Below are 288358 nucleotides of genomic sequence, written 5' to 3' on the forward strand. Positions count from 1 at the left end.
AGTTGTGGCAGTCCTCAGCAGAACTGGCTGCTTGCCACAGCTGCTGCAGCCACCAAGTCCCTCCCAGAGATGCCAGAAATTAAGATCTGCACTAGGGTCAGTCCCAGGGGTACCACATCACAGCCATCAGCAGGGGTAGTGAGAACCTGCTCTTCACCAGACAGAGAGAAGACGCCAGCTGGTAACAGAGATAACAGACATCCTGGCCTGATGCACAACCTGCAAACCAAAGACAGGCAGTCAAAAAAGCCCAGTCACCGGCTCTCTGATACAAATGAGGGAGGCCAGGGCTGCCAATACCATCCTGGCCAGCAGCGCTTGGCTGTGACAGCAACCAAACCGCACAGGGATAGGAAAGGGCTGCACACATGTATGCTGAAACAGGATTCATTGAGTAGGCCTGGCATCCACTGACTGCTCTCATGAAGCGCAAAGCCAGGTGCCAGAGACCAAAAGTTATGTTGCCTGAAATAATTGTTAGAAAAGTCAGCTGCATTAGTCCCTCTCAACAATTCCTTCAGTAATGGTGCTGAATTCTCCCTGGTTGTAAGCTTGCATACACCAAGTGCATCCTGTAACTGACACCAAACAAAAAGGTACCATGGCACAGACTACTTTTGTTATAAGGCCCTTAGCCTAGGTCCAAACTATTAGGTAAAGTCCATGAAAAATTCTTGTTTCCTATTCCCACATACTTCTCAAAAATAATTATAAACAGTTCATAGTGCTGTGACTTTGGACAATTGAATTTTAGAAGTAAACTAATCCAAGACTTTTTCTGATCATAGATCACTGCTTCCAGAACCATGCAATCTAATAAAGAAAAGGATATATACCACTGAATGTGGCTATACCATGTAATAACAGTAAAGACAATACCGCTTTCTCCACTATTCATAAAACCTTCCTTTAAGCAGTCCCAGCTCTCAAGATATCACCAAGCATCTTGTTTCATAACCCCTTAATCAGAATATTTTTTATTTCCACTTTTTCTGTAATTCTGATTTTTCTACAGAAAATAATAGATAGTTTAAGTAGAAATCAGGTTGGTTTCTTTTTAATTTGTTTTTGAGAATTCCTCCCTATTGTATAACGTGTATAGATTATTTACAGTCTATAACTTTCAAGTACTCTCAGATACAGCTCAGAGGCTAATAATACCTTGAAGGCACATTCACCAATACATGGAAAAACTAAATTTAAGACCTGCTGCCTGGTGGCTTTGCACAGACTGAGAGAACTGTTGTTTCAACAGGAAAACTGAAGTCACTCTCCTACTGAAGTGGTAGTATTCAAAATAGATGTCTTGTAGTGAACCCCACCAGTCCTGTCCAGATGTCCTTCAGTCACCTTTAAAAGACCATTTAGATAGGGAAGAGAATTGACCAAATTTAAGGACCCGCAAACAGCCTGAACACACAGAATTTAGAGTGTATGTCTGCCTGACAAGCTCTTCTTCCTTAAGGAAGAATGGTTGACTACTGTCTGACGTTCATCATTGCTAGAAGCATCTACACAGAATAATACAGAGTCTTTCTGTATCATCCCAGTCAATCAACAAATACTGCCTGGACATACTGCTCTGAGCCATGCTAATTCACAGGACTTGACATTTGGACATTTATTTAGATAGATGCAGATGACAGAACAGGAACTCTTTAAACCAGTTCTACCTTTGTTTGAGGTTGTACTCACTTGGTCAATAAGACAGAATAAGATTATTATTATTAATAAATCACTGTATTCTGTTGGCCAGCTCCTGACAAGCTGGTATTTTTCGGTGTTGCTGTTCTCCAAGTTCCCATCTTTTCATGATTATTTTGCTCCCCTGCAATCTTTCTTACTTTCTTCTGGATACCCTGGGAAATGTCTGGATTCTGCATGATTAAAGTTAATGGGAGCTTTGCCATCAGCTTCAGTGAACATGGAATTATTCTCTGTGCCAAATTCCATAAACATTCTAGTAAGCCACAACACCTGTTTTCCTTCTCCTCCCATGCCCCATTTCTCTTCATTGCACATTTTTTCTCTGCTCTGACACCTATTAATCCATGCACTCTATCCAATCCATCATATTCATCTTTCTTCACCAGTTATGTTGTCCTAGGTCTATGGCTGGAATTAGTAGGAGAGTGTGAACTCAGTTATAAAAGTGCTACTTTTCATACTGCCAAAATAATGTCAGTGCATCACAGAACACGAGTCCAAAATGGTATGCAATATCTTTTCATGCATCTTGATCTGATTTTAATTTTACTTCCAGTCCCACTTGGAAAATCACCACCCTTTACATTTATTTCTAAGATGTTCTTATACCCAAGTGTTAAACCTTTGCCATTGTTCAGTTTGTTGAATTCCAGCCTCCTTCTTCCTAGCAAATGTAATGAACGTACTTTATTATTTCTGCCAAAATGTTTCAATATTTAAACTTCAGCAGTTCTTCATTCCTTGTGCTAAAACCCTCCCTGGGAGTTTTAGTTAAAGTCCTCCCAAGTTTAATTAAAGACATGTCTTCTAAAAACACCTATTGAGACAAGCAGAACAAGTGAAACTATCTTAGGAAAGCATAGAGCTTCAGCTTTAAATTAATAGTGTCTAAACAGAGCAAAAGCAAAGATGATCATTTGGGAACAATCACTCGGGTCAACAGTCTCAAATATGGACTAATCATGGGGGGGAAGGAAAAAAAAAAGCACTTTGGGAACAGTTGGTTCCTTATTGAAGCAAGACCTACTGCTCTGTTTCTTTAGCATATCCTCCCATTTGTTAAGACCTTTCATTAGTTGTGTGAATGTAATCCACTACTTCATCTCCAAAATGCGTGACAGGCCAAGCAGCAGGTGAAGGAAATCCTTTTTTCAGCTCCTTCTGACTTTGACTTTATTAGAGTGATACATCATTCAGGATTCAAATTAATGTCTATCCCAAGAGACGTATTGTATGGCTCGATATTTACTCTAAAGTGTTCTTTGAATTTGCTGTCTATAGAAACAAAGTATACTGCCATTATCAGAAAATTTATCTTCCCCTACTGGAGACTGTTCTGTGAAACCCAGGCTTCTACTCCTGGTAGTTTATAAGATGTAATTTTTTTCCCCTCCCACATTTTTCTTGGGAAAAATAAAGCCTGAGCAGCTATAGTACTAAGCAAATAGCAAAATGTTGTATGTCCGTTCAAAATCTAGCTAGACACCCACACTTCAGAGTACAACTGCTAAATGCTCATTGTTCACTCACTGCTTTTATAAAAAGTTAAGACACTGCCTAAGAGAGGCAATGACGTCAAATATTTCATAATAGTACCACTGGAGCTGATTTTTATCTCTTTATAACTAATCCCAAATACAAAATATCAAGCAGCTTAATCCAATCCAGCATCAGCACCAGATTGCTGGGGTCTCTGATAAAGTAACCTGAACCTATGAGTCAAATCACATTGCAGTCTTGTTGCCTCCACTGTGCCATACTTAATTTTTAATCAGCTGACAAATGACGTCTTACCATTATTGTTTTTTCTTCTGAAGATCAGACTCAAGACTAAGAGAAGCAAAGTAGTTCTGAAACACTTGAACCAGAGCTGAGTTTAAACAGCAACATCCACGCAAACAGAAAACCACATAGGTAGATTCTTTTCAATTTCTACCAGGTAGATGTAAGAGCAAAGTACTGAAGCACCACCCTCAAATGCAGAAAAGAGTATTTGCTCCTGAGCAGCACAAGCAGACCAGAGACAAAAGGAACACTATAGCCTTCACAGCAAGCCCCATTACCATTCACTGGCTCCCAGAGCTACTATTCCCTCCCCATCATCCAGATCAGGGCAGCTTTCACTGCAGATGCCCTGATGGGGCTAGATGTGTTACTCTGTGTTGGTTTTACTTCCTTATCTTAATTTCTATTAGCAATTCCTCTTTTCAGCCCTCTGTTAGGCACCCGATTCTTTTCAGTAATCAATACGTCTAAAATTAAGTAGTGGTTTAAGCTCTTGGGAAATTCAAAAGAATGTTGGGTAATATTCAAGTTATTTTACGGGCACAGAGGTTGGGAAACATGTATTTACTGTGATATTTTATCCAAATAAATCCTTTATAGTTAAAGAATATATTTTTAGGAATTCCCCCCCCCCCCCCATTTACGAGTTGGGAAAAAAAGAAGCCAGTATGCCAAATGTTAACTTTTGTGGCATTTTTGTAAGTTTTTCTTTAATATTTTTTTTTTTTTTACACTTGATTACAAGATTCAGTTTTAGATGTTATTAAACCATGGAGAGAAAGATCTGCTTCAACGTAAGTTTTATTCTGTGTCACCATGCTGTAAAATAGTACTACTTAAAATATTTCTCATCCAAGTTTCCTTCTGTTTTGAGGGTTTGCTCTGTACAGTGATCAACATCAGTGTAATTGATATTCTGTCAATCCCTTAATCCACATTCGCGCGCACACACATACTATAAACCTGCGAGTTTATAGCACTGCAATTTACTTCAGCATCAACTGAACTGTACAAAACCTACTTGCACATCAATGGAATCACCCATTGTGGATTGGTTTTGTGTAGACGGGGAGTAAATCACCTGATAATCTAATGAGGACGGATTGTGTAAATAGTTCCACAAAGAGCAAATGTGCATAGATAGGGCAATAAATTGGAATGATCGATGGGACAAGCACCACGGTAAGATCAAAGACGTGAGGCTGCAGCAAGCTTTTTAATCACCAGACCTCGCACTGCCATTAACCACTTCCCGTAAATGCTTTCTCAGCACTCCGGATTGGAGATTTTTTACTTCTTGCTGCCTTACACCATTCAAGTTCAGTAGGATACAGCCTCCAGCAGCACCAGAAACCAGGTGAAGTGCGAACAAGACCGCTCTGAAGCCGTGTCTGCTTGAGCTGGGCAGCTCTGCATGTTGCTACTTGAGGGCTTTGCCACCCTGGCTTCCCCCCAGGCTTGTCTGCAGTGCTCACGGTCTTCTCTTTCCCGGGAAGAGTTATGAGCTAAAATTGTGACTGCACTATGAGGGGACCAGGACAACACGAGCTAACACCTCCCCATCCCCAAACTTTCAGTGCTGTACCATGCTTTGTTTCACAACGAACCACGGCTCAGCACATGGACTGAGCACAGGATGCTGCCCGTCTCCCCTCATGATCTTAACGTTACTGTGCTTAAAGTGCCTGCCACTATATCTTGGGTTTGTTGTTGGTTTAAGTTTCCAAGTTCTCCCTCTGAAAAGCTGCTCATTCTCCATTTCCTCTCCTCAGCTACTGTCTCCTCCACCCCCAAACCCATTACCTCCTTTATTCCCTTCCCAAATTTCTCCTAACCTTTATCCTTCCCTCATCAATACCCCATTGTCAATTTAACCCCATATTTTCTTCTCTGCATCTCCTTGAGTTTGCAATATCACTGCCTTACCACCTGCCAGAAACTTCTTCGTAAACCTGAGCTCCCTTCTCAGGTGCCCTCCATTATTTCATCTTCCCCAAATGTTTCTTTCATTCCTCAACAGTAGTCAGCTGCTACAGCAACTGCTTCTTTCTCATCCATCTAATTATTGCAGTGAATCTGTAGAAGATGCCAAAAGACAGTGCTGAAATGCAATGAGAAATAAGTTTGAAGTACTCACTGCTCTTCCGCCACCAGATAGAAAGGAGGACATTTTAATTACCTGGAGCTTTGCAAATACTCAGATTATCAAACGATCTCTAGTTCTAAAACTGTTCATGATCCTAAAGATATTTCAGCTAGCAGCAGTCACAAAATGCAGCTTCTTAGAGAGGAGAGAGAAAAAAAGGAAAGAAAAAAGATGTTCTTTTTACCTAATTCATACATACCACATCACAATTTTATCAACATTTAATATTTTATTGTTTATGTCTACCATCTCTAATCCTTTATCTTTGCGTTTTAATTTCCTTCCACTTAAAGACTTAACAAGCATGCTGGCTGTGCCTCTTTAGAAAAAGGCCATCTTAGCTTTATATGCAGCATAAACACAACCTTTGCTTAGGGGGAGGAAGAGTGAATTCAGCACACAACATAGGCATGATGTACTTTTCAATACTTTTTTTTTTTTAAGAATCAGTTTATTAAATATACCAAAATATTAAAGCAAGTTTATACTGAAGAAAAAGAGCCACATATTTGTATACTGAAGAAAAAGTAACATATTTCTTCATGTTCAGGGGTTGGAGGGGCAGTGCTTTTTTTTGTTTGATTGTTTTGTTTTGGCTTTTCCTCTCCTCTCCAGTGTTTAGGGCAGGAAGATTAGAGATTCTCAATGAAATTTTTAAGAGAAACCTGAATGCCTGTTTCACTCTGAGAACATAACCATTACCACCAGCTTAGCAAGATGGTGTGGGTTTTTGTTGGGTTTTTTGTTGTTTGTTTTTTTTTACATAATTTTGGAAGAAGTTTCAAAAAAACCCATACTTTTCACTGCCCACATGGTATTCTCAGGCACATTTAACAGAAGTCTGACTTCCAGATACCGTAGCTCTTAATGAGCTCATTCACAAGGCAGGCTCCCTCAGTAAGCTGAGACGTCAAGGCAAACGCAAATGCTTGAAGAAACAATTGCTCAACAAAGGGTTGCAGGATTTTCTCTGAAATATGCACATCAAATTACTGGAAGTGTGGAGGCGAAAATTATTACTACTTAGATTTTTTGGATTTTTCTTGTTTTCGAGGTAATAGCCATGTCACTTTTCTCTCTGGGAATTTCAGTCAGCTGCCATGTCTTCTAAACCTAAGAGCTTTGCAGATCACCATAAGTACTGTGGGCATTTCTTACTAAATTGGTCAAGATTTGCTTTTAACTCCACAGTTAATCCATTTTATCTTGGAAGACAGAAAGCCAGATATCAAAGCTGTCCAGTCTGAACATTGTAACTAGCCAGACGCAAAAGATTTGCAGTGGGATGTATTTGTACAACAGGTTTCCTTTTTGGAAATAGAATCACATAATTTTTAAAAAATCCTTATGGGGAAGGCTTTGAACTTAAGGGAACTACATCACCAACCAACCCAAAGACTTGATGGGCCAGTGTAAATCCAACCTAAACAGACAACAAATACATGCTACTGCAACCATCAGCACAGTCTGACTATATGTCTAACTTACAACAAAGCAAAAAAAGAGAAAATTCACATCAGATTTGTTACGTTTCACATAACTAACTGTAAATAGCAACAAAATGAAAACAAAATTTCAGCTGGAAATTGCAAAGCAGTAATCGGCTGAGATTCAGTAACTGCCACAGAGCCTGAGCTGACACTCCACTGCAAAACAGTTATTTTAGCATTTCAGTCATCTGTGACTTACTAAATGCTTCTTAATTTTGATTTATGTTGGGGAATTTGTGATCAAAGAGAGACACGTGCAAGTTTTCATTTTTTATCTCAACAAGTCAGTCATTCTGGAATCAAATCAGTTTACCACTAAACAAAATTTAATTTTTTATTTTCCTCTTGCTTGAGGAAGCCACTCTGCAGAATTTGCTAGTAAGAACTGTGAAAATTACTTATATGGAAGACTTATGTCTTGAGGCTAAACCAATTACACTGACCTTTCACTCCTTACCTAATATACATCCTTTATATGTTAAAATAAAATAACATATGGAATGGCTCCTGCTTTTTTCCAACACTTGGAACTGTGCAGTACCTTATAAAGCATGGAAATTATCTGATATATAATATTCTGATGACATAAGACTATAGCCCCAAAATTATAGAGTGAAACAATATGTCTGCACAAGTTGCCTTGCTTTTCTACACTCAAGTGAAGACTGCTCCTTGCTTGTGTAAAAAAGTTAATTGTATAAAATTAATCTCTTCAATATATTAATCGCTTGCTCTATATGCAGGTGTGAAGCCATCTTTCACCCAAGGCTATTAACCTTATACTTCAAAGGAATCTCTCACTCAGAAACCAAAAGGACAAATGTCTTTGTGTCAAAGTGTCAAATCAAAACATAAATCAAACAATAGATGTTAAAATACATTTTCTAACCAGCTGTGGTTAAAGTACAGGTATTTTTAATATATATTTAATAGGCTTTAAAAATTTGTATTTTTAACTTGCTGACAATATGACATAATAAAATGTCTCAAATGTAAGATGCCCCATGGTATGTCTGGCATTAGGAATGGAGGAATTTATGCTGTGACCCCTTCAGCAATTAAAAGCACCAAAAGGATTTCATGGAGAATTTTCAGCTGACTTTTATCTAAGGCCATACTACCCGGTTAGGGGAAGGCATTTTCCATAAATTAATGACTTAATTCTGGTTTCACTTTTGCTTTCTGTTTCACTTTAAAAGAAAACCCTGAGGCTAGCAATACTGCAGTACAATGCAAACCCATGCTGGTTTGTAATAGAGGGCTGTGTTCAAGGATAGCTCCACTGTTGACCTCAACTGCAAGAGCAGGTTCTTGCTAGAAAAGAGGCTAAGGAAGGAAGCATAGTGCAGGAGCTTTCATCACATTAGAAGACAAGAAGGAAGAGGTACAGCCAGGATAAATACATGACAACAATTAGTCACTGAAATGCAGTGTTAAGCATTCCTAATTATCTCATCTTTTGACAGGGTCAAAGCATGGGTGTAAAGAAATAGCAATACCAAACCAGCCAGGAGAAAACAAATCTAACTACTTCTGTTAATTCCCTGCAAGCCAATGTATATGCTCCTGTTCCCTGTGAGTGTGTTCTACACAGAAGCCAGGCGGGAGGAAGGAAAAGGTAGCTGAAAAAAAGCAGATGGGTGGACAGTACGGAAATAATAAACAGAGAGAGAGAGGGACTGCTCTAGTGGGGGAAATACTAGACGAATTAATTGGGAGATAGAAAATGAAGACCTGAGAAACAAAGTTGAGCAGCTATATGGGATGTAGAAAGATATTTGACAGGGCGGGTTCTTGAGGAACATGTAGCATTACTGGTTACCACAGCTTTTCATACCTAGACACCAGAAATACTGAAGAATACCATCTGAAGAGTCCCACTAATCCTTCATTGACTAAAAACAAAAATGAGAATTTCACTAACTAAGGAGCATTTCATTCTGATTACACAATAAAGAAAGCTGCAAGGGGGATGAATTGAATCAAAACTTAGATTAAAATTTCAACATGGTATAACTGCAATATTAACTTTTTGGTTTATAATTCAAAAGCTTCAAGGCAGTGATTTCCCCATTTGATTCTTGATGACAGCAGCACTAAGAAAGAATTAATTAGAACCTCTGCTATGAGCTCAGGACAGCAGATTTTCCTTAAATTTTATTTGAATAGTATACGAAACAAATAAATAGTAATAATTAAAAAAAAAAAAGACAGTAGAGGAAAAAGCTTCTCAGTATATTACGCAACCTTACTGAACATTCAGATGTATTAAACCTTTTTATACTGGCTATATTTGAATGAGACAATCACCTAAACCTATGAAAAAGTATAGTACAGTACAGTGTATGTTAAATCAAATATCATCACAGGCTTATCTATGCCTGGGCTAAATCCAGAAAGCCACAGCAAAGCCTGAGAAAGAGATGGACCAGAAATATACATGCAACAGAGCTTCCTTGTGTCCCAGAAACATTACTGAGCTATTACACAGGCTTTTGCTCATCGGAAAAAGAGGAAATGAAAAGGGAACATCTGCAATGTCTAAAGTATTCTAAAGGGAATATACAGGAAGGATGTTTCAAAGCTATTTGAGCTAGTGTCAAACAGGGATAAGAGATGCAAAACCTCGTGGAGGACATTAAATTACATACTAGCAGAGTCTACCTTATGAAATAATTATTAAGCTGTGTGATAAATATATACACGGTTCTGAAAATTATTAAACAAATGGGAACAAGCAAGAATCAAACTCAGTGAACCTCTACTGATCTAAACTGGTCCTGTGTTTTTCCCTTGTGTTAGAATATTTGATCACAATAAGAGTAAAACAGTTGAGATAAAGCTATTACTTTGCAAGAGCTTGTAGTACCTACCTGAAAGCACTTTTTGTTGCTCAGTGGTAACCTCTTTATGCAGGTATTACATTGCCATCTAGTGTATGCAGAATATATTGTAAAACCCAAGAAACAGACTCACGGAATTACATTGCATAAAGCAGCTGAATTTTCCCATTAGCTGGCTTTCCTCAATGCGTCTTATCTTGCAGAAAGACGGATTTCCTCCAGGCTACTCAATCCCAAGAAACATACGACTGGTGTTCCTGAGAAATTCAGCACCGTAAAGAAAGCACTACTCTAGAAGCAGCCACTCTGATGAACACCACCAGTCTGTTGCACTTAGCGGGTATGTCCGCTGACAGTTTTAGGCATCTCAACTGTTCTCATGCAGCAAAGGGTGCTTTGGATTGAACAGTCCTCCCCTGGAGGGGATGCGAGCCCTCAGCCCGGACAGCAACACAACCACCCCGCTCTGGAGTGACACGGGGTTGAGGAGAGGGGAACGATCCCCATCTTTCTCATGCTGCTTTCTATAACTAATCGAACTGTTATCAAGAAAAGGACAGTGGCTAAGCTGCACCGACAAGTCCCTGGATGGCAAGGGGGCACAGTCCTCCTTGTGCCCGCAAAAGACCGATTGCTCCATGCAGGAGCCGCGGAATGTTCCCACCCTGCTCCCCAAGCCCTGAGCCCCCACCCCAGGGACCCACGTGGGGCCTCCGAATCCTGTTCCGAGAGGGTAGGTTTGGGAGACTGGGGTTTCCCACAAGCATGCCACCCCGAGCGGACTGCTAGCAGTTATGTGTCCCACCCCTGAGCGCTATCCTTCCCCACCTCACTTGGTAAGGGTCCCTGAATTCACCAGCTGCGAACACTGCTAGAGGCACGGCAGGCCCAAGAACAGGAGATATTTGGGCACTTGCAAAAGTGGACCTCGGCCATTTTGATGTCTCGCAACACCGAGTGCCGAGCAATCCCCTACCACGCATTTAAACACACAGGCCTCACTCCAGTTTACGAATTTGAGCTTTTAAACCAAGACCTCTGAAGCACCTGTTTCTTTTTTTGGAAAAGTCCTTTCAAAACATAAATGGGCCCATACCCAGAATGCAAAGGTTCACTTACAACGTAGCTAAGGCTACAAAGGAACAAGTAAATGCACTAGCACTGAATTCCAGAGGCCCTGGCCACCAGATTCATGGAGAGGCCACTCTGGCACTGAGCACTCCCACCTTCCCACCCAGTCCTCTCTCGGGCTCCAGTGTGCTGTGGTGAATGCCGAGTGAAAGAGAAAAAAAATGGTTTCCTACTCACCCCATCTGCCAGTTCACCTGAGAGAGAAACAGGCTCGCCACTGGAAAGGGAGAACAGGGAAGAATTCTTACTATGATCAGAAAGGGAAATGGTACCTCAAAAACGTGCCTCTGCTTTCAAAATCCAACTTCCCAGTTATGGAACTGAAGAAGCTCCCTTAAGCCCCAACATCAGTTACAAATACCATGTCTTACGAGAACTGGTTACAGCTGTTCTTTTCAGTGCCTCACCATTTTAACAATATATCAAGGGCCTAATGTTATGCATATCCAGCAGATTTTACCTTCTTTTTGCTAGCTGTTGGGTCGTGAATTACTGGTTGTCCTTGTTAACACATTTGCTTACTTTACTGGTCTTATCATATGATAGATTGCATAGGGTGTAGTAACAATAAATGTATTTAATAGCCTGAACCCTTTTATTTAGCCACTACATTACACACATGTATCTGTTATTACTACAATTAATATTCAAAATACATCCTTTATCAAATTCAGTCTTGGTTAGTTATTGACCTGCATATATTACTTACATTGTGCTTCAGGACGCAAACACACATACAGCCCATAAACAGCTGAGCTAGGGGAGGAGGCTAGCTAGTGCCCTAATTAATTTCAGTCTAAAAGAGCCAAGTTAGCAAAAAAACAACTGTTTAAGTTAACCAATGTCATCTTAAATGAAACACTACACTGGCTCTGTCAGCAGATCAGAGAGGCCAGTCCCTTCCAGCAGGGAGAGAGGTGAAGGACAATTAGGGCTGGTAACTTCTCTCGTTAGTGCAGCTGTTGGGTGTTATGCCAACAGAAAAGGTAGCAAGTGTAAATAGAGTTCCAGGGTGATTATAATTCCTTTTTTTCAAAATATGTTGAACACTAATTCAGCAAGATACCAATACACGTACCTACCACCAATCATGTAAATATTCTCATTCCCTTTAATAGGACAGCAACTCAGATATAAAAGTGAAGCAAGTACTTAAGCAGCTTGCTGAATTAAGTCTTTAATGTAGTAATCTACAGATACAGAACTAGTGAGAGATTTTAGGATACCTCTTCCATCCCCTCCTGTGGATGTCTCCCTCATTCTATCACTATCCTTAAACTTCTTCCAGCCTTAAATTCACAACTTTTCAGAGGCAGACACAGCATCTTCTAACCTAGTTCAGGTATATCTGTAGCCTTTTGGCATGTAGTCAGAAAAAGCTGCCATTGCTGTAACTAGAGCTTGGTACTTTCCCATTTACTAATATAAAAGCACTTACAAATTATTAGCTGATCACCAGCTTACTACATGATTAATTAATAGAATAAATTAATGTTTTCTTCAGAGAGCAAGATATAAAAAGAAAGTAATTCTTTCTATAAGTGGAAGCATCTGCCTTATTTTTCTAAAATAAAAATGATTTTTTGTTAAATAAAGAAAAAACTGTTCCAAACAGAAGAGATTATATATGACTGGATCCTTTTCTAATGATTTTTAATGGGTTGGGGTTTTTTTTAATCCAAAGTGGAAATAGCAAGATGTTTACAGTAAAATTCAGAGGAGAAAGAACTCCTCTGGTTAGATGTCTAATAACACAGAGATTTCAACAGCATCCTATTAATGAGCCTCAGTTTGTTTGCTAGCTCTAGCAAGGCTATTCAGCATTTGAGTTAGCAGCCAGTCTTTCATTTGAACTCTACTAGCATGGGAAAGACGTTTTTCTAAGGAAGTAGAAGAGGGCCAAGAAACTTCTGAAGACACTGTCCTACTAATTCTTACGCTAGAGCAGAAGATGAAGCTTGTACTAAGCACACTTCTGTGTGCCAGTTTGATGTCAAGCATCAGTAGCTGCCTGAAATCAAACAAGAGATTTCTCAAGCTGCTTACACTACAACTTTACAAGAAAATGTTTGCTGATCATATGGCGACACACAATTTTTCAAAGCAAAAGTATATGGAAAAACATGATTGCTAGCCGTTCAGCTACAGAACTGTTTCCCAAAGGCCATAGCCTGTTACTGAGCATTCACCACAGTGGATGGCAAAAGTTACACTGAATTTAGCTGTGAAAGATGAATGTCCCCACCTGGAAGAAGAGGATTTTACATTCTTGTCCTAAGAAGTGACATCTTCCACTTAAGCTGCTGCAGTGTTTTGCATGGTTACTATAATATTTCTTTGTTAAAAAAGGAAGGAGTAAAATATTGGAGGCAAAATTATAATATTGAAGGGGAAATCTTAGTGGAATTTCCTATGGTAGTGTGAGGATTTTATTCACAAAAGGGGCAGCCATCTTGAATCTAATAACCAGATGTGTCCAGAACTCAGTGCTTCCAAATATTTCAGGTATGTGAGGTTTCAGAACATGACACGTTATGCCAAAAATGCACACAGGGGAGGAAACAGGTAATTAGGAGGGAAATGTGCAGTAGTAGCACATGCCAAACTGCCCTTGCTCAACGTGTGAAAGCTAGGAAAGAGGATCTTTGTGGTGGAAAGAAAAGGGACACGAGGTCATTTTCTAGTCCCAAGGATGGCATTTGTAATCCAGAGTAATTCCACTGAAGTCAATGGTTTTAAATATAGAGTGGAAAATAGACTCTGGCTGTTATCCCTTTTTAAACACAATGGGAGGTGGAGAGTCAGTTCAGCACATCTTTACACCTAGGGACACCTACGATAAGGTACATAAATATCTGGATTTGCTTACTCACAAAAAGTCTTGGATTAGGGGGTGATACAGAGGATGGTCACCTCATCAGCCAAAATTTGTTTGTCCCATCTCTGTAACAGAGGATGCTACCCAGCAGCAGGGATGGTTTGAGTCACAATGCATTTCCCACCTCACAGAATTTCAAGGTGGAAACATAATAATGTAGTCTTGGCAGTAATAGGTAGCATAGATGTCCAGATCCTGGTTTAAGTTTGGGTCATCAAGTAATAATTAAAGGGTATTTAGGGCATTTACATAGTTCTTAATTTTATGCTTAGATTTTCCAGATACTTAGAATCCAAGTTTTTTGTAGCTTTTTTTTTTTTAGCTTTTCAAAGCAAGTTTTCCAAATATTAAAGACTTTGGGGGGGAAAAAAGCTGCAACAGGAAATGTTTGCACAACTTGATTTTATCTTTTGGTTATTTTGATCTGCAATTTTCTAAAGGGAAAACATTCTTTGGAAAAGTATGACATGGGGATTTTTTTCCCCCATTTTAAGTTTCTGAGTGCATTCCAGATACACACACACACACACACACAAAAGAGACAGTTTATATTTAAGTATCTATTTATTCCTTAGATAAGTAACCATGTTGTAGCTTTCCTGTCATTTTTTTGTCCCAGATTGCTGTTTTGTTCTTTCCCATCCCCTAGGTAGAAAGACAAAATACTTGAATAGCTGAAGAAAACTACAGATTTTACTCTATGTGGTCATAGCTCAGTCCTCTCTTTATATCTTATTCTGATTCTGCAAGTGGGAAATAATTGAGATAAACTCCTTAAATTTACAACACAGATGAGAGTTGCAAGATTGTATGGGAAAGGCGTGTCATCTCCACACAGCTAGTTCCCATCATGTCTCTTCATGGCCCCTCTTTGTAACCTCATTGTAAACAAACCATTGTAGGCATATACATTATGAAGAGGTAGAAAAGACATTGTTGGGATAAGCAAAATGAATGTGAGCTATTGCCTCAAAATATTCCAGCATGTTACTGCTTGGTTGCACACAGCGCAGATTCACTGCTGGTAAATATTTGTACTCCTCCACTAGCTTCCCTGCAGCAATGCCAGTGACAGCCTCTGTGGACCTTCAGCCTAACCTCAGCATCCTAAACTTTCAAGGCATAGTCAAGTTTCAAGGTTTCTAACATAATATCTAGAAGAAATATCTGGGAAATATCAAAGGAAACTATATGCTGATATTGACAGAATCTCAGTAAAGGTAATTGTGACTCTGATGTTAGAGGAACAATTGCTAAGGAATATTAGTTATTTAGCTCATGACAGGGAAGTGTAGAGAAGAAGAGTAAATCAAACAGAATCCCCTTTTTAAGCTTCCCCTCCTCTCCCCCAATAATCTACTTAGGTATGAAAATCCATAATGCAATTGTGTGATGCCATGGAAAAGAACTGGTTTAAAATTAAAAGTGTGGTGCGACTTTGTTATTTTCTTTCATTGTACATTCAGCATCCCCATAAACAAGCAGCTTTCAAGTTCTCAGCTTCGGCTGTGGTCAAGAAAGAGTTTCACTGGGTGTGGTCCTGAATGTTTGTGCTCTTAGCTGCTTGCCTACAGTTAATGAAGCTCATCCTGATATTTCTTCTCATTATTAAATGTGGTTTTGATTCTAATGCCCAGGTCCTAATCCAAGACTATCAAACAATAAAGCAGCAGCTCAAACTATTTGGATGAAGAAGTGTTTCAAGTATTGAAATTGATGTGGTAGGGATTAGGATAGGTCAAAGCAAGCCATTCCATGGGCCATCCTCTCTTGGAGGAAAAATATGCCTTGCAAGGCAAAATGAGAAATAGAATATGAATAAAACCATCAGATAGTCCTGAAGTCTGAGTCACCTATGGCTGACCATAATATGCTAAGGAAAGTTCTGGGCCTTGTGCCCCCCACTAGTTTAGTGAGAGAAAAGGCTGTTAATTTATTATTGGCCAACAAATACAGAGGTCTGAGATAACCCCTACTGTTGATGTTTTATGAAAGACTAGGTGAAGAAAATGAAGTGAAGCATTGAAATTCAGAGAAGACTAAATATATGTGTATATTTAAATATATATAGATGTACATAGATGTGTATATATATGTATATGGATATATAAAGATGTATATGTATATAAATAAAACATTCATAATTTTTGTTTTTCTTTTGTGAGTGCTTTTTTATGATTTGCACAATATCCACCTAAGTATCCATTTGTCTAAAAGAAAGTGCTAGTTGTCATGGAGTAGTTTGCTCTAATGTAAGAGACTTAATGGTGCAAGGAACTGAGAGTAAAAGGAAGCAGAAAAAGAACTGAACTGCAGTTTATGATCACACCTTTCCAGCCCCATCTTCAAGGAGAAGAATTCCTGAGTGAAGATCTGGCAGGACATGAAGTATAAAGACTACTCATTGCCTTCAACAATTTCTATCCAAAGGCCCAGAGTAACAAAGTTGTGCATTAGAAACAATAAAGCAGTGTGTGTTCTGTGACTCTATGACCTTCTATTACCAGCAGCAGCTTAGTTTCACCTTTTAGATAATAAATTTCATCGTATCGCAATCTCTTTCACATTTACTGGCCTGGAAACCAGCAACTTCTGCAATGCACAGGCCATATCAGGATTTTAGCATGCATCTCAGGGATGTTGGAATGAAAAAGGGAGTTTGTGGAGAAAGAACAATTACAAACTGCTGAAGGCGGGGGGAGGGGGAGAAAAATTGCATGGCTTTGACATCCCATCCCTCCCCATGGAAGTAGATGGATTTGAGAGGAATGGAGGCTTGCAATACAAATAATTTTCTTGGATATTATGGGAGCTGAAGCTGCTGACATTATAAATATCATGCAAGCAAACCAGTCTTTAATTAGTTAATTCTAGGACTAGTGCAATTCCAAGAAAATTGAGAAACATATAAGACTGAAGGTGGAAAGCCCTTTTAAGCATTTTGATTGATCTTAAAATCAAATGCATTCCTACAACATTTCAGCAGGTTCTGTTGTATTTGAAAATTCAGTTCAGAATCAAAGCTAAAAAATCTCAGTTGGCTTCATTCAGAGCAGAGATAGTAAGGGAACCAGCCCAGAAGCAAACGTGGAAAATCTATACCCAGATATTTGTAATGGCATACAGATACTGCCCACGGAATCCAAGCCTGAATTCTCAGAATCCCGTAATTAATGCATCCAAAAATGCTCTTAGATTGATGAAGCAGAAGCTCAAAGGGATGTATGATTGTCTAAAGCCTCGGGAAACAATTAAACCAGATGGGACAATCAACTGAAAGGGCGTACCCTTGGTTCAGCCAAGGAACACAAACAGCATTTAAACAGTCTTTCAAAAGGACAACAGTCTTATTTAAAAAAATTCATGTGATGAAAAATCTATTGTACAGCTATGTGAACTATTGCAAAGGTAAATTAGCCTCACTAAGAAAATACTGAACATTAGTTCTGCTTCTGGATTTGCCTAGTTTCAGCTGCCAACTATTTGATCTTGTTCAGTCTTTCTTTGCTAGACTCTGGGTTCAATTATGTGGCTACATTAATAAAAACTACAAAACTAGTAAAAATGCTTTTAAGTATAAGCATTATACCATAAAATATAAAAATCTGCATTGACGTTTTTATAAATGAAAGATTCAAGTGGAAGCAGAATAGTGTGTTTTGCAAAATTTTACTGTTTATCTTTCAATAATCCCTTTTTTTAAATTCTTTTTCAACCTACAATTTTCAAAGGCACTTAAGACATCTCAGCAGTTTTATCATAAGTAAATTGTTTTCGTACACAAATATTCACTGCAATTTTTTATAATCTTTTAAATTTTTATTTATCTTATTTCCATTTTGGAATTCATAGTGTTTTCTATTTTTGTCTTGGCTTCAATTTCCTTAAATTTAAACTGAGGTTTTTGAGATCAATTAATTTTGAAACAGTCTGTGAACACATCTCCACGTTTAATTACTTTGCTGAAGCAAAATTCCACTGCGTAGAAATTTCATTCTTCTGTGACACTTGTTCAAGTGTATTATATGTAGTTATTATTTTTTCATTTGGACTTTTTTCCTGGCAACTATTTATCTGAGAATTCTTAACATAATGCGCCAGCAACTTATGTAAACCCACAACCAATAGTACCGAATATTTTTCATGTTAATTTGAATTTATCTTGGCATCTTGTAATACCATCCAGTGCATTGGCAAACAAATATTGAATGACTTAACATCGAATGTCCTCCAAATTTTGTTTCTTTTCAGTGGAAATCCCCTGCAAGCTATGTCTAACTTTTGAGACATTGCAAAAATGATCAGAAGATTTTGCAGATGTTTAACATCTTGTATATTACCACATACATTAACAGGCATCTGATGTCGAGGTCTGTCAGACATATGTGGAAATAGAGAGCTGAAGACAGAATCTATACTTCTTTGGAAGGGCACATATCATGTGCTGGTATAACAAAGTTCAGAACCAGTTTCTTTTCATTAGGCTTTCAGTTTCTTGAAGAAGGCACAAGAAAGCATTCCCTTCAGAAGTTTCTTTTGCAAAAGCCCTACTAAAACAGCTAATAATAGGATTTTTAGGTCAAAATGCCCTTTACTAAGATTCAGGTCTACAAACTTTAATACAGTGCATGAAGGGCACCTGGTGCATCAGACGTGATGCAGGGCAGCCTGCACGCTGAGCCTGCTGCAGCCGCCGTTGTCGTTTTGACAGCCACCGGCTACATTAGAGCTCTATGTTACATATTTTAAAATACTCCTGTAAGCAGTAACAGGACGCCAGGCTTCCCTAGCCTCTTTGGTGAGGTGCTGCCTGGCCCTCCCCGCTGAGGGGCACCTTCTTTGCCCTCTGGGGGCACCCAGTCCCGTAACAGAAGGATCTGCCTGGGATCCACTTGTCTCACATGGGCACCTGATTTAGATGTGATTCATAAAACCAGGAGTCTGCGGTCCCTTTATGGCAAACAGAATAGGTGCCTTCAAAGATTTCTGAGCAATTAAGTACCTAAAATAGCCTAGAGAAGATGAAGTACATCCTTTCACTGCTCCTTCTCTCCCACACACATTTATGTACGTATGCACACAGTGAATCCAAAAGATAAACTTCGCAGCAAGATCTTTCTGGGGCCTAAGTTTTTATACACTAAACATCTGCAAAAACTGCCTCCCAACAGTTTTTATTACATCTGTTAAAACCTAATAACACCGGGACTGGAGTGAATGCCCCTCATTTGCCACACAGTAATAAATGCTGTGCAGCACAAGCCAGTTAATTGTGTTTCAGTGTGCTTCTGCCCCCAAAGCTGCTTCTCTATTTTACCCAAAACTTCTTTAAACTAAAAAGCATTCCGGCCCCCATAGGAAACACAAAGTAGATATGCTGATATATGCATATACAGGGATAAATATCACTATCATGATAAACCTTCAAATAAATTACCTGACTCTGAAGGGGAAAGAAAGCGGTATTAGGTTAACCGCTATTCCTTTTCAGATTGAGTTTCTAAGGCCTTGTCTCAGAAACCATGTCTCAGACCATGTCTAACCTATGGGATCCAGGAGCACTTCCCAGCCTCCAAGTCTTAATATATGCCAGCCACCCTCTGATGTGGAGTCGGAGGCATAGGCCAGATCTTTCCTCCAATACCAGGGGGGAGGTGTAGCAGCTGTCTTCTACCTCCATTGGAAGAAACTTAAGCATGCAAGCCAAAAGCAAGCTTCTGGTGGGGTCCCCATTCTGGAAACTTGAAGATTCAGGATGCCAGGCCATGCCAGGGGACCTGCCTCACAGTGCAAATTTAGGATCTTTAAACACAAGAAAGCCCTGTGATCCACTCCTGATGGGTCTTGGCAAAAGTGATCTTTGAGCTGCTCAGGCTGGGTGGGTTTGTGACACACCCAGAAAGAGAACTGGAAGCAGCCAAGGAAAGCAACATGAGCAGATATTTAGTGAGCTGAAGGGAGGTAATTTCGTACTGCTCTTGGCAGCCAAGTCCTCTCTTGAATCTTGTCTATAGTTTCTGAAATGTGTTTAATTTACCTTTTGTGTGAATGGTGCTGGAATGCGGATGAGGGATGTTGGTTCTGCACCCTTGGACACCAGCACACGCACCATGGCAGAGCACAGGACAGATGCTCCTCCGAGTCCATGAACTGGAATCTCACATTACTGGATGGTATTACAATACTGTGAATCCTTCTATTGCTGCCATGATGCAGTCAGGTGAGTTCATCTTGCTCTATATTTTGTCTCTGAATTATGGCCCTGACCACATCCTCAGTGGGTGAATGTAACAGAAATGGCACCTTGATTTACCCTTTTATCTTCCACTGAGCAGCGGTTCAGAGGCTCAGTGAGCTGTAGGTTGCCACTGGTCCAGCTAATCTCCATTATTTCTACTTTAGGTCTTGCAATGGCTCTTAACAAGTTCCATGACCAATTCTGCACTTTGTGAAAGTGGACTTAATTTCTTTTTTATTATTTTGCATCTTTTTCCTGGAAAAGATGAAGAGCTATTACTGCTAATGCAAAATGAGCAGCCTTGGCACCAGATAGTCCTGACTACTCAGATTCCAGGCTTGAGGGTCTGATAAAAACCTTAGTGAAACTAACGGGAATCTTTCCAGAGTAGCTTTACCTAAAGTCTAAAGGCACGGACATACTGCACTCCTAGAATCCCATAGGCACATAATCCTATTTATCCCTTTACTAAAGAATGATTAGCAAAAAGGTCTACAAAATCTACTTATTTCACAATACTAAACTGCTTCCAGTGCATTCCCAGATGTCAAATTCCCTCTACATTCCCAGTGCAGGAGCCAAACTCTTCAGCTTCTCTCTTTGACAATTTCCACTGTGCATAGAGGGATGTGTGATTACAAAAATCTGTGGTGGTTTAACTGAATATGAAAGTAGGACAAAGATAAAAAAACATGAAGTATTAACCATTAATTCAGGGAAAATCTAGCACTGTGATAAATGGTGCCTAATCGTGGATGTGTTTAAGTAAGTCATTGCTGAAATATAATGCCTGGGGCATGGAGAGGCAAGATAAGGAAGGCTGAAGAAAGATCAACATTGCAAGGCCATTTAACTCAATTACTATACTCCTATTATCACAGTTAGTAAAAGTAAACAGCAGTTGTTTCTAAATATCTCATTTTTATACTGCCTATTCCAATACTTGCTATACTGCTCAAAACCTTAGCCCCTGGAGGCATAGGATTACATCAACTTCTCAGTTGTCATTTTCTTCTCCCCCTAAAGCAGGCTTTACAAATGGAAACTTGAAGGAAGCTCACGCAAAACCCTCAGAAGCCAGGAGACAAACCAACCCACTGGCTTTTTTTATGCCATGACTTTCAGAAAATCTCCTGAGTGTTTTTGGTTTCTGGGTTTAATTTTAGAAGTCAGAAATACTGGAACAGAGGCTGTGTCAATGCCTGAGCTTATGAGTCAAATTAACAAGCAGTAAATTATTCACAACAGATGTAGCTCTACATAAACAGAAATGTACAGGGGGAATAAAATACCTGCAAGGAGATGATCAGAATGAGCTCTTTGCAAGATTCAGGAAGGCAGAAAGCAAGCACTGCAGCGATGTTTCTGGGTCCTGTGTTTCCAGTGCTATCTACAAGTAGGAAGCAGGGCACTTCTCTGGTGGAGCAGCTTTACTGAGAAGCTCTAGACGGCTGCTCAAACTCTTAGAGAGGCAGTCATTAAACCGCTGCTATTCTACAGCCTCCGCAGGCCTGAGTGAATCTAAGCTCAGATGTGGGAGAGAATCAGGCTCATGGGAACTGTGCCTTCTAACTTTAAATTCCAGCTCCTTCAGACCTATCTGTCACCCTTCTCTGAATCCTATTCCTTTCATGGGCTAGTTATTAAGTGTTTCTAACACACCTGTTAGATCTGTTAAAAAAACCTCAGAGAAAGAAACTTGGTAGCAATTCTTTCTTACATACCATTTCAGGTTTAATTTACACTTTAATGTATGTTATTACCAGTTCAAGAATAGCCAGGACTATATGTGAATTCGCATATATCGACATGACACCACAACCTAGGAAAAGGGAAACATAATTCAGACGTAGTGATTTTATTTGACTGACTTTGTTATTATAAGCCTGACCATTGTAGTTATAAGGAATGCAGAGTATCACAGGTTTGCAAGCACACTGCGCTTTCTAGTCCTAAGGATTGATATGGAAAAAGAATAGATCTGTAAATACTGTGGAGTGGATAGATGCGCCAAAGTGTATGCCCAGTCCCCACCAACTGTGCATAGATGAAGAGCATCTCATTCTTACCCATGACCTTACTTGAAAACCTGCATGGGAAAAGCGCTCATAGATGTATATTCCAAAAGGAGGATGTACTGGCACGAAGGGGCTACGGATGGCTTTCAATGGCATAATGGCACTAATCCCAGCCTCATTTCTCTGTCCAAACAGCAAATTAACTGGCACATGCACCTCACGAAGAATGTTTATGGCATACTTTGCAGACATGCACAGCCAAAGAGGTCACGTTTTGAACCTGTAAATTACTCACACATTTTACATTTTAAATAAACCTGTAGATTTATTGTACAATAGTACAGCATGTACCTTTTTAACCAAAAGCTCAGCATCACACAACACTTTAATCTTCCATTTAAACAAACACAGTCCTACAACACAGCTCAGTTCAGCTAGGAAAGCTACATAATGAATTAATTTATTGAGAGTCCTGCCTACCCTGTTCTTAAGGATGTTTACCTACAGCAAGAACAGTGGCAGTGGTTCTGGTGGTGCAGCATTTAATCACTTTAACCTGTTCTCAGCACAGTAATAGCAAGCATCTAGAACAAAACGAAGAGATCATTTAAGGGACACCACATTTAATTGCAAATGCATGAAACAGTAGACCAGAGGATGTCACACATGTAATACAAGTATGGATTAGAAATCTGTTATGAGATCACTTTGATGTAACGTCTGCACTAACTATGCCACACAATCCACCACACAGGAAGACCGGATGCATGACAGGCATCGCATCATGTAGTAATATTGTTTGGACTGAAATTTTTAGGTTTGGAAGGGGCAGAGCAGGGTGTTCTGTACAAATATACACTTGCCTTATTACATTAGTTTACAGGTCAGAAACACTCCTGTAGCCATTTGCCCACATGCCAGCAGTCTCTTGTTATAACTAATTTTTAGACTGTTTGCTTTGATTTTACCTAGTTCAGCTGAAAACAGTATTGTTGCCTCCGGACACAGAGTGTGTTTCGTGCTACGTCTTAGCCTTTCAAATTGTCATAAACACCCGAGTTGGTATAACTGGGCATCTCTTATGCACATCCTTGTGCACAGCTAGCCACAAGTTGTTATAAAGACTTGTTCAGATAATATCCTTCGTTTGCCACAGGGGTTTGTCATCGCAATGGAGATTTGAAGTTCATCACTGCATAATGACTTACAGCAAGTGAAGTTCCCCTGAAGTTTGTAATTAAATATCTACTACCCAAATGAGCTACAGGTTACATAGCAAACTCTTGACCAGAGAGAGAAAGTTTATGCCTTTTTATTGCTGTTCAATTTATCAATGTGTGTCAAACCTTAAGCCTGTTACTTTAAAGGATCAAGTGCTATTTTTATTAAAGAATTTCAAACTCTCAGAAAACAGTATTTTCAGCAGATTTTTAAATACCCAAAGGAGGTAAATTTGGGTCCTACACCTGAACATGTGGTTTTTCACTTATGGCAGGAGCATGATAGTGCATTGTTGGTTGGTTCTGAACAGTACTGAACTCCTACAGCACCAACTAAAATAATATGTTAATCAAAACACAAACAGTAATACTAAAGAAACAGAGGAAGGAAGTCTATACCGAACATCTGATCTTGAATTAAAGTAGACCAGCAATAGTGTGTAAGCTTTCAAACAGATGAGATGCTTAGCTGCTATCGATTATACCAAATTGCACACACTATGGTTCATATGTATTGTCTGACTCTGCAAATTTCACTCATCTTAGACAAAATACTAAAGCAAGCTAATTCAAGTATGCTAGAAAAAAGAGGAGGAAGAAGGATCTTTTTAAATCAAAGTTGCTTTTTGTATCATCTTCAAGTATTTTGAGAAAACTTCACCACACTGAAAAAATTTTCACTTATCTTTCTTGCTTCTACTTTTAGATAAGCCTAACCAGCAGAAGAAACAAAGTTGGGAACAAAACCATTCTTGGCTTGTAAGACTAAATGCGTGTCCTTAGTAGACTTCCAGTTCATTGTCTAAACTGTAATGTTTTGGTAGCTTTCAGTGAACATATGAACTTTTGGCTGATTATCTAGACACACTGACACATGTAAAGATTGTTAAAAAGGTAGTTATCTAATTAAAATAGACATCACCTGAAACGGGGTTTTTTTTTTTGCTGTAAAACAAACACAAGCAGCGTATTAACAAGATGCACAAGCTCTTCTTCACCCATTCAGAATTTTTAATTTGCTTAATAAGTAATAAGAAATAATTAAAACCTGATCTTGAAATATCATTAACAGTTTAAGGAATAAAGCTCTATTTCCTGAATTCATTCCATGCCATCTTTAATAAAAGAGCTTATGCAGATTCCTTCTGCTTACTAAAATGAAGTCAGCTTATGTTTCTTACATTTTTAAATAGCCCCAACACCAAAGACATACAAAATGTTATACTGAATTTTAATCCTTGTAAAACATTACACCACACACTGTTATTATAAATCTTTTCAATAACATCCATTATAGAACTCAGTAAAGAGCACTGCCTACTACTATGCACTGTCAAATATTTCTGGCAGTATTGGGAATTGACTACAGCATTTTTATTTTTTTTAAATCAAGAGTTAACCTACATATTCTGAACTTGCAAATAATACACAACAGATTGTACTTTCATATAGGCTGCATTCATTTTTTTCTGATTTGTATATAAGAGTAAATTTTCTATAACAATATGAAAGAAAATTAATAACTTATTTATCTAGCTAGGAGGCTAGTAGTTATCTGTAATCATTTTAATCAAAAGATGACTGAAAAATTCAAAGTTAATTATTGTGAAGTGCACAAAATCTAGAATATAGGGACTCTCCACAGTACATTATACTAAGTCAACATATAATAGATTAAAAGCTGTAAAGCCAAAATCTTCATTTAAAAATTTAGTGTTTCTGACATCATCTTCCACCATTCCATCAACTCTTCTTTCTCTTCTTCTTTTCTTTCAGACAGTGACTCCAGTTCAAAATCAACCTAAGAGACACAATCAAAAACATCAGTAAGACTTGTAGAAAGAGAGAAGCATAGGCTTTTAACAGTAATTTATTGAAATAAGTTGTTTAACACAGACATGGGGCTTAGGGAGGTACCTTCCATTTTAGGCTAGGTTTATTCCAAACTGTCTCAAAGCTAATTTAAATATGTGCAATACTAGTATATCAGTACAATAAACTTATCTAAAAATGCACATAGGTGAGCAAAATTTCCAAAAGAAGCCAGACATATGTCCAGTCTTTGACTTGCCTAAAAATTTCAAAAAATATGGGTCAATGAAATTTAAATTGAATAATAACGAGCCACATAATTCATCTAGCATATAATAAAAGGTATAGCCAGCATATTGCTGTCTAACATCCAGCAATGCAGACCCCCAGCATATCAAAACACATGTTCAATTTTATGCCATGAATAAGATCCAGGGAGCTTTTCTGACACACAGCTTATTGATGTAGATATGATGTGCTAGTGTAGTATATCCTAGTATATGATACACAGTAGAGAAATAAGCATTTATTTAAATTGTTAAGAGTGGAATCCACACACCTGTATAGAAGATGAATTAAAAATGCTTCTGAACTCTTAGATGCAGCCTAGGTCTTATTCATCATACTTGCTGGGTATCTACACAAAGCAGTGCTCCATCACTATCTTTCTGCACAGAGCTGAACATTGGTTTTAACCTCTGCAGCTAGTCCCTTGACAATTTAAATTAAAAGTATCAGGTCTCAATGAAAACCTCAACATTTCTTACTTTTTATGTAGCACTATTTAAAGATGTTCTGTAATCTTCTGATTGGCTATTTACACATCAACCAATAAAAAAAAAGTTTAAGTATGACAATATCACCCTTCTCTGTGTCTTTTCATTTTAAATAATACCAGCAGGACATGAAATGAGTTTACCATGAGATTACTCTCTGTGGCTTGTGCAGCAAGTACTAGAAAAGAGATTTCCAGACTGTCTTCTAAATTAGCATATTCTGAAATATTCTGAAAAATCACCTCCTGCTTACATGTATACATGAAGGAAAAAAAGAAAGAGACTTTTTTATATATACATAATAGATGGTAAACTAACACACACGTGAGCACTTACCACAACCGCAGGGCTAAAGGGCACAGCCACTTTTTTAGTTATTGCTAGGTAGCCTGGTGCTGAGGCTGTAAGTTTGTAATTTCCAGGCACAAGCAATCTCCAGTAATCACCATCCTTGGCTGTAGAGAAGAAGAAAAAAATCCACATAAATATGTATAAAACTAATCACACAGCTAAGTAGAAGGGACCGTGTATCTTGTCAGTCTTCTGTATTCCTGTCAGCCCTTTCCTTTTGTCTGTCTGAAAGAATTCTTCTGTAAGGGCTGTACAAATATATTATTACAGATTTTCTTCCCTTCTGGTAACCAAAACACAGATTTAAAGTCCGAAGTTGTGCTGTAGCCTCCATGAAAGATTTTGCCTGCTGAGGCCAAAGGCTCTCCTGCACACTGAAGAAAAGGACAATATGGGACACTATTCTACTTTAGAAGCAACCCCTGGCCAATGTACAGCTCCTGTTAAGTGTCTGAGTTTCAGTTTGCAATGCAATGTGAATTTTTAATGTCCTTCAGTATTCTGAAAATCCAAATGTAAATACATTTGATTCTCATCAAATTTAAATAAATAGGACCACCTTTCTCAATTTTTCTTATCTTGCAGAGAAAGCTATAAATCATCATTTCCTAGAATATTCCATGTGTATCACCCCTGAAGCATCACTATCTAAATGTTTCAGTATCCAGGCAATGTCTGGGTCTTTTTTCTTCTGTTTAGCTAAACAGAGAAATGAAAGTTTGATCCACTCAGGCCAAAGAAAGGCTCCTACTGCACTGAGTGCTACTGCAGATCATCTTTTTCAGTCATAGAATAAAAACACATCATCCTCTTCTCTAGAAATGACCATCTCCCATTTTCACAAAGACTCAGATCCTCCATCCATCAGCAGTGGGCAATTATCTAATTTGTCACAGGCTAATACTCTGAATTTCTCTATCTCCAGAAAATATTGCAAGGCTGTTCTAAAGGCCAGTTAGCAGTGCCATTTAAAAGACTTGGCCACACTCTTACTGCCAATTCCTTAAATGCTTTTTCAGCACAACTTCCCCTACACAGCGCACAGAGGGAAACATTACTTAAATGTCTGCAATTCGCATGGTCAGAAAATGTCAGTAGTCAGTCCAGTTGTTCCCAAACTTTTCTCTTCATAAAACAGAAAGGAAAAAAATACTGCTGCAGAACTACGATAATGATCTATTCTAATTCCTGGCACCAGAACAAAGCTGAATTTTAACTCATGAACAAAGGAGCAGGGGAAAAAAAGCCAAAGAATATTTATCCTTCTTTTTGAATGTGCTGAAATTCAAGTGCTTGTTTTCCTCACTGTTTTGACAATAGATGACTTCCATGCTTATACACGCACAATGTGAGAGGAATCATGATTACATGCTTTTTTGTACCGTAGAAGCATGAGCTGTAGTACCATATGCATCACTCTCTCATACTTCAAAATACCTCTTTGCACGCCTTATTCCCTTTTTATTATCCCTGAAAAATTATTTCCAGCCTCTATACTTTTTCCCTTCTTATGTACAGTGAAAGAAGATGGCTAATGCTATCACAGAGTGTTCTGCTTGGCAGAAATACTGGCCTCTTTGCAGGTGATCTGAGAACAAACACAAATCGAAGCCAACTGAAGGGTCTACCGGTCCTGTTTCATAGTATTCTGCACCTCTGTAACAGTATAGTGAGACATATCATTGAAAAAATGACCATAATGTAAGGTCATGCATAAAGCAATGACATTTTACTATTGTTTTTCTAATTAGTATCTTGTGCAAACAAACAAAAAAATGTCATTCAGAATAAGAAAGCATAGGTCTACAGGGAAGACTGCAAGTTGGCACTGTGCGAGTTACCTTTGAACTCATTCATTTATTCAAAAAGCACAACACCATTGAAGAAGTGACATGCAATTTTCTGTGAACACCAACACAATAATTTCCTCTTTTAGAACCGCTCTCCTAAAAAAAGTCACAGAATTGTAAACAGCAGAGAGAATTTATCTTCACAGGAGGAAGTTATGTAAACTGAAAATCTGGCAAGAATCTACATACCAAAAGATATGGTCACATCATAAGCAATATAACACTTTTGGACCACAGTTTAGCCTTCATACTCAAAACAGCACTGCCGACAGGACTTTAAATCCTGGCAGAGCTGTGAAACACTGCTTGCACCGCAAATCAGAAGATAAACTAAGCATGAATAACCAAGATCCACCAGAACCAATTCATGCCAGAGATCCATGAAGTCCCAACAACCAGTCTCCAGCTACTTTGAGAGCAAAACACAAGAGAAAAATTCATGAAATCCTGCAGGCAGCAAGCTTCCTGAGGCGCAACATGCTTTCCTGGCTTCAAACTTTTGCTCCCTTAAACCTTCAGCTAATGAGATCTGAAATGGCTCCAGGCTGCCAAGCAGAGGGAGAAGCAGCGTATCCCAGCACTTCCCATTTTGCTGAAGTACAATACTCACCTGATGTAATATCATGGCTTATCCCCTCCACAGAAATTGTAGCATTTGCTATTGGATTGCCCTGAAGATCTTTGACAAACCCCTTCACTCCTCGATGAATCTAAAATAAATAAATAAAGTCAGCAACACATGGGAAATCACTGGAAAATTCTTAAGAAAAGATGGCATTTATGTCAGTGAAATATCTGTTGATGTATCTAACGATGCATGTCATGGATCCCACCATCTACATGCTGACAACTATCAAGGATAATTACTAAACAACATAATGGAACAAACAGTGAAGCAGAAAAATAATTCAGCTGGTAGTTATACTAATTTATCTGTGCAGTGCAAGCATTTCTCAGAAATATGCAGCAATTCATAACATGCGAACACTGACTTGAAAGTCTTTGTCACTGGGGATTAGTGAATGTGCTGAAAAGCTTTGAAAAACAGCCTAAAAAAAACCCCTTTTTTTAAAAAAAAGTTTCATCAACTGTAAGAATTTAGGGCTAATAATGGGCATAACTGCTTAAAAGTGAAACATTAACAAGGTTAATTGCAGGCACTTGGACTTTGATGGGCAATCCCTGTGTGAGGTGCTTAAGCTCTCTGTTGTGCACCCAAAACCTCCAGGTCTTTGAGCTGGGACCACACCGAGTCACAACAACCCCCACATGGCCTGTGAGAGAAAGGCGATGGAGGGTCATGTCCCAGTTCCTTCTTCCCTCTCAGGCAACATACTGCTGGCAACAGCACCAGCAGTACCTAATCTGTCTGTTCCCAGCATATATGACATTAAAGCACTGATTTGACTGCAGTGTGGTGAAGAGACCAGTCCTGCTGGTACTTCTTGAGCATGGTCTGAAAGCAGACTGAGCTCCTCAGAGGCAGGAGACTGAGGGTCAGCTACCTTTTCACAGCCTGAGATCGGGAGCTCTCAGCGCTGGGGAGAATGGGATGTTTTGAACCTGTGCAGAGATGCATCTCACTGGGAGCCTGGAAATTAAGCGGGGAAGTACTGTGGAGTTCATGCTTCATTCTAATTCTGTGACATTTGAAAAGACTTGTGGATCACAAATTCTGTTTTGAGATTTTGCTGTTCCCCTTTATGAACCTGTATAGTGTATTCAGGTGCTATAATTTAATTCCCCAGATTCCTCTAATCTACACTGTGGGAGAAGCCTGACACAGATCGGCTTAGAAAAGCAGAAAGCTCATATTTGCACCGTCCTCAGCAATCACGGGGGAGCTGGATCATAGAGCTGGACCTCTTGTGCTGTAGGAGGATAAAAACCAGTGCCAGATAGACCATCTGAACTTCAAGGGTAAAGCCAGAAGCTCTGCAGGAGCAAAGGAAGTTGGCAAAATAATCTCTTCCACATTAGTAACTTTGAAAATGCAGTGACACCATAGTTTTCCATGAGTCAGAGAAAATTAACCCATGTGCAAAGGAGTTGAACAATTTGAGATGGATCCCATAATAAATGGGTAAAAACCTGCAGGGTGGGTACAGCTTTTTCCTCAGCCCACATAGAACTGACTAATAGAATGGTATAACTCAAACATTTGAAATATTCAAATATTTCAGATTTCTGGCTAACTAAAGCATTTCTGCACAGATAAGATCTTAAAGAAATGAATGTATTAATTGACCACTCTGCTAACAAAGTATGTTTCTGACTTTGCAATCCCAGGTGTGCAGCCACTAAGGATATCAGATAAATTTCTGATTTTTAACTACAGTATCCAGGTTTCAGAAATTTGATACTCCCACACTGCTTGGAACCACCACTTCAGTGCAGCCTGTTACACTGGCATGAAATGATTAAAAAGCCCCAAAACCAAAAACAAACAGACAAACAAAACCAAAACAAAAACACACAAACAAACAAAACCCCACAAACACACACATAGATCTGTTTCAGGGATCTTAACTTCTAGCAACCCATTAGCACAAGATTATCTCAACCCATGACTATGCTTTACACTTTTAACCAGATTTTGTATATTTTTTAATGGAATCATCACACTGACAGCTCTACATTGACTACCAGCAGCTCATGCAATTAGAGAGCAGCGGAGTAACTACAAAACCAGGATTAGAGATGTCCCCCGATGTTACACTGGACTGCCAGGCAGCTACAGTCTAATCCAGCTGTCTAGGCTCCCTGTGCATCCAGAGTGATTCATTCCACATCTGTACACACACTTTCATATCTGTAGAGGGCAATCCATCTCTCTTAGTATACATATCAGTGCTGGGGACATGAATTATACACTCTGGTGATGTGTATTTCTTTTCATTGAGGAAGCTGGCACAATTTCAAATTAAATGTCTGTAAAAGCTTAAATTAGGCGAGATAAATTCCATACTATAACATCTTCTTTCTTTTCCCCTCCTCTTCCACATATTTAGAAAGATCACACAGGATTTACCACCTTAGAGACATAAGAATTATGGAGCACCAATTGGATTAATATGAAATTTTGAATTCAATGTTCACACAGCACAAAGTTTAGAAGTTTTACATACAACAACTAGAGTTTTGCCATCCTCGTTTTTGTTACCTGCTCAATGTAATTGATAAGCGAGTTCTTGTTGTCTTCCCAGTAGCCCTTCAGAGTTTCTTCAGGTGGGAATTTTTCACAGCTAAGCTCCACTGTGATTTCAAAGCAGTTGCTGCTGAGGTAATTAAAATCCTGCATTCCTGCAATGCCAGAAAAGAGAGATAGTGATGCATTTTGCATTGTTCTGAAGTAAATACAGTAAAGGGGGGGGGAATGTGAGATGCTGGGGCTGTTAAGGAAAGAATAGCTATTAATACAGTTGGTGCAGTTCCATTTCATCAGCTTAGTTCTGAAATCAGAGGCATTAAATCAGACAAACCAGCAAGACAACTAATTCCCAAAAATATTTTCTTCCCCAAAAAAGTTTAGAAAAGATTTAACACCTGGCCTATATACTTCTACCTGATATTGTACCTGGCCTATATACTGCTCCTACCTGACATGTGTTTTTCAATAGCTGACATATATTTTTTTTTCTCTTCAGGAACAGAAAATTATTTCCAATTATGGCTAAAATATTTTCAGATTAAAGTAAAAGTGATCACTTTGTAAACCAAGAAAAATGACAACTAATTATAAAGCAAATGAAACATGGCAAAGTGCCTTTGAAAAAGAGGTTTATAAAGACTGGTCAAAAACGTGGTGGTTTTTTCCTGAAATTATAGGGTTTCAACTTAGCAACATTTTACAAGAAAAGCATCTGTTTTCTAAGGAATATTCTTTGTCAAGCTTCTCAGCATAGATTCCAAGTATTTTTGCTTTTCCACCAAAAAAAAACCAACCGCAAAACAAACTTCCTATAAACTTCATTTACATGGAAATTTTTCCATAGATGAGGGTGTTTCCCACCCACTCAATGCCTCTGCAATATCAATAATCAATACATTAAGAGAAATATCACTATTAATACGACTTTAATGATAGGAATTTACAAATATATACAGTGACATCATCACTAGGAATACAAACTTTATGGGAAATATATACTCTCTTAGACTTCTGAGCGTCTCCTCTTACTACGTGGAAATATTGGCTATTTTCTCAAATCAGTCAACAAATAACCAAAGTGGTTTCCATTTTTGTAACTGGATCAACCAGCTGGAGAGGGACTGTGACTGTCCCCAGGAGGGTTATAAATATATTCTTTACAGAAGCTGATGTAGAATTAGCTCTTGCCTTCCCAGTCTACCTAGCTAGCAAAGTCAGTGGATTCTCAAATGGAGGACTGAAAAGAAAAAGGCTACCAAGCTTTTTGAGCATCCCCATGGAGGTCACCAAGGGATTTAAAAGTGCTTCAAACACAGCTAATTCATTCAGCCCTGTGATCCCTCACACAACCTATACATAGGAGACCTAATGCACTCTCCTTACCGAAGCACCACTGTTCTGCACCAATCCAGAAATGTCCAGAGAGCTGGTGTCCCATCCAAAAGGGAACACCAAGGGCAGCAAACAGATTGAGTCAGGTGGGATTTTGCCAACACATTAGAGTGAATCTATTTTCTGCCAACCAGGCAACGAGATGCCTAACTACTGATAGGAACAGGGAATTTTCAGATTCCTAAAGGAACACTTTTATTTCTAAGCCTTTTTTAGATGGCTGAAAGATGAGGACACAGAAGGCAAAGGTTCTCCTGGGAGGGACAGCTCTGATATCCCACCAGGCAGAATGCAAGATGGACCATTCAGCAGTACACAGCAAGAGAGCAGCGGAGTCATGAGTAAAATGCTGACAGCGGTGTGACTGCCAGGCATCTGTTCCAGACACTAGATAATGTTGTTTTTCTTAATTTTTGCCTTTCTTCTACAAGAAAGAAAGAATCCATGAAGAGGAGAACTGGGAGCCGAAGGGCATGATGTAATTTTACTGTGGTGCCAACAACTCTTGACTATTACTGCTCCAATTATCTGGAAGTTTCTCCCTCCCTGCCACCTCCCAAAGCAAGGATTGCCATAGTTTCTCAAGGACAGAATAAAGAAGCAATATATTTTCCAGTTTTGTGCACAATGTCCATATCCTAGAGTTTGCTTCCCAGCTCCTTGCCTAGGCCACAGTTTATATGTGTGGCTTCTGAAAAAATTCAACTTGAATCACTGAGCTGCAGGTGATGATCTGACTTTCTGGGACGGAGAATGGGGTGAAGACAGCCTAGATCTAAACTATGGCCTACTACATCTGTAATCTGGAGAGCATCAGGCTGGCTACACACAATTTGCACTATTTACCTGCCTGTTCAATGTGGCGATTAGGTGCAATATCCAAGAAACCAATACATTTCAAAAGATTTATTCAACATTGTGGCGACTTTGCTGCCACTGGTCAAGCTCCCTAACTGCCCTATTCTTTCTCATTATGCACATGCCATACATCACATGCATGCACACCACCGCACTGCCAAGCTTCTCGTTTTAACAAAGGATAGCACAAAACTAACTTTCCTATACTTTAACAGGGACCACTCTCTGAATATTGGAAAGTTTTAGCAGACTTCAGGTATAACTGGGATTTCATGCCTTTCACTGCTGACCATAACTAGGACTTTTCTTTGAAAATGAGCAACACAAACACTCCTCTGTTGCACTGCTCTACTGCCCTGAAGGACTACAGTGTCTCTACATTAGTACCCACATAAATAAGCTTAGAATATGGGACAAAATTAATTTCTTTAGCTTTTAAAAAAAGGAACTCCAAACTTCACAAAGCAAGTGGAGTGCAGGGTGTGCCCCTGGAGTCCAGGCATCAGAATTACTTAGACTTTGAGTTACAAGCTACAGCACTAAGCTAGTTCATCTTCTACACATATAAAGACAGTAACTTTTAGCAGGACTGGATGAACTTGAGCCTTGGGCATAACAGGGAGAACATGTGCCTCCTACACGTGTTCTATAAAAATCCTTAAAAAATTTACCTAACATTGCTTCCAAAACTGGTAACATGAAAGGTAATTCAAGTTAGGAATGAATTAATTGAGTGCCAAGAATTATTTGAGAGTATCTGAAAATAAAAAGACAGTTAAAAAATAGCCTAATGGTACAGCAATGTAAGCTGCTTTGAAATGCTATTTTTGTAATGACACAAATCTGATTAGACTCAGGTGACTTTGTAATGACAGAACAAGCAGAATGAACATGTGGCTAGCTAGTAATTCATTGCTATCTGCTCTTCTCATTTATATTTCCAAACAGATATTCCACACAAAAGGTACATTAAAAAAAACATTATTGATGTTGAAAAGTTATGCATTCAACAGCTAAAAAAATGCCAAAATTAAAGCTGTCTGTGCAAATTTAATTTGACTTTCTTGAGAATAAGTGAAATCATTAATTACATACTGATAGGGAGAAGTCCAGTGTTCAAAATAGCATGGATTTTGTGTTTTTTCCCCAGGGTCTGGTGGCTAAAAGGGCGTTTCCTGAGCACGGAAGAACAACCTCTTTGCCTTTGCTTACTGCTTTCTGAAAAACCTACAAGGATCAACTAATTACAGATGACAACTAATACAAAGCAAGGGTAACAGGCATCATGGTCTCAGATTTAGCACAAAGATGCTGTTGGGGGAGCTATTTTCTCTGTGCCCCTGCTCCATAGAAGAAAATAACTACTAAGCAGTTAACAGTGAGAAAAACCTCACAGCAAAGTATATTAAGAGATAGAGGCAAGTGTCAAATATTCCTGCACATCATCTGCTCCCTCCACCCCAAAACTTGAATGGAGAATTGCCACCTTGCCTGAGGTTAATAGGAAATCCTGAGGTTTGACAAGAGGGAAGGACAGAACATGAATGCAATGGAGGGTTCATCTTTACTTCCAGTTTGAGACAAGGGCTGCTACCAGACTTTTCAGCCACCAGATGTTCAGCCTTCCAACTGAAAGAACGCAGGTATTCAGAAAAACATATGCAAAAGCAACCCATACTCACAGGAGAGAGCCACCCATGTATTATCCCCGCATACTAAGGAACCAGCCAAGACCACTGCTGGCCCACCATGTAGTGCTGTCTTTTACAAAAGGTAGAAGTTCCTGTGGGCGAATGATACGGGCAAAGAAATTGATGCAGCACAACTGGGGCACCATAATGTGCTCTATAGGGCAACACCAACTTTAGTAACTTGTTAGAAAGAAAAATCAGCCCTTCCTAGGTCAGAGCTCTTGGTCTGATGAGGAACTGTCCAAGGCAGCATCTAGGAGAGCACAGCCTCTCTCACTTAGCACAGCTGTCCTCCACTCTCTCCTTTTTCCTTCCCTCACCACTGCTCTGCTAAAGCCATGCACTCCTTTCTACACCAAACACAGCTCCAGTACCCACCCTCACCTATTTTGTCTCTATTCCCAGTCACTTTGCTCCAGTTCTCCTCCTTTCTCTATAAACTTGTGGCAAGTCTTCTTTTATTTTGCCTCCATTCAGCCCACAGAGATCAGACAGGGATGCAAGCCTAACCTCTAGATGCCCACAGGACACTGAGCTACTCTCACACCCCCTCGGAGGACCCAGAACAGCCCGCAGCAACCCAAAGTTGCAAAGGCAGAGAAGCACCACGTTAGCTCCAAACTGGCATAGATGCCATGCAGACAAGGTCTTGGGAGAGTTTCTCTTGATAAATTCTGAACTCTGGTAAGGATATACAATGCAATACTTTTCCTAAAGCAATACAAATACAAATATATTTCAGTTTCCAGACACAGCTTTTCAGACTAAAGCTTCCAAGAAAATTTGCACTTGAACTAAGCAATGTTTAGTTATTTTCCTTAACACTAGACATGGAAACAACAGAACTGTTCTCACTGAATTATTTTTGTTTTTTTAACTCAGCCTGTGGCAAACATTACCGTGGAGGTTGCATTCAAAAGTCACAGCTTGCCAGCTGATTTCTACACTTGGAAAAAAACCCAGATTCATGTATGGGCCAAAGTATATTGTTGCCTTTCTATTTTTTATTAGCTGTACCATATTAGGATCATAGATCCTGGTTAGAACTAGGATTCCTGTCTACTAACTTCTGTACAAATACATGAGAAAAAGAAAGGGCTCGCTTAGGGAATTTGCCGTCTAACTTAAAATAAGATCCAAAAGGAGGAAATAATTCAAACCTTCCAACAAGTTTTTCCAATGGAAAAATGTGCCTTTGGCATGTGCAGTTTAGTCAGAATCAAAGCATTTTATCAAAACAATGGCAAGACGGTTTTTTATAGCATTTTCCTAAGGAAAAAGAAGCTGAAGTTAAATATGTCCATGTTTTTATAGTTAATATTTCATTAAGATAATTTTTTGACTGAATTGAAACAAAAATTAACTATTGAACCTCTCAATATTTTATTTATATTCAGGTTTTTTCAAATTACACAAACTCTGTTTTGTCAAGGGTGTTTTAATGGTCCCAATTCAAAGTCTGTGGAAAGCTTCATACAAAGGGAAATTTTTGCTTTTCAGTTACATTCCAAAATGTCAACATTTTACCTTACACCCAGTCTGTGGTACCTGTGGTACCACAGCAGAGGAAACATGCTGCTCCTGTGAAGATTGGGAATAACAACTCCAAGTTTAAGCAGGTAATCACGGGCTGTGTGAGCGCTACCAGTCCTTGTTCTGCCTCTAATTTCTTCACACAAGCTTAATTATTTTCCTTTTCTAGTATCCTGGTTTCAGCTGGGATAGAGTTAATTGTCTTCCTAGTAGCTGGTACGGTGCTATGTTTTGAGTTCAGCATGTGAAGAATGTTGATAACACTGATGTTTTCAGTTGTTGCTCAATAGTGTTTAGACTATAGTCAAGGATTTTTCAGCTTCTCATGCCCAGCCAGGGCACAAGAATTTGGCACAGGACACAGCCAGGGCAGCTGACCCAAACTGGCCAACAGTGTATTCCATACCATGGGACGTCCCATCTAGTTTAGGAACTGGGAAGTGGGGGCGGGGAATCGCCGCTCGGGGGCTGGCGGGGTGTCGGTCGGTGGGTGGTGAGCAATTGCCCTGCGCATCATCTGTACATTCCAATCCTTTCATTATTGCTGTTGTCATTTTATTAGTGTTATCATTATCATTATTAGTTTCTTCTTTTCTGTTCTATTAAACTGTTCTTGTCTCAACCCACGAGTTTCACTTCTCTTCCTGATTTTCTCCCCCATCCCACTGGGGGAGTTGGGGTGAGTGAGCAGCTGTGTGGTGCTTAATTGCTGGCTGGGGTTAAACCACGACATCTAGTACCCCCTTTATTGTAACAGGAGCAGAGTTAGGCTACGACCTAAGCTGTCCTAATGTTTTGAGAGATTCTTACTCATTCCAGGTAAAAATTTAAAATTCATTCAGAGACTGTAATTGAGTATTAAGAGGAAAGCAAACAATAAAACTGGTACGTGTGTTTGAGGTTGTCTGGAACAAATCAACAAAGCCAATGCACAGGCAAATCGCTCCAACACAAGCTGAGCTTCTAGCTCAGAAATCCCCAGATCAGTTTTCACTCCAAAGTTTTGTATGAGTATATCAGACGCAGAAGACTCGAAGATTTAGATATCCCAACACATTTTTGCCTCAGTTTACAAAGAAAATGACATAAAAATTCTTAGTAAAAACAAATTAAATGTCTCATTTCAGGCTACTCTTATAAGACTTCTCCTGGAAAACTAGCATTGAAGTGGCCTCAGTATCTCTGCTGCTCCTCTTTGCACAGCAGGCTTTACCAAAGTCTAGGGGAACACTACCTGGGCAGGAATCAGGCACTAATTAAGACACAAAGTATGGAGACAGAAGTACCTTCATGGCTGGATTTTGTTCCTGTGGAAATCAAAGGCCAAACTCCCATTGTCAATAACATTGTAAAATCAGGCTTCTCCACTTCTTTCAAGGTTGGATGCTTTCATTATTGAGGTTAAAATGAACAGTCAGTAGCCTGCTGTCTCTCATCAGGGTTTGCTAGGGGATTTTTTTTACTCTTTTTTTAATTAAAAAAAACCCTTAAGCTCTCATGGTAGCATAGCAATCACTCACCCACTGTAGAACTAGTAAATTTGCAAACCTTGAGTGGAGAAACACTGTATAAAAAGCAATAAAAGAGGAATATTTTAATAGGCATTATGGGATTGTGTAGATGTACTGCGGTGAGTGATCTTTCTCTGACTTAGCCTTAACCACACCAAAAGTTGTGAATAAGCTGGTGGTATTCCAGTCTGTAACTAAACCAGTGAAAACCCAAGCTTAACACAACCACCAGTGACACCGAATCCCCACGCAGTGGGGCTCACCTCCCGGGACGCTGTACCATGCGCCGCCATTAGTTGTTCCATCCACAAAGCTGCTGTCATCGTCATTTTTGCGACATGGTGGTCTGTTTGGATCAGACATAGCAGGATTAAAAGAAGAATAACTTCGAGCCAGGCTTTGAAAAATAGCATCATCGGGACAGGAGCTGTATTCGTGAGCACTGCCTAGGGAAGAAAAAGAGTTTAGGAACAAGGATTATTAAAAGGGCAGTCATATTGACTGGTTTAGAACCTAGATTACCAGCACTGCACAGCAGGACTGTGCCTGGAAATTCTCTGGACACGGGTAAGTGTCCTACCGCATCACAAACTAATACAGCATTGCCTTAATAACATTAACATTTCCCCAATACTTCATCAGTTGCCTGTACCAGGTTGCCCCATTATTAAGGTGACTATTTATATCAGTCCTAATATTTATGAAAATATTAATTTAAAAGTGCACCACAAAACACACAGTGCATGGGCAAAAGTGTCTCCCTAGAGAGTTTTATAGTCTGATATTAAAAGGATTTGCAATTAAAATGCGATCAAGTAGATTGAAGGAAGACAATCAATCACAAACAATACCATCATCTCATGACCATTTCAGTCATGTGCATATCCTGTACTGGCAGAAAAAACTAATATTGCTGTGTGTTAAATGGTAACATCTCTGCCATCATCTCTGTGATCCTTTTTATATGGGACCAATACTGAGAAAGTGGAAACAATGATAGTTGTTTCTATTAGCACAGTACAGCTTTCAGAAATTCATTTTTTAAAGGTGCAAGTAGAGAAACTTTAGATCATACAGGCAGTCTAGACACGTCTCTCTCGCTTCAGTTAACAGGGCACAAACAGCCCCAGTTAATTTAAGTGCTAAGTTGCCTCGATTAAAATATGTGAGGGACCTTAATTCCCTCAGGTATTACATCATTTTTATGACATAACTCTACTGAAACAAGCTTTCTATCTTCAAAGCTAGAAAACATGGCCATTCACTGACTAGCTTTAAATGTCATTAATATGCTAAAATAAGTCATTACAAAGCCATGACATGATGTTTACAGAGTGGATCTTAGGTAGCAGTAAAATAAGTATAGAATGTAATTTATATCTCCTACTATTTCATGTTAACTTCTATTACATACCACTCCGAGTCTCATCATAAGGATAGTTTGCAACAAGGTCTCCTCCATGAAGATTGGCAGAGAGCACAAAGGGAATATCCATAATCCAGTGAATGACACCTTTCGTTTCAGGAGCAAGCTACAACAAATATCATTACCAGCAGTTACAAATTGATAATTCAATGTAGAAACTTATTCAGTTAGATATAGTGGGCTTAATTATTCTCACATACATTGACAAGCCATTTAAATGAACAGCAATTTTATTTTGGCTTCAGAGAGAACTGAATCAGTCCTTTACATCAGAACCAGTCTAAATAGATTGATATAAGTCTAAAACTAGAGTAAATTAGTTCAGAATGAGCCCACAAATAAAGCAATCTTTTACTTCTTCCCATTACAGCTAAAAAAAGCCTACCAAATTTAAAACCACGGAAAATAAACAAACTCAGAATAAATGTTGGTAGGATGCAGTCTATTCTCTGCACAGAAAGTAAAATTAATTCATTTAATAATTTGAAGACAGAATATGGCTATTAAGGCCAGAACCCTATGGGACTGCAGTCACAACACTATACCTCCTGTGGGCGTAAACACAAGAAGATAGAAATCCCTCCAGATATACGTCTGTATATTTAAGACTTAAGCTTAACAAAAATGCATATGCGAGAATAGCTATCTAGCCAGCAATGTAATTAAGTACAATACACAACTGAATTTCTGGCAATGGTAAAAATGCAGAGTATCTGCATGAATAGCTTCAAACCCAGGCAGAAGGCTACGCAATCTCTGGCCTTAAAAATAAAACATGCTTTGAATGAGGAATTGTCTAAGGATTAAGCAGTATGGATCAAAAGGGTTTACTACAGCAAGCCATTTTGAGAAGAATTTCAGGAAGCATCAGACAGATAAATATAATAAAATGAACAAAATATTTAGAAGAATGTGAATTGTAAAGACCATACACACAGCTCTTAGAGGTTGCTACGGGTCTGCTTGTGTAAAAGAGAAGAGATGGGCAGGTAAGTGACCTGATCTTCAGTCCCTACTTACCTTAGGATTCTGGTCCACAGCTTTTTTCATGTTTTTCAGCAGATGGTTGTTTGGGCCACCTTCTTTCTCATTAACATAGACTATTCTATCAAGATCTGGGAAATTTCGGTTTAGATCTATCCCTTGGGCATTACTTCGACCAACAAACCAGTCTTTAAGTTCACCAGGCTAGATGAGGAAGGGGAACAGAAAGAGAAGGGAGATGGGTAGATTCAGGAGATTACATATCAAGCTTTATATGGATATATTTAGCCATGTAAATTCAAATCATGGGTTTACTTGTCATGTTCTCGAGAATAAGAAGGGATCATGTGGGAGTAAAGAATTCTGAAGCACTAAGAGCTGAGTCACCCCTATTTCTTCCTAGAGCTCTGTGGGAACAAAACCAACCTCTACTTCACTGAGGGTCTTGGAGGAGAGGATCATTCTCATAGTGGCACATCTGGACTAAGGATGGGCAAAATTAGCAGCAGCATCAGATTTTTCAGTGCCTGCTGAGTCTTCCCCCAAGACCTGGCTATTCCCCATTGCCTCATGCCCATGGTCGTGAATTACAGACCTCATTTTAGTGAGCCTGAGAGCAGCTGTAGATTTATCAGCCAGCCACGAGGAACGTTCGCACTTGTTTCAAAGTTCCTCTGAATAGCTTCAGGGTCAAGAAGGACCTTAATCCTTATTTACCTGAGACTTTTATTTTTATGGTGTCTGCCAGCTTTGTTCACTGAAAAGGTAGCACTGAATAAAGACGCAATGAGGATTTTTGCAAAATCTTTTCTTTAAGCTGAGTATCTAAAATATGTTTTGGGTTGCATTAAGGAAATGCCTTCAGAGCTCATAGTTTTCCCTAGCTTGACTCTGTAACACTTCAGTACTCTTTAAAGTAGGTTTAGTTTGATTACTGGCTTTAATCTTGGGGTATAGTGAATCTGTCACACAGACTGCGTACCGAATCAAGATACTTGTAAATTAGAATAACAGTGGCACTAAAGCAACTTGTATTATAAAGCATATGTAAGTTGTACGGCAATCATGTAAAAGCAAGTATACTTTGACTAAGGAGCAAAAGTTTCAAACAATGTTATTACAGAATCTCTACAGTGAGAGATTTCAGAGAAAAATACTGCACCAATTTGTGGACAGCTTCTGCTTTATTGCCACGAGAGGGAGACATACTACCGAATATGGTTTAAAAGAGGTCTGTGGTTTAGGGGGGCGCCGTTACAGCCTTCATGACAATCAGTTCAATTAAGATCTTAATGAGGTTTGACTCATTTAATCATAAATAAATAGTCACATAAAAAGTATCAACATTCCCATGTTCATTTAAAAATAAATACACCTTGTAGAACAAGAAAATTCTTATTTTTGTTTAGAACATAATACACACGAGAAGCTGTATATAACAGGGTCCTATTTGCCCTCTGCTAATTATGCATTAACACATTACATGTTTCTTGACTGACTCGACATCCTAAAACACATGCTAAATTTTCTTGACTAATAGCTTAATTAAAGTACCTCATGCCTGAAATTTAGAATCAAATATTCATATTAAAGAGATGGCTCACAAAGTTTACTTGTTTTGGGATAAAGCTCTGATGAATGTGAATAATTCGTGTAAGAGCACTTACATGAGAATATTCTTAAAGGAAACCTCAAGTTTCCCTTTCCTAACACTTTTGAAACATCATGTATTACTAGAAGTTACTTGTTTAGGAAACCGTTTGGTCAGTGAACTTAGATGAAAGAACATGCATAAACCATAAACATCATAATATTTTAAAATACAGTAAGCTCACTTACAAGAGAGACAGCTATTTGTTGAAAATCCAAGCATAAAATCTACTTTGTTAAACAGAACAAGCCTACTGTACTGTTAGGAAATACTTCAGTTACATTGTTCCATTCAACAATCACCACCAAGAGTTCATGTGCCTGTAAAACTGCTAGTCCAAGTGTCAGAAATTGATAACTATTCTTATACACATAGCCTTACAAACCTGGGACGCTGCCTTCTCAAAGCCATCTGGGTTCAAAGATGGCATGATATGGATACGCGTGCTATGGATCAAGTTGATAATAGTTTCGTTTCCTTTCTGGTATTCGTTACACAAGTACTGAGCCAAGAAGATGAGCAACTCCCTTCCAACAGCTTCATTTCCATGCATATTCCCAACATATTTAAATTCTGGTTCTCCTGCAAGAAAAAGGAAGAACATGTCTTAGACCAACATACAAAAATGACCCATGGACTGGCTCACACAGCCCACCTGAGATGTGGGTATCACTATTACTACAACTGGTCACAGTATCACCAGGAAGCTACGAGCCTCTTTCAGAAAAGTGGATTTAGGTTTTTTTCTGAACTCTGGCTAAACAATTAGTAATTCATATTCAGCTATTTGCCAAAGGCAGAGAAAGAAAACTGGAGGACAACACAGTATGCCAAAATAAATGCTAAGCACTGCCATTAACATTGCTACTGTTGAGATCTAATACAATTGATGCCTCAATACTACAAAAGAGCGTCTTGATTAAGTAGTTTTTAAATATAAATACTGACACTAACAGAGCTTCTTATCTTTAATGTTCTCTCCAGGATTAGTTTAAGCTTATCGCACTACACAGGCATTAAACTGCAATTCTTCTACCAAAGCATGGCCAGTGAACAGCTGTTGATCCTAGTGATCTGAAAAATCTTATGCAGCAGATGCTTTGGATATTCAGCTCAGACTTTATGAAGCAAGTGTAATAACCTAACTCATAAAATGAATCATTCCCATTTAACATTCCAATAAACAGTCCAGTATTACATATATGCTTAAACATTCCATATATATATTCATTAATGCACATATTTAATGATGATTTAATATATATTGTATAGTCATATATAATATTCAATGTGTAATATGTATTCAATATATATTCTCTATATATAGAATACATATAAATAAGACGCCCAATATTGCCAATTGCTCATTAGTCTCATTCTGTAGACATAAAAACCACGCAAGATATGTCTTACAGAGCTCTGAAGGATTTACCTTTTAAAAAATTACATGTTGGGCCCTGATTCCAGAGAGGTTTTAGTATACATGTAAATACCTGAATGAGATTAAAAGGATTGTCCTGGAACTAAAATGAAGAATATGCTGTTTTCTGGGTTGAAGCCCCTTTTTCCTTATCCTTTTCCTTTTTAAATGCAGTTCCTCTGTTGTAACAGTTTTAATTGAACATTCTGCTGATTATATGCTCTGAATTGTCTTTGAGCATACTTTGCGATAGCCTTTAGCACTATCCCAGGGGCAAATTCAAGTCAGGAAGAGTGTTACACAAAGGAGGTCTAAATAATTGCTAATCAAGCACACAGTCATATCTACTTATGACTCTTCAGTCTGTGCTTGTTAACCTTAATCCAGTGAGTGACAAGATGCTAGCAGACACAGTGCTATTAATACCGTGACTTCTTTCCTTCCAGCTAACATGGTTTTGTACATATGGATTTGTCCCTGAAATCTTTTGCCAGGTAGGTTACGAAGTTTTCTAGTTTCAGTGAAATAGCTTCATTTTATCTTATAGACACAATGCCATGACTGTGACTAAAAACCTCCATTTTCTCTTTTGGCACTGAGCTCCTATTTACTGTTTCTTCCTACCTGTTAATACCAGGGAATGCAAGAGGTCTAATCATCAAGAGTAATCAGACTGTGCAATCAACTGGATCCCATTAAAACAGATGGCTACTATTTAATAAAATGTACAGCACTGCACATCACATATACTCAGAATAGTCATGCATATGTATATTGGCATGTTACTTATGGGAAGAGTGCTTCACAAGCTAAGAGGCAAATTTGTTACTGCAGTAAATATGAAAACGGCTGCATTTTGCATTTGTGGTTTTCCTGAGGACGTCACTAAAGAAGCCTGAAAGGGAAACATTTTCTCCCGATTCCCAGCCCTGTGCATTAATCACCTACCTTTCTCTCCTACTTGAATTTTACAGGACTGGTTCAAATGAAGAAACAGAAACATATATTTCCCATAGGGTACTGCTTGGCCACCTCCCCAGAGAATTGTTAACAGTGTTTAGAAGGGTTCGTGAAAACAGTCATGGGGTCTATAGCGAACCAAGAGTACAGCCTCATCTACAGTGTATCTTCAGTGGTAACGACCTATCTCAAATGAGCATTAGAAGCTAAAATGAGTTCAGGAAGAGGTAAAGAGAGTCATTGGAAATATGGAAAGTCTTTCCTATGAAAAGTGGTTGCAGATATCAGCCCCATTTTCCTTAGGAAGAATAATAAGGGACAGTCAAATATACTGAACATTATGGCATGGAGGAATCGGTCTGGAAAGCAGCACTTCCCTACACCATGAAACAAGAGACAGTGATTCAGTGAAAGGGAACAATGACCATTTTTAGATGGATAAAGAAAACATTACTTCTAATACAAAGTGTGAAACCAGTATTCAAAGAATCCTGTCGGCAGCGAGATGTCAGCAGAACTCCCAAGTTTTGCTAACAAACCAAGACTTAAAAAAATGATCTAAATGCAAATGCAAAAGAATGAAAAGGGAAAGATAACAGTGAGATGAATAACAGCCCTGTTTCAAAACTTAACTTGTGTTCATATATTACCTCCCCTGGGCATTTTCTTACACCTTTCTCTGAAGCAAAGAAATCCATCTCCTATCGATCCTCTGGCTGCGGAGAACAAGGCTGCGCAGCCCACACGCGTGGGAACTGTTCTCTGCCAGCCTCCAGCCCTGCCCATTTCCTTACTTCTGGGCACAGCAACCAAAGAAATACTGGGTTTCTGCTCAATATCAGAATACATTGAATGTCAGACTGTATCTGACAATCTTAGGAAAATTTGTCATCATTTCAACAGTTTAATTTACATCTAAAAGAACAATGGAAAGAACGGGTCTTTCTCATACCTAAACTTTGCAGCTGCTCCAAGGGAAACAAACTCGATTTTTACTGTTTATTTCAGCAGAAACAAATTAATGCTACAAGCAGGCTGTGGGGGAATTAGCAGTTCATTCATTAGTTGTCCAAGCCCATCACGGGCAAAGTCAGGGAGTCCATCCTAGAAAAAGGGACAATGCTGCTAAAGTCATTAGTTATCAACACAGTGCCCAAAAAGCCGAGGGAGCTTCCACAGGCTACGATCTGCTGATACAACTTTGCAGTTAATGAAGCCCTTAATTTGCATTTGCATTTCTGCCTTTCTTGTTAGAGTAAAAACTGCAACTCAGGATGTACTTTCTGGAAACTTTTTTTTTTTTTTGTGAGTCACTTTTACCTAAATTCTTTCCTAATTGTCTTTTTCTCTAGGACAATGAACTCCAAGCTGGAGGGCAGACTGTTAGCTGAGGCCAACAAAAAAACACCCATCACTCTGTTGGCTGAGTTAAGCAAGCTCAGCTGCCCGAGTTTTAGCGAATGACTCCTCGATGCAGCCAGCATCCCAGGCCCACTATGGCTCCCGAAGGAACCAGCTCCTTCTCCTTCACTGCATGGGCTAACACAGATACCTCAAAGGCTGAGGATGCCAGCCATCTGGTCCTTAAGCCTTAATGCTTTATGGGTTCCCTGGTCTATTCATTGAATATGTCCTGCCACACCATTTCTACACACTTGAGGCTTCTCTGGAAAACGGCCCACCCCATGGGGAAACAAACTTCGGTCACTTGTTGCTAGCATGCTACTTAGCTAGAGGAAGAGCTGCCCTTCCCATTAATCCTTCATGAGCCATTTAATGCAGACCTTAATCACCCTTCATAGGATTCTGTAACCGTTATTGCTTCACAGAATTTTTTTTTTTTTTTATTAAAAGACTCTAAATGTCAATCTGATGAAGAACTTATAAACAGTTTCTTCAAGCCAGTAGAAACACTTCTGTTCCACTGCAGAATGGGAAGTAGCTTTAAGGGAGAAGAAACCTGAAGAAATATAACTGGCTTTTCTCATTATCTTCACCCCCGCAATAAAGTAAAATTGTTTTAATGGATTCCCATGGTCCAAGATATGATAAACACAAAGGAACATTTCTCTTGGTTGAATATTTGAAATACTTATTTAATGAATTTTATTAATTTTCTGATTATACATCCTGACAAATGATAATTTCTCATTCACAATAGCAAAGGTATATATCTTGTGTAACAATGTATGACATTTATAAATGCTTACATGTAATTTCAGCTCAGATACAGAGGTTTGTGATAATGAATGAATGAATGCATACTAAAATCTTTCAGGGCAAGTCATAAGAAATGAAATGCAGCAATCAAGTTTATAAATATCTTCGTATCTCTGGTGAAACCTAAGCCATCACGTCATTATGGCTTTTAGAAGGCTTTTACATCCCTCTTAGACTAACTGCATGGTACATTACAACCTGATAAACGATTGAGGAAAAAGTATTTTAAAATGTCGTGCCTTTCTGGTGCCTGACAAACATTGTGAAATGTCACCATTCGTTTCTGTAGTTACTGTCAGCTAAGGTCTTCTGCAGTTTCCTAGGAACAGCATGTACATCGTTAATATTAGACAGATCGTCCAATTAAAGATGACTAACCACTGCCATGTTCAGGTCAGGCTGTATTTGTACAGTAAAGACAGTAATTTTCTAAAATGTAGGGACAAAAAGTCTAGCACCTACTAATTATATATCCTATGAGTCAAGGTAATGTCATGCCACTAGTCATGGTCTAAAGTCAAGCAGTCAACTTTAAAATGTACAGTGTTTCACTCATGAAAGTGCAAGCCATATGGAAGAAAAAATTAACTACTGGAAAGTTTAAGTGCTTAATGAACTGTTTTGCAAATCAGCCTCAAATACCCTTAAAAACTAGAGTCCTTCTTCTGCTTTCCTGTATTTTCTCATGGAAAAGCCAGCAATGTTCCTGAAATAACAGACTTAGTGTTTTTGATTACTTACAGTTGCTTGTCATTTTTAATATGGCAACCAGTAGACTTTTCTTGTAGGTAAATGGCATGGAAAATCTCAGAACCCGTGCTGGCAAGAAATTCATTCATTAAATGTGATTGAAGACTTTCTTATGCTCCACATTTTTGTCAGTAGTTTAAAGAGAAAGAAATTCTCTGGAAATCAGATAAATGGAAAACTGAAGATTATAAAATGGGTGTCTCCTTTGAATATGAAAAAGTAAGAGAGGGAAAGAAGACAATAAATGAGGAGGTGAGATAGGAAAGTGAAAGAATTATAAAATTTAGTTTTTTTCTAACACCCCGTTAACTGTCTGCAACGTGCCTCAACAGCATTTCAATAGAAATGTTGATCTCCACAACTTATATGAAAACGACATTGAAAGATAGAACCGCACTGCAGTATTAGTTTCTAAATCATTGTATAGGCCTTTATAGTTGTAGGGCAACATTTACCAAGATGTAACATTGGTCTAACCTTGCTGAAAGAGAAACTACTAGAAGTTTCACAGGTGGCTTACATGAAAACAGAAACAGATCAACCCTGAAGGCCTTTGAAAAATCCAATTTTTCACCTTCTTGCCATTAGCTGCTAGAAAATACACTGAGAAGAAAACAAGGGGGGGAAAAATCAAGGATCTTTTGGTAATCTTCTGCTTTGAAAAAATGCGTGCATTTTTTTAACAGCTATGATTCAAGAGTGGTCCCAAGCCCTTTCTGGAAATTTTCATAATTGTTTGAACACTACTGCTTAAAATTAAAGTTAACAACAAAGTCTGTACAGCACATTAAACTCAGAGTGAAAGCTCACAAAGAACAGCCATATTTCTGCTGGCCTTGACACGTACAAATTAAGATGCGATCTCCATTCTATTGAGTACAAAGTCTGTCAGTCGGGCTTCAAACTAGGATCTTACATGTCTTTGCGTTGGAAATTAAATTCTCCAGACAGATTACCACATGCTCAAGACAGTTATTTCCACCAAAAAGGTTCTGCGTGACTCGATGCTTTCTCCAGGTTTCCAACAGCCCACTCTCACCCCTGCAGCTATGGGACTTGGCACAGCCTCCCACAAGAAGTGGGCAGAGCATCTGCTCGGCTCCTGCAGTCCCCACCTACAGCTCTTTGCTGGCACAACCCTATGGTGATCTTTCCATAACACCCTGCACTTACACTGAAGTTCAGTATTCAGTTCAAGCCCACTTGCTTTACCAGAGAGTAGAACAGGTTTTGCCTACTAGATTTGTGTTACTGCCCATGAACTGATGGTGCTATCCAATAGAAATGATTCTTTAAATCATAACAAATCATTTGTAAAGCAAAACAAGTTTACTTATTTAATCAAAACTTTAACTTCATAAGAAACACTGAAATGTGATATGCACAAAACCCTTGTTTTGTGTAAATGTGTTAAAAATCCCTCACTGAAGTTCAAAGCAGATCTAAAAAATCATCAGCATTTTAGAAGTAATGAATAACCATCTATATATACAACAGATTAACCAGATTAGTTTTACAAACAATTGAATTTTTCATGCTCTAGGAAAACTGAATAGGACTTTGCATTTACAGAATTAATTACAGTGTTACAGCAGCAAGTATCATTAGCTCAGCCTTGAAGATGAGGTTCCTAAGAAACCAAACATGAAATGAACTCTCCTGAACCACCCTTACCAGTCTGCGGCACAGTATGCGACAGGTACAGTTTTTTCACCCCCCAGTTTTTGCTCCCACTGCTAGGAAAAACCTGGACCAAAACATACACTGGGGTTTGTGAAGAACACTGGCAGTATGCAGATGTCATGAGTAACTCCCTCTCTGTCCGCTGTGTTGTTGGCTGTGGGATATAACAGATTCAATTCATTTTTTCCACTGTGCTCAGTAAGAGAGGGGGGCTTTTCCATTTATAACTATGTGCGACCAAGTGAATTTTCATTTCAAAGGCACTCGCTGTATCCCTCAAGTTTTGGTTGGCACATAGAGCAAAGATTTTTTTTTTTTAATCCATCAATTCATCATCAAAATAGACCTTCTGATGAAGAGAAAGCTGATACATAATTTAAACGTATATTTATGGTGGTTCCTCATCAAGTTCACTTAACAAGCTTTCTCTCTTCAGCAAACTCTAGAATTGGCTTTTTCACTTCAACTACAAAAGTACTTGCCAGCCATCAGAGCACTTCAAAAGGACTGAGCCAGTCTATCTCATTCCTTTTGCATGCAACAAATATATGGGAAATTTCAAAGCTAAACTAGTTCAAATGCCTGCTGCCAGCAGGAGATACATTTGGGCTCTGCTTTTCCTCATCCTCATTTCATGAAGAGAAGAAATAAAAGGCGGAAACAACCCATTTATATCCAGATCCCAGACTCTAAAGTCAAAGAGGTAGGCAGAAATGCTGGACAAATAAGCTGAAGAAACAAAAGCTCTCCCCTTTTACTGGAAACAAAAAGTCAATGAAAAGATGTAAATAATTCTTTTTGAATAAGTTATACAGGCCCAATTCAACATTGCCACATGGCTTCCCTCTCCCAAATGGGTGGCCAAAAACATGGAAGCGCAGACACGAGCTTGCTCGGATGCTATTTCTAGGCTGGAAATGACGGGCGCTGTGATTTCCCCAGCAGTGTCCAGAGCAGAAAGCAAATCTGAAGAGGGCTGAGAGAGTGAAGTCAGGCCAGGGTTCCTCCTCTGTAGCATCGTGTCCCAGTACTCACTGCAAGGCCATGTTTCAGGAGGAAAGCAAGCTAGGGCAGCTTTCGGGGCTGCGCTACCTTGGGGCCCAGGCTGCATCAGTGTGTGCAAGGAAAGTGCACTCACAGAGTTCATCTTCACCAAGCAAAACTCTTTGCACTTTTCTCTCCGTAGAGGAGAGCTATTTCTGACTGAAAAGGATTACAATTCCCACCAAGAGGACATTCTGGGACCTTGGGAAATACACTTTCTGTGCTTCAGGTAAGCCCCCAGTCTTCCTCCCTTGACTTCCAGGAGCATTTCTGAGGCATCGCAATGGCACTTGTTACTCCATCAAGGCTACACATACTGGATGCTCCTTCTTTATTGGTAACTGGAACATTATTTTATTCCACTGCTGTTTTGTCACAGTCTAACACGGTGTGAAAAAACCTGTGGGCTGCAGATCTGTGATTCAGACAGATGATGATGAAATGCATTGGTCATTGCTAACAGATGGAGAGGGATAAAATATCCCCATAAAGGCACATCTGTAACAACTCCTTCGGGTAGACAGCATGTTACAGAATAAGAGTTTATTTTGCGCTGGCTTATTTATTTAGCTTCCCTTGCTTAGATGAGCCCTAATATTTATTGACCATAGCTTCTGTGATTATTGGCCATGGAGTTTACAGAAAGACCTATAAAGCACCCTTTTAAAATAAATTACAGTAAGAAAGACGTAGGCAAACTGCAAAAGCTAATTATGCTGTTACCTTGCTCCTTTGTGGAAAAAAATATGGATGATTGACCCGTGATGACTAACAGATGACACTATTTACGTCAGAATGTAAACAACCTGACTTATGTTAATATCCTCAGAAACCAACAAATACCCAGGTAGCTTCTTTTAGTCTTAACACTGTTTTAGCATCACCCTTTTGGTATAAATAATTTTAAAAAACAGAATTCCACCATTTTAGAAGTTAGGGGTTTTTTTGCCCAAAAAACTACAGCTGCATTGTAGGCTTAAAAAACTGGTAAGCTGTCTGAAACCCTGATGAAAAAGTGGCTTATTGAGATCTGTTCTGCTGCTGCACTTCACCTCCAGCCTGATTTTAGCAGCTAACATTCTCTCAAGTTTCTGCATTTAAGGTATGAATGCTATGTGTTAACCAGCAGTAAATCTTGATTGTATTTGTTCCTGAGAGAGCAATGATTAAATCAAGTCAGTATGAAGCAGAAGAAAATAAAGGTTAAGTGGGTAGAGAGTGATCAAGATTGGTAGTGCAACACTACATCTCCAAACATTGCAACACTTGGCTTCAGAATTTTTCAATGGTATGTAAAATATTATTTAAAATTGGTATTGTACCTTAATGATTTATTTATAGCCAGTTTAGGTAGAAATGCAGACCTGGATGCTTGGAGGGGGTCTATCTCTTCACACTCACATATGTTTGAAATATAGATACCCTTTAGAAAATGCCCCCCATATCATCTTAAACATGAAAAAAAAATGAAAAAAAGTGATGATCCCTAGCAAGACAGTATAAGGAGAGGAAGCTAAACTGGTGCAGAGGCTAATAAAATCAAGCTTGGTGTGTAAGAGGAAGAAGTGAATCATATAACAGCTTGTTAACTCAAGAATAATGATGGAGATGATTGAACCAGACAAATCCTTTGTTTCAATAGCAGATGGGAGTGGATCCAGAAGGCTTTCAAGAGATTTTTGCCTTTAGATGAGGGAGCTTCAGACAAAAAATCCCCTATGGATACTGACCCTGACACTGCAAGCCAGAGCACAGCTGTATAGCTGCGAGACAGAGAACACCCTTCATAAGATAGAAACAAATGCTTAACAAAAAATCTGTAATGGCTTTTAGGTCTGTTCAGGGGCACACATGCTAGTGTCCTAAAAACAGACAGATTTTTTTCCTCATATAGGGAACAAACTTGAAAGCTTGGTGCCTTCTCATCTTTCCTCAGAGCTTCCACTGGGTTTTCACTCCAAAGAGTAATGAGACAGTTCTGTGTTAAGAGAAAGGAGAGAGGGGTACCTGTTGTCCATATGGTCTATAGTCAAGGACAACAGAAATCGCAATCCTGTCCTTGAATGGCACCTATAAGTGCAGAAAGTTAACTGGTGGCTGAGCAACTAGCTATTTCGTAATGAGCTCTATGTATGGCAATAGAGCTTTGTGCAATTTGATATAAAAACCTACCTAGGGTTTATTCTAAGTGCAAGCAGAAAGGTTAGTTCAAAGCAACAAGGCATGTTCCTTGCAAAAGGGCGAAAAATTGCCATTTCCTACAATTATACCCACTATGCCTCCAATATGCCAAGCACATTAAAGTGCAATGACCAGCAGGATCAGAAACCAAGTAGCTCTTCCTAGCACTGCCTAATTATTGTTTCCTCTGAGCAATACAAAAAGCTACAGCAAAACCATCTTTTGTGGTCCCTTTCATCTCACTTGAAACTTTCTGTCTCTTTTATGCTACTACCAGTACATCAGACAAGCTCCTTCCTGCCAATGCAGGAGAAAACATCATGCTAGTGAAAATGTACGTGATATCCAAGGGCAAATTCCTTTACTAATAAGAGTCCAAAGGGCTTTTGTTACTTTTATCAGTGGTATCTGGTATGGTCTGAGTGTATTCACCACAATTCCTGTATAGTCATTTATAATTTTTAATAAGTGTAATAAAACTGAATAGGAGCTGAAATATTTTGCCATACTTCTGTAATTCAGACTAATATTAAAGCAGTGAAAGTGAGAGGAAAACTGTGTCCTACCTTCCAGATTTATTGCATTTTATTTCAATTTTATGCAGGTGTAGAAGGCTGGTGAGGTATAATGAAAAGGTGTAATAAAGTCTGGCACTTTTTAAAAGCTGATTTCATGCATTTTGTACCTTTATTTATTAACAAATATTCTGAGACTGCTGAAATTACTTTTCTCATACATACTGTCATTCTTCATGGCTAAAGACCCCATGAAGTAGCTAACTAGCCAGCCCACAGAGGAGAGCGCAATACAGCCAAAAGGCACCTCCTGAGAAGCCCTACAGCAATAGTTCCACTTTGAGGTTTCAGGCATTTGAGGCTTTTTGAGAAGAAAAAGTTCTCTAATGAAGAGAAAAGGGAATCTAGGAAATAATTATTCCAATCGGATAGGAAGAAGATGTGGTACCTGATCCAATATGCGTTTGACAAGCTTTTAATTCAACAAACAACAGAGGAACAGTACCAAGTAGTGTGGATGCAAAAATCTTTTCTGACTGTATACAAGCACTTCTCTACTATTGTGTGTGTATGTGGACATGTACATCTTACAGACACGCACTAACATCGCTCATTGAGGGACTCAGGCATCAAGGAGGTCATCCCCAGGTCATGAACATATTTTTTATGTTTCTGTTTGCCAACATCTTCTTAGATCTAAAGCACACTTCTAATTTTAACTAAAGAAATTGCATTTGCAGATATTCAAAATCATATGAAAAGACAGATTTGGCACAGTTCACAAATAAAATTAAAAACACATGACTCCAAGGGAGAAAGAAACTGAACCCTTTAGGAAGCTACCCAGTATTCCCTGTCTTTATTAACCCTCTTACACCTTATGATTCAGTAGTTCATTCTTATTTAATCAAACAATATGAAAGAAAAGGCTTTTTTTATAAAATGATTATATTTTTGCATTAAAAGATAAACTTAAAGCTGCTTGGATTGTTTCATAAACTATTAGCTATCCAGTCTTTGCCATATTTTCTACTTCTCTTTTTTTATATGGATTTTACTTAACTTTCTCTTTCAGCCTGGGTTTAACTTTTATGATCACAGTGTGATGACTGCCAAAAGCATGTTTCAGTATGTTTTTTCCAGAGGTCTGCTAAGCTATAAAGAAAAAAAAAATACTTATAAAATGTAAAATAATCTAAAAAATTGTGTTCGGATTATAGGAACACAGAAATGGAAAGGCAAAGAGATTGAAGATTACCACATTGTCCATTAAAGACTGCACCTAATGAAAGACAACAGATTTGGGAAAGAGCAGCCAGCGCATAAAACTCACCAAGACACGCTACTAACCCAGCAGGTAGGAACAATACTTTTCTCTAAAAAACATCCCAGTGATATTTGACCTGATACGGCTCTTCTAACCATAAAGACTTCTATATTTATATAATAAAGAATTTTCCCTTTTAACTTCGCTAGCAGCAAAAACTACCATTGAAATATGCATTGAGAGCTCAGTTTTATCGTCTGTTCCCTTCATTTAAGACTTGAATCAGTGAAGCACATAAAACATATGCTTACCTTCAGCATATTAGCATCAGAGGGGTTAGTCTGGAACACCAGATCAAGCACATGCTCAGGATTTTGCCAGAATAAGGCATTACGGTCTCACGCAAAAGCAAAAACTTTGAGAAGAGATTTTCCACTGACTGCTGTAAATTCTGGATCAAGTCTGTATTTCTGAAAAACTTCTTTCTGGATGCAATTTTTCCATATTTGGTTTCTGTCCACACTTAACCCTTTCACCTATTTATAAATTATCTGGGGGTTAAAAAATATAGGCCCTATTAAGACAACATTTTTTGGCAAAGATATTTTCTTTGCACTTGTGTAATCCTGGAAACAAATTAATTTTTCATGTTAAAATTCTCCAGGTGGCTTGTTTTCACTCAGACCTTCCCTTCAAACCAGGCATGAACCAATAGATTTATAAAAGCTTGAAAACTCTGTCTTGCAGTAGGCCATATGAAATTTAGAATCATGACACTATCTGAACAGCTACCAGAAAAGGTACACGTAAAGTATCATTGCTAGGCACACAGTTGTAGTGGGGTGTTGATGATTAACTGCCTACTGTGCAGACTCCAACTGTAGAAAAGCACACCGAGATTAGTACAACATTAAGCCTTTTTTCTCTTAGTTTGCTTTAAAAGGGAGACAGAAAGTAAAATTACATCTATATTTTACTATTGCTATGCTAAGACAACTATTTCAAACCCTTCAGTGTTAGAGAATGACACTTTTTTACAGAAGGAAAACAAAGCAGCCCTTAGTGATAGAGCTATGCTGGGAAAAGCATGTGCTAGGCTCTCAGGGTCATCTTTATTTCCCTCATTGGACATGGTAGTCCACTACTGTAACCCCATGAAAGTGACAAACTCAAAACTGAGGTTTGCTCATAAAATATTTCACATTGGGAACACTGCCATTATCACATCTCACACTATTCAGAAGGCCCCATCAGATTCAAATAATCAACTCAACGTGTCAAAGGAAGCAGGATATGAGGGCAAACCTGTCTTTCATGGCAAGAAGAAAAAAAAACAGCGGAAAAAAAAAACAACCCAAAAAACCAAGAGAGAATTTTAGGAACTGTAAGAGTTTCCTGACTAGGAACAGCTCCAAGACTTCCATTGAGATGTTGTTCTGTCACGGCTACATAACTTACAAACTACCAAGGTAAAACCGGACACTGTGCAATGTAGGAAATCAGAATTTATCAGGCTTTCTGAGCTATGTGTTATACATGCCTGTTATCAGCAGTTCATGCTTTGGCTTACAGCTCTTTCCAACCAGGCAAAAATAGTCCGACCATGATGTTTTTTCCCAGAAAAAGAAAGACTCCTATTTTAGATTGCTTGTCAATGGTGAGTGGCTTGAGTCATGTATCGAAAAACAAAAAAAATCTACATAGTTTACTGTATTGATCACTAAAGAGCAGGCTTTTTTTTAAAAAAAAAAAAAACAAAACATCATTCAGAGCCAACAGCCCTCTTTCCCAACATGTATGCAAGCACGATTACAAGGGATAGTCACAATGCAGAAAGCCACGCGGGAACCTTAACCATGGGTTACTCAAAGCTGCCACTCCAACAGCGCGATACTTTCCATACAAGTATTAATACTATTGTCACAAAACTTTAACAGTCTCCACGGCAGGAGAGACATCACCATGCTGTCACTGGACAAACAAAGATTGTACCTGCTCTCAGAGCATTTGCTATCTACGCAAAAGAAGAAAAGAGAATAGAAGCATATGGCAAGCACAGGGCAGGCGATGATCTTACCGTAGATCTCATTAACCCCTTTTCCTCCCTTACCTTCAGGAACTGCTGTGACAAAAGTAAATAATATGGAGAGATCTGAAGAAGGACATCAGATCATGGCCTCTGATGCTGGTGTGGGGAAGTTGTTTGCTACCACAGATGTCACCACAGGAGTAAGTGCAAGGAAGGTGGTTTGAAAATTTGCTCAGTGGACAATGGAAGTGATCATTAATGGCTCAGAAGTGCAAATTAATATTTTAATGTTTACTAATATTTTGGCAGTTAATGTCTCAACAGCTACAAAATCAAGTACCAATCCTAAATGATGCTCCAAGCCTTTGGACTCAAAGAAACCTCCAAAATAGGCAGAATAAGCAACATTTATCTCAAATAGACAACTGAATATGAGTACATTTTTTCTTAAGGAACAGTTTACTTTCCTATGTAATGAAAAAAATGAAACAGACAAGTTTGTGCAAGAAAAGCAAGAGTGTACAAAATGAAAATCAGTTCACTGCTCAATTAGTATAAAAGCAAGTGAATACTGGCAGAGGAAAAAAATACATAGCACTCATTTCATTGCAATTGTTCCTGAGTATATTGTTAATATGTTTCCACTAAACAAAAATTCAAGGGTGGTGGTATAACATTTACATATAAAGACATATAAAATCTGGACAGCTGTACTGCAGAGCTCTTTCTTCATGGCTTTTCACTACAGAAATACCCTAACAGATGTCATTTCAGTATCACATCGATGCGCATGAGAGAAAACAGGATGACATGTGATGTTCAGCTGTTATTTGCTTATCATTGGGCTTTAGAGCTATATGTTTCTATTTAAATGAAGGAAGGAAATGTGCTATCTTATGGTTTTATCTTAGGATTGCTGAATTGGGATTACACCCACACAAATCCACCTACAAAGGAAAGCACAAGGTTTGTGAAAAGAAATATCTCACCTGGTGAATATAACATTTTTTCAGGTAAATTAGACAAAACTAGAGAAGAGACCATGGTTTTGTTATGCCCTTCATGTGTATTTTCATTTAAATCCCATGAATATTCTAAAACTCAACATACAAGAGTGAAAGACAACTATATTTTTTTTTTAACCAGTTAAGTGAAGAAGCCAGAGAAGCTGGCAAGGTCTACAGGGATATTGTGTATTCTCTGTCTGCCAGATTTTGCTCTAAAGCATCCTTCAAGGTTTACTTATTTATTTTTAAATAACTAGCTCCTGGCACCCTTTGTAGACTATTCCCCAGTCTGATGAACCTTCCAGGAAATTTTTCTTTATCACTATATATATCACTTTGACCACTATAACAATTTCTTGGACTGAGCTACTTGATAATCCTGTCAGTTGACGTAGGTTTCTCACTGCCATTTTCTTTCACTTCTCCTGTAAGTCATAATCTGCAAAACATCTTCCAGTTCTACAGAAGCACCCCGTCTTGGGAAAAAAAGGGGGACACAAGAGCATGAAAGCGACGTCCGCACTGCCTTTCAGCACTGACCTCCAGGCACGAACCAAGGTTTCATGATGAGGCTGTTTGAGCCAGGAATGGCCATGTCGCTCAAAGGGGCACCACTCAAGTGTGACACTACAGATGGCCTGAATTAGCTGTCCTGCCCCAGAGGGTTCTCAGAAAGGCGGCAGTCACAAACAGGTGAAATTCTGCAGCTGGGCAACACAGCACCATCAGCAGAAAAAAGCAGACTTGCTGTTCAGTCTCCCCCTGTGGCTTATATGGATTGAAACCCTCCTCCCACACAGAGTTTTTAGGCCTTTTCCGTCAACTCCATCTCTCTTACGAAGTGGAAATCCTAGCTAGAACTAGAGTAAGTCTCTTTTTCCTATGAGTGAACGATTTAAGAGACTGCAAGCATCCTAGAGAGCCAGTATCCAAGCACCTGTCAAAGGAAAATGTCCATGCCACAACAGTTTTATTTTTAAACCAAATCTGCCTGTTAAATTAATCAGTAAGAGAGTAAATGCTGATATTTAAATTTATTGGGAGACTTCAGTCACATCTTTCTTAATATGGAAATTAGAGTCTGTTATGGTTACTGTTTGAGCCTGCAAACTCAAAAAGCAGTTCTGGCTTTTTTGAAGGGCTGGAAACATTAATTCACAAAAAAAATTTAACATTCTACAGAATATGCAAGTGTTTTAGCACATCTGAGATTTGACAAAACAGTGTCAAACCAGGTTACTTCAAATCCTGTGCTAAATTGTCTATTAATTAAAGAAGGATCATTGCCTGAAGTAATTAGACTTCCATTCAATACCGCACTTAAATCTGTTTCTGATAGTGAGTAGAAAAAGTAGCCCCAACTACGTTTAGAGAAGAGTTGTCATAGAAATCACCATACTGGTTCACAATAGTGATTTATTTTGTTTGTTTGTTTGTTTTTTCAGTGCCCACTTTTTAATAAATGGAAGGCCCAAATATTTGAAAGTGCAAAACCTCTACTTTTCAAATGCATAAGCACATATATAAGAAGTATGGGGGTAAGACCTGGTTAAGTAACATTTCCCATTTTTTAATGTTTTTTTTTTTCATTACACGTGGTGCTAGCTGTATTATTTCATATAGAAAGAGGATTTTGTTCTTTGGGAGTTTGCCATGCTGGACTTTTTGTTATGGTTTAGTTTTATGGTTTTACTCTTTCAGTTTTGCGGTATGGGCTTGCTCTATTACTCCAAGATCTGACTGCAACTTGTTGTCAGTTATAAAGGAATAACAGACCTAAAGATGATGGACACGGCTGAATATGGGTGGCAGCAAACCACAGAAGTAGCGCGCTACTGGTCTAATGAGCCCCCATGTAACACAGATGTGCCTTCTGCAAATAATTCACTCTGAAGATACACTGTTTTCAGTGACACTGTACATTTCAGAGCACTAAAGAGGCAAGACAGATTCTGCTCAGAACACATTTTCTACTTTAGATGTATTTTTCTGTCAAATACAGGAAATTTAGATTTTACTTTGGCATCAATATTCTATGCCTGGGGATACTGGATACTGAACATGCCACATTTTGCCGGCACAAACTCCTAATGCTATTTTTTTCTTACACAATCCCTGATGTAGGTAATTTCACTGAATTATTCTGGAAGCAGAATACTTGGTAGCAGACCAAGCTAAACTCCACTTCTTCTTAAGAAGGCCTGTTCAATGCAAGTTGCTACACTGTCATACTAGCAACAGGCACTTAAGGATCCTGACAAGTTTGTCCCCCTGCTATGCAGGGGAGGCTAGCTATGGGATTTGGGATCTATTCTAATCTCCATTACGGGGTGCACTTCAATTGCCTTCGAGAGAAATTGCACTATACCTTCATTTTTTAGGGTAACGAACACTGACATACAGCAGAGAGAAGACAGAATTTATTCATATATACCCTATAGTATATATGGTTATCTCCCAGAAAAGCAAAGATCTAGAAACTAGGAAGAGAATCTATGACTTGTTATCACCATGCCTAATGTACTATGCCTAATTTGCTCTCAAATCTCTCCACTGGATCTATATGTTGCAGAAACTATCCACAAAGCAGTGAAGCAAGTATGAGACAGTTCAGCAAGCCCAAAGCATCCTATCAAGGTTTACATTGTAGCTATAAATCCTACTTTACATCGCAGTGCACACAAACGTCATTTCACATATAATAGGCTTGAAGCAGGTATAGAAAAATATGCTTTTTCTTTTTTAAAAATTTTAAGGCTATGATATTATAATTATTTTCATCAACCATTTCATATATATATATGGTGTTGCATTAGACAAAGTACGTTTCTTCCAAGAACTTCCAAGCACTCGTCTTCCTTCAGAAACACTTGTGGGTTTTTAATTTACCTTACCCTTTACAGAATGCTAGAAATGCAAGAGAAAGAGAGGCATATTTAAACTGCTAACCTGGAGGAGAAGCAAAGAATGCACTTATAAGAAATTCTTAAAACAAAGAAAATATTTAATACATGCTAAGATTTTTTTCTCTGGAAATCACTGTGGAAATACCAATGCTGCTGTGCTCCTGTAGCACTTACACGTCCTTCATTTTGGGGAACAGGAGGGCGGGATTTCCTGAGCTTAAAATACAATGCAGAAGATCATCACACTGGACTTTTTCCACCAAGTCAAAATATTTCAGAAGTTATTGTGGACTTCAGGGAGAGTTAAGCTAAGCTGCCATAAGAGGTCGATTAATAAAGGCAATTATAGTGAAGAATACAAGACCAGGATAAGCTAACCCCTGCAGACAATAAGATGAAATAAGAAATAACATACCATGTCAGCCTCTGAAAGGCGTGAGTTCAATTCTGCTGCAAGGCTTGCAAGCGAACAAAGGGAGTAGTCTCACAGCATCACAGCGGCTGGAAAACAGCACTTTGAAATTCGTCACTTACCCAGAAGGCTATTCCACGATTCAAGCTGATGTTTTTGAGAACAGCAAAGGAATCCTTTGAAGAAATTGGAGGTCCTCTGAAGTAAAGGGGGGAGGGAGAAGGAAGTTACACTGCATGGGACCCAAAAAGAGGGAGGACAACAGGCAGAAGGTGCAAACCCGGGGGCCTGCGCTCAAACAGGGGTCTCTTCTGAAGCCAGAGAAATAGAGGTGCCAGGTGCTGAGCGACCCGGAGGCAGGGCCCTCAGACGAGCGGTGCCTCGGCGTCCCACGCTGCCGGAGACAGCACACCGGCCGGCCCTGGCCAAGTGCCGCGCTCAGGCTCAGCGGCTGGCTGCACCGGGCCACAAAGTTGATGTTTCCATGACCTCGTTATAACCCGGTGACCACAGTACCGGCTTTCCATCGTCATTCGCCCTGTGAGATCACACCGCCCGGAGCACCCTGCTGCTTTCACATCATCTAAAATTGCAAAGAATTGTTATGCTGGTAATCAGAAGGAAAAAAAGGGGGGAGGCAAAAGGAAAGTCTTCATTGGCTTCTCATGCCACAGACCTAACAAGACCAACAGGCACTGCCCTAAGAACAAACGGGGAGGGAACACTTTGGGAATTTGCTCATATTTGTTTTCATAATTTAATTTCCTAACTTGATTATTACTAGATGTGTTTCCCATCTTTTTTTACACAACTATTTTCTTAATTCATGTTTTTACCTTTTTCTCACAAACTGTCTCCTCACTACTAAGTTTACACAGTTTATTACTTTCTCTCTGATGAGGTATTCCACACTGAAAAGTAGTTTCTGTATGTGACCTCACCACTGCTTAATCCTAATCCTTACCCTTTGGTTTCTGTCCATCCACCCTGAAAAATATTCCATTTGGCACAGTAATTAGCATCTATTCACTGGAGACCTGTTGGACACCCGGCACAGCAGCAGCTAAATCTCCCAAGCGTTACTGCCAAACTAATGCATTTGCATTTATTCTCTTGATGGCCTTGGCAAGCGGTAAAGTAAAACTAGGGCTTAGCCTTCCAGAGGACCATAGTGTTAGGTTTTTTTCAAGCGCTAGGAACTGATGGAACACCACGTGCATTGAGACAATGATGGGACATGCATTGTCCCAGTTTACGTGTCAAAAGGTGAAATTATTCTAGCTGCTACCTCTACAGGCTTAGTGCTTTAAAATTAAACGCTGTTCTTTCTGAACCATTTTAAACCTTCCTCTCCTACATTTTTACATTATATCCATCATCACAGTATTCCAACCCCCGAAAAAAATCTTGCAACCAATTTCTACTTCCACTTAAATAGCTGTGCAGCGTGTAACTGTTTGTACAAAAGCCAGCTCATTTTTCCACTGTTGTGTTGACTTTACTACCCAGGAACAATGCGCCCATCTTTGTTATGAGTAGAATAAATGCCAATTAAGGAAAAAGTATCCTTAATAGTGATGTTTTGGTCCACAATATGGACCAAAACTATATTTCAATTACAGATCACTCTCAAAAGTGAAATTAATCAAAAAAACATATATACTGTGATCTCTCTTTTACTACAGTTATGAAGAGTTTTGCACAGTTCTTTCTCTTCTGATCATTCTAAAAAAGACAATGATTAATAGTTAACTGAAAACACTTCTTAATTCATTGTTTGCATTCCACTTATCAGTGAAATGTAATTCCACAGAATGTATCTACAAACACTGCTTATGATTCCCGGTTCCTGAGGAAATCCTACAGAGACACAGGTTTGAAACCATAGTCATGACATTGTGACAACTTTATGAGTTGACATGTCAAATGCAGTTCAGCACTTACATGGGAAAAATCAAAAGGTCAGGAATTTCCTTCCAGAGTTCTGATTAAAAAAAAACACATAATAACAATGTAAAGAAGGAAGGAACAGAGAAAAACCTTTAAACTTACAGTTAAGTTTTACACTAATTGCCAAAGCTTTCTCTGAAGAAAGAAAATGTGAACTAAACTATAATAAGTATAATTATATTCAATTTGACTACTTTAAATTATATTTATTTCAATTATCAGGAAAATGTGAAAAAATCCATTTTAAGATGTTTAATAACGTAGCAGCATCAACAAGACAATGAGAACATTCAACATCATCTTTGTCATATCAGCTGGGGACATTACTTCACACAAAAATATCAAGGAAAAAACCTAATAACAACGATGTCATCAGCATTGACAAAGCAAGACATTTCAACAAAGACGACTTCTTTCCTTGCCTATTTTCACAGAATACCTGGATATTACAATATCTCCAATCCCATTGGAAATGAATGCCTCACATTGTTAAAGATCACCTCTTTCTGAGGGTATCAACCTCCAAGTTATTAGGAAATATAATAAATTCATCTCTGTCCTTGTTAAAAATTCTGTGACACTTCCTTAATGAATGGGTTGTTCATCCTGGTCCTCCCTCCAGATTTCAATTTCAACAACCATCCTGCATGAGGAAATCTTGTAAATGAAGGTGTGACAGCAGCATGGACAAGTTTAACCTACCTAAGTCGGTGACCACAGTGATGAAGATGCAGGTTTAAGCACAGGCTAGCAATAGAGTAAGCACCCCAAAATCTCAGTCAGCTCAAAACACCCTCAGGAGAAGCTCTATTAACATACAGGAAAACCTCTATCAGCATATTTTCATCAATACCATTGGATTCAGCCACTTGAAAAAGTATATTTTCTAGTACAACTGCACTTTTATTTATTTGGTAGATGCCCCACAAAGTGATGGGTTTGTGCATCTCTCTTCTGAATAAATTTGTCCTCCACACATAGATATTACCCATATACCAATAATTAAAAATAATGAAATTGTTCTTGAATGTCTTCTTAACTCTTCAGCAATTTTAGAGTCTGTTTGAGTCTTGGTAAATAGGCTTGCCATGATTCTTCAGAGTAAACATAACGGAACAAATCTCACAACATGGACAGATCTTTTTAACTGGCATCAAAACACTTCTTTCTCTTTTGATATAGCCCACACAAAATCCTTCCTAGAATAGTGGGCTCTCAGTAAACATTTTCTGCTACTGCATTATAATTGTTCACATAGCAACACACTAACACTCTTGGGAGAATTTTGTTTCTTTTTATCTAAAGAGCTTTCACAGACTTTAACATTAGGTAGATTCTTTCATTTCTTTTCTCTATTTGTAGAGAAATAAATAAAACAGTTATTCAAGATGCACCATATGCCTCTAACCTATCTGCTCTTACCCCCTCAATACATGAGAAAGTTTTAGAAAGTTACCTTTGATATTTTTGTTCCCATTCTCTAAGACCACTTCCTTTTTAAAGTTATTTATGTTTTTCCGCTTTGAAATTACTGAATTGCAAACAAAGCAAGCTCTTGACTTGAACACAGTTTAGGCTTAGGAGATCTTAAAGGCTTTTGAGCCCACTGTGAACATTTGAAATTCTGTTTTCTGGGGATATCTTTCATTCTGCCACCTACCAATGGTATTCTGGTTTGCCTTGATCCCCTGGTGAGACAGGACCACTGTGTCTGCAGTGTTACAGGCACTGGCCTCTCTTGCAAGTCGAGCAAGCACGCTGACCTGAGAAACCTCCCCTGAGTACACTGTAACTTTTACAGAGTTGCCACAAAGTTCAAAAGATCTTTTTCTACAACATATAATAATGCTTGAAGTTCTGAACGATGGGTCGACATATGCCAGGAAATCACCTACAAGAAGAATAAACAACTGGAGAATTTTGATGCACTATGCAAGCATGGCAAACTGAGACTTGAATTTCAACTGTACCTTCATGCTTCAAACTCTGATTCATAGTTGGGTAATTTTACATGTTTATTCATTTTTATTAAAACCTATTTAACCAAACTGTATTAGGAAAAAAAAATCCCTTTCCTCAAGGTGGAACCTTGCTACTGGAGAATAACAACCACTCCAGGAAAGACCACTCCACAGAGTCTCGACTGAACCAGGAAATCAAGGAGTACAAATAAAGACACAAGACTTGTGATTTTTGACATTTCAAAGTCCAAAATAATTTAAAAAACAAAACAAAACAAAACAAAACACAAGATTATCATGATTTTTATGTGGATAATATTATTCCTCTTTTCCTCTTCTGGTAAATTTTCACACAGCAAAATCCAAAGGAATAAAAAAAAATACATTTTTGTTTTTTGAGGCTTTAAAAATAAAAAGCAGCTTTGGAAAGAGTGTCTTGTTTGGTTGGTTTTGGTGTTTGGGATTTTGGGGTTTGTTTTTTTTTTAATTCCCCTAAGAGTCTAGTGAAAAAGACTGGGTTTTGAAGTAATCTAAAATAATAATTGCTACTAGGGATAGTCAAGCAAACAGGAAAGAAAAATCAATCAATGTTGCACACACTGAAGACACGAAAGCTTTGCTAATAACATCAGGAAAGGCAGAATGTCACAAATTAGCTATGTAACTGACTAGAAACAAGGGAAGAGCATGGGCTTCATGTATTGTATCTGTTGTTAAACCTTCGACTGTGCACACTGTTAGCAATATAAAACAACTTACAACACAAGATCAGGCATAATTGTGTGTTGTTTTGTACCTGCACATTATCTTTGGATGAGCTGGGATTCATTTGTTTATTGAACAGAAGAATTAACAAAATCTCAAAACCACTGGCTGCTTCTCAGCTTGCCCTGCCCATAATAATTCAGAAGTCTCCATGAGACTTCCCTGCTCTGGCCAATGAATGCCTTCTCAAAGTTGCAGAGGAGGTCAGAGGCATAGATGGGCACTAATGTTGAAATAGAACTTTTGCCATGCTTCTTTTCGCATTTTCGTATCATCACTTTATGAAAAGGTAACTGCAGCATGAGCGGCTGGAAAGTTTATCAAGTATCCAGATTTTAATGTGGAATCCTACTTAGGATAAGGACTAGTGTAAGTTTTTCCAGTCTTTTAAATTTACTTTCTCGTGAGTATTCAATGAGCTTTAAAGATCAGCTTAGCAATTGCCCCACTGATCAGTGCACCTTCACTTCCACGTTGATAAGCTTCCACTACAGCTCCCAGGAAACGGATCCTCTACACAGCCAATGGTTGAGAGATCTGACTTTTCCTTTCTACAAGGACCTTTGGGGAGATTTTTGATATAAAATGTATAGATACCCATGAATAGTCACATGCAATCATGTATGATTTTAAGCTATTATAAGTTATTTTGTATTATTAGTAATGGCTTATGAAGACACATACAGCCCACCCTCTCGTCTCGCTTCCATAGTACTTAATGGTATAGGTAATACGTTAAATTCTGGATCCCTTGATGTCACTGGCAAAGCTTCAGTGGACTTCATTGTGTGCAGAACTGAAACCCATACAGATTTTCATGCTATTTAATTTTGACTGCTTTCCTGGAAGATGCATTCGTCACTGTAAACCAGTTAATGGGAAAGCTGGAAGAAATAACGTTCGACTTACACTTCTTGAAACACACTTAGTGCACTTCTGATAAACTCTTTCAAAAATTAAATGTGTGCTACCAAATTTGCCAAGTAAACACAAAGAGAAATTATGCTGCATTAATCTCAATGTATTTTTAAACAACAGAGAATAACACAAGGGCAACCAAAGGGAAAGTAACAGAAAAGCAGGATGACTGCATTGAAATAAACCTCTCTCACACCTAAAGCAATCAGTGGGAAAAGTTTGATCCACACTCCTGTTGACTCTACACATGAAAATCTCAATAACCAATTCAGCATTTTGCTGTAAAAATATTAATGGGAAAATTATCACAATATTTTGCTTGCTTGCTTCCCCTCCTGTACACTAGGTAAGACCCTGTACACTTACTGCCTCTTGTACTCCCATGCTCTTATGCTCAGAGGTTTCTATTCAGACACTAGCTGCAATGACAGATCCCAGTTTATTACAGACTGCAGCAATCATCTCATCATCAGCTGAACCACTGATGTCATTATTTGCCTATTCCTCTAAATGTAAATGTGATTTCTATCTCTGTTCAAAGCTTTGAAAGGGACATTTAATGACAGAGCTATAAATGGCAGAGGAGGATCCCTGCCTGTGGTTTCTCCCTGGCATTTTTAATATACATTTCCTTTTACAGCCGCAGCTGCTTCAGTTTTACTGAGATTCTCCTGAAGATCCTCCTACAGAAAGGGCAAGTTCTGCTGTAAACCACAATGTTATAAACAGATTGCTGACTAAGATGCCATGTTCTTGTTGTAAATTACAGCTACAGCTTCCTTCTAGATAGTACAATCTTGATACACCCTATAATGTAGCCTTAAGGCTGGAGAAAACTGAAAGTCTACAAAATCTGTAGCAAACCCACATATTCTTTAGTCTTTTCTGCTTCTTCTCCTCTATTTCACCTTTGCTGTATTTTGAGAATCTGCTTTAAAAAAACAACTGCAGCTATTTAAAAAAAAAAAAAGAATTGAGGAAAAAAAGGATAGGAATAGTGAAAAGAAAGGAGGACGAAGAAAGGAAAGAGAAAAATGTTTTAAATGAATCCTTGTATCAAAAAAATATATGCTATTCACAGCTTTCCAGGGTGCAATAAGTTTAAATTACACCTGGGAGCTCATAAAGGTTTCAACCTACATTTTTTATACCAGCAGTAGTGTAAGGTCTATGTAACTCAATGTTCATACAATTAATTTTAACAGAAATAATCTGGGAAGTACTCCCAGATGACAGGCACCAGTAATAAGCAAACTGTAAGTTCTTCAGCTCTGGATGAGCACTGGTCCTTTGCTAAATACAGCTCTCTTCCTAACTCTGGTTAGTAGTGTGGTGCTCAAGGTTCTGCCTTACACCACTCTATTTTACGTTGGAAAAAAAACATGAGATCTATGATATATATTTAAAGCAATTTAACATATATTTTGCTACCGAGTGAATAAAGAACTTATAGAGACACCATGCTCTGGGCTAGCCAGTCCGTACATAGCGGATGAATAAGAGCAGAAGACAATGCAACTAGTCATTAGAGAGGACACTAAAGAACCCTTAAGCAGGGCCTGCAACAGGAGACTCCACCTCCTCTGGCCATGTCAAATCTTTTTTTGGTTTAGCTTATCCTAATCCTTTCAGTTCCTAGGAATGAGAAAATGAAAACTGGATTGGACTGCACTAACCAATATCTCCAGTTTCTGTGGTGTTTGGGCAACACAGACATCAGAGGATTCCCTCTCACAGATTCCCACAAGCTGTGCAAGCACTATTGCTCCAGGGTCCCAAAGGGTGAACTGAGGCCCAGGCAGAACAAATAACCTTCTCAAAGTTGCAGAGGAGGTCAGAGGTATAGATGGGCACTTAATCTATGTCAAGTCTTAAATACCAAAGCACTCCAGAGTGACTTTATATAGTGATTTCACTGGGATTACAGGAATAGCACTGGAATGCTATCCAAAGGTGCAATTTACCTGGGACAAAGCTTAGGAAGCATAAATCTAATAGCAGCTCTGTTTACATTTAAACAGAGCATTTCTGGAGCCCTTTATTGATTCTTTGCACAGGAGACATTTCCTATTCTCATGATTCAGCTGTTTCTAACTACAGGTTCCTGAAATTTCCCCCATAATACAAAATTATATTAATTAATCCACTGAATGTAGAAAATGTATTGTTATAATAGATCAATTGGGTCTATAGAGCTATTGTAACAGTATTGTGAGATGAACTTGTCATTACCCATTTATGGCTTGTTGTTTCAAAAGCACATGTCCATGTCATTAGTTTTTGGGGCTACCAGTAAAAGAGATCACAAAATATATGATAAATTCATCTATGTTCATTCCACTTCACATTAGCAATAAATTTAAAGAATTGTGTTGGACACTCCAGACAAGAAAGCCTAGTTGCAACTATTTCCATTTCAGACACTCCAGGTCACCAGACTTTGCAACTCAGTATAATGTTATGGAGCCCAACCACTATTCCAGATGTTATTGTTTCTCAATTCTGTCATCTTTCCTCACAATGAAATAATCCATGAATAGTTTAATCAGCTGCAGTAGGCTCCATTAAGTGCTATGGAAATGCAGCAAGAATGGAAATGGCATTCCATCCTTGGAAATGAATGGAATGAAGAACAGAAAAGCTCATTCCCAGACTATAAATATTGGTATGTCAAATTTCAGTATCTGGAGAACTGAAACAAACCAAATACTGCAAAGGAATGAAGTAGTATCTGGCCAAAATCAGTGGCTTCAGAAATTAAGCTTTTAAGTTAAGTACAAATAATTTTCAAGAAACTATAACTTCTGATCATAAAACTGGAAACCAACAATTATGGCTATGCCTACATTGCTAAGGACACCCAGGAGACCCCTCGTGCCAAGGGGTGTAGGTGGCTTACACCCTCGCTCCTCAGGGCCAGTCCCTCCTGATCATCCCCACGGTTGGACAGGGCTACGGTGGGCCCCACAGGGTGGCTTTAAGAAGTAATTACTTGTGGGTTTGTCTAGTTCAAAGTGCCTGCAATCATGCAAGGGCTGTGTCACAGCCTCTCAGGCTGATTTTAATAGCACAACACTGTGAAAGCACATGGCATACCCTGGGTGTGTTGTGAGAGTAGGTAGATGTGTGTGATGCTGTGAGACATGACGAGGTAACACTGCTAGACTGCTCAGGGATAACAGCAGCAAGCAGTCCTGTCCGTATCACTCCGAGGTAGGACTTGGGGTGAACGGATCCCCAAAACTGCTCCCAAGCTTTGTCTCAGGGAGAACTGGATGACCAGATTCAAAAAGAAAAAAAAAAAAAAAAAAAACAGGGAGCAAACTGACTTGCAAACAAGGAACTGGGGGTTGGGAGTGGGCTGGGGAGTTATTTGTCTTTCTTTATGTGCCCTATATTCATTCTGACAGAGTTAAAACAGAGCTAAGCTGTAAAAATATTAAGCTTCGAATATCATCATTCTAAAGCTATTTAAAGGAGCTAGGACATCCATGGCTATGTATTTCTTGGGTCTTGCATTTGACATGAAATTATATGAAGAATTTATTTTGGCATCAAAGTGAGAGCTCCAGAATAACAGCTTAAACCCTAAAGATTTGTGAAATAGATCCCCAGTCCTTGTTTCATTTTATTATTGTACTAGACAGTACACCATCAATATCCAATGAATATCATATCAATATCTGTGGACAAGTGTTACATAGCTGCAGAACACCATTATGAATGTTTTCCCTCAGTAACTTCAGAACATCGGTAACTTGAGAATGTAAAAATGCTTCCATTCCTATGCTTTCATAGTGTTCATTATCAAGATTTAACTTAAAATTCAGTTTGGTTTTAAGTCTGTCCAGGAGAACAAAGCCTCCAGCTAGTTTACCCTCCAGCCACTTTTCCTATCGTGCTCAGCCCACAGACAGACCTCTCCACTGGAACTCATAAGCTCAGACAGGAACATTTTCTGGCTAGTATTTGGTCACTCTTTAATCATCCATCTCTGGGGAAAAACTCTTGAGAATAACTAAGTATCATGATAATAATTAACAAAGAAAAAATAGTGAAAATTTACAAGCATCTGAGGAATGTCAGCACTGTGATATAAGCTCCTTTGGAAGATAACTCCCAGTCCAGAGTGGTATTAAGGAAAGCAGATGAAGACTCACAGCTATAAATAGATCAAAGATAAACCTTATCTTAGTCTCTACAACCTGTCTTTCTTATCAAATACTTTGCTACAAAGTATGTTTTCAATGGTATATAGTCAAACTAAAAGAAAATATTTCTTCTTGAAAGCATGGACTCTGAAGTAACCTAGACAGGCTCTGTTTGCTTAGACCTTATTTTGTTCATTTAACTCTACAACATACTTTTCCTTAATACACAATACGATAAGCAATATGATCTCGTGCTTGTTCAAGGTGGTGGAGTTGTAGCTCCCAAGCAGCTTCGCAGCGTACAGTGAAAAGGCTTATTTTTGAAAAGAGAAACATGGCTGCCTCCATATACACACCTGAAGAAACATGCAAAAGTGCATATTTGTGCAGTGAATACTTTAAATGTGCACTGACTGAGTATAAAACAAACTTCTGAAATTCCCCGTGCCGCTTCCCAAAGCCCCACTTCATCCCTGTACGTGCTGTGACTTTTTGGAATATTTTTAGTGCATGAGGCAGCTCTTCAAAGACCTCTTAACTCTTGTAACTCATCTTACAAGCATAAATCAAATGATGTTGGCCAACTCTTTCCATAACAGAACTGCACCTTTAAATACCACTAATGCCAGATGGTCTTAGCATATAAAGCAGCATGAGACAACATATTAATGCTACTCAAACAAGCAACTTGTGCTAGCAGCAGACCAATGAAATCAGTCTCAGGCTGCTAATCCTCTCTGTCTCCATGGCAACATCTATTTCAGACAATTCTTCAATTTTCAAGTCAGATGAGCTTGTTGGCCATTAAACTTCTCTATTCAGGGGGTCTTCCGTTGTCAGGTACTTTTTCATTTTGTATTGGCTACTGTTATAATACAGAATTTATTTTTATCAGCTGCTCCATGGAGTATCAAGGAACAGATGCTCCTCTGTTTCTGTTTATTTATAGACTTTTCCACTAAAGATTTGCACTATAAGATTTCCACTAAAGATTTGTACTATTTATTTCCACTATGGATTTGTTCCCCTAACTGTAACACATGGAAACCTTGCAAATATAGGTGTCTCTTTTGACTCTACCTACCAGCACTGGAAGAAAAGGAAGAATTGGTACCTTCTTCATACTCCTCTGCTATCAAGGCAGATTTTTAAACAAAAACAAAAAAGTGTATCTGCAGCAGGTGAACAGGGAGAGAAACTCTTGACTCTTTACCATGTCTGTTAGCATAGCTGAGTCAGCACAAATACTGGGGCTATTTGCTACTAGGAAAAATCTGACAGGAAGCAGGTAGCAACTGCATCTTAAAGGTAGATCAAATACTGAACCACATGCTATCTATCAAGTACCTATATATTGGGTACATGGCATAGCCACACACTAACCTGCAGCATGGAAGATGAGAACCTAAGCACGTAGATGAGAAGCTGAGGCACAGGAGAGGATGTTCTTATCCGAAAAGATGAAAAATACACAGCAGAGCCAGGAAAGAAGCCAGACATCCTTTATCACAAAACCACTTTCCTCTCTGTGAAACAACTTCCTACAATGACAATGTTTAAAGTTTAAACACGTGATAGCCCCGCTCCCAACCCCACAGCTTTGTTCTTCTCTCCATTCCCCTATGTACTGATGTCACCACATTTCATTCAGAAAGGCATAAACTTTGATCACTCTTTCATTAAGTGCAGGCTATTACAGAATCAAAGTCACATTTAGCCTTCTTTCTTAAGGGCACACACACAAGTTGGCCTGAACATTAGGATTTACAAACCTCCTGCTTATAATGAAGATTCAGATGTACAGCTCCCACTGACTTCAGTTTGATTTGTGGATGCTCAGCAGCTGGATGGGAGGAGAAATTAAAGTACTGTCTAGTCTATATAAGGTGAAGATCTGACATGGAGAGTCAGACCATAGTCATAAAGCTCCCTTTGAAGTAATGATTTTTTACATGTGTAAAAAGTGCATATTTAGGTCTTAGACTCACCATAATTTCCCTTACAGTTCTAGAACTGTGCTTTGGTGCAATAAGCCAAAATGCAGAGCCAGCCAAAACCACAAAACATTCAGTTTAGCATAGGAAAAAAGGTTAAATTTGAATGATAAATGTGCAAGGAATACATAGTTCATAACACTGAAGGACAGTAATGTGTAACAGAAGGACAGTCACACTGTGGGTTCCCTTTACTTTTGAGGGACACAAAAATAAAAGGACATTCAAACAACATGTCTTGCAGCTAGAAATCTCAGGGGACAAACATGCAGTAATTCACACACATTTTATCTAGTTATTCCTAATGTGATGGTACAGGAAACACAACTACGCAAAAAGTTCTGATCTTTGAAATGTCTCACTGTCCTTTCACTTTCTTTGTATCTTTCAACTATTAGTTGTATTTCTCATAGCAAAGTACTGCATAATTTGTCTTTTGTTTGGAGAACTAATATGGCAAAAGTCAGGGTCATACTTCCCAGATAACCAAAAAATTCTACCAGATCATTAGACTGGTATACTAGCAAGGATAACTTTGCCAAGAAAACAGCTCATTAAACCTTGGTCAACCAGATGTCCCACCGGATCAAACAATTCTTTTCACTTGGCTTTAAGGCAGACCCATACCTAAGGAAAAGTACTCAGAATGGCATACAATGGCTGTTCTTGCTGTAGGCAGGCTCTGCAGCCAGAGCAGTATCTTTCTTTGGTGGTAAATCAGGCAGCTCACGCTCCACAGTCATGAACAGCTCCAAACAAAGAATGACTAACTCAGCTTGCTCCATGGGACTTAATTTGTGAGTAAACAAGGATGTCTTGTTTTGCTCATAATTCAATATGAACAACTACCAGGAAGCAGCTACTCGCTTATACAGTTATAAATGTCTGGTTTCAGAAAAAAACCTAATTAAAATCAAATGTTTACCTCCTTTGAACTGCCAACCACGGGCTTATGATTCAAGATTCTCTCTTACCTGGCCATTGTAGCTACATAGACACATTTCTAACATATGCCTTTGTATTGACCCAAACCCCACAGCCCTCTTGACAATCACACTGTTACCTGCTGCTGTCACGGGAAAATGCAGCCAGTGCCGACTCAGCTAGCACAACGTTAGCACACTGCAAGAAACCTCCATTTCAAAGGGAAGGTGTTGCATTAAAGGTTAAAGGAATTTGGCAGAAATTAAACCCTCTTGCATTCCAGCTTATCCTCAGATGTCAGAGGGGCTGGGGCGGCTAGGCTTAGTTTCTGAGTAATGTCCAATTCGGCGCTATAAGTCCAGTCACGTCACCATGACAGATGCACTTATAGCTCACTGCACTCTCAGCTTAGCCGCATTCAACGCATGATAATTACCAGACTTAGGGAGTTTCGTTGTGTTAACGAACTATCATGACTAGATTAATGAGCAGCGCAGTTTATTAAAGCAACAGTACAGGTTCTTTTGGATTGCCGGTGATAAGTACACTGTCTGCAAAGCACGTGCAAATGATAATACAGTTGACTACAAGCGCATTAAAGTATGAGAGAAAAGAGCTCTAAAGAATTCTAAGTTTCCTGGGGAAGCACTCGGTACAGCCGAGTGTTTGAATTTCACCCAATAGGCATCCCTATGGGGGACGAAGAGAGTTTCACCCCTTTGACTTATCTCAACTTGTCTATGATGGTATCTTCCTCAACAGTCTTCCTCTTTTGGGGTCTTTTTATCCTATTTTTCCTTTCAGGTAGAGCTTGAGTGACTCTAGTCATACATACCTTTACTTTGATTGGTATAAAGTTCTCTTGCTTTGCCTTTAGAGGTATATACTAGAAAAAATTCATAGCGCATGCTCCATGGGGGTGTGGTTGCACCTTGAAGGTGGGTAACTTTTGGGATGGAGGTGTGTTTTGGTATTATAATGATATTATAATGAGCTAAATTTACCCAAAGGATGTGGTGTTGCATGTCAGTACCCCAGAACTGGGCATGTGTGATATAAATCAGTAGTGGGGCATTAGGTCGTCAGAACCCCCATTATTTTACCTCCTTGCTTCAGTGGATTCAATGCAGGGACCAACCGTTCTTGTTCCTATCATTCCAGTTCCCTATCCCTGCAATCACAGAGCCTGGCCACAGCGACTCCACTCCACTCCACCCTCTGTGTTACTTTTCAGGGTCAGCACACCAAGCTCCCCTGGTGCTGCTAACATCTAAAGTTGCAGGTTATGTTGCTTAGGGAACTACCATGGAACCAATTCTTTACATGTCCACTGCATTCCACCCTGGAGGTTCACCTTCCTTTGGGGGGTGGGGGGGGATGTCATATCAGTAAGTCACCTCCAGCAATCATTCCACAGAAGGGCACTATGAACCCAGACCGCACTTTTAGCCTGGTGTCCTCATCCCCAACAGTGCCCCGAAAGGAGTAAGCAAGGTGACAACTTCAGTGCCACAGGGCAGCTATCACATCATGGCACGTACAGTCATTTCTTCATTATATGGCAGAACTCTGATTCCAAAATCCCAAACCCCAGCAAGTCAAGCTGCTTTTTCCAGCACTGCTGTCCTGCAGAGCTCCTAACCCACTCCCAATACAGCACCAGCTTTCAACCTTAAACCCGAGATCATACATGCAGATCTATGGCAGCCATGGCATATCACACATGGCAAATCAAACCTGCCCACTCTGCTACCATTTTACTGACAAGGATATTTTTTTTCACCCTTTTAACGACAAAGACCCTTAGTGTCTTCATTTAGCCTCAGCATATCAGAAAGTAAGCTTCAAATATAACATCCCAATCATGCTGAATTCACTGAACCCTGGTTTTTGACGTGCAACTTACTCCAAAATGAAGTATATCAAGTATACGCCCTTTACTCCACTGCTCCTAACTCTACCCATCATTTTCATTAACTGACCCAGAAGCCTTAAATTACACACTGCAGTTTTCACTTTTCCTTGATTCCACAAAATTGTAAGAGAATTCAGCTACAAGCCTTCTTTCCAGTTTAATTCCCAACTCAATGGAAATGTGGTAATACATGCATGAGACTTTTGTTTAAAAAGACAATGTAGACCAAAAAAAGATGCGACACATCACTTTTTTTTTTTCAGGCGGAACATGAATTAAAATAGGTATGAAGACTTAACAATATAAATTAATCTGCTGAGAAAAGATCAGACAGGGTTCATAAATAGTGTGTTTCACAAAGCAAGCATATAAAGCACAACAAGGTACCTTTGATGATGACACACGAAGGCTGGGATTCATCAGGTCTTCACCATAAGCTCTTGCACACGTTCCTAAGTTAGAAGCCTGCCCAATGTCAGCTCCTTTTACAGTCAGTAGAGAAAACAGACATTTTTAGAGGGCACTGCAGCCCAACCAAGAGGTCTACCTGCTAACCAGCAAAGGGAGATTATAGCATGAATATGCATGCACAGCATGTAAGCTTCTAAATCATGTACCACCTTTGAAAATAAAAATTAGGTCGAATGAACACAGAACTAATTCTAAATTAGTTTTAGTACTAAATTATTGGCTGACCCTAGTAGCAACTTCATTGTTACAACCAAAAATTTGTGTTTATTCTGACATAGAACGACCTGTCTTGCACTTTTCACCCTCTGTGTAATTTAAAGGCTTGAGATATTGATCACTAAATTATAGAAAAATAAACGGTTTCTCCTGAATAAAGTAAATCAAGAATTAATATAGTAATGAGGTCACATTTTGATAAATCACACAATTACAATTTACTGCCTCTAACAAAATGTCTCACAAAAGCTTAGGAAATCCCTGTGCTTTATAGGCTGCTCATTAATTCTCTGGAGTTCGTGTTAATGTCACCGTAATAAAACATCCCTTTAATCCAAACCAACAGCAAAACAGGCTCACCTCCTGTTTTCATTGGGAACTGTTAAGGCATTCTGCAGGTGTGGGAGGTGATGACAACTCTTCTCTTTAAAAGAAATTAAAGTAATCGACTCTTTCAAAAGGAGGGGGGTTGTCAAAACCAGCCTGGGTCAGATCAACAAACTCTGAATGCTCTGCATACTCAGACTAATTTTAAGCCTGAAAAATAAAACAGTTGCCTTCTATGGAGTCATGTTTATTCCTAATGATTACAGTCTTTTTTACTACAGCTTGTTTGCCCTTTGTGTTATTCCAGCAAATAAAAGAGAAACTTCTGAGATGCAGTAGCTGGGATCTACAGTGTTTTTGCAGGTAGCACACAGCCTCTCTTAACCCTTTTTTAAATCATCTAAAAATAAAGGGAAGTCTTTCAATACCTCAGCCAGTGAAGCAATTTGGAGTAAAGGTATTGTATCTCCAGGAAACTGCAGAGACTGCCTAGCACAGCTGCCTAGCCACACTTACTGTGAATTTCCATTGACTTCAGTGGGAACATGAATGGCATTAACAACTAGCTGTGAATGTGATCTGTAAACATGCCTACCTCTCCTTGATTTTGACCAGAGTTTTGTGAGCACATTTTTCTCTTGGTATTCTACACCTTTATTTTTAGCTGAACATCAAAACTGAGATAGGATGAAATCAGAAATATTAAGGAAATATTATTTATTTAAGAAAGAAAATATTAAGGAAGAATAATCTATTTTCAAAAAAACACGTGTTATGAAGTACATTCTAAAAAAATATGAAGTTATTCAAGGCTCTTAACAATAAAACAGATGCTTCTAAAAAACTTGGTCAGCACGTACAGACAGCCATCTTATTGCCAGCAAATCCTACAGCCCTCCCGAGACCTGCGCAACCTACACAGTCTGCAAAGGACACTGGACACGCCACTCCGAATGCAGGCAGCATTAAAATCGTGCTGCCAGAGACTACTCCAGGCCAAATCCTGCCTGGGAGACTCCAGGGGGACTACCCTAAGTGACACTACAGCCCATAAGGGATTTGGCTGGAAAGTTAATTACAGCCCCTCTGTCTTCTGCGGAATGAGCGAGGTACGACCAGTCCCAGATTAGCACTCCCAGAAGACGAGTCGGTAGCACATCCCCTGCGATGTTTGATGGGAAAGCCGGAATGTCCTCACAAGCTCTGAAAGAAAATCTGTTCCCTGGTGCTCGAAGGAAAGAGAAGATCCAAATGTATAAGAGGTTCAACCACGTATTAGTCTGCATTTTCTTTTATATATCCCTACCCAGACACCAGCAGCTGCCCCGCTTTGCACTCTCGGTTTGGCGCCGAGGGTCCTCTTGTTACCCTGCTGCCCGAAGAGCAGCTCGCCTTAAAGAGGGTTGCAAACGTAAGCCATGCGAGAAGGACAGAAACTGAACCACGGCTGACCGAAAAATGCGACAGCATAATGCGGTCAGCACACACAGCATCTCCTGTACTCCTGATACAAAGTAGTTTGCTTATATCCACCTATTTACAGCCCCTACCTTTATGCGATGCAGCTGGATGAATATGAACTTGGCGCACTTGCATTTACCAATGACTAGCCCCATATCCTTCAACACCTCCCTTCAGAAAGGGAATGCTAAACGAGTGGCCATTGATAAAAACTGGACTCTGCTTAAACCTCGAGCATGCAAAAATTAGGTCTGCTCTCTAATATCTAGATTTAATAACAAGCTCTTGTCATATACAATTTGTATTAATGCTGTGCAAAATTGGGAAATAGTAACAGGGGCCAGCGAATTGCTCACAAGATTTTTACTTGCAAATCCCAAGCGTAAGGAAGAGAAGCTTTAGAAAAACAAGTGCAATTAATCGTAAGTGATAAAATTGGAACGGCTGCATCTGATGACATCACCGTAACCAAGAGACGAGCTGCATGCTTTCTGACATCACCACTGCTAAAACACCCTGCTGCCGACCTGAGCGCTGCATTCGCCCATCTGAAGCAGGGCTGCCCATGAGACCCACAGGTGATACCGAGTGGGGTCCCCCCTCCTGGGCTCCCACGCTAAGGCGGCACAGCAGATTCCTGCCCACGCTGGGCTGAAATCACGGCAGCCTCCCGCGAGTTTATTTCTTCTTGCTGCTGCTGTTTCTTTTTTTTCAAAGAGCAGCGCTTGCTCGCGGTTCTCTGGAATGGCTGCAGAGTCATTTAAATTACAATCATTTTAAAAATATTAAAAAATTGGGTTTGTGCAGCAGGGAAATACAAACATTACAGCCAACAATTTTTTCCCCTGTGAATTCGTCAGCTTTACTAATCACAATTTGTTATCACAGAAAGTATTAGCACACATGGCTGGTGCCACAGTTGGATGAGGGAGCACTTCAATGACAGAAAAAAACCTAGGTACGGTTTCTGTACTAGCAGACGGATCTTGGATTTCCCCATTCATTAATATACAGTAGAGGCATGTTTTTCACTTCTTTTTTAGTCACCCTTTAATTATGTTTTTGCAGGAGGAAACAGCTCCAGCACTGCAGGGCTGGACTCTGAGAAACCGGGAGCCTAATGTTGGGCGACTTTGGGGAGGCCAGTACAGGAGCTGCAATTTGGGAAGTCAAGCAGCTGATTTAGGCTCGGTGCCAGCACTGACCCACCCAACCCATTTCCTCACTGTGCCAAGCAGGGTCTTTGATAAAGTGACGGGTCCAAGGATTAATGTAGCTGAGCTGCACCTCATAAAATTGACTGAAGTCACACCCGCAGGGTCCTGCAAATGCTCCGAGTCACAACTGTGCTGCTCACCTCATGCGCAGTGTGCTCCTGCCTCACCAGCTCACAACGTTTTGGTGTTGTTTGAAACTTGAAAAGCCCAAAGTATGTCATTTTCTAGAAAATCAGATGTTTCACTCAACTACAAATAAACCTTTTCCTTTTGTTCTAAGTATTTTTAAAGTTGCTTGTGGGGAGAAGGATGAACAATAACATCATTAACATTGAAAAAAACCTTCTAAATTAAATGCTGCTTTGAAAAAACATGAAAGATTTTGTTTCCAAACCACCATTCTGATATTTTCAGGACTTCTGTTTCCTTTTCGCTAGTACGAACAATTTGATGAAAATGTCACAAATTTACAGATCATTTTGTTGCCACAAAATCTGTATTTTTATCCATCCTCTCTCCCCTCCATTTGATGCAAAAGTAATGTTCAGAGCCTGTACCTGTAATACATGTAACCAGTCAATTAATAAGCCTTATTTTGAGGATTTCTTCACAAAACTAAACACTGAAAAATAACCACTATAAAAATTTTAGTAACTTATTTTAAAAAGCAGGAGTTGAGAGAAATTTTTGTCTGCAATTGTTTCAAATAAACAGAAAAAAAACAACTCAGGAATCTTGAAATTATGAGAATGTTTTGGTTTTGCGTTCAAAATAAAGCAGTAATGGAGGGGACTGATCTCGCACCACCGAAATCAATGGTACGAATGAGTCAGAAGTGACAGCATCCCTAAATAAGTGGCTGAACATTAACCGTGGAGGAACTGTTTTTGGCATTAATCAATTCTAAATATATTTCATTGCTATTAAAGAATACAAATACATTATGCTCAAAATGAGGTTAGTTATGGTATTAAAAAAAGCCTCAAGAAATCAGCATCCATTGGGTGTTTGTTCAACAGAACATCAGACATCCAAAGCAAGAGCCTACTTCCTCTTCCAGGAGTAGTCAGTATTCTCCTGCACCTGAATCAAGGCAAAATATTGTTTAGTTTGTCCCAGAAATAATCTGCGCTTTACTATCAATTGTCCTCTGTTTTCCCTTGGTGCATCATCAACTTCCCACAATCTTTTTCTCCTCGCTTTATCTCACCTTGCCGTCTGCCATCTTCCATCAACTTTGCCAATTTTTGGCAAGCACAGGGACAAAATTGTATTTTCTCAGGTTATCAAAGCTACTGCAAAACGTTTTGATCACTAACAGTCTAGGTTCATACAACATCTTCTACACCTAACCACTGATATAGTTTCATTCAAGTATTCCTCTGCCTTAACCATCTAGTCCCCACCGACTCAAAGTGAGGTTATCTGCATGGAACAGCTGCCTCAGTATAAAACTGTTCAAGTTCAAATATCTTCATCTCCGGGTTTTGCTTCTCCTTATTCAAGGGTTTCTTTTCCATCAGCGATTGCAGGTTCTAATCTCCCATACGGGTGCAGTATCAGCCTAAAGAAATTGCTGCCACAAAAAAAAACAAAATTGTGAAATATTAGACCAAACTCTGTTTGCCATGAACCACAGGGGAAGCACAGGTAGCATGGTGTTCAAGTTTGCAGAGAAGATGGCACATTCTCTGAGTATTTAATGTAGGCTCAGAAACTTTAGGCAGTCTCACGCTTCTGGCATTTAGCATGTCCCTGGGAAGAGCTCAGTGAAGGCTCAGTTCACATCTTCCAAGTGACTAATCCGGGTGTCCAAGATCTGCCAAGACACTTTGTGTGCTTATGCAAGAAACCAGAGTGGCTCATATGGAGTCATTCTGGCTTCCAGCATAGTATCAGGACTTCAAAAAAAATCCTCATAAAGTATATTTACCCCAGCAAAAGATGACGCCTTAACAATTCCTTCCAATTGCTTTGTTCACTAAGGATTTGTTCCAGTTGCTTTGGAAATCTAAAGCACATTTCTAAAATTTTCCTATTTCTCTCATGCATTTTTTTCAAATATTGCACATATAATAGAGATTCATTTTCAAAAATAGCTGATATTCTAAAATTAAAGTTGATTTATATGCTTGCTTAAGATCAAATGCATTCACACAGCACTGCACAGCCATGCAATATGCATGATTATGCAATTTATGCATGTATGTGCAGTATTCAATTTACTCAGTACAAAGCCTCTTTACTCAGTACAGAGTCTTTACTGATGCTCTGCTGACACTCTCCTGATTTATTTTGTTACCAACTTGCTTACTAAGTGAACAGAAACATTCTTTTTGTTTTTGCAGCAGCTCACTAGATAATTCAGGTATCATCACTGCATGTTCACCAGGCTTCTAGAAGCATCAGCTCTCTCTCTGTGGGCCATAAACGTATGAGCCACAGCACATATTTCATTTATACTTATATATATTTAAAAATAAACTCCATGACACTCAGGGTATCTTGTAGGAACAGATTACGTTCAGGAATAACAACTTCTTAGCCTGCTGTGAAAAAAGAAAAAATAACTATATGTATGTGAGTGTCTGTGAATGTCTGTATCATTTTTTAATAATACATGATGATAATTCAGGTCCTGATCCTGCAAGCGTTAATCACACAAAATATCCTTATTCCCGTTGTTGGCCTGGGAACCAAGCGTGGATGCTCAGAGTGAGCGAGGATCCCCCCTCAGGTACCAGCTGCTGGATCAGCCTCGTATTTCCTGCCAAGGCTGGTACAAGGCTCCACTTCTTTTACTTCACAGCTTAAAAAAGCTCACATAGAAATATAAACAGTGCTACCTTTTACTACACAGTAGAAGAAAGGGCACGTTATTAAGAAGAAAACACCTCTAATGCAACCATTAGCATAATATGTAGGTGCTTAGCCTCTGTAACAAAGAAGCAGGGATGTTATCAGTGCCTTTACAATTATTTCAAAGGAGCACAACCATAACTAGGCACAGGGTCTGGCTCGTTGCCCTTCCTAAAAAGACCCTGAGTTTCTCTCATGTGCCACTGCAGACAGCAAAAGCTGCAGTAGCTCTCCACTTTTGGAGAAAAGCTCAGCAACTCACAGAATGAAACTGAGGATTGAAATAAAACAATGAATTTGCTCGGGTTCAAACCCTGGTTAATCCTCTGCAAAACCCCAGCATTTTCAGCATCCCCCACTAAAGATTGCTAGGACTCATCACATTCCCTGACATGTGATTTGGACATTACCACATGTGGCATTTTCATCTATAGGGCTCCCTTTGTGAGGGACAGAGCACATTCTAGGAAATGCTTGACATTCGCTGTAGCTTTTACGTGGATGCAATCCATAGGAAATTTTCTTTTCTGCAGTTTGTTACCGGTCATTGATATACAGTTGGATTCTCTTTTGCTTGGGCCCAATGATAAACCCTTTCTCACATCACTGACACCGACAGGAGAAGCAGCGTGTCTCTAGGAAGAGCCACAGCCCCATCTCAGACTGCACAGAGTGCTCTTTTTGTCCCCGTTTCAGCTGGCTTGACAGAGGTGCCAAATAAATAAGCTGTAGCGACTGTGCCCGACAGTAACAGAAAGTCACAATAGTAATTGCCTATCATTCTAGCGTGCAAATCACGTAGTGGCAATAGATTAATTCTTAGCTTCAGGATCAGCTCTCATATTGAGATGGCAACATACCGCAAAGAAATTTTTCAAATTTCTCTAAAATTCCTATATTTTTCATTTCAAGACAATGCTTTGCCACCCTGCCTTCCTCTTCTGTCTTCCTTATGTCCAGTATCCTATAATCTCTAAGTTTTATCAGTAGCCCTAACGCAGGCAGTAAAAACCTAAGTCCCTTGAGGATGCGAAGCAAGGTTACGTTCAGGTCGTAAAGCAGAACACTAAGCACTAACTGTACAGACCAAATCCCCAGAGACCCACGGAAGCCACATCTCCGCCTAAAAATCACGGACTTGCAGACCTGGTCTGTGACCTACCGAGGGAAATGTGAAGACATGACTGCAGGTGGCTTACGGTTGGGCCTCAGGTACTGAGCAGCTTTCAAGATGAAGCCTTTTCACATCTAGGCATAAGTGACACCGTCAATTCTGAAATGGGAAACGATGAAAAATGCACGCTCGTAGGCACGAGACAACTGCACGGCGTCAATAACATCCCCTTTTATAAAAAGAGGGTCTCAGACCCCAGCTACAGAAAACCACGTCTCCCGGGACATCAGTGCAAAGGCCGGTAGCGTGCGGCGGTCGCACGGTTTCCGCAGGCAGCCCGGCCACGTTACACAGCTGGCAGAGGCACCTTCATACCTGCTGCTTTTTTCCCCGGACAGTCTGGTTCGTGCCGGGGAAGCGGGGAGGCCAACGCCTTCCCTGTCAGCACATCTGCACCAGGTGCTTGCCTGCAGAGCCGAAGGGAGCGTGTTCGCTCCCGGCGGCGGCTGCTGCTGCATCTCCCGATGTTTCGCGGGGAACGCAGCGCGTCCCTCTCCTTAACAGGGCGCTAAACCCCGCGACGGAGCCAGGCAGACGCGTTGGCGCTGAGCGCGGCCGATCGCCGACAGCCGCTGCCGCAGCCAATATTTTCGGGCCGGCGTCTGCCCGCTGCCGCCGGACCCCGGGCCCAGAGCAGCGGCTCCGCACCGCTCCGCACCGCACCGCACCGCTCCGCGCCGCTCCGCCGCTACCTGCCGCCAGGTGCGGGCATCGCCGGGGGCCGCCGGCCGCCGCCCCCGCTTCTTACCGGGCTCATGCTCGCCGGGGCGGTCGGAGACCTCGATGACCAAGAGCTCCCGGCCCTCGGCGCTGCGCCCCACCGTGTAGATCCTGCTGATGGCGGGGCACTGCAGCCACACGGCCACCAGCGCCTCCCGCAGCTCGGCGTAGCGGTGGTACTCGAAGGAGATGCCCTCCTCGGCGCTCAGCCGCCGCCGCCGGCTGGCGACCCCGGCCGCCGCCCCCGGCCCCGGCTCCGCCGCCCGGCAGGCGGCCAGCACCCCGCAGAGCGCCAGCAGCACCCGCACCGCCATCCCGCCTGCCCGCCGCCGCACAGCTGCCGCCGGCCCCGGCGGGAGAGAGGGAGGGAGGGAGAGAGCGGGGGGCGGGCGGAGGCGAGGGGAGGGACCGGGAGGGACCGGGAGGGGCCGGGAGGGGCCGGCAGGGACCGGCCGCTCCGCCCGTCTCCGCGGCCCGCGGCGGGAGGAGCGAGAGCTCCCCGCGGAGGGCGGAGGCGTGTGCGCGGCCCCGCCGTACCGGAGCCGCAAGGTGCGGGAGAAAGGCACTGAAGCGGTTTTCATCAACCAGTATGCGGGCGAAAAAAAAGAAAAAAAAAAAAAGGCACGTTTTCTACATTGCGTCTTTATCTTGCTCCGTGAAATCCTTTCATCCTGCGCGGCATTCGCGCAGTGCCACCGAGTGCATCACCCGCTGCCAAAAACCTAAATGAGCAGACAGAGCGCTCCGTGAGAGATTCCGATAGTACTATCGCAGAACAACACAAACGTCTTTCATTGACCTCACAAGGAGACCTATAAAACATCATCCATAGGGTTGCTATGCTCATCAGCTATAAGGTAGTTTTGCTGCATCACGGAAAGCGAAGGATAAAGCAAGACTTACTTTCTGATACTGAGAATACTTAGAGAGCACATCCCATTACGTTCAATGGGAATGCTCTTGTGAGGAACCATTCGCAATATAATAATAAATCACAGTCTCTGCTACAGGACTTCCGAAGCCATCTGTGTTTTCAAGCTGGTTTTATGAGCATAGGTGTTTAGACTGCATCGAAACAGCCTGTCAAGGACAACTGATAAAAGCAAAAGGCTAAATGCTAAAGAGCAACTTCCACCTCAGGGTTTTTTTTTATTATTTTTAAAGGACACAAAGCCTCACTGGGAAATTTTGAGAGGTTCAAAATATTGAAAAGTTTTAAAATCACGCATCCAATTCATCCTTCTACAAATAGAATCTTGTCCTCAATAATTTAATACATGTTTTACCCTGCTCTTCTGATCTAAAAGGGTGAGCCCGTATAACATCCCCTTCAATCACCAATTTATACTGAATCAGTTTTCAGGAAGATTTGTTAATAATTCTTTGTGATCCTATGGATGTTTTCCTAAATTACTGATTGTCTAGTTCCGACCAAGAAGAAAAGGGAAATAATGTCTTCTAGGAGAACATCTGCATTGATGCTTGGTGATATACCAACTCAGAAACTCATCCAGCATCTGAAACTCAGACCTGAAAATGCAACTACTATATACAGATACTTATATATTCACCTATACTTGCTAACTTTTAGTGTCCTTTACTGACTGTCCTGGATTATTTGACATGTTTCTTCATAGCAAGAACCAAAGGCCAGCTCACCCAGTCCTTACCCCCCTTCAAAGCCAACTGGGTTCAGAAGCTTCTCTGCCCAGTTTAATTCCAGGGTTACAGGAAAGCAGCCATGTGCAAAGGCACCTTCAGAGCACTTCTTGGAGCCTTCAACTCTCTGTTCTTACTGCTAGAAAACTTGGGGAGAGACCTATCATATCATGTCACATTAGCTCTGGGGTTGTGACAACGCAAATGCAAATTTGCTCTAAGCATTTTGCAAGACTCGGATGTACAGAGGCTCCCTGATACATTGTTTTCTCTTACCAAGATCACTGTTCACATTTAGGATCACAGAAGTGCCATCCCTCTGACTTCTCTCCTCCCCAACAGCATGAATTGTATTACAAATTTGTTTATGACTTCACACCACTTAAGAATTATGTGCAATATGTGCAATGCTCTCAGAGCTCCAGAATGAACTGCAAATAAAGGTAGCTGATGTAGCATTCAAGATTCACATTCTTTATCAGTTTTGTTGGCTACATTCATCACAGGCTAAATATTCCTTGTTTTCTTCATCACTTTCCCTTGCACCTTATACACAAAGGAAACAAATCTGCTGATGCTGTGAACTGAGACTTACAGTATCATTTTCTGGGAGAACTTTCTGATCAGTCAAAAAAATCCTTGTGCAGTGTAGCAACTCTCATTGGCTTCCCTTCAAATTTACTTACCCAAAATACGTCACTAAAAGATACAAGTAGGCTCAGAAATAATCTGATAATTTTAATCTCTTCAAGCAGTGGATTATTATTCCACTACACAAAATTAGTCTCACAGCTAGGTCTGAATGGATTTACATTAATTTCCATACTTATTAACCCTCTACCCCTTAAAAAATTAAGTGAATGAGTACTTATAAAAACACATGCATATACACATCTTGTGTAAAACAGGACATTTGCTATATTGCCAAATATTTCATTTTGAGTTCATATGTACTAATTTCTTTTTAATAAGGGATTAAGAAACAGTGATTAGATTCTCAGAGAGCATAGAAGCATTCGCAGAACTGAGCAGGAGGAATAAATTGATGAGTTCCTTTGTATCCAATCCCTTCTCCTATTATCCATAGTTCAGAGATGACAATTATCATCACAGGCAAAGGCCAAACTTCCTTGTAATATGGAAAAAAGTTTGGCACTTGCCTTAGTCTCAGAGGAATTACTCTAACCCCAAGGGCATCCCCAGCCTATACACAAAACCAGGCTCCGGGGTATGGCCTTGTAAGCTAATAATACTAATTAGAGCAGGGAGTAGAGCTCAAGAGCCCCCTGTCCAGAAAAGCGTCCTGATCAGCAGATTTCAAGTCTGGTTTACCTCTCTCTTATGTCTGTATATGACACCGAATAGTAGATTATATTTTGCTAACAGACGCAGTCTAAATAATTTGGTAATGGTTAAGAAAACTTCATTGACGTTCCCAAAAATACTTATTTATAGACAAATATATATATACACACACACAAACATATATATAATATTCATATATATTTACATATCACTCTATTCTTTTAGCCAAAACAATCTGCTAAATGTGATTCAAATTTTCAAATACTTCTGACTTGCCTGAATCTGTCTTTTTCAGCAAATCATGATTCGCCAGCAAGTATATAAATAAATCTTCCAGAAAACCCTCACAGTCAGAGAGTTCTGCTTACAAGACTTGAGTAACTAACTTTTTTCATTTGTGTGGCAAGACAAGCAGGCTGAGGCAACTACTTTCTTCTATAACCCAAAATGAGAACCCTAATGCTATGTCCATTAGAAACGATAGAAGTACATTAGGAACAACAGAAATCCTAAAAACAATCTATGACGGAGATCAGATGTTTATGTTATTAATAACAAAGTACTGTTAATAATTGTGCCATGGAAATACTCAATAAACTTCTCTAGTTTGTATTTGAAAGAAATGAGAGGGTGCACTATCGCGCAGGAGGAAGAGAGTGTTTTCTAATAATAATAAGCAAGTAGGATGCTGAACATAATGCATAAGGGAGAAGCATGTTGAGATCAGCAAGGCTAAATCACTAGTTGGTCTTTAAGCCCCCCTCTGAGGAGGGCTGTCTTTGGCTTGCTAATATCCAGTTATATTGCATTTTCAAGCCTTGGAAAAATTCTGAAAGACTAGTCAGGGTATTAACACAGCACAACTAGAAAAACCAGAAAAAACACAGAAAAAACAGCTACAGACCATATATGTCCTAAAAGACCAGATAAAAGCTGGTAAGGGTTTCAATTAAGAAATTAATGATAGGAATAGAATAGCTCCAATCTAATTAGAACAGAGAACAGCTAATCTCAGTGTTGACAAATTACCAAGCAAGTAGGTAGAGATAACTTGTGAGCTCTTAGAAGCTTTTACAAAACTTCTCTCAGTGTTGATTATATACGCATACTAAACCTGAAGCTATGGCTTTCAAGACAGAAGCTTCTATTACCAGCCTCCAAAATGTCTTGCACAACTCAGTGGCTCTGTTTCTTGGATGCTTGCAAAACAGGGTTGATATAGAAAGTTGCAGCTTTTCCAGTAGCTTGAGGACAGGCTTAACATAAGACAGGTCAAAGAAAATATAAAAAAAGAAAGAATGAATTTTTAAAAATCCAAATACAGATGGGGCAGTTACGCAGGAGGTTACAGAAAGGGAATAGAAAAAAAACACTCCTTCCAGTTATGTACTGCAAGACTGAATCTTTTATTGCCTCCACCTGTTAGGTGACACCCATGTTACTGAAACTCAACCCTACCCAGTATTTAAGAGCTTACTGTGTTCTTGCTGGGGTGGTGAACATCTTATACATGTAACGATTTTGCGTAGAGCCTCTTTATAGACTGCAACTTAAATTTCATGGAATTATAGAATCATAGAATTGTTTAGGTTGGAAAAGACTTTTAAGATCATCGAGTCCAACCATTAACCTAGCACTGCTAATTCCACTACTAAACCATGTCCTTAAGCACCATGTCTTTTAAATACCTCCAGGGATGGTGACTCAACTACTTTGCTGGGGAGCCTGTTGCAATGCTTGACAACCCTTTTGGTGAAGAAATTTTTCCTAATATCCAAACTAAACCTCCTCTGGTGCAACTTGAGGCCATTTCATTCCATCCTATCACTTGTTACTTGGGAAAAGAGACCGACAACCACCTCGCTACAACCTCCCTTCAGGTAGTTGTAGAGAGCGATAAGGTCTCTCCTCAGCCTCCTTTTCTCCAGGCTAAACAGCCCCAGCTCCCTCAGCTGCTCCTCACAAGACTTGTGCTCCAGGCCCCTCACCAACTTGGTTGCCCTTCTCTGGACACCCTCCAGCACCTCAATGTCTTTCCTGTAGTGAGGGGCCCAAAACTGAACACAGGACTCGAGGTGCAGTCTCACCAGTGCCCAGTACAGGGGAACAACCACCTCCCTGCTCCTGCTGGCCACACTATTTCTGATACAGGCCAGGATGCCGTTGGCCTTCTTGGCCACCTGGGCACACTGCTGGCTCCTATTCAGCCAGCTGTCAACCAGCACCCCCAGGTCTCTTTCTGCCAGGCAGCTTTCCAGCCACTCTTCCCCAAGCCTGTAGCGCTGCGTGGGGTTGTTGTGACCCAAGTGCAGGACCCGGCACTTGGCCTTGTGGAACCTCATACAATTGGCCTCGGCCCATTGATCCAGCCTGTCCAGATCCCTCTGTAGAGCCTCCCTACCCTCAAGCAGATCAACGCTCCTACCCATAATTTCATAGAAAACGTACCCGACATTTGCTCTTACACACTGCAAGCCTACACAAATGGCCGTGGCTTATTGCGGCCCCTTGTTTCAGTTTGCAGGAGTAATCACTGCTCCTGGGGTGACACTAGGTCCTGGACACTGAACTGCAATGCTGTTTCTGAGAGGTGGCGTGGCTATAGCACCAAACACTCAGAAAGAAACACACAGAGAAACTACCATGCAGGACCATTGTAAGAGTTCGCAAAAGTGGCTGGCAGGGTGGTTTTTTTTAAGTGGTGAGTCATTATCTAACAGGAACATTCTTCTGGTCTTCCACAGGGACTGGTATTTCAAGTCCGGGGGCTAATTTATTCAGTGATGACATAAATATGAATCAAAACTGATTAAAATTTGTGGATGACAAAGAATGGTGAATAATAAGGAACACTGGAATGTGATTTAGATTACTTGGTAAGTCAAGCACATTTAACTATTTCAGAGCAGCAAATTGCAAGTTACACTTAAAAGCAAGAAATATAAAACACGCTTGTAATGGCCTGGCAAGCAGCGTGGCTAGAAGCATGGAGAGATCACAACAGATGGGTAACTTGGCCATATTTTCCAGTGCAATGCTGCAGAACAGCTAATTTTATCTTTGAATGTTTAGACAGAAGGACAATGATTAAGAGGATGGATGTGATTATACCACCAAGGTGGTATTAGAGACAATGATCTGGACATGCAGTTCTGGTATCTACAGCTGAAACAAGACATCAGAAGCGATTTGACCGCTGTGTTTATTACCTTCACAGATAGAAAGTTATAGCCAGAACCAATGGCAAAAAGTTGCCTTCTCCCTGGACCTGCCAGTTACAGGTTTCAATGGCTGAGATTTACCAGAAGGCTGCAGCTGACAGAGAGAGAGAGGGAGCAGTAATGGGATGGAGATTTGAAGGCAATGAACCAGACGGTGTTGCCAGCAGTAACTATCTGTAGTTTCAACAATATCATTTTTCAATAAAAATGAATGTTAAAAATCTAGAAACACAGCACACTTTTCTTTAAAATTATCTTAAAACACTCAGCAGTCATTTATTATAAACTCAGTGAGGAAAATAAATTAAGTCATATAATCTACAAATATAATCATAGTATCAATCACTATTAACATTTTCTGGCAAACTGTGCTGTAGTGTAATATAAACCTCCTTTTTTAGTATTCCACATCAGCAACCAAAAGCAGTTGATTATTTTACAATCCTAATCTTAACAATTTATTATACTTTTTGAGTTTTCATGGTTTTTTGACACAAAACCCAAGAAATTAATTCATGGCTTTCATGGGACTTAATTATTGTCATATCCTAAGGGACAGTGCAAGCTGCTGTTTCCCACAGATGAGCCTTACTTAAACTAAACTGGACTTTCAGGAAAAGATTAAGTTGTGGAAAATGTTGCTCCCCCACTTATTCCCCTCTACCCTACCACTTTTAAGAGTTAAATCTGTCTCCTTGCTAAAGAGGATAAAGGACAACAGATTGTGTAAGGTTGTGTTGTGCCTTGCGAAGAGCCAAAACCCATTACCCTTATTGCTCTCATTTTTTTTTCTATTGCACAAAACTCTTAGTTTTCAGAACTCCACATACTCATAGCCTCTCTCACTAAACATGGGAACCCCCCCCCCCAGTGAAATCTTATTTAATAAAAGTCTAAAACTTCAAAAATGTAACTGCCTCACAGTTTTTGATATGCATAAACGATACATAGTAACAAGGTAGGTCATTTACCAGGGAGCATGGTGTTCAGTAATAAATACAAGGTTCTGCTTTTGAAAAGGTGGTGGGGCCATGGCAGAATGCAGGTCCGAGTCCTGCAGCAAAACAAGCCTGTCATTTTCAAATGCAAGTTCCTGTGTTGAGAGGTCCCGTGGGCACATTTTTTCAGCAAAAAAAAAAAAAAATTATAAAGCACAGCTTGCATAATTCTCTAGGGATTTGTTAAAGAAAGAGAATCAAAAGCAATAATGTGATCACATTGTACACTAAAGATGTACATAAAATAGCCCCAAAAACCTGCAACAGCAACAGCTGTCAGAAAAATATGGATTCAAGTAATGAGCAAAGAACAAAAAAAACCCCATGCACACTACCTAAAAAGATGGCATAAGTAATGTGTTAAAATTACATTCCTTATTTCAAAACCTCTTGAAGAATGGAACATACATTGTAACTTTATAAGTCATCCTATCAAGCTTGTAGTGGTAGGATTGAGCTCTCCAATAGCTGAGGAGGAGCCAAGCTTTTACAGATACTTTACTGAAGTATTTAAGCAATTGGCTCACAGTTGTACACAATTTTGCAACAGTGTGTGTATAGGCATAAGCCAGAGGGCTGAGAACCAGTGAATAGAATCATGTACACAGGGAAAATCTGAAGCACTGAAAGCTCCTTGTATTTTTAGGCTGGGGGTTCAGTAAAATGAAGCTAAGTATAACTGCAGCTGCAGGATGAGAGTGGGAGTTGACAAAGCAAAGAGGATAACGGCCATCTTTGAAATCTGATTAAAGAGGTCACTTCCACCATGGAGAGTTCAGGCTGGCAGTGCATATGGATTCAGGAAGTCTTAAGTACAAGTCCCTGCTAAAAACTGAATACAGGGATTTCAGTTTCCATTCACCTGCTACAGTCAAGTATTTTACCTCCTTTTAGAGGGAAGGGGAAGAACATCAAATTTCAACAGGGATACAGATAGAGAAGTAAAAGCTTCTACAAAACACATGCAGAGGAGGAATCTGAACCACTCCCACATCTCAAGTAATATTTGAATCACTCTGAATGCCATTAACGCCTTGTTTTTTTGTTAGAAGCCTGATCTCATCTGCACTTTCACAGGAGTGCCTGTTTTGAGTATTACACCAGACTGCATGTGAAGAAGCATGAAAATTCAGGTGGTCTCAAGTAAGCAAAACACTGTAAGCATCTCTAAAGGACTTACAGGGTAGATGAAGTGGTATCTGAAGTCTGAAGAGCAGCTGACATTAAAATACAAAGTGCAAGATCTTTCTAAGAGTTTAAGCCCCTCTTAAATACTTCCACTATTTCCTGTGCGACAGACAAATATTTAGATTCAACAATATTAGACTACTGCTTTTTCTACTAGTACAACTCAAGTAGTAGATTTTGAGATTCTACTTTGTGAAAGCTGTAGCTTAACTTGAGAATGCACTTGGCCCAAAAGTTTTCGCTACACTGAGTAGCTACGTATCCAAGTTCTTCAAAACACAAACCAGCAGAATTTACAAGATGTTCTCCGTTTCCATTTCTTATTGCTGCCTCTGTAAGTAGTTGAATAGATGGAGCTGTTGTAGACCGTACTAACAGAAATAATGCTTCTTCATTAGAGAGATGAACAGAGTAAGATGCTATATCCTATGTGTTTTTTATCACAGGTTTGTATTAAAAATCATATGAAAGGTATAATACACGCATCAAACCAAGCCACATTTATTTCATCAGTCACAAGTGCAAATATAGCAACAAGTCAGTTCAGCAAATTACAACACATAGAGAGGAATGTAATGTAAATGCTAAGTACACTGACAGACCAACTTCAAAAGAGCAGCAAAACCCAGTTTCTTCAAATAAAAACTTCCATTCTTTTTACCTGTAATCTAAAATAACATAATAAATCTAGATCAGGAATGTCTCTGCTAACTCATGTTTAGCCGGGTATTCTGTTATTAACAGTTTGCATTATCCAATGTGCAAAAGGCCTCTCCAAGCTTCCTATTAACAGATGTTTTGGTTTTAAGCCACTTTTACCCAATATTTAAATAATACAGTGCCGATACTACTTAATATGTTCTGCTATTTGATATTACAAATTTATGAATATATATTTTAAAAAAACTAAGTCCAGTTTCAGTGTACATATACAATTCTACCTGGATCCAAAGTGGGCAACGTTAAGGATAAAACTGAATTTTATCTTTTTTCCACAAAAAAAAAAAAAAAAAAGGATAGACACAAGTCATCTCCATTTTTTTGCATCATCTTTAAATCTGTAGTTAAAATATATGCAGTACTTACGTATAAAATAGAAAGCATTCCCATTAGGAAGATACTGCAGTATAATTAGCTGTTTTTCCCTACCACTTAGTAGCCAAGGAACAAGATTTATGCTTAACACCCAATCACTATTTTGCTTTATAGAAAAGCAAAAGTTGACTACCAGTATTAGCATCAGAATTTTTACACCGGAAATTTAGTTAGCCTTCTTCTTCATTATGAGTTGCTGCTTCTTCTCTTTTTCTTTATAGGCAATGAATTGAGAGTCTGTACCAAAGATTCTATCCCACCATGTGAAGGTTGAAGCGTAATTGCCAATAAAGTTCATGTGATGGAAATCATGAAAACGGGCCCCAGCATAGAAAGGCACCAAATGAAGAGGGTTCAGCGGAACATCATAGCCACTACAGGGGAGAGAGAGAAAAAAAAAACCAAAACACAACTATAAGGATTTTTCCCAGCATAAACCACAAAATATGGACACTAACTTTCTTTTTATTTTGTAGAAATGACTTTTTTGGTATTATAAGGCCCTGAGGTAATCACTGTAATGCTGGCTTAATAGGAAAACAAGATTCCTCCTCTCCTAGCCAAATACTTCTGTAAACTATCCCTCAATGGCTTTGGCACTTGCTGACCTTTTCAGCTCAGTTTACGACGCAACACAAAAGAATTTAAGCAAGTCACCTAAAAAAATCACAGTGGCTGACTTCCTGCTGGCTTAGCACTTTTAACTGACTTGAGAGTGAAGTTAGGAAGGAGGAATAAGAAATAACACTATGTTTTAGTGAGAAGCTATGAACATCGGCTCAGCTGCTCATCAAACGGCATCTCAAATCAGCTACAGCTGTAGTATTTCTACTCTTATTTTCAGCTTACTGCAAGTTCTTCAAATGTTTAAAATTCAAAATATAAGATTAAAGTAATATTAAAACCAGAAGAGTTTGCTTTAGAGGGATTTCAAATCTTTTGATTAGTGGTACTGGAAAGCATCTTACCACCACCTAGTGGGGAGAGCACAAGGTAATTTGTTACGAATGCCTCATGTGGACAACAAACTAAAATGATAATTATTAAAGGAGATTCATACTTTGCATCAATTACTTTATGATATGTCACAACACATACTTCTCAGTCTACAGCAATATATAACTAAACCAGCAATGACTTGTATGATGTGTTCATTAGTAGCTCATGTTCCACTAAAGCACTTGACACTCAGCTTACAATAATACACTGTATGCTTCATAATATATTTACAGATACAAGGTCAAGTGTAATACTAGCATCTAAAAAATGAACTCCTACTGTCCCCTTCCTCTTGAACACAGGAAAGAAAAACTCATTCATTTGCAGATGAACCCAACTAAGACTACTGGAATTTGCACTAGCATTTTGGAGCCAAATTTGAAAGAAGTCAGTTTTACTACAGAGACCAGAAGTCTTGTCCTTTGTATCTACAATAAACAAACAAACAAACAAATAAAAGCTATTTATGTGTTTATTTTAAAGACAGGCAGTGGCTGTATAGCCTAAAGTTTCTCTTGTCCAGGAAAACTGTTTGACAAACTATTAAATGGAAAGACCTCTTGGCTGGCATATTGCTTTTTGTAATTGATTTTTGGTGTTCTAATATGCATAAGCTCACTTGTACAGCAAATATCAAGAGCCAGACATCCTAATGAGGCACCTAGCTGCTGAAACCCTCCTTGAGATGCTCTAGCTGATAGTCTACGCTCTTTTAATCAGCAAGATTTGCTATTAACAGTACCTCAAAACAGAAAACAATGATAACTGTTCAGGTTGTGTCATCCTTTGTAAGACACATAGAAGTATTTCAGTGAAAAATAAACAGTAAATCTCAGGGAAAGAGACAGGTAAGTTTGAGACAGACTTAGGGAGAAGAGAAAAAGCAATTATTAAAAAGCAATAAGGATTTCACCTGTGTACGTCAATGGTTTCCATCAAGCGACATATCACCCATGCCCACAGAAGAATCACATGGTTACAGAAAACAACAATTCCAATAAAAAAACCAGTTCCAAGGATAAGTGTTTCCAGAGGATGCGCATATTCTGCTTGCATTCCAAATGGAGACTAGAAAGAGATAACAGACAGGAAAACAGTCATCATTTTCAATTTTACATACCCCCAAATCAGAATCACCATTTTGTGGTACTCTCCCCTTCCCACTACCCCAAGACTACAACAGGACAAATGGAATGATGTTGTGGGTAAAGAAAACAGTGTGATTGAGCAATGGCCTTAACATAGGTGTTCAGCTCCTCGTTGGGAAAACAGAAAACTGTATTCCAAGGTCATAAGGATTATCATTCCATTAGTGATTCCAAACACTTCACTACTAGCTGAAAAGTTGAAAACTTTTATTTAGGCTTACCATTACCCCAGGCCAAAGCGTTATTTCAGGAATATTAAAGTATTTGGCAAGCTCCTATCACCTTTGCTATACATCCAGTCTTGGAAGCAGAAGAAAAAAGGAAGCCAAAATATTCTCAGAATCAGGATTCACTTAGAAATTTATTTTAAAAATAAAAATAAAAACCCCTCATCTTTGAAGATTTTTTAAAATAAATTCATACCATTCAAGTGTTATTTTGAAATTGAACTAAAACATTTTCTCTCCTTTATACACACACACACACCAGTCATTCCTACATTTGGTTTACCAGAAAAGACATTCCATAGAGTTTCCAAAAGTAGAACGCCATACAAAGATAAGTTTAAAAAAATTAACCTAATGCTGAAAGTTTTAAGTTTTATTGTCAGAAAAAAATAAAGTCCACTTTGGCTTAAGGGTAATTTGAAAATCATCACCTTTTACTATCAGGGAAAGTTTTTTAGTGAAACAACCATCAGTCTGCAGATCAATTCTGTGTGAACTGCTAACCACTCTCAAGAATAATGGCCAGAAGCTGCTCCTGCTAGAGACCTGAGGGGCTGCCAAGAGCAAGAGGAAAACAGCAGCTGCTGCTGCAGATGTACATACATATGCATGCATCAATCAATATCAAGCTTCTCTACTATTAGCAGCCTGTATAAACCACCCCCAACCCAGTAGCTTGCAGTTTACCTTAGGCACAGTATAGGTTATACACTGAAACACAGCAGTACACAAACACAGTAGCACTGACTTCTGTGATCCAGAGAAAGTGCTATCTAAACACAGCTATGCTAATTATAAGGTGTAAGCACTGCTGGACCCTACCTGGCTCAGAACAGTGCCACCTCCAGTCAAGTTTGGCTCATTACCTTGTGCTCAATGTCAGCTCCAACACCACTAAATGCGGAACCACCCAAAATATCACCAGCTGGTTATACTGCTTCCAGAGGCATATAAACAAAGCTATAATCCTTCTCTGAATCAAGTATGCTTCATATACCATTCAAAGACGCAGGCCGTGCAGGAGCTGCCTGTCTGGATCGCGTTCTGGGGATTAGTATGCTCTGGGTAACAACCTACATAGCTGCAGAACTGACAAACAATCAAAACCTGAAACCTACAGTTTCCCCTCCCCTAACAATGAGACCTATAAATACACTTTTAAAAGCCTACTTCACCTAGCTCAACAGATATGATCAAACTTTAGCAAGAGTCCGATCTTTTATTCCCATTAAATGAAATAAAATTACAGAAGGTGTTTTCAGAAACAAAATGGATGACTGTTCCTGACAACGAGCTCAAGAAAAGACATCTATCCCACTATCAGAGGGATACAAAACTCTTCAGTCTTTCAAATAAGACATTTAAGTAAGTTGTATGAAACTGCATATACTAAAAACTATTTAAAAAAATCAAGTAATACATACAACAAACTCATGGTGAACCTTATGGATATACTTGTATATTCTCTTGTGATGAAGCAATCTATGCAGGAAATAATGCCAGGCATCCTCAATCACTGCACATCCAAAACACTGGGCAACCAGAACATACCTTTAAAAAGCAGAAGAGCTATTAGTTATAGAATATAGTAGCAGGTACACAATCTTGAAAGAGGAAATAGTTTATATGCTAATAAGGGTGGGAAATGTTTATGCCTACTACTGAGTAACAGACAATATCTTTTTAACATACTAAAAGTATTCATTACCAGGTAGAAGGGCTATTGTGCTTGTCAGCTCATCTGTTGATATGCTGAAGTGAGTTAGCATGCAGTATAACAACCTGTCATTTCAATGTTACACAGTCTATAGAGGACACCCATAGACTGTGTAAGACCTAGATATAAAAACATAGAGCTACATCAGCTACCTAAACCAGATAGAAAATAGCTTTCCAGGAAAGACGACCTTCTGTTGTAAAGAACTGCTATAGGCATGGGGGTTCTGGAGAAGGTGGCATTTGTAACTAATTCAGCTTTGTTTAAAAGTGTATCAGTTTAGTGCAAAAAAAAAAGGAGAATGGGAAGCAGGTGGTTCATTCTCTCCCTTGAGGAACACACTGCTGCTATGATATAAAACAAGGTGGATGGAAGAAACACTTAGGAGGAATCAAAAAATTTTGGATTAAAAAAAAACCTAGGAAGTCCAATATTTAACCCATGCTATCATGAATCTTGCTTCGCTTCCATAAACTTCCCCTTAATCCCCCTTCTTCTGGCTATCGGAACAATTTGGGGCCATTAAAAAAAAAAATCTAGAAAGCTCTAATTAGCTCTTATAGCAGTTAAGTATCAACAGAAGCAAGATAAACAAACACAGTTTACATCGCCAAAAAATTATTGCTTATTAGAGTTGACGACACTATTTGTTAAATATTCTGCCTCCAACTGTACGTAACTCAGCATCCACATAATGAGAAAAATCTACCTACCATCTAGGCATCTCTTCCCACTCGTATGGGATGTTAAAATACTCTGTGAAGTAATAGGTACCACAAATCATAGGAAGCTGAATGAAAAAGTGATTGAAGAGGAGTGTTTTGAAACACTTCCACTGTTTTTCCCATGTTTCTGGTTTATCCTGAGAAGAAGCAAAAAGAGTCAGTTGTGTTACATATTTCTATTGCACATAACAGAAGTGCTGCAAAAATTACTTTGGAGGCAGTTTTGTTTCACCTTGGAAGACAGATAGCATGTCCTCCAACAATACAAATTAACTCAGGCAATACAAATTACATGGGATTGGGTTCAGTTTCATCAAAACCTCTTGATTTTCTAAGGTAGTTTTCTATAAAATTTAAAGCAAGCCTCTCTTAACAGAAGTCATCTTTGCCAGTTGCCCCAAACTATTCTTCTTATGTTTATGATTAGCAGGAACACTTTATATTCAACAGTTTAATACAACTCTAAGCTTGCTTTTCTTCTTCATACCACAGAATGTATTTCCACAGCTAAAATAATACAAAGAGAAGCTGAAGATACATGCTTGTGAAGAAATAAGTTGTCTTGAAAACATCTAGCTTTTGCAGGGAGACATTTTACCAATTACTGTAGCAATTTCAGAAGCTGGTATTATTGATTTCCAATTCATATTACAATGAACTGGGGGAAAACAATCATGTTCAGATACTGGCTGTGCCCCTACTATCAATTAGGAGCGTGCTTTCTCCACTGTTAAATAGTTCAAAATCCTTTCAAGAGGGTGTGCACACAGGTACTTTGAGAGAGACACTTGCTATTAAATAAGCACACCATGTAATTCTTTTATAATACTAAGACACACCTCTACTACCAGATGCTATGATTCTATTACACCTTTCTCTACTGATATATAAACTATAAATATAACTTTGATAACATGAAGAGTGACATACCCTTTTTTCCCTATACCACTATGGTGGAAATGATACCCTCCCTCAGAAAAAACTCCTTTCCTTCCCCCAAATCCCCTTCTCTTTCTCTCCTCACACTGTAATTTTGCTCTGTCACTTCCAGGATGTCCAAGTGATAGAGGAAATGGGGTCATATAAATTGGAAAGTAGGATACTACAGTTATATGTTCTACTTCACGTGTTCAAAGACAAATCACAAAGTGTGTAGTTCACAACTTTGTCTTACCTGCTGAATTTTATACTTTTGCATGTACGGTATAAACTGAAAGACAAATCCAGGTACACAGAGCAAGAAATACGAAACTTCATGAACTATAAGTGATCCCCAAGTTGCAATCTGGAACTTTGTGTAGTTATCCAGCATGTAATTCCAGGCATTTTTAAATGGTTGCTGCAGGGGATTGTCAGGCAAGAAAGAGTCTATATATTCCACCGCCAGATAAGCAGAGTTCAAGATATTAACGCTGTCGTTCATTGCCATTGTTCAAACATAAAACATCACAATTACAGTTCTTCTGCAGTTGTCGCTAAGTAACCTGCAAATTTTGAGAAAAATTGAATAAACAGCAGTTAATCTCAAGAAAAAAAAAAAAACATTACCCATGTTAGTTGTTACCTAGTTTTAAAGTACAAACAGGGAAAGGAAGGGAAAGACAGATTCTCTTTCTACAGAATAGTGTAAAAGAACAAAGCTTAAGACTGGTTTGACGATAATTGTAGGATAGTTGCAGGATAATTGTATTCTATACTAAAAGAGCACAGAAAGGTGCAAACCAGAAATTAAATTAACCATGATCTCTTGATTATCCAGCCTCATTCTTCTCATAGCGGTGAGCCAGGACGCACGCAAACTACATCAACACAGCAGACTGCCTTTAGACTGCAGCTGGCTTGAGGCAATCCACCTTTCTGTAAGTAATGGAGCTTTCATCACAACTCCCAAAAGCATAGAGGCAGCGTTCCCACAGGTGCCCCAAACTTCTGGTGTTTCCACAGAGTAGGCTGCTTTTTGGTGTGGGTTGGAAGAGACCTTTAAAGGTCATCTAGTCCAGCCCCTTGGGATGGGCAGGGACATTTTTCGCTAGATCAGATTGCTCAAAGCCCCATCTAACCTGGCCTTGAACACTTCCAGGGATGGGGCATCCACAGCTTCTCTGGCCAAGCCGTTCCAGTGTCTCACCACTCTCACTGTAATAAAATGTCATCCTTATACCCAATCTAAACCTACCCTTTTCTAGTTTAAAACCACTGCCCCTTGTCTTGTCGCTACAGGCCTTGGCAAAAAGTCTTTCTCCATCTTTCTTGTAAGCCCCCTTTATATATTGAAAGTGTCCCTGGGGCCTTCTCTTCTCCAGGCTGAACAAATCCAACTCTCTCAGCCTCTCTCCATAGGCGATGCGTCCTCTGATCACTTTCATGGCCCTGCTCTGGACACCCTCTAACAGGTCCACCTTCCACTCTAAAACACACGCGCAATTCACAGGCCCGAGAATGCCGGTTGGTCCCAAGCTGATACACTCAGACTAGGTCCAACATCGACAACGCACCCAGCTCACTATCCAACAACGTTAGTTATCGTTTTTCTTTCTTACAACAGCATCGAGATGCTGCCGTTTCTTATTAACGGCAAATGCATCACAGCAGATGCCGTTTTATTAACGGTAACTACCTCACAGCAGGCGCCAAGGAAGCTTACAGCCCGAGCTCCTGAACCGATGGGCACGCAAGGCCGCTTACCCTCCCGAAGAAGCAGCCGGCTAGCCGAAGGACCAGAGGCCAGGCTGCGCCTCGATCAGGCTCGTCCGGACCGTCCGAGGACCCTGCGAGGAATCGGACAGACCCTGCCACACGCCGCCCACGCGCGGGGACGACGACGACGACAACAACGCCGTCGGCGGTGGCGACGACGAGAGGAACAGCGCGGCCCGGTATGGAGCAACGCCACGGGCAGCCCCGGGTTAGGCCGCGCCCGCCCGCCTTCCCCCGCGCTCGGCCTCCCCCGGCGGCGGCGGCGCCCGCGCGCCCCCTCACCTGGGTGACAGCGGCGGCCCCTCGCGCCGCGGCGGAAACGGCAGCGCCCGCGCCCCTCGCAGGAGTAACAACCGCCGGCGCCGCCGGCTCTTCAAGTGCGCCCTCCCATTGGCGGCGCGGCAACGGCCGGCGCGGCCCCCATTGGCTGGCGGGCGGCAGCGGCGGAGAGTCAGGCGTGAGGAGGGCCGGGACGGAGCTGCGAGTCCCGTGCACCGATTGGCTGAAGGGGTGGAGTGAGGATAGTGAGACCTCGGTGCGCGGCCAATGAGGCGGGAGGGAGGCCGGGTGACGTCAATAGACGTGATGAGGCGGAGAGCGGCACCTCAGGTGGGCGGAGGCGGGCGCCGCCCTTCCCTTGCCCCGGGGCTCTTGCGCGGTGCCGCCGCCGCGGCGGTGCCCGCCCGGCCCTCGCCGCCCGTCTCCGCACGGCCGACCCGGGCGCGACCGGCCGCAGAAGCTGTCGAGAGGCGGAGGGGAGCGGGAGCGCGGCCCCCGGGGCGGCGGCCGGTACGAGGGGAACGATCGCTGCCGAGGGGAGCCCGCCTCTGCCCGTTACGTCCATCACCCAGGTAAAATTCTACAAATACAAACCCACAATTCAAATAAAAGGTTTCGAGCGAAACCGGCTACCTCAACCCACAGCGCGTCGCGCAACACCAACAGTAAAATGCAGTCATCCATTTGTGTTAGCTCTCAGCTGTTACACTCATTTCACAGCTCAAACGGTTTCACTGGAACGCAGAGGTGGCCACTACCTTCACTAATCGAAACCCAAAGCTTTCAGAAACAGACCCTGCAGCAAACCAGTGATAGTTACATGACCATTTCCCTAAACCTTAATTCTTTTCAGTTTGCTTGCATTCAGCTCTTAAGAACACCAGCTTCCCACCCACCCCACACGCCCTTCACTGATGTCAAGATTATTTGGTTTGAGACTTGTATTGAGAAACAGTTTTAAGCAACTTGTTGGCATTAGGAAACAATATACAAACTTTTATTTGAAGAAAATGTCTCAAATATGACAATAACTTTGGTCATGTTAAAAGGAGGCCATCCAAGGATGAATAAAAATGAGCTGCTTTATAAGCATGGCCACATACAGTATATTCAGATATTAGCTAGTAGAACCTAAGGTTACACGCATAAATAGGCCTTAGTACCATGCAAGTTCAATGCAATTTCATACATTCATTATAAATTTTCAGTTATTTTCATGCCAAATCACCTTTTGGATAAAAAGCTAAGAAAGAAGTAACATCTAAATGTGACCAAAATTGAACAGAAAAAAAAAATCATAAGTACAGACAACATTTTTATTAAAAAGATCTTGAAATTACACCTGTTCAAGAAGTGTTATACTATCTCTGGTCTCCTTCAGTGGGAATTAGTAGTGTTAAGCAATGTTACATATCAAAAAATACAACTCTGTTTTACAACATAGTACTGACATATTCAAAGTACTGTGCCAAATTATAAATAGTAAAATCAGGTTTTGAAGAATTTCAATAGAAAGCAACTTATGCTCACACAAACATATGCACATAGTATAGTTACGTAACAAAAGTTTTATAAAAGGAAAGAAATTTACCCCATGCCAGCTTGAATTACTGAGGTGGGATTCAATACCTACTATGAAGACTGACGGTTCATTTCTTTAAATATATTTATTAGTCTCTGGAAAAAATAAGACAAAAATTTACTTTCACCAGAATACACACCATTCTTCACTGACAATCTCTTTCTCAGTCATGACTGACGTAAGTCAGTCCTTATGAAAGTGGCTTTTTTTTTTTAAGACCTTGCAATAAAAAAAAAATGGTCCACTAGACTTCAAAAGTTCAATCAGCTTCTGCTCAACTGCAGAATAATCCTACGCATTGCTTCTACCTAGAGTAATCTTCATCATCCGTCATCTGTAATTGTAGACAGTCACATCTTCCACTGTGACTCAAGGTGCAGCTACAAGTAGAGAAGTGCTTAGATACTGAGTCACTTCAAATACACTTGTTGAAGACTGCTTCTAGTGCATAATCAAGTTGAAAATCCTTTTACTGATCATAATGGTTTGTCAATAACTGTAACACCTAGAGTGAAGAAAAAAAAAGGCATAAATCTTTAGGTAGTATTTTAAAAAATTCAAGAATATGAAAATAAAGTTTTAATATAATACCTTGTAACTAGCGTAACATCATAAAACTGTGCACCAGCATCAGTGTTCGTATTTTCCCTAATTTCTCTCTGACAAAGTTGTCTGAATCAGTGCAAAGTTCTGAAAGTTTCTGTGACTTGAAAAAACTTGCCATCACTCAAACTTACTTTAATTTTGTTATCAGTGAAATATATCCTTAACATTCTCTTACATAACTCATTTGAGAAACTACAATTATTGAAGGAAAAGATTCCTGAAACAGCTCTTGTTTTCTAAATATCAAATCCCAAAGAACTTCTGAATTGGACCCCCGTAGATTGAGATGCAAATCTCTTGTTAAACAAAGGACTGGTCATATCAGAATCATCTTTCTGACTCACCACTTACATGTTAAATCCCTCTTGAGTACAGTTTAATACCATTCTTCTCCTTGTAGTGAATACTTGAAGTCATCATTCAAAACGTACCATCAGATTCTTCATACCCATTCTAGTATCTTAGGTTTTACCTTAGACAGGACTTTGTTTGGATGCTTTGTGAAATTTCTTATCCTAGCTGTTATACTGTAAAAAGTCTGTTTAAAAAAAAAATTATACACATTACCTGCATAGCTCCTTCCTGTACTCATACAAGATGACACAACTGTCCATTTATCAGTTGTTGGATTATAATATTCCACTGTTGATAAATTACAGGAACCATCATCTCCTCCAACTACATACAAGAGACCATTTACAGCACAAACACCTAAAAAAAGACAGGAAACCAATATGAAAATTAGCAAGTGGCTTGTTCACCCCATAAAAGCATGGTTTCTATTCCGCGACATCATGAAAGCAGCGGAAATCCCAGAATATGCCATTTACACCAAATGATATTACCACTTTTAAAGTAATTGTTGCATATACCTGCATTCCTTCTGCACATGTTCATGTCTGCAACCTGCTTCCACGTACTGGCGACGGGATCAAACACTTCAACACTTTTTCTTACCAAAGGACCATCATGACCACCTACCGCATACAATAAATTGTTTAACACACCAACACCTGTGAACATATGAAAATACTCAAAATTAACCAGAGAATGGTTTGACTGACACAAAGGAAAAACAACAAATATTATGTCCACTAACATAAATCCTTCACATCCAGTCAATGTTAGGAACTATTTCAGAATGCATTAAAGCAAAAAGACAGTAACTACAGCAAGACACTGATAAAATGTCTTGCGTGCCCATCTACCATATTGCAGCATACAAAGACCAGAGCTGTTCTGCAACAGAAGATTTAGAAAATTTTGGACAAAAAATGATGTGCGGGAAAATGAGGATTGTTGAAATTTAGGACTAATTAGAAGTGACAGTAAATGAGACAGTGTGCTCAGCCAGCATAACAGAAATCTGACAAGATGATAAAGCGTAAGTGAATTTTTAGAAAGTAAAAACTGCAGTACAGAGGATAAAAGCTGAATGGATAGACATTATATAATAGGGATGCTTCCACTGAAGTGTTGAAATACCTTGTAAACATACATATGAAACAAAAGTAAACAGTTCGATTGAGCACCGTCCTCCTCCAGGATTTGGAGAACACCACCAAGCTTCCTTGAACCAAGCTTCAGTTATCAAAATATCCAAAAGGATATTAAAGGGTCTTCTTTACTCCTAGGGTGTCCTTTACTTTACAACAAAAGTTTATCAATCTGTAAGCTTGGGATGAAGGAATAAATAAAGCTAGTCTATACCTACTTGCTAGTTGGGCTGCACACATTGAAAAGATGGTAACAGAGGAAGCGGAAAGGGAGGCCTGTTTATTTATTGCTCACTTTATAATGCACTATTATAACCCAAACATAATAGATTTCAGAAATGTAGGGGTTTTTTTCATTATTAAAACTTGTGAGTGATGGACCATGAAGACAACTGAAAAAACACTACTATGAAAGTACATTGGGAAGTCTAATATATGTCACATTTAAGATTATGAAACTCAAAGCTGAGATACAGATTTGCAAATACAGTTCTTAAAGGGTTCCATGAAAAGGGCACAGCTTAAAATCTTTATTAAAAGGGAAACAGCAAGCATGAATGCAAAAGATCAGTTAAGTCCTTCAGGAAAAAAAAAATACGGGGTTTAAAAAAAAAAAAAAAAGAGAACCCGGAGACATTAATAGCCAGCTGAAATATCTTTGAAAACATATCACTAATATTGTATGTAAGAGCCATTCCTATACCAGGAGAGAAACGACTCCTGCTGAAATAACTAAATTTTCTTTAAAAGACAGATTTTAATAATTAAAGGAAGACAGGAAGGAAACATGGATGAGTTAATTGGTGCTGCAAATCTGAAAAATAGGACACTCGTTTATAATCATGCTATCTAATGCTTTATCAGTGATATTCACTACTAACATTTCCCCATATCCTTCCCAGTTAATTTAATTCCTCTTTTATTGCTATTATTTCTAGCTATCATGTCACAGTATAGTGTGACAGCTTTTCTTTCTCCCACTCTGATCACACTTTATTAGACAGGATAATACAACATTCATCTTTTGTAGGATTAAACATTACAGAGCTAGAAGGAGGGCTAAGATTTTTAGTTTAAATACGTGATGCGATATAAATCCCCCCACCCAGGCTTTCTGTATAGTTACCAACCTTCCTATTCAGTGTGTAAAGTTTTCCCTCTGTCACATTGCGATTTTTTCTTTGATAGCTCCTTATTTTTAATAATGTCCTCCGTTCCTCTTTGGTCCTTCATTTTCCCTTAATCCCACACCCAGTTTCCAAGTCCTACCTTATTTCTTGCTCCTTCCGTCTGTATCCTCTTGTTGCCGTCTTCTGACTTCTCCTTTCTTTGTTATTTTTCTTTCCTGCCCATTTTTCAGGACCCTGTCTTATATCTCTCATCCCTCCCAAATGGCCTATATCTGGATCTGAAGTTCCTCATCCCAATATGTTGCTGGAAACAGATCTGTCCCCGTATTGATCAACTGAGAAGCAGTTGGTACTAAAGAAGAGTAACTGAGGGTTAACCTCTGAAGTTGCTTTTGAATGAAGCTGAAGCAGTAGGAACAGAAGAGACAGGCTTAAGTTCCTTGAGATGACCAGAGATCCAAAGGTTTAATACAGGAACAAAATTCTCTTTAGTTAGCACCCATACCACCACCAGGACTGATCATCAGTTGAAACAGTTCTGGTGGTTTTGGATATTTGGCCGCTACAGCCAAGCTCAATCAATAGTCATGATCTTCACATTACCACCCACTCCTCCCCCATGCAAAAATATAATTTTCCATGTATTTAACAGAATGGCACAGAAGAATGTTTATTATTTTACTCAGTTTTATGAATCTGAAATAACTGACTACATTTACTTTTCCTCTCCATGTTTTTTTTTCTTTTTTTTTTAATCAGAGGACAAGGTAAAGGGCAGCAGAGAGTTGCGTAAACACAGTCCTGAACTCTGGGACAAGGGGAGGGAGGAGAGGGGCAGAAAGATCCCGGTAGTTAGTGTGTCTAAGGCACTAAATTTCAGAGTTATAGAAGTACTTCAACATTTTTTAAAAAAGATCTGAAAATATCTAGTGTATAAATAGGCTATAAGCACAACGATAGTTTGCAAAAACAGTGTTTAAAAAAAAAATTGCTGAGATAGAATGGGTGTGCAGGCAGATTGCAAAATGAAGCTTTGTCACAACCCACCAACACTATTTGTCTTTATAATGATACTTGTAATTTGCCCATTTTATGTAAATATTTTCCTCAAAACTTGCCAATATTAGACAGGAGTATTTAATGGTACCCTTAGTGCAACTCTGGCCAGTTTTTAATCCAGAATTTACTTCCAGGGTGCACAGACTGAGTAACTGGAAGTTTCACAAGACAACTATGTTTGCTTGAGATAGTGTATCATGTTTCCTTCATTAACATCATAGTTTTAGTTTAGAAACACAATCAAAACATTACTTTTAGCAATAAGAGACATATCAACTTGCTGTTTTGCAGAGGGTATAATGGAAGTATCACAAACTAAGTATCTTCATTTTAGTAATGATTTTAATACTTCTGTATATTCTTTTGAAATAATTTGGACTTAATTTAAACACCATAATACAGATTAAAGACTGTTCAGAGTTAATAAAGAATAATGGAAGGCAAGATGAAAAGTTGGGATAACTATTAATCATCTACTGATCATACTAGAAGTCCATCCAGTTTTATTTGTAGCAACATCTCTTCCAATTATGAAGCACATTAATGCAATCACCAGTAGATATTTGAGGGGTGTTGCTAAAAAGCACCATTGAGTACTTGGCAGAAAAGTGACTTAAGCAACTGAAAAAATAAACATAGAAAAATAATATCATGCAATTTGACTTGAAAAAGTCCATGGGAACGCATCTAGAGAAATAAAACAACTTCTGCGAGTTGAAAAAACCTGAAATACCAAAAGACAAATAGAGGACAGTGAACAGTAAATGAGATTTGAGTCCATAATACAAATAGATAATGAAAATGCTAAAGTCAATTTGGAGCTGTGGAAGCATCATTCCATTAAACAAAAGCAGAATACCACAGACACTTTTGATGTCTTTAAAGAGAAATATACATACTCAGAATCACAAGGAGGAAAAAAAAAATCCACAAAAAAATAAAGAAGGGATTTTTAAGATTATAAAGAAATAAATGGAGGTACCTTGGCTAAATGATAAGGAAGGATAACATGTAGTAGCCTATACATATCCAAAGGATGTAAACACCAGGTGATGAGAAGAATTACTGAAGATGAAACAAAGGGTACATAAGTGGAAGTAATAGGATGAAACCAGTAATATAAACTTAAGAATGAACAAGGACAAAATTTCCTACAGTGAATCAGAATGCAGAACACATCCTCCAAAGAGGTGGAAATCTAGTCACAGTTCACATGTAAAGTCAACCTGAAAATGCTATTAGAAAAATCCCTACACTGGCAAAGAGACATCTTTGAAGAAATGACATTTTTTCATCCTGGCCATGTAGACTTTGATACTTCAGTATTTAGGTGATGTTAAATTGATTGTCACAATCCATGCATATTAATCTGGGTGTTAAAAACATCAGAAGTTATGGGAAGAAGAGGAATATGAAAAGTGTGAAAAAGCGAGGAAAGATATTTACTATTAACAGACTGAATCTTACTCTGTAGGACAGTTCTGTATTTATAACCCGCAATATATCAGGCATTAAGACTAACACATTTCATAAGACTCAGATTTTAGCTTACCTTTTATATTTTTAGATACATTTTAAAACCACAGATTTGTTTCAGTTTTACAAGGATAGCTGATTCTTGTCCACTCACCTGCTCCACTCCGTCTAGTGCTCATTTCTGCAACATAGGTCCACTCATTTGTATTAGCATCATAGCATTCTACTGAACTAAGGCACTGACGTGACGCCCCATCGTAGCCACCAACAGCATACAGTTTACCTAGAAGAGTAACCAACAGAAACCTACATATTTCTAATGCACACAGACTATACTGCTACACGGGCTGAGGAGAAGTCATCGTTCTCTCAATTAGCTAGTAATCAGTACCTGTCGTCAATCAGTTATTGAGTTTCTATTTTGTAAATAGTTTAATATAGTACACTATAGTTCTTGTCATTTTTAGGATGTAAAAGGCAGCCAGTATCTAACAAGAACAATGTCAGTCAGAAGGTTTTGAATTGCCTCGCTGAAATACAAAGGTACTTTACTGTGCTTTTAATTAAGAATTGTTCAAAAGCAAGCTAATTCAAGTATGTCCAACACTGGAAGCTCGCAAATAGGCTTCCTTTCTAGGTGTCAAAAATATCTAAAATTCAGATGAGAATTACTTGTACAGTATGCATTTTCTGATCAGAAACAGCAGTGGTTCCTATGCAGTTAAAACACATGCCCAAAACTTTTACGATCCAAGAGCCAGCCCAGGTCTGCATTGTGCAATCAACATCCAGGCTATTCACCACAAAGCTGACTTGAAAGTCATCAGTTTTCCTGGCACTGTCCTTGAGATCATCCCCAGCATACAACCAGCAGTCAGCCTCAGATAACAGTTGACAATACTGCAGTGCTACATCACTAAAGACCAATATATAAGGTCATCACTTCAGTAACTGGGCTCTCCAGCTTTGCTGACATGCGTAACCTAGAGCACGCATGCTTAGCGAGCTTTTCCTCAGTTGGCCTCAGACACAGTTGAAGCTCTGAAAAAAAGTTTAAAACAACTATGCTAAAAGCTGGTCAAAACCAAGTAGAACGATTATGTATTGTTCATACCATTTGAATTACAAGGTTGAGCAGAAACATAAATCTGAAGTATATTTTCAAAAGTGAGAAAAGGTAGTAGCATAAATGATTGCATTTCCCCCCCCCTTCTTTTTAGTATCATTTGTCAACTTACCTCCAACAACACCTACACCAACACTACTTCTTCTTGTGTTCATTGGAGCTACGTGAAACCACTCATTAGTCTTTAAGTTGTAAACTTCAACTGATGATAAACCTATGAAGACAATATAGCATTATTCTCTCTATAAATCTAGGTGCAACGTACTGTCTACCTTCTGAAACGTACCTCTCTGAAAATTCAAATTACATCATTTTAAGGACTGTTACTTACTGTGCAAAAGGCACAGCTGGTGTCCTTTAGATAGCCAATTACAGTCAACCCATTCTTAGTGTCTGAAAATGGGCAAATTAATAAAAGCTTTTGTGGAACTCTGAAAAATTCTTCCCTTGATTTTTTTTTTCCTTTCTTTTTAATTAAGTCACAATGCTGTCTCCTACATACACTTCAGTAATAGTTATTAAGGAAAAGAATCATCTGTGCACAAATTGTCTAATGCATCTGTGAAGAGAATGAACAGTGTATGTCCAAAGCCTTCTCACAGGTCAGAGAAAGCTGTTTGTAATCCTATTTACGGTACGTGAAAATGCACAGGTATATTTCATATGCAAACAGGAAAAAAGGTACCAGGTAATTTTTCTGCTCAGATCTTCCATGAGTTAAGGACTCTGTCTATCGAAGGAATACTGAAAGGGAACTTGTCAAACATTCACTAGTCATTAAGACTAAACTCTTAGATGGAGCAAACAGTCCATTGTTCAGGTAGAAGGATGTGACCACTAAAGCACATTCCACACCACAAGATGCCAGGGTATCCTCATGCTTGGTTTCATCGCAGCTTCCAGGAAAGAGACATTCAAATTTGATACAATTATGTCAAGAGTAGTCAAAGCTAATCAGCAGAGTATAAAGGCAAAAATACCTGTACTCCCATCAAATCCTCCCACAGCGTAAAGAAGACCATTTAATACAGCTGCTCCCAGTGTGCTTCTCCTATCTTGCATATTGGCAACGCTTGTCCACTGGTCCTTCACCGGATCATAGGAATCTACTGTGCGAACTCTCAAAGAACCATTGAAACCACCAACAGCATAAACCATGCCTCCCATGTACACCATTCCTAGAGCAGGGAAACAGGGAGGAAAGGTCAGTGCTTTAGCCTTGTAGTCAGTTAATGGTATTCTGTAGTGTTCTAGGTATGCAGATACTTGACACAATTTACAGTACTTGCTACACTTATCAGGCTTTTGACAGTGTCTTAGAGCCACACTTCGTTCAGATTAAATACTAGAAGTTCTGACACTTTTTGTTACTAATAGCTCACACTTCTGAATATCATGCCTGCTGAATTTCTTCTTTCTTAGATATCTCAGCGGCTTTAAGGTCACATTTTCATATCTTTAGTATCAGTTGGTCACTTCTTCACATTCTTCATCTCATTTAATAATAATTAGGTATTTTAATAGTAAAATTAGTTATTATAATGCAGTAATATTTAAATTTATTTATCTTCCGTATCTATGGGAGGTAAATAAAGCAGTTTATTCTAGAGATTACAAACTGAAGCACAAATTAAGATCAAGTTATCAGACTTGTATTGTTCCAGATTAGGAAGTAATTCAAATTTTAAGGATGATCACTGAAGTCAAGGCTTAGCCCTTGTCAGATAAATATAAATACCGCTCCAAAGAACATACAATGCTTTATACAGATGCCTTAATTCTGAAGCATTACCAACCGCAATAAAAAACTAGGCATCATTTACCCGCTCTACATCTTCTGGAAGGCAATTCAGCCACCTGATGCCAGCGTTCTTCTTTAAAATCATAGCATTCAACACTGCGAATTGCCTTTGGTGCCTGTCCTCCAACTACCATCATCAACTAAAAGGGAGATAATAATATTTATTAATTATTTGCATATATGAGAGCACCTGAAAGATCAAAAAAGTGTTAAAAAATAAAACAAGCTGCTGTACAAGCAATAATTAAAGGACGATTCTCCTAAATAAGAAATACAAGTCTCGCAAACTAGGCAAAATTCATTTTTTAAAAAACACATGCAATTTGTAATCATTGTGTCCAGAGGAAACATCTGAGATAGAAAAGCAGGAAGCAACTAGAGTTTAGGTAGAGCTTCCAGGAACGGGACAGATCCTGCTGTATCTTCACATCCTACTCTGACCTCAGGTATGAGAATTCAGCATCTATGATGTTCAACGGAACTGTGACCATCCATCACAGAACAGCCTTCTCTGGTTCCTTTGAGAGAAATGTGCTAAATCTGCTGAATGGAATCTCCTATTCCATTATTGCACTTGCCATAACAGTACTATGAGAAAACATCTTTACTTCATTGGAAAGAAGATAATATCTGATGTTTGTTCTGTTTTCTTCTTCTAAAAGGAAAAGCCTGTATTTAGTTAAAAATGGAATAAATGCCCCAACTCAGAAGCATCAGTCTCTGTTAGGGTTGGGTTTTTTTGTTGTTTGGTTTGGGTTTTTTGGTTTTTTTAAATAAGCAGGCTTATTTCTCTAACACCAGGCCTATAACTGTATATTTTTCAAATGCTGAAGAACTTACTAAAAAAACTTCTTTTTTTTGGGGGGGGGGGGGGGGAACGGGGGACTGGCAGATTATGAGCGTAGGGGTTAGGTGGGAGACTAAAATATCTATATCACAAGTAGTATGGAGTACAAAGCTAATCACTGGTTATAGTTTTGTGATAAATAGTTCTGGTATGAAAATTTTTATTGGAATACCTCAAGTGATGGTCATGTTCTCATCAAATCTGTTAAAATAGAGTTTGAAGAAATAAGTACATTGGAAAAATAAGGGTCTTACTTTTGGAAGGCTAGCAGGTGTTCTCAATTTCGTTCGAGTGCTTTTCATCAATGCTCGTTGCTCTGTTGGTAGCAAGTGATACTTCATAGCTTCAATGAGGTAATCTTTACAAGCACTGCTGTTCTTAACCAATATTTCTTCTTCAACTCTCTGTTTATTAATAGAAGTTTAACAAGGTCTGAGCACAATAAGGAAGTAAAACACAAATAATCTGAAATGTAATAAAGCCTGTGTTATATCACACAAATGCAGATTATTCTGATTTTTTAGATTGTAGTTTAACCACAGTTAGACACGAGTTTATGTGATGGAAATATGCAGTCACTGAAAAAAAAATGTTGATTCTCTTACTAGTTAAGTAGAAGTAACAGTGTTAGGCAAGGTAAATCACTTCCTCACAAGCACATTTCTTAACTTTTCAAATACAGAGAATACAGAACACTTCAAGGGGAACGTGGGGGAGAAGAATTTAACAAACTAGTAAACCACCCCACAACAATAAGAAACCACAACAGCAAAATGAAACATAAAAACCCACAAAAGCAAAACAAAGAAACAAAAAAACCCCAAAACAAACCACAAAAAGTGGAGGAAATTCATATCACAAAATCAGAATTTCTAAAATAAACACCTACCAACCTGCTACTACACCTACTAACCAATGCTAATAGTGAACTGGTATTTTCAACCTTAAGTATTTGACCTGACACCTAAATATTCAAAATGATCTTATAAAATTTGAAAAAATGTATTATATCTGAACCAGGTAAAGAAATGTTTCCTTTATCAGCAAGTCCTAACCAATTTAAACAATAGATTAAATTTTGAAATTTAAAATTCACTTATGAAAAGAAGTGTTATATCAAATATCATATTAAAAATGAAAGCTAACCTGATCTCAGCTAATTAAATCATTTGGATTACTACTGTAGAATGACAAGTAGTCAGCCAAACAGATAAATTACTTATATATGATATCCTCTACGTGGCAATCCCTCATTTGACTGCGTGTGTGCATGCACGTGCATATGTAAAGGTGGCTGTCTATTTTTACTATCAGTAACACACTACCTTACTCTGTTGTTTAAATTTAAAATTATCCATCTGGCATTAAAAAAGTAAACTGAAACGTTCACATGCAGAAGAATTAGTATTCCTTTTTGCTTACCTGAACTAAATATTCGCGGGAAAGCAAAGGCAGCCGAACATGCTCCATCAGGCGTGCCATTAGCTCCTGCCTTACATCTTTGTCATGGTTTACCCACGCTATCACTGCTTCAAATACCTTCCAGGAAACAAACAAATGCAAGTCCCTTGACTTACAAATTCAGTAGCATGAAAATATCAGTGTGCCTCCAAAAACAGTTTTTGCTTATACTAAAATTCCTAACATGAGAAAAGACAAGAGCAGTTACAGCTCCCATTATTTCCATAAGTCACCCACTACAAAATTCTGAAAATGTAGTAGCCAGTCTCTTTTCTGTCACTTCTCTACTGGTGTTTCAAGGATAGCTGCACTACACTGACAAAATGCACACAATAATTTCACTGGTACTGAAAATCCAATAAAACTAGGTAAACAAAGAACACAGCAGCAGTGATATTACAATCCTAAGACTTCCTTTCTTGGAAAACTGACCTGCCACATCATCACTCAAATGACTTATCATCACTGAGTCTTACTAGAAGAAGTGATCCCACACCTAGTTTCTCCTCTATTGCACAGCAGCTCATCATACACTAGAGCATTAAAACCTTAATTATGCTCCACAGAAGCAGCATCACGTATATCAAAATCAAAGTGATAAAACCGGACCTTCAGGGTATTATGAGAACAGGAACATAACCTTGCTAGTTGTTGTTTAAGCAAATAGTTCTGAGATTCAAAGTTTCAAAAATGTTTTAACATGAAACACTTCCTAGCCATACAAATCAGTATTCAAACATGTTTTTGAATACAATTTAGCCTCATTTGAACAGAGGTGTTAGTACAACTACATACTCTTTGGAAAAAAGAAAACCAATATATTTTACATTGATCACAACTGGATTAAAAAATGAATACTTCTACAACCTGAAAAACCATTAGAGGTTCAAAGAGATGCACTGGGTTCACTGAAGATCACAGTTTCAAAAATTGCTTTAAAAGAATGAGATCTAGCTAAAGGTGAGCCAACACATACTTAAACTCAAGTTTGGTTATACCAAGCTACCTAGCCATCTCCTTTGCAACTCACATTTGTTCGGTTGGGCTAAACAGTCCACATACATATACATACAGACTTTTAATACCTATGTGGGCCTGCTGGTTAAAGTTAGTAGATGGTGTATGCTTGCTCTTCAAACTACTATTTTTGAGTTAGTTACACCTTGGTAAACCAAACTCCTGTATATGTGATTCACAGCATGTGTTCTGTTTGTTCTGCCTGAAGATGAGAAGGAATTTCCATTTAATTTCGTTTCAATTTTTTTCCAAAGAACAAAGGGTTATGTGATTTAATGCAGTTTTAGGATTTTTAAGAATTGAGGTTAATTTTCAAGATCACTTTTGAGAAAAATCCTTAACACTTTGGGGAAAAATCCTTTAAACATCAGCACAATACATGCCTAATTTCACTGAGGAAAGAAAGAACACATCCAAACAAGTGTGCAAGAGCAGTAAGAACAGGCTCGCACTCTCACCCAAAAGGATAAAAATAATACTGGGATACAGATGGTCTTACCTTCTCTTCTGAGGCAATTGTGAGCTTGTCACTGGATATAAGACTGCACACCTGCTCTACACCAAGGTTGAGGTATTCTTCACTAAGTACGACATCAGAAAAGTGTTGTTCTGTTTGGAGGAAAAGTAGTACTCTAACATACAGTGCTAAGTGCATCCCACAACAAGCGTTAAAGCAGCAGAGAAAAAATAAAGGAAAACAAGTAAAAATACATGCTAATTTCTCATATCTAGAAGCAATACCTTAACTTAAAACATTTTATATAGGTTAAAGCTTGGTCTCACAAACAGCTTTTATAAAAAATAATTGATATATTAAAACACATTATACTAAAAGTAGCAATCATAGCAATTTAACATTTTCAGCATTCCTTCATCTGAGTACTTGTCCTTGACAATTACTTAAATCCCATTTTGCTAACTTTGTACACACAAATACAGCAAAAAAGATTCCAGAAAAAGAATACGCTCTCTATGCTGTTGACAAACATGTTTTGAACCTGCAGTTCAACACAAACAATGACTGATTCATTAGAACTAACCAGCAGTTTTGCAGTCTAATGTAGATCAAATCAAACAACAGGTCTGGATCCTGTTGCATCTCTCAGAGCTTCTCCAACATCATAAAAATATTACATACCACAACCTCTACAATGTGTAGTTTTTCCTCTTTTTTTTTTTTAAATGCCTCGACTTAAAGTAAATAAAACTGGCAAAATTCAATATTTTAGTTGTAGAACCAGACATTTTCTTTTAACATAGAGCATGTATCTTTATCAAGTTGTTGTTCAGTTATTCAGTTGTCCTCTCCCTTCCTTAAAATTGCTTTATAAGCCATTCAGCTGCTTTAAAAGTAGCTCCATGCAGTTAACTGTTACTTTTCCCCTCTTCAGCTATTCTTAACAGAAGTTAGAAGGGACAGCTATTACCGGGAATTTAAGAATTCACTCAGAATAAGTAAAAAAAGGTCATCAAACATATTCAAACTAAAGAACTTTTTAAACCTTTTTCTAATGCTCCACTAGTGCTACTATACTTAAGACTCCATGCTTGCATGCTTGACAAACTGTCTTAAGCTGTTAAAAAAAAAAAGTTAAATGCTGAATTCTTCCAGATCAAGAAGTCTAAATTTTTCAGGTCAACTTTGCAGGGTACAACAGCTTTTTTGCACTGTACTAAAGACTAGAGAGCATAAAAAGACAAATATAACACAGTATAATTCTTGTCCTTTATCTAGTTTAGCATCCTGTTCCTTGGAACAGGCAGTACAAATTGTTTCAGACAAAAGTCCAAGAATATATATTAAAAGTATGACAATAAAACCTCCTCTCATAAAAGTCTCACTATAACCATGAAAGATTAGAGAATGGTAGCCAGAAGGATATTTTACCTTAACCACATTTTACTAAACAAAACAGAGTTTAGTAAGATGCAGTCCAGTCCCCTTAAGTCCTGTTAAATTCTTGCCTTTAATACTTTCTTATAGTAATAATCCCACAGTCTCATTGAACAAAAAGCCCAACATCTAAATTTAACACCCAGTTTACCATTAATCAGTTTTCAATTAATATCCCCATGTTCTAATGCTGAATATGATGACAGGGAAAGCTGCACCCTGTCACTCAAAATCATTCACTATTCTATATTCCTTTTTAGCCTTCATCTCTAAAGTAGACAGTCCTCACCTTTTCAGTCCCTCATTCTACCAGCCTTTTCATTCATGCAATCATTATCACTACAAGTCCCTCCAAATCTGCAGCAATTTTTATGATGGACAGGTAGTATTTTCTGCAGTATTTCAGGCAATGGGAGAGAAAGGATAAGTAGAAATACTATCCATTTTTATAACACCACCATTACTTTTCCACTCCTTACAAATCTTCATGTCTGTTTACTTTTCAGACTACAAATATGCAGTTTCGTAAGCTGAAGTAGAATTTTCGGAGGTACGCTTATGGAAATAAGTATTTATAATATATTTCTAAATATATTTATAATATAATTAATACATTAGTTTTATGATAAACTCCAAATTTCATGTGACAGTACTACAAAACAGCATGCCTGACTACTCAGAAGCTGAGTTAGGAAGCAAGCAGAAAGGGGAAGCAACGCTCATCCAAATCTCAAACAAATCTGAGGTTCAGAAGCCTTGTTCATCTTCCCTTGAGAAAGCCAATCCAACAGTGGATCACATCCAACAGGATGCGCTTCATAAACTGGAAATACGTAGTTGATTTTATAGACTCATATATAAAAGCCTTGTTTTTTAGACCATGTCATAAATCTAAATCAACTTTTAAAAAGGAAGAGATCCAGCCTCTAAACCAGAAGAGCAGAAGTTGAGAATTTTCAAAGTAATACAATGAATGTGAGGCTGTTTCCTGTTTTCATGCTAGAAAGAGAACTGTAGAATAAAATCTGAAAAAAAATAGACAATACTTGAACAAAAAGTAAGACTATTTTACTGGATGTCAGCCTCTGTGCTTAAAGTATAAAACAAGGCATGTGGCCAAGAGAAGACAGAAGAGTGAAAAAAATGAGAAATTAAAAGAAACTACTTGGTCAATAGCTACAGGTTCAGGTTCTCAAGCAACACCTGGAAACAAATCCTCAGCTGAAGGAATTACAGGAAAAATAAAAAGAGAAATACAAGAGTAGCTTGCTGTATAAGTTTTAGTCATCAAAAAAAGAGGTAAGGTGAAATCACTTGTCTCTTAAGAAGCAGATCTCTTGTTGTCAAGGAGACCATTCTAACTGATTGGTAGATAACCTTTTGGCAGAAGCCAACTGAAATTACAGCTAAATGGATTACTCAAAATAATTAAAAACTGAAAAAGAACAAGGAAATGCAAAAAAACCAATAAAATGTGCCAACAGCAATTTATCTAAAGCTGTTCAAGTGTTGAAGACAGAAGGCATTATTTTATTCTATATAAAAATAATGCTTATAAAATTCAAACTTTTTGCTTCCTTTTAACAAGGAGGATATCAGCATCTTTGAATTAATATGATTCAGTACCAAGAGTTCCAAAAATCCCGCTTAGATCCTTTTTTTCCAATAATGATGAATGAAAAATAATATTGTGGGGGTGTGTGTATTTTTTTGCCTTCTGGGTTAGGATGTATATTATCCCATATAATTGCTCACATCCTGAAAGCTTCAATAATCTAGAGATATTAACATCAAACATCATGAAACTTATGATGACGATTAAATATTTCATGCATCTGTCCCCTGCAAAATCTCAAATTAGCTTGGTTTTTATTTGTTGCATTAGGTAACATACTTATTTCTTCATGAACATCTCCTAGATAAGCAAACAGATAGAACTATCTGGCTGGAAGTTTTCATGAGAGAATAAAATACTTACTTTTTTCCAAATCAGAATTTTCCACACAGTGTGCAACTTTGACAAATTCGTATTGGAATCCTGCCCCACTTCTTGACACTTTACCCAGACATTGAAGCCAGCTGGCTCCAGAGTCAGGCAGCCTGGAAACAAGCTGGCTTAGGAGCTGCCGAGGCTTGGCTCCCAAATTCCCACTTCCTAAGCAAGTAGAATCCTACTTCTTTATTATCAAAACTAAAATCTGCCTTTAAAAAAAAAAAATCCCTTCCATTTTAGGACATTTCTAAAATATCTGTTCCAATTGCATATGAAAAACAGATTTTCACATTTTCGCAACCAATAGAGACAGTTTCTATCTGAATAGCTGAAGATCTGTCCTTGTCTGCCCTGTACCAGTAGGATGAGACTTCAGCTTCAGGGACAAACTAAAAGGACAGAAAGGAAGTTCTTAACAACATGAAAGGGGCTAGTAACAAAATCTTTGGAACTATAATAAATGATGCCAGCGTGGAGAGCACAGGAAGATAATAGGAGCTGTAAATGCTTTTTTTACCCACTTTTTGAGTATTTTTCATTATGAGTCTAGAGATGTGTATTATGCACGCACACAGAAGCAGTAAGCACTTGACCTACCTCTTCTATCCAAAAGGCACATAGTCTTGCTGGCCATAAAGATATTGACACTAACTTTATATTTTTCAATTACATAGGAAGGAAAGCTACATCTGAAATCTGCACAGGACATTTTATGCTATAAACATTTCTGGATTAATTCACAAACACTATTTCACTCATTTATGTACCTACAGTCAGACCTTCTCTGGCTTAATTGCCTTTTCTAAATGGAATAAACAAATACAGAAGTAAAGGTCTGCTGAAGTTCCCTCAGATTAAAAACCTTTCAGAGAATCATGGTGGCCAAAAATAAAAGCCTGTAAGCCATCTTCTCCTTTTTGTTTTATGACAGTGGCTGTTGTCAGTGTTTGTCTCTGTGTATGACATTGTTGAAGACTGGCTAAATTTCTGTTCCATCATTAACAGGCTTCTGTCATTTTCTAACATTTTTCTGAGGTGTTCCAGCAGCTGATGACTCTTAATATCCATTTTCAGAAATCTTTTTAACATTTTGTACACTTTCAGAAATCATCTTCCAAAGCCACATTAACACATACGAAAAACATGGCCAGAGCTTATCAGTGTCAGAGGCTGCAGCTGGAAGAAAAGGAAAACCCCCTCATATTCCCTAGATCTTTGCATGACAGTAATCCAATGTATATTAGTGTGTGAAACAAAATATCACAATCAAATATATTGAGTCTTATAAGTGTCTTTTGTATAGCTTAGGCCAACTATTTCCATTCAACAAAACAGATGATATTTTTTATAAACTAAACAGAGTACCTGCATCTTTCTGAAGTGATAATGCTATAAAACCAGCTAGAACTTTGCAGAAACATAGCTTCTTTCTGAACTGATAACCTCTTGTTTTAAAGCAATGCAGAGCATGGGAGCTTGGAAAGATCTAAGCCTTACGTTCACTTAAAAGAACAAAGAATTTCTCAAGCAGATGAAACAAAAATATTTAGCAAGAACTAGTTTTTTAAATTATTTCTTCAATTCACAATGTCACATTGTGATTTTTTTTTTACTTGGGACAAAAGGTCTTTGCTAATGGCCTAACACAAGGCACTGGTCAAGCAGGAACCCCAGTCTTATTACAGAAGGATAGATACCAGGTGGAGAACCAGCAGAAGCTAATCACTGCAGAATTATATTTTTTTAAAAGTCTGATTTACTTGTCAATTTTATGCTTAAATAACTGCTTTTGAGAACACCATGAAATTCACAGCAGCCAAGGTAACAGAAGCATAGCAACAGACATTGCTACTCAGAATAGAATCATAAGAACGATTCTGCTAACTACGCCCTTTCAATCTCATGCATACAAATGTACACAAGAATAGTCTACAGAAGACAGGCATGCTTCCAAGTCTAGTCAGGGCTCAAAGTTTTAGACTCAGAGCACCAAAATCAAGAATGCTGTATCCCACAGTTAAGTACAACACAGCAATTCTTGCTTCGCAACACATGCTAAGATTCACCAACAAAAGTTTCTTCAACATCTCCTCAGCACGATGCTAAAAGCCAAGAAAGTTTGCTGTGTAAAGCTGGTCCTCAAAAGACACTTCTTCCACAGGCAATCCAATGTTTCCAAACCCCGTACCAGCCTATGCAGTGAGTGGAAGTACATTATTATTCTTTGGTTATAACTAAGAAATATGTCAAGGCCTAAGCACTGAGCAAGTGCCTCTCTAATCCAAGATGGCATACCCCTCTTCATTAAAAGGCTTTACCTATCTATCTTCAGGTTGTACATAACATTCTGACAACTAGAAAATGCACCACATTCTCAGGAAAAACTATTTTGTGAACATCCTCTAAGACTACGTAAGATGTAGCCCAGACTAAAACTGAGGATGTACTAGCAGCGCTCATGCCACGTACTCTTTGTAGGAATCATCACAGAAAAAGGACGAGAGGCCTCAGCTGTACGTAGTCCCTGACTGCGAGTGCGATGAGACCCAGAGCAGAGCTGCTTTCTGGAACATCACAAGAACAGGTAGCATCTCAGAAAGTTTAATTGCAACAGAAGCTCATTCCAAGTAATCTGTATCAATTGTCCACTATTTTCAGATCTCTCGATAGGCATCGTAGATGCATATAAATGACTCTCTTAAATTATAAAAATCTCACACTCTGCTACAGGAGAGCCAACTCCACCATAGGATTATGAAGCTCCAATTTTAATGAAAGTTGGGTTTTTACTCCCGCTGGAAGAAGTTCCAGAGTTTCACTTTTCTAATAACTTCTGATCTACATCGGCATCCATTTGTTTTTATGCTATCATTGTCTATTAGCAGAAATATCTCCCTGCCTCTCTTTCCTAAATATAAAATAGCAAGTATAACAAAGACTGGGAGAAGTTAAACACCCAAATGCTTTTCATTTTCTCTAGCAGGGAAATATTTTCACTGCTTTTTCAATCTAATAATCCTCTTCTGTACTCATTCTAGTTTCTGCAGCCTTAATCCTGAAATATCTGCTCCTGGGAGTTCAGCTGTCTGTGATACAAGGCCTAATTCTGAAATGGCACAGCCACATATCTTTGGCTCAGACTTTTGAGAAAAATTTTTCAGTTGTAAGAAAAAGCCTTGACAATGTACAAAGAGCCATTTGAGATAAGAACAGGGAGAAAAAGAAGCTATGATGGCCAAGATACAGGCAGTAAGAAGCTTGAAAATTCAAGAGGAGAAACATTGACCTGAAAAGGTATAAAACTGTACAGAAGAAAAATAGGGAGTCAGCAGACAGAAATCCAGCAAGACTAATGATCAGCCCATTCCAATGAGAAACAAAGGCCAGTCCTTCCTCCCTGGATACTTTTACCAGGAGTACTGAGCATTCTGGTGCTCAGCCTAGTAGCTTGCAAGTCCCAGGAGGACCAACAAATAGCTTCCTTCTCCTTTTCACTTGCCTGTGTCCTGCTTGCAGAGTCTCTCCGAGCACAGCAAAGAATGCCTGAACCAAATGACCCAGAGAGAGAGGGTTACAAGTTAGACCCAGCTCCTGTGCTCTCAAACACATTTAAGCAATATTGCACTCAAGGTCTTGCCAGGGTCTTAGATTTTATATTGCTAGAAAGTAATCTACATAAATATTAGCTTCAACTACTAAATTGAACAAAGATTGTTTAGAAGTAACTGAAGTAGTTTAGAAGTTACTAAGGCATAGTCAGAACAGAAATTAGAAAAAAAATCAAAATTAAGCAACAGCTATATGAAAATGTGTTCCCTAAAACACTAAATATCTGAACAGTAACTCTAGTTAATAAGTGTACACCTTGCTTCCTATTGTATAAAAGGTCAAAAATATAATGGCTTTTTGGATTTGGCATTATATTACTAAAAGACAAAAAGATTTAATTAGAACTTTTTTGCATAATAGTTTAAATACAATTATCACAAAGTCATTCAGTCACATACACATTACAACTTTGAGTAAGGTAAGTATTACAAAAGCTAGTACTTTCAAAACCAACCTGAATAGCTTTTGAATTATTTTTTTTTTAAATGATACATAAATAATTTGAATACAATTTCACTAGACTAAAAACTTCTGAGTATGGCTGATTTGTATACCTCAGTTTAAGACAGCAACCAAGGATTCTGTTGACAGACACCTAATCGTATGAGTTTGCTGCACTTCTGTTTTTTCCTGAAACATCCATTCCTGATAGAAATACTATAATCTCCTGGAAGGGGGGGGGCGGTAGACAACACCTAGACCAGAAAACAGATTTTCTAGGAATTAAGGCAACTGAAAGCATTCATCAAAATCCTTCTTTTTATGAGGTCTAAAATTACTCAAGGCAATAAAAAACCTATTATTTGGGCCTAGACATATGAAATGAAGCACTTAGCGCTCTGTTTCAGGAAAATCTCCAGTTTTAAGTCTGTACTAACTGTTAATGATGCTAATCAGTCACTGTACATTTTAGAAAAGTTATGAAAAGCAATACAATCATATGAATTTTTTCTGCAGCCTTATCAGGATATTTCATTTTTAATTCTCTTTTCTATATTGCTCTCATACTAAGCCTGCCAGAGTGCTAGGGATTAAGGAAGGCAGTGCAGAGAGTGCAATGCAATGAAGTAGCTCACACCCTGACTATGCACAGCATATTTATCTCAAGAGTAAGAACAGAGTGTGCACTGCTTTAAAATTCACCACAGAGATACAGCAAAAACACAGTAGGAGTTGAGCTGGCAGCTCATGGTATGGGCCAGCAGGACTCCAAGAATATGATGACAAAAAGGGAAGCATAGACGACAAAAGTGCTTTCTGGAGGAATTTGACAGAAATGGAAGATTGTTTGATTACAGAGAAAAAAAAGGAGGTTAGTTCCAAGCACAAAAGTAGTAAAGAGAGATATGAAATAAAAGACTCAAGTGAGAGTAATTCTGCTGAACTGGAAAAGCCAAGGATGAGAAGTTGGAATTTGATCCAGGGGGAAAAGAAATATTGCAGAAGTAGTAAAATGACCTTAGCAAACAGAGAGGAAGTTATGGCAGAGATGGATTTACATTGCACCAAAAGGGAAACATGATGTAGAGCAGATCTGGTAGGGAGGAAAGGAAAAAATAGAGGAACACACAGCTCAGTAGCTGAGAGAAAATGGCAGAGGAGAGTTAAAGTTGTCAAGTTTACAAACCTGAATGACTGGGAGAACACCAGTGACAGAGGAAGACAGGGAGAAAGGAAAGGTGTTTAGATGGAAAGCAGTTTGGTTTTGCTGAACCTGAAGTAGAAATGAAACATCCAAGAGAGACTGAAAAGACAGGAAAAGATCTGTGACTGGGCAGATAGTGCAAGCTGCATGTAAGGAGGCATGCCTGAGAGTCCTGACAACCCGTGACTTCTGAATTTCCAAACAAATTTGTCCTACTCTCTGAATATTCACTGCCAAAGCTCTAATCAAACTATACTACTTCGCTGGCTAGTAAGTTAAACCCTGTAAAAGAGGGCGTTTTTATTCACTACAAAAAGCTTCCATTAAAAAGTTAATTCCTCAGTATAACGTCTTCAGTCTTGACTCAAGCATCAAGACCTCAAGGCACTCTACACACAAAAGAACAGTAACATCATTGCTACCTGAACAAATTAAAAGCCTTAGTTTTGGTCATAGTGTTACGCTACAAACTTACAAGCTTACACAATGTGTTGCTTACTTTTTAGTCATCTACATTTCACAACCTTTTTTGGCATCAAGAACAGTCAAACAAGGTTTTAATCCATTATGTTAAAAATTACCAATTTAGTAACACACTCTCTAAAACTACATGCGTATCGGTTTCCAACAGCAGAAAATGTATTTGGAATATAAAGAAAAAAGAAAAAAAAAAGGATTTTAGCCTTCGCAGAATAGTAGAAATGTAAGCTAGAAAGAACTTCAAATCATCTGGTTTTGCACACAGACATGATTTAGATCAACCTAAATCAGAAGTTAGTCTTACCAGGTTTTTTACAGCTGCCTAACAGTGGAAAGTCCGTAACTTCCACAGACAGCTTGCCTGACCTGTGTTAGTTGGATTTTTCCTTAATATCTGAAACGACTTTAAAAATACCTCACAAGTTAAGCTTACTCATTTTCAGTCATTTTTACGCACAGGAAGATTTGCATTCCTTCTCATCCTCCTAGCCTTTTAGTTTCTTGACTGAAAGGACTCTCTTCTCTCAGTCTTTGTCATAGGTCAGTCTGTTTTCTTAACATGTTCATGTTAGACTTCCTTGGATTCACTTCAGCCTGCTGGCATCTAACGATTCAGCATTCTCCTATCTGAGGCCTCACCAGCATCAAGAAAAAAGGAATAATTGTTCTCCCTTGTCCCCATCATACAACACTACTGTTACTTCATCACAGAATCAGAATTGCTTTTTCATTCACAACAGCAATCAAAACAAGAACCTAATTTTCAAAAATGTCAAGATTTGACATGATCCAGTCCTCTTACAGATATGAATAACACAGTCTTTAAGATGACCATGACAATGTACTTTCAGTAATAAAATTAAGAATTGCATGAATGTTTTTTTCAGAAAAAAATGTGAAACAATCCAATGGCAAGTGCTCTTTACGAGGAAAGTAGAATTTTGTTGGTTGAGCTATACCGTTAGTTAGAAGATGCACCTCTATCTCCTTGGTGTCAAGGCAGAAGAATGAGACTACACGTACCCTATATAGTAGGAAATTTCAAGTCTTGGGCTAGATGAGTAGCATTTTCAGAAGACAAGTTGATAACACAATACTCATGGTATGTTTCTTGTTTCTTAGCCAGTGCAGTACAGGGGCTACAGATAGCCCCCCTTGCATGCCCTTGTCTTCTTTCTTCCCCCATGTACTTCCTACAGACTTTGGCTTGTGGCAGTTGCCAGAAATTTAATTCTTCTTTCCTGATTTCCTCCCCTAAGTGATGGTGCAAAATTTTAAACACCAGGCTAGCTTCTTTCTGGATTACAAATTGCTTGGACCCTGTATGGCCCTGATAGGCTGTGAAGATGCTGCCCCTTTGTGCTTATAACTATGTTCCAGACGGGAGACTTCATTTCTCTTAGACATTCATATCAGGTGCACTCTTTGTCAGAAGATACATGTCTGCAATATCCTGGATCAAATTTGGTTTCCTCTGGGTGGGGTTGGGTGGGCATGGAACCCATGTGTGTGTACCTGCATGCACAGATATCAAGCTATATGCTACACTAATGGTAACTTGCCTGCATATGTGTTGGCCTTGTTCAAGAGATCTGTGCATGCATGCATATCAGCAAAAGCACGAATCCCCAAGCAGTTGATAGGATGAAGCTGGGATTCCAAAAATTCACAGCAAGTCCTTTTCACATCCTGCAGTTGCAAGAGACCAGCTGCTGGGAGCAGTACCTGTAAGAAGCAACACGTGATCAATATCCCAATTCACTTCTGATCTTATACAAGACTACTCTCAATATTAATAAACAAAACAAAATAATCCATTAAAAAATAAGACTAAAACAGAGAGGAAAATTTCAGCATTATGTGACTGAAGAACTTAAACCCCAACATTAACGTGACTTTACCTCCCTGCAAATACCATTTAACATTTAAAATAACAAGCAACATCTCTACCACCGTGTTCACTGGCAAATCATTCCATAAATTATAATTCTCACACTCCATGTAAACTCTTCCCAATAGTCATTCACAAGTTCCGTTCTTACTGTTCCCAACGCTCCATAATTACATCTCATTTCCAAACCTTTAGCATTAGATATTTCTTTAAATCAAAGTTTTCTAGACCATGATAGAATATGTAAATCTTATTTGCATGCAAGCACTGGACATTGTACCACTTTTTAGCATCGATAATAAGCATTTTTATGCCACTGATTCTAGTAAGGACTCCAGCTTCCAAAGAAGTCTGTGACCTTCTTGGAAGAACAACAATTAAGGCATTTAAAAGCCTGAGAACATAAAATATTCTGTAACTCATTAAAAATCCGTATCAATAAGGAAATAATGTAAATGACATATTTGTCCTTCAACTTCCACAAAGCAAGCAAAAAGTAAAGAAAAATTTTAAAAACTGTATAACATACACTTTATTTGCCCACTAAAACTTAAACATGAGATTTAGGTGAACTATAATTGTGCCTTTGAGCAAAATTCCATACTGCTATCTACAATTTCTTCTTCACAATATTTTCATTTTCTGTGCCTTTAACAGTAACTTTAATAAGACTTCCATTTTAGAACATTCAAGTCTGAAATTAATGTTAGCTTGCATCTTCAGTGGATGACAACAGGCAAGATTTTAACATGTCAATCTTGAAACTGTTCACTTACATATAGAGAAAACATATACTACAGGGCTGCATCAACAATAAGTAAGCAAAAAACACATCAAAGGCAATGGCTGCACTACTGTTAATGTTTGCTTTTAATTTAAACAATTACTTGGGTAGAATTAAAGAGAGTCAAACAGGAAGAAAACTGGAAGAATAAAAAGAGAGCTGAAAGAGCAGAATAAAACAATTTAGAAACCTTACACAGGTGTGTTACATACACTTACTACATGAAAGCTGCAGAACATACTTCTACTTTATTGCTCTTTGGAAGAAGTTTTAGTCTTAGTAACTGTCTGTAGAATCAAATATTTACCATCATGTCTGTAAGCATCTACCTACTTGGCTTCTAAAGAGCTACTGTTATTGTTTACTCTTTAGACTTTTTTCTTGAAATAAAACTAACAATTACAACCCAAACTAAAACAAAAAGGACTTCAGGTGATACAACCTTGTAAAGCTAATGTCTGCTTTAAATTTCATTTTTGGGTCCCGCTTCTGCTATTTATGGCTGTTCCTCTCCCTTGAGCTTGCCATATATGGAAGCCTGTTTGAAAGCCAACTTTCTGTTCCTCATGGTATTAATCTCTAATTTGAAGCAATAATCCACTATAGCATCTGTTTTACATATTTGGCTATCAATGTAGACAGTAAGAAGGAAAGATCATACATTTAACAAGAGTTTGCTCTGAATATCAGCTGCTAATGAAAGAGAAATGAAGGAAAAACACAAAGGCATTTGCACTGAGATACACAGATTGCTGCTAAGCAAAATAACTAAAAACTAGTTTAAATCTTAGATAATCCTTGAAAATATCAAATAAGTTTAACAAAATAAGTGGATAAGGTCTGTATGTAATAGGCACAAGTGTCACAAAGTCACAATTCAAAACAAATTTAGTAAGCTTAAAGGTTACTAATGACAAGGTTAAAACAGTACAGTGACTCATTTTATTTTAGCATACGTTTATGAAAACGTGCAGATAATATTAGTAATACAATTTCCATTACTAGAACTACAGTATGATTAGTTATAACAGCGAGTAGATAACTCATTTGATAGTGAATTCTAGGATAAGATATGATCATGAAATTACATACCAAAAAATCAAGGCTAGAAATCCAGTACAAGTATCTATTTACACAACTTGTCCTAATGAAGCAAACGTTTCACACCTGCTTAAAAATTCAGTAACTAATTCAGAGTCCTAGATAATTTTAGGTATGTTATCAGTATAGTTGAGCAAATAACTCTGAGAACAATCCTTGACTGCTTAAATGGATTCAGTAGAAAAATATGTAAATCATCGAATCAGTGAACAAAATGGAAAGGTGAAATTTGAGAACAGTATGCAAAAAAGAATTTAAGATTTGTATGCACAGGCACACTGACACACTTGCTCGCTCACATGAACAGTAAAGCAATGTTACAAGAACTACAGGATCGCTCTTCATTTTGGGAAATTTACATCAGTCAAATCATTGTAATTGAATTCGTAAAGGTACAGATTTCAATACATTTTAGTTATCACACAATAAGACATTTAAATATAAATATATTTACATGTATTCAGCTACTAAAAATGAAAAGAGGCAAGTGCATCAGATTTATCCCATTGAAATTATACATTGGGCTTCGGTTACTAGGCAACAAAAGCTGTGATAACATCTAGCTATTTCCATTTGTACCTATAGAACTGTTAGCCTAAGAGCTGTAACAAACTGTATTTAAAAATACAGTTTAATCACAGGCAGATTCACTCTGCTGAAGCCAGGGACAGAAGACATAGCGGGGGGAAAACCCTAAACTCCTCTCAAACCCATAAAAAAAAAAAAAGACTACATTAAAATTGCTGTACAGATTAAGTTTAACTACTGCTGACTCCAAACTGGTAGGCTGTAGCTCAGATTTATTTCCAAAAATAGCCAGTAGAGGGTGTCCTAACTTTCCTTTAAAGATCAAAAATACTTTAATATGTATACCACTTTGTACTGCAAGAAATGCAGAGGGGGAAAAAAAAATCATCTTCAATTGCTTATTCTGTGAAAACATATCCTCATCACAGCGGTTGTTGTTTTTATAATCAAAGAAACTGAACAGATTATTATTACAGATGGCAAGTAAGAAATTACGTATTCTCTTTTTTGTGTCAAAGTCATGGTGATGAATCTTGGAATGACTGCTGTATTTCCTAGAGCAGATCATTTAACCCTTTGAAGTCTTTGAAGACTACTCCCTGGTTATCTTCTCCTGGTTCTCCTTCCTGCAGTGACACTCCTATTCCCAAAGCTGTGTGCACCTGCCATGCCAAATACACCTTTCCAACCACACTGAGACAAAAAGGACTGTGACCAGGTACAAGTATTTGTTCTAAAATCCACCTGCAGGGTCACCTACATAGTAAGGAAGGATCCACTTAAGGCCCTAAACTCGGGTCCCCGTTTTCACTAGAGTAGATTCAAGCCCTTCAAAATAACCCAGCTACGTCATCAACCTGTATCTGAGGCTGCTGCCGTTTCTTGTGGCCCTACAGCTTTTCACCCTCTTTTTTTCCAGACAGCATCGTGACTCCATTTACCCTTGTGCAGCTGGACATATTTACAACATGTGACCAAAACATACATGTATTGAACTCCGAGGCGAGGAGCAGCCAGTACAGGCAAGCACCTCTCCAGTTACACGTGACCCATCAGTTCACAAGGAACGTGTTTACAGCAGTCTCGGAGCTACAGCCTGCGTTACCGACCAACAAACCCCTACAATGGAAGAAGGCTCAGAGGACATGGGCAAGGGTGATGAACTCAGGGAATAGATGTAAGGAATGAGCACCAAGTGGCATAAAGCACTCTGAACTTATCTCAACACCAGAGGGACTAGCGGGTAACCTTTGTTTTAGATATATGGCTGTACCAGTGAGTCAATAGGTTGTGTAAACAGCCTTCTCCAAGATAATTAGTAGAGTGTAATGTCTTCCTCAGCTAGCAAGACCTGGGGGTGGTGTGTGTGTGCTATATACACGGCTTAGCCCAACATAAAATATAAAAACTGAACAACCAACAGAAGGAGCTCTGAAGGGAGAAATAGGCTTGAGATGGCTTTAGCCCACATATTCCTTCCTGGTGAACTGGGGATGCCCAACATCCTGATAGTGGGCATACAGAGACCAGTAATGGGAATCACTTTTGCATGGTGGTCCAAATGTATATTGCAGTTGCTGTACCATGCTTGCATTGTCATTTCAGTATATTGCTGTATCTCTCTGCTAAATCAAAACACAGGACTATGTAGCACCAAGTGTCTTCAAATCAGTAAATTTTATATCAACCATTAAACCCTCCTCATGGACTATCTAGAAGCAGCTAGTGAGGGAACCTGCCCTGGAGTGCCTCTACACCAGACAAGGGAGTTCATCCTACCCAAAGGCTGCTAGATGACCTAACGGGCATCCCTTCACAGCATATTTGCTTCACAAGTTCAGTGCTACACTCCCCTTCACACAGCCCCCTGCTCCCACAAGTCAGTACCACTTTATGCAACACATAAGCTTTTAGTAACTGTCCTGCTAGTTGAGAATGGAGAAACAAGTCCAGTGGAAGGGGCCACCAAGATGATCAGAGGGCTGGAGCATGTGATATTACAAGGAGAAGCTAAGAAAACTGAATTTGTTCAGCCATAAAAGAGAAGACAAAGGAGAGATCTTATTACTGTCCTCAACTATCTAGTGGGAGGGTAGAGAAGACTGAGCCAGACTGTTCTTCAAGATGCACAGCAGTGGGACAAGAGGCAAGTAGGAACACAGGAAAATCTGACTGGAAAAAAGGAGTTAGGTTGGTTTTTGTTATTTTGTGTTAGTTGTGGGTTGTTGTTTTTTCAAACCATGAGAGTGGTTAAGACCTAGAACAGGTTGCCTCAAGAAGTTGCAGAATCTTCATGCTTGGAGATACTAAAAATTGAGTGGACAGGCCCCTCAACCTGCTTTAACTGGACCTGCTTTTAAAAAGCTCAATGCAAAGTAAAATTTAAATTGATTAAAGCTTTCTGCCTGCTGATTTAAATCAATTTGATTCAGTAATTTTATATCAATCCATGCTATCATCTTTGCACTCCTCTTTGTACTGACAGATTCTCCTAGCCAGAACACATTGTGCTACCTGCAGCATGAAGATGCTTAAGGCAATATTTTTAAATTTCCTGGAATTTCCTTAAGATTTCTGTCACGAATTCTTGCCCAAATTCAAATTGGTACCCAACAACAATGCATTAAGATCAGTATAATCCCAATATGAAAAAAATGAAAGAACCTATTGCAGGTTTTGGGAACAAGATCCCACAGCATAAAACAAAACCAAAATTTCTCAGAACCTTAAAGTATTTTGCAAGCAAATAAGCCAATAAAAATCAAAGCAGTGTATGCCAAGAGAACTGAATAATATGCTGTCCCAAATAGAAAAAATTCATTCTTTATCACATAGAAAGGAAAGAAAACAAATCTGTAACATTAGGAAAGAGACTAACCTAGGAAAGCAGATGTGTGAGAATCTAAACACAGTACAATACAAAATAGAAGCACACAGGAGAGCAAGTTACATCCTTGCTAATTGCAGATATTCCATATTTTCAGTTATGACATTAAAATGAAATCAATTTCAGAGAGCAGCAGTTATGTTAATGCCTGTCATAAATCAAATCTTCAGGAAATACAGTAAAGTTTAACTTCTTATTTCTAAGGTTTAAATAACCATTTCAGCAAACTAAACTCCTTCACTTGCTGTTTATACTATCATGGCATAAGGAAGATGAAAATAATGGTCAAAGATCATCCAAATTATCTTATTTTTTTATTCTCATCTACATGCATCTGTGCTGTAATCAAAACTGTGGTTTGTAACTGAAGTGTAGTCTACGTTCTAGTGAAATCATTCAGCACTGCATTGAAATTATGCTATTTGGCAGTATGCATACAAACACACTAAAGTAGATACAAATATTTTAACACTTGCATCTATGGAATAAAGTGTAAAAGTTCCAGTTTTGGAAAATTCAACCCTGCTAGCATTTCTATATGAACAACGTGCAAGTTAAGTGCACTGTTCCAGTGTTAAAATACACAAACAAGATGCTGCACTGGGTTTAAAGATGTGCATGAGCTGCAGGTTTAGAACATGGTACAATGTATCTTATAAAATATACCTTCTGAGTATCTTAACATCCTTGACTTTATACGCTATTGCACAGTAAAGACTTGGATGTATAAATTTATCCTTTAGCTTAATGAGTCCCAACCAATTAAAAGTCAGATGCAGGTGGCAGTTTTATAGTATCAGAGGAAGGAATCAGACTGCTAATCAAGATACAGTCCTATTCCTTCACATTCCCTTAGTACTACACACAAATTGGTAGAGCACCGTTTCAGCTGAAAAGCAGCAAATAATCATGATAATGTAATATTTTGAATGACTGACATGATCTACAACGTTCTAAGCAGCTCCCAACTTGGAAAGCAGTGTGACAGATTAAAATGGAGTGTAAGGAAAAGTAACTGGTTTACATACTTGCTTTTTAACCAGCATCATAATGCGTACTTAAGAGTCCACTTCAGTTAGTGACATGCAATTTATAGGAAGTAACTGATTTGCTCAAAAATTGGCCTTAGAAGAGATACCACCTTAGAAGATTACGCTGAATGAACTACTAATTACAAAATTTGGGGTGGAGGTAGGGGTTTTTGTTGTTTTCTTGGTTTTTTTTGAAAGAAGTAGGTGTGGAAGTTTTAGGCGGGATTTGGGATGCAGTTAGGGGTTGCTGAAGTGCAGAAACAAGATTCATGAAGCAAAGTAACAGAAGGGTCACTTTAATCAAGTAATACACTATAATTAATGGTGTCCATCTGGTCTACAAAGGAGAACCATGCAGTCATTTGGCTTGAGGGTTCTCCTACATCTTCTCTACCAGAACAGTGCCCTAACCACCACATATCAGCGCATTTTGGCTTAAGCCTCCACACAAGTAAGACAGATTGATTTTCTATTCTGATGATTATTTTTGTTAACAGTCATGAGCTTAGCCTTTCATATCCTCTTCTTCTGTTAAAAGATACTGGAAATAGAAATGAAACATTGTCTCACTTGGAGTGAAACATTCTTGAACCTAAAATAATTTTAGTTAGAATTTTAGATTTTTCTTTGAGTGAAAAAAAAATCATAGACATCTTGATTTGATAGAAACAGAGGTTTTGATTTGAAATTTGGTCACTGCATTTAAGTATATGTACAGTAAGTCATCTAAAGTGAAAGCTCAGAATTCTTCATCATACTGTAATTCAGTGCTTAAAAGATTATACAGCTGCATAAAAATACCTTCATATTTTCTTAGGGGCAGGATAATTTAGACAAGACTAACTAGAGTCTGAACAAAGCCACTGTGTCATTCAGAAACTGGACGATTTATTCTTTTAACTATGGGAGCTGAAGTGCTAGCCAGTCAAATAATATACAAAGCTCCCCTGCAGAAGGATTAAAAGAAGCTGAAAACATTAAGTAGGCAGGATAACATAACTCACACTATGTGGTCTTCGATCTTTCTGTAAAGGCTGACCCATGTAAAGAACTGCTGTATCAGCTGATGCTTTTAGCTAGTGTACTTCAGCTATAGGATTTACCCGAAACATCTGACACCTTCAGTACCAGACCACCCTCAGTACCAGACCCCACTGACAGATACACTGAGTTTGGTTATGCCCAAGATTACTGCGATAGAAACATTTTTTAAACATTCCTTAAAACTAAAGACATAAAAGGCTGACAAAAGAATCAAAATGTTCACATGCTATGTTTCCTAGAGTATAAAAGACAACTTGCGGGGAACTGAGAGGGAGGGCATTGAGGAAGGAATTGTTTGTTGGCTTGTTGGGGGTTTTTTCTACATTACAGACTGACTGACTTGTAACAAACAAGGCGTGTTCTCCTGGTATAACTGCATATTTTCTGGCAATCTTAAAGAGAGGGATTGAAACACCATTTGTAAAACCCTAAAGACTGTGCTGGAAACAAATAGCATAACTGGGGTAGTAGATTGTGAACCTCTTATTTCTCTATTATCCCATTCTCTAGTACAGAAGATGCATCCACACTGCTGAGTTTTATAGTAATAGAAACCCAAGAACTAAGGACAACAGAAATAGCATGAAATAGAAATGCTTTGTGTGCATGGTGCTTATCTTCAATACAAAAAAACGTGTCAAGATTAACATCTAATGTGCAATAAATGGCCCTTCAGTGGACTCAGACATTTGATTACTCCAAGGTTTTAGCATTACAGTTATGTTTTTATATTTTATTGAGACAATCTTTTACTTATCATTCAGTTTCCTACAGCAGACCATACTTATATTCTTCTAGAGATGTCACAGGGGAAATACCTCCTAAAAAAAAAGGAATTAGGCTTAGTGACAAATTTCATAATCACTTTAATTTAGATGTTGTGCTTATAAAATTCAGCTATGTAGGGACAGAATCCCCAAAGCAAATGGCATCTCTAACCTCCCATCTGAAATTTTTTTCAGATGAAGGTTTAATACATATATTTCATGATTTAAAGCATGACCAATAACCAGAAAACAGAAACATTTTCAAGATAGCCTTTATTCAGCTTCCAGAAATTTCATCTTATGTGTAGCAACATACTGCTGAACCTACGTGTCAGTAAGAGAGGTCAAACATGGAGTCTCTTCTTTAAGTGGCTTAATTTACTCATAATAAGCACCTTGAATTTTACAGGGAGGTGGACAGGCACACATGCTTTCATTTGCATAGAACACTTAAAATGAGCAAATGACCTCTGTGCTTAAAGTTGGCAAGGGCTGTCTTTCAGGTTTTGCCACAGGTAGCTTTATGGTCATACACAGAAATAGATACATGGATGCCTACAGTAAAGGTCATAGCTGAGAAGAAAGTAGCTGCTTTCATCTGACTTGACAGAGAAGAGTCTCTAACACAGCGTGGCAGCATGATGATTTTAAAGATCACAGACTCAGAAAAGTTGCACAAGCTGTTCAGTCTGAGAAGGCAGTTTACATACAAAAGTTCTTATTCATTTAATGTCTCGTTAAAAGGCAACCACATCCTGGTGAGGCAGGATGAAGGCACCAGGTTTTAAAATCAGAAGAGTTGTGATCTCAGTCCTGATTACTTCTGACCTACCCATTGGTCATCATATCTCTGTTTCCCCCCCTTTTTTTTTTTAAATAGTCTATTCAAGTCTGTAAATTCTTTTGGGCCACACCATACTTAGAGCTTGTTGCTGTAATACCTCTCATAATGGAATCCCAATCCAAGCTAGCCCATAAAACAAAGAGTTAAAAATATTTTCCAGGCTAGCCTAGAACTTTACAGTTTTTCAGCTAAAAGTCTGTTCAAATAATGGGTAAAATCCGTTTCTTCCAAGAAAAATGCATGCTTCCCTAGTCAACTGCATGAAAAAAATAATCTCTGAGTTTCCTTCTGCATGCTCTTCCATTTGCATGTTCTTCCCACTCTATTTTTAGAAGGCAAACACCCTTCTGGTGTAGAAGCTGCGCACTTCCAAACAGTTCCAAGACCAACCTTAAGTCATGCTAATAATGAAAATACAGGGATAACTACAGATTAGACCAAACCAATCTATTCACCCCAGGTAGTCCAGGAACATCCACCTTCATCTGCTATCGGAGTGCATGAAACCCCACAGTCTGGAGTAAATCAGTCACAACAGAGAATGTTTCCTTGAAACATAAGGAATAGCTTTCTCTTGAAGCACAAGGATACATCTTACCTTTTAGAACAGCATTTTTAGTTAAAACCAAACTTCACTTGAGAGAAAGTGGCAGTGTCCAGTGCTTCGCAAGTAAATAAAAGTAAGCCTGCAAAAGGACAAAAGCCTGGTCTTCCAGGTTTGAAAGGGGACAGTAAGAGATTGTGGTGGTGGCTATGGTTCTGGTTGGTGGGTCAGTTATGCAGGCTTCTTTTAAGAGTAGGAGAGGGGTAGAAGATAAAGAAAAAAAAATGGCAAAAATTTTGCCCTTAGAACTGTTTTTGCCTAGCTCTGCTGCAACCAGCCAGGGATCTCCTCCACACTCTCAGCCACACTGGAAGCAAGTTTGGCAGCTGGCTTGAGACAGAATCTATGATGTCCTCCTCCCTTCCCCAATATGTGCTTAAACCCAGTATTTACCAAAATTAAGCTTCACAGTACTGCTCTGCTTCCATCAGTACCATCCCTTCCTCTGTCTTCCCCCCTTCCAAGGAAAAGGGGAAGAGGAAACCTAGGATCAAGGAAAATGGAACAGGTGAACCCAACCCAGACCTGGATCTCATATGCTCTCACCTAATTAGGGAGGTAAACCTTACAGGGTGAAAATACCTGCTTTGAAACACAGCCTATCTAATGGTAACCCAAGATTCACAGGTAATCATTTCCAAACCAACCAGCGCAGCGAAAAAAACACACTGCTCACCTTCTGCATCTTAGGCAGCTCCTCTCATGCGTTTTGCAGCAACAGGCTCTATTCATTAGGCACCCACTGTTTAAGTGTAATAACAACAATAATATGTACGCACATGTATGTTTTTGTGCACTCCTCTCTCTAGGTATCCTAAAGAAAAGCTTATTTTTCTTTCAGCATAAGTAAATAAATTGCTCTTTGACCCTTAAAAAGGGTATGTGGAGTCTTTGAAACAAATAGATATTGGAACAAAAATAGAGTCCTTGTTTAGTCATCTCACAGTCAACCTAAAAAAGGCCTGAATTCTCTCCCTCTCTTAAATAATAGCTTTTCCACACCTCTAACAGCTTTAAGCCTTGCCCCAAAGCATGCTATTCCTGTCATATTTTAGACCATCCAGCAGAGTGTTACAGGTGAGAACACAGATTTATACAAGGACATACAGATGCTGCTGTGCCATTTTTTGCACTCCTTTTTAAAGCCACTATTTCACAATGAACAGAAGTTTTTCTAAGGTGACTACAGTATGTTATTCTATTCTAGGAAAAGCTGTTAATGTAAAACATAGCAATACGTAGGAGTAATTCAAATTTTTCTTTCCATGCGTTACTTTACACTTTCCAACATTAAATTTGGTCTGCAATCATGCTAGCCCAACATCTAGCTTAGCTAGAAAGCAGTAGAATTTTCTATTTTTGTCTGGTCTTGGAAAAAAAATAAAAAATCCTTAAATCAGTTTATCACTTACATCTTTTGCTACCTACTTTTCAAAACTAAAGAAAATCCGTCCTTCTTTGGAAGCTTGTGACACATTACAACCATTTTGATACAGTGAAAACCAGCTATTTATTCCTATTTGTTCCTGAGCTCCCTAGGGATTTTTGCTCTATTTATTGCTCATCATGTGACAATTTAGGAGGGACTATAACTAACTTGACTTTCAAAAGCCTTTGATATGGTTATTTCTGGACCACTCAAAGAATTACAGGAGGTTTTTAGGAGCTATGCACAACTCAAATAGAATTCTAAAACATACGGAAAGTTTGAACTTCCCTTATGTTACCTGACACTAACAAAAAAATTCCTTGATAGTCTCTCCAGTGCTCAGGATCACTAGTGACATTGTACTGATTTACTAAAACGTGAGCTGAAACTGCAAGGAATAGCCAGCTAGAGAATATAACATTTTTATACAGTCTCAGCCACCTCACTTTCAAAGTTTCTTCTCTGGGGGTATGCAAGGATTATTTTTACATATATGTCTATAAAATCCTATTTGCCCTAGTGATCTGATATTCTTATTCATTTGCTTTGGCACCTCATCTTTTGACCCTTTCTCTCATCCTACACTTGTCTCTAAGAGGGTGCACCTTGCACAGACCGTTGGCATAACTGTGACTTTCAACCTTAATTAGTTTTTGGCACCTTGCTCATGCGTGGCTCTGGCAGCCTACACGCTCTCCTAAATCAGTCATTAAAGAAACAATATGCAGGAAACGAACAGCTGTTATATTTAGAGCTGCAGTGCTGAGTAAAAGTGGTTTATTCTTTTTATCATTTAAATTAAACATGCCTGTTTAAATCCCTCAGTGACTTCCCATTCACCTCCCACAGTAATCAGAATCACATGCTTCTGAAGTGCAGGATTACAGATCAGTATCTCTTCTATAATGTACTCCTGCCTCAACCCCACTTCTGTCTCACCCCATCACCTCCTCCATGAGTTTCTGATTCATACCTTGGCTCTTACTTAGACCATGCTGACACAGCCAAGCTACAAAGCTCTTCACTGCCTTTGCCCAGAAGTCTCTCTTCCAAATAAGCAGAAACAAGTGGTTTTTACCACCCACCCCCCCCAACACCTTCTGAAGGAACAAAGATTCCAAGACAGGGAAAATCTGTGATTCAGTCCATAAGACCTCAGTCTCTCTCTGGAAGAAGTTCAAGACTCTCTGCCTCCCACACACACTGGCATTTGATAGCCCAAGACAGTCTTTTGCAGCCTCGGGGCAATTTTAATTTACTCCTCATACCTTCTGATCCACATTCTAGATTCATCTTTATCTCTTGTGCTCATTCTTGGTTCTGTTTCTCCCTTATGTATTTCTCTTTAGCAACTACAAGCTGGTGTACAACAGCTAAAATTTCTATTCAGGTATCTTTTCATTCTAACAAGGCTCACACCCTTCTGCCTACCCAATTTTCTTTATGAACAAAGCTCTGGGATCTCCCATTCAGCAAGACCATAGCAAAAAACTAGATGTTATAGAAAGATTCATAGGCTGGAAAATGCCAGCAAAATGTGAATAAAGCATCACTTGGAGGACAGAGGGAAATAGCAGCAAGGTATCTTCAGAAAAGAAAAACGAAAAGGCAGGAATGTAAGAATGTGAATACCTCAGTAAAGAGTAGTTGCCAAATCTGTGCAACATCTGCTTCTCCCAGTTCTGATGGTCCTGCCACCATTTTTCTCTCTGCCTTAACCAAAGCTACAGGTGTACAGAAACAGCAGTTGCCTTCTCTGCAAACTCCTTGCTACCTACCTCCTGGAAATTCACCATACCATTTATAACCAAGGGGAGAGAATAGTAAAGAAATTTATCCCTAAACAAAGAAGTATGAATTGTATTTATTCAGCTTGCCTTAAAACATTATTTGGGAAGGTCTGTTCTAGGTCTAGCACCACAACGCAAAAGATGGTGTTGAACAGACACGTCCAAGAGACTTTTTAGGAAGACAGCCCAGCTCAAGATAGAATCAAGACAACAGCTGAGCGTTTCTGTCTGCATTGATCTGTGTGGCTGGCTGTGTGTACATGTGCTATATACATGTGATTGTGTACGTACCTACTAGAAATATATGCTCAGCCTCACTACCAGCTGGAGCTTGGGTACATGGAGCTGCAGCCACCTTGCTGTTAACAGGCTACCAGATTCAGCAACCCTTAACACTTTCCTCATGTTAAGCACATGGTGTAATTTCCTTCTGTCACATGTCCAAGTAAGCCAAATCAGTAAAGGAAATCCTTTAGCAGGGCATCAAATGTCCATCAGCCAGGTGTGAGGCTTTGGAACACAGCTTCAACCAAAGCAAAACCCCCAGTTTCTCAGTCTTAAAAATAAACATAGAAAGGGGAGTGACAATGTAGTAGCTGTATCTGTTCTGTAGTGCACATAATATTGTGCCCCCAAAACCAGGCAGTTTCTGCTTTGCATAGACATAATAGCTAAAGTCACAAAAGTTATGCTACAGAAAAAAAAATTAAAGAAAAATACATACTATTCAATACACATTTAAAAACTGACAGAGAGCAAAATATTAAGTTTCCCCACAAAGTTGTTTGCTTAGGATTTTGGTCAGCAGCTCTTTTATGCGAAGCTTACTCATTTAAAGCGCAAATTAATGAAGCTTGTATTCGCAATAAAATATGGCTGTAGAAAGATCACACTCCTCTTTTCCCTTCCCTCCTACACTCACTCTCCTGACAGGCAGGCATGTATAAGCAAATGAAGAATGCATAGTAGGATTATTTCACTGGAAAAATTAGATCATTTACTGTTACCTGACATGTCTTACAATGCATATAAATTCAAGAAGTGTGCCACTGTCTGTCCTCCAGCTAAGCCACATATTAGTTGTGCCCTCGCATTATTAAAATAAAAAAAAATAAAAAAAAGGGTCAAAAGAGGTAACCAGATGGTTGCTTAAGGCCTAACGTATAAAATACGTACAATAGCAAAACACAGTGGTACTCCACTGGTATACTTTCATCACACAATCAAACAGTATACTATAAGACTGCTTAGTCCAACATTAAATTCTTGCCCAGTAAGACTTAAACATGTTTCTATGAATAGGGTTAGTAATGAAACTCATGTCAGCTTGGATTTAAGTACCTCTCTGCAGTGTCAGCAAGCCCCTGATATTATTAGAACTGTGCTGGCATAAAAGAATAAAAGTGAAAGTTTGGATTACCATATAAAGAGTGGTTTCAACACACATCAGGATTAACTGATTCTTCTTAATTCAGTTTTAATCATGAAGTCATTAGGATGAGCCAGTTTTATAAAACATTTTAACTTGAATGACTCCGAATACAACTTCAGAATTTGCAAGAACTTCCAGAATTTAGTAGCTATGCCACTGCAGCCATGATGGAGATGAGCAGAAAGACAAAAGGTTCGTTTATTTTTAAAGCTCTATATGATGATCCAATAAAGAACTCCATCTCCTCCTAAAGCTTTCATAATATCTGTGTCAGGGAAATAAGATCACCAACTGCCAATAGCTTTTGACACTCAATAGCTCTATTACATAAAACACTTTCTGTAAAGAAACATGCTTTCAAGAATTAGTGCAGTTGCCTGAAACCCATTAGCGAAGAAAAAAGTGAGTTTATGGACAAAAGGTTTTAGGTGTCCACGAAGGCCACACAAAAAGTGATGGTAAGCTGAAATATGATGGTGGAAACATGATGGTTTCAAAATGAAGTTGAGTCCAGCAAACACCCATTGGTGGAGGATATGGAAGATGAGGGAGCCGAAGATCATGATAAATATTTTAATTCCCTCAGAAACAAGCAGGACTGTAACCTGTCACCTCAGGGTTCAATAATTAGCACCTTACTCATCATATATTGAAGGCAGGGAGGGGCTGTCTGGAAATATTTTACAAGAATTCTCACATAAAGGATCGTTAAAGGAACACTAAAACTGTCACATCAATTAGAAAGTTGAAAGCATCAGTTGAGATACCTTGTCCTTAAGATCTCTACATATAGCGCTGTCTTTCAACCTTTCTCCTTCCTCCCTTCCCAAAACATTCTCACAAGGGCATAACCCACGAACCAGTGGAGAAAATCACCAGTGAAACCACATGGCTGTGCAAGCTGGGATGCACCACATATTCTTCAAACGCTTTGGCACTCTTAAGACAGAGAAACAGCACTTTGTATTAGCATTCCTGAATTTTACCCCTGATTCCAAGTGCCAAGTCCAATACTTAAAGCAGCAGTTACAGACAATAGTGTTAATTACTCCTTTTTGACAACTGTATTTCATCTAAAAATTAATACAGCTGACAATTTTGGCTGTAACTGCATAACCTGCTTTTACCTGATGAGAAATTATGTACCTGTACCTCATTTGTAAAAGTCATATCTTGACAAATTATCCCCTACCTACAGAAACTCACAGAAGTAATAAAAGAGCTGAGGTATATGGTTTAACACTTGACCCTTCAGCTAAAAAAATTTTGAGACACACGTACTTGCTGCAGGGGCAGGTACGACAAGTTGTTGTGGCATCCAAGATGATTATCAAGTCCTAACAGGTCAAAACATCTAAACAAGATTTCATTTGTGCCCATTTGAGGCATCAGAACACAGTGCAAAGACTATTTTCATTTGAATGGTGCTGAAAAATTATGCAGTATGACAATTTAACATTTCATGTTATTTAACATTATATGGAGAGAAAAATCCATTTCTGAGCAACTGCATCAATTGTCATCAGCCAAATCTGTCCAAAATGTTAAGCTTACAGAGATTATTTAGGTATCAGAATTCAATATCAGCTCAGAAAAATAAAACTATATGAACAGCTTGAAAGATAGCTGTACAGTTTTAATGAAGACTTGGCCTAACAGTCTGTCTAAAAAACTATATGCTGCATCAGGATACTTTGCTGAGAGTTTCTGGCAAGTTATATTTAAGTCACAGGAAATACAGATTCACAGATTTCAGCTCTAAAGATGCTGTCAATGATATTTATAAACTTTAATGTAAAGTCAGAACTATTTTCATAAAAAAAATCTACTGCAGCTATTGACAGAGAAATCAGTGCAATATTGCTCCACTTTTTTTAGGGACAGTAAGAGAACAACTTAAACTCATTCACTCAAAAAAAGAGATCTCTAGAAGGGGGGAGGGGGTGAAGAAAAAAAAAAAAAAAAGAAGTATCACTTATCTTCAATAGCATTGGTATTGTCTGACCTAACTTGATTCTTCTTTAGGAGCATGCAGAGTTAAGCAAGGAACCGACTCAGAAGGATATTCACATGGCCCAGTATTCTGTCTCCAGCACCAAACACGCAACTGGCCATGTATTGCAGGAAAGACTTTGGAAGCTAAACCAAGATGAAAAAGTTGTAAGAAGTGGCTGTCCAGTTACTGTGGAGATGCAAGAGGATAGTGTACAAAGAACTTTGGGTGGGGAAAAAACTCACTGGCTTAAAACATACATCTAGGAACTCAGAACTGTATTCAATTAATAACCAGGCAATTGTGGTCAGTAGAGACAAATAAAAGTAAACAAAAGGCCTTTATCAACAACCAGCCTGAAAACTTAAGGGATGCCGAATTTAACCTGTGGTACAGCAGTAATAGTTTTATTAAGTTACCTGCATCTGCTAGAAGATTGTGACTGCTTCCAGCCAGAAAAATCGCTATCACTACCCACACTGCCATCACCAAACTGCACTGTCTAGCATAATAGTCTATTTGAAAACCATTCAGTGATTGCTGATAATTCAGGATAAACTCTTCTTAATGAGCCCTGCATTTCAGTAGAGTGCACAACTAGGAAGGTACTGGACCTATATTAATTATCTGTTTGTCTCTTGGTGACATGCAAGGTGTTAATCATGACCAATAGGGCTGTAATTGCCTAGATCCAGCCTACCCAGCACTTCCTCTTTTCAAGATATACTTTCACTTAAGCTGGTTCACTTTCCCTGATTATCAAAAAGTCCTTAAAGAAGAGGTGGCTACAGAGGCACATGTGCAAATTCATCAAGATCAAACTTATTCCCTTCCTGCCCTTTTAGGTTCCTAAATCAAGTGTAGCATTTTTTTCCAGGCATCTATTTCATAGGCTCTGTGAAGGAGAACAGCCAAGTTCCAGTGGAAGCAATTTCAGCATTACTTTGTCTCAGAGCAGTTACATATATATAAAGTATATATATAATGTTATATTTAAAGCAGGACCTACTGTATGATAAGATCGAGTGAAAGCTTCACAGCATTCAGTTCAGTTGAATAAATATTTCTTTTATCTCTCCCACCCACTTACACAGCAGCAGGCATACTTCCAGGACACAGAATGCACGTCTGTTCAAGTACTGAAATGAACTCTCTCCTCTTACCATGCCCAATCACACATTTGTGAAGGGCAGACAGCCTTTAGTTCTAAAAAAGAAAAGTCTAGCCCATTTAAACCAGAAAATTTCCTATGTTCATAAAGAAAACTGAATATACCCCTTTGAAAGGTAAGGTACCTCTTTTGATCCAATAAAGGAAAGGAGATGCTCTTTAGTGTTCAAAGGTATAATTTATTGGTAGGCTTTAGAAACTTGAAAAACATTCCAAGTTAGGTATCTAAAATGAAACTAGTTTCAAAAAAACATGCTTTATGTTCTTTACACATCACAGTGCTGCTAACTCGTACGAAGACTGTTAGTTTAGTCATCAGTTCGTATACACAAAATACATCTCTTGAGGATAAAGCTTGACAAGCATCAAAATATTCCTAGGAGTATTTTGACTCTCAGCTCAGATACAAAGACACTATGGCTCTGAAGATTACTGGAATTTAAGCTATAGTAATTTGATCATATAAGTGCTCAAAGACTGAGGCAAATATTAAGTGATGAGTCTTACAAACTGGCCTATACTTAGTCATTCTGCATTTTCTTCAGGCTAAAAGCACACACAAACAGCTGCTGTTGTTCAGCTGATGTGCAGTAGTAAGTTGTTAAACAGGTAATCGTGGAACTGTCGTGATCCTGAACACCCTTAATCTTCTGTAAACTGATGTACCTGTCCCTTAGTGGAAAGGGTACTGAAGGAGGGTATCTGAAACCATCATGAGACCAGGCACAAGGGAAAAACAAACAACAAAAAACCCCTTTGTTAGCAAATCTGATACTCTGGTAATACAAGTTTCAGAATAAACTAGTAGCCCCTAAACAGAGATCACTTCACAAGTCCCACCCACATAAAACTGCACGTGATGCATCATAAGCAGACCACTTCTAAATATAATAGAATTTACTCTGAATATTTTGATCTGAGTTTATCCTAGTGCTCAGCAGGACAACAAATAAGGAATGTTATATGCTGCGCAGAATTTTATTTTTGCCTTTAAATTAGTAGCCAGTAAAGATTAGGCATGGTAAATGTAGACCCTATGTTTAAGTGGACTTTATATCACTGATGGCACATATTTTTACTATATTTTATTAGAACTAATATCTACTCCTTGGTGGTTTGTTGGGGTTTTTTGTCCTCCTCAACAGAAACAAGTCTGGATTATTCATTCTTCTGCATTCTATTCTGTGTAATGGTCTCTTCAAAAGATATTCTACATTTTTCTTTCAAACATTTTTAAAATTACTTGAATGCATCGTTCTTCTCCTCCCCTGCCCTCCCATCCCCAAATCAGATGCAAGTTTACAAGGTTTTCAGTAGGCCATTCTTTTCTGTTATTGCTAAGTTTTAAAAGATAATTGAACATTTCTCCAAACGGAAAATAATCAATTTCTTTAATTTTTTATTGAAACCAGTTTTAACATGTGGCTGTACTCTGAAAACAGACTCGCAAATTGGCACCTCTTCATAACAGATAGTTTCCAGTGTGAAACTTAAGTCTTGCCTACTAAACTTATTGAAAGATACTCTACTCCTATAAACCAGATAATGACTTCTGCTGGTTCTGGTTTTGGTTTATTATAAGTATGATGCTAAAAAGCATAAATATTTACAACAATAAACCACTCAAACTGGCATTATAAAAGGTACCACAAGTTCCTTATCCCACTGCATGATGATCACTTTCATGCTCTCATGTCCAAAGTGAAGCTACATGCAATGTTTTCCCCTGGCAGCAGGGAAATGTCCACTCCCAACACAAGTCTATGTTCCCACACTTCAATACACTAACCCAAAGAATTGTGTGAACCCAACAACCGGCAGGCCCATGTTATAAACCAGATCCTCAAAGTGATCCAAGTTAAGAATAATTTAAAAAAAAAAAAAAAAAAAAATGCCAGGGGCATGGGGTGGAAAGGAGTGTTGTGTTGTTGGGGTTTTTTATGTAAGTTCAGTGACTCAGTTTATAAAGCAGTCCAGTAAACAGCTGTATCAGCACAGCTACAGGAACAGACTACTGTAGCAGGGAATTGGAAAGGAACACTACCAACATTATCCCATGTTCACCCTAATCACATCCCACTCACCCTGTGTCAGACTGACCTCTAAAGCCCGTAACAAATCCACAGCCAGCAAACAACTGCAGGAATTTCTTCTCCAATATATTTGTGCTCAGTAGAGGCCCTAGGTATATGGCTGACTAAATACGTGCTGAAATGCATACGCAGAGTGTGGGAGAGTTACTCATGCATAAGCTTCTTATAGTAACTAGCTCTCCCACATTGTGCACTGTGTAGTTAATACCTGTATGGAAATTGAAAAAATTTGATGTGCAAGAAAGTTGATTTGCCTTCTGAAAACATTAACTTTAACGTTCCCTTCTTAAAACATGAAAAATGTGATATTGCATTAAGTCTGACATTTAATTTAATTTCGGAAAAAAAAAGAAAAAATAAGAGCAGACAGTTGAGAATGCAGGAAAACGTGACATAATATGTAAATATGACAAACACTGGTATAGCATTATGCGAAGTGAATGCCATTAAAGATGAATGATAAAATAACTCATTCTAAATGAAGGACAAATACTAGAAGAAAACTAAGAATGTACACATTCATATACCAGCTATCTTACTGTTGGGGGCTGGGGGAAACATATTGAACCAAGAACTGAAGAAAATAACAAATGTTCTTTTGTATTTAACTAATGTAGTGATAACAACCAGTGCTGAGGGCCTCCCGTGTTGATAGTTTATGCACTAAATGAATGTGTTTCTCCTCAATCATTTATTACACCTGACTTTTCTACCCTACCCCCCCCCCCCGCCTTAAAACATACAAGAGAGAACACGACAGTGGGGAGCAGAAATGAACAGCTCTTACTCAAAAGTTGCAAAGGCACAGCGAGGATGCAATCTCCTGTCTGCATCTAGATCAAGCAAGATACTAATGAAAGAAGCTCATAGTAAAGCTACCCCCTGAGAAAGACCAGTAAGCTTGGCTATACTATTAAGTATTTGTTTATAATGAGTTTTCATAAATATACAACATAGCTATTTTAATACCAAAGAGTACTTAGCAATTCTACATTACTTAAGCATGAAGCGCTCACACCCTTTTCAAGCATTGTATCACATATTAGAAATTAATTCAATACCTATTCTTACTATGTATAACCTGAAGAGACAGAATAATGCACTTGAAATCCCATCAAGGGTATCAGAATAAGAATCATAACCAGCTACCTGGAAGCTGAAGCTCCAGTTTAGCACATTAGTCCAAATATAAAAAATGTTGAGACAATATTACACAGCATCTTAGGTTTTCATGGTTCTGTACTCCTACAAGATAAATTCTTAACCACTACTGAAATTTCACAATACCTTCTAGCAATACTTATTCCTGTCATATAGACAAGATATTGAGAGCTAGAATTAATCTCAAGACCATGCAACAGGTTTATTGAGAGAATAAAGTTTTAACCAAGGCTTGACAGTCTGCGCTACATTTCTAAGTTTCCAGAAATTCACAGTAACAATTTTCCCTCCCTGGCTTTCAGATTTAAGGAAAAGGACTTCCATCAGTGTATTCATTTTTATCCATAGCGTTTGGTTCTGCCATAATGCAAATAAACACTACATATCTAGTAGTAATAATGCAAAAAGGATGAAAGTGATAAAGTAGGAATAGCTTTACATTCATTACGAGTCATATTACAAGTATATTCAGTGTCAACATTAAAGTGCAACTATATTGCAATAAATTGAACTCCACTTAAAAGCTCAACTGTCTTCTCAGTAGTCAAGTAACCACAAACCTGTAATATCACCCACCAGGCCACATTATTTATATTACCATCCCCAACATCATCAGATATATCTTCAGATCGGTAATCTGGAGCTGTGAAAATGAAAGCCCTATCAGACTCAGGAGCTTTAAACCTGGAGAATTGTGGCCTTTAATGAGTATAAGGAATAAATGTAACACTGACTTTTCCTCCCCATAAACACAGACGAGTCAGCATTGCCAACAATGGGCTAAAATGCATCTTCCTAGGCAGCACCTACAGCCAAAACACAGTTGGCTGCCTGTTAAGTCCAGTCTGATATTACAGATTAAAAATACAAGATTAAGGTCATTAAGATGTGTCAGCAAGACACCCTTGCTTTAAGGATGAAAAGCCAGCAGGATCAAGTAAGAAGTCTATTAGGGAATCTCTGACACCTCTGCATGTTGCCCAAGGTCTTGCACAGTGATACAGAGATTTGTGCAACCACCAGATTGGCAAGATATAACACAATTTCAGACAGTTTTTTTCGCTACCTACACCCATCATTAGAGCAGAAGTAAACAATTCCTTAAGAAGTAGGTGACAAGAAATTAATCTTGCAGAATTAAAAGACTTATGGTATGACCTAAGATATGGAAGGTTTATTAGTAGGATATATTGTTTTAAGTTGGTAATATTTCTCATTTCTAGGCCTTCGATCAAGCATAGCTAAAACTAGCAGTGACCCCATTGGATTCAGCAGCCAATAAAAAGCTATTAATTTCAGCCTGTCCTGGTTTCAGCTGGGATAGAGTTAACTGTCTTCCTAGTAGCTGGTACAGTGCTATGTTTTGAGTTCAGAATGTGAAGAATGTTGATAACACACTGATGTTTTCAGTTGTTGCTTAGTAGTGTTTAGACTATAGTCAAGGATTTTTCAGCTTCTCATGCCCAGCCAGGGCACCTGACCCAAACTGGCCAACAGTGTATTCCATACCATGGGATGTCCCATCTAGTTTAGGAACTGGGAAGGGGGGGGCAGGGATTCACCGCTCGGGGACTGGCTGGGTGTCGGTTGGTGGGTGGTGAGCAATTGCCCTGCGCATCATTTGTACATTCCAATCCTTTTATTACTACTGTTGTCATTTTATTAGTGTTATCATTATCGTTATTAGTTTCTTCTTTTCTGTTCTATTAAACCGTTCTTATCTCAACCCACGAGTTTTACTTCTTTTCCCGATTTTCTCCCCCATCCCACTGGATGGGGGGGGAGTGAGTGAGCAGCTGCGTGGTGCTTAGCTGCTGGCTGGGGTTAAACCACGACACAGCCTAATGCCCAATAAAAGCAATTAATTTCAGAATACACAATTGCAACAAAAATTTTCAATGCCAAATAAAGCACCATGGTTTTGTCCCCTGCAAACGCAGCAAAATAACTGCTAGTAATCTGGCATTGGGCAAGAGCAGAAACAAAGGCATAGCAGCAAGAAGAAAAACCATGAGAATTAAATATACCACCTGATATGCAACTAGTTTTAAACTTGCCAAACATCTATGCTAAATCTCAAAAGATAGTGGAAGGAAAATCTACTCTGTCCATCTTCAGGATTTGTGGTTAGAAAACATTAAAGGCAGGAAGCTATGTTTTCTAAGCTTGTGTTTATTTTACTCTAATTGAAGTTTCAGCTTAAGGTACAGCCAATGAGGAAAACTTATTAGCTCTGTGTGGGATGGACAAAACCTTCATGCTAGATATTGGTTGATTAAAAAAAAAAACAAAAACAAAAAAAACCCGCAGAAGCTAAAAATTTTTGCACAACTGGCCACTGGCAAGGTACAGAGACCGAGCAGGAGAAAGTACTTTATTCTGCATGCTAGCAGAAAAAAAAAATATATTAAAACAAATATAATAGCTTAGTTGGAGAATACGGTTTCACATTTAGGAGCAAATCTACTTTGTTTATATAAATTGCACTAAAGTATCAGAGAGGGGGTGGTACAGAGGTGGTTCACAGCATTAATTTTAGGCAGAGTAGACCATCTATTTTACTGTATTACATAAGGTTTGGCTGCAAAGCCCATTAAAGTCAACTGACTCTTCATTTACTTTGAATTTGAATTTGACCCAGAACTGAAACAGCACAACTACTTGCTTTGTAAGCACAAGGCCTGAAAAAATTCCGGTTTGCAGATGAGATTCCCCATGTCAGAGTTGAACCACACTGACAAAATAAATGACTCTGCATATTACATCTCTTTTGTTGCAGAAAACATTCTCACTCTTACCTGCACATTTTCTTCTGTAACTTGAATTTCAGCAGTGTAAATATAATCAATAAGTATCCTTAGAGTCCAGCCATCGACTTCCTTGATTCGAACTCTCTTTGCTCGGCTTTCACTCATCTCACCTACAAATACAGTTTATTAGTCAAGTAAGTTACATATAAATAAAGCACAAATGTAGAAGTTTAATAGCAGAAGAACTTTTTGTGTATGATCAGTTGTGACAGTAAAACAACTTTAATAATAATAATACAATTTATTTCCTTCCTTCCTCCCTCCAATAAGAAAGGAATACTTTGTTGTTACCATCATGCGGATGCTGCCTGGGTTAACACTTTTACTGCAGGTGACCTATTTTCTCCAGTGTACAATATCAGAAAAATAGTGTTATCAGACCTAAATAAGACTCTTCAAACGCATACAAAAACATTTTGCTGGCAAAGTAAGCTATTAAAAGACTCTAGCTTTATTAACTTCTTAACTGAAGGAGTATAACAAATGCAGTCTGGAGTCATTTTATTTAAATAAGAAAAATTATATCCCCACAGAAGAATTAACATACATATTTCTTTGCTTGCCTACTTATTATTCCCTTAGCAATTTCACCTCTGTTACAGATCTGATGTAAGAGTTAAAACTCAAACTAAGATAAAATGGTAAGCAAGGGAAAACTTGTTGGATTTCATTTTGTGGAGGCTGACATATTGGCCATATGCCACAACTGATCTTCATAGAAAGGCCTGCAAAATAGCTTCCGCCTTCCAAAATATGATGTTTCTCAAAATGCAACATATAGTTTATATCTGAAATAATTGCCCAAAGATACATTTTGAAGTAATGATTATAACCTTCTTCAGGGCTACCAACCACACGTTTGGTCATCTCAGACCTTTAACCCTTTTTGCATTGACTTGCACTGGGAAGCAAAACATGAACTACACCATTTATGTTGGTAGATACATAAACTTGGACCTTGGAAGAGTATATCCCAGGCTCTGGATACATCAATTTCTTATTTTTCTATATTGGATGTACTCTTATTTCTTTCCCCTCAGCATCTAGAGATAAGGGTATTGATGAGGTAACAAATTTAACGTATACAACAACAGAAGCAGACAGGATGGGGAAGTGAACAAGAAGATGCTGATCATCACTGATATTTCCTTATGAATTACATACACATTTTCACTGTTTTTTACCCTGTGGTCTCTAGGGTTGGTGCCAAACAATGCATTTTACCCAGTGCTTTCGGCAAAGGGATCATCACTGAGAAATTTGTTACCATTATTCATGCCTTTTTTTGAGCTGAAGGGTAAGGAATGGCATTTTAAATCAACCCTTTAAGTGGTAGGAAGTGCAGAAGACCATCTACGGCAACATACTACTACATGGCAGCACAGGTTGCTAGCATTCTAGAAAACACTGATGAAGAACCACATCGAAACCAGCAAAATCCAGCCCCTGCCAAACTTTCTCTTTTCATCGGCTCTTCTGAAACATTTCCCTACACCTTTGAAGGATGACTGCAGCGTGTTCTCTGCAGGGCCCTGTATTGCAAGTTCTTACTTCTAGTTTGACACAGATTAAACCTATTGATCTTCAGAGCATGTATGCTGCAAGTTATTTATTATGCAAGCTGCTGTGGAGGTGGTCCTTTGGGAAAATTGTGTGTGTGGGAGAGCAGAGTTTGATATTCTGCAAGCACATTAGGTTTGTTTTCAGATTTTATGTCAAGGCTTCTAGAGCCATGGTTAGGCACCTTCTCTGTTTAACAACAGAGCCCAGAATATACCCAAAAAAACCAAACCAAAAACCCCAACAAAAACTAAAGGCTTGCTTCTACCTTTATTGCTAAACAGATATGCAGTCTTACTATGATTCTAGAACAGTCGTCTTGTGATCCAGACTTGTTTGACAGATCATATGCAGGAAACCATAGATTCACTTGCTAGGCAGTCTCAGTCTAGAATTCTGAAGAACTCTGTTCATGACTGAGAAGTTGCACCGCCGTATCTCCATGGAGTTGTTAGCAACAGAAAAGCATATTGTGAACAGAAAGGAAAGCACTGAGCTGATCCAACCTCCCAAGCAGGAGCAACAGAGCTCTAGTTGAGTTGAAGTTACTAAAAGGCTATCTAAAAGGCGCTTTTTTTTAACAGAATTTCACAAATGGAGAATGGAAGCAAAGAGCAGGTAATTGCCTACAGATAACTGCCCTCACAGAAGACAAAATTTAACTTAGGTTACCCTTGTCCCAAGCCAGGCCCTACGGCCACTGAAGTGTCCCTTCACTGATGTTTTATAAACCTTTCCTCTAAACATTTAAGTGTATTTAATTCAGATCACAATACATACTTCTAAAGAATTCCACTGTTTACAGAAGAAATAATTATTCCTAGTGACATAGTCCCAGACATTTAACCTTCTTCCCCCCACCCCTGACCCCTTATAGGATAATTGTTACTAACTTACTAAATTTTGTAACTTTAAAAGGCAGTAACTTTTTCTTTCTGGGTATTTAATAGAGCTACTTCTACCATTACAAGCGCAAACAGGAAAAAAAAAAAACAGGTAGAGGGTTTGATCTCAGTTAATGCCATCTCCCAGCCTTCATAGCAGTCAGTACCTAATGACTCAGGGAAAGATAGAAGTAACCTGTAAACATGTGTCTAAATATAAGCTTCTAATTTCTAGTCAAGAAGTAACCATGAAGCATAAAAGTGCATTTTTTGTATTGTCTTTTCAGTCTCTGTTTTATTCTGGATGGAGGAAGATACTCTTCCATTTGGCTGTAGCCGGTTAAGGGATCAGACTTGCTTATTTGAACTGGCAGATGACTGGATGAGAATGCAAATCCACCCAAGAAGTGTGAATTGCAGGGTTCATGGAGATAATAATTATGATGAACTTCAGGATTATTTTTTTTTCTGTGGGAAATGGCTGAAATGCACCAACACCACAGCTGGGCCTTGCTGAAAGCAACCTATAAGACTAGTATAAAATCTGTTGATAAATCTTGAAGCCACAGCTGAATTCTATTTAAACCCACCAATTTGGTTCACCAACTACACAAACATTGCCACAGATGCAGGGGTTAAACACTTCCCACCCATTACTCAGGTGAGCATTCTGACCTCCTGCACCACTGGGGGTAAAAGACAACCTACATTTAAAGACATAAAACAAGCAAAAAAATTTCAAAAGGACTGAAGCAAGGGAAGAACCAAGATTTCTGTGACTGCATCTGGAGAGTGGCCACAGACACTGCTGCACTGGCATTCCTAACGGGTAATAAACCTCTCCACAGAAAGGGCAGTCGGGGCAAGCAGAAATGTCTTAACCACAGAAAGCATAATATAAAGCCATAGTCTGAGTAAAGAGTATTTTCAATGTCACAGTCAACAACAGTTAGTCTTTAATACAGAACTAATGCAGGAGACTTGTGTTTCTCTGTTACTAAGGTGATGAAAAGGAACCATTAAAGCAGCTGTTTTCATTCTAACTTTAAGGACAGCAGTAAAAATTAAGAAAGAATGTATCAGTCACCTGGAATGTTTGTCTCAACCACAAATGCAAACTTGAACTAGGGGAATAGATATTTAATTTTACACACAACTTTAAAGCATTGATGCTGCTAGTAGTGACTCCACTTCTAGTTTTGGTTGTGTCAAAACATTTGCATACAAAATCAAGAATAATCAGCTGCTTCCCCAGGGCACAACAGTATTTCAAACTTCATCAATCTTCCAGTTGCATACAATTAAAGTTATTAAAACTCCAATTTGCTTGTATACCGGCAGGCCAAAAGTCACATTTCCGCCTCCACCTGAGCTGGCAGTCAGAAGCAATATGCTGCAGAGAATTCTTTTAATTTCAGACAGTCAACATTAACTACCAAACTGGCATGAGATTTGACAAGGAACAGACAAAACTTCAGAAGTTAATTTTAACATGCATTTAGTAGCATTCTCAATTTGACACCAAATTCCACAGGATTTCAATACGATTTATAACCATTATGGGAATTAAACCCACAGCACAGGAATTCAGCTGGAGGCTCCTATGAACCTGAACCTGTCTTAGCCTCACAAGCCCTCAGCATTCCTGTTGTAGCAGCAAAGCAGTAACTTGGCCTGCATGGAGCAAACAGAGGCAGAATCAAGCCTGCACAGAAAAGTTGTGGCAATGATGCAGAGTACATCTGTCACGGAGAATTACTGTAAAAATACGAAAACATGCACTCCAGCTATAGGCTGCCAAAGCCACAGAAAGCTTTCATATCTACTAACAGCCTAGAGTACTCAGGGTCTGAAGAACGTAGCAGCAGCAGTTGTTAAAGGACATAATTTACTCCAAAATTCACATCAGAGTTATTTTAACCTTCTTTTGGATAAGCGAGATTACTAGAGCCTTAAATGGTATAACAACTCTACTATTCCTGGCTGGCTTAACATATAAATTTGTTTAAATGAAGGAGACTTTTTAAAGCATTCATCATGCTAACAAAGAATAAGTTGCCAGTATGTCCTTAGACTGCAAAAAAAAGTTCATTAAGAAACTCAGATGTTCCTATTGGCTGATCTAAAAATTAAATGAGATCCTAAAAAGCAAAAGTCATTTAATTTTGTGCTTTATACAGTTGGATTGGATTAGAACATAGTAAGTATTGAAACATTTGGTACCTGTAAACATGGCATGGAAGTAGGGGCTGCAGGCGGCTAGCACAACTCTATGCGCTGCAATTTCCATGTCTTCAGCTACTATCGTCACATCACACAGCAAGTTTTGACTATTTAGAAATATCAGAGAAGGCAATTTCACATAAATGAACTACAACAGAAAAGCATATAATATCACACACAATTCCTTTTCCCACGGTCTCAAAAAAGGCAGGCAGACAATGTTGATGAAGCATTGTTTTTAAATGCGTTACACAACCACATGGCTATTACTCAGTGGGATTACAGATGGTATTTGGGTACACAGAACTTTCTAAAAATCAAACTACTGAATTGTGATTTCTCGCACAGAAGTTTTCTGCATTGAATAACCAAAATTTGTATCAGCCCAATTTATATACCTTCTCACTGGAAGTCTGGGCCTCTTTGAATAACTATGATAGAAAAAAAGAATTTGATATACACAAACACTAAAAAACTGAGGCAAGAAATAAGACTTTATGGATAACAAAGAATCCACACTTCAATTGTGATGCCTGTGTCACATCACATTGGGAGTTTATGCCTACTTAATTGTTCAAAATCACTACTCGATCATCTCTGTATTTACTGTTATCCAAGCATTTTTCATACACAGCCCATGCACACAATAGCAATTATTTTTTCCACTCTGACCAGTTTAGAATTTGTCATGGTTAAGTTCTATATCTTGCCTGACTTTTTATGTGCATTACATTCATTTGCATTCTTGTCCTTTGCGACTGTAATACATATTTCCTCCCTCTTCTGTTGCAATGAAGGCACATCTCATTTATAATCATTCCTAACACAGGTGTTTCCAATGCAGTTTACAGCTATTGGATATACCTCTTCCAGTTAAACCCACCACACTATGTACTCTTTATAATCCAATTTTCTGGATGGAAGGAGGAGGGGGAGAAAAAAAAAAAACAACAAACACCATAACACCAAAAGGCTGCAATTCCCCAGCATCTAAATAGCCACTGTTGCCTTTTATTTCCTTCTCATGCTAGCATTCTCCCTGTAGAAGTAGCATACAATCCACAAAATTCAGAGCCAGGGCAACAAAAGGAAGAGAGGAAAGTACTATTTAAGAGAACATATAGCTTAGGGACAGAGCTAGAGCTGTACATCAATCCAGTGATCTCTATTCTCAGTACTTTTGAAAAGACACATTTTTACCTTTCCTGCCTGAATATATATTGCCATCAGAGTGCATACTTTCTGATAGTTTGCAATTACCACACAGAGTTGTAGCAGAGAGTGGGGTGAGCAGTTGCATTTTGCTCTGACAGAGCTAGAGGTCTCAGCCAAACTGCTCAGATATTCACCTCAGTCCAAAGAAAACTCTGTGTTTTCTCAGCCTCTTCAATCATCCAATTTCTTTGAGTGCAGCCTCAAGTAAGGTGGCCTTGTGGAGGTCACACACCAAAAATTTTGGTGGTCACAACTAACCTTTCGGGCCATATTGCAATCCTGTCATTAGAATATTTTCCCTCTTTCAGTCCTTAATACCTACAGCAACTACCTAAATCTCACAGGTTTAGCCTGCAATATGGTTATCATCAAAAAAAGGTGTATAAGCTAATGACCGTACCCAGATGAAACACACAATTCAGAGGAGCTTGAAAACAACCATTACATTTATTATACAAAAAACTGAAACAGAAAGCTGCACATAAGAGGTCATGAGATACCCAGCTTTTTCAGACACCTGCACTTATCCCGACAACAGGAACAAAAGGTTTTATACTCAGCTGCACAGAAATACCAAAGATAACAATGAAGCCAGAAGCAACAGAACTACATCAATGCAAAACTCCAGCTAATTAATTACATTGCACGTATATAGACATAGTAACTTCGAGGTAGTCCGGATGCATCTCTAGTCTGGAACTGCATTAGGTGAATGAAAATGTTCTGCATTACTACAAAGCTGACAAGCTAAATAAACTACTAAATAAAGAAACAAGCTTATAAACTTAATCATGTACTCTGCTGCAAGCATCCTGTGGCTTTCACAGCAACTCAGCACCTTCATTTCATGAGGGCACACTGATTTATTTTACAAAAGGTTGCGTTCTGAAGTGATGCTTGCTTGTATAGAGTGACTGAATGAACAGAGCTGTGGGGGGCACAACATCTTGGTAAAGGAAGTGAGAAAATGGGAAATGAGGGGAGCAAAAAAGTATAGATTTAAAGAACAATTAACTGTTTACCAGCTTGCAGGTTATTCTTCATTGGTTTATATAGAGAAAGGTCATTGCCCACATCTTCCAAAGATTTTGGTAGTCTTGTTTGTAAGAATGAGTATTTTAACAAATATAGGTAAGGTCAAATTCTATTGTGATAAAAGCAAATTATAATGAAGAGGAAAGATAGGCATCAGAGGGTAATTTTTTCATATGACAAGAACTAATTAGCTATCCTAATGATCTCTCTGACTCAGTGTTGAGGTGATGGTGAGTAATGAAATGACAAAAACTACCAAGGACAAAATTACTCACATTTGTTAAAATTTGAAGGCCCAGAAAAAAACCCATATGAGCTAATAGAACCAGGCAACTTGACAGCAGCCAAAAATGCAATATAAACTCACAGACTTAAGCATTCCAAACCCAATATATTTTAGATGCTTAAGCAGATGATTTCTTCACTAGTTATCCACTTTCTGAAGAGTATACCTCTGGCAAATACCTGCTTGTGCTACACTAAAAGAACTGAGATAGAAAACACTTTAAAAATGTAATCAATAAAATCGAAAATATCATTTACTTGATTAATATTAGGTCTTCATTTAGAGTAATGAAGTCTGAAACATTTCTAAAATATTTCAGTTTATTATTTCAAACAAATAAATGCAAATATTAAAGTTTATAATCTTATCTCATTAGCACTTACCATTTTAAAAGCTCTACTCAGCTTAAACAGTAAATATTGCTGCATCAACTACTTTAAGAAATAAGAACTACAGTTAAGGTTTGCATGGCACTGTTCCTGTTCCAGCTTTAACTATTTATACATGTATGACAAAATTGCTCAAATTGCATCTACAACAATCTGAATTTAAGTAACCATAGAAACTAAAGTATATTCTGAAAATAATCCATGGCCTTCAACAATGCACTCTACTGGAAGACCGCATATCTTTTACTTGCAACATAACAAAATGCAGGTAAAGTTTCCGATTTCTGAAACTGTTGTAAGATTCATTCTGGGAAACTGTTTTGTCATCTAAACTCTTGCTTATCCTTAGGAAGCCACGGCTACTGGCTCTAACCAGGCTCTATTACACTCCTTGAGACACCGAATCTGGTTAATGGGATCCTTGAAAAAGCCAAGGGCATAAGTAAGGTGAAGCAACAAGTGTCAGTCTTCCAATATAAGGAAACTAGGCTGTTAATAGACTAGAAAAATCCCATTATCTTCAAACTATGGGAGTCTTTGAGCTGGATTTAAGTCATTTATAGTCAGCATATGATTTTCTCCAACCTTCCAGTACAGTACAAACTGTCACAGCCAGATAAATACATTGATCTGATCACAGTATCTACCATAGTATTAAAGATTTACCCATATGGAACAGCGAAGACCAAAGGCAGAGGCATACTTTAATAGGGTATCAGTTGCTGTCTTTTTGAAGCGAAGCCTCTCCAGTTTTTAATCTTATATGGGAAATAACAAAAGACTACAGGATTTTCACACCCTCCGGTATTGTCTACACTAGAGAAGTGTTTTATTTATTTAATTTCTCCATTGTTGCTGTTAGCTATAAAGCTGAATTACTGTCAGTGATAGTTGTGAGTCCTAATTACCAGAGCTCAGTTGCGAGCTCTAATTACCAGCTGTCACAGTTTTCAACACCATCTCACCTACTCATATGTAGAAAATAAATCAATATGGGTGCTAAGAACAGCATCAGCACCAGTCTCCCAGTTTTGCTGAAACTGACGGTAGTATCACTCAAGGTCTTAGAAAACTTTATTGAGTAAAGTTACTTTCAACATTTGATTTGAGAGTTCATCAATTTCTCCCAGGGGCAAGCAAAAGATAACTAAGAAAAGAAAGCATACTGTCAGTTGGTTTACACTTGTTAGACTGTGACCTATGTCTCCAGACCAGAAAATTTTGACATTTTTTCCAGTTCACAGCCTACCACAAAAATCAACAACAGGCATACGAAGAGCCTTAGGCTCAACTAGAGTCACTTTTCACCTATCCAGGGTCAACTACATACAAAACAGGATCAAGTAGCTGCAACCCCTTAAATACAACCCCTAAGTATCTTTCAAGTCTCATAAACCTAGTTTTGATTAACTTATGAGGGGCAAAAACATACTGCATACATTACAGCTATCATCACATGACTATCATTCAGCTATCACTTCATTGTAACTTTAAACCTTCTCATCAGCTACACTTCTGGAATTGCATGTTCTTAATAAATAAACTATTATTATTAACTTAATAAATGCCAGTGAAAGTAATGGACTCCAGGCAGATGTATACAGTGAAGTAATACCTTCTTAATTCATTCATAACTTTAAAAGCTTTCTTCATGTGCCATGGATTTACTGTAACAGGACAGTGAATTTCAGTGTTATCATCTTTCAGATCCAAGGGCTTCTGATGGCAAAGTTTGGTACATCTGGAAAGAAAGAAAGAAAAGAAAAGAGAGTTAATACTTCTGTTTAATTTCCAGTTCTGTCACTCTTATTTTCTCCAACTTCATCTTGGGGAGGAGAAGATTTATACTTCAACTTATTCTTTACTCCAAGCAATTTTGGTTTCCCCATTATCAACAGTGTGGAACAGTAGGTACAATTCCCAAGGAAGCAATAAATTGGTGACCAACACTAGTGAAGCTGACAGAGGCACTCCGGGCTAACAATAATCTCCACTAAGGAAAACATGAAGATGATGCCCTAGAATATTTCCAATAAGCCCTGAAGTTAGGGGAGAAGCAGAGGTTCAGGAACTTTTAGCCTGGTGCTCATACAGATCGATGGCAGAATGCAGCATCCATCACCCAGGTCTCTCAATGCCTTCACCGCCTGCGAGACAAGAGCCACTCTCTGCCCTTCCACCAGGACCTCCCTTACTGGTTCATGCAGCTCCCAGTTCATCTCTAACAGAAAGACCACATGATGGCTACTGTAATTGTCCAGACTTTCCTAGCAGCAGCATGAGACATAGCTGAGTATGAGAAAAGCTCAGCAGTTTGCAGATCCACTCAATGTTTTGGAAAGCAAGTGACCAACCTCTTAATTTTTCTTACTCTCAAAAACCCACCCAAAATACCAAGAGAAAAACTAAACAGTGTGAAAAATCATTAGCTCTATCTACAATTATCTCTTTCTATAATACCCAAGTTCTACAGACACTAACTTCTGTAGAAAAATGATTATGTACACCCCTACGTCACTTCGGCTGTCCAAACAGCAACCAGGCCTTTCATGCCAAGCCAGTGAGTTTTGTGTTTACAATCACAATTTTATTCTTACAAGGCAAATTGCATTGTTGTAGTACTTAGAGAAAACGCTTAGCATCAGCAATGTTTTCACCTACAGTATTGTAACCGTATTCCTGAACCTCTGAGCTGGAAAGAAGTCAAGTCACTGAAGCCGCTTGGTGGGGCAACTGACCCTGGTACGTCAGAGATCTGATTTCAAATGAAAAATCAATCTTACTTGCTTTAGGTAAGAATACTCAAATTGAACATATGCACTGACTCCCGTAATTCCAGCCTCTCTTCCACCATACCTAGAACTTTTTACTTCGGCATGTCTAAAGAAGCTTAAAAGAAAAATGCAGTGATAATTTAAGATTTTAACCTAGAACTCTATATTCTGCACACTACAACAACACGCAAAGTAGTTGGCTCTACTTTTCATGATTCCAAAACTAGCTACAAAATTTTTTGAGCAGAACAGCATGAAACTGCATCAACCAACAAAGGAATAGAAAAAGTCTCTGTAGAACACTGGCTAACAAAGTAAGGTCCATCTGCAGAACTCAAACTACTACCAACTTACTACACTGTACCATGAAACTGCTATGAATTAAAAGTTTGGTGCTCAATTTTGAAAATGATACAACTCATTACTGAAAGGGGCCAAGTAACAGCAATTTTGCATCAATCAGAAAAAAAAAAGTTACAAAGTTACATATTATAGAGCACAGACACATGCTGCTGTATGGAGGTAAAAAAAAAAAGACATCCTGTCTAGCAAACCCCTTTAGACTGAATATCACTCTTCTAAATTATGTGACATACATAGTGATCAGCATTCAAAAAAAAAATTATACACAGAAATCAGTGACTTCAGGAAACATTCAAAACACCAAAGACTAACTGTGAGGAAGAGACCCAGCTTTTAATTACGCCACTGACTCATCAAGTCCAAGATAAGAACACTTCTTCTATGGCACCTTTTTACATCCCAAAGCAATGCATCAAATACTGATGTATACATATCTGCATTCATATACAGGCTATATACACATCACATACAGATGCGCAAGAAAAATAGTGGTCGGAGTTGCCTGTAAAGAGCTGCCAAGCAACCTGGATAGATGGAGGAGTTCCTGTGAAGCGTAAACTCATTTGCTGAAGTTTCAATACTTTGTCACAAAGGATGACTTTGTTTTAAGGTAATGAAGCCTACAAAACGGTCCATCATATGCCTTCTGTTTTGAGAACCGCTAGTCTGCCTGAAGTTGCTGGAGTCTCTCTCTTACCATTTCACCAGCTGGGTCAAAGCTGTCCGCAACTGGTTCCTTTGGTTCATTCTCAAGAGCCTCACCCACAGCGTACCCGAAAACTACCTCCTGAAGGCGCAGGATGAGGCTACTCTGAACTGGAGCACGTAAAAAGCTGGACGAACCCAACTGAAGCGCAGCCGGAAAGCTGGACGAACCCAGCCGAAGTGCAGCTGGAAATACGTGGCTTGCCTAGCGCACTGCTACTGAAAAAGATGCTTAACTAAATAACCAGAGAACCGAGAGCGCGATGAGCATGACTGCTGAGTCAAACAAGGAGTAATTTGGGACCACATATGGAGGAAGCAGAAGGAGCGAGGGGGAGGAGGGAAAAAGACACCCAAAAAAAAAAAAAAGAAAAAAAGGAGCCTGTCCCCGCACCCTGGAAGGCGGCGGGGCGGGGGTGCCGGCAGCCCTGCCCGCCCGCGGGGAGCCCGGCGCCCGCTCCCCCCACGGCCCAGCCTACCCGCCCGCCCCGGCACCCAGCGCCCCGCCGACGCGGGCACCGCAGCGGCCGGCGGCGGCACGGCGGGGCAGCTCAAGCCGCCGGGCGGCCACGCTGGCCCCGGGGAGCCCCGGCCCGCCGGGCACCAGGCACCGGCTCGCCGACGCCACCCTCCCCGCCAGCGCTGCCCCGCGCCGCCGCCGCCGCCGCGGCCGGGTCTGGGTCCGCGCCCCCCGCCCCAAGCCCGCGGACACCGCTCCCTCCCGGTGCCGAGGGGCCCGGGGCGAGCCGCGGAGCGCCGCGCCCCCAGCCCACGGCACCGCTGTCCCGGCGGGCTCCGTGAGCCCGGCAGCCTGCCCGCCCGCCCCGCCACCGCCGCCGCCGCCGCCGCCGCCGCACTCACACGGGCGGCAGCAGCATCTCCATCGCGGTTCCGCTCGGGCTTCCTCCGTGCAACGCGGGCGCGGCGCGCTGCCGCCAGCACCATGCCAGCCGCCGCTGCCCCCGCCGCGGGGTGCCGGCTGCGCGCGCCCGGCGGAGCCCCCGCTACCCGCCGGGAGCCGCCGGCGCTGCCCACTTCCGGGTTCCCGCCCGCGGGAGGGCGGCGGCGGCGGCGGTGGGGGCGGGCCGCTGCGCGCAGGCGCGGAGGGCGGCCGGCCCGGCCCGGCCCGGCCGCCGTGAGGAGGCGCGGAGGGCGGTCTGTCGGGCGGTGCCGGCGGTCCCGGTCCCCCGCCGAGGTGGGCAGGCTCCCCCACGGCGGAGCCTCCGGGGCGGTTGCTGCCTGTCGGTGGGGCAGCCCTCTCCAGGGGCTTTAGGAAGAGGAAGATGAGGAGGAGGAGGCGCCGCTGCCCTTTGCTGGAAGGAGCGTGGCCTTGGAGGGGGCCGAGCTGGGTCCAGTGCCCTTCGCAGCCCGAGGAGACCCGGGCGCCCGTCTCCCACCGCCCAGGAGAGCGACACCCCCCAGCTGTCCTGGGCGGGGAGGGCGGCGGGGGGCACTCGTCTGGGGACGCAGCCCTGGAGCCAGGGCTCTCTTTTTTCATTTAGAAGAAAAGAAAGCGGCCACGGGTCTCCTCTGTGAGAAGACCCACCCCAGGCGCGGGCAGGCGTGGAGGGGCGTCCCCAGCTCCGTCGCAGGCCGGCCGAGGAGCTGGCCTGGCACCAGCTCACGCAGGCGGTCGCGCCTCGAGCGTGGGGCCGGAGCGAAGCCCAAAAGTGCGTCGGGATGGAGAAGAGGGGTGCTGGGGCTGGAGAGGCTGCAGCGCCGGTGCTCTAGTGCGCTGTGACCTGCTGGGTCTCACCCGCTTCTGTTGGATCCGGGCCAGCGGAACAGCGACTGTGCCGCTCAGAGCAGGAGCCGCCCTCCCGTCTTTAGTCAAACGATCGCTGACATCGCTGAGGTTGAGCGTTGAGTGCTTGAGTTGTGGTTTAATGTTTGCTGAAGTAGCCTCCGTGATGCAGAACGGCAAAAAGAAACACAGACTGGACAGGGATCTATTTCAAACGCGTGTCTTTGTGAGCGCCGCGAATTCAAGCAGTAATGAAGCATAGTACGTTTAGCAACTTCTGAGTGGGGGCATTCGAGAAGAATTTACTGTACTTAAACCTAAGTTACTTCTAAATCTTAGAAGATTGTGTAGTGGAAGGTGTGTTTAGTAAGCTGAACACAATTCAGGTATTTAAGTCTGGTAAGCGTCTGTAAAAAATAAAATGCTTCTTCATTGGAGTAACAGGATTTTATATTGACAAAGTAACTCTAAAACTAATAAATCTGTCACTAACTGACCGACACTGTTTTTTAAAAGAGTAGGAGGAACTTGAGGACTGCACATTTTAAGTAAAAGGCAAACCAGAAAATGGCAGGTGCATTTTGGGTGAAGAATATTACAGATGGATACAAAAACCCTTCACCAATGTTTCTAATAAAACCACAGGTTATTAAAACTAAATGTATTTTAATTTGGTATTTTCGTGTTTGCTAATCTCTAATAATATTCCTTACTTGGAAAATGCCATTTCAGTTTTCTCAGTTTACCAATCCTCTTCTACTACACTGTGATGTTTGATCTGGGAACACTTCACAATTTTTTCAATGGGTTTCCACTGGAGGTTTTTCTAAATTAAATATTTAGTCGCAATTGTCAGTGCCTGTTTTTACAAAGTCTGCCTTGTGACAGCTGAATTTGTCTCTTCTCAAGAGACAACTAGATTTGCCTCTGGGTTGCATAGGAGAAGACAAGGTACTTGTTAAGGATTTGAAAGATGCAACAAAACGTGCTTGCAGGGCAGTTTGCTCCAAAGGGGCCAGCTAGCAATAATGCACTCTGAAATGGAGGTTTAAAATTCAGCTGGCTCTGTGTGGCATAGCGCCAGTGAGTTCTGAGTTCCTAAGCAGGTCTGGCCTGGGTAGATCAGAGAGTTGCTGATGACTGTCACATCACACTTTCAGGTTTCTGTACCCTAGTGTAAACTCCTGTACATGTTACTTTGTAAGACAAGGATCCTAGCTTTTACTGATCCATAAGACCTAAGCGAATCCTACTAGTAATAGACTGCACTGTGTTTAAGGCTCCACATTAGATTATGAAGTCATTGTAAACTTGTCCAGAAGCTGATGGGGGTTTGTGTGCACTACTCGCATATAAATCCTGCAAGCGTGTAGGCAGCTGCAGATTCTGCCTCTTGTTAACATGGCAGAACTTTTTAATAGTGTTCATTCTTAAATGATCATTAAGTTTTTCCAGCCTGTGACTTCTCTTGTTTTCTTGCAGTGTTGTTTTGGCTTTTCAGGCAAATGCTTAACGTTAGTTGAAGTGAATTCTGTGATGCAGAGCATCAAAAAGAAACAGAAATAGGGCAGGGTTCTATTTTTTTTTTCTAAAATTATGTCTTTGTACTTCAGTAGTCCTGAAAGGAATCAAACAGCCGAAACAGAAATGACTGCATCCAAACTACATTATGTAGTTATAGCCAAACAACTTATATATCTAACCATGAGAAAATACATCCTTTAAATACAGTGTTTGGATTTTTATGGGATTCTGCATGATCCAATACCTCTTCTTAGAAAATAACTTTTAGAGAAAAAATTATTTATATATGTGTGTGGGTGTATATATATAGTTTTGAAAGGAAATAGGCTACGTTTCTTAACTATGATGAAACAGCTGCCACTTTTATTCATGCTGCAGCATTGAAATCACTGCATTTACTGAGGAAATTCCCTATCATGTTTAGGACTGCCCCTGTAACAACTCTTGTTCCTTTCCCACTTGTTTTAGAGAGTTCCAAAGGAATGCTGCCAACGCTTACTTATGATTGCACAGCTCTTCGGACATACTGACACTAGAAGTACTTTACTGATATAGAAATCCTGACACTATACATCAGTGAAGTACATCCACTGAAAATGAAGCTATGTCAGCAAAGCTCTGCTTTCTAGCAAGACAGTTCCACAAGTTACACAGTCCTACAAATGGAATAAACAATCCTGGTAAAAGTCAATGGAACAATGCTGTTTTATAAGCATCTTTAAGGGATCACGCACCACGCTGACATGGTCATATTAGAAGAAATCACTATTAGGTTTAGCCACAGAGAACACTGAAGTTCTTACTAGGATTTTTAATTGACAAACGCAGGTTAGGAAGACCTCTCTAAAAAGGCAAAAAAATATGTTTGTAAGAACATTGGCTCTTGTTTAAGATTTTATAAGTCACAGCTTCTTAATGATTTGGGCAGAATGCTTATGAGAAGATGCTTCTAAAGCTGGGATTCTCTTCATGGAAAAGGAAGAAGAAAGGAAGGGGCTAGAATTGAAGTCTTAAGTACCCCTCTGTACTCATATTGCTTCAAACATCAAAACAAGCTCCTTCCTTACTTTGTTAGCTATTGGCTCATCCATTATATTTGTATCTTACTGAATTTAGTTGTGGGTAATTCATGTATAACATTTACGTAAAAATAGGTATGTATTTATTCAAAATCTTTCAGGGCACACATTGATTTTTTTCCCATGCATTTCACCCCCAGTAACATTACCATCCAACAACAGACTTTTATACAACCAAGGCCCCTGCATCTAAATAGATCCACAAGGACCTATGTGGAATTCATCACAGGACTTGAGGTCAACACAGACATTAGCTATTACTGCATTCTTTTGTCTAAGACACTAGCACTAGTATCAGCATTAATCCAGCATTAACTAATCTTCAAAGGCCTCACTCTAGTGGAAGAGAGTTTGGGGGTTTTTTCCCCAGAAGAATGGAATATTTAAAGTTTCAGAGAACCATTGAGCTAAGGACATGAAAGCAGTTGAGAAGAATTACACTGAAAAGTAATGTGAAAAGGAAAAGCAAGAAAGTGCATGCAGCAGACTGAGACAGGGACCAGATTGCAGAGAAATAGAGAGTAGGCAGAGAGAGAGAAAAAATAAGATGTGTAAATTGGGAATGTGAAATAAGGACTAGCAAAGCAGCTGCTATCAAAAATAAATCATACTGTGACCAAAATCAGTTAAATACAATTAAGCATGGATAAAAATATTTAGTCTTTTCTAGCATTATTCTTCTGTCTAAGCAATTGCTGGAGCACTGAGAACAATACATATTTAATGAAAATAGATGAAGGGTAGGATTTATTCTGTAAAGTTCATGGACCTTGTAATGATGATGATGAAAATAGTAACTTAAGAACTGGTTTTCCAGTGTTCAAAACTACACATGATGTAATTTCCAAAAAGACTTGATATGGCACACAGTCTAGTAAAGAGGCTTTAAATACTCCAATCCCAGTTTTGGAAAAGAAGGGCCAATTAAAAAGCAAATGGTATGACGCTTCTGAGTTCTCCTCAATGGAGAAGTCGGGTCCTTGTGGTCAGTGCTGAACAGTGCAGTGTTCCTAGTAAATTACAAGTTCATTTTAGCTCCACGGAAAAAGGGAGTCCTAGCTCAAGTAAGCATTACGAATGGAAGCAAGTGTAGGGCATGGCTTTGATTCATATTACTACTGCAGACAACTAAGATGCAAAGTAGAGATCTTGAGGAGTAGATCCAAGGCACAGTGCTGCAAAGGTTTGGATTTCACATACGGTGTATCCCTGAGATGACTGTGAAAGAGATGGACCAATTCCTACTCTCATACCTGTAGACTTGTGTTGCTCCCTGTGCACTGGATAAGGCAATCAGGTCTCTATAGTGAATGGGTTCCATTCACTGAACTAGCAGAAAGCCCGTCAAAAATTATTAGATTTCACCTTGTAGCCACTGAGACATGATGCAAAGGTAGCAGCAGAAACCTGCAGCAGGGAGTTCTTTGGGGAAAGCTGGACCATCCCAAACAGCAGCAGGCAAAGCTGATGATGGAGCTCCACCCTTCAACACAGAGTGATACCTTACTGAAATAAGTTCTGCACAGTTCTTGTGTACAGCCTACACCAAGAAAAAAAAAAAGGGGGGGGGATTTACAACATTTAGTCTTTAGCAAACAATCTATCATGTGGATAAGCAGGACCATTAGGGTAGCCTCCTTGTTCACAGAAGTCATCTCCATCATTGGTGGTTTTTTCCTGATCATTTTAGTTTGAAAGAGTGTAGATTATTATTATTATTATTATTATTATGTTCAGTCATACTTGTTTAACATGTCAAAACATTATTTTCTTGAAAAATGAAGCAAAAGTAGTTTTCTCCATAGATAATAACTGTAAGGTATAGTACTGTATCTATTAGATGCAAGTCCATCAAAGTCCGTGTACTTCTCCCCCATCATATTCTCCACTCTAACAGCAATGTTGTAAGATAGTCCTAACCAAGTCAGTCAACTAATACACAGCTTTTTGAGAAGAAAACAGGTACAGCTCATTAATTAAAATTACATTTAAACAATTGATATACTGCCATCTAGTGCTTACTGAATGCACAACCATACAAATTCTACTCGGTTCAATAGTTCTTGGTATCTGTGATTGGCCTACAGCAAAACAAAGTTAAACTCACCAATTTGCATGTAGTCATGCATATAGTGAGCTTACCTAAGAACAGTAATTGGGAGCAATTTACACTGCGAAGAGTGACACAGTATGCTGAAAGAATCAATCTGAATATGTATTGTTTCATATGGATATAAATAAGACTGGAGGAACAGTATTTGCAGAGTCTACAGCACTTGAGGGGGCATTCAGTGAAAATGAAAAATGCTGTAGACTGGGAAAGAGCAAGCAGGGTATAGTTCACACATTGTACAAATTCTTTTGTTGTATAAAGAGGCAATGAAATCAAAGACATTAAAATATATTAAAAGATTATATTCAGGGAGTCATAACAATAACAATCACACAGGTGTAGTTACCGCATTTAATTTTGCACAGACAGGTTGTTCATAGAAAGTGAAAAGCATATCATGCTGCTGTTCAAGGAATTGAGTAAATCCTCATTTGAAATAATCCTTTTTTTGTGTAAGAAAGACTAGAAGGTATTGCAAACTCATTGTAAAGATTAAGAAAAAAGCTCAGAATCAGTACACTTAACTATGCAGAATGTCTAGTAAAATTGGAGTCCTATTATATTAAATTAAAAAAATGAAGGGGAAATTTAAGTCAAAGATAAAAGTATGAAAAGGTTTAGTCCAATAATTCGGTACAAGCAGATCCATACACAATTAATAGTTTATTATAGTGTTCCTGGACTACAATTTTCACTGCTATCAGGGAAAGTCTCTTGGCAGTTTTTCTACACAAAAGAACATTGTGATCCAGACTAATATACTGGGGGAAAAAAATAGGTATCCTCAGAATCTAAAATATTCAAAAGACTACCTTGTCAGAATGCTAATATTTAACCATGCAGCCTAAAAAGTTAGTTTATGCAAGCTAGTTCTTGACAAGTTCATTTTATGATTTTCAGAGAAAAAAATGAGAAAATGGAAAAAGAACTGTGTGGAAAAAAACCCTAATTTTTCCTTGAAATTTCATCCTCTGTCTTAATTTACCTCAAGAAAACTACTGATAAAATTAAAATAACCTCAAACATTCCTTTTTTTCCATTAAAGTCACCCCAGATGGTATATAATCTAAACCCAAATATTTTCAGAAACAGCTCTGCATTTCCCTTTATATAGTTCAAGTAAATGCTTGTCATGTTGTGATGGCTTTATAATACAATATAAACAAAATATGATTTTGAAAAATCAGAAGAAAGTGAAAAAATCCATAGTTAAAAATTACTCTGTAGAGGGAATATTTTTCACCCTGTAAATTAGGCCTCTGCTTAAGCCTTAAACCATTTAAAACTTTAAAACTTATCTTTAGAACAAAGTAAATAAGATACATCATGTTACTTAGTTCTGAAGTTTGATTTATACTTTTAGTGTATATTTCTAAAAATAAATATGAAATTGATGAATTGCATCCCTTCTTCAACCTCAGTTTATTTGCTTTTGAATATAGCTGGAAATTCAGTATAATTAAAGAAGTAAGCAAGAGTGCCCATTATGTTGTTCGTAATTCTTCCATTTGCTGTTACGTTACATCCTTTGTGTCTTTTGCATTAAGCAGTCCAAATTCTCTTTCAACAGCTGTATTAACTTTTATCTATCTTTTCATCAGTCCTATCGCTGGACTTCATTATGGACACATAGGACATTTTGCTAAATGATTTGTACTAACAGATGAGCTGAATTAACCAATGGCCACACTAAGCCTCCAGCATTCAAATTTGTATATTAACTGGTGAAAGACTGGAAGAGTTTTTATTAATAACAGTGTTATGCTCTTCTCTTTTCAATAGCTTGCATTTAAAGGCCACAGAATTTTTAATGGACATTTTATTTATGAAGCCAAGGCTTCATAGCAAGTGGCAGTTTCTGATTACATGACTACCATGTATAAACAGTCCCATGCTGTTCACCACAAAAAGCTTACACTTGCATGAAGTGAAAATCTGAAACTATACATGGAGAGGAAGTTTCCTTTATTTTAAATGTATTCAGCAGTGAACTGTTTCTTAATCTCCATAGGATTTTTAAAATTTACAGAAGCTTGAAATAAAACAAGTACCTGTGAAGTGTCTGTAATTTGAGGCTAGAATATAGACTGTGCTTACTGCAGTATGACTATCAGGACTATTACAACCAATTCATGCAAATAAAATTGTCTTTACTGTTATTTTTACCTTTTCACTTCCCATTTGTATTTTTAGCCATGCTGGGATCTGTCACAACCCCATATTCTCAGAGCAAAGACTGTATTCTTTACATAGAGCTGAATACAGTTTAAGTACTAATTGTACCTGCAATATGAATAAGAAACAGTAATAATAATTACACCTTATAGTTGAATGTGAAAAAGATTGTAAGCCCAATCCTGTTTCCATTCATGCCAAATTTTAAATAAAACTGAGAGGAAGAAAAGTAGATATTAGGCCTCTTTGTGAGGATACAGTTGTGAAAGTTAGTCCCCAAATATTGTAATTATTGCTGATGTGGAAAAGGTTACGCCGAAGTATAGGATTTAATCCTAGGTATCTAGTCTATGCTAACTTTCCTTAAGGACAGGTGGCAAATAAGGACATCATAGCACGGCATTGTTGGGCCATACCACATCTTTTTACCTTACCCTTATCGGATACCTTCATTGTTACTGATGGAGTTGCAGAGGAAGTATTTTAGGAACAGGCCATATCTTAATCTGTTTTACAGTCCCGAGCACTGGATCAGCCCTCAGAAGCAGACTTTCAAGTCATGTGCACTAACATGACAATATCTGCAAAATTTGCCAGAAGATGGAACAGGAATTGAGCAGAAGAGAATCTTAATTAATTAAAACCTTACTTACATCATTAAAACCTCTGGCTATAAAAATTACCTGTGAATCTACTAATTAAAACAATGTATCAAAACCAAAACACAGATTGGGTCTACAGGAGTAGACTACTACTATAAAGATTATATACATATTTTAGGCAAACCAGTTGAAATTGGCAGTCACATATTTCTAAAAATGCTAACTGGTGTTGTGTACAGTAAATATTTATGGACTTCAAATACTTAAACTTGCAATATTTCCCCGACTGTGCTCTTCAGTAACCTGTTGAGAACACTTCATTTTCCATTCAGTAGAAACAATACTTACAATTATATATAAAATTACACATATTCAAATGAGTGCTAATAAATGAAAACTTCCTGGGACTTTAGGATTCTAAAATTATACTTACAAGAATTTATTTATTTGATTTTATCTCAAACACTTGTCTAATGGCATGTCATGCACACTGCATATATGCATGCAAGCCATTGAATAGAGGTGTTTTGTAAGTATACAGCAGTTTGCAGCAATGGATTATACATTAGACCAAAATTCTAAATCTCTGACCAGAGATTATCAGAAAATTATATCTGAACTAGCACAGAAAAATGGCAACAACTTAGCAGCAACTGTGTTCACTTTTTAAATAGTAAGCTGCTGATATAATATAGACGAAGTATGTGTTTCTCACCTGACTGTATTGGGTATCTGAAGAAACAGGCTAAAACCAAGATTATAGCTAGCCTATAGTATTTTAGAGACTGGCAACAGGAGGAGGACGACTTCCACAACTGAAATTATTATGCTAATAACTTGAGCTTGTGTATCGAACTGATGAATCAAATACCTGATTTTAGGCTTCTTGGTTCCTAACTCTTTGAACAACTGTTCTAAATCGCTTCATTTTTTTAATTATATCTCTTTCCCCCATACTGTTTCCCCTCAAATATCATCCTTGCCAAATTCAGAATCCACCCCCCCAGATTAAAGAACAAATACACCTGTGCATTCCTAAGCATGCATGTAAGCAAGCAAACAAAATGTGGGGAAAGAAGACAAAAAAAAATGTGCAGTTCAGCATTTTATTTGGTCAAAAATGAAAGCAAGAGCAGCTAAGCAACACCAGATGATATGTGACTATTTTTTGTAAGAGACTTTTTTTGGAGGGTTTTTTTGTTTCTTAAAAAAGTTTAATGCTATTTTAATTCTTCTAAAAAATAAACTGCTATAAAGTATTTTTAATCAATATAAATGTATTTACAGTTTTAAAAAATAAACATTCTAGCCATTGTCGTTAACTGGCACTGTTATTAGCTTCTTGGCTGTGGGACTAGGAACACACTGCACACTAGCATTTCTGGTTATTCCAGAGCAGAGATTTTAACCAGAACACAGCCATTGTTGCTCCTCGCAAAACAAACAAAAGGTAAAGACTTCATACTTTTCAAGCTGAGCAAAAGCTCAGACAATGGCACTGCACAGGTAAGTCGCATAGTTATACACAGAAATGGGAAGTTCTGGCAGTCAGACAGCATCCTCGTAAAAATTGCACAATCAAGTTCCAGACTGATCTATTGAGCCACCCTGATCTTTGATGGTTATTAGATCTGTGTAGATGTAGACCACACCTGCCAAGCTAACTACTTGGCAAGGCAGAACACCTTACAAAAGTAACGCTGATTCCTTGAGCAGCAACCAGTGAGTTGTGGCCTCACTTTACTGTCACAGAAAACTTTTGTCCTCTGGCTGCTGATTTGTAGGATTTGTGTTCTTGCGAGGAAGGAAAAAAGAGGAAGCACAATAAGGAAGAGGAAAAAAGAACATCTGGGCTGAGAAACTGGAACTGAGCAGGCTCTTATCACAGGATCTGGACTTCATCTTACTGAAACCAGCAAGTTTAAGGCTTGTTTTTCATTTAAGTTAGTTGCCCAGTTCCTTAAATATGTGTATCTATGTAAAACAAGAACAAATGAATGCAAGCGCTGAAGGTATTTTTCTACAAAAAGATACCCAAGAGAAGTCACAGAAACAGAGATAAAAAACTTGGGACAGCCTGAAGAAGCCCATATCTCAAAAGCAGCTTTCACCCCTTGGCACATCTGCACTCTTTAAAGAGGCAGAGCCACGCCTGCTGTTCAGGGTGACTGACAGTCCTGGCTTCTCTTGAATAGTAGGCGAAGAACAATTCCAACCTGGAGATGATACCATCTTGCCATCTTTCAAGCCCTTGTTACAGCTTTGATCCTCTCTAGTGACCTCACTAACATCAGCTCAGGGCTCAGGGGTGGTCATACAGAGCAAACAGAAGGTTAAGAAACTTTATCAGAAGAACAGAGCACACAACCGGTAAGATACGCTGCTTTGTAAGCTTATACTATGCACATGCCTGAACACTGTCATTCCAATCCTTCCCATATCAGAAAGGATATAGCTGAAAAAGGTCAGAGAAGCTAACAAAGATCACCAAAGAATAACTAAGAATAACTAAGTGGTTGAGGAGTATTCAGAATACGAAAGGGTGTCGAGGAGTAGTTAGACAGAGATCCATAGAGTAGCGTGGGTACCACCACTGGCCACAGTCTCTCTCAACGTGAGAGCAAAGGGTTATAAAATGAAATCAGCAGCGGGCAGGTTTTAAAGAAAACTCGTTTCTTCACAAGATATACAACTGGGCCAGAAGTTTCTTTGACAACTTACTAAGCACCTCGTGCACGCTAAAACTTTCCGCGGTCTGAAGGGGCAACAGGGCACGCTCATGGAAAAGACATCCCCTGGAAATAATAATTAAGTGCAGAGGCTCTTTCTCTTCCTCAAGAAGGCCCTGCAAGGCAAACTGTTGGGACCGGAAAACATTCTGCACAGCAAGCTGAAAGCAAAACTACGCTGCCTTTATCCCCACGCTTTTGCCAGACGTCTGCTGCTGTTTTGCTTTCCCCTCCCTGCGATGCCACCCGAGCCACCCGCCCCGCAGGGACACCAGCCCTGGGCCTGCCTTAAATTCAGTCCCGGGCTGCCGACTCAACTCGACTGAGCATCGCCAAGGGAGAGGACGGGAGACGGAGAGGGAGAGGGAGAGGACAGGAGAGCAAAGCGGGCCAGGCCGGGCCGGGCCGGGGGTTTCCCCCGCGGCTGCGGCCCCGCCCCGGGGCCGGCGCTGCGGCGCGGCTCGGGCCCAATAGCGGCCGGGGCCGGTAATGGCGGGGCGGGGCGGCGGGGCCTGCGCCTGGCCAGCCGGCGGCCGGGCCGCGGCGGGGGCGCCGATTAAATACAGCCGGGGCGGCGGTGGAGGGGGGGGAGTGGAGATGGCGCTGACGGCGGGGCGGCGGCGGCAGGACCTGGACAACGTGAGTGCGGGCCTGCGCGGCGGGCGGCTCCCCCGGGGGGTGCCGTTAACGGTGGGCAGGGCTGGGAGAGCGCCTGGCTTTCCCCTTCGTTTCTGCCTTCCACTCCTCCCCGCTGGTGTCTGTACGACGCGCTGGAGGCTTTATCTTCTTCTTCCGGGGGGAGCAGCCGGCCCGGGCGTCTGTAAATGGCCGTTTCGGAAGTGAGGAGGCCGCTCCCCGGCCCGGCCGCCGCCCCCCGCGCTGCCCCGCGGAGCGCTGCCCCTCCGCAGCCCTGCTGGGAGCTCCCCCGCGGAGCGTGGCTGTGGGGTCGCTTTTAATCCAGATTATTAATTTAATCGAGGCTGCTCGCGTAGCCTGTTTAGCTCTTCTGGCTTATTTCCCCCACCCACACCCCCCGACGGATCCTGTTGAGTGCAGTCTCAGGTTTATAGGCTGTGCGCTGGCGTGGCCGCAGCGGGTGTTTTTTCTGTTTATTTGGGTGTTTCCCGCCTCCCCCCCCTCCGCCCAGCTGGAAGCCTGCGCGGGCAAGGCTTGCTGCCGGCTGTGGCTCTGCCCGTTCCTGCCCGTCCTCCTCCTCCTCCTGGTGCTGGGCTGCTGCTGGGTGCGGAGGTGGTCACATGCTGGAAATGGGTCAGGGAGCCAAGAGGCCGAAGCCTCAACCTGTGCTTGTGGTAACAGCAGTGCCTGACAAAAGGCCCATATACATATATTATTTTTTTAAGGCGTTCTGGCTTTTGGCAGCTGTGGTTTTGGTTCATCTTAAATTAATTGATCTAATTAGGACACTTACTAGATTTTTCTTAATGCCACATTGACTGCATGGCATCATCATCTCTCTTGCTTTAATTCCCTTCCTCCCCACATTGCCTGCAATAATATCTACTCAGGGCGGTTGTCATCCAGTGCCGTACTTCAGGATGCAGAGATGGATTGTAGCTGGTCTTGCAGTAAGTAATGTGGTCAAATGTGTTCTGATAAAGCTCTGTCTGTGAAGGAGTGTGCTGATCTGGCATGGTATTGCAGAAGTGGTGAGTTCACCCGTTCTCATGAGACAAAGGATATTGTCCCAAGGAGGATCACTGTCTTTCTGGGAGGTGTGAGCTGTTAACTCTCCTATTAATTTTGTGATAGGGAAGAATGAGGCAAGGCGTCTTGGCTGCTGGAGTGCTGGTCCTGAACACTTGCTTTGAGAGCTTAAAATTATACCTGGTCCCTGAAAATGGGGGATGAGGGACAGAGGGCACCTTTGTACTCTTGCTTCTGGATTTTATGTCGGTGACATAAGAGGAGTGCCATTTGTAAACCTTTAGGTCCGCAGTAAAAGGTCATCTTACCAGGCAGGTATTTCAGCAAGGGTTGTTTACAGTCAAAGGCTAGGCTAATTAAAAGGTATCGAATAGGTGCGGGAGGCCTGTTCACACTCCTCTATGGTTGGGCAAGTGTGGCATTCACAGTACTAAAATAAAACTGATTGCTGACTGAAATAACCCTTGATGACTAGTTCCTTCACTGCAGGCAGCTGTCGGTAGGTGAAGTAACACAGGGGAGCCAATCTACATTGTCCCGGTTAATATGAAGTATAAACCTAGGTCTGATATCAAAACTTCTTTCTCTTGTGCTAGTGTCTAGGAGAATGACAAGCCTCATTTGTCTTGAGGCTTATGCTGCTTTCTGCCATGGTGAGGAGAGGTCCTTGTTTTAAAAACAGTAAATATCCCAGTGAATCCTGGCATGTTTCTCTTGAGTAGTCAGAATTCTGGAGTGGGATGGGGTCTGCCCATGTCTTGTTCTGGGCTGTGGTTGGTATCACTCGGGAGAAGAGCGGCCAAAATTTCTTTGGGAATCTTGAGTTTCTTTGTCTCCTGAAGCAAGCAAGTCATAGCATGGGACATAATAGGATGCTAAGAAGGAAACTTGAGGAGTTTGAGCATGGGGGCTGTGTATGTTCAGCTTAAGATGCACTGAATGACTGTGTCCTGGCCTGGAAGGAGCAGAGATGCATGGCAGTGGGGCAAGTTCCTTGCCCACAAGGAAAGGTTTTTCCCTCCACCCATACTTAGTTTTACCTTTTAATTAATTAAAAAAAAGGTACCTCTGGAAACTTACATAGCCAAAACATCTGAACTGAATGTGAAGTCAAAGCCCCAATACTTAGTGCCAACATGACAAGTAAGGGCTCCATGCTCTCTAGTGAAAGCAGAGAATGTCTTGCTCAGCACGTGGTAGTGTCTTCTTCCCTCTGAACTGCTGCTTCTTTCTTGTCTGGGTTCAGTTTGAACTACTGCTGCAGGCATTTTGACGTCAGTAGTGTCAGTGGCTGAATCACTTGAAACTGTTACTGGTACACTGCAGCTTTGTTACTGCCTCTAACTGTAGTTGGACAGAAGTAAGAATAACAATGATTTTTGCAGTACCTGTATAAAGTATGTGAGAGATGCTTTAATTGTTACTACTTCCACGTTTTCACATAAATGTACTAATACTTCTGGCCTCTCTCAGGAGTGATGCTCAAATACTTGTGATACCTTTTAAAGACTAAAGTTCCTGAAGAATCAGTGTGATGCTGGGAGGTAGATTAGTGTCAAATTCTTCAGCGACTGAGTTATCTCATAAAGATGTGATGAGAGTTTACCTAGAATTTAAGAGCTTGTCTCAAGATGATAACCTAGGGTTTTTTTCCCCAAACCTTGATTTGCTAACAGGAAACTGCTAAAACTTTGTACTTTACTTTTAGAGCTTACCTGTTCCTACTCTTTGCCCTCTCCTTCTGTTCCAGGGTTCCTTGGAAATAACACAGAGTTTGGAAGATGATCCTCTACTGGATGCACCGCTTATTTCATCTCATACGTTGCATTCCCAGCTGAGGCCAAGATTTCATGCTATCCCAGCAGTTCTCCTTGCCAATTTTCTGTTGCTAATACATGTAAGTTTAAGAAGCATGATTTCCTTATGAAAATTTGCTGTCTTTATTCTGAATTCTTACTGTTCACATGGACAGAATGCTCCAGAGATTTGCATACACTGTTGTTCCAAACCAGTGAAGTCGTATTTGCCAATGCATTTTGATAGGCTACATGATACTTGCTGTGTTCTCATTCTGATTGTTTGTTGACACTAACATGCTATGACACATCTTGTTAGGAAGAAAGGCCTTTGAAATAGTAGTTCTTCTATGCTGTTGGAAATGTACTTTTAAAATAATATTACTGCTATAGAAGTGCTTATACCAGTTGTAGAGGGCTAAGATAATTTTGATGCCATGCCTTCTGAAGGCTGGACTTAATTTCACAGGGAAGACTTACAGTATTTCATATGGTAACTAAACAAGTAAAGCTGGACTTGCTTCAGGAGTTTCAGATGGTAGTAGATGGAAAAATAAAGGAATCCAAATGTTACTTTGTGCTTTGACTGACTTCTGGGGGTTAAGGGTGAAAAGTACAGATAAAGGGACAGATCTTGTATCTAACAGTATGAAGGCCTTTTTGAGGCTGGTTGTCGTGGTTTAAGCCCAGCTGGCAACAAAGCACCGCAAATCAATTTAATTTACTACCAATCAAATCAAAACAAGGATAATGAGAAGTAAAACTAAATCTTAAAACACCTTCACCCCACCCCTCCTCCCTGGCTCAACTCCATTCCCGGTTCTCTCTAACTCCTCCCCTCCAGCAGTGCAGGGGGACGGGGAATGGGGGTTGGGGTCAGTTCGTCACACCTTGTCTCTGCCGCTCCTTCCTCCTCAGGGGAGGACTCCTCACTCTTCCCCTGCTCCACCATGTGGTCCCTCCCATGGGAGACAGTCCTTCACAAGCTGCTCCAGTGTGGGTCCTTTCTGTGGGCTGCAGGTACAGACTGCTCCAGCGCAGGCTTTCTCATGGAGTCATGGCCATCTTTGGGGTGATCCTGGGCTGCAGGTGGGCATCTGCTCCCCCGCTCCCCTCCACAGGCTGGGGGGACACAGCCTGCCGTCTCACCACGGGCTGCAGGGGCATCCCCTCCTCCCCTGCTCCTCCTCCCCTCCTTCCTCACTGGCCTCGGTGTCTGCAGAGGGGTTCCTCTCACATCCCACTCCCACTACTCACTGCCGGTTCCCCTTCCTAAATCTGTTCTCCCAGAGGCGCTACCACTGTCACTGATGGGCTCGGCCTGGGCCAGAGGTGGGTCTGACTTGGAGCCAGGGAAGCTTCTACCAGCTTCTCACAGGAGCCACCCTGCAGCACCTCCCCTGCTACCAAAACCCTGCCACACAAACCCAGAACACTGGTAAACAGAAGTAGAGACCCCTGCCTACTAGTGAGTTTACCCTTGATAAGCTGAAGAGGCTTATTGTTGCTTGTGAGCGTGTGGAAACCTAACATGGAGAACAAGGGGTGAAGAGCTCTGATCCTTAGATCTAACTGAAAGGGTACTTGCATAGTGCTTAGGGACATGGTTTAGTGGTGGACTTGTGTCACAGAAACACTAGGCCGACAGTGACATGTTTTGAAAGTCAGTTTTTCTTTAATGATATCAAAATGCAATGGTCAAATTGAACAGGAATGTTATGTGATACTGAGATATAACAGCCAGATTGAACAGGAATATTAGGTTGTAAACACTGTGACAAACACAACTTCTTTACAGGTTCAGGATGCCAGTTGGGAACTATCACTACACAAACTGTAACCAAATCTAAGTTTAGAATGATGACTCAAAATGTGCATATCACTCACTGATAAGGCGAGGCACTCAATCCCGGGAAGTTTCCCTAGACGGTGTCCTGATCTAAGGGGAGAGTCTGCAACTGCAGACCCGCTGCTCCGAGGAAGGCTGGCTCCAAGGGGTCTGCCGGTGGGCTCCATTTATACCCTAGGTCGGATCGGGGCTTGTGGTCATATATGGTCGGGTGTCTAGAGACTTGTCTTGACAGAGGTGTTTCATTGGATGAGGTGCTCCTGGTGGGCTCAGCTAGCTGGGGTATGTGACTTGTGTCACTCTGTGTAGTGACTCCAGGCTGGGCGGCTGGAACCCCAAACTGCAGCTTCTAGTTTAACCCTTTCCTTTCAGCAATTGAGAAGTTTCAGTCCTTATTGGGGCAGGTGTACCTGCCACGACTTGGTAGTGTTAGGTGAACTGTTGACTTGATGATCTTAAGGGTCTTTTCCAACCTAAATGATTCTATAATGCCACTAACCTTGACCTGAAGATAGTATGCGTATAAAGCCAGAGAATGCACAAGATGTGTATGTATGTGTTGCTAGCTATTTTAGAGCTTCATTTGATCTCAAGTTAAAAAATGCTGTTCCCAATGCTCTGCAAAACATAGTCTCTGCCAGAATTTTAAAAGCACATACCAACCTCTAAGGTCTTTCTTTGGGTGGCTGCATAAAGCTGTTCAAACAATATGCCCTAGCTTTCTAATTTTAGAAGTAACTGTTTTGTGGTCTTAGTAGTATCAAGAAATGTCCCTCTGTCCTAAGTCTACTTGACAGAAAGACTTGTGCTGTTCTGCTGAACAAACTACCAAAATTCCCAATGGAAACTGCATATCCATCCTTATTCTCTTCCCCTACGAGAACAACTCTGGTGCCATCCCATTAGGATGCACTTGAAGTCTGCGTTACGAAGGTAGACACTGCTATTGGTAGTAGAGCAGTAAATGTTTTTTCTGCCTAGCCTTGGGGCCTTACTATCTACTACCATAACCAATGTAGCCAAATGTCAGTCACCCAGATCCTAGGAAACTACTGCTTCTTCTGTCCCCACCAATTCCCCTCTCCTGCAAACGGAGAGAAGTGTGGGGAGGTGAAGAGAGAGAAAACTGCTGAGGCCTCTATCAACACACACTTTTCCAGGTAAAGTCTTGCTGCTATTGCTGAACCTGCTGCAGTGGCCACTTGGTCCTTGGAGCAAAATGGAGAAGTATCCTTTTCTGTTGGTGAAATACAGCATTATAATTGCCACATGAAATGGTCCTGTCTCTCTCGCTGAAAAGATGGATGGGGAAAACAAGCTTAATGGATTTCCTTCCCCTCTGCTTCTGCAAATGTGCACAAACCTTGTGGAACGTGGAGACACCAGGTTAGCTTCTGATGCACAGCCTGCCAAAGGGGCAAGTATCCTGGAGAAGTTAAGCCATCACAGTATTAAGGGGTAGAGTTGTAATGCATCTCTAAAGTAATTGTATGTAATGTGAAGTATTCTCCACCCTCCTGTGCCAGAAAGTGGAGTTAGGTAGCAAATAGCTGCATAGTTAGATAAAATTCTGGAGTGTGTGGGTAGGATATGCTAGTGTGGTGGGGCTGGGTTTTTGAGTGGCTTTCCTTTTGCCAAGCCTTGCTTTTCTGCAGGCTTCTGGCTCCTATCAGGAGACTCGAGAGCAATGTAAAGTGTACAGGCTAGAAATAATTCTTTTGTATTAACCCTGTCTTTCCTTAATCCCCTCTGCATATGCACTTACACAAGACTGAACTTAAATACTACTCTTTATAAGAATAACTTTTTGCATATAAAAATCCCCTGTGCTGGGGTGAAGCACCTGTTACTGGACTGCCCTCAAATGTAGGCAAAACATCTTCAATAAATGCCACTCTTAATGCCAGCTACCTGTGTACTCTTGTATATGCTGCTGTAGTAGATTAGTAGAGCTGCAGTGCTAGGTCACTCCTGCTTGTGTTAGTTTAATATAGCCATTTTCTGTACTGAAATACATTCCTAACACCTGGAGGGAGTAGAACTAGATGCGTTACTGTTTTAAAATGGCAATCCAAAGAGTAAATGGACAGATAAAATACGGGTTATTCTTAGCTTTCTAAGAAAAGGTGGTGGTAAAAATAATACGTTAAATGAATGTTTTGTTAATAAACCTCCCTCTTATTTAACTTAATCTAGCTACGTAACCCATCTCAAGATAATTTTGAATTTAGTTTGCATTTGAAGTAATGGTCTTATGGATAATATAGGGGACACACTTTTTTTCCCTCCCGCTTCCTACCCTGTCTGTCCTTTATAATGTCTCTTTTAGGTATTGACAATTGTGTGAAAATTCTTCCCCCGTCTTCCTCCCTCCTCAATTACCTTACTCTATTCACAACCACAGCAAGCGAAGGGCAGCTCCTATCAAGAGTAATTAAGTGGTTCTGAAAGGTTAATTTATGTGAAGAAAGTTGCTTGAGAAAGGACAAAAATATGAAAAATAAGTTCAAGGGAGTGGAAAGGGGGTGGTGGGCTCTTAGATATGCATAGAATTAAGTATGGAAACAAAGCTAGCAAATGGAAATCATACACTTTCCTCCATCTTCAGTTCTGATGTGTTGTTTCTATCAGTTATGAGATGCAGAACATTGGGCACTCCTTTTAACCTAAGTGTATGAGAGGTATTAGACTTTTGCAGACTTGAGGCAAATGATTTTTTTGTTGTTGTATATAGAAGCTCTCAATTTACTTCTGTATTGGTGAGAGTTGTTTTTGTTTTCAGTTCTGCTTTAAAATATTCCTATTCCGTAGAATGAACCAGGATGAGAAAGTATCATATTCGTGTTCACTGAGTGAAAACAGTAGAGAGAGTATTTTTCTATGACAAAAACATTCTATAAAGATTTTAAAAAAGCCCTGTGTGTATAGATATACTCCAGATAATGTGCACCCAAGACTCTGACTTCTAGTTGACCAAAAGATTGCTGATGATCACTGCTGATGCTGAAAATTTGGAGAAAAGTGTAGAAGACAGGAGAAGTTATGGCATAATGGCACTAGTCTGAAAGGATAAGTGTATATAGAATCTGACTATAATTTGGTCATTCTGTCATAAGTGCTGAGCACAATGGAAAAATCTGATAGTAAATATACTAAAGAATGATTACCAACTGGCAAAGATGCCTACCTAGTGTTAATAATTCACTTAAGTTACTATGATGATGTTTCACTTTTTTCTAATGTCACAACCTGGAGATCATCTTCAATGGATATAGTAAAAGGGTTGATTTTCACTTACAAATTGTCAGTTTAAAGAAACATGTACTGTACCAATGAGCTATGAGGCTGTCCTGCAGAGCAGTAACAAGTGTAATTGAATAAGTCTAAAAAGATGAGATTTCTTTTTTTTTTGAGGGAGTATAAAGTTCCCCTCAAAGTAAAAAGACATAGTAAAGATGGTCCAGAAATAGGATAAATTCACAATGAAGGGGAGACTCGGAACAGTGAAATTGATTTAGAGGAAATTCTGGGAAGAGTGGTGATCCCCAGTTCTGTTCTGCTGGAGGCTGGAAGACAATCTTACTACTTGGCAGTTTTGGTCATCAGCATGTTCCCAGAATGACATGTAGTGGTTGTAGTAAGTGTCTAATGTTTTATACATTATCTCAACTCTAATACAATCAATTCAGAAAATAATGCATAATGAATAAATTACATAAAACCCCCACCAAACAGGCTTTTCATAGTTTGATGTTGACTTTGAGTTTTTCTCTCTTCCTTTCTCTTCCAGGTTGCTTTTGTTGTTCTAGCATTTTTAGCAGCTATGTTTTGTTCTTATCCCAATCCAAATCAGGATAAGTGTCCTGGAAACTATACTCACCCACTTAAAGTGCAGACTGTCATAGTCATTGCAAAAGTAATTCTGTGGATTCTGCATGTTTTTTTTGAACGATACATCCAGCACCACCACAGTAAAGTCAGAAGCAGAGGTTACTTCTCAATATACCGATCAACAAGACATCTAAAAAGGCTTCCGCTGCTGATTCACTCCACAGGTGACGTGAACTACCTGTTTTTTTTCTTCTAAAGCTTTAAATTATGACACAATAAAAGGCTGAACATTTTATATATAAAAGTATATTATGTATTATGAACTTTTAAAAACCTGCCTATGAGCATTTATAAATAATACTTGTTTTAGTCAGATGGACCTCCTGACTGACCTTTCTGGCCTGCCAGATGCATGTTGTAAAGAACTCTTTGTAGTGGAAAAATACCCACAAGTCTGAAGTTGAGTAAAACATCTAGTCATTCGCATCTAGTCTTCAGCCATAAAACATGCAGCCAGCAAGGTCTGTGTTTGACTGCTAATGATCTCAGTTTGCATATTCATTTGTCTAGTTAGGTATGTGGCAAGACTGCTAGTCCTTCCAGGAAGTGTGCTACTCTACTCTTTTCAAACTCAGTAATTCATGTAGAAACAGATGAATTGCCTGTTGCTCAACAGCTGCCTGAAATCAGTAAAATAAGCAATTTTCTGATCTTCAGTGGGGCTATGTGTAACATTCAGCTCTACTTCTAACTGCCTTTTTCTATGGACAAAGGGTGGTGTATGGGAGTGGTTTAACTCTATATATTCTAAGTTACATTGCTGTTCAGTAAAGCTGAGAGAAGTATTGGTACAATTAGCTGACGTAGCTTTTCTAACAGAAACTACTTCAACAAATCTAAAATCCATCTAGGGGATTTTTCACACAGAAATAGCAGTGGAAAAGGGAACAGTGCTGGCTTTTACAGTATTCTTGCTTCTTATAATCCCACCTCCCTTCTGTAAATCTGAATAACTAGAGTAGAATATTTTTTTTCACCAGAATTGATAAGTTAAATGATCCTGCTTTATGTAAAACCCTAGCTTTCTTTCCACCCAGTTGCTAAAAGAGCTAGTCAGTTTGAATGTGCAAAACTTCAGGCTGTCACCACTAGATAGAGCTCTAATGATAAAGATGTGTTTGGAGTGCAGTGACAAAATTGGGCAACAGCAGGCTTAAGGATGTTTCAAAAGAGAGTAAAATTGCTATTTCTGCCTACTGCAATGTAATCTGGAGCACTTGGCCCTGTCTCCAGCCTTAGATGGAGCCCACTTCTCCCCTACCAGACAAACTCTGGGCATGTGTAAATGTTCAGGTGCAATCAGTTGTGTGCTGTAGACTTTTGATGTCTGTAGTTGAGAAGGTGGTTAGCTCTGTTACTGCAAACTCCCTGCCATGCTAACTGCTGCTGATACCACTTCCATCCTGACAGTTCAGTTGCCTAATGCAATATGAAAGGGTACTGTACAGTTTGCTAGTGACATTAATGGTCTTAATACTCTTAGTGCTTTATCCAGACACTGGTTATAGCATTTCTACAGGAAAAAAAAGAACATTTCACACTCTGTATCAGAGAAGAGGGTGTGTAAAAAAAAAAAAAAAAAAAAAAAAAAAAAAAAAAAATTAATTAAGAGTGTTTGTTAGGTCTGTAACTCAACACTTGCTCTCCTTGACTAATTGTGCTCATTTCAGTTAAACTTTAACTTGCAAGTATGAAAATAATAGCTAGGCAAGTGGAAGCCTATGCAAGTATCTCCCTGTGAAAAGAAGGTATCTGGGCTTTTTGCTCTGCTAGCCTTATTGAAATATGCTCAAATCCACTACTTGAAGGAAAACACCCTCTCATTTTGAATTGACTGATGTGACCTCTTAAGAATTGAAAGAAATTAATAGTCTCCTAGCTGTTTTGGGGATGAGTGGCAGCAACAAGGCTAGAAACTGTTTAAGCTCACACATGTATGTTAGGTATTTCTAGTGCATTTCTCCCACTCTTGTTTAAGTCAGAAAAATCTATGAGAAAACTCATAATTCTCTACCATTACAGTCAAATGCTGAAATGAAACTCATTTTGCTGCCAGCAGTTGTAAGCTTGCATCACTTGTGTTAAGGAAATTAGCCAAAGAGGCAAGTATGGTATGAAATGGAAGAGCATTACTGAAATGTTGCAGCCTAATGCAGACACTGGAGATATGAGAGTTCTAAGTTATTTTCAACAGCTAATGAAATTGTTACACCTGTAAAATATATAACATTTGTTTTCTAGGTAATGCAGCCCTGCTTTTGATTCTGTCAGTGCAGCATTCCTTTCCTGATCGCAGTAAAGTGTACCTGTATCTTATACTGGGAGTCCTGGGCCTGGAGCTGATTAGCTCCCTGACATGCTTAGTGATTTACACAGGTGAGAGGCAATTTTTTGCCTTCTTGAGTGAGACTTATTATAGCTGCTACTCAACTGTTTTGTTTGCCCTCACAGTATCTCACTTTGGGTACCCCAAGACATTTAACTGCGATTATAAATACAGAATGATTCTGTGCTTGTAGAAGGAGAACTAAGGCAAATAGAAAACAAATGGGAACATTGTCAGGCTTGATTTGGTCTCCAAGTGCTGCTAAATTAAAGCTCCATGGTACCTCAAAGCTGTTGATCCAGTGAAGTGGCAATAAATGCATAATTGTTGCAAAAGTGTCCTGTGAACAGGCTTGTCTGTCTAGCAGTGTGTTCTCAAATGTGTACACCACAAGCTGTGAAGCCGTAAGAGCTAGTTGGCTTAATCAGAACTGTTTCCGGGATTTACATGTGGGACTTGCATAGTTGATAGTATAGTTGTGCCTTACTCTCCAGACACTTCCTCTTTCCCTGTTTCCCCTCCAAAAGCTTCAGTTCATCTTTGTCACTAAAATGGAAGATTCCCTCTAATGAATGTGGTGTTTTGTTTTGTAAAAAAAAAAACAAACCCAAAAAACAAAAGCAAACAACCAACCATCCCCAAACAAACAAAAAAACCCGCCAAAACAGACCAAAAAAACATGGCTTTTGGAATCTGTGCTAATACTAAAATAAGATACTGCTTCATAAAACTGTGAGGCATTGCTTTGTATGGTCACTGTTGGCTTGTAAGGTTATCTGCTTTTAAGTTTGGTGTAACTTACCAGGACTTGATAAACCTTTTTCCATTAAATTATTGCAGAACTACCTAAAATGTTGATTAATAAATGCTTGAACAAAATAGTTTTTTCTGATCTCATCTTAAACTATTTGGGTTTATGGCTTGCATTAACTCAAATGAAAATAACTGGGTTGAAAAAAAACAAACAAACCAGCCAACACTGAAAAGGTAGAAGATACTAAAGGCAATTATTTTCGTTGTCTGAAGAAAACTAGAGGTGTTTACTGTAAAGTCCATGTCTGTTTAAATGACATGTAGTTCCTGCTCTTGAGTTAGTTTATACTCCTGCTTCTGAAATGCTGCTTTCTGATTATTTACAGATACCAACAAGGAGATGACACCTTAGCTAAGTAGCCTCAGTATCAGTAGCACTGGCTTCTCCGGAGATGGGGCAGGGGGAACAAAACCAGTGGGCAAAACTTAGTTTGCTCCTGACTTTTAAACAAACAGGAGGAAGGAGAGTGAGAATACCTCCTTCAGGAATGCATGAAGTGTAAAACTTAAAAGTAAAAGCCATCTCTATGGTAGTCAGTATTTGCGTTAATCTGACTTCTTTTGTAATTTCATAATTAGTAATTAATCTAGGATGTCTTTTTTAGGGAAGAAAACTTTGGTATGTTCTTAGTAATGTAATGACACAGAAATACTGCCAAGTAGCTTGGTCATCTAGGAAATAAAATCTATTTTTGACTCCTGCAACAACATTGGAATCAAAATGCAATAAGAAATAAGGTCCCAGCTCTAAACTACGTCCTTCTCTTACAACTGTGCGGAGGCCTGAATGCTGTAGCTTGTCAGGCTTTCCTGTGAATGGACCAGCATGGCTCAAGTAGACTAACTGTCATCTGGAGGAATAAAGGCAATACTGAGGGAACGCAGGCATGGCAGTCCTAGAGAACTATTCCAAGAATGCTGGAGATCATCCCTTCTTTGCATATGCATACTTACTTTCCTGGGAAACTCAGGAAATAAGAGATAAATTGCAAAACTTTAATAGAATGTCAGGAATTCCAGTGAAGTGCTATTTTTTACCCTGAGGCCTCTTGGAGCCCAAAGAGCTACACTGCGTGTCCCTTACTGTGGCAGAAAAGGATAAGCAACTGCAAGAAAGTTGACACTGATAGTAGTAATCTATCCAGTAGTAGTAATCTGTCCAGTCTGAGCCTGGACTTCCCTAAGAGCTCTCAAACTATCTTTCTGCTTATTTGTCACCAAAAGGATCTTGTTTCCTAGCTTGTACCATGCCAGTTCCTGTGCCCATGAAATCCATTAACCAGTTAGGAAGTTGTAGGGTGCAATGTTTTGCTTTGCAGCTGGAGGAGGCTTGAAGAAGGGTCCAGTGAGTCCTGGAACCAAGGTGAAGGAGGGCAGAGCTGCACTGCTAGGAAGGAGTAAGGCAGTTCCTTTTGGCAACAGCTACTTTATTTCCTCAGCAGCCCCAAAACAACAGTCTAAGCTACATTCTGTAAAGGTTGGTGTGCAAAACTAGGGTAAATTTTTATGTAACTTAACACTTGCCTCAAGATGAGGAAGACCTCAAATCATTCTAGGTTGCCTTTTCCAGTGGGTAATGTAACTTGTTTTCTTGTTTTCCATCCCAATACATGTTGAGGTAAGCTACAAGACTCCATGAGTGTCTGTCTCTTGTGCGTAACGGTGGTTTTTTAACATTTTAAGCATTCAACTAAAGCTTTACTGAAGCAAAATGTATGTATTTGGCCAGTTTTGAAAATAGCCTGAGAATCTGTATTAATAGTGACACTCAGATAACTTTTTTCTCTCTCAAAGGCAGCAAAGTATGTGACTGGATGGAAGCATGAAGCTTCTTAAGTAGGATAGTTTTAAGGGCAGTCCTCTGCTCAGGGTTAGAGTGCCCCTCTCCAAGGCAAGCACTTAATATCTTAACAGCTGGTGGTATCTGCTATCAACTAATGTAGTGAGCAACAATGGGGAGATGAAGGTTGCTTTACACTAGCAACTCATCATCAACCCCTTTCTTGGAGGGAAGGTAGCACTGATTTGTACATGTTTCTCCATGGTGGAATAATTATTTCTTTACTAGAATGAGGCATAAATGCTTATCTGTAGAAGGTTCGTGTACCTGACTTATTTTCATTTAAATATTACTGCCTCACAAATGAAAGTGGTGGCATGGAATACCTGACTGTAATTCTAAATATTTCTTCTTGCTTGTTGGAGTTATCTTATGCATTCTATGATGCCCAATGTCCTGTGAAGTACTACTGCCTTTCTTAAAATTATCTCCATTCAGCAGTGTATGTGTATATAGCTGTAGGATGCAGAGGCAGGGATTCAGAAATCTACAAGGAATTGCTTGTAGATTGACCTATAACAGACTTGAAATATGTAAGTCATTCAAGTGAGATAAATTTGAATGGAATGAAGTATGATACAGACAGCTCTAAGTGTTAGCTTACTATTATAAGTTTGTTACTGATAGGATAGGGAGTCAAGCTTTAAAAGGTTTACTAAATATATGTATTTAATTACTTTCTTACATACTTCTAATATCACTTGAATACAAGACTAATGTTCCCACAACCAATGCATGTTGGGAATTCCATATCCATTCCTTCATGGCTTTATTTGTAGAGGAATACCACCATAGAAATAACTGACTTTTGAGCCTAAATGTAGTTAACCTCTGGAAGATCTTAGGATTGTTTCAGCAGGGTGGCCTGTAATAAGCCCCATCATATTATTAACTTCTAAGGACAGTCTTTGTCTGCTGCTGTAGTGTGGATTTCTCACAGAGCTGGACTGTAATGTTTTTAGTGGCATTAGGTGTATTGCTTCACAAGCAGCCCTAACTGCATGGTCTTGAATGCATACTCCAGATCTCTTGGTACCTGAATCAGGATCTGATATTGAATGGCTTCAAATATTTTCAGCTTCCTTCCAGAAATAATGCAAAGGGTGCCTACAGCTTCTCCCACCCTCACCCATCCCCGTTCCACATCTGTTAAATTTAGTCTTAAACTGTATTCACAGATGCCCAGGAATGACAAGATTCACAATGTGAAGCTGATTGCAGAGCCACTCTGGATTGAATAGTTAATGGCTTTCTGTAGCAAGTCTGCCCTAGTTTTAGAGCAGACAGACAAGCTGCTGCTTTATTGCAGGTAGTAGTTTTGATAAATAGTATTTATCAAAGAGCTTAAGTTAGAAGTTCTGACTTAGATACTAGTATCAAAACTTTTTAGAACTTTTTTTATGGCATGTTGCTTAATTTATGGCCTGAATTTGGAGACTGAATCTCAGTACCCTCTCAAAGGCAACTAAGGTTTCACCCTCTCAGGTGACAGATTAAACTTTGCAGATGTTAAGCAGTATGTTCAAGCTTACCCATTCAGGTCTTCACTGTGGTCTTTTAAGCAGCAGGGCCAAGGAAACAAACCAACCAACCCACCAAACCACCACTAACTTATAAACAAAGCCATTCCAGAAATAAGTAGAGATAAATTCTACTTTTTCTTTCCTGCCTCCCCACTCCCCAGATTCTCTTACTGTCTTTCCATCTCGTAGCCTAAGGCAATCTTACAATCATTTGTTACAGATATTTTTTGGTTTTAACTTGGAGCCTGGTGATAAACGTTTTTTGGTTGCTTTCCAACTAATTTATAAAACTTTGTTGCAGTGAAAATAAGCAACTTCAATCGTGCGAAGCCAAGACCTGACATAATTGAAGAAGAAAAGATGTATGCCTACCCTAGTCACATTACCTCAGAAATTGGATTCAGGTAAGATTTTCTGTATTAAACTTGTGCTGTGTTCAGCCATGGTATACAGGTAACACTGACTAATATAATTGTACAGCTTTCTGTAGACTTACATATAATGTTAAATCTGTCAACCAAAGCAGAGATGGGAATAATAGTTCTGAAAGAAACTATATGCTTAACGCTGCCATTTTACATGCACAGATGAGAAGCAGCACAGTCTTGTACTTTCTACACAGTAATGGCAATTTGTTGTGATACAGAAATCCTCAAACATGAGGACAGAAGTTATTTGACCATTTACGGCTGGTTGCGTGAATCTTTAATGTGCTATAAATAACTGTGCTGAATCTGGTTTAGTTGACTTTATATGGGAGTTTGAGGAAAGATACTGGTGTCTTATACTGTTACTTAAAGTATGCCTACAGAAGCCTAGCTGCTTCAACCAGTTCTTTCAGGGAAGGAAATATGTTGTGGGCAGTTCATAGATGAAGAAGAAGAAAACTTTGCAGCTTTGTTCTGTGCCAGCAGTTGGATGTGAGATTCCAGCAAGGGATTTGGAATATATTTCCAGTTTGGGAAGGAATTTAAAGGTGGGTGGGGCACTTAAGAGGTAAGGAAGTTCTCAGTGAGACAGAGAAGCTCTCCAACATTAACCTCACAAGCACTGAGACTCACTGCTTGTTTGCCCTTTGTGTACCTTCTGACTGCTTGAACATCTTCCAGTTGCTGAAATGAGTCTGGTATGACTTAACAAAAAACAATCATCAAAACTAACTTGGATTTCCATATAAGAATTTATTTAGGAATTTTCTAATACAGCATTACTTGCTTCTTTATGTGTGTCTTAGTAAAAAGTTCAAGTGCAGAGATGACTAATACTTTGGCACTTCCCCTAGTGTCACAAATGCAGCATGCACATGCTTTTATGGAACTTGTAAGTAAATATCCAGGATACAGGAAGGATTTAGAGTTGTCTTGACTTTTGATACAATGTCTGACTTCCATCTTGATAGGAACACCATGGTGAATGCATGGTGGACCTCATTCCTTTCTCATTCAGCTTCTCCCCTGAGAAATTCTCAAGTGCCCAGGGAATGAGTCTGCAACAATGACCAGCTGAGGAAAAGACTCTGATTATTTTTGATTAAAGAGTGCGAACTTCCTGTGAGAACTGATTGCAAAACAGTTATTTTAATTCAACTCTATACAACTCTGACTCTCTTTCCCTTGAGAGTTAAGGTCTATTGAAAAGTGAATCCTGTCAGCCCTTCAGTTGACCCTGGTGATAAGAATGTTTTTTGCATATTATGACCTCTACAACCTAAGCTACTCATCAGGACCTCTTCTGGTGCTTTAAGTTGGTAGTACAGATTACTCGTTACAGTTGCAAGCTTTCTGTCTACAAAACTCATTTTCTTTATCTTTTTCAGTTTAACTGCAGTAGGTTTTTAATTGGATTTAAGCTTTTTTTCCACTCTAGCTATCCTCCTCAGCACTTTCTAAGAACTACGAAAAGGGCAATGTTCCTCCACAAAATCCTGCAAGGCTGAGGAGCAACTTTCTAATCTCTGAGATGCTCGTGCATGTACTAAGAGGGCAGATTCCCAAGTCAGCTAGGAGAAAATAATGTGTAAGGGAAGACTGGAATATGCTCAGGCATCAGTACTTGTTCATGCTGTATTCTTAAAAGTCCTAATTATAGATTTGACAAAATTCTGTACTTTTTACAGATTTTTCTCAATTAACTCAGCTTTACTTAATGCTGCAGTGTTACTATCCTAGTTAAAATGAAGGATGTCTGAAAGCTGGAGATAGTTTAAGTGGGAGGTTAGCTGTACATGAGGTTGTAGACCTGAAATAGCACAACTGGTGCTGATCCTGTTATGGTATTGTGACAGATAATATCACTGTATATAGTAGTATATCATCTATGCTATGGCAGGTTAATCAACAAATTTCTGTCTTAAACAGCTTATGATCCCCACAGCTGAATAAAAATACTATGCCTGCTTAAAACAAGCTTCCTAATGTATTTGGAAAAGGTGCCATGGATTTCTTAGTATAATTCTAGCATCTTGTCTGGCTCACTAACTTTTAAGTTTGTTAAATAGTTAGAACCCTCTTACTACTACAACTTTCCTGTAACTGGCTAGCAGGAAATACATTACTTGATTATGTATACATGGCATGAAGTTTAGCCAAAATTTTTTCTCTTCCTGCCTTCTCATGTAAAATGAATGTTAAACATAAAGGTGTTGTAGATTGCCTCCTCCCTCAAAAGTTAGTTGAGATCAACAAAAGTAAAACTCAAGGAAGCAACTTGTCAGAGCTAATTAATGAATACTTAAACATTTCATATGTTAGAAAGCTGCTGTCACTTATTGAAACCCATACTCACTTTTGTTATTTCAAGGGAAACTTCAAGTTTAGAAGAGATAGTTGAGAAGCAAGGAGATGTAATAGAATATCTTCAGCGACACAATGCACTGCTCAGCAAGAGACTATTGGCACTAACATCTCAGCAAATCAAAACTTAATAGCATTTGGAAAACTGCTGCTGGAGCTCTGGAGGGAACATGAGGTAATGTAATATCCAGACTGATTTGTACAGATGACTTCTTCAATCGTCTTTCACATTTTGAAATAGAAATTAAGCTGGAAGGATGAGCTCTGCATGCACTATAAACCTGTTACAACTGGACACTGGCTCTCTTCAAATCATCAGTTCTGAAAAAAGTTCTGGAGGTTCAAGGATTTTTAATTCCTAATACGGTAAAGTAGGACCTGAGGTAATGGTTTCAGCTTCATTCAGTTGTTGCTATTATTTTGTACTGCTGTAACCTTTGAGCTTCAAACTACTAAAGTATTCTGTATTTCTAGAAAACAAATTTGTATTCTAGAAAAAACTGACTTTGCAAAGGATGCCTTTTCAGTTTCTGGTGCTGTAGCTAGACTAGATGTGTTCTGTCACTGAGTCCCATTACTTCCAGTGTTAGAGGTGGTGTACTTCAATAATCCTGTACAAAGTACATACTTGCTTTCTAGATCAGTCTCCTTTTCTCCTTTGTCAAGAAAAGGAGTGAAACTGTTGCCTGTGCCAGTGGGGAAATTCAGCATCCAATTTAGGATTTAAAAAAAAAAAAAAGCGGTGGGTGCCCTAGAAATGCAAATCTTACATGTAAGTGTGTGGTATAAAACATGTCATGATAAGCAATTTGAGCAGTTGTTCAGAATTCCGGCTTTAAAACCTGTAAGAAGAGGCATCTTAAGGGCTGAGGACTTTCCTATTACTAGGAGCCTGTCAGCTAATCATCAACAAGATTCCTGCTCTGCTGACTGAACTAACTTAATACAAAAAGTTTTTTCATTGACCTAGTGACTAACTTGTGTTGAATGGGTTTAAAGATCCTGTTAAAGATGCATCAGTTACATGCATCCTTGCTCTTTACTTACAAAAAAAAGTCAGCATCTTGATTCAAAAGCTAAAATGGTGTATGTGGGGAGGTAAAAAGCAGCAGAAGACAGAAAGGACTTCTAGAAGCTGGAGAAACAAGAACTTTTGGTTCCATTTCATGGATTTATTGGGAAGGCTGGTGAAAGAACCATTCTGTTCTGGGTACTATCTTGTCTACCAATGTAGACCAAGAATTATTTTAGAAGCAGATACCTCTGTGGGGACAGGGTAATCACTAGTCTAAACTGGGAAGAATGCTCTCTTGAGGAGTGGTCTTGTAGCTGAATATAAGAAAAACAAAAGAAAATCAATCCATCCTACTTTGGTTCTAGGGCACAACTTTAGAAATAACTGAACTGTTTAGGGTGCAACAAACATGGGGATTGTCTCATTTAACAGAAAACAATAAATATTGGAGGTCTTGCTGCTATCCAACACTATACTGTTCTCCTTAAGTGTTGTTTCTTGAAAATGCAGCCAGGTTTTTATAATATACATGTAAGGAACAGAAATGTTTTTGTTTTTAGAACTCAGGTTTTGATGTGATTGGGTATATCAATTTATATAATTTCTATGAAAAGCAGTAAAACGTGACTGTGAAGTTCATGCACAATAAATGCAACTAAGGAGAAGTGTGAATTTTGTCATTTCTAAGCTCGCATATAGCTGGTGAAGACTGTTCCAACGGGCAATCTGTGCAGATTTTCTGTTATGCTGAAGTTCTCACAGCACAGTTTTGGTGCTTAAAACTTGCTAAAAACTGTTTTGACAAGGATAGCTGTGCACTTTAAGTTTAGTTTTATTTTTTTCTGGGTGATGTTTTTCCATTGCACTTCAGACTTTCCCTGCTACTCCTGTTTCTCTCCAACATGGAGGAATAGGCTGCACAGTGTAGCAGAACAACTTTACTGTCTTTTGAAGGCATTGCTCATACCCTCCTCTTCTTCATGACTGCTTAAGGTAAAACTTGGCTTAACCAGCAGTATTTGCTTTCTGTGGAACATGGCAGCTGGAAAGCAGAGCGTGGGTTGGTTGGCGCGTGTGAGCATGCACATCTCTTGCCCTTTGCAATTCATGGCTCTTTGTAAGTACACAAATGATTAACACCTTGCAACCCCCCCCCCCCCCCCCCCCCATTTTTGTGTCTTTATCATACCCTCGCTGTATCTTGTTTTCGTAGTATCTTAAGCTTTTTGGGGGGAGGGGGGAGAGGCGCTTCACACTTGTACACGCTCCACCTAGGAGCTAGCTCTCCTTACTACTCGCCCTCCGCACGTTCTACCCTCCGGCCGCGGCCGGGCTACAAAGAACGGCCGACTAGGAGCCGCCGCAGCGCGGCTACCGACCCGCCCGCCTGCCCGGCTGTGACGCCACGCCCTCGCTGTGATGTCACGGCGAAGCGGCGCGGCGCGGCATGCTGGGTGTTGTAGGCCCGCCCCGCCCCGCCCGGCGGCCGGCGGCCCTTCCCCGGACCGAGCGGGTCGGTCTGCAGCGGGGGGCTGCGTCTGCGAGCCGCTGCTCGAAGGGCGACGCGGAGGGGGCAGATGGCCGCCGGCGTGCGGGCGAGAGAAAGCTCAGCGAGTGTCGCAGCCGGTAGGCGAGCGGCTGGAGAGAACGGGTGATGCTCGTTACGTGATTACAGCTGCTGAAATGCATCAGTATTTGCAGGTCCGTGGGCTTAGCTTGGTAAGAGCTAGTGGACTGCAACCGGGACGGCAAGGAGGTGATGGAAACGGAATGTTTCCTTACGCATGTTGCAACTGTACATTTAAAAAAAAGAAAAAAGTAAAAATAACACATTCTGGTTTATGTTGGGTTTTATTATCATTCAGTTTGTACCCCAATAGCTTTTTGTTTCTATAGAAAAACCATGTCTGTGTTTTTCAGGCTTGGGAAAACAAGTATGTCAGAACACCTAAGAAACAGAAGATTCAGGGTTGCCCAAAAAGTGTTCACATTGCGGGATTTTTAATAATTTCTAGATGAAACACTGAAACGTGCTAAATATTTTGTACACATGAAAGAAAAGATGTTGTGGTGATCTCTTGTGAATGCACATCGTATATGAGGGAAAAACCCTCAGCTGATACTTGTTTTGTCTTTCTGAATAGCTCATAGTGGAAGTTCTATATAAACACTTTAGCATTTCACCTCACAAAGGAAATCATTGATTGTAAAAGATTTTAACAGGATTTTCATGCTTTAAGGTTCTACACAAATATGCAGTTAAGCAGGCTTGCCCTGCTGAAGGTCATTTTCAATCTAAAAAAAAAAAAAATTTTATAAAGGACCAAAGGCACTTGGGCAGACAACAATCTAACCTTGAGATAACTCAAGAGACTTGAAAAAGCATCCTCAGTGTTGGAATTAATTAGGCTTTTAGGCATTATGGCCCACTAAAGGCACAGGTGCTGTTGGAGTGTTTCCCACTTTGCACAAATATTTTGCAGCTGATCGCTAGCAAGATAGATAAAGGCCATCATGGTAGTGAGAGATCAGAAAGCTAATTGTGCTTGTCTGATGATAGTCAAATATTTGAAACTTATTTACCATACTAATGCTTCTCCTGACTGATGTTGATAGAGATCTTATGTGACTCTTAGCAAAATTTGGCTTTGCGTGTACAGACACTGAGATATTTATAGCACACATATGTGGCGTAAGGGAAATATTTCCAGTCTTTATTCTTCCATAATTTCCTTTTTTTCCATACTGGAAAGGGAAGAGGTGAATTGTTTATTATCCTTTGGGAACACACTAATCTGCTGTTTCTCACCACAGCCTTACATTTACCTCTCTTTCCTGTTGACCTGCTGATACGTAATTTTGTATTTCACTCTAAAATAGCCAGTACAATTTAAAAGATTTAATGAAACTGACTTTCAAATAAAATTTAAATTTTTCCCACATACCTATCTACAAGATAAGGAGTTAGTCTGAAGTTTCAGAAACTCACATTTTGCCTTTCAGAGTTTGAGGTCTGAATTGACCTTTGGATCAAGTCTTGATCATTTGATTGATTCCAAGTAAACATCAATTCCAATTTTCAATACACAGCAATTTGTATTTCTACAAACTTCCTTTAAACCTACACTCATGCATGCACATGGGGAGTTCAGTCAATTCAGCTTTTGTAGCACTGTGTCCAAATACTTCATGTTTATATATGTAATTGCACCTTTATCATGCAAAACTGTTTTTACCAGATGAACCTTATGTTGTGCAAATCAGATGAAAATGGGTAGTTTCAACAAAGTCAAAGGCAAGTCCAGCTCAGCTGAAAACAAGGTCCTTTGAAGCCCTACTCCCACTGAAGTTAAATGTCAACGTAGTGTTATGCTGTAGTAGCATCACTTGGATAATTCTACTGTGCAAGACATTTAGCCTGGAGAAGAGGCTCTGGGGAGACCTTACAGCAGCCTTCCAGTACCTAAAGGGGGCCTACAGGAAAGCTGGAGAGGGACTCTTTAACAGGCAGTGTAGTGACAGGACAAGGGGCAATGGTTTTAAACTGAAAGAGGGTAGATTTAGATTGGATATTAGGAAGTTCTTTACTGTGAGGGTGGTGAGGCACCAGAACAGGTTGCCCAGAGAGTTGTGGATGCCCCATCCCTGGAAGTGTTCAAGGCCAGGCTGGATGGGGCTTTGAGCAACCTGGTCCAGTGGAAGGTGTCCCTGCCCATGGCAGGGGGGTTGGAACTACATGGTCTTTAAGGTCCCTTCCAACCCAAACCATTCTAGGATTCTATGTAGCACTTAGAAATTTATTTACAGTATGCAACCTTTAATGGGAAAAGTTACCATACATTTTAGCTTCTGCTGTGCTTCAGACTACTGAGCTTTTTTTTTTGTCCTGAAATAAGGCTATTTTCCTTGATTTGTGAGAACATTCAGATTTCAAGATTTAGCACTCTGAGATAATTAAAAATCTTGCTTATTCTTGGCATGAAAACAACGCGTAGTCTGGGTTCTGCTGTAATTCTAGCGTGGTATCATGATGTCATGTTACAGCATTCTGTGATTATACCAGCCAGTAGTTTTAAACTAAGTTATTTCAGTATGGCTTTTGTCAGAATTTCGTATTTTTAGAAAGCTAGAAAATGTCAGGAAAGTGTTTCCATGAATAACTACTATTTATTTGTGTCAGAAATTGAGTAAGAAAAATTTTTATGTGCTGATTCCATATGAATCCACAGGGAAACTAGACAAATTCTTTATTTTCATTAGATGCATTGCCTTTGACAGCTGAAGAATATAAATTTTGAAAAGCGTACAAAGTTTATTTAAAATGAGAAGCTATTTGAAGTGCATACTATCTTTTTACAAAATATACAATCAACCAGCTAGTTGATAAACATTTCTATCAAAGATCACAATGCCCTTTTCAAGGAAAATTTCATGGTATCAGCATGTCTAAAAAGAATAGACATTTACAATAATTTTGTAGACGGACAACAGGCTTCCTAGGACACTTTGGTATTTGTTGTTTTATTTATTCTTACATCTGTAAAAGAACATGCATATATAGCTCTCTTAATAGATACATTATGTTTTTCTTACGATTTTATGAAAGTTAATTGAATAATTATGGTTATATAAAATATCCAGTGCCACACTAAATCTATATACTCATTTGTAAGACTCAATTGCTGAATAGTTACTCTTCACCTTCCTTACTTTCCCATAGTTTTTACCTGTACTTCTAAACAGAGATAGCCATGGATACATACTTACTAGAAAGTTGTCTTGCAACTATGTGTTGCAAGACAAAATTCTAATACTGGATTTAAACCATGACACTGCTGATCTTCACTTATCTTTATACAATTTACAAAAAATGTTGACTTTTCAAGTCTAGTGCAATGACTTAAAAATCTGGTATGACTTATTTTCAGGTTGGTTTTAGTTCTGCTAATGAAAGGGTCTGCTAATGAAAGGGCTACCATGTTTTCCTTTATATGTAGGTTTGTAATTTCTGCTGATATAAAAAGGAGATGTGAAATGTGTATTTTTTAAAAGCAAAACGTAAGATAAAAAGCTCAATGTATTCTTGACCTCCGGTGCTGAAAAGAACAGCCTGTTTTCTGTTTGAAGTTCTCATTCATTGTAGTGCCGTGTTCCAAATATCCCATTCACTTAAATTACAGGAATAGAGTACTACGTAACACTGGGGTTGACAAAACAAAGGTTTCTTTTCAATGGTCTATTTTTATGCTCCATTTAGAATACTGTAGTGGGTATTTTAGGAAAGCTACTATTAAGCAAATAGTTCTATAGTACCAAATTTCCAAGTATGTTTTAGCTGTCTGGTTTGGCAGCCCAGCTTAAGAAAACAAATGATAGACTTTGCAGTAACAGCTAATTAGACAGGAGGATGGGCTTGACCTTAAGGCCTGACTTGAGAGATTCAAGTTATCAGTTTTGCATGACCCTTGGCTAATCTCTTATCTCTGTGTGCTTCGATTCTCTATCTATAGAACCAGGGATAATACTCTCTTTGCCTTCTTATATTGTAAACTCTTACTGGGCTTACTATACATGAAGCCAGTAGGACCACTAGTGTGGTGCTGACTTTGGTACTATTACAGTAATACATTCTATGCTGTTGTTATTAAGGTAATTCCACAAAGATGTAATGTTAAGTGTTACAACATGTATGTATATATTATTAATATATGAAAGTATAAACAAAAAAAGGACTTTCACAGTTCTGTTCTGGAGTCTGACATTATTTCACCCTAAATACTGCCCTAGGCAGCCTGAATTAAGCAGTCAACAGCACATCCAGTTTCTCTCAGTCTGAACAGTACAGACCATTAAGAGTCCCCTTGGACAGATCCTTCTTAATGCCACTGGAAATCCATCTCATGTACCCGATGTTTGATTTGGTCTTTAACTTTCACTAGTCATTATGAGAGCCCAAGAATTTATACGAAATGTCTCAACCAGGTAAGTTTCTCATGTACATCCACCCATCACCGCCCTCCGTTTCTTGCCCCCGTCTCCCAGGGTGTGAGCCAGGGGCCTTTGTTCCAGGTCTTGCCGAATGTGACAGACAGGACTGCTGAAGACAGGACTGCGGTGCAGTGGCTCTATCAGGACAGCTGTTGACGATCTGGACTTCTGAGTAACTTCTCTGTTGGTTTAATTGTTGCTCCTTTAAAACACTGAAAAGCCCATTATGAAATTGCTGGGGAAAAATAGGAGAGAAATAGCCATTAATGAGAGATTCAGTAGTTTAATTTCTCATACAAAATAGAATACATTATTTACGAAATGCATGGTTGAAATTTGGGGTAAAGTTTCTTAATTTGGAAATTTCAGCTAAAAAAGGTTAAGAAAAAAACAATCAGAAAGCCAAAAGCAAGAAGGCTTCTAATGTAAGATTTTCTTCCCTTTTTTTTTTTGTCCCATGTTTTGCCTACACAACTGATGAAAAACCAGGTTCAATCCTCTCATCATTTCAAATGTTGCAAAAAAGAAGAGGCTGCTATGCTCATCCCAGTTTCCAACCACCTGTTGAAATGCAGGCTTAGGTGTTCATCCTGTTTGCATCTGCAAATAGCTTTATCCATATGTACAACTCCATTGAGATCAATAAGATTACTCATGTGAGTCAAGTTACCCAGGCATGTAAATATTTGCTGAATTAGGACTAAAACTGGAAGGGAATGTAAATGTAGATAGTAAATCCTACTTAAGATAAAGGAGCTGAGCACCCACAATGACGACTGGAGTCAAGAGAGTTAGTTCAGGTGCCTGTCACCCCTTACTCCCCAGTCATGCTTTACAGATTTCTAAACAGCTTCATAAAGCAGAATTAACTTTAGCTAAATGTCTACAAAATGTATTATGAATTAATAAGTACATTGTTTTGCTTTGTCATTGACTTTTGTTACAAGAAATCGGGTCCCCACAGAAAGGAGGTGACACTGAAAATACCTTTTATCTTGATATTCTGTAGGGAAAATAATTCCAGTCTAAGTGCCCGTGTATCGTGCAGCTACTGCAGTCTCAAGCAAAATGCATTGTATACTGTTTCAGAGCACATCAGAGAAAAAGTAGATGCTTTCTGCACTGACAGTCTCCAGACGATGGATACTGAACTGGAGGAGGGGGGGTTAAATTTACTTTTCTTAGGAACTGAAGCAGGCCATTCAGAATCGATCCAAGCAGTCTCTGGGCCTAAATTCCACTGTCCCTGTCATTCAGTCTCTGCATGCTAAGTGAATTGATCTGATTGCTTATCTTTTTAGGTCGATGTTTTTAATGTGTCTCTTCTTGAAAGGAAAGGCAGTGAGGAGACATGGCATTCAGTAGTAAAGCATCCTTCTGGCATGTCCCTCTTTCTACTTGCAGCTCAATTCTGCCACTCAGTATGCAGCCCATCTGAGATTAAACTTAAGATATGGTAATCTTTTTTCAGCCTCACAAACTCACCAGTTTACCATCCCATATGCACATTCCACGTGTTTATAGGCCAGCACTATAGAGCGGAATGGCACCTTACTGCAGGGCTGTTTTGGGAGCGGTGTAGGCTCTTTTCACCAAGGCAGTTTGCGCACCGACAAGATTCTTGGTATAGGGTTGTTAAAAAGTTTGACTTTGGTCTCCTTTTCGCTGTTAACCGCTTAGTAAATCGAAACATCTTGGGTCCGCAGAGTGCAGGTTCTGCCATCATTGAGTTATGACGCCGTAACGGCTGGGGCTACCACATTATTTTAATATATAATTAGTTTAGAAGATGCAAAGCTACTGCCTGCATGTTTTATTCATTCTTAAATTGCAAGAGCGCCTCGGTTTCCTTTTGATGCCTACTCCGTTTGCATATGCTACCTGCGAGCTTCTGCAGTCACTTAGTATTCGAATGTATATGCCCTCATCAGCTATAAAGCATTAATGCTTTGCACTTGCATAGCCTTTCATCCGAGGAGCTCAAAGTCTTTTGCTGACACTGCTTAAGAATTCCAGTCCCCTTTGAAGTGGGTAAATGCCACTACCTTCACGTTACTGGCGGGCAGAACGAAGTGCCTTTGCCCTGCATCCCCCACGAAAGAAGCGCCAGTGCTGTTAGTCCCGGAGCATCCCCGTCCCCCCCCCAGCGCTTGGCGCGCCATTTACGCGCCTTACACCCCTTGCCCCGCACCTTCGCCAACAGCCTTACCCCTTCGCGGGGCTGTAGGTCGCCCGAGCGAGCAGACTCGGTTATCTCCCGCTCTGCCTCGGCGAAGGCGTTTGCGGGGGGCTTGGGGGGGGGGGGGGGGGGGGAGCGGCGGCCCCGCGCCTGCCCGGAGCCCTGTATTTCAAAGCAAACCGACGGAGACGAGACGAAATCTCACCCGTGGTTTGGTTTGCTTCGCCGAGGCCCTCTTAAACCGTCCCGAAGCGCAGGTGTGAAGCGGGAAACGCGCTGCAGCGCGGAGAGCGCGGCCGCGGCGCCCGCCCGCCCGCCCGGCGTCGTTGGGCCAGCCGCGGGGCTGCTTACCTCGCCCGGGCTCCGCCGGGGGCTCAGGGGAAGGGCACCCGGGAGTGAAGGGGCATGCAGCGCCGGTGGGAGCAGCCGTGCCGGTGGAGCTTCCTGCGCAGGGCCAGGTTGGCTGCGGAGAGAAGGAGGGAGGCAGGCGAGGAGGGAGATGAGCTCGCCGGCAGCGTGCCCCGGTAGCCGCGGCGCGGGGGCGAGCGGCCCTACCCTGCCCTGCCCGGGACGACCGGTGCTCCCCGGCAGCAGGTTTGCAAGAGCTGCCTCCCCTGCCTCCCAGTTTCTATTCCTGCCCGCTCCCCCCCCCCGGCAAAGCTGCCAGGCTCCCGAGGCTCCGGGTGCACCATCTCCCGCCGCCGCTCTAAGCCGAGGGGCAGCGCGCAGATCGGGGCGGCGAAACGCGTGGCCGCGGCAGCCAGGCAGCTGCAAACTCGCCCCGGAGGGCAGAGAACCGCGTGTTGGATGCGGTTAGAGAAACACCCCGGGGGTGCCCGCGGCGAGGCACGACCCCCGCCCGCCACCGGGGCTCCCCCTCGCCGGGCACACGCGGTCGCGCTGAGGCATCGCTTACCTGGCCTCTGTCCGCCGGCGGGGAGGAGGCTCGCCAGGACAAAAACCACGATACAAAGGAGCAGCTGGAGTCTCATGTCTGCGGGCAGCGTAGGTGCCCGTTCTGAGGGGGGGGTATGTCTATAGGCGAAAAAGCGTATAGAGTAGCCGCCCGCGTGGCTGTAAGAGGCCGGCGGCGCGGCTCACATGCCGGTGAGGGGCTGAGGGGGGGGGGGGGCAGCCGCCAGCGCCGTTTTCCAGCAAGGTTAATGATCAGGCAGGGGCAAGGGTCCGGGTCTGCACTGCGGGCAGTGCCTCTCTCTCTCTTCCCTTCTCCCTTTCCTCGCTCCTTTTTTTTTTTTTTTCTGTCACTCCCCCTTATTTTCCATAAGCAAACAATGCAGGCATGAAAAGTCCGTGTAAACAGTAGCTTCTGTCAATGCATTAGGGGCAAGGAGCCTCTTGGAACAATGCAGCGACTTCGCTTTAAATTCAAGCCAGGCAGGAAAAAAAATATGTAAAACAAGCCCCGATGTTCCCTCCCCCATTTGCAACTGTTTAAACTTTGCATTGCCCATATTGGTCCCACAAGCAGAAAGCAATGGCAGTGGCAGGAAGTGTGTGTGGGTGGGGGGTGGGGTGGGGGTGTCTGTGTGTGTCCCCCCTCCCCGCCTTTGTCCCTTCTAAAAAGCGGGGGCTGGGAAGTGTGTGTGTCCCCCCCCAGCACGGCGCTCCAAGCGTCTCAACTGCTTTCTCTCTTCTCTAAACTAGCTGTGAAGCTGTGGCTATTCAAAGTGAAACTGGTACCAGTTAAGGCTAATGGTTGTCTTTTGTACCGTCAAGTACAAAAGGATCAGAATATTCTGGAATTAATTTGCAAGATTTTTTTCTTTTTTTACCATGTCGGGTAAAATAGAAGTAGCGCACGCTGTATCTGTTACAACAGTGCCAGTGTGGGGAAAGCAGTTTTGGACGGGACGTTACGTTTGCATAACCCACCTGTCCATTGCATTCTATTTGTACTAGATTATGGTGAGAGCTCGCTTTAACAAACCGGGCTGAAAATAGCTGGTGTGCTCACGGTGCAGATATGCAAGCCTGAAGAGAAGAAGGACAAACCCTGCGAAATGTGTTAGCGGCAGTGACGGTTTTGAAATCCAGTGAATTACCGGCATCAGTTAAAATTCGACTGGTCTTTTTCTTATTTTCAACCTGCTGATTTCTTGGGATGGAATAGCACCTAGTGAGATGGAAAATGAAAATTTGTCCCTCGTTGGAAAAAATTTGTGTTCTGAAATATGCAAGAAAGAGTACATTTCTGTATAGATTAAATACTACTATTATTAATAGATGAGTATTATCGAAAGTTATCTAAAGTTGTTCTTTGCCTAATTCCCTAAAGAGTGGGATATATGGGGGTTTTTAAATTCAGTTGCTCCTGTATTTTTTTCCCCCTGCTGTGGGTTTTCCTATTTTCTTTAAAAGCCTGTTTAACTCGATAGTGCATGCTAGTCCTTCCTCATAGGGTTATACATCATTACTGGGTTACTTTGTCTAGGTAAAGTATGGCTGTATGAATTAAAAGACAACTTGCAGCTTAAATACATGGTGGAAATAGTTATTAAATGTTATTTTACAATGATGTCGAGACTGCTGAGGAACGTATCTCAGACAAAACAGTCACAAAGGAAATCCTCTGCTGGTTGGTCACATTGGTCTGTCATAAACAGCACATGCTTCCCAGTGTTCATCTGTACAGGTTGGTGGTCATCGCGTTTTCTCTGTACCATCTCTGGCCTTTGAACTAGACTTCTGTTTAATATTGGTGCTACTAGCTCAGCTGAAATCAGGGTCCCCTGGTGCCAGTGACAGGATTGTCCTAAAGAGGGTATAATTTCAAATAGAAAGGTGATGGAGAAGGAGAGAAGTGGTGTGGCCAGGCCCCACAGCGAGTTTGTGACAGAATCAGGGTTACGTCCTCAAAATCCTAAATCTCACTCCGTCTCGGTCTCCACTGGGACACCTTTAGGAATGCGTTCACTTGTTCACCGTGAATGAGAACACCCTGGCCACCTCGTTCCTACAGCCCTGCAAAGGATGATGACTTTCATTCAGCAGTGAGCTATGTAAGGTTCAGACTCATAACCTTAAGGTGAAAAGGACTGTAGACTTCAAAGTGATAGGGACTCTGTAAATAGCTAGAAGGGCAGAAAGAATGCATAGACTATCGCCAGTCCCTCGGGCTGTCTAGGCTTCTTCTGCGCCTGTATGTGGTGAAGTTTACGGATATTCTGAGGAGACATTAAATTTCAAGGGAACTGAGTAAGATACAATATTGAAGTGCAATATTTATCTTTTTTTTTACCTTAGTTTACTATGAGCTGTTCATTCCACAGTTACTCTGTGTGAAAGTTTACAAAGGTTTATTTGACTAATAAAGTCCAAGTGACTGTAACATGAGCATCACAGATTTCTTGTAATTTTCACGTAAGCTACAGTAGTAATTCGATGCTTGCCCACTAAAGAAATTTCTAAAATGTATTACAATCCCACTGTAGAATTTATAGTTCTTTTGCAAGCAGCTTTCCTTCAGGTACTTACTTTCACGTGGCATACCATACCACTACTTGAAATTAGGCAAAGAACAACTAGGCAGAATGTAGTAATGTAATAGTTCTGCCTATTTCACAGTGTTTGCTGGTGGGGTTTGTGTTGGTTTTTTTTTTTAATTGTCTTAAGAGGAAAGGGAATGGAAAGTACATAGGAAAGCTGGAGGTCTGTAGATAATGCTTTATGAGCTAGAAGAATTAGTTCTCTGAATCAAAAGCTTCCCTTCTCTCTTATAATCTGAAAGGAACACGATACAGGGATGGATGATGATTTCAGCATTTATTACCGATATCATTGCTATTTTTCCAGTAGGCACTCTGTTCCCTACCTCTCCCTTGATAGGATCAAATAGTCAAATTATCAGTTTACTTCCAGAAAGTGAAAAAAAATCATTAGCACATCACAGAAATAATCTCAAAAGTAACAAGAAAAATTTAGGACTGCCTTTCCTGGATATCAAACATTAACTGCAAGTAACACACATGGCATTGTCTTTTGCTTGACACATTTCAGTAAGTCATATTCAGTACTGTATCACTTCACTGGATATAAATTGTTCTGCATGACGTTTTCAATACAGAGTGACTGTTGGGGAAAAAATAATGTGACATCATTGTGCCTTTGGGAGAAATAAGGGAAAAGTGACTGAGGGAATATCAAATTATTTTGTCACATATAGAAAAATATAAAAACTTTTGATAATTTAAATGAGAGAGCAAGTGATTGGAAGCACAAAAGATAAAATAATGGATAGGAGCAGTAAAATTCATAGTAATAATAAGTAGAATAAGCAGAGCTGGATGATAACAACAGGAGAGAAAGATAATTGGGCACTTCCTAGTAAGGAGTATGGGATTAATTAGCATTAGCTGCTAATTAATTAATTAAGGAAGCTGCTAGTCAGAAATTGAATCCTACCTTTCCTTTGAAGGCCAGGACATAACTATAAAATCTAGTGTTTATCGTTAATCTTTGAGAACAGCTTTCAAATGCTATCACTATAAAATGTTAAATGAAGCTTCTCAAGTACAGGAATTAATTGTTATATATGGCAATGCTGGTTTCAGTCTCTGTATCTCAGATACCCCCTTGGATAATATCTCTTCCTCTCCTAGAGATCCATAAAAATACATTGATCATTGTGGATCTCTACTGTGCTACAAGCAGACATGCTGAGTGCTCGCAGAGTGATAGTAACAGTGAAAATTCTTGTTTATTTTGACTTCGAAGTGTCAGATAAGATATAATATCAGAGTTTCTAATCAGATTTTCTAACTTTGTGTTCCCCAAATTCATCCATCCTGCTGATCTGGAGGAATTATTTTACTAACCAGACAAGATCAAGGATAAAAACTTTTACTTCAAAAAAATTTGGTGAAGCAAATAATCAAGTCCAATGGCAAATGTCATCCTAGTTCCTTTCTATTACATTACAAGATGGTGTATGAGCTGTTCAACAAATGAAAGAAAAAATGCAAAAAAATTATGCGAGTTGCTGCTTGACGGGAAAAAGTTGGCAAAGAAATGCTCAAAGGGATAAATTCTGAAATGTTGTTTAGGCGTCTGTGATGCATTTTTTTTTCACCACAAATTTCACTGGGATTATTATCTCATGGTTTTATTGGGTCTACGCGCCAGCCACTAATATAAAGGATGGATTTTCTTCAGCCTGGAGTACAGCATCAGAAGCCAAATACAATGTTTGCCTTCTTCATTGACTATAATCATGAAGACTACTTTTTCTAGACAAAACTCATTAGCTTGAAAATTATGATTTCAGGAGAAAATGATGGACTTTCTGTCATTATTTTCATCTGTGCTTGGAAATGAAAACCTACTCAGAAACTAATACCCATTCTTCCTCTTTTGCATTTTATGCTTTTTTTTCTGGAGAAAAAAAATAAATAAATCTTCTTCCCTGCCTGTTTGTGCTCAGCTGCCTTTCCTGCCTTGGGGGTGACAATGCTCCGGAAGAACATGGTGATCATCAGGCAGAGGAATGCACACCAGTAACCTGACACTGGAGACAGATGTGCTCGAGGAAAGGAAATGGGGGACGGCTCAGGCTGGGCTAAACCTTGTATAATTTTGGCTTTTTTTTTTTTTTTTTTTTCCCCTGTTTGAGAGGTTTTCCATGTGTGTTGCAGAGATGCACAAGCTAGAAAGTACATTTTCTTTAATTTTAAACGGGGAAGAAAGTTTGCTGCATCCATGACAGCATCTCCAGTACAAGTACTCTTACTGCAGTACAAGTCACAGTTATAATTATTATTCTAATAATAAAAAGGAAAAACATTCCATGGTAGACTTCAGTCGGTTTTACTTCTGTAACCCTACAATCTGTAGGGTTGATTTCATTTAATACAATGAAAGTAATACCAGCCACACACCTGAATAATCATAAAGTCCCTCGTAGAGCAATGATGATTTCATCAGTTACCTATGGAACTGTATTGATGGATTTTCCTTTTTACTTAAGGAAAAAGCATTTACATGGCTTTGAAGATGTGCTTATTTTTCAGTTGCTTTCCATCCCTAACAAGTAAATTTGATTCTAAGATTCATCTAGGAAATATATATAAATATTTTTTTTTAATAGGAAAACAAAGAGGTGAACTCTGGAGCAGCAGTGCCTGTCACCCCCCCCCCAGCGCGACCACATGTTCCATTTCAGGCAGCCCATTTGGGGTCAGATTCTTCTCTGGCACTGGTCGTAATTTCAGAGCTTTTTTAATTTGAAGAGACATTTATGTTTTCTTGAATTAATGATGTTCAAGAAAAAAACCCACAATGCTTGCAAAACACAAGGTTCTAGAATTATTTTTTATTTGCCGGTTAACTTTCAAATATCTAACCGCCTTACATATCTAGACCTTTCATGCCCTAGGTTTCAGCAGGGAAAGTCTTTAAAAAGTGTATTTTTCATGTTATAATGAAAACTCTCATAAGTGATCATGTAAATAAAGCAAACAGGGTTACCTTTCTGCTACAGCTTCTAACATACACACTTAGGAAAGAGAGGTGCTTACTGCACTATTTAACATGCACGGTACTGTTTGTATTTGCTATGGAAAGTTCAGTAAAGAAACACAGTTATATTTTTGTTCTAAACTCTTAAGTTTTAGAGCTTCACATGTGGTTGGAAAATTATTGTTTTTATCTAAATCTATCCATTTAGTTGTACAAATTTCAGTAAGTTTTTCAGATAGAAAGTTTTAATTTCCTGGAGATCATTTTCTACATAACTGATCTTCTGTTTTGGATCTGGGCAGCCACCAGCCACAGCAAAATTTTAATGCAGGAAGTGCTAGGACGTGCTTGGCGAATTTCTGTAGAGATTGGATGAGTGATTACTTGAGAGAGAATTTCAAATGACCTCCCAGCTCTTTGCATATTTATACTTCTGACTTTGCATAGTAAATTTGGTTTGCAGTTTCAGTAGATTTTTTTCTGTGTTGCTTGCAGTTTATCTTTAGGAATATGGTGTCACATGAAGCAGCTCTGTAGGAAGAGCGAGCTCAAGTTCCTATAAGGAGGTCTAGTGTGATGTTTTAATATTCCAAATAGTGGTCACCATTAATATTAACCCTCTGCAGGCCCAGTCACCAACTTGCAACAAGGTGGAATGTGCACTTTATGTATGGGTTTACCTATGAGGGTTTGGACCTTTCTAGTACAGTCCTTTGAACTTTGCCTACTGGGAAAAAGATTGCAGCTCTGCCTTGCTCTTCATCAATGGCTGGGTTGTGGTACTGCCTTTTTGTATGTTTCCTATCTGAATTATTTCTTTATCTGCTGTGGTCAGGAAGGTCAGCCTCTCTGTTGCCGACACAACTGGTGAGAGGTGCAAAGCAGAGAAGATATGTATGATTTTTTCATTTTTCCAAACTTCTGGCAAGCTGAAAAGCAGGAATTGCAAGTTTGCATTCAAATAAAAGGTATCAATACATGGTAAAGAATGAAGGCAAGAAAGCCAAGCTTTTATTTAGGAAAATGGTGAATTTCTCACTGAATTCCTGCATAGTTTGTCCCTTGACTGCTGTGTGGGGAATGCCAATGTTTTCTGGTTGCATATTATATAGTTTTGTTTATTGAAAATTTTGCAGGGCTTACTCTTAGTTAGGGTAACAGCAGCCTTTGGTATTTTATTAGCTGTTCTAGATATTGTATACTTCTAACTAATAACAGATTTTCCAAGGGACAAGATTTACATCATCGAGTTGTGAGACCTGTCTATGCCAGCATATTTTTTTAATTACATACACTGGATAATTCAGTTACCGTGCAGTGGTAACAAAGTCTGCCCCACTGAAAAGATTGCTCTGAAGAAGTGGTCAGTGCTTTCACTGCTGCACTTGCTAGATGACTGCTCTGATCAATGCTTGCCATGGAACTTGTACGGTAATGATCTTACTATTTCTCCCACTGTTGAAGCTGCACTGATAGGAAAGGTGGGAAATTTTGAGGAAAAAAGCCTACTACAAGACAGAGCACTGTAAGCTGTCACCCCCTTCTAATCCCAGAAGGTGATTAGTGGCTGTACAACACCTATAGCTATACCAAATAATGTCCAGTAATTATTTTTTTTTTTTTTAATGGAAAAGGGTTATCTCTATCAGTGGAAAGACTGAAGTCTAAATTAGCAGGGATGGTGTAGTTGAAATTTTTGCAATGCCTGACATTAGGTATAGGTGCAGTGAAAGAATATCCTGTAGAAGCTGAAGCAGCTATGCAGCAGTTTAGCAATGTTTTGGGGGTTTATTTTGCTAGTTTTGAAAGTTGACGATGATTTGCACTGGTTTTGCTTCTGCAATATATATATATGTATTAAATAATAAGCATGTCTAATACTAATAAAAGGCACAAAGCAAAGCTCAAAGTAAATTGAATTGATCTCAGTGTTCACCACAAGGATCCTTGCGTTAAGCCCTCAAAGATCTTGAGACTCCAGGCTCATCAAAGTTTCATAATGGATACTGTACTCACTCAAAAATAGACTAATCCAGGAAACAAAACAGCAGCCAAAACCACCAACCCTCGGACAAAATACATGCTTCGTGGAAGAGAGGTCACATTAGGTTATGTGCATAATAACCTAATGTCAGGAAGTGCAGTTCATGAGGTGTGTTGCATCACAGCTTTAGAAACTCTCAGTTGAATTTGGCAGTCTCTTTATTTGCTTTTGAGGCTAGTAAATATTTTCAGCTTGCATATTTCTACAAAATAGTAATAAAAATCTCCGTTACCAGGGACCCTGAGGACATTTCCTTTTGGTGTGCGCTATTTTATAAAGCCTATTTTGCAAAAGGAGATGCAGTCCTTGCTGCTTTCAACTTATTCCTGATTGCAGTGCTTGAATCCTTTAAAAACACAAAGATAATGTTGTTAATGGTATGGAGGTGAAGATGCTCATGTAACAGATCTCCAAAATTTGATTCTTTTTGAAGAGTTGTTAGTTTAGGTAATAATTGCTTGTGTGTGGTTGTGTCCCCCAATCATAGACTGGCATATTTCTTTATACAGAAGCATACTACAGGGTGAGGAATCCTATTTTCTGTTCAGTAACAACTTGCTTTTTATTAACGTGTGAAATTGGTGTGCGGTTACTCATTCGCAATAATACAGGGTAATAGAATTTGTTCCAAAATTATAACCTGATCTTGCAAAAATTTACACACTTAGTGAACTTTCATACATCAAATTAAGTTAAGAACAAAGCTTTTCAAAACTGAGACAAGAGAGTCCTCACAATTTTTGGGCCAGTGTTACTAATATGCATACTCCGGACTTGAGTGATGGTATAGCTAGTACCACTTGCATTAGATTTCAGATTGGATGTAATGAGATGTAGTGGGATGAATATATCCTAGAAAAGATGTTAGTTGACCACTTTAGGCTTTTGTCCTTCAAGCTGATACAAGTATGTCTACAGGGTCAAGGAGTAATTAGCTATTTCCTTGAATTTCTTAACTATGTAAGTTTAAAGAATCTTTAGTTTATTTTAGCTTTGTGGACTGATACTGTACAGCTTAAATTCAAGTTGTATTGCTCAGCTGTGATAGATTGTGTAAGACAATCATCTCATTTGTCTTCCGTGGTTATATATGTAGTGTTTTCTCACAAGAAATGAACTTGATTGAAATGCTGTTTCTAATGCTTATGAAATCAGCTATGTATTGTTTAAATGTTTTCAAGAATTGCTCTATGTTGAAAAGAGGTTGGAATTGAAAGTAATTGTAGAAGTACATCCCATTGAGGGTTGGCTTTTGGTGTGCTTTTGAAAACTGGCCTTCACATTTGGATGCTATTGTGCATATGTATGCATACTAAAGCTACTTTTTGCCTTTTTTTTTTTTTTCTTCTCTCTTTAATGAGCTGCTTAGGTGAGTAGTGGGTAGCTAGCAGTGGGCTTACAGGATATACTTGAAGACAGTGTGATTTTGTAGCTTAGTAGTTGAATAAATTGGCTTAATTGTTTTCCAGCACGATACATACAGGATGGAAAAATCCCAGCATGAATGTCACAACTGAAGTATATATTGTGGTGCTGATAGGTAGTAAAACACAGATATTTTTATTTCCACAGTGAGCAAATTAAATGCGGAAATCAGAAAACTTCCTCTGGCCAGTCCATAGCCCTTCCAAGTGCAGTAGGTGTGAGGTAGCTGTGCAGTGTCCTGGCTGCAGAGCTGCCTGGGGCTGCTTTAGCCCCTGTGTTAGTTTTAGGTTCAACTGTCTTTAAAAGCCTCCAGGGAGCTGTCGTGACAACAGGGGATTAATGGGATGCAGGAGTCCAGGCTTGTTTCTGTCAAGGAGGTTGAGCGGGCAGTGGAGGCAGCTATCAGTAGTTCTGACATTTCTGCGATGTGTGAGTCTCCAGCTATCTCAGAGGGGCTCAGCAACCCTTTCCTTCTCCCCCTTCCCCCCCTCTGCTGTCCCAGTGCTACAAGGGCACCGTAGCAAAGGTCCACTGAACATGAAATCACACAACATCATCTTTGCAAAGCTGTCTTTTCAAGAACTTTGAGGCTGGCTTCAATGTGACTGCAATTATTTGCGGTATTTTTGTTTCCCTTTTATAGCTTTTACAATGAAAGAAGGAAACCCCAAGCATTTATGCATCTATCTCATGTTCTGGGTACAGATGGCACTCACAGACTTATTCCTTATCTACAGTAGATTTTGGTGACGTCCAACATTGAAAGCCTGGGGAGGACTCAGCACTCCTATCGCAGGTTTGGGCCCGTGCAGTAGCAGAGGTTCAGATCTGCCAGTCCATGTCTTCACGGATGGAGTCTTGGAGGCACTGGGCTTTCTCTGCGTGCGCTGCACTACCCATGACACAGGCAAGTCCCTCTTGGCTTCTAGGCTGCTTGGAGGGAAGGTGACCAGAGATGTGGGCCACCACTGTCCAGGCATTTCTTGCAGCCTGTTCCTAGATGTCTTCACTCTCGGGAAGGGTCAGAATGGAGAATACCAGCTGGATGAATTGGTTTTGTGCCAGCAGTGTCTTGCTTCTGCTGTCTTTCCTGAAGAGCCCTTTGGTTTCCTATCTGTTGTATTGTGGTCGTGTAGTTTTCACAAGACGTGGAAAGGGTGCTGTGGCCTGAAGACTGGGAGCAACTCAGAACAGGTTACAAGCTCCACAGCTTGTTCTGGCAGACAGAAAATGTCCTGCAGACTGTAGCTTGGACAACTTGTGGATGATATTTCAACTGGAAATCCCAATGAATAATGAATTTATAGAATGAGCTTCAGAGGTGTTCGTCACAAGAGTGTGTTATCACTGCAATGATTTACCCATACCAGGTTTAGATGTGCTAGTTCAGGTAACCATAGTGGTGTAATGGTGAAATAGCCATGCTCCTGAGTATTTGTTCATGTCCTCTGATGTGTTTACAACCTGTTCATAGGGCCATGCTGCCATGGTGACAGGGGCAGCCTTCCTGAGCTAACTGATTTAAGGCCATCATTGAATTGGTACGCATTTCATCCTAATTAACCAACATTGAATGCTGTGTACTTAGAGAGCTAAATAAATTATATGAGGGATATCTATAATAATGTATTAATAAAAGTACATTCTACGTCAAGGTCAGCAGTTACAGCTTTAATTCTTTTCATCTACTGTCTGTCACTGGCATGTATCAGAATAAATAGACCATGATCTATTCTTGTATTGTAATTCGTATGTTTCTCTATGCCAACAGCAGGGTTTCATGACTTTAAATACTTACAGTACTGGGCATATGAAAACTGTTTCCAAATTCAAACAGAAACTGACTGCAGTCATCTTTGGAAGGCACCAACAAACTTGCTATTCCTTGTCCTGTTTTTCAAAGGATTAATGTGTATTTACTAGGACCTTTTATTTGAATCTCAACAGCAACAAACTCGACTTACTGTTTTATTGATAAAGAGAATACTGTGTAATTTTCTCAGTGCGTACCAGTAATAATTGAACTGTTAAAGTAATGTTTATACTGCAAAGATATTTTTTTTCTCTTTGGTTTGTCCAAGAAGACCGAGAAGAACCCAAATAGAAGGTTGAGGTTTATTACACTCTAAATTAAGCTTAAATGACTTATAGTGTCATATTTATGGAATTGTGACTACACATTTTATATAGAATTTTTGTAGAGATTTTAAATAGGACTTAGTGATTTATAGCTAGCTGGTTGAAATACATTATTTTCAGGGTTTGTTGCAGTTGTTACACATTAACTAACAGTATGCTGACAGCTAAGTAAATGTTAGGCAACCGATCAGAAGCTCTAAATGAGGTTATAACAGACAGAGAGGTCCTGAGCACTTACAGTTCCTATGTGTCCAATGAATATTGTAGCTACTAAGCATCCTTCGCAGCTTGTAGGCTCTGATCCAACGGTGTACTAGTGTGTATGTGTATATTTAAGCCAGTAAGTAGATCCGTCAGCTTCACCAAGGTTGCTCATCTGCTTAAAATTATGTACAGGAATGAATACTTTTCTGGGCCAAGGTGTCATGGAATAAATAAGTATTTGTTGGGAAAGTTTTAGTACAACAAGGTGAAAGACTTGAAAAACATCTTTGTCCAGCATGCTACGTTGCTGTTCATTAATGTATGTGAGCAGCAACTGATTTCCTCTATGAAAAGTGTTGTTTTCTATCTGGCTGCAGCTCATGAAATCATAAATGCATTTAATGTACTCTTGTTTTATCCTTGCCTAGAAATTATCATTATAGCTGACATGATGCATACAGAACTGTGAAAGTAGTGATTTTATGCTAATAGGCATGTTTCTTATGTCAGGCTTAGTTGAAAGCCAGCTATTCAGCCCAGTATTTCAGAGGGAATAGTTTTTATTCCCCTCACATTGTGTCTTGTAGTTTTGATATAATTTGGATTGATGGATTGATGGCATTGCAGTGGCCACTAACTGGAATGGCATGGTAAGCAGAAATGCATAAAAGAAAAGTACTTTCTTTAATGAGGTAATTTATAGGAAGAATATCTTCTGAAGTATTTCATTGTAAGTAAGGAAGAAGATCTCAAAGTCTTTCCAGTTTGCACTGGAAAACAGAGGACCAATTCTTAATATTGAGCAAACCTAACAGAAATGAAAAAGTGAGTTATTTGGACATTTGTATGAGGTAACTCTCCTAGTGAGTGGTAGAGACCACTAAGAAATACTAGTTTCAAACACAGAAAAGGAAAAGTATTTTATTGAATTTTTTGTTGAAATACTATCAGTTTATTCAGAGTTTCATTATCTTTTTCTGTTATCAGGCAGGAAATCCTGTCTTTGCTTTACTGGCCCTGAAAGGTAGTCTTATCAACCAACCATTCTTCGCATTTGGCTCCCCAAAGTTTCTTCCACTTCTAGTATCTCCCAGAGTGATTAGCTCTGAAAGAAGCAGGTGGAGCCAGCCTGCGTTCAGCACTTGTACACACCATTGGATATTTTGTGTGAAGACAGAAAAGATTAATCTTGACTCAGAGGCTGATAAGAAAAGTGGCCTGGTTTTTGGTTTGTTTGGGATTCCACTTTTACAGAAAATATAATTGCTGCTCAGGAGGGACCTTCCTTTTAGTGATGTCAGAACCGTGTTTAGCAATACTATCAGCTTTATCGTAATGATACACTAATGGTATTACTAGGTATACAAAACCTAGTTACCTAAAGTTAAACATCTTGAACTGGAATGATATTGGGAATGTGTTTTGGTTTTGTGTTGGGTTTTAAGTTTGGGGTTTTTTTTTGGGGGGGGGGGGGTTGTGAAGAAAATAATAACTGTCTTCCTTTTTAAATAGATTTTGTTAAAACTAAGATTTTATCTTTTGATGAAGATCCAGAATGTGTTTTGGGGTTTGGGGTTTTTGTTGTTGTTGTTTTTTAAACCAAACTTAAGAAAATTTCTGTTGACTTCAAAGTGCTTTTTTCCAGCAAAATAATTTGAAAGAAAAATCCCAGCAACCTTTATTTATAACTAATTTCTCCTAGGTTCAAGATGTAGATAAAATCCTATACTGAATACAAACCATGATGCAGTGCAGACTTCAAGGATGAAATGAAGCTAAATCCTTGTAATAATTTAGTCAGGGTTTTTAATAGTTACTTTTCATATTTTTTAGTTGCTTGTAGTTCCCTCATTCAGATAGAAAGGGCAGCAGAACCAGAAAATTAATCAAATGTGAGATAGATCATATACTCATTGACAGCGATAAGACTGTCCCTTTACTTGAAGGAATATGTAGAAACATTTGGAGAACTGTGATTTTTAACAATAAATGCATATTTTATTTTACACTTGTAAATTAAAAATAATCTTAGTTCTGTAAGACGACATAGTTGTTCACCCATTAACTTGGCATCTAAGATCCAGCTTGTTAGAGATTTCAAATTGTCACAGCAAAGCTCTAATTCTTTTCTTGACCCACCCCCGCCCCCCAGTGTTCTCCTTGTCTAACCATAAGCCCAACGGATATATTCAGATAGCGTAGTAAGTTTGCTTCTGCTTTCAGTTTATCCTGTAGATGTTTCCAGGTGATGAAAGGAGACCTTCTGAAAATTGAATGCTCCTTTCTTTTCTGTTTAGCGGTGGAAAGCACACCCCAATGGTGACAGGGACTGCTTTTGTCTCATTGACATCTACGCATAATTTATACAGCCTTATAAATCTTGGCTTTATGGGACTATGTGTCTTAAAAATGCGATGAAGAGTGCCTCTTTTGGAATGGGTTTGTTAATGCTGAGAGAGTGATACTCTCTCCCTCTAACCTCTTGACCACCCTTTGGTAAAATAGCATGGTTTAGAGTTGATGGATTAATTGCATGTATAGCAAACATCTTCATTTTCAAAGTCAGTGCAAGCTGACACCTATATTGTCCCATATTAAAAATAAGATGGTGTTTAAGAGAAAAGAAATAGGGAGGAAAAGCTTGGTAGTGTAACTTATAAAGAGAAGCCTATTGTGTTTAACAGACTAAACTTTGAAAGGCCTTGGCTGTGTTTATATCTGTCATAGTAGTTATAGATGATTATTGATATAATAGATATTAGACAATTATATCCCTTCTAAAAAAATTGAAGGCCTTTTTAGAAACATTTCCATTTCTTTGTATATTTTTATGTTTGTGTAAAGGGTAACTTCAATCCCTAATACTTTGGAAATATTCTTCCCCAAACTGGCTGTAGTCTTTGTATTTTTATTTTACTTAGATCAATTTAACAATCATCCTGTGTGGAGACAGAGGCTATCCAAATAACAATGCATTTTTTCCTCTTTTTAAAAGAACTGGGTTGTCCACTTGTTTTAGCATTACACAGTCACTTCTTTGTCAGGAATTATCTTTGACTGACAAAAGTGGGGGATCCCAGCGTTGCATACTGAGGAGAGTACCCCAGTTAATCAAACACAACTATTTTCAATTCAAAACCATGTAAATTTATTTTTTGTTAAAGAGATTTAACAATAGTATGTTAAATTGCCTTTTGAACATCTACCCATTAACAAGCATAGTAAAAGACCTTTCCAATACTCTTTACTGAATCATCAAAAAACTGCCAGAGGTAAGCTACCCCCCAAAAAGTAAACATAATTGAATATTTGATATTCCTGTGTAAATGGAAAGTTAGGAAGAAATAAAAACATTAAACCAGATCCTCTAAAATAACATATAAAAGCAGCAAGTCTTTTATTAAGGAAAAAACCCTCAAACTTAATTAAGTAGTTAAATTCTAATTTTCATTAAGATCTATTGAAAAAAAGAAACTTTTGATTTCTTTTTCTTAATCACTTTTTACAAGTAAGTTTGCTACAGTACTGCTTCGTTTGTTTTAATTGCTCACACACAACTGGAGAATGTGTTAATTTGCTGTGATGCTTGTTTATACACAGGAGTTGTGCTGACTTACTTTATTTGGATTCTGCTGTAAATTGGCACTGCTCCTTTTTATAACAATAACAGATGATTTAATGTTTTCTCATAACCTCTTAATGTCAATTGGCTACTAATTTATGTAATTCCATGTATTTTGCATTTGATTAGGCTTTGATTTTGTCATAGTTGCTGGTCCTTGGCTATACAAACCCAGAAATTTTGGGTTTTAGAAGATGTAACAAATTTTGTAACAACCGTACCTCCTAACAACATTGGTCCATCTAGTCCCACATTCATCAGAAGTTTATCCTACATCTGGAAAACCAGTAAGAAGTAGGAGAGAAATGATCGATCAGTATTAGTCATGTTGGCACCACAGCGCCTGGGCAGCCTGGACACTGCCTGTTGCTCTGTAGGCACCCTACAAAAACAAAGCTGAAGCCCACCAAAACCCCACTGTATAATCATAGCATTATTGTGGCTGTGGGTGATCTAAAGCAAGATTTATAGGGGTAAGGATCTCTCATTAGATCTACCCATTCTCTGAGAAAAACTGGTGACTTTTCAGGCACATGACTTCTACTTCAGGTCTGAGATAGAAACCAAAATCTTGTATATTAGGAATGCAGTAGAGGTACTGTTTTTATAGCACATTGTAGTTTCCCCATATATTTTACCATCACCTAACAGTTTTGCATTTTAGTCACTGTCCCGCAGGAATGATCTTAAACTCTCTCCACTTAGTAATACCCCCTTTTGTTATACCTGTTCCAACTTTTTTGTTCCCTTGGATCACCTAATTTATTAACATAATTAATATAAGCTTAAAGGAAATTGTTCTCAACCTGTGGCTTCTGTTTCAAGCCTGTCCTAAAGCTTGTGTGTTTCTCCCACATAGATCTATCAGCCTAATAAAAGGTATTATCCTTTCTGAAATCCTGACCTTTTTTATAATGTAAGTGTAAGAAACATTAGAGGGAAGAGACAGACAATGAAATAATATCAGTAAGTTTAAAAGGCAGTGACCAGCAGTCTTTTTATTCGGTTGATTTTCTACCTCCTCAATCAGTTTTGAATGAAAAAATGCAGCAAAACTAGATTTTTGTGTTATGCAAACGACAGTTTGTTTTAAACAGCATGACTTATAACTCCCAAAGCTTAAATAGTTTGTTTAGTATTTTCTAAAACAAACAGAAACAAAAAGATGGAAAGTGGTTATCATTAGTTTTGTGTACATTTAAAAAATACAGTGCCTGAATACATTCAATGACCATCAGGGCCATATTTGCTCTGGCGTGGCAAATATGCAAGCCCTAGCAAAGACAAGTGAGGAATTTTTTTTATACCGTTGATAAAACCTCGTTCTGAACAAAAGCTCATGGCAAGGTCAAAATGCCTGATGTTAGCAGCCTAGTACCTCTTCAGCTTAGTATTTTATTACTAAGTCTTGAAATGTGGCTTCTAACTTTTCTTACTAGATGCACTGCTCATCTGTAAGTAAATGAGGTTACCCAGAGGCAGCTGTAAGGACTAGTGTGGCTGGCTGCAGCCAAGACATGCATCACTGGCTGCCCACCTTGGTCCTTTATGCAGGTCATCAGGGGCTACTTGTGCCTCGAGCTACTGGGCTAGAAGTGCCCTCAGGAAAAGAGGTAAGGGAGTTCAAGCTTCCCTGGCTTCCACAGCAAATGAATCCTTTCTTGAATAGATAAGGTCTCTTCCTAATCTGCCCTCACTATCTCCAATTCATGTCTCTCATTTTACTGTTTTTTCACAAGGCTTTCTCTGCTGCCTCCTTCATTTTCCTCAGGAGTTGTCTTTTTTGCTTGCTTTTTCTAAACAACTCCCTAATGGTACTGTTACAACTAGTGCCAGCTCTGCTTTTTCCTCTGCATAATGTAGGGCAGCCGTCTGTGGCTTGTACCCTGAAAGCAGTATAGCTTGGGTTATATAGGCTCTGCTTTCAAGCTAATGACCCTTGCCACTCAACCGTGCTAATGTGACCTCGCTACTTGTAGTTCAAGAGCTTGCTTGATCAGACCTGGGTTGGATGCTTCTGCATGGTGCTCCACAGTGCAGAGCAAACATGCTTTTAGCTGAAGAGATCATATTCTGTCCTTTAACCTTTTCTCAGCTGCTGTCACTTAGACCTGTCTACTCCAGAACATCATACTAAAGAGCATTGCTAGCCTTCTAATGTGGCTGTAGTTTCATCAGTAGAGAAGTATTTTCTATTGACATTGCTGTTTCTTTATTTTGTAGTGGAGCTATTTTGATAAAAAGTTACATTGTCAATCAAAATAAAATATAGCCATAAAATACAGGCATTGGTAAATTTTAGCAGTATCTGCCGAACAACTTTCTAAACAGCTCTTGCAAGGTGGTTTTGAAGTACTTGAGATATTCAAAATAACAGGAAAAACTACTACGTAAAGCAGCCCTGTACTCATTGTCCACGCCAATATGTGAAATGCTTTCTCCAAAACTATTTTTCGAGTAGGGTAGGAATTTGTGGCTGTGTCATGAACTGTTCTATGTGTGATTGATTGGATATTTTAAATTTTAGATTTTCTTTTTCAGTCTAAGCATCTTGTTTGATGGTGGCTGGCAGACAAGAAAAAAAAAATAATTGTGAGAATGAACAGCCTTTACAATTGTCTGGACTTCAAGTTACCCAAACTAGAATACATGTAATTCTGCATTCTGTCTCTTTTATATTTTATGTGACTGGAGGAGTGCCTGAAATGTTCCAGATGGTTTTATTTGTACTCCTCTCAACTGATACATATTGGAGAACACAGATTAATATAGAGACCTATGAGTCTGTTGGTCAATACAAAAGTGGGGTGGAAGCTTGCCATCATAGGAATGGATATAAAATCTGAATTTCTCAAACAAGTAGTTTTGAACTTTTTCATATATGCTCAAGGAGTTGAAGAATACTTACCAGTGACCCATGAAAGAAAAGCAGTTCTAGCGTCAGTCTGAAATACATTATACATGAGCATAATGATTGGAATGCTTTAAGGAGATGAAAAATGTTAAAACACACAGCTTTAGTCCACCTCAGAACTTCAGTGTGCTGCAAGTTGAATGATGCTGCAATGTCTTCTTGAGTGTATTAGCGTCTGGAAATAGTGGCTCAGAGGCTTCTTAACATCTTAGATTAAGCCTAAGCTTTGGAACCTCCCTGAACTGCAGAACAGGAGTAGAACTGGCATTTCAGAATAAGCCATGCTCATGTGTTCAGGAATATCTGGACATAACAAGAGTTACAGTCCAGCAGTGGTGGTCTGTAACACAGAAAGCTCATTTCTTCAGCTTGTCGTGTGCAAACAAATGAAAAGATGTTGGGAATGCTGAAAAACAAAGGACAGGAAAGGTAGATGAACTGTATTAGGATCCTTTGGGATGGGGAAGGACTTTCGTAGGACTTAGCTGTAAGGCCATCTTGTCATAGCACCCAGTTATGGGTTGGAGACAACTGATAATCACTGACCATCTCAGTGGAGGTAAGGTGAGCAGAACCACAGTGGGCCACAGAAGGTGTTGTAAAGGCTGACTTATCACAGACAGTCACTTAAAGGTCCCCAGACATGTAAAAACAAATGTGAGCTGTGGAGGAGAAAATATAGTCACCTTAATATGTGAAACTCTAGAATTTCAAGGCTATGCACACCAGAACAAGCTAGAGACTCAAGGGCGGAATTCTAGTTTGTCCCATTTTTTTGCTACGGCTTGGTCATAAGTTATTACATTCTTGTCACTGAGGTCACTGAAAACACTTGAGGCAAAACATTACATGCTATTTTTTTGTTGTTGTTTTCTTTTTTTAATGGAGCACTGTGATTCTGTCTTAGATTCCTCTTTATTATGTTGTTAATAATTCATATAAGCAAGGCATATATTTAGTACTTTGTGAATATGTATGAAGACAATGTATTTACCTTGAAATTCTTGATCTGCTAGAATTAGAAGTTGCAGTTCAGCATACTCAAAAATTTGGTTTGATGTCTTAAAAGCAACCCTTAAAATCTCATTAGGTTCACAAATCAACGCCTATTTGAACTAAATGGTTGGAACTGGAGGTAGTTTAAAATAACCTTCTGTCCTTAGCAAAGGGAAGTCAGAACTTGGCTAAAAAGAAAATTTATGCATTTTCAAAGATATCTCAACAAGTGTTAAATTACTCAAACACTGAACTTCTTTCTGTCACTGTAGGCAACCTCCATGACATCAGTTTCTGGTAACTGCCAGTGTATTACAATTTTTTTATATAATTGCGTTTTCTCTGTTTTGCAACCCACTGAACTTATTGGGGGTCTGGTTTTGGTTTTTGTTTGTTTTTTTTTTTAAGATGTTCAACCTAGGCAGCCAATTCAGACAAAAGGACAGTAGCAGATGAAAGACAAGGACAGTAGCAGATGAAAGACAAGGACACTTCAAAAAGAGTCTAAATGTGGGAAAACAGTTTCAACCAAAAAAGTTAACCACTCAAAATTAAGACTGCTGGAAATCACTACAATTTCAATTATAGGGGTGCAATACTGTCATTGTCACTAGGGAACTGTCCAGCTTGAGTGGAGCTATGGTTGCTCTTGGGCCTCATTTCAGTGGGCTAGCATTGCTCCATAAGGGTGTTAAGGCATGTATCCAAGGGCTGGTTGCTGAAGAGAGATCAATTAAAGCACTTGCTTAACAGCTTTGCTCTATGAGAACTTTCAGTCTGAGTCTGCAAATACTGATCTGGTTTCATCTGCAAAATTTTGACCAGTCCTAATTCCCCTCAGTGGCAAAGTTAAGGAGGCATTGTACAAACTCAACAGATGTGTGATGCAGGCTCTTGGGGAAGACCTGTTAAAGTCTGTGCGCCTTTCTGGTGGTCACCCTCCTAGTTAGTAATGCTATGAAGAAAGGGAATAGGGTTCTGTGAAGAGAAACAGTGAGAGAGGAGCCTAGATTGGAGAAGTTGTGTCACAGGTTGCATGAGCCTTAACCACTTTCTGAGGAAAGACGAGGCTATTCAGTGTAACTTATCTGCAGCCAATTCAGCTAAGCAAATACATACCGACACTTTAGGTAGTGGGGCCACCTGTCACCAAAACACCGAAAGCCACCTCCCTGAAATAATACTGCTTTTCAGATATTCACCTGAACAAAAGAAATACTTTAAAAGCAAACAACACATGAATATAAATTGCTCACAACAGGAGGCATGGACAACTTCTTTCCCCACAACAGGACATTGATAAAGACACATAATGTAAGAAAACTAGTTGAGAAATGCCATTTGTATTCCCACTGCACTTTTTATATCCTCTCCCACTCGCAAAGTCTGTGAAAGATATTTGGGAGGAAGAAGAGAAGTGTAATAAGAGATGTTATGAATGCAAAAGATAAAGAAATTGACACTTTGATGAAAGGAGATAACACCCATAGACAGGTTTTTGCCAAAACCAGGGAGAATTTGGTGACCACTAAAGAATGAGGGGATGTTGTACTTTCTTCAAGCACTGAGCTTACCGTGCTATTAATGAGCAGCAGTGGATGCTGATGTCTGGGTTTTCCTGAGCAAGCAGAATGTATACATCAATTGCTTTTTAATCAAGAGGGATATATCTTTTTCTTTCTCAGTTTCTTTTTCTTTTAATAGTGATTTTTTTTTTTTCTCTGCTAGAATTTCTTTTTCCACTTTTTTTACTGTTGCTGAGTTTGTGTTCTTGGACTTGCTAAGCTTGGTTTTGTTCATATGACAAAAAGGGAAGCTATTTTACTTGCTAGTTGTGGTTTCTTCAATGCTGATGGTGGCAATAATAATGGCACCACTCTCGAGGAAGTGTTATGCCTGGCTGAAACTTATGAAAAGCAAACCAAAGAAGCATAACATTTTCCCGTTGCATGTGTTTATGAGCAACTGTTTAGCCAAGGGTGGTAGTACAAAAGCTTTCACTGAAGACTTTAAAAAAATGTCTAAGAACCTAGAGAGACAGACTAAGAGCCAAGTTGGAAAGAAAAAGAAGCCTTAAACATCTAAGAATCATTTAAGTGATGCAATGAAGAGACGTAGTTCTTGTACTAAATTAAAAGAACTCCAATATAATGGCTCTTTCTTTAGTACAAGATCATCAGTAACTACTGATAAAAGGGATAGACAGCTGAGTAAAAGTCACTGTGTCTAAAATCTATTTCTTTCTTGCTTGATTTCCTGCTTTCTCTTCATCCTGCTTTTTCTTCCTTCCCTAATTCCTCTCTCCATAATTCTTTCTACATTTCTCTTTTAGTTTTAGCCTTCCTCTCTTTCCCTCATTTTGTGTCTCCAACTCTCATCCTCCTTCCAGACTCTGTTCTTCTAGTCATGCCCTTGTTTTCTTACCATTTTCCATAACTCAGTTTGAATGTGCCGAGGCCACAGCAACTATAGTCATAGTAGCTTATGCCATCTCCAGTAAGTCAGCTTCAGGGTCTTGAAAGGAGAATTAAAAACAAATCTCCAAGTTTGTGCCAATTTTGGCATGTGGCTATACAGATATCTGTACTTCATTTGGTGTTCATTCTTTAAGCTCATGTGTTACCATTCAAAGATGAGCAGTGTTGTAACTATCAGGTAGGAGGGGAGTTTAAAGGATGTTTGGGAAGAGCCAACTTTTGGAGTTTTTGTTTTGAAGTTAAGTCAGTCCTTGACTTTTTGCTTTTAAATCTACAACCAAAAAATGTTCAAATTCAAAAATGAGTTTAAATCAAATAAATGCTGGCTGAAAGCTAGTTACTTAAATTTCAATAAATTTTCTTCAAAACCATAAATGAAACAGTTATAACAATTTGAAACATCTTAATAAATACAGTAGTTATAACAATGCTACAATTAATTATTTTTTTCTTATACAAAACCACATTAATTTACACTCTTTCACTCTCAGTTGGGATTTTAAAAGGGAGTGACAGTGTTACCCTATACTATCATTCAAACTATACAATTAATGTAAACTCAAGGATGCAAAAGGATCTGAATGCTTTTCTGAGGCAGGGGTAGAAAACAGAGAAGAAGATGCTGTTAAAACAGGGAAACATTTTCCTGAGTGTGTGGCATCCTATGGAATTCATTCCTGCAGAAAGTTAGTGATTCATAGATGCTTATAGATGCTATGGCTGGGTTTGAGATGGTTAGTTACGAAAACTATGACTACAAATGTATCTGACTGAAGACTTCAGGTCTGAAAAGGAATTGCTGCACATGCATGCATAATTGGTTCAGCACATTACAATGTTAATAGCGGTATTCTGAAACAAGAGGTAGTAGGTAATTTTAGAAGGTGCTTGATGTTCTAGCATGGTAAAAACATGTAGCATGGAAAAAACATTTGAGTATTTGCTGTAGAGAAAGCTTGGTTTCAAATACCATTTTAAGCAGAAAACCTAACAGTCTCAAAATGATAAAACTTGTGTACAGTAATTAAAAGAATGGCAAGAAAATCCATACTTTTTACTAAAGGGTTCTAAAAAAATACATTTGCAAGAATGGAGTACTAATTAAAGGATGAGAAAATTATGTAAAATTTCATAAATGTTTTGGTAAAGTAAAATAAATTTTTTTATTAAATATATAACAGCAGAAAACACTGAAGTCTTTCATATCAGCTCTGGAAATAGTGAAAATGTTAGTAAATGTTAAATAAAATGCATCCCTGTTGATTGCTTCCTCTGTGCAGAACTAAGTCACTTTTTTTTTTCTCCAAAACAATAGTATTTTTACTATCTAGGTTTATACAGTTGTAAAACTGATGACGACAAATAATGATTAATAATACAAAATGTTTGCTGAAGCCTTATAACGGCAATAAATTTGTAGGGTCATTCCCCAGGAAGGGGCAGTGATTGCACATTGAATGAAATGCATGTTCCATTCAGAACACTTATTAGCTCAGATTTCAAACATTAATCAAGCTTGTTTGAGAAGGTGTTTCAGTAGATTTTTGTGTTAATTATTGACATTAAAATGTGCATTCATTTGAGATCTTTCTTCACTAATAGTCTTAATATCAACCAAGGAATGTTTGATCTGAAAATTGCCTTTTCTACTTTGCTCCTAGTCTTCAATAATAAGGCAGAAAAGACAACAAAATTAGTTGGTTTGCTCTGCTTCATAATAGCTGGTCTCCTCTTTTCTTCTCTTTACAGCTACTGCAAAACAAATGGAGAGCTAAAATCACCATCCCGTCCCCTGTGTAACTATGTTTTCATGTTACATTTTAGGCTGCTTTCTAAAAGCTCAATTAATGTGTCATTGATGCTAAATATACCTGTAGTGTTTCTAAATGAAGCATGCAGTTCTGCTGCAATCTCAGCTTTACAATGCTTTCTGTTTTTTCTGCTATTGTGCTTATTATATGTGGTATGTGCACTTTTAGTTCCATTCTTGTTGATTAATAGGGTGTTAAGAAGCAGAAGAGGTGGAAGAGGAGGAGGAAGTAGAGGTGGAAGAGAAGGAGGAGGAAGAGGAGGAAGAAGGAAAAGGAGAAGAATTACTGGGTACCCCAGAACACCTATCCCTGTCATAGCCATTTAATACCTTTGTGAATCTGTTTTTCTTACCTTCATGTTCCTTGCCATAACTTGAAAGCAGACCCAAACCACCGTGTCATTAGCACTGTACTTTCATCTTTTTTGGCCTGGAGGAATAACATCATAAAATTTATACCTGTATTATTGTCCTTCAGGTCTGCTAACCTTTCTTAACAGGGTTGTAAATAAGACCACTCAGATTCCCTTTAAAATAAAAAAAACTACATGAAAAAGAGAGAGGGAGAATCTGCAAATAACTCCTCCTAAGGCCATGACCTCCTCCATCTATCATGACCAGAGCAGGTAGATAAGGAGGTTTCATATGAAAGCAACCATTCTGAGTGACTACACGTTAAATCAACTTGTAGATCGAGCTTTGACAGGTGCTGATACGAAGGGCTGGCAGAGGCCACATGGGAACTGTGTGCTACATATCCATTATTTTCCTACTTCCCCAGGACATTGGAAGAAAGTGGAAAAGATTAAAATCTTCCATCTCTATAAGCAGTTCTTCACTCCCTCTCACTAATGGATGTGCAGCTCTTCTGGAGCATTATAGTGTTCTCAAGCCATAATATTTCACTCCAAATAATCTTTTGCTTGAGAAAAAATACACTGAGGCATAGAGCCAACAGTTGAAGCGCTATGTTTTCATGAATTATAATTTCAGTTATTACTTTGGGCTTGCATTCAAGTGTGAATTGCTAACATTTTATGCAGTTTCCACATTAATGGATAGTTAAATGGTACTCCTAATAAAACAAAGATAAAATTATTAAAATGGTAAGGACATTTCTTTGATGTACAGTTCAAAACTTTCTATGCTTTTTTTTTTTTGTGCTATATTAAAACAGTATGACCTTTACTACAGTCATCATCCCACTATAGAAATGAGAAAATATGGGTAGAAATTAAGACAATTTCTTGCCAACAAACTCTGCCACCCAGAAAAAAATGTCAGGTTTCACATGCTTTCCTTTTCAAGTTCATCTGTTTCACCCACTTGAAGAGATCATACCTTTGAATCTGATAAATTACTTCTTTGTAGAGAACTTTTATGAAGAAGATAATAGACAGATTAAAAAAAAAATTAGAAAATATACATCAAAGAGTAATCTTAAAGTCTAAATCCACAGTAGTAGCCCAAAAGCAATATGCAACAGACTTTTAATCTTTCAGCTTCAGTGCTTCCAGGCCTAATTTTAATTCAACTCTTTAGAGTCAGATTATGCGAAACAGAGCAAAATGTCAAATTTTAGGGCTGAGTACTTTGCCTGAATTCTAACAAAGCAGGTAAGCATATTAAACTTCAAGTTTGTGTGCAGCTACACTACATACATTCTTGAAATCTTATACTGTCCAGCTGCTTGCTGAACTTAGGATTTATATCAGGAGCACACTTTTAAAGTGAATATCCCAATCATTCCCATTTACTGTGCTTTACTTCATGTCGTGAAGCAGCATCAGAAATTGCAAACTGGATTTTTTTGAACTGATTATGAATTGCAGATGAGTACAACAGATGAAGCCCAAGTGTTAATAGGCATTTGGTCTACAGAAGCTGATACCAACTAGTCTGAGTACATGCACCTGAAACGCATGTAGTGTGGATGTCGCGTTCTTGGCACCAACTGTTTTGCTCCACAAGCCTTCTCCTGTGGGGCTGCACTACTCATGCAGGTGTAACCTCAGTCTTCTGAGTTAGAACTTGTCTTTTTGCAGTCACTCTGGTTCTCAGGATTTAAGGATAAAAGTCGGCATTTTCCCTTATAGTCCAGGGCACCTCAAGAGTGAGCCTCAGAGGAATTTAGAAAATAACAAGGAGCCTAGGTACATTATAGAAAGGGATAAGAAAAGCCCACCCAGGGTGGATTTTTTTTTTATTTACACAGAATACTCATTTTGTGATTGGTCTGCCTTGATCAACCTCAAAAAATTGTACAGTTTGTAAAGTTAGAGATAATGGCACATATGTGTGTTGCATGGGTTCAATATCACTGTACTTTGAGGGATATTAGGAAAGGAATGAGAATACATTCTGAATTCTTTCATTTAAAAAAATAGGTGAGTGTTTTTTTTAGCACTTTAATATGACCTTTCTTTAGAATATGTAAACACAGTCCTATGAATTTACATCTGTCAATTACGTTTTAATAAATAAATGATTTACATGTACCACAAAAAGCAAAGAAAACGGCTACACTGTGTAGCTAACTCCTCCAGATAACTCAGAATAACATATAGAGTTTGGTTCTTAGCTTAATTAGAGAGATATACTATTTATGTCTAACCTCTTTGGTTTTTTGTGGCTTTTTCTTCTGTGTTGTATTGCAACATCATCTTTGAAGATGTTATTGCTGGAATTAATTACTTCTCCATATACTAGAGCACTGGAATCCTGAATTTGTTACATCAAAGGATATTGACTGAGAAGACAAATAATTAAATGACCCGTAACACAGGTAAATGATACTCTTGGGATCAAAGGGATCCCCTACGAATACTGTGTGCTGCTCTGTTCTGCCAGTCACAGAAAGTGTCATTTGGCTGCAATGGCTGTAGTGAGGGAGCTTTTGTCAGTCCTTCAAAGTGAGGGGTTTCCCAACAGGATCTTCCTGTTTGTTTTCCTTGTTTGCTAGTTGTTCAGAAAATACTAAGATGAATGCAAGACTTGGTCAAATATCAATTCATATGACATGGCTACATTAGTACTTGTGAGTTAGGCTTCTGAACCACTTTCAAGTGAAAGAGAAGACCGTCACCAGTAGTCTGTTTTGGGAATGGATGCAGATGGCTAACTAAGAGTTTTCTGCTGCAAGAAAATAATATGCAAAAGGTATTACCTTTAAATCTTATCTTGAACCAAGACAGTTGTTTTGAGTCTTCTTTGAAAGTGAGTTAAGCTTGAGATGTAAAAATCACCCCTCTTCTAGTACAAGAGTGCCCATGTTGAAAATTAATGTAGACCAGCTAATGTAGCTGTAGCTTAGACTGTAAGAGCTTGGTTGCATAGAAATGCTGTGATGTGCCTCCTCTAAGCATGTTTTCCTAGGAATCATGAACGTGTCTTGTCAGTGCCTCTGTCCTCTCTTCCTTTACTCATTCCTCACTTTTTTTGAATATAAAGATCTTACTCAGCTGTCAATGTTAATACTTTACATATCATTAGTGCTGAACTAGGTTAGATATTTCACTGCGGTGCAAATAAATCATGAAACTAAAAATCTACACCAGTATTAGAAAGCAGAAATAATATCTGTGCTGTGAAGTAGTCATTCTTCATGTTATAGCTTCTCTGATTATGATGGATAAGAGATGCTCTCCTGGAGCAAAATAATTTGAAATATGTATATATATGTGTGTGATATAATATTTAGAAGAAGAATAAATTAAAGGTATTGTGTTTGTCTAGAAGCTGATGACTGGATCACCAGTTAGTATAAATTTATATACTGCTATTGAGAGTCAGAGATATTACTAAATGACTCAGTACTGTACTAAGAATCAAAACCTGAATATATTGCCTGATAATATAAAAATATTTCCATTCAAAATGAAGCAGAAGTCTACAGCTGCAAGAATTTTTGGAAGATTTATTAAATACTGTCTGTTAAAGTAAAACATATATTCAGGTGTACGTACAAGTAATTATCTTATATGGATTTCAACTGTTAGCCTACTATATACAAATTTTATACTGCTGCAATGGTAATCTGGTATGATTAGTTCTTTATGCAATTTCATGTAAAATAGTTGTTCACACACATTTGTTTTCTTTCTTACCTCGTTAAAGTTCATGGCTTAGATGCACTTTTTTGGTGAGGTACTTCCCATAGCTTTTTAAAATTAACTTTCTCAACTAATGGTGCTCTTTCTTTTCTGCTTCTTACTGTTAATAAACTACTAAAGCTTAATATGGAGAACAACAGTCAGCAAGAACTACACCTATCAGTCAGTGCAGAAATAGTACACTTTATGAGTAGAACTAAGGAGCAATAGCCACTAAACCTCAGAATAAAAAACCTAATTCCTTCACCTGTACTGTGTCTGTACTGGAAAGGATTGCTTCCCCTATGGAGTCATACTTATGGGAATTTTTAATAAAAAATGAATTAACTTCAGCCCTGAGGATGTGGCCATTAGGCTAAACAAGTCACTCCCAAAATTACAGTTCCTCCTCCCTAACTTGTGCCATGAGCAGGAATGGGCTATTAAGTCTAAGATGTCCCCTAACTGAATTCAACTGTAAAAATCTTCCTGACTTTGACAGAACCAGATTTACATTGTAGGAAAGACTCGTCTAATGCCAGGATCCTTGCTTGGGTTCTCTACAGCTGGAAAACTATCATATGTGATGAAGTAATGGTATTAGTATGGCAGGAGAAGAAGGATACTCAAGAATTGCAGAAATGACCTGCAGGAAGGTTTTCAACTGTTCAGGGTGGAAGATGACATGTTGTCCTCTTACAGAACATAATAAAGCATAAGTAGAACAATATCTCTGAATTGTGGATAATAACAGAAGACAGCATAGAATTTTAATGTGGTAAAGTGTAACTGCATGTCCCTGGTAAAAGGTCTTCCTCTTTGCTGTGCATGCATGGTTGCTTCCTGCCTCTTAATGGTTAGGTAATTAGGTGAGGATTGTATGATACCACTAATGTTCCAGAGGCTTTTATAACTACAAATCATTGAAATTAGTTTTGTTGTGACTGGGCAATAATGTAAGAAGTGGTTTTACCTCCGTACAGCGGTATCTGCCAACACGTCTGTGAAAGACTCAGTCTTTGCCTGTACAAGAAAGTTAAGTTGATTTACTATGAAACATTTTTAAATACAACTCCTGTGTGCGTATTCTTATTTCAAAGTAGTTTCTTCATAGTTCAGCTTAAACATGTTTGCAATCGGATTCTTAACTAAGAAAGATCCCAAATGTATGGTGATCTGTTCAGAGGATCTCTTCATGTGGAGAGGAATTTCTCTGCAGTATTTAATGTCAGTTTTCTTGTTAAGAGAGCCTTCAAGACAAAGTTGAAATTCATCTCTACCTAATGGCAGCTTCTGTTTGCAATAGCAACTTCATGAGAAGAACAACACAGTACTTTTTCACACTTACACCTTTTTTCATTGTAGGGCAATGCTTTGCTGTCTACACCAGAGTTACCTGGTATCCAGTCCTGGTATGCTGTCCCCTTTGAAAGTGGGATTATAATTCTTCTTGAAGCTGTGTCTCACTTAGCGTGCAAAGTAGGACATAGGCCACTGAAAACACAAATTGAGAATATGCACATAGATTTTATTTATTTATTTATTTAAATTCCATAATTTAATTAGTACACATGACATTTGTTTAATACACTTACTGTGCTGGGAGGTTGGTCCCATATATCTTCTATTAGTTAAAAGATTGGAAAGTTTACTTTAGTTCTGTTTAGATTGTATGCAAAAACTTGGACTGTAACTCACAAGAAGGATTGAAAATGTATGCTTGATCTGATCTTCCAAGCCATGATTCTGAGTTCTTAAGTGCTCTCTTATCTTTGTGTCAACACTGAATATTTTTTTCCTGGATGTATCTCCCTACAAAAATGAGTTGTTTCGGATGAGAACATTGGATGAGGAACAGTGGTTTCTTTTTAATCAAAATAACTGCTTTGCAGACTAAATGTCTTCAAAACAATAATTTAAAAAAATAATTAAATTAATTAAAGACCAAAGAAACTCAATTTACAAAGAAATTCAATTTACTATTGCTTTTAAATAAAAAGTGCTAGAATATGGATCTTTGTTAGGTTCATGCATCCTAGAACTACTTGTAAACAGCTCATGACACCACAAATGCCTAGTAGAGTGTTTTCTCTTAGAAAACTTTGCTTACATAGAGTTCTTCCACTAAATATGTTTATATGACACTTGAAGATAAAAACAATTATTTCTTTTGTTATGTTCTTTCCTTACTGAAGTACTATTGGGTTTAAGGAAATTATTAAAATAGTGGACCTTTAAAACATCATTTACCTGGTCTGTGCGTGGCTTATTCACTGTGTTATATGTGTTCTCTGAACATGTATTTAAAGAAATAATTTGATGTTTAAGCAAGGCAGAAGGTATTTGCAGCAAACAGTCTATGTTTTGACATTTTAAAAATTTTGCTAATTTTTTAAACTTCCCATTTTATTTTTTCACTAGTTTGACCATGTTTTCAATATCAGCAACACTTAATGAGCTCTTGGACAGTTGAAAAAAAAGAGATGAACCGGAACTTGTCTTAACAATAGTGTGTACACTGGGAGAGGCACTTTACAGGGATTTTTATTTCCAAGCCATTTAAAACAGTGTGAGACTTTTTTTTGGATTGAGACAACTTGCTAGAATAAAATTAAGTGTTTTATTGTTTAATCTGTTAGTTAAGATACGGAAAGATTTTATAATACAAAGCTCTACAAGCCACTTCCCTTGAGACGCAATGACCCCCGATGAGCTCCTGCACATACCACAGACATTTCCACGTGCAAGACGAAACCGGACTCTTACTTCTGAACGCTGGTTTTCTTCCAGTTCAGCGTTAGAGGTACCAACTGCTGAGATGCCTTTGTCTTCCACAGAAGCAGGATGTGACCAATCACTTTTTAACTCGGTGAGAAGAGGGAATCGGGATGCAGCTGGCCGCGAGACACTGTCTCCGAGCCCTTGCAGGCTTCCTGCCCTGCACCCAGTGTCTTGCCTTTGCAGGTTTCTGAACCGGGCTGCAGGAACTCAGTGGGAAGGTTCTTCTGCGTGCGGCACCAGCTCCCACTGAGTTCCTGCGAGCAAAGCACAGTGTCGCCTAAAGGCGTTGATATTTTCTGCTTATTATAAAAAAGAGTGGAATAATATATTTTCCTGTAGGAGGCTTTGACAAGGCCTAAACTGGACAAGTGTTCCTGGAATTGCTTACCATTACCAAAAAGCAATTCTAATTTAGATACCAGTTTTTATAGTGAATTGCTTTGTTTTGGGAAAACCATTTTTGTGCTAGTACTGTATACATATCAGACCTTGGGCTGACATCGTATTTTGTTGAGACATTATCTATTATCCTTCCAGCAAATGGTTCTAGCACTGATTTAGTCATGGATTAATATGCAGCTTGATTAATTTTTAAATTAAAGGTTTATATCAACTTGGGGGTGTAACAGTTTCATCTAAACGTATAGTCTAGAAGAAGAGAGTGAATTTAATGTCTTAAGGACTAAATAGATTGGGATTCCCAAGGATCTGCTTTTTTGTCCCTCATACTATTTCATGATCCCTGCTATGGGGAGGACAAGAAGGGGAGCATCAGGAAACATCAGGAAATGTAGCTAGGAGTGAAGAGAAACCTGTGTGGCAGTGTCACTGGAGAAGACAGGGAAGTTAGCATGCAGCGAGACTTGGAGCTCTCTGCTATAGATAGGGAGAACATTGCAAACTGATGGATTGCATATTTGGCAGAACATCTTAGGAAGAGGCTGGCGGAAGGTATTCCTGATACAGAAAAACAAGAATTATCAATCCTGTATCAATCCTCCGTTCTGTATAATAGCAAAAGACCAAATGCATGCATTATGGTGATCTGGGGAAACTTGTTGAGAGGCTCTGAAAGGAACTTGTCTTGTCCCCTTTTTCTAGAAAGAAATAGTGAGATATGGGATAAAACAGGGATTTTGGGTTGACATTAGCTATCTGACAGAATAAGACATTCTCTTTACTTTCCTGAAAAACACGACAATCTGCAAACAATGCATCATAATTAGGCTGCTCAACAACTACCATCTGAAGCTTTGTGATACAACAGGGTCAATTTCTTGGTATTTTTACTCTTGTCACTGTGGTGAGGAACAAAATGACTTCTTCCCTGTATATGTTATACCTTGTAGCCTAGACCAGAGCTCTTCCAGTCATCTCCTAATATGCAAAAGGGAGTCTTCTAACAATTACTCTATGAGTGACTTTGTCCTTCCCCTTGCTTCTTTTTACTTGTGGACAGAAGAAGTGGTGCTGATGTAGTACTGGTACTTGATATCTAAGGAAATGGGTAGGATCCGAAACCTGAAAAACTCCAGAAATGCTTTGTCCGTGAGGCAAGAGTGATCAGTTCCAACCTCAGCCTTAGAAGTTCAGCAGATCTTCTGGACTTTGGGGAGAAAGAGGTATTGCTTCATTAGCCATACCTGCTCTGTGAAGAATTGGAGGACTTCAGTATCAAGGCTGAGTAAGGCACCTTTCAAAAGCAGCAAATCAACCTAATTTTTTTAAAGCATACTATAGACTTTCTAAATATCTGAAATCAAAAGGATACTTGAATATAGATGGAGAAATTTAAAAAATATTTGCCCGGTACTTTTCAGTCAGCTTCAGCAGCTTATTAACGTTACTGTAAATTGAATAGCTACTGTAATGATACAGTCTCATTGTAAAGAAAACTATCTTCCAATGTAGATGTTCTGTTCACTGCAGATAGAAAAGTAAATACACTGCTGTTAAATATACTTTATACATGACTGAAAAGTGGGGAAGAATCCAAATGTAACTTCTGAATTTAAAGTTTCTCTTTTTGGAATTTAGAGCAGATGTGCTCTGTAAAACAAGCCCTGGTACTTTTATTAAGGCCATGAAGTGGGGTTGTAAAAAGGTGCTGAAGCAGCTTTATGGGTTGTGGTTCATTAACTCTAATTGTCACGTCTGGATTCCATCTGATGGATGATCAGGTCCTTCCTTTCTCACATCCGTTTTCTCACTGTCTTGAGGTGACCAGCTTCTAGAGCTACCTCTTTCAGAAGTCTTTCCAACAGTAGACCTGTAATATTCTAAACCACTTCAGTCATACTTGAACGTGTCTTTTTCTTGTTGGATTTGCTCCTTTTCTTGTACTCTTCCTGTGTGGAGCTTTCCTCTGGAGAGAATAGAGCCATCATTAATGAAAAGCATTTTAGATTTTGAGAGATTATGTTACATAAAAGTTTTCCTACTTGATGAGACTTCTTTTTGGAGGTCAGAAAATTCTTACATACATTAAAAATAGAAAATGTAAAAGCCTTACTGAGCACCAAGTGCCTTCTGATTTCAGGCTTGATATGAGGGAGTGAAGAAGCAATGTTTTGCATAACCACCCACGTCAGACAACCAATTAATTTATAGTATGTGGCCATCTGTGTGTTTCCCAAGTTCTTGTTTCTTTATTGGAATTAACTGTGTGCCAAAAGCAGATCATTAACTCTACGGGCAGTGGAAAAATATGGAATACGTAAAGAATGTTCCTCCCTTTATTTCAAGCTGTTTGTGACTGAAAGTTGTGTCATGATTGCTTGGTGTCCTAAGAAAAGGAATTAATGCTTTCAGACCAACGTCAAATAGTGCCTCTCTTTTTAGCAGTAAATATATTTATATGGGCATAGAACTACCTGTTTCCCCACTAGAATTAAAATATATTAAAAAAATTCAGAACCTGGAATTTATTTGGCAAGTCTAATTCCAAAGCATAACTAAAACCTCATGTCATGGTAACAGAAGGAATAATCTTTCATTACTATGAAAGATTACAATTTGATTAGTTTTCAATGTGCTTTTAGTACTGTTAAGTACTATTCTTTAAAATAAATAAATAAATAATGCTGTGTTGTTAAACATCAATTTCATTAGCATGATTGGTAGTAGGGAATTTTCTGAAATCAAGAGAAATAAGAACTGTAAATCTGAACACATTTTCTGAGTTTATAAAATCAGAGTCTAAGATTCCATAAGGTTATCTTTTCTTGGCTGTTAATGTTGTCATAAGTATTCAAAAAATCTTTGATTTTTATTGCCCTGATATACTGTGCGAAAATAAAATAATCAATAAGCTGTAAGCATGTGAAACAGTTACAACACTTCTCATGTTACTCATTTTAAATCTATTGAATTGTTTATACATGTAGACCCCAAAGTTTTGAAAAAAATTCTTACAAATCCATTTTGCCGTTAATAGCAGACAGCTAACTTTCTAGAAGTATTACCACCATTAAATATCTATAAGTGTATTTATTTTTTTCAAATTTTTTTTTCAAGTATATTCCATTTTTGTTAATGAATTTGTTTTCTTTCAGAATGCCACCATCATGGGATATTCCTATCAGAATTGTCTGATACTGATTTCTCAAAATCCTATTGGCATTTCTATTTCTTTTAAAATATTTCCTGTATTGTAAAGTAGGAAGAAATGTCACAGATAAACTGAGTATCCTACCCTCCACTTGTGTTAACTTGTTAAAAAGGTCATTTTACTAATTGATAAATGCACTTGGATATAGCTATCTATATGACCTATGAATTCTGTTTGTTCAGGTTTATTATCCGAGCAGTGGTTTAATTCTTTTAGTTATAATCCTAAAAAATACAATATGCATAACAAAATTAAAACAGCCTATCTTACCCATGTTTCAATATGCCTTGTGACTTTTATTAAGAGAGTCTTCCTATTGTCTCAAAAAAATCTGGTGCTACTCTATAGTATAAACTCAATATTTCATTCTGGGCTCTGCATATCAGCATTAATTTCATTCTTTTACAGCCTCCACTTTTCTATTATTTATCCTTAGCCAGGATCTAACCAATCCTGATTTAGCCATGGCATGCTAAGCTCATTATTTTATATTTCTGCAGTTTTCTCCATAGTAACCATGTGTCTGAGAGCATAAAATAGACAGGAAAGCTGTTGGATTATTCGACAGTATCTCTGGTCTTTAGTGTCACCACACTTGTATTTTTATTGTGTGATAATTGACTTTTTCCTTGCATTTTATCTATAGGTAAGGAGCTTGCTGGCCTTATTTTCACACTGCAATGTCTTAACTTCAGCCTGTTGTGGGCCTTTTTAATTTTCTTTAATAACAGAAGGAAGTGAGAGGTGTTTAAATATACTCATAAACCATTTTTATGCAAAGCTCTCACTTCTTCAATCTCCGGTGTTAATTTACTTCTTTGGCTTCCACTTTTCTTCTCCTCTGGGAAGCTCTACTAATTTCCTTCATGTTACAGTTTCATATGCATCCTAGTCTATGTTTTCAGATGTTTGACCTTTATTAGCTATATAAAATAGAATATAGTTTCTGCTTTGATAGCATCCAAACCCTGAAATTCATCATTAGGGAGTTACTCCATTTCCAGTTCTTTTCTCTTGGACCACCACTAGTTGTTTTTAAATTGTAGTCTTTGCATAAGCTGAACATACTTAGGCTCTGATATCTGATCTATACAATCTGCCATCAAAGAAAATGAGGCCAACATGTATTTGACCTGTTGCATAAATTTGGAGCTAGGAAAAATAGTACATTCCCTGAGAAGAATGCTGGTGCCTTTAGATGTTGTGAAGTCTAGTTTGATTTTCTTTCTTTTCTTTTCTTTCCTTTTTTGTTATTCCCTCATCTCCACCTACTCCTCCATACTTTCTCCATAATTGACTGGTCCTGAAGTCCTTAGGTGTCTGTGTTCTTACCTTTAAAATATGCACTTTTGTTTTTGCAGCCTTCCAAAATAGAGTTATCCAATACTTAAAATATTTGTCTAACCCGTCCTTTCATTATCATCTCCTATATTTGAACTGTTACTGGACTCAGGTCTTTGTTCTTCCCTTGGTAACATACCTTTTTTGAATTATTCTTTCTGTTTGGGCTCATGAGTCTCATTTGTCTCATTTAGGCTATGACCTGTATCAAACATGGCCAATTTATGTTATCGTAACAAGTTACAGATGAGCCATCCTACTTGTTTGTATGGGTGTTCTTAACTTGCCCCCCATGCAAGGAAAGTGCTGTTAGTTTGCATCTCAGTGAAAGAAGTTTTCAAAAATCTCTGTGTTTAAGATACATGAGTGTAAGTTCACACGTAGAGGAACAGGCAAGGTAAACTGTTGCTAGGGGGAGGAGGTGACACAGAGTTATAGAAATGTAGAATAGGAGGGGGGTGCTTGGGATTATCTAATTGCTATTAATTTCTGATGCATTTGGTATTAATTGCCTCACTATGTTTCAATTTTTTATAAATATTTTGTGATATGAAGAGGTCACTGAAAACAGCTATGTTTTTCACCTTAACTTTGCCCTATTTTGCATTTGTACTTTTAATTCCGCCTCACTGAGTGCTAGGATTTTCTCTTTCTCCTGTGCCTCCTGACCCATTAGATTATCTTCTATGGAAATCCCATTAACAGTATCTGAATCTTTTAAAAAAATTTTGTTTGATTGGTTGGGTTTTTTTGGTTGGTTGGTTGGTTTTGTTTTTTTTAGAAATCTGTTAGCTTCCCTCAGGTTGGAAAGACTTCTTCAGAAGGTTTCTAGAAGCCAGGAGCGTCCTTTGCCATGGAACAGGGAGTACAAAAGTCTTCAATTTGGAGGTTAGTAGATTCCTCATTGTATCTAGGTGGAAGCTACATGAAATCCAATTGTGATGAGGAAATATATTGATTTAAAAGACCTGCCATTTTAAAAACATGTTTCATAAATAATTTTTCTATTTAACCCTGGGTATCAGTCTTATTTAGTAGTGAACATATCTAGAGAAAGGGAGATTTTTTTTTTTTTTAATCAATGCACCAAGAACTTATCTTCTGTGTTATATACCAGTTTGAGCACAGATTTATGGTGTTTTCACAGAAATCTATCCCCACACTTTCTTCCCACTCCATCAGCCACAAACAAAATGTATATGGAATTCAAGGCTATGTAGTGAAGAATACAGGAAAGTAAAGAAAACAAATTTAATTTTGAGGTATGTTTCCAAGATTCCAGCCAGGTCATGCAAAAGCCTACCTAAGGTCACTTGCCTAAGCTTTTACAGGTGCCTCTATACTTCACAGGTACTGATAAGTATGGGCCTGACGAGAGTTGCCTGGGGTCTGTGGAGGCAGAGGTAGAAGGAGAGATCATGGCAACAGAAAGAACGAGAGCCAAGCAGAAATGTCAACTAATTCTGACACATTTCAAATGTTTCTAGCTACAAAATGAGCCTGAGTACATGCTTATACAGTATCTTAATAATTTTCTAGGGCACAAAGCCAGGAGAGGTCCCTGAGATTAGTGAGCCCTTTTCTTCCTATACTCTTTCAGATATGAATTCTCCTACACATAGAGAACTGGAAAGCCTCTATCCTACTCACAAAACATAGTCCTCAAAAAGCCCTTTCTAAACACCACTCACACCGATGGGGTGCAAGAGTATCATATTACTAAGGGAAAAATAGAATTAGTAGACACAGAACAGGAGCTGGTGGGATCATCTTGTTTATTGCCTTCTTCCAAACCAAACTGTCAGTTTTTTAATCTGGCAAGGACTCCTTAACCTCTCTGGCACTTACTCTGCTCTGTATGTATCAGCAACATTTACCTCCCAGGGAGAGGAAAACTGTTGTATGCTTCTGAGTTTAATAAGAATGTCATCCAATTCACGAGTGTTACCCAACAATTCAAAAGCAGTCTTATGACTCCAATATGGATTGAGTTTAGTCCTAACATAATATATACCAATTCTTTAGGGATTCTTGGGAAAGTCTTACTGTTCAGTTCTAACTCCCACACCATAAGTTTGAAAACAGAGGGCTGTTTTTTCTTTCTTTTCTATCCTCCCCTGTAGTGCTTTTCAAAGGTGGCTTATTTTCCCTGAGTTTTGCCACAAAAGGGAGTTAGTAAACTTTAAAGCCCATATGTTGGGAGGCAAAGGAGTGACATAAAAGCACCCTGGTAATGTTTTTGCATGTGGGAGGACTTGCTGTTGGCCTATTAGGTTTCTCCAGAAGTTTTCTCAGAAAAAAAGCAAGACAAGAAATCTATCTTGCTCCTAATTATCCAGACCCCTTGAATTTTGTATTTGATTTTGATATAACTGTTTTTGAATACCTCCATTTCATTCTGATCAGCACAAGGCATTGCGTGGTCTGCTCATTGTGCCATTCTTGAGTTGAAATCCGGAATTCAACCTGCGCTTGACAGAGCAGTGGCAGATGGTGTTTATGAATGGAAGCATCTCCCTGGTGCTTACACTGAGTGAGCGGGAGGCAGAGAAGAAAAGCACTTGTTGCTACGGGGTTTTCCTCCTGCCAGCCAAATGGTATAATTAGCCAAGCACCCATCCTGGTTCTCTCTGTTCCTGCCCTGGGAATCTTCTCCTTCCTGGTGGTGTGCCTCTTTCAGTGCTTTCTGCCCTATCCTCAAGCAATTTGGCATAGGTCCTCCAGTGAAACAGGAGCACAGCCATTACTTACATTACAATCACTTAGCGGTTAAGACCATTCATGTAGGACGTGGAAAACTTCATTTCAGTGCCTTCCTCGAGGGAGCTGAAATACGCTAATGAAAGTGCTAACCACCAAATTATAACCTAAGCTGAAAGAACAATCTATCCTGTTGCAAGCGTACAGAAAAGAATTAAAATTCAGTAGGCTTCTGCTGTGGTTTGTGCACTTGCCCAGAGGAAGGTGCACGAGCGAGTCTTCTGAAAAGAGGAGTTTGTTTTTGTTACTCTGGCAACTTCGTACCACTGGGAAAGCATTGAGCCCTGCATTAAGAAGCCAGGTTGTGCCTCCTGAGCAGCCCTGACCAGCATATGGTGGGATTTGGGACTCAATGCTATGCACAGCATTGCATTTGACCCGATGTAGACAGATTGCTGCTCAGCACACAGGGTGTAGGACATACTGGATTGGCTTAAAAGGTACATCTTGCCTTGTATCCTCTCTGAGAGTGACCATTAGCAAATACTTATTAATTCTTAGAATTAAAGAAACAGATATGTATAGAGTGAGTCTTCCCCAAAGCATCCTGTTCTCGAATTTAAGATGTTCTCAGATGTTTAAGAACCCCTTCGTTTGGCCTGCCCAGCCCTGTTCACAGCAACTGACATGTTCAGATGCCTAAAAGTTAGGGGAACCAAGTCTTTCCTCAGGTATGATCCTAAAACTTTTCTAGTCTTCTTTCTTTTCACCTTCATTCATTTCTTCCTCTTCTGGCTTCTATACCTTTAAAGACTTTCACACTCATAGCAAATAAAATTGCTTATAGATTACATTCTGCCAAATGAATCACTACTATTATTTCAGATTAAATACATTCTTTTATTTAATTAGTCAGCAATTATCTGCAAATTTTCACCTCTAAGCCCATGTCTGTGTTGCTGTACAGATGGTTGTGTTTCAGCATTTCCTATAGTTAGTCCAGTGTAGGCTCTGCTGTTACTAATATCTGCAGGATGGGTAGTCCCATACAGCTTTTTTTTCAAACTGAATGTAAAAAGGACCTATGTTTCCATTATGCAGTGATAGTCTGGTTTTAGTAATACATCTGCAAATTCTGCTACAAGCTATACTCTCCCCCCCTGCCCCAAACCTCCATAAGTCTTAAGAGAAAAATATATATGTGCAAATATATATAGTATAGAGAAGAATATTAAATATAAAAATGCTCCCACATTAGCAGGTCTAATTATCTACCATTTTAAAATGCTTTATTTTTTGTGGGTGCTGGTCTCTTCTGTCAGGTGGCTGGAGATAGGATGAGAGGAAATGGCCTCAATTTGCACCAGGAGAGGTTTAGATTGGATATTAGGAAAAATTTCTTTACCGAAAGGGTTGTCAGGCATTGGAACAGGCTGCCCAGGGAAGTGGTTGAGTCACCATCCCTGGAGGTATTCAAAGAGCGCGTAGACGAGGTACTCCAGAACATGGTTTAGTGGGCTTGGATGATGGTTGGACTCAATGATCTTGAAGGTCTTTTCCAACCTAAATGATTCTATGATTCTATGATTTTAAATCATGAAATTAGGAACATAATTATAATATAGTCTCCCACTTCCAGTATCTTCAAACAATTGAACGCTTAGGGTACTTAAATTTTGAGAATGTCCTCTTGTGTTAATCTTCCATTAGGTGTAATACTAGTCTTAAATATACATTTTCTATTTTGGCTTTAGGATTAAAAGTTGTTCTTTTGAGCATGAACCACATATAGAGTTATTACTGATTTGTGAAAGGGACATTCAGGTCAACAAAAGCTGTCTCTTGACTTAAGATATTGTAAAATGGGTATCTGGCATTTTTTAAACTGCGTCAGAAGGAAAATAATAAGGAAACTTTCAATTATAAAGCAAGAAATAAGGGAAGGCTGGAATGTGCCTCCATCTTCCCATATACCTAAGGATGTCATGACCACTTATTTGGTGCTCTGATTATATTCTTATATGAGACATGCTGTGACTGTGGTCAGTCATAAAAGTGGTTCTGAATGGAATCTGATTCTGAAGCCCAAGTGAGTCTTTCCAAGTGATTTCAGTAAACCTCATTTCTAAGTACTCCCAGCAGTAAAAGGGACATATACAACATACTGAGGAGTCTGACATGTTCAGGTAATTTTATTCACCTAAAAACCATTATTAAAATATCTGTTGTGAAAGCCAAGGAATACTTCTGTATTCTGTGTCCATAATGTAGTATAACTTCTATTATAAGTTGCTTAAGGATATTATTGCAGTGTTTAAAGCAGTTATTGAAAAATACTTTTATTTTATTGCTACATTATAAAACAGGAGTGGTAAGGAGCTCACTTTTATGGCTGATTTTAAGACAAAGAATGTAAATTCCAAAATTCCAAATTATTTTTCATCAAATTACCTGAAATTTTACTCTCATCCCACTGCTTAAGTAGGTAGGATACTTCTGAATATTTTATAACACAGGTATAGTTTTGGCCTCTTATTAGGGAGGTACTTGAAGTATTTTGAAGAGCTTTCACACATGGCAAAATCAAACACTGAAGATGGAAGGAACATAGTTGTTAAAGAAAGGTGATGATCATAGCAAAGCCTAAAAAATACTAATTACATTATTCTAAGCAGTGATACAATCTTTAATAAGACCTGAGAGCAGCCTGAGAACACTTAAGCAGCAGAGAAAAAAATCATTAAGTGACTGTGTAAGCTCACAGCCTTTGACATTAAATATGTGACCCCATGGGGTGAATTAAAAAAAAAAAAAAAAGAAACCCAAACCAAAAACCTAAACCTGACTGTTTCGCTGGTTTAGAGTTTGAAAATATTGACCTCTAGAGCAGAATGCAAGCATATGAATTGTGCTATTGCCCCTCCTCATGGAAAGAAATAGATACTAAACTATCTGATGAATGCAGGTCACTAAGTGTTGTCACCAACATGGTGAAAGGCTCCCTTTGTGACTAAGGAAAGGTTAAACATTAATTCCACAGGTTTCCTTCTGCAGATCTAACAGTGTTGTTATGTGCTTTGATTTTCCCTAATAAGAACAAGTGCATAGCCAAGTCACTTTATTCCTGAAAGTATACTTTGCAGGTAACATGCAGTTGAGGATTGATAAAGCTGGGATGGAAATGTGTGGAAAACTTTACCACGTAATGCAAAGTTTTTATTTAAAAATTATTTAGGAATTCCCAGTAATTGGTTAAGAAAATTCATATTACATGATTACATCTTTCCTTTTCCTTGGTATTTTGTTCTCCTAGTATGAAACAATGTTACTCTTTTTCTTCCTTGTAGTGCTCAGGACTTGGCCCTTCCTTACCTTTTTCATTCTGTAAAGTAGCAGCTGATGTACAGCATTTGTTGTTCCCTTTAGCTGGATTTTGGAAGTTTTAGCTGATGTCATTTTTCTAGAAATAATCTGTTCTTTGTAAACGTGTGATCACTGAGCTTGCTTGAGCCTTTATCTTTATAAGAAAGAGAAATAGAGGGGGTTTTGTCTGCAGACTTCTGTGCTTGCATTATTCCATGTGACTCCATGGCCTCACAAGGCTTAACCAGCAGTTATAATCAAAAGAAATTATCTTTAGAGAAATCATGGTAATATTAAACTTTCCTAATATACAACATATGAAAAATATTAAAAGTATCTTAAACATTTCAGAGAATAACAAGTTCTTAAGTGCACTTAGTATTTGCACTTATCACTGCCTCGTATGTCGGTACTCAAATCATTACAGAGGTTTATAAAGGAGTCTTTAAAGTGGTCAGCTCAGACAACCTCAATTTTTATCGTCACTTAAACATCAAGGATCAAAAAAATCTTAAAAATCTGCAGTTTCATTCTTATGTTCCTGTTTGTGGGTTGGTTTTTTTTGTCAATACAAATCCTATAGGTCTCTGCACCCCATGTAAACAAACTGAAATGCAATTAGCCAGATGTATATGATGAAATTGTGTGTACTGCTGGCATACTTCCGTACCTTCTGGTATTGCTTATGATGTGAAGGATAAAGGAAATTCAAATGCATCTCATTTCTTGTCACTGCCCATGGGAACTAGGCAGAATCTATGTGTCTTCCTGCGTAGTGCATAGTTCAGTTAGCCAGCTGTATTCGTAGCTAATGTGGCCATCGTGGCTTCCAATGCATTTTATTTAAGCTCTGGCTGTATAGAAGGCTCCCAAGATGTAGATTGAATGATCTCCACTCTGATTTTAAGATCTGCCTTACAGGACAGCTCTGCCTGACACACTGCTTGCTTTGGTATATGTTGAAGGGCTATAGCATTCCCCTGTCTCCGCCTTTCCTGAGAAGCGTAGGCCAATAGCTCATGCTACCTCCCACAAAATGCTCCTAATGAAGTATTTGTAAGAAGTGCTTGATTGAGGTATTCGTTCAAGAGCAGCCTCTCCCTGCCTCAAAGCTGCATTTGTTAAATGTTTCAGGAAAAGGAGTCACCCCTCTGGGAGAGAAAGGCTCCAGAAACTGTCAGCTGTTAGCTGACACTTTTGAGACAGGCCAGCTGGTGATGCCTGGGTCTGTGCAAGAGCTTTAGTCCCTATTATTTCCCATCCTAGAAGGGCAAGGTAGATGACAACTCACTGCCCTCAGCAAGGACATCAAAAGTACTTTATGTTTTAGTGTTTACACACTTTCTACATTTTATGTATCTGTTTCTACATATTCTCTTATGACAAGGTGAATTTTATTCAAGATACCTAAGCATGAGATCCAAAGCAGAGACCAGATTCAAACTCCCCAGCCAGAGGTATTTTTCTGGTGTGATTAGGAAGCCAGGCTACCTCTTGCTTATGCTCTCTTTCAAGGAGGGCAGCTTGCACCCTTTCTGTGCAGTGGTGAACTCCTGGCAGGAGCCATCGCAGCCTGTCCCGTGGTCTGGCCTTACAGACCCTCCTGGAACGGGTATCTTTTCATTCAAATCCTCTCAGGTTTGAGAATGGCTTTAAGCTGACCCATACCTCCCAAATCTTGGTTGACTGGCTATGGTAGAAAAAGAGCTGCTGCTTTTGCGTCTGCACACTCACAAGGGCTCAGACCTTCAGGTACCCATGCAGACAGCAAGTGCCAAGACCAGAGAGACGCTGAAGCTCAGAGCTGCTCTTGTAACTCAACGTTTCTTACTGACTGACCTCCCAGTGAGCACCTCTCCTGTATAAGTAGTTAGGCATTGAGTTCAGGGTATTCTGAGTCATCAGGCTGGAACAAGTCATTGAAAAACTCAAATATGTTGTTTAACACAGTGCCACCTCTACTTTCACAGAAGGATGGTATTTACCTTATAGTAACTAGAGCTTTTTGAAATACGGTTTTTATCACGTGAATCCCACAGCTCACTTTTAATGAATACACACAGAATCTTTCCTGATTTCTTTGTTAGTGGCAGGGTTACAGACTTTGTACCAGTGAGGAGGGAGAACACGTCAGGGTGCCTGTATGAAAAAAGGCATCTTGAAGAGTTTAAGTCATTTTAACTTAAGTAACTTTTAAAAATAGTGGTTTAGTATAGGCAATCCTTCCTTTTTTTCCTCTATATGTTTAGGTTTTCTTTCTTTCTGGAAAAAAAAAGGGTATATTCATAGAAAAAGAGAAACAAATTTTATGGGGCAAGGAGTATTTCTTGCTAGTATCTGCCTTGCTATCTTGCAATTTGGATTATGCTCTGTAAGTGGAGCAAAACAGTAAATTTATTCCAGCGAAATTCAATTAGTGCATCTGAAATCAAATTTCCCTGAGGCAAAAATCTGCTAAGTAAATAGAAGAACTCCGTTGCATGCACCTGTGTTTGGAATAGCTTGTCACGCTATGGAGATATGAATAGCAAGATAGGCATTTTAATCTTCAGACTTGAGTTTTCAATTCTAATGGACACTACTGAGAGCAAGGCTTCCAGGAATTCACGTGTTGTTTCTGGTCTTTGCAAGATAATTCTCCAAGTCGCACATCAAGTGGCTCACGGTGACTAGACAACTCCCTCCAGTGGAAGATGTATTGAATGAACTCTTCTTGAAACTTCTAATGACTCTCTCTTTGGCAGCAAATGCATCACAGGCTTGCTCCCTTTTACCTTTTTACAATAAATCGGTAAACTTTTATATTTCTTAAAACTAAACTCCGTAAAGCACATTGTACTTTGCTTCAAGGAGCTGTGGTTTGGTTCCTGAGAGGGATACAGGTCAAATAATTAAAGGAATTAAAGGCAAGGCTTACCTGCTACACACAAGAAAGAATCAAAAGAAGCCAGAAGACTGATTCCTCACTGTTATTCTTTATATAGAAGAGCAACACTGGCACTGGGGCATGAAAATTATGTTCCATATAGGTTGTGACAGTGGGTTTAGGCTCTTCTAAAAGGGCAGCTGGAAACACATGCTGCAGCCTCCTTCAGAATGACACATCCACTACAGATCCCCAAGCAGTTTGCATTCTTGTCAGCTTTTGCTCTAATCTGTGTCCTGTACCTCAGGTTGTGCCAGATGCTAGCCTGTAGACCTCTAACTGTAAAGAACAATACATGATGCCAGCAAAAAAGGTTTTGTAGCACATGCAATGAGTAATATTCTTGATCTTACATCTAGGGCTTCTGTGGTACTTCCAGAAGCTACTATTATGCATAGTATAATGATGCATGCCTTAATTTAAATTTAATTTTCTGAAATAAATTTCACGTTCCTTAGGATTATTATTTGGAAATAGAAATCTTTTGACAAAGGTGCAGAAAACAGGGGCAGAACAGGCTTTGACTACAGAAATTTCCTTATGACACTTCTAGTGCGGCACTCCTGCATTTCCTTTAATGCAAAGACGTAATTCTATCCTGTACTTGTTCGGTGCCCTTCCTCAAGTATCTCAGTTGCCATGTTATTGGGAATTTGTCTTACTAGGGCCTCAATTAATGAACTAAAGCTCTCAGGTTTCCTCCCCCCCCCCCCCCCCCCCCAGAACCGGAGAACCCAGGTTGTTCCAAACAATCTGTTTATCTTCTTCAGTTAGAAACAGACTTCTGAAGGAAGACGTTTTGTTTACGTTTGCATGGATTACTGCATTTTCTCAAATGTAGGATAATCTTACAGAACAAGCCCTCATTCTTCTGAGGGAGGAAAAGTCTGTCTTTGAATAGAAGGTAAGCATCCTTCCCCTCACTTTCTAACTGCATGATTTTATATTTCTAGTTTGCCACACTTTACCATGCACACTCCTCTCTGCCAGTCCCTTTCCTCCACTGAAGTGGCAGACCTGAGCATTGGCTTTTGAGCTGGCATGGGAACTGCTGCTTCACACTATTTGGTCTGCTATACAATACCATGATAAACTACTGTAATATGAGGTAAGATTGTTTTTTTTAGGACAATTTCCCTCAAAAATTGCTTTAAAAGCTTGTGAAATACAGCATAATATTTCTATTTCTCATTTTCCTTAATCTAAATAAATAACTGAAAAATACACACTGTGTTCTACATTGTGGGAAAAGCAAACAACATGCAAGCTTCCTGGCCACAAGAGGAAATAAAACAAGAACACATGTCTTCCCGCAAAACTACAACTATCTCCAGCTAAATAACTGAACTGAAATAACTGAAGTATAAATAGGAATCCTCTTGTAGCCCTCCTTTTCTGTTCAGGTAACATGTAATATGGAAATCAAAGGATACCCCTTTTCAGCTGTTAGTCGAAGACACTGGCCCAGTGCAGTACTGGTGTATGAGAGGATGAGCATGCTAAAAGTCCTGTGAAGAACATCTCCTTACCCAAACATCTGTTTCAGATAGCTTTGAATCAAGACACATGTTTAACATGACACTCATCGGTGTTAGCACAAAGAAGATATATGGTTTTCATTCTCCTATTGTCACTGTATCTTAGGCAACAGGCTTAATTTTAGATTCTCTGCTTGCCTGTTGTTCCTCTCAATGCAGATTTTAAAAAACGTTGTAGGAGAAAGACATAAACGTGGTCACACGGCTCCGTTACTGCAGGAGGACATTGCCTGAATTCAGGGGTTATTTCACTAGCATAGTAAGTGTGACTTGTTCTCACAGCAGTTCTGTCCAAGGTCGTTGCATACAAGATGCTTTGAATATAGTCTTAACCTGGAATGTGAGAACTAGGCCTGTTGGGTACACCAAGGTCTTTGAGACATTTGGCACCAATGAGCTCTTACATCAGGATTCTGCTCTCACATAGTGCTCAGCAGAAGGTTTAGCTTTCTCTTTACAAACTGAAAGCATGGCTGCGGTGATAAAAACAGGACAAGTGAAAAGTTCTCGTGCGGTTTTGATGCTAAGGAGATGCTGTCAGACCTACTCACACTACGTTGCTGTTGTGAGTTACTGTGGAAGCTGAGGGCACACTTGTCTTTGCACACTTGCAGGCATAAGTTTAAAATCAATATGATTCTTTTAATTTCCCTTTTGAATCTTGTAAGATGCTTCTCAGTTATAGACAGGTGAAACAGTGTCTCGTTTTCATGTTCATGCCTGTGCAAAATTTGTTTGTTGCCATGAGGACTGCACGCCTTGTAGCACACAGTTACCCCAGCCTCGTTAGAGCACGAGGAGTTGCTGTTCTTGCCATGTCGGTACAATGGACTTCTCCCAGGAAAAACTGCTTGTGTCCATGCTGTCTGAACGAGGTCAGTTCTCCTGGCAACCACACTTTATCCGCAGAAATGTGCATTGTTTTCTAACACTTTCCCCTTCTCTGTAGAAATGATGTAAAATCCAAGGGAGCAGAAGAGCAAGAAAGAAACCTAATTGGCATGCAAGCGGCAAACGCTGTGACACTTATTTACCTTTCGGCTGATCACTATTGTTTCACAAATTATTAGGCAGCCCGAAGTTTTACAAGACAACACTGTGTTAAGAACACTCCATTAGGTTGCTCAGCAACATGCTCATACAGTAGATTTTTTTTTTTTAGACAGAAGTCAAGTTAACACAGGATTAGTTGCTGTCAGATATGGCAGAAACTAATAGCTATATGGCTGTGTGCCTTCGGAGACTATTTCAGTCACTTCTTCCCGCCCTCCTTTCCTTGCCCCCTTCTCCAGTTTGAGGAAGCTTGTCGGGTCTCGGGTGATCCCATGGGAGTTGGGAAGAAGAGAGGAACTGCTTTGTTGGTGGGGATGGCCAGAGCTGCCTGCTCCCGCTCCGCTCCAGCAGCCCCAGTGAGGTTCCTGCCAGGAGGGGATAAGTGGCATGAGGGTGACTGACAGCGCTATGCCTATAACACAGGAATTCTCTGCTGGTCGTGTAAGGTTATGAATGTTAAATCTCCTTTGCAGAAGTAGCAGGGGTCGGGCTGTTTTTTTTTTTTCTTCCAGATTTCAAACCCTTTTGAACAGGAGAAAGACACCCCCTGCGCTTTTAATGGCATTTTCACTCTTTTAAAAGGGAGCAAAGGCTTGGGCTCAGCTTAATAAAAACAAACATTTACCTTGGTTACAAGAACATCCTCATTTTTGCCAGTTTAAGCATCTTATAACTCCTCAGACCATGAAGCAGAACTGCTGCGAGAAGAAAAGCCTCCCCTACAGAGAACAGCCACTTATTTACTGGGAGACTCCTTACGGCGCTGCTCTCAACTGCGTTGCACGGCTCAGTTCGAGTGGGCAGATCCGGCTGTAAAAGGTCCCGCTGTCATATCTTAACACAATTTCTATGCTTGTGACTTTTACTGATGCCTTAACTGATTGCTCTCTGCCATTCCTATGGTATTCATAAAGCTAGTGTCAGGTACTAGAATTCTACCAGCAAGATTGATCGCAAAACCTGTAATTAGAATATTAGTTAGTAAAACCTGTAAAGTACTATATTTATTTTAGATTATTACCTTCTTTGTTGTCATGGGGGTCACTGTAGATAGAAGCCAGGGTAAACAAGGAGAAAATGACAAAAGCCAGCAAGATGAAAGCTGCTTCAAGGTTTGTGAAGGGCAGCTCCATGAACTGTTACTGCTTCGCCTAGGAAAAAGTGTAAATGTGGAAAGGGACTGCTCTCAATAGAGTAGTTAAGTCTTTAGTCAGGAGAATACTAGATCCTGGTCAAACTGGTTAAGTAACTTTAGCAGGTAAGGAAACAATACTGCTGACTCATACAAGAATGCAAGTTCAAGCCCGTTTTGCTGACACGTAGTATGTACAGTTGCTCTAGGGGACATTTACAGCAATTATTAAAGTAAATCTGCACTTAACTGGACATCTATATCTATCCATATCCTATATTTATTTAATATGTATTTATGTGCAATGCATTTAATATCAGGAACGTATTTTGACTCTGAAAGAGTAGTAAATAAATCCTTATTAAAACAAAAAGTATCTTTAAAGATCGGTAGGAAAGCATAGATTTTCTTAACAGTAAAACTCCTAGTATACACAAAGGCTACCTTCTGTGTAGTAGAAAGTTTAAAACGTATGAGAGAAAGCCCTGACATTACAACCAAATCCCAATCAATAGCTCAGGGATTCTGAAGTCAATAGAAATTTAAAGTGGTTGGTTGCCCTCGGGATTTAGCTCTAAAAAGCAGTCTCCCTGAAATCTTAAAACCAAGGAGTCCCATACATTTGTACAGAGAAGTTGTGAAAAAACAGAAGCATATAAAAAATGAAAACAGTTTGCAGTAAATAAAGGGAAGCCGGCACTTACTGATTGCCAGGAATTTGTGTGTATATTCCATTAGGGTTTCTTCAAAATCATCCCAGTTCTATAAAATGATTCAGTATCATGGACTGGGTTAATCACTCCCAGCTGGAAGGATCTAATGTAATGTGGTTCCCTGACGCTTTTCAGTTGCTGCCTTGCTTGCGGCAGGAACACTCCACATCAGACTAGAGAGTGGAGAAATTGGAAGGAGAAGGCGCAGCTCAATGAGTTTTTTTCTTGTACCTGCTTACAGGATGGTGCTGATGTGCAAGGAAACTGAAGCAACAGAAGTTGTAGCAGTGCCATTGGGGCAGTCAAGACTGACGTTTGTACATTGTAAATCGTGTTGAATTTTAAGCCCTAGTAAAATATTAACATAATTGTAAACAAGACTAAGTAGTATGAGAAAGAAACCCAGCTCAGTAAATGTATCAGCAAGAATTTTAAAATTCAGATCCATACCGATATAGGCAATAATTATTAGAGTGATATGGCTATGTCAGCAAGAACCAAACCTGCATACATGCAACTTGTATGAAAAATGGTCCTTTTGAAGGATCTTTCTGATCACTTTGTGAGGATTTCATTTGCAGTAAAGTCTCAGTCTGAAAAACACAAATACCATTTATAAAAACTAAAGCATCAGTCACCTCTGATTGTACTAGGTACATGTTAATTAAAGGGGATTTCTAAACTATAATTTTTTAATATTCTGATTTTTCTATTATTTTTAAAAAATCAAATATTTTGACATTGCTATTTCTAATCTTTTGTATAGTGATCTAAACTGGAATATTTCCACAGCAGGCAAAGGAGTGATACTTATGAAACCCAATGTCAATAACACCTGAATAAAATAGGAGAATGTGGAGATGATTTGATCACTGTCATATCCAATGTATCTTCTGCTGGATCATTTTTGCAACAAACATTTCATTAGTAACTACTTTAAATCTCTCTTTACAATTTCTAAGAGTGAAAACATAGTTACACATATCAAAACTTCCCTGTCTATATGATGGATTAGTTTCTTACCCCATTTTATTCAATAAACCAAAGAATCACCTATTCCAGTCAGAGGTAAGCTTACACCTGTGTATCTATTGAAAAATCTATTACTGACTGTTTTTATGCATGCTTTTTCTTTGCAACGGAGTATTTATTTATCTGCCAGAATTTAGATGTGAATTCAAAACTTACAGTTTTTCCTATATACAGAGACAAATTCTTCCATTATCCTATGTGTCAATAAAGCTGATGAATCTTTCATGTTCTTCTTAACTGATAAAAAAAAGTTGTGTGCAATTAAAGAAGGAGCCTGATTTCTGAAACTATGCTACAGTTGATAAGAATTTTTGATATAATAGCCTGCAGTTTCTTTAGGGAAAGTCACTAAGAAAAACTGATATACTTGGTATTGTTGTGCATATATGTGTAGTACATGATATTTTTACCTATACATCATTAAGTAGTTAAATATCAATCATAAAACCTTAAACATCAGGCACAACAAGAAAAAATTAATCTGAACAGCCATCAGTAAAAGAACTGGTGGCTGGCAATGCTTTTGAAAGCTGCTAAGTCCTATTGAAAGTAGTTGGAATATAAGCTCCTTAGCTGGCTAGCACATCACATTTTTTTTCTCTTCACTGTTGGCAGTATCGGCTACCTGGCTGCCATACCTTTAAGAATGTCTACAAGCAGAGCCATCTACTGGTACTAAGGTATAACTACCATTAAAGAGAAAAAGAAGTCATAAACAGTAAAAAACATTTGAAAAGTGTTAATTCTGAATATACACTTACATATATATATATATATAAACGCTTAAGTATGAATTAGGACAACACTTTTATTGGCAAAAATATGCAGCTGTCAGAGTAAAATTGTAATTTGACTTAATTTTAAAAATCACAGAACATTATAATAAATTATTAAATTGTGGTGATCATTTATTTGTACATTGTCCACTGTACACTGAGAAAATACCACATCTTTCTTTTTGGAGACTAGCAATGGAGACGCATTCAATGGAAGACCAGAATCCTCCACCTAAGTCCAACCTTTGTCATGAACAGAGAACGTGTATAATATTTGTTAAAAGTAGAAGGTTTGTGCCCCATATTGAGGTCTTATTAATACTTTAGGAAGGCTTTACAAACAGATACAAATTCTGTTTAGATATCTACAGTGAGGTTGAAGAACATAAGGACTTAGCCCCTCAAATGTGTCTGTATTGTGGCTGAAAAATTGACACCTCCACTTTCGAGTACTTAAAGGCAAAACTGTCAAATGAACTTGAATTCTGAATGCTGAAAGTCATGAGTGAATCAATTCCATATGTTTAAGTTTCTTTTGATCCAGGTAACATTATACAAGGCTAACACATTCTTGTTTGACTCTTTAAGATTTCCTATATAAAAAAAAATTGCTCACTAACCTTTTATTTTTGTGGCAAATAAAATGTGAAGTTATTTGATATAAATCTGTAAGTGCCTAAGCCAATCTATAAGAGCCAGGGAACAAGTTCATTAGGGTTTCCTAACCATGCTTGTTACCTTGTTTTGCCATGGAAAACAGGAATGCTGTTAAAAGTCTCAGGAAGGAATCACAGTTAAACAGAAAGATTAAGAATGGACTCAAAACCAAACACCTTATTCAGTATCATCATATGATAGGGAATCTTCAGAGCAAAACTGGAGGTGCTAGTGTGCAGAAAACAGTTAAGCCTTCCAGTTCAAAAACATTGGGAAGGTGTTCATAAGTAACCTGTCTTTCCCATGGGGTCTAATATGCTGTCACAGTTTACCTGGAAAACTAGAGGAACTTGCTTCTCACCCCTGTAAGATGCATCTTCTTCTGTATTTGTTACAGGGACTATTTAGCATAAAGGTTACATGAAACCTTCAATCTTCCTTAGAAGCTGACAAGTCTACCATATTTTTTCAGCTAAGGGAGACCCTTGTTTAGGAAAATGCCTTTTAAAAAATACCAGTAGGTCAAAAATAGCTGGAAAGCAAATCCTGCCTTTTGAATATGAATAACCTTTCAAAACATGGGTTATCGACTAAGTTTCTAATATCATTCTCCATCAATGAAAGCAGATTGTAGTTAGCTGGCTAGAAATGAGGAAAAGAAGAATGGGCAGATGTGGGAAAAGATGCTGGTGGAGACAAAATAAAAACAAATGTTGATACCCTTGTAGAGAAATTGGACTAGCATTCATCATTACTATGTGTTTACAGGGACACTATTAAAATACTGAAAAATTACTCCACTTGAGATACAGCTGCTGACATTTTACTGGAGACTGATGAAACAAAGCCCAGATCTTGGGGTTTGAATTCTGATAGCTTTGGAATTGGATTAACTTGGAAAAAGATAGGGAAGGTCAAGCTGATTTTTGAAAGGATGTTAAAAGCTTTGCATTGAAGTATACCCTTAAAAACACTCTAAAACCAGATGAGACTTACAGAATATTCAGTTGTAGCAAAAACAATTGATACATCTCATGATTTACCAGTTCACTGCGTGGGGGAAACAGAGTCAGCACCAAAGCTGGTGTTCAATGGTTGTGTAATGTTTCTTTGTCTTTTTCAAAGAAAAGTGTATGAAAAGTATCCCAGTGAACAGATTCTACAGACTTTTATTTTCTAGATGAAGTTCTGGCCCCACAGGGATCTTTAGAAAACTCATCCATTACACTGGTGTGGCTTGGATTTCACTAACTCTGTAGCAAGTTCCTCCACAAATACGTTTGTTGACTTGTGTGGGATGACAGAAAACAAGGAACTAACGGTCAGGACTAAATGTATGTGTCATAGCCTTAGAAAAGATGAAAGAAAAATGTGAGACTGAAAAGAAAAGAAAAATCCAGCATTTCTCCAAGCAGAGCTTTTAACTTAAGAGGTTAGACTAAGACAGAATGGAGATTAGAATAAGAACTCAGTGGGAGCTGGACAGAATTAAATCCATAATTCGAAGTCTTATTTTTCTTCCTTTTTTTTTTTTCTTAAACCTGTACACATATTTGTCTAGTCTAGGTTGCTTATTGTCAACAAAAATATCATTCCTTTTCTACAGGAATGATAAAGTAAAATTGCAGGAAAAAAATTAATATGGGACAGGTAGAAAATATAAAGCAAACATACAATATACATACCTACATGCCTGCTCCTGTCACTGGGAAGAATGCTGCCAGTGAAGTGGAAATATCCTTCATGATAGTGCTTCTTTTCAGTATATGTTCTTACTGTTTTTGCAGAGGCACTTCCTTGTACACTGACACTGTTGTCATAGCTGTTGTTCATCACTTCTGACACTGAACTGTGGACTTGACCCCATAGATAGGACACTCAACCCCCAAAAGTATCAGAAAATGAGGAAAGGCAACACCCAAACTTTAAAAATTTTCTGCTGTAATTAAAATCCAGCTTTGTAACTGACAAAAATTACTTGATCTCATAAAAATGGTTGACTAAACCAAATAAAGTGCAAGGGTCAAAAAGTGACTTATGAAAGTGTGATGTCTACTGCTTCAATCCAGTGATTGTTCCTATTACTGATAACATGAAGTACCTACTTTACATAGGCCAAGCTAAACAAATATGAGCTTTGTAAGATATTAACTTTAGTTATTTCTCTTAATGCAGTGGGACATATATCATTGGTCTCAATTAAATTTCTAGTTGTTTTCATTTTTTTACATCCGTTACATAATATACTTACACCACACTACCATTTCTTGAGAAAGACTTATGCGAATGTGGCTTTCTTTGCTTTAAAGTAACAAATACTGTATTAATGAGAGTAATATTATTAATAAATCTACTGTATTTTGTTTGCTATAAACAAGTTCTTCAGTTTTTATCATTAAAAAAAACAGTAATAAGAGTCAGGCTACATATTAAGAAAGTGTTCACACACTGGAGGGAATGGATCTGATGAAGATTCTACTAAAATGGTTTGTGAGGCACCACCATTAAAGGCATTAAATGATTTGTTTGTTGTTACTGTTTTTCTACCTTTTGCTGCTTTTAACTGTCATTCAATTCTGTTTCTTGGCAAGTCTTTCAATTGACTAAATACTTAAAAGCTGACTCCTGTGCTATGACATCATCTGTTGTAAATCAGCATCATTTGCTAACTACAAAATGCTGAAGATCTCATGAACAGCTTCTTCAGTGAATTATACCCTGCTGAGTCATGTGCTGTGGTGGGCTGGGTACCCTAATAAAGAAGTTAAATTATTTAAATCTGCTAGGCTATTTATGCAGCATAGGTATACCCTCCATCATCAGCTCAAAAGTGAACCGAAACAGAAAAAACTAAATCAGATATAGCACAAAAGGTAAGAGAGGGGCTGTGGAAGGGCCAGCCAGAGAAGTACCAGTAGAAAAAACCAGTTGCCAGAGGAATAAGTAAGTGACAACGGATATAGCGTGTGTATACATCAGAGAAGATAAGAACAGCCTTTGGACTTGCATATCTATAATTTCCTAGTTATCTCAGTATATCCTAAGTTCATAGTATGTTCTAGACTCTTGGTTGCTGAATCTGCTCATCTTGTTTCCTTAACTTGTATTGTAAGCTTATCAAAGTATAACCTAAACCAGATACGTTAGCTGTGAAAAATGCAGTAAAGTATAACTTTATTATGGTATACTGAAAAATAACTAGTTCAATGTAAGGTAAGATATTTTCTCCTTTTGTAGGGTTTAGCTTTATTAACAATTATATAAAAAGTGGGATATTATAGAGATTAACTCAAACTTTCTCCTAAGACTTTGCTGCTCCTATGATTAATGCTTGAGGAATGCTCAGCTTAGAGCATACATCCTTTTTCGTTATCTCAGTAAAGAAATGAGCCAACAATGTTAGTGAGTCAGCAAGGCACATAAAAAAGCTCTTGCTAAATAATAATAAAAAAGGGCTGTTGTGTTGCTATAATGTTGTTACAAAAAATGTTGAAGTTGCTCTGAGTCTGACTTTTCCTTACTCATGTTTGCACCTAAACAGTTCAGTTCAGGGGCATTTTCTGTTCATGGAAATTGCCAGTGACAGGTAGTTTTTCTAGTTAGTGTTGTTTAGGTTTTTTGTTGTTCCGGGTTTTTTTGTGTTTTGTTTTGTTTTTTACTATCTCTGGATGTTATATCCAATGTCTTTAATATTAAATATACCTATATGTCTTTAACTCTGCTGTCCATATATTGTTCCATGTTTTTATCTGCCTAAGCAACTAATATGGATTAAAAGGCAAAAGATCCTGCTGTACTTATTTCTGTGAGATATCAATGACTTTATATTGAGGAGTGGAGTGAAATTTTGTTTGTAACACTGAATCTAATATGCTGACCTGCAGAAACAATTCTAAATATGAATGATTTTTTTTTTAGTATCAGCTTGAGATCCTCATAGGTCAGTATGCAGACGAGTCCAATGTAAAACTTGATGATTTTTATTCTGGCTCATATGACATTCAGCTATACATGTAGTGCTGAGCACATCTTCATAATTTCTTTCATAATGCTTAAAGGCATTTTTTGTGCAAGAATCTAATGACAAATAATTGACATGTATTCTATTACAAAGGAAAGGCATGTCCAGTGTGAAATATGAAGCAGTAGAAAAACTTTTGGAGCGGGAGCAGGACTTTCCTGTAACCAATACAGACTCAAAATTGTTGGGTTTTAAGCCATTTGAAAGAAAAGTCTTGTCAAAATGAAATTTTCTGTATCCCGGTGACAGTCACACATTACATCAAAATTTGGATGGACTTATGGGCAGAACAACCATAAAATACCCCCATGCTCAGAAAATATACTTAAGACCTGCAAATAAATCATAGCAGCGAGATTCTGCCCTCCGCAAGTCAAGAGAAGAACCAGCAAACAAACCCTGAAGTTATTCCTAAGCATATACTCTCCTTCCATTTCAAGCTCAGCCCTATAAGTGGGAAGGAAACCCTGCTCCTGGGAGTCACTGGAGTACATTTTACTACTGGCACATGCAAGCGGCAGAGGATGGATCGGCTCAGCACACCTCAGCTCCCAAGCCGAGGAGAGCGCAGCCCATCCCCCTGCACGCCATGCCAAAGCACCTTGCGGTAAACCAGCTGCCAAATTGAGACCATCATCGTAGCCTGGGATGTTTGGCTGGTTTTATGTCAGGAAGAATCAGCCTGCCAAGCTCTTTCCAACAAATATCTGATGCAGGAGGAAGAGAAGGGTTTCTTTGTCTTCTGTTAGAAATAAAGTTGCAATATTGTAATAGTATATCCTTTAATCTAAGTGACCAGTTTGGTGTTTCAGCTAAAATGTTTTGGAGTTATGTTGAATTTGTATGGAGTTATATTTGAAAAAAACATTTACCAAATGTTCTTTCCTTTAAAACAGTATGAATTTAATAGCAGGCAGAAGAGATCTTTTTAAGTGAAACTCTACTTTTCAAACTTAACTGGGCCTAATTGATCAGAATTTTCCCAACTTTTTTTTTAGTGACACTAGCAATAGGGATATATAAATATTTTATTCAATCCAAAAAGTAACTTTATAATAAGTGAGCTATCAGGAAAGAAAGATCGTCAAAATGCTAATTAAAATGAATATGATATTTTGTCTTCATTCAGAATCTAAACTTAAAAAAAAGTAGTGAAAAATATTAAAAAACCTCTTCATTTTGATCTTGTTTCTCTTTCCCTTTTAGCAATAATTAGAAAACCTTTCTGCCCATATGTCTAAGCTTCTTGATGGCTATGCTTTAGCAGAGGTTCCAAGTGATTCAGTCAGCCTTTCCAAGAGGAGCTTGATTATTTGTAATATGCTATGTGCAAAGTGTGGCATCTAGGATATGCCAACAACCGAAAAACTAATTTTCCAACCATGATATTCAGCATTGTTGAAGTATCCTCTCTCCAGTGTAAATTTCTTTGGTCCAACTTCTGTTTGGGTGTATGTATCACCCTTATCATGCTACACTAGCCACATGCTTTCCATTAAGCACCATGACTAGTAACTGTTGTTCATCTTCAGCCCCTCATTCAGAGGTGAATTGTGTTCATAGCAGAGTTTGGATAAGGCTTTTGTTTGTTTCATTTCTCTGTAGACACATTGTGACACCTGTCTCTTGAGGAAACTTGTATTAGAGAAGTGATTCTAGGTCGTTCCTTGGGCAAAAGTTTATAAGCTTTATGGTACTACGTGGGATCTCTTGGACTATGTTAAGTAGAGAGACTAAACCCAAAACTTTGCAGTTGCATAAAGAAATCTTTCTGAATTTCTTTCAGACCCTAAGTGTGGGTGTATATATATATAAAACTGAAGGAGATCAGGAAATATATAGATCCTACCTGTGAGATATTAGAAGACAATAAAAGGGAACTACATCGTCTTCCATATCAAGTCAGTGCTAATTATCCTTTAATATTGAAAGAGTCAAATATAAATTATGACATGATTTTGCAGTGTCGTGACACTTCTAGCTTAGATCATACCAATAAGAGATGGTGTTCACCACTTCATAGGAAGCATGACTCACTTTCCAGTATTTTTCAGCAAAATATCTGTATAATACAAAAAACTTAAATTGAAAAAAAAAAAAGCACAAAATAAGCAAATATAAATGTGCTGAACTAGTAATTCATTAGACAACAAATAATTAAATTTTTTTCAACCTAACTCATTTGGATATACAGTTGTATGGTCTGTATTATCAACAGACAATATCTTTGCTTTGCCAAATCAGGTGACTGCTTACCTACTAGCATGACTAGGAAGGCTATGTTTATTTTTCCATGGTCAGACTTATTTGTTTGTGGGGCACATCTTGCCTGGACAGAGGTTTCCTGTTTAAAGCCACAGCTAGAATGAAGTTAGAGCTTGGTAATAGCAAGTTGCACTTGGGTTCCTTTTTTGTCTTCTCTGTTTTCTCACAGTTGTCTAGAATTTGATTTTTCTCACAAAATTTTTGAAACTGAGAATACTTCACAGCAAGGAAAATGCTGCAAATATTTAACCACTTGGAATGCACATTTACAGATCCATTTTCATACTCACAGGCATATCCATATGCAATGCAAATGATGTGTTCCTAGTACATAAAAACAATATAGGAGTTAATAAGTGGATTTATGTCAGCTTTCATGCTTATCGTATCCCTAAAATGATCAGGTAGAAAAAGATCTGTTAGAAAAAAGCCAAAACAGTGAATTTTCTTTTGAACTAGTGGTACATGACTCTTAGTAACTACTTTCTTTAGGGTTTGGTTTGACTGATCTGCTTATCTCAGTGGTGTGGAGAAGACATAAAATAGCTGGAATGGGCCAGTAGTGAATCTTCCTACGTTGGCAAAAGACGGTGGAGATAACATATCTGCTTCCTGCAGCCGCAGCTCACAATCCCGGCACTGTTCCTCTGATAAATCCACCGTCCAGTAATGCCTGTATGCAAGGTCTGGGCAGTGTGGGGTCTGCCAACCCTGAACTCTCAATTCCTCTGTTACAGCTGACTGGGTATCAGGCTAAAGCGCTCAGTTGGCCTTTCAAATAGCATGCGCTTCCATTGAGGATATATGAAAAGCACTAAAGTTTAGTTTTCAATTCAGTTAAGTGTAAGTCAAGAGTGAACAACAATCTTATTTGTGTGACCTAAATTATTTTAATGTATCTAATGAGAATTTCTGGGAATAATTTGGACTTGGATAATGAATAATGGGATATGCTTGCTGATTTGATCTTACAGTGCCACATATGCTGCTTCAGTTGAATCGCTCTTTTTATAAGACATTGTTCTATCTGTCAACACTGTGATATCTTATTTACAACTAACTCCAGTTCTGTGAAAGCTTAAAGGAGATATTTTGGAAACTCATTTTATGCCTAGTACTGTCTGGACTCTGTAGATGTCACTCTTTTGACTATTTTAATGGTGGTATTTTGCTGGTAAATGAATGTGAAGAGGGCATTATGATTTATCTGCTTCTCTGGGTGCTTAAAAATACATTACAAAATAAATATACAAAGATATCATTTCACACCCAGGATTATCTACTCTCCTTCATTTACTGCCATTATCCTAGGAGCAGTAGGTAACGTAATAGCTGACATGACCATACACTTTATAATTTTCCCAGAATGCCAAAGAGATCTGTAATTACTGGTGTAACTCAGTCTTGTGGTGTTATATATATATATTTTGGTATCTCAGAAGAAAGTAACTCTGCCATTTCCCCCAGCTGAATGCTTAAAAAGTTCCCTCCCAGATACTAAAAAATTGGTCTATGGTGTTTTAATACAAACATATTGTATTTGTCTTTAAGCAGTTTGGGCCAGCCTATCAATTTGGGCTTCCTTGCTCTCCACTAAGCCTACCGAGATTAATGTGCACATTGAAATCAGTGAAGTCAAAATAGATGCAGCACCCAATTATTTTGGTATTCTACTGTTTCCCTTTCTTGCCTCCCTATATTGCATGTGGTCTGTTGTGACCAAAATGCTTCTCTGAGACCTTCCTGGACTGAAAGTTTGCAGCCATAAGAAATTTGGCTGAAATAGCTGGGGATCCAGACTGACTCCAGCTTTTATTCTGCTGCTGAATCCCAGATGGCAAATTTATTTGGAAGTGTCAGCTTGCTTTTGTATCCTGCTGAGAAGATCTTGCATACCTTATACAAAAATACATAGCTGATGATGTTTTGATATAAAAATTGCTACAGCCAAGTACACTTCCAAGGTATTTTTTAGAAAAATCGCTATCCATTTCTTACAATTTATAGATAATCCTGTGCGCAGTCAGAATTTTTGAGCTATTACTACAGAAAATGGTACTGAATAAGCTAAAAGAAGAAATGGTAGTAGGATACATAGAAGTCTGTAGGTTGGAGGAATAAACACCTTCAAATTTCTATGGTGAGAAGTAACTATCTGGAACTGATGAAAACTTTTTTTTTTTCTTGAAGACAGCATTGACCCAGTGTTAACTCATATGGGGGAGGCAAATGGATAATGACACAATGTAAGAACATCTAGATTTCATGCAGCCAGCTATTGTGTTTTGATGACATTTCAGGAATATACATACTATGGTATGCAAAGCTCATTGACAATGGCTACTTAATTCAAGTTACTCTGAGCTATCTGTATGCACCTTTTCAGTTTGGCATTTACACTAACACTTTATAGTTTATATCACGTGCAGTATCTATGATTGCAAATGACCAAACTAAAGCTGAAAGGGAAAATAAACCTTTGTATTCCCATAGTATTGACATGCTATAATCAGCTGAAAGGGTAGTGTGTATTCAAGTAACCTTTTGCCTGCGGTATGTAATTTCCATTTTCAATTAGTTTACATTTCAGGCAGTGGATGAAATTTGATTTTATAGCTGTCTACTAGAGATCTAGTTTTGTTCCTTGGGTTTGACCTCTGAGAGGAGAAAGTAAGGAATACTAGAAAAAATGTTTGTTCAGGAGTCTCAAGTTTCCTAATGCCCACAGACCTTGCTGAATTTGTTTTCCCTGATCTTTACTTAGGGAACTAAATTAACTTAAACAAATATGGTGCTTTTTCCTATTTGACTGAAATCAGAGAATGGCATTTTAATTACTTTTAAAAGGGAAAGAAACAATTTAGTTTTAATCAAAGGATGTATTTATTGAAAATTTGGTAGAAGTAATTCTGGTAAGTGCATTAAAAGAGAACTGAATTGAAATAGAAGCAGTTGTTGAAGAGTTCTATCCATACATAAGCACTTTGGAAAAATTCTAAACAAAGATTTTGTCCTTTATAAACCTTCATAAATTCAATTTTATCTATTTATTAGAAAATTCAAGTTGATAGCAGGCTATTTTACTTCATAACCTCCTCACTTTTTGACTATTGCAAAGGTTTAGGATTGTTCTCATAACTCTTGTAGAAATCCATGTTTATATGACCAATCATATGCCACTGCATTTATTTTTCTTCCTAACTTCCGGGTCCTCTGTCTTCTTTTTAATAGTTAGGAGAAGCATACACATCCCCAACTTCCAGGGCACGATCCTTTTGACATTCCGTAACCCATTAGGGAAGCATTTGTACTCATAAACTAACTGTCCAGTCCAATACCTCAGAATGAATCTGAATTCAGTACATTATCACAAGAGGGAGCCCTTGTCAACACCAAATTCTGAAGTTCAGTACCTGATTTTGCAGAGCTATGTTAATCATCTATTAAGAGAAATGTAGGTCCTGTGCACATGCAGTGAAAGTAGATTGACACTAGAAGAGGACCTTCTGAGGCACGTTATATGCGAATTGACTTTTTACATAGGAAAAAAGCCTAGAAACTATGGTTGAGCATTGAGTAGGTTTGAATTGTGATTTTTAAATTATTTCTTTTTCTAATCGTTACTGTGATATTCCTGTTATTAATGAGATTTTATTGAGGAATGCAGGTAGAACCTTAATTCTGGGAAATCATAGTAAGAGCCTTCATAAGAGATTCATAACAGCTTCCATTGTATGAGGATTACCTGTGTGTTAGTAACTTGTTACTGATCTTTGTTTTTTAAGTTAAAATGAATGCAGAGGTCTGAGCAACATGGGAATAAGTTAAAAATGAAAAAAAAAAATAGTAAACAAGTCAGCTTGTACAAACTACATTGCTTCATCCTACTTGTGCCTTTTATTCTTTCAGTGTACAAAAATATATTTTAGGTAACTTGTTGATTCCATTTGGGAATCAAGGTGAAGAAAAAATACAGATGTGGCATAACCATGGGAACTCCATGTTGTTCTAACAACATTCCATAAGGGGGTATGGACATCTTGCGTTTTATCACACGTTTTGAGAAACATAAGCCCCGCAAAATCCTAAATTTACATCCGCAAATTATTTCCATAATGCCTCAACATTTAATAATTTCTTTCAACCCTAGAAAGTATCTCATTTATGCATTCAGCATTCAGACTTAAGCATCAACCTGAGAGCTGGGATTGTGATCTGTCATGGTGACACTTCTGGCTTATAGAAGATGGCTGGTCAACAAGGGTCCATGTTAATTGTGGAATTTACTTATTTGTAGGAGCGATGCATCAAAGAGAGGAGAGGATGGTGATGTTTTACCTATTAAACCTGTTCTGAGCATGTATTTCACCCAAGTTCAATAAATATTCTTTGGAATTAGTTTTTGTAGAATATATACAAAGATGTAATAAAACTCTGACATTTGAGCTGTTTATAGGTTACTAAATCAAATGAGGCCTAAGGCAGTGAAAGGTGCATGTGGACAAATAACCCATTATGAGATGATACTTCTGAGGTTAAAAGCATGTTATCCTGATCTTTCTTTGATCAGCAACTGTATTATATAAATGAATTTTAAAAAGGGATCATCTACTAAGGAGTAGAATTTGTACCTGGAGTAATAGCTCAAAATCATAAAAGCCAAATCATATACCCCACTCCCCAATATTTCTCAGTCTTCCTAATAAAACTAGGAGGGAAATACAATCTCTCTTCCTTATTTATTCCCTATATTCCCTAAGTATTGTGAAGTCCAAAGTATTATCCTTTCAGGTGCTCATTTTGCTTTTCTGGAAACAATTGTGCTTGTCTTTCACTGAATTAATTGATGAAACTTATGTAATGTGAAACATTTTAGAAGAGAGAATTATACTAAGTATTCTTATTGAGATATATATATCCTTAGAACTAGATGGCTGAGAAAAGCGTGACCTTAAATTTTCTCATATCTGCATATGTGAGGAATGCAATGATGCTAACTTTTGCATGCTTATATGTGATAAATAAACTATTGAAACTACCTGATAGAAAACATTATAAATATTTTTGGATAGCAAGAGATTGAGGTTGGAGCATTATCACTTAGAATTTTTTTCAGAGATTTTTATTTTTGTTCTTGTGAAAATTCAATATTACTGTCTTATTAGTTGCAAACTATCAATGGGAATCTAATCTGTGTCAGTTTAAGGCATTAATACATTCTGAATGATGTTTTCTAGAAAAATTTGTTTCTAATCTTTTTTCTTAATTTTAGGTACTACTTTACAGGGGGAAAATATTCAGTCTGGTTTAATGTTCATTGTTTTGCTTTGTGTGAGACGATTAAAAGTCTTTTGTAATGTTACAGTGTTATCATGGTGAAATTCTATGTGATGTTGACTGGAGAATAATCTTCAACAAAATAGAAAAGGATAGTTTAAATTTGCAGATTTCTTAAGCATGTTTGTGTCTAACCAACTTTAATAAATGAGGTCTTATATTATACTATAGATCTCAGGTAGCTTCCAAGTATTTTACCAAAAGACAGAGCATTTCCAGGCTGCATTAGTAATGATTCTGTGTCTCCTCCCTGTCAGTCACACAATTATTACTTCTTCACCATTGAGTGCTATTGTTCTTCAGGAAATTAAGGAAAGGTTCCTCTTCATCTAGACCAGAAAAGAGGAGGAAAAAAAAAATCTCATTCCCTTCAAACAACCATTCTTTCCTATTTCTAGTGTGTTGTGATCTATGAGGACTGTCAAACTTCACTTCTTTATTTTGTGAATAGCAACTGTCTCATCTGCCTGTGAATTATCTAAGGAACAGGCAGACTGACTATGAGAATTTTCTTATTGTCAGTAATATCATGATGAGTTTAACAATCCATACAAATCTACAGAATTATAAGAATCTCTACGATTAACTGCAAAATGTATGTGAAACATTCAAATCATAGGAAAAGCATCTGCTTTCAGATTTGGTTATAAACTTGATCTTCAGCCAGGTTTATGACCGATGGTTACCATCTTAGGAGAGCCTGAACTCAGCTACAAATGAATTAGCTCTGTTTTGGAGCAGAGCAGAACAGAACGGTCTTTAAGTGATAACCAAAAATTACACAAGAGATCTATGACAAGCCAAAAACTGAGCCCATGTCCTCTGAGTCTTTGACTAGCATCTCTATGCCAATCAATTTTGCTGAGACCAGAGTCTTTGAAAATGTTTGGAACCTCTTTTAGCAGATACATGTAAGCAACTTCACTGGTGGCTGGACTTGCCATCTAGTATTAGGTAAGATGGAAGAAGCACACAGAAGGGAAAGTATAAAGTCGAAAAAGTGGTGAGTAGCGCAGCATTGTTAGAGCCTTTATTGCTTGGCAATGCATCACTGCTAGTAAGGAAGGGGTTAGGCCTGAGATATTCCTTCGCTTCACATCCAGGTATCAACTGTCCTGAAAGGCAGAGATGCTCCAGGTAGAAGGTGTAAGAGGAGAGGAGGAAGCATGAGCCCTCTGAAAGAAGTCAACTAGCAATGCTGCTGGAAACACAGGTATGGTCTGAAATGTATTAAGGGGGAAGAAATAGAGTTGTGGGAGGTTTTAGTGCTTCAGCAATGTTCTGCAACACCAGATTTTTCTCCAGTTAAGTCAAGGTAAGAAAATTATTGTTGCTATCTGAAATAACAAAGAAGGGTGACAGCCTCAAGGAAAATATTTTTGTCTGCATATTTAGAGAAAAAAAATTAGAATGAGAGAGTCACTGGCATTATCTAGCAAAGGTAATATATTTCACACGTGAATGAATTTTTTTTTAAGACTTCTTCCCCTGCTTTTTCTTTTTGATCTGCTGTGAATGCATTGAAGTGGATGTGTAATGCATATTCAACATAGAGACAGTTAGGTTTCCTGACTCTTAGAAGAGGGAGGAAAAACAGGGCTGCATGAAAGAATGTGGCAGAGAACTAACTCTTTTATTAACACTGCCTAAGGAATCATTCAATCAGGGCATTTTATCACTTACAGAAAGAAAAACCTCAGATATTGCTGTAATAACTCTTTCATTTCTCTAGCATGGTCGTGGTTTCAGCCCAGCCGGTAACAAAGAACCACGCGGCCGCTCGCTCACTCCTCCCGCCCCCCTCCGGTGGGATGGGGGGAAGACGGAGGAGAGAAAAGAAAAAAAAAAAACACCTGGAACCTCGAGGGCTGAGATAAAGGCAGTTTACTGGGACAACACAAAGGAATTACAACAACAACAACGGTACTAATGAACGAGTATACAAAAAGAGTGATGCACAGTGCAACTGCTCACCACCCGGGACCCGACGCTCCGCCACCTCCCCCACCGAAAGAAGGATCCACCCCCCGGCCCGCTCCCTATATATATACTGAGCATGATGGCACATGGTATGGAATAGCTCCTTGGCTAGTTCAGGTCAGCTGCCCCGGCTATGCCCCCCACCTCCGAGGTTCCTGTAAAAATTAACTCTATCCCAGCTGAACCCAGGACAAGCATTTCAATACATCATTCAGTTTTCAAGTGAAACAGAAGATAGGATCAAGTTATGAGATGCTTGAATATTTTACTATATTTTTAAAAAAACTTACACACTCCAGACTAATGGTAATATCAAAATTTGTCTGCGATTTTTTCCAGTGAAAATTAACCACTTCAGAGCAGGAAAAAATAGAAAAATAACTTCGCACTCAGATACTTACCTGCACCTGTGTCCAGTGACAGTCACACATGAATCAGCAGACAGAATTTTACATGTCAGTGACAGTTACCACAAGTGATAAAGCTTTGAGTAAGGATGTCCAACCCTCCCCCCATGTACTCTGTTTGCTCCAAAGCCAAATTCTATGATCATTACTGATGTAAATCATCATCTTATGTCACAAATGCTTGAATCAAGTTATGCCATTATTTGTTTCTCCATAGAATGAGATATCTGCAGAGCTTCATCAGGCTCTGCCGTTGTCTAGCAGTTCCACTTGACCTCCTAATTCAGGGATATTTGCTTTTAACAGAGTTGGAGTATTTAATTCTGTTCCTTATCAAACCTAAATCATTCAAATTGGCATAAAAATAACAAAGCATTTTACTTTGTGTATTTTAGCCATTTAGCTAATATTATAGAAAATTTCTTGTAAACATTTATATTTGCTGTGGAAAATCCCCACCAGAGGCAGACTTAAATATATTCTCACATTTTTATTAGAAAACATTATTTTTTCCTTTTTTTAAAAAAAAAACAAAACACGTGTGAGGACTGGTTCAGTCAGGGATTAGTAATGGCCTATAAAACTGTTCAGATCTAGCTCAAGTCACTTGGAGAGCTGCTTTGGTTTTGTAGTTTACCTTTGCACATTAGCTGGGATCTGATTCAGCTGGCCCATTAACAATAGATGCTGTATGGCATATAATATTATTTTTATGACAGTAAAAATGAGTATGCTATGTTTATATGAGAAGCCTAAAAGTATAATGTGCCAAACAGCATGTGCTGGACAATATGACAGTTCAGTTACCTCTTACGCATACGTGATGTAAAGATGGTGCTTTTAATTTTTTAATATTTTAATGTGCTGTCAGGGTAAAAATGAACACAAAGATAGAAAAAAGAATATGTTCTACTCCTGAAGTATTTTTCTTCCTGTTTTCTTATGTCTCATTCAAGATATCTGAGGAAATAATTTGCTCACCTAGGCACACTTCAAAATCACCCTGATGTTTCTGAATGGACCAAAATGCTGGTGGAAAAATCGTCAATAATGGAGTCCACTGACACAGTCTGACACTGATGCATTGCAGCAACTCCTGAGGAGACATTATGATGGATTTCATCTCTGTATGAGAAGAATGTTATGATGTTAATATGGGTATAACCTACAATGTAAATTTAAATAAATCACAGAACTGTTACTCTGTATATACAATAGACAATTTAGTTTTAAAACATTAACAACACACCAACTTCATTTTTCTTTTCACAATTTCACACAAGGTAAGCAAATTGAGATCATTGACTTTAGTGTTAAAGACTCATTCTGATGCAAGGAGATTTAATGATACAATTTCTTTTACTATTTATGGGACTCGATGTGGTTAACCCCTGTTCGGATGTCATGATGAATTTACTTCTGTATTTCTGAAATTATCATTTTGTATAGAAGGGCTAAAGGCTATAATTAGTTGAACTGAAAAGAAAAAGAATTATAAATGCCTTCACTTAGAGTTAAAAACCATTTGGAGAAAAAATTGTTTTGACTTTCTCAAGGAGATGCTGACACCAAGTAAGTATTAAATAATAGGCCATTTTAGCTAAGTTTCTTGTGTACAATTTTATATTTTCTACTTCTTTTCCACAAAATATGTACATTTTCCTACCAGTTTTCATAAGGTAGGAGTATTTGGATGTAAAGCCTGATCCTTTTAGGTGATGGTTTGAGGTTGAATTGCAACATTAAAATCCTTCCACCTAACTTTTGTGAGTTCTCCCCAGCGGCAAATTTTTTGTCAAAGATCTAAAGCAGAGACAGGTATGGAATAGGCAGCTATGCTTTTAAATCTCTTGCTGCTTTTTTTTTTTCTTTTTCCCCAGGCATTGGACTTTATAATTTGTGTAACTATTACACTGAAGATTTGTGTGCTTTGGAACCCCAAAATTTCCTAAGTGACTAGGTTCAGCGGAGCATAGGCTGGCTGTTAGCTGTATTTCATCTCTTCTTACTGAGAAGGACAGGGGATGAGCTAACCTCACCTGAGTGCCATATCCATTAGCCATGCTTTGTTCATAGCATGGGCTGCACTGAACACAGTGATGAGTCTACCTTTCCTCAGCACCAGGTTACTGGAAGAGGGAGCAGTCCTGTCACAGAGCCAAGTAGAGGCTGCACTGCCCACCCAAGAAGTGGGGCTCGGCCATCCTAAGTAAGTTTGGCTCAAAGTGCTGCTTAGAAGCAAGTCTGGGATAGGTCTTTCCTCTCTTGTCACTGGCAGTTTATGATTAAAGATGTCAGAAAGAATAAATATGAGGGAAACTGACTCTATCCTCAAGATGAGCTCATGATCTTGGAGGCTGGGCTGTGTCCCAGCCCCTATTGTGAGAGAAGACAGATGTTTGCCTTGGCACCCTGAACCTTGATCTGAACCGTGCAGAAGATACCTACTGCATCAGGCCCTGAGGTCTAGAGTGGGGATCCATGCTGGAGCATGCTATGGCTCTCCTCTGGCCACATCTTTCAGCTTCCTCCCAGACCATGGGGTTAGAAAGTCATTGATCCTTAGGTATTTCTTTGTTGAAGAGTCAGGCACTGACATCTGTTCTTCAAAGGTGTAGGGAGCCTAAGTTATTTTAGATATGCATATCAGCACTGAAGCTCCTTCTCTTGCTGTTGCAGGATTTCCATTAGGTACTTATAATGGCCAATCTGAATAGAATCTATAGCGAAAGGAAAAAGAAAAGCCTTAAACTAAGGATTATAAATATATTTCCTTACGTCTCTTTAGCATTTTTTTCTGGCCTGCTATGTTGGCTTTGTGTGGCAAGGTTTTGGTAGGGGGGACATTACAAGGGTTGCTTCTGTAAGAAGCTGCTGGAAGCTTCCCCTGTGTCTGACAGAGCCCATACCAGCTGGCTCTAAGACAGACCCGTCACCGGCCAAGGCCGAGCCAATCCCAATCAGCGATAGTGGTAATGCCTCTGGGATAACATTTTTAAGAAGGAATAAAAAGTTGCAGGACAGACAGAAACAGCAGCTGAAGAGAGAGTTAGAACATGTGAGAGAAACAGCCCTGCAGACCCCCAGGTCAGTGAAGAAGGAGGGGGAGGAGATGCTCCAGGTGCCGGAGCAGAGATTCCCCTGCAGCCTGTGAGGAAGACCATGGTGAGGCAGGCTGTCCCCCTGCAGCCCATGGAGGTCCACGGTGGAGCAGATCTCCACCTGCAGTCCGTGGAGGACCCCATGCCGGAGCAGGTGGGTTCCTGAAGGAGGCTGTGACCCCATGGGAAGCCCACGCTGGAGAGGGATCCTGGCAGGACCTGTGGCCCTGTGGGGAGAGGAGCCCACGCTGGAGCAGGTTTTCTGGCAGGACTTGTGACCCCGTGGGGGACCCACGCTGGAGCAGTGTGCTCCTGAAGGACTGCACACCGTGGAAAGGACGCATGCTGGAGCAGTTCGTGAAGAACTGCAGCCTGTGGGAAGGACCCACGCTGGAGAAGTTCATGGAGGACTGTCTCCCGTGGGTGAGACCCCACGCTGGAACATGTGAAGAGTGTGAGGAGTCCTGCCCCTGAGGATGGTGAAGTGGCAGAAATAACGTGTGATGAACTGACCGTAAACCCCATTTCCCATCCCCCTGCGCCGCTGGGGGGGGTAGGTAGAGAATCCAGGAGTGAAGTTGTGCCCATGAAGAAGGGAGGGGTGGAGGGAAGATGTTCTGAGATTTGGTTTTATTTCTCATTACCCTACTCTGGTTGATTTGTAATAAATTGAGTTAATTTTCCCCAAGCTGAGTCTGTTTTGCCTGTGATGGTAATTGGTGAGTGATCTCTCCTGTCCTTATCTCAACCCACAAGCTCTTTGTTATATTTTTCTCTCCCCTGTCCAGCTGAGGAAGGGAGTGATAGAAGGGCTTTGGTGGGCACCTGGCATCCAGCCAGGGTCAACCCCCACACCTGCCTGGCTTTTCGTGTTGAATAAAAGTCTTTTATATTGATTTAGCACAGAAATTGATTAGGAGGGCTTACACAATCTATGCCATTGTCTCAGCTCCACTGGAGAAATGCACACTTGAGCAATGGTAATGAATAGATTGATTTGATAACTCCTAAGCTGCCCACGCTATCTGCTTATCATGTGAGTTAAGTCTTTACATCCACATAGCATGATAGTATTTAAAGGAACAGAGGTCTAAATCATGTTCTTAAAAGTTATCAATATTTTTCATGAAGGATACAAATTTGTCATTTGCCGCAACTGCTGGAATAATGAAACCGTAGTATGTTATCACACGTGCACAAAACAAGAAGGAAAAGTGGTGACAGTCTTAACGGAAATATTTTATATTTCTTTTTTATATCTGTGCCTCTGTGGAGGAGTTTTGCATGTGTGGGAGATGACAGGAATATAATATAGATGTTCAGCTGAAGGGCCATGACCAAATGAAAGGAACATCACAGAAATAAAATGCAAAGATTAATGGTAGCAGTAGGATGGAAAAGTCTAGCTAACTATTGTTATTATAGTTAAACATAAAACATTTTTCTTTCAGGTTTCTATTTTCTGAAGGCAGGGATGGTAACTCATTCCCTAGCCACTGTCACACTGGATAAAAAGTTCCTTTTATCACCTTCAGATCTAGCCAATATATCTATTGCAAACTTGCTTCTTGTTTGAGTTCTCAGATGACACCACTATGATGCGCAAAATTATTTTCCAAAGGAATGACTTCTGGGAAGATCAAGCAGGAGATGATTTTTGCAAGCCAGGATCAATTCAGCTATCTTTCTGTAAGCTAGTTCGAAGTCACACTGTGAAAAGCATCCCTTTGGAAAATTTAATTTTGTTTGGTTAAAGACTTAGTTAAAATTTTAAATAAGATGGCTTGATCAGGCTTAAAAAGTACTTGTCAGGCAAAGGCAGAAATTAGCTAGACTGTGGGCCAGATCTTCCATTTGATTTCATCTGGGAACTTCATTATGTGTATTTACCCTAAGTGAGGGAGTAAATTGGATTTGCCCCAAAAGCTGTAGATTAAAACTCTTAAAAATACATGCATGAGTTTGGAATATGTAAGCCACACTTTTCAGTTTATTTTTGGAAAACTGTCTCCAGTTTTGTGAATACATCAACTCCAATAAAAAAGCCTGAACAGTGTCTCAGTATTCCTATGTAAATCGGAAGGCTATGCCTCTAATTTCTACCATTTGGTTGCCTATGATAGCTAGTGAAGTAACTTAGAGATTGAATAAATCTTTTACTTTTGTTAAATTTGTTCTTGGTTTTACTAATATAGGTATTTCAAGTTAGCTACCTATTCCCATTACACAAGGACATAAGACTTCTCTGAGAACAATGAATTTAATTGAGGGAGCATAACTGTGTTAGGCATAGGAGATAGAAGATTTCAATCTCTTAAACTGTTTGAACATCCAGTTCTATTTGGTTTTATGGTCTGTACCACTGCAATACCATTCAAATCCCATATTACTGTAACTCCACTGATCTGAGTAATTACAACAGACAAAAGGGGCATTTTAGTAGTTGTGGCTGAATCTCTGAATTTTGTGAATGGAAAACTAAATTAAAAATTCTTCATGCCACCATATTGAGTTGTATTTTCACTGAAGATTCCAAATGCAGTGAAGAGGACAATTTTCATCACGGTAAAGAGAATGGCTGCCATTCCAGGTCAATATGTGATAAGCTCATAGAAGAGTCCTTTTAAGTTGTCTCTTGAAAAATGGGAGGTAAAAATGAGTTTTACTGTATAATTTTTACTTCTGTTATATCATATGTAGAGATATTAATAAAAATTAGAGTCTTAAGAAGTGGTACCTAAGTTGCTACACTAATTTCCAAAGATAAATGCATGCTAAGCTATCAGATCTTGGGTATCAGGGTGCACATGGCCAGGTGATTCTTATACCCCAGGGTAGAAAGAACTTCAACAGATGATTTTAATAGTCTCCTTGCATTAAAATATGAGTCTCTAAATTACATATTCTTTTGCTTTCAAAAAACCCCCACCAAAACCCAAAACAAAACAGTGTGAACATCTGACACTACTCACCAGCTACTAGTGGACCAGAGATACATTCTCTAGTAAGGCTTAGTTATTAGAAGAAATGCACACAAAAGAACAGAATATAATTTCTTTCATTTGACTCTTCCAAAATCATGACTGGTGGCAATTCAGAACAGTCACCTTTCCTTCTAGTGAGCATGCTTATATGCTTCCTCTAAAGCATTGTTTTAAAAATAAATAATAGGAAAAAAAAAAAAAGATTTGTTGGTTAAGACATTAAATAAAAATGGTTGAGGTTAAATCTCGCCCTGCCTACTGAGTCCTTGCAAGGTGGTACTGCTCCTCAGTCTGGTTCTACAGTCCAGCAGCTTTTCAGTGGCTTCATGAGCTGCACAACCCTTACGCAACTCTCTTTAGGTCCTACAAAAAGCTTCTTTGCTCTGATTCTGGTTAGTGAGTCTTCTCCATGTTGCAATTAAACCTTTTTCCTTCCAGGATTATCCCAGGCTCAACTCTTGTTGCAGTTGTCCATTCTCCTCTGCGTGGCATACCAGAAGTGTCTCCAAGCTGTGTGTAATTTTTGTTTGATTGTCTTGTCGAGTAACCCTGTTAATACATTGGGTTCAACACAGAAGTAAGTTGAATTATTGTATACCAAGATGTGTTCTGGAGATACTGATGTGAGATTTGGACAAGACATTTAGAGAACTGTAATTTCAGTTATTCCATGTGCTGTACTTACCTGGAAAGGAAAATAAGCAGATTGGGTAGGTTATGATCAAATGATTGATGAAAGTATTAAATCCCTTAACTGAGATAATCTCTTAGCCACTGTCTTAAGTGTGCAAGGAAGGACTGACAAATACAGCTCCTTAGGCAATTGAAAGGGGGTTGAATAAGTCTTCCTTAACAGTCAAATCATAGAGGAAAAAATTCTTTTCAGTAAGATAACAAAGGGCTTCTGAGAGATAAATATAGAACATAGCCCAAATGCCTTCCAACCATTTAAAAAAGGAAAAAAAAAGAGAGTCTGTATAAGAGAGAAACTTTCACTATTATATTCTCTTTCTACCTAACATAAGGGAGAAGGGGTATGTATGACCATCCTCTTAAGAGAGATTGCTTTGCTGCCTCTGTTAAAATACACCAAAAAAGAAAAAGCATGAAAAATCTTTCCCAAGGAAAAATACTTGAAAGCCTGTCTTGTACCGCTTATTTTCCTTGATTTACTTTTCCCACCTGCCTCTAAAGGGTTGAGATAATGACCCTAGCATGTAACAGGTCAACTTCGGGCATATTTCTAACTCTAATGCACATGGATGCTCATTGTTACCATGGAAGCAGACAAAACCACCGGTTGAGAATATCAGCAGTTACCAGTGCACCTACCAGCCCAACAATAGATTATAATAAAACCGAACAGCAATGCTAGAAGTTTCTGTAATAAATGGTATCTGTTTTGCCTGCTTTGTCTTGGCTGCTGTAACAGGTTTCAGGCAGTTGTTCCAAAATGAATATTATCTTTTGCAAACTCACTGGATTTAGGTAGTGGTTCTTTGCTTGTGAGGACATATGCTTCTGTCTTCCACAGTAACTCCCAAATGCCTAGTGGTAGCCTAGTGTATATAATCTGAAGTCAGATTAAAGGAGTGGTGAATCTGTTGCTATTGTTCCATATAGATACCACCAGTACGCTTCTTTGGATACAGGAAAAAAATATACAACCTGGGTTCTTGTCAAGATCGAAGTGCTAGACAAAACAGATGTGTAGGATGTTGAGATATCTGAGGATAGGTAAATACATATATTGTAACAAGATAGATTCAGATTGTAGTGTATGTATGTACAGGCAAACATGACCCAAGCCATGTAGACAGTATGGTTAATATAGCACCTTGTCTTGAGATGATAATATTTTATTAGGATTAGTGACGTTTTTCAGGGCTTTATGTTGTTTTGACTTGGTTCAGTGGTGCTGCAACTGGGACACAAACTCACATAGGCTTGGAGCACATCTGGATTTCTGTGTAAGTCCTGAGTGAGGGTAGTGATAGGAGGTAATTACAGTGTGCCATAACTTAGGTTTTGGTAATAGTCTTCTGTCTTGAATGGTTCATTCAAAAGATATCAGTAAAAAAATGTAAAAAATCTCTGAGGAAAGCAATAACGGAAAGAGAAAATTGAACAAAACACAAGAAAAGAAGTTTGAATTTGAAATGAAGACAGAACCTCATATTCCTTTGTCTGTCTCAGCTTGCCATTTCTTGTTTGTAAGATAATGAAGAAGTAAGAACTTTTCCCTAAAGATATCGTGTTCTTTTTTTTCCATAGAAGTTATAAAAATATCAAGAAAAACCAGAAACTGGTCAGAGACCATAAAATAGGATGGCTATAAAATCCTCTGACACATTTATGGAGAGAATTATTTATTTAAAATATTTATTTTGGCTCTAACAGCCCGCTTTTTACTCCACATGTAATACTATAGCTATTTTGGGGTGATCCCTCCCATAGCATCAAATAGCAAGGTTCACAAAAGCAGCTACCTTTTATCAACGGGCAGCTTTTGGAAATGGGAGTTCAGAGCTTGGGCAGCTCAGTATCTCATACCAGGAGATGCTGCTACACACTAACGATGCGGAGTACAATGAGATTTCCCTCCCCGGCTGTAGAATGAACCTGTAAATTATTCTCCAGGCGAGATGAATCTTTTGGAGTTAAACTAGCCAGCTGAAACCTCTTTAACTGTTACTTTTCTCATTAGGCCAGATTTTATTAATGGTGTCTCAATGTACGTGGGAGAGGGTCTCTCGTTCCGAGAAGCCGTTTAATTACGCGTGCCGTGTCAGTGGACCATCAGTGACATCCAGCGGCAGCACACATTAATCACAGCCATGCTCTCTTTCCTACACCCCGAGAGGTGAGTCGCATCAATTTGCTGCTGTTTTCTTACGATTTGGCTCAAGGTCTGCTTCTGGGGAGCTCAGGCACGTTCTGGCAGAATCGTGTTTTCTGGCTTAAATAGTAGGTGGACAGGCTGTTACTACAGGATCATCTGACAAATGGTAAAGGATGAATAAGGTTGATCTCAATTATCGGCTACCAACTCAAAGAATAAGTTATCCTATATCCAGTAGTCTCGCGTCATCCTATACGATATTTTTTGTTTCTTCTCTAAATACTTGAGCAGAATTTTCTAGAATTGCCAAGCAGGAGACAAACAAGCTTTACAGGAGCATGTAAGAGAATCGATGATCTATGCCAGAGCTGAAGTATTATTTAGCAATATCTATGGCAAAATTTTTTGTTTGTTTTCTTAAGGTGACAGAACTTAAAAGACTCGAATGCAGAGTGTAGTAGTGCACTATTTCAAAATGTGCTATTATTTTAATAAATAAAATTGTGTTTCCTTTACCAGACAATGGAGGCTACTGTAAACACAAGATACATAGCTATATTTCTGTCAAACTTTCTTCATTGTAATGCAGCAAGATTTTTTATGAAAGATTATTCTGAATTCATTATTTCTTGCTGAGAGGAAATGAATAATAAAACCATAGGAAGTCAATCTCTAAGCTATGGTATTTGAAACAATCATTCAGTTTCAATAGGCACTAACAGAGGGTAGCAGAAGGCCTTTTTTGTAGTACACAGGAAATATATTTAATGAAAAAATATGCATTTTAATGTTTTATTGGGAGGGTTTTCTCCTTGATACAGTTCTTTCTCAGTGTAAGCTCATTTTAAACCTAGATGGTAAATTGTGTGAAAAATATTTAATTGTAGTAAATTTCTAGTGGAAAACGCCACTTTAAGTCAAAATATTTCAAGGAAACATAGGTTTTGACAAAATTTTCAAGGGAGCAAAACTAAAAAAATTGTTGCAATTTCCCAGTTTTCAAAATTTGAAACTTTTTTGTAATATATTTTCATTTCAGTAGAATTGTTTGATTTCTTTTAAAAAAATTTTAATATTTTTGGTGTTAAACAAAAGCCATCATTCTAAGAATTTCTTTCTTCAGAACCTTGTTTTGGAAACTTATTAGTTTATTCTGATTTGGAAAGCAGAATATCAGAACTTGTGTTATGCTACCTGTTTTCACTGTGTTTTATACAGGTCCCCCTGATTCAGTATTAGTCATTTAAATTATATTCTAAAATAAGAAAGTCACAAAAATACATCATCAAGTGTTCAGTTACATAGTCTGTTCTGGCTGCCTTTGAAGAATAGCTGGTTATCTACCATGTGCTCAAAATGCAGTTATGACACCTTGGTTTCTTTAGGTTGGAATTCTAAAAGAAGGCCCAAAATTGCACGTGCAGTTGTTCAACCTGCTTCTACATGGTTTTGCCCCTGGCAATAGTAGCAGTCTATACCCTATGGAGTTCCCACATAGTTTTAGTCCTTAGTCCTTGGCTAAAGGTTATCATTCTTTTTGTAGGGATGACAATGTCTGTTTCTGGCCCTAATTGAGAGATGTACCAGATACAGTAATGTCTGTATTGGAGGTAGCAAGTCAGGACTATCTGGTTTTCTTTCTCAATAATTTGAGTACAGTCACTAGGGCTTGACTTCTCTAATTTCATTATGAGATATTTTAAAATATGTTTAATTCCATGAGAGTAAGTGAAAACAAATCTGAATATGCCTGGTAATCAGTGATTACTCTGCTCCTAAATTTGTCTATGTTCTGCAAATAGGCAAATATAATACCTTCAGTGTACTATGCCCCAATATTTTATCTGCAGTTTTTAAAACTAGTTATTTTTCACGGCAAATTGAGACATATTGCAGATTAATTAAAAATTTTTTTTTTTTACTTTTTTTTTCAGTAAACAATGCCTACTGTTCTCTGAGTCAATGCAGTAAGTTTTTTGATATCACCCTAAAGAAGGAGAAATCCTCTGACATCAGCATTAGATTAATGAAAATGAGACTGTTGGATAAAAACAGATAATACTATTTTACTAACATAAATTTTCCTTCAGGAACATTGTTCCAGCTCAGCAACAAAAAACTGTGGAGAAGCTGCCTATGAACCCACCAGTAAAGATCAGGAGATATGACTGGTACCTAATGGCTGTTTCCCCTCTCAATGACAGCAAATGACTTCGACCTACCATGCACTGAAAATTCTGTTTCAAGAGGGATTTCAATATTTCAAATTTCTTGCTGTTGCAGTTAGGGGAAAAAAAGATCATTTTGAAATGGTCAGAAAGTTAGGGAAACTAGAACATTTTTACATTGCCAGATTCTTTTGCTGACTCTAAAATACGACATAAAATATTTCATAGGTTAATAAAATGCTTAGAAGAAATGGTGCTGTGTTGTCCAAAAAAACTTGTTTGGCTGGTATTTTTCTTACTGTGTTTGCATGTGGCAATGCTGGAAATAGTGATGTATCAGTAAATGGGAAACGGATCAAATTGGTTAATCAATTGTAAATTAGTATCTTTTTAGCTATCGCTGTAGAGATAAAGGAAAAAAAAATGCCTTGAAAAGAAAGTCTGTGTAAGAATGAAACTCCACGTATTTTTTCACTTTGTTGTTTATATTGCAAAAGTATGTAGAAGGCCAATCCAAGGAACCAGCTCTATTTTGCTGGGTAAGTTCAAGATAATACAGAAGATGGCTGCAGGGGTGAGGAGAAGATGAAAGAATGTGACCACAAAAATGGACAACATAGTTCTACAATATTTCAATTTTTATCTGAGCCAAAAGCAGTAAGGAAATAAGCCCATGAAAGTTAGGTCACTTTCTGATTTCTCAAGAGAATCCATGGTCAGATTTGTCCTGTTGTGCTATGAAGATGGATTCTCTTATTTTTCTGTGACAAATGACTATTTCTGCCTGTTTATAGGGAAGGAAGACGCAGTCAGAAGAAAAATTCCATGTTATAGCTGCATTTGACAGGTTCTTTATTTTACTCAGATTTGTTTGGAAGGGTGAGGAAATAATGCCTGATAAATCCATATGAATATGAAGTCATGTGAGGATCCAGAAGAGAAAAGTAGAAAACAAGAAAAAAACAAAAACCAAGTCTGATGCAGAGGGTGGTATCCCTTCTTACAGAAGTCTTTTTCAAGGAGTGGGAAGTTAGTTAAAATATTTACTACAGTCTACATCCATCTGTATTTATTTCACTAAACCCAGGGACTACTTCTTTTGCATGTGAGGGGAAAATCTCCAAAACACACCTGTCACAACGACCTTCCCAACTGATTCATAGATTTTACTACAAATGCTTAGCATCTGGCATTGTAACTTTTCAGACTGTCACTGTGGCTTCCCTGCTTTTCTTTCTACCCTCTGCTGAATCAATCTATATATAAAAAAAGTTACTTTAATTTTGAAGAGTTCATTATCAGTCCACCTTAATTGCTCACTACGTAAGAATTCAACTTCTAGAATTTGCATCTTCTATTTTTTTCAAATTCCCACAATTTTTCAGGTTCAGAGCATGACCTGCAAAATCCTTTTTTGAGCATTTTTAAACGTTTTGTTTCTGCAGGCACGAGTTCCTCTGGACCTTGTGACATGAGGCAAAAGGGCTGATATTGGCAATTTCTTCATAGAAAGCATTCAACACCTTCGCTCACACAGCACAGCTGAATTTGCTACATTTTCCTGGGTGAAGACAAGCTATACTTTACAGCTGTTACCAATAAGGGCACCTGACTACATGACTTCAAGAGCAAGTGGAAACCACATTTTAACTCCTTTTTGCTCTTTTTTGGTGTGTTTCTTTTTTCTGATCAGTGCTGTCAACCAGTTTCTCTGATGTGTGGGTGGTCACAGCCACCGGTGACCCTGTCCTCTGTCACAGCAATGTGAAAGCTGTGATAGCACAGCCATTTTTATTCAAAGCTTGATATAACCAGCATTAATCCGGATCATTTATTGGTGTTACCACAGCATTCCAGAAAATGTGACCAGGAGAGATATTTTCAGCCTGAAAGTCTTTCTGTTCATTCTGAGGAGGCATGGTGGTGGATCTGCAATCATGTTTATCTTTCTAGAGATAATAAAATTGGTTAGACTATGAAATTTGGCTTCATTAAATACACCTGTCATGGGATTAGCTGGAGGTGGGGAAAAAAACCTACAAAAGCATGTTTGGACATACCTATACTGTGTCTTAAGGAGCCAATGACAACACTTGGCACCTGGAGTGTGAGAAGACCATTTTGTTTTCTGTAGGGGTTCTTCAGGTAAGAAACAAATAAACTCCCGATATTTAATAGCACAGTGTCATATGATTTGGGCTTTTTGCATTATTGAAGTTTTACCCTGATCTTTAGATGTGGGCTGTTAAAGTTATTTTATAAGCTTGAACTACCGTACAGGTAAATATGTGCACTCTGTGGAAATAATAACAGAACAAATACTTCTTGTCTTGAAAATAGGCACAACATTCCTTAAATATACAAGTTCTAATTTCAGAGATGTTCTGGAATGTTTTTGTTATTTTTGAATGATGATGGATTGAATCTCCCTGTAGGTAAAAGGGAATACTTTTACTAGTAAATAGTAAAATGTGTATCTCAAAAATAAAGGTCAGAGTGAACTGGCAAACATAAACCATTCAGGAACTCTCCTAATTTCTATTTGGTTATGGCTCCTTGTTTTCAAAGATTTAAGTAGAGAATGGATTTGAGAAGTTGTTTGCATTTTAATCCATCTAACTTCCATCTGCCCATGTTTTCGGTGAAAGGTCATTTCTTTGCATGAATTTGTAAAACTACTGTTCTGCTGTACTTCATAAGCCTGACATTTAAGAGATTATTCTGCAACTTACTTTCTCCTTTCTAATGTTAAGTTTTTAAAAAAGAAACTTTTTGTCTAAAAATAACCTTTTTTCAAACATGTTCTTTAAAGACATGTTTAATGTTACATGAACTTTGTCCATAGTGAAAAAGCTCTTGTTTGAGAATGCAGGTCCTGAGCAAGATTTCTGTCAAAGTTGTTTATTCTGAGTACTGTAGCACACTATGGTTTTTGGCACCTGAATTGAGAACAAGGAGGTGTCTTCTCTGCTTTTTCTCTTCTCCTTAAGATTTGCTGGAGAAAAGGCCCTCCTATCATACTGCCAAAAGGAAGAAAAGACAGAAGCAGAGAAGAGAAAAAAGCAGGTAAGAAAGAAAGGCTCAAACCAACAAAAAATATAGTATTTTAATGGTTTAGTGCAAAACAGTAGCTGTAAATAGCCAGGGCTAGAAAGGGAAGAGCTGTTCTACTGCATGAGGTGCTTAGGTTAGAAAGCAGGAATAGCAGGGGCTAAATACAGTGATTCAGAGATGGAAATGAGAGAGATAGTGAGACTGGAGTAAGAAACCAGCAAAGGAAAAAAATGTTCAGAAAGGCCAGAGTTTGAGTTAGAAGGAGCAGAAAGGCTCATTACTGCATTCAATATTCACATCCAAAACTTGAATGTAACCTGAATTTCCAGAGTCATCATTTCTCTGCTCCAAAAGAGTATTTTTACTGTATGGAAAAGTACTTTCCCATCTCTGTTTTATGACTGTTTTACAGTAAATAGTCTACTACTGTAAAAACATTAAACTTTACTACTGTTGTTAGCTGTTCTATCTGATCAAGTAGAAAAGATCTCTGCAGTGGTTTTAGAAGTTGGAAATATAGTAGTGAGCCATATAGGTGCCAGTATGGCACATGAAAGAATCTGAACTTTCATTATAGTGCTGTGTAACATAGATGATTGTAGACAAACTTCATTTAAAGAACACATCAAGACTGCAAAGTCAAACACTGGAAAGCTATGAAATGCAGAACTCTGTATGAGTGTTTATTTTTCTCTCCCTCTTTAATTATAATTACATACCTCTTCCTCAGGGCCTCTCCCTTTATTTACTGGATAGGAAGACTGGGTCTGATTATATTTCAGAACTGTCTCTGTGAAAAGAAAATATACACTGTATCACACTACTTCACTTGTTGCAGAAAAGGTAGGCAAAAGCCCCCTCCCTTAACATTTGTCAACTTTACTAATACTGAGGAGACATGAAGTGTGTGTGGGGAAAAAAGGTGTTTCTGATTCAGTAAGCCATGTTCTTCCTTATTCAGGACAGCCAATGGTACCAGGGCAGTGTTTAAGTTACTAATATATTCAAACACTGTCCTAAATGGTTCATTCTTTAGTACTTGAATTGGATTAAAGACCTAGATCTACAATGTCTTGATATGGTCATATCAGTGAACACAAGTTAGGTACCTAAAGAGTACATCTCTGGGTATCTTTCTTGATTTCGGCCAACATGATTATTCAAAGACCTAGTACGTGCTCCAAGGCTGACACAGAAACCTCAGCTTCCTGACCCTGACCCCCCTGTTATCCAAATGAATGACCTTCCTTATTTACCTTGCCCTCTGCAAGACAGGCTTTCTAAAGGCAGATTTGTCAGAGTTCAGTGTTTCAGGACGTGATGTACACAGGCTTCCTTGTAGTTAAAATGGTTCTTTGCCATGAGATATCAGAGTTTAAATTTAAAATAACCCTTAAACAACTACAACAATTTTTCCCTGCTCACTATGAGCCCCATTCTAGTCCCATCAAAGCATAGCAAAATCCCATTGACTTCAGTGGGATCAAGAGTAAGCCCTGCATGTGGCTTTAAAAACCATATTAGTACTATCTTACACTTATATGGCATAAAGATTCCCCAAATCCCACAGAGCTTTTCTGAACAAAACTGTTCTTAAAAAAAAAAAAAAAGTATGAACAGAGCAACATGATGATACATAACCTGCAGAGCTAAAAAGAATTAAACTCTACGTGGTGATGCCAGTATAATAGTGCTCACAGCTTGCAATTTGCAGTAGATTCTGCTACTGCTACTCTAATAAGGAAACGCTGGTCTTCTCTTCTGAGCGCACAACACCAGCGCAGAGCTGGTGGTTGTTGCACAGTCATTCTGCAAGATGCAGGGAGACCACCACTGAATTAAACAAGCAGCCATGGGTACCTCTGTAATCATGCTGTGGACGGTAGCATCATTTCTCAGCCAGTGTTATGTATCTACGCTGGTCTGTGACTTCCATAAGCTCCTTAAGAACTGTAGCACGTCTGAAGGCTCGTGATTTTTGTGGTGAAATATACTCAGAGAAGATGAAAATTCCTAATGCACTGCAAAACTGCGACAATTATCAATGTGGTGACTTTCACTGAGAGAGAGGTTTATTATCTCAACTAAAATAAAATGGTGAAAAGTAATGAAAAAATCTCCTAGAAAATGAAGTCCCCAAAGTTTAATTGTTTTTAGTATAATTAGAACTTTTGGGGGGATTGCAGAAGAGAAGTGTAAATTTCTTAAACCTTCCAGTGTTTTGACACTCCAACTTTTTGTTTTCCATAGACCCATCACATGGAGAGATGAAATACAGCATGCAAAACCAGTCCCTTTACAAGGGTAGTTTGCTTACAGAAAGTTAGTTAGTGATTCTTTGATTACTAATACTACAGCCAGTCCCATCAATAGACCATCAGCATGTTTTACAGACCAAGTATTAAGTTAAAGTTGGATACAGTGTGCATGCATCAATTAAGAGACAAAATAGAAAGTAACTGAACAAGACATTCATTTAGTATCTTCAGTTGTTTATATTACCCATGAAATCACATTCAAGGATAAAATGTCTATAGCGAGATTACAACTCCTCCTCTGCCCTCCTTCCATTCTGTTCTGTAGCATCCTTTCCAATGCCAAAGTATTGAAACAGAAATGGATGATTGTCCATACTGGTCAATTGGACTGATCAAGCTACAGGACACAGTGATTTTGCATGGGATTAACTCAGCAGATAAAACCTGTTTTGGTCCCTACTACAGGCTTTATTCAGGGAGTTGTAATGAATTTGAAATGGCAGGGATTCTGGATAGTGTTTTCAAAACAAAGGATTATTTTTTGATCTTTAAGAACATAATAAGCAAGAAAGAGGGTTAAGTAAGAAAAGTTGGTGTATGCTTTGTCTTAATTAAGATTAAGTAAATGTACTTATTTGATCAACCAGTAATGGGACTTGGAGAGATATTTTTCTCTGCTGCTGCATGTTCTTTTCAGTATTGAGTCCCTGATTTGAACTTTGTATAAGTCCATCTCGTTTATCCATCTTTTACCTATCTCAAAGTCTATGCCAAAAGGTCTTTTAAGATTCTCATAGGGAATCTTAAAGCTGGTCAGGCTGTTTTCAATTGATACAGAGGGGATATAAATATCTTCTCACTGTGAATCTCCTTTTTGACAACTTGGTTAGCAAACAGTTTAAATAGTTGGTGAGGGTTTTCTGGATATCTAACCTTCAGATTAAAATTCTGGAGTTCAACCTTTGGATTCACAGAGCTAGCTAAACAGAGACATTAGTAATACTAGCTTGAATTTGTACCATATTATAGAAGAAATCATGCCAATTATTCTCTCAAAGTCCTAATCATGTTCCTCATTGGGCTGAGGCATATCCCTGAAAAAAAGTCCACAGCATTTTCAAGTTCAAATGTCCAGATGTAAGCTTCAGAAATGTGGCCTGTACTCCATCTCTTCATCTGCCAGTCTCAAAATCTTTTAGACATATTATATCAAACCTGCTCCAGGCTGACCATGGCCACTAAGACAGAACAAATCTTACCTCATTTTGACAGACACAGAACAACATAATACCAAAGAACACCTTTATGTTATTCTTGAACATTATGAACAATGCTGGCCATTATCCTCTACTAGGCTACCTGAAGGAAGGAACAGCTACAGGTATGCTGAAAGCACTCGTTGTAAACTGTTTTCTGAGCACATAGTCCAATTTAATTGAGGTCTTACTTAAGAGTGGTGCTTTCATGTTTTTCACATAGAAAACTTCAGTGCTTTAGGCTTGAAAGGCCTTCACTGGACACATCTGGGGAAGAACGTGCTTGTGTTAGTGCTTTGGTGGATCCTTCTGAAACAAGTTGTCTGCATGGCATTAGGCTGTCTAACTAATGGCATTGCATCGTGGCTTTGCATCCTGCTTCATTTTCTTAGGAAGCTGGGGACAGTATTTCACTGTAGCAGCATATTTCTGAGCCTGAAATGGAGAGAGAGATGCATCAGCTGTAAAGTAAGAATTATTCTGGACAAATTAAGCCTCATATCTTACTGTTTTATGTATCAAAAGCTTATGAATGGCTGAGTAGTGAGGCATGTAGTCCACAGATTGCCTTGAAATCACCTAGATAAGGCAAATAATAAAGTGGGTTTTTGTATGCATTGTTTCTTGCAAGATAATCCCTACCATGCAAAAGGCACAACTATCAACAGAGTAGTAAAGCATCAGTTAAAATTTTGCTTACAAAAAGCTGCCAGAAACTTACCTGAAAACCAAATATTGCTCTTGGCTCAAACTTGTCCCAGGGGGTTTTGGCTAAAATAGTAGAGCTTTTTAATTATTCTGAAATTGATTTATACACAGATTTATGCAGCTGGGAATTTTGCAGGTCTCTGCATCATGACAAGCAATTGAATTCTGAGTAATTACTTCTCTTTAACTAGCATTCTGAATGAATTGGGTTAATTTCTCCTCAGTCTGAAGTGAGTGTTTATGCAAGTATATTTAACATTTGAGACAAAATTCCCATTTTTAAAATGGAAGACTAGAAAAGCAAACGTTCCAAAAATTCACACGGTAGAAGAAGTCATTTTTTTGAACAGTCTGTGAACTTCTTGGAAAGAACTAACTGCCCTTTGTCATTGCAATGAATGTTAAGTATACTGGATACACATTGTAATTCCCAAGATAAAGCTTATCTGGTATCATATTGACATGTAACTTGGGAAAGGTTATAAGCAAAAAAGAGTATCTGGATGGAGATAGTAGTTGGTCAAAAGGATTATTTTACTTACATATGTTGGCCTATTTAAAACCTGAATTCAGAATAGAGCTCAACACAGGTCTCCTGAGAGACCAAGCTAAATGTGAATAGTTGTGACTCAAAACGAAAATATTCTTCTAACTGATAGATAACCATATAAGAATCTGCAAAGCAGACTTTTTAGAGTGACTTTTTGGACAGATTCACATTTGCTGATGCAATCCAAATATCCTGAACATCCCTTATACTTACTTCCTAGTCTTCATTTGGTTTATTAATTCATGCTGTATGGATAAGAGGGTTAGGAGAACAAAGCTCTTTATTAGCTCCCACAAATGAGACAACAAGTTTCATTCATGCAAATAGTTTTGTCTCTAGGCACATTGTAGCCTATGAAAGTTGAGAACAGTACTTACTGGGCCAGGAACTATGTGGCAAATACCCCAATGTGTTGATTGAATTAAAGCCTTTATAGAAATTTTGACACTTGAAGAATACAAAGTAGGTCTACACTGGCAAATTTATTTCTGGATTGTCCTCAATTCTGAGTGCTCCGTTTCTTTTGATAATTTTTTTATCATATATTTGGGGGTTTTATTAATGCTCTGTTTTATAGACATTAATCAAAACTGAATAAAAGTTGAAGAGTGGCTGTCCAGTGTTTTTTACTGTATTGAACTAGAAGTCTTCAGCCCTAAAGTTAAAACAGCAATATGCTTTTACCATATTAAGTATAAATCAGGATAGAACATTCTTGTCACATGTAACACAAGACTACTTGTTATACTTAATACATGTTGTAATAAATTGCCATCAAAATCCTTAAAAATCCTTTTACAATAAAGAAGAAGCTTTGATTCCATGAGGAGCTTAATTCTAAGTGCATGCATAGATCAATCGCTATTCAGCAAAGCTCTTTCTTAACATGCAGACATAGCCAAAACACCTAATACTTAAGTGCGTTAAGTTGAACACACACTTCAGCAGTTTGCTTGAAAACACACAACTAGAAGACAGATCAACAAAAGTCAAATGAACCCAAGCACTCCAACTGAGGAGTTAAGGACAATAAATAACTGTTTGTCTTTGATATGGCTGGCAAATATAGTGCCTACAAAGACGGAGGGTGTGTTGTGAAGCAAAGCAATGTGGGGAAGACAAGATTATCCAAAAGGGCACCTGGGGTGGGCTGCTTTTATGTCAGCATGTAGCTCATTTTCACATTAAACTTCTTAGTTAATGAATAATAAAAGTCCACTTACAAACTATTACAATGTATTAAATGGATTGTATCCCACTGAAAATACCATAGTTTTGCATCCTAAAATGTAAACTACAATGTCAGAGCAATTATGAATTATAACTGCACCAGGCATACCTTAGAATACAAATCAAAAGAGATGAGCTATTACAAATCCTATCAACAATACAACATTAATTAAGTCAATTTCAGGGACAAAATTTAAATTAAAAGTAAAGGGAACACATTGACTATATTGAGAAATTAATAAGCCTATGGTTCGATCTGTATAATCGTAACTAATTGTTTTGACAACCCATAATTCCACCATAAGGAACGCAGAATTTTTATGTTTTTATTATATTTGATAGATGAAGATGTGGCCATTAATTTGGAGGTGTATTATTCCTTTATTTTGATTGGAATTTTCCCAAGTAGCCTCCAAATTTGACACATACAGACTTTGAATGTGCAGATTTGTGATGGTGAATTCTGGTCATGTAAAATTCACAGAAGGTGAGTTTGGTTTAAATGCTGAACACATTACGTGAACAACCTCAGGAGATATTAACAGAGTACTTAACAGAAGTGTGATTTGGTGAGCGGAGTAGAATCTGCCTTGACTGTTTTATCTCCTTTTGAATGTAGAACAGTCTGTTCTTACAAAACTTGAAAAATCTAAATCTTGGCACACTGTTACAGAGAAAGGAAACACTGTGCATTTGCTAGAAGTAGCCCTCCTGTTAACTGTCATGTGAAGTACCTTATATCCATTCAGATATAAATACATTGATTTAGTCTGCATCTATGATTGCTAGACTGGGAAAAGAAGACAACAACAGCAACAAAAAGAAAGCAACAGAGAAGGTGCAGAAGTTTAAAGCAAAATCTGAAATCAAGATGAGCACCATCCTGATTTATCTGTTACCACCGTCTTTTTTAGTAGTCCCCTCTGCACTCCTCTTCTTCCTCTTTCTCTCTTCCCCCCCCCCCCCCCCCGACTTCTCCTTTGGGTATCTATTACCCTTCCACAGTTTCTGCATATCTATCCTGCCTTCTGTACCCATCTCGGTTCTTGCTCCTCTCTCCTTCATACTCATAGCCTGTTTTCCCTGCTCATTCCCCTCATTTCTTCTTGTTTCTTTTTTACCCCAATCTTTCTGTGCCCTCCTGACACCTCAACCCCCCTCTGCTTTGCCCCGCTATTCTTCCAATTGTTCTTTTCTGTTTTCTCTCACTTTTCTTATTTCTCTTTCTCTGGACTATCTTTTTGCTCTCTTCCTCACTCTGAGTTTTCATTCTCTGTTGTTTTGTACTGGGTCCTTATTGCTTGTCTAATATTTTCATCAAGCTTCTGTCTCTTATCGTCCATTTACCTCCTTTATTTCTCTACCAACCCTTTATGTTTTTATTCCCTGTGCCCTACAGTTCTCTACCATTAACTACACTGCTTGTTATCCTCTTTTTCCCTGTATCTCCATTCTTCAGTAGAAAATGTCATTGAAATATGGGGCAGGTTTTTATCAGCACAGTGATGTTGCAGACCTGATCCACTCTGTTTAAATAGTCATTTCCATTTCAGTGTACACAGCTTTTTACTACTAATTCCTTTGAAGTGTGAAATCTATTGTTC

General features: G+C 38.8%; 4 protein-coding genes across 9 annotated transcripts; 1 reads left to right on the forward strand and 3 right to left on the reverse strand.

Annotated features, from left to right (window-relative positions):
• Positions 1-22534: 22534 nt before the first annotated feature.
• Positions 22535-84200, reverse strand: CPE (carboxypeptidase E). The gene is made up of 9 exons (XM_075028962.1): positions 83888-84200; positions 42828-43024; positions 40828-40995; positions 39796-39913; positions 38645-38827; positions 31409-31548; positions 28856-28955; positions 26381-26499; positions 22535-25257 (listed from the first exon to the last, which is right to left on the reverse strand). Exons 1-9 carry the CDS (start codon positions 84171-84173, stop codon positions 25159-25161), a joined length of 1410 nt encoding a protein of 469 aa, XP_074885063.1. The 5' UTR covers positions 84174-84200; the 3' UTR covers positions 22535-25158.
• An 8515-nt stretch (positions 84201-92715) lies between these two features.
• MSMO1 (methylsterol monooxygenase 1) lies at positions 92716-101260 on the reverse strand. 2 transcript variants are annotated; one of them, XM_075028969.1, is made up of 7 exons: positions 101121-101251; positions 100827-100909; positions 99316-99625; positions 98130-98278; positions 97124-97250; positions 95238-95392; positions 92716-93699 (listed from the first exon to the last, which is right to left on the reverse strand). In XM_075028969.1, the coding sequence occupies exons 3-7, from the start codon at positions 99568-99570 to the stop codon at positions 93492-93494; spliced, it is 894 nt and encodes a 297-aa protein (XP_074885070.1). In that variant the 5' UTR covers positions 99571-99625; positions 100827-100909; positions 101121-101251; the 3' UTR covers positions 92716-93491. The 2 variants fall into 2 exon arrangements, with proteins under 2 accessions (XP_074885070.1, XP_074885080.1); XM_075028979.1 differs by lacking the exon at positions 100827-100909 and having other exon boundaries at positions 101121-101260.
• Positions 101261-102067: 807 nt separating this feature from the next.
• Positions 102068-162174, reverse strand: KLHL2 (kelch like family member 2). Of its 5 annotated transcripts, none has more exons than XM_075028993.1 (15): positions 161994-162174; positions 158906-159031; positions 154366-154472; positions 149687-149808; positions 125902-126064; positions 115218-115327; positions 113663-113779; positions 112495-112644; positions 111416-111533; positions 110573-110770; positions 109705-109806; positions 108621-108749; positions 104178-104318; positions 103873-104016; positions 102068-103204 (listed from the first exon to the last, which is right to left on the reverse strand). In XM_075028993.1, exons 1-15 carry the CDS (start codon positions 162014-162016, stop codon positions 103176-103178), a joined length of 1779 nt encoding a protein of 592 aa, XP_074885094.1. In that variant the 5' UTR covers positions 162017-162174; the 3' UTR covers positions 102068-103175. The 5 variants fall into 5 exon arrangements, 3 of the variants coding, with proteins under 3 accessions (XP_074885094.1, XP_074885106.1, XP_074885121.1); XR_012650542.1 differs by lacking the exon at positions 102068-103204 and adding an exon at positions 107973-108055 and having other exon boundaries at positions 103905-104016; positions 104178-107714; XM_075029005.1 differs by lacking the exon at positions 113663-113779.
• Positions 162175-173629: 11455 nt separating this feature from the next.
• On the forward strand, positions 173630-193272 carry TMEM192 (transmembrane protein 192). The gene is made up of 6 exons (XM_075029036.1): positions 173630-173737; positions 176514-176660; positions 182199-182463; positions 184541-184675; positions 189103-189205; positions 191601-193272. Exons 1-6 carry the CDS (start codon positions 173696-173698, stop codon positions 191722-191724), a joined length of 816 nt encoding a protein of 271 aa, XP_074885137.1. The 5' UTR covers positions 173630-173695; the 3' UTR covers positions 191725-193272.
• Positions 193273-288358: the final 95086 nt, after the last annotated feature.

This window comes from Buteo buteo, chromosome 1, assembly GCF_964188355.1.
Source record: "Buteo buteo chromosome 1, bButBut1.hap1.1, whole genome shotgun sequence".
In the NCBI taxonomy this organism is placed as follows: Eukaryota; Metazoa; Chordata; class Aves; order Accipitriformes; family Accipitridae; genus Buteo; species Buteo buteo.

Excerpts from the sequence above, each read along its gene's own strand:
- CPE (XM_075028962.1), bottom strand. The coding sequence starts at position 84,173 with ATGGCGGTGCGGGTGCTGCTGGCGCTCTGCGGGGTGCTGGCCGCCTGC. Across the intron at positions 40,996-42,827 it reads TTGAGAAGGCAGCGTCCCAG|CCTGGTGAACTTAAAGACTG; the intron begins GTTTGTAAGGCT and ends TTCCTCATCTAG. Across the intron at positions 38,828-39,795 it reads TTATGATGAGACTCGGAGTG|GCAGTGCTCACGAATACAGC; the intron begins GTATGTAATAGA and ends TTTCTTCCCTAG.
- MSMO1 (XM_075028979.1), bottom strand. The coding sequence starts at position 99,570 with ATGGCAATGAACGACAGCGTTAATATCTTGAACTCTGCTTATCTGGCG. Across the intron at positions 98,279-99,315 it reads AAAAGTATAAAATTCAGCAG|GATAAACCAGAAACATGGGA; the intron begins GTAAGACAAAGT and ends GCTTCTTCTCAG. Across the intron at positions 95,393-97,123 it reads AGGTTCACCATGAGTTTGTT|TCTCCATTTGGAATGCAAGC; the intron begins GTATGTATTACT and ends ATCTCTTTCTAG.
- KLHL2 (XM_075028993.1), bottom strand. The coding sequence starts at position 162,016 with ATGGAGATGCTGCTGCCGCCCGT. Across the intron at positions 149,809-154,365 it reads CTTCCATGCCATGTTTACAG|GTGAGATGAGTGAAAGCCGA; the intron begins GTACCAAATGTT and ends CTGTATTTGTAG. Across the intron at positions 111,534-112,494 it reads CACCTGCTAGCCTTCCAAAA|TTGATGATGGTAGTTGGAGG; the intron begins GTAAGACCCTTA and ends TCTCCCTTTTAG.
- TMEM192 (XM_075029036.1), top strand. The coding sequence starts at position 173,696 with ATGGCGCTGACGGCGGGGCGGCGGCGGCAGGACCTGGACAAC. Across the intron at positions 182,464-184,540 it reads GCTGCTGATTCACTCCACAG|GTAATGCAGCCCTGCTTTTG; the intron begins GTGACGTGAACT and ends TTTGTTTTCTAG. Across the intron at positions 189,206-191,600 it reads ACCTCAGAAATTGGATTCAG|GGAAACTTCAAGTTTAGAAG; the intron begins GTAAGATTTTCT and ends TGTTATTTCAAG.